General features: G+C 36.7%; 16 protein-coding genes across 21 annotated transcripts; 8 read left to right on the top strand and 8 right to left on the bottom strand.

Moving 5' to 3' along the window:
• Positions 1 to 4,296: 4,296 nt before the first annotated feature.
• Positions 4,297 to 7,296, bottom strand: LOC132096667 (uncharacterized). Its single transcript, XM_059502180.1, has 5 exons — positions 5,839 to 7,296; positions 5,413 to 5,757; positions 5,014 to 5,121; positions 4,765 to 4,817; positions 4,297 to 4,638 (listed from the first exon to the last, which is right to left on the bottom strand). Exons 1-5 carry the CDS (start codon positions 6,185 to 6,187, stop codon positions 4,510 to 4,512), a joined length of 984 nt encoding a protein of 327 aa, XP_059358163.1. The 5' UTR covers positions 6,188 to 7,296; the 3' UTR covers positions 4,297 to 4,509.
• A 166-nt stretch (positions 7,297 to 7,462) lies between these two features.
• On the bottom strand, positions 7,463 to 10,144 carry LOC132096672 (uncharacterized). Its single transcript, XM_059502193.1, has 6 exons — positions 10,041 to 10,144; positions 9,600 to 9,950; positions 9,171 to 9,521; positions 8,483 to 8,593; positions 8,252 to 8,304; positions 7,463 to 8,155 (listed from the first exon to the last, which is right to left on the bottom strand). The coding sequence occupies exons 1-6, from the start codon at positions 10,087 to 10,089 to the stop codon at positions 8,036 to 8,038; spliced, it is 1,035 nt and encodes a 344-aa protein (XP_059358176.1). The 5' UTR covers positions 10,090 to 10,144; the 3' UTR covers positions 7,463 to 8,035.
• Positions 10,145 to 27,280: 17,136 nt separating this feature from the next.
• Positions 27,281 to 29,542, bottom strand: LOC132096678 (uncharacterized). Its single transcript, XM_059502205.1, has 6 exons — positions 29,372 to 29,542; positions 28,896 to 29,249; positions 28,685 to 28,759; positions 27,987 to 28,112; positions 27,788 to 27,819; positions 27,281 to 27,630 (listed from the first exon to the last, which is right to left on the bottom strand). The coding sequence occupies exons 1-6, from the start codon at positions 29,403 to 29,405 to the stop codon at positions 27,502 to 27,504; spliced, it is 750 nt and encodes a 249-aa protein (XP_059358188.1). The 5' UTR covers positions 29,406 to 29,542; the 3' UTR covers positions 27,281 to 27,501.
• Positions 29,543 to 31,079: 1,537 nt separating this feature from the next.
• Positions 31,080 to 50,321, bottom strand: LOC132102163 (mitogen-activated protein kinase kinase kinase kinase 2-like). 3 transcript variants are annotated; one of them, XM_059507237.1, is made up of 32 exons: positions 50,019 to 50,321; positions 46,695 to 46,752; positions 46,212 to 46,302; positions 45,781 to 45,845; positions 44,590 to 44,645; positions 44,441 to 44,488; positions 43,889 to 43,931; positions 40,853 to 40,925; positions 39,766 to 39,897; positions 39,610 to 39,672; positions 39,401 to 39,482; positions 39,142 to 39,249; positions 38,328 to 38,406; positions 36,800 to 36,858; positions 36,616 to 36,662; positions 36,488 to 36,526; positions 36,113 to 36,146; positions 35,869 to 36,028; positions 35,617 to 35,786; positions 35,175 to 35,216; positions 34,889 to 34,973; positions 34,686 to 34,765; positions 34,480 to 34,540; positions 34,137 to 34,260; positions 34,003 to 34,061; positions 33,770 to 33,873; positions 32,668 to 32,839; positions 32,371 to 32,439; positions 32,192 to 32,278; positions 32,020 to 32,090; positions 31,567 to 31,622; positions 31,080 to 31,461 (listed from the first exon to the last, which is right to left on the bottom strand). In XM_059507237.1, exons 1-32 carry the CDS (start codon positions 50,109 to 50,111, stop codon positions 31,374 to 31,376), a joined length of 2,598 nt encoding a protein of 865 aa, XP_059363220.1. In that variant the 5' UTR covers positions 50,112 to 50,321; the 3' UTR covers positions 31,080 to 31,373. The 3 variants fall into 3 exon arrangements, 2 of the variants coding, with proteins under 2 accessions (XP_059363220.1, XP_059363221.1); XM_059507238.1 differs by lacking the exon at positions 36,488 to 36,526; XR_009423272.1 differs by lacking the exons at positions 31,080 to 31,461; positions 31,567 to 31,622; positions 32,020 to 32,090 and having other exon boundaries at positions 32,194 to 32,278; positions 32,371 to 32,435.
• A 633-nt stretch (positions 50,322 to 50,954) lies between these two features.
• On the bottom strand, positions 50,955 to 56,755 carry LOC132102194 (menin-like). Its single transcript, XM_059507239.1, has 10 exons — positions 56,568 to 56,755; positions 55,193 to 55,664; positions 54,880 to 55,088; positions 54,168 to 54,296; positions 53,926 to 53,966; positions 53,720 to 53,807; positions 53,495 to 53,631; positions 52,410 to 52,548; positions 52,140 to 52,313; positions 50,955 to 52,057 (listed from the first exon to the last, which is right to left on the bottom strand). The coding sequence occupies exons 2-10, from the start codon at positions 55,626 to 55,628 to the stop codon at positions 51,557 to 51,559; spliced, it is 1,854 nt and encodes a 617-aa protein (XP_059363222.1). The 5' UTR covers positions 55,629 to 55,664; positions 56,568 to 56,755; the 3' UTR covers positions 50,955 to 51,556.
• Positions 56,756 to 62,992: 6,237 nt separating this feature from the next.
• LOC132102460 (reticulon-3-B-like) lies at positions 62,993 to 83,678 on the top strand. Of its 2 annotated transcripts, XM_059507257.1 has the most exons (9): positions 62,993 to 63,280; positions 67,725 to 67,769; positions 70,613 to 74,155; positions 79,200 to 79,407; positions 79,699 to 79,837; positions 80,176 to 80,245; positions 80,408 to 80,454; positions 83,027 to 83,085; positions 83,246 to 83,678. In XM_059507257.1, the coding sequence occupies exons 1-9, from the start codon at positions 63,187 to 63,189 to the stop codon at positions 83,292 to 83,294; spliced, it is 4,254 nt and encodes a 1,417-aa protein (XP_059363240.1). In that variant the 5' UTR covers positions 62,993 to 63,186; the 3' UTR covers positions 83,295 to 83,678. The 2 variants fall into 2 exon arrangements, with proteins under 2 accessions (XP_059363240.1, XP_059363241.1); XM_059507258.1 differs by lacking the exons at positions 67,725 to 67,769; positions 70,613 to 74,155 and having other exon boundaries at positions 63,003 to 63,280.
• Positions 83,679 to 87,168: 3,490 nt separating this feature from the next.
• Positions 87,169 to 92,322, bottom strand: LOC132102210 (zinc finger translocation-associated protein-like). Its single transcript, XM_059507240.1, has 5 exons — positions 91,806 to 92,322; positions 90,168 to 90,659; positions 89,302 to 89,652; positions 88,562 to 89,005; positions 87,169 to 87,778 (listed from the first exon to the last, which is right to left on the bottom strand). The coding sequence occupies exons 1-5, from the start codon at positions 91,930 to 91,932 to the stop codon at positions 87,294 to 87,296; spliced, it is 1,899 nt and encodes a 632-aa protein (XP_059363223.1). The 5' UTR covers positions 91,933 to 92,322; the 3' UTR covers positions 87,169 to 87,293.
• A 5,496-nt stretch (positions 92,323 to 97,818) lies between these two features.
• LOC132102252 (evolutionarily conserved signaling intermediate in Toll pathway, mitochondrial-like) lies at positions 97,819 to 101,151 on the bottom strand. Its single transcript, XM_059507243.1, has 8 exons — positions 100,958 to 101,151; positions 100,445 to 100,636; positions 99,937 to 100,351; positions 99,615 to 99,838; positions 99,359 to 99,416; positions 98,839 to 98,987; positions 98,402 to 98,522; positions 97,819 to 98,307 (listed from the first exon to the last, which is right to left on the bottom strand). Exons 2-8 carry the CDS (start codon positions 100,571 to 100,573, stop codon positions 98,060 to 98,062), a joined length of 1,344 nt encoding a protein of 447 aa, XP_059363226.1. The 5' UTR covers positions 100,574 to 100,636; positions 100,958 to 101,151; the 3' UTR covers positions 97,819 to 98,059.
• An 88-nt stretch (positions 101,152 to 101,239) lies between these two features.
• LOC132102226 (echinoderm microtubule-associated protein-like 3) lies at positions 101,240 to 142,416 on the top strand. Of its 2 annotated transcripts, XM_059507241.1 has the most exons (24): positions 101,240 to 101,602; positions 122,330 to 122,506; positions 122,998 to 123,109; positions 125,381 to 125,842; positions 128,990 to 129,103; positions 130,147 to 130,175; positions 133,572 to 133,601; positions 133,832 to 133,952; positions 134,444 to 134,593; positions 134,683 to 134,752; positions 135,244 to 135,354; positions 135,604 to 135,699; positions 136,665 to 136,799; positions 137,346 to 137,484; positions 137,933 to 138,084; positions 138,178 to 138,303; positions 138,472 to 138,603; positions 139,523 to 139,590; positions 139,719 to 139,807; positions 140,035 to 140,132; positions 140,265 to 140,352; positions 140,455 to 140,553; positions 140,976 to 141,106; positions 141,358 to 142,416. In XM_059507241.1, the coding sequence occupies exons 1-24, from the start codon at positions 101,578 to 101,580 to the stop codon at positions 141,565 to 141,567; spliced, it is 2,964 nt and encodes a 987-aa protein (XP_059363224.1). In that variant the 5' UTR covers positions 101,240 to 101,577; the 3' UTR covers positions 141,568 to 142,416. The 2 variants fall into 2 exon arrangements, with proteins under 2 accessions (XP_059363224.1, XP_059363225.1); XM_059507242.1 differs by lacking the exon at positions 125,381 to 125,842 and having other exon boundaries at positions 101,367 to 101,602.
• Positions 142,417 to 143,679: 1,263 nt separating this feature from the next.
• Positions 143,680 to 176,877, top strand: LOC132102502 (metastasis-associated protein MTA2-like). The gene is made up of 18 exons (XM_059507260.1): positions 143,680 to 144,127; positions 165,508 to 165,575; positions 166,532 to 166,625; positions 169,138 to 169,255; positions 169,404 to 169,467; positions 170,291 to 170,408; positions 170,699 to 170,801; positions 170,889 to 170,988; positions 171,107 to 171,295; positions 171,395 to 171,469; positions 171,577 to 171,635; positions 173,126 to 173,226; positions 173,317 to 173,456; positions 173,662 to 173,890; positions 174,031 to 174,120; positions 174,351 to 174,469; positions 174,541 to 174,683; positions 174,760 to 176,877. The coding sequence occupies exons 1-18, from the start codon at positions 144,100 to 144,102 to the stop codon at positions 174,911 to 174,913; spliced, it is 1,992 nt and encodes a 663-aa protein (XP_059363243.1). The 5' UTR covers positions 143,680 to 144,099; the 3' UTR covers positions 174,914 to 176,877.
• A 1,010-nt stretch (positions 176,878 to 177,887) lies between these two features.
• On the top strand, positions 177,888 to 179,522 carry LOC132102518 (mRNA decay activator protein ZFP36L2-like). Its single transcript, XM_059507261.1, has 2 exons — positions 177,888 to 178,087; positions 178,440 to 179,522. The coding sequence occupies exons 1-2, from the start codon at positions 178,079 to 178,081 to the stop codon at positions 179,382 to 179,384; spliced, it is 954 nt and encodes a 317-aa protein (XP_059363244.1). The 5' UTR covers positions 177,888 to 178,078; the 3' UTR covers positions 179,385 to 179,522.
• A 7,369-nt stretch (positions 179,523 to 186,891) lies between these two features.
• Positions 186,892 to 190,061, top strand: LOC132096686 (potassium channel subfamily K member 1-like). The gene is made up of 3 exons (XM_059502218.1): positions 186,892 to 187,313; positions 188,263 to 188,658; positions 189,495 to 190,061. Exons 1-3 carry the CDS (start codon positions 186,974 to 186,976, stop codon positions 189,836 to 189,838), a joined length of 1,080 nt encoding a protein of 359 aa, XP_059358201.1. The 5' UTR covers positions 186,892 to 186,973; the 3' UTR covers positions 189,839 to 190,061.
• A 5,798-nt stretch (positions 190,062 to 195,859) lies between these two features.
• LOC132102269 (EH domain-binding protein 1-like protein 1) lies at positions 195,860 to 224,895 on the top strand. 2 transcript variants are annotated; one of them, XM_059507244.1, is made up of 20 exons: positions 195,860 to 196,150; positions 200,844 to 200,901; positions 201,490 to 201,585; positions 202,267 to 202,320; positions 202,648 to 202,826; positions 202,996 to 203,135; positions 203,432 to 203,506; positions 209,250 to 209,309; positions 209,408 to 209,552; positions 221,166 to 221,412; positions 221,507 to 221,661; positions 221,781 to 221,829; positions 222,020 to 222,538; positions 222,794 to 222,845; positions 223,061 to 223,104; positions 223,328 to 223,439; positions 223,811 to 223,910; positions 224,037 to 224,110; positions 224,293 to 224,407; positions 224,762 to 224,895. In XM_059507244.1, the coding sequence occupies exons 1-20, from the start codon at positions 196,047 to 196,049 to the stop codon at positions 224,850 to 224,852; spliced, it is 2,469 nt and encodes an 822-aa protein (XP_059363227.1). In that variant the 5' UTR covers positions 195,860 to 196,046; the 3' UTR covers positions 224,853 to 224,895. The 2 variants fall into 2 exon arrangements, with proteins under 2 accessions (XP_059363227.1, XP_059363228.1); XM_059507245.1 differs by lacking the exon at positions 203,432 to 203,506.
• Positions 224,896 to 230,991: 6,096 nt separating this feature from the next.
• Positions 230,992 to 238,875, top strand: LOC132102295 (ras-related protein Rab-1B). Its single transcript, XM_059507246.1, has 6 exons — positions 230,992 to 231,300; positions 234,187 to 234,259; positions 234,888 to 234,983; positions 235,169 to 235,264; positions 235,696 to 235,827; positions 236,517 to 238,875. Exons 1-6 carry the CDS (start codon positions 231,287 to 231,289, stop codon positions 236,709 to 236,711), a joined length of 606 nt encoding a protein of 201 aa, XP_059363229.1. The 5' UTR covers positions 230,992 to 231,286; the 3' UTR covers positions 236,712 to 238,875.
• A 2,477-nt stretch (positions 238,876 to 241,352) lies between these two features.
• LOC132102311 (E3 ubiquitin-protein ligase pellino homolog 1-like) lies at positions 241,353 to 261,994 on the bottom strand. The gene is made up of 7 exons (XM_059507247.1): positions 261,700 to 261,994; positions 256,549 to 256,744; positions 250,993 to 251,122; positions 250,528 to 250,629; positions 246,680 to 246,901; positions 244,199 to 244,387; positions 241,353 to 242,318 (listed from the first exon to the last, which is right to left on the bottom strand). The coding sequence occupies exons 2-7, from the start codon at positions 256,719 to 256,721 to the stop codon at positions 241,701 to 241,703; spliced, it is 1,434 nt and encodes a 477-aa protein (XP_059363230.1). The 5' UTR covers positions 256,722 to 256,744; positions 261,700 to 261,994; the 3' UTR covers positions 241,353 to 241,700.
• A 1,167-nt stretch (positions 261,995 to 263,161) lies between these two features.
• On the top strand, positions 263,162 to 267,863 carry LOC132096692 (CAAX prenyl protease 2-like). The gene is made up of 8 exons (XM_059502231.1): positions 263,162 to 263,514; positions 264,046 to 264,148; positions 264,345 to 264,428; positions 264,592 to 264,670; positions 264,972 to 265,139; positions 266,192 to 266,263; positions 266,360 to 266,422; positions 267,180 to 267,863. The coding sequence occupies exons 1-8, from the start codon at positions 263,351 to 263,353 to the stop codon at positions 267,404 to 267,406; spliced, it is 960 nt and encodes a 319-aa protein (XP_059358214.1). The 5' UTR covers positions 263,162 to 263,350; the 3' UTR covers positions 267,407 to 267,863.
• The last annotated feature ends 20,495 nt before the right edge of the window (positions 267,864 to 288,358 follow it).

Here is a 288,358-nt window from a genome sequence, read left to right on the forward strand (position 1 = left end):
TGTTTTGTTGTTAAAACGCAGGACAAAACCACAGGATCTCCTTCATGAACTGATACAACTCCGTCCAGTTGTATAATGTCTCCATATATTATCTTAACTGTTAATATATTGATGATATTTAGAAAAGTTTTAACCTTGTTTGTTAAATTTATATGAATATTACTGAAATGGCACTTACAGAATTCATATAAGAGGAAGATCATCACACAAAGTTGTCTGTCCATTTTATTGTCATCCAGATCATTCTGTGCTCAGGCTCAAAAAAAAAAGTAGCTCACATAGAGTAAACTGTTATATACACTTAAGATACCTTAAGATCACATGATTCTGTTCGTCAGCAAATCATCGCCCATTTCCTGAACTTGACACAGTTTTATGTGCAGAGCTTTCTACCCCCACATTAAATTATGTAAACAAAAATGGTTAATCCATTTAAAATATAAATTTTAGAACATCCATATATCATTTCTCTTTTTTCCAGAGAAGTGCATTTTATTTTATCAAACAAAGATTATTGTAAAACATGAATTTACATACTGTACACACTACACAAATAAAGTTAAATTGGGAAAGATTTAACTGTCATCCTCTAACAAATATTTATTATTTTTTATATTAGTAGTTTCATTCAGACCATATGTAAATTAAAATGCATTGCAACCTTTGACACAAAAAATCCCTGTCCATGGTCCTGAAATTATACAACTCTTGGATTTTGTGCAGATTTGTTAGCATAAAAAGCATTATCATATTTCAATATGATCAATAAATAAATGCAATATGATATCATTATATAGTTCATCACATTACTTATGATAAATTTTGATAAGCTTGCATTAATGGGCCAGTGTTTACATTCTTTATCACCTCTTCATTCTGCAATAGAACTAATCACCAATAAACATAATTTTATATTTTTAAATACAGCATATGACATTTTTATGTTTTTAAATATTTAGTGGGTCTGTGGATTGAATCTATTTTATTATTTAACTTAGCTATTGATAAATAAAGCTCCTGCACCACAACTTAAAGGTGAAGTGTGTGAGTTTTTCAGTGGTAAAGTACTTTTTAAAATACTTGCTACGTAATAAATATGTTAAAGTATCTTATTACAGTTCATACTGAGACAACTTTAAGTAATGTCAACTTTAAGTAACATTAACTATTAGTAGGTAATTTTGAAACACCGTGGCTCAGTGGTGATATCTTAATGTTAGCTTAAACGATTCTGTGAACCTATTTGCCTGAGCATGAAACCGTCTGACATTATTATTATTATTATTATTATTATTTTCAAATGTATTTGTGCATTACATATTGTACTTCATCTTTAAATTAAAAATTCAAATTTAAATTAGAACCGTTTACACACACGCATTTTTCTGTATTTCATGTCTATTTTTGTCCTGCCATAGACAGACACATTACACTAAGACAGGATCATGTTGATTTGAACTATAATTTACACAAACAATAAACTGATAAAAATGCACATCAGAAGTTAAGGTTCAACATGAGTTTGCATGAGCAAGCTAAACTGTACTTTTAAAAACTGTAAACCTGTGTTCAACTAGAGCAGTGTCCTTTGCGTTGTTTTAACTTGTTGTTGTTGTTTTTTTTTACTAGAGCAGTGTCCTATGAGAACAAATGTTACACTTGAAATCAAATGCCTTTATAGTTCACCCTCAGGCTTTCACAAGTGGTAGCAATGAACTAAGTCTAAGCTGCTGTAAATGCATGTGACTGCTTTTGACACCTTCTCTTTTTTTAGCAACATCAGACGCTGTGGAAACTTTTGACCACTAAGATTGAGCTCTACTGAAGGCAGCTTGATCTTTCCATTCTGTTTTGACTTTCATGCACTGACCACAAACACAACACAGAGATCAACAGTCTGCACTGTGAACTCTTAAATGAGGCTGCTGATCTCTCTGCTCTGTTTTCCACTGTAATGCTAAATAACACATAATATTAAAAACAATAATGAAAATAATATCCTCATGCATTTCAGTGTAATTAGTGTGATAAAATAGAAACTGACCATAACTACATAAAGCAGACTCTACCATCGATAATTTTTTACTGAAGTTGTTAAAAAATATATTAAAGCAACCACATAAATTCAGGCCCTTACAATCAATTTCATATCTGTTGTGTAATATTCTAATTCACAGTGTTATTTTTCTCTTCTTGTCAGTTCTTCCTGTTTTCAGCAGCAGGGGGAGCAGAATAAGTATAATTAAAAAATTGTAAGTTTTAAAATTTAAGATTTACATCTAATTGATGAGCTATGATGAAATCTATGCACCATACATATTTTATTATGCACTTATTTAACACTTATGCTTGTGCTGGAAATCATTTACTTAATAGGTGTTGTGGTCACCCGGTCCAGGCTTGTAAATCTCTCATGCCATTTTATCTTAATCTTGCATTCAATCATTTTGCCATCTTTTTTATTTCTTTTAATTAGCAATTGTATTTCTTCATGGAACTGATTGTTCGTAGGCTTATGAGCTTATGCACATCAGTTTTTGAGTAAAAATAAGCATTATTTGTGGATAATTTTGGCTAAATTCACTGAAAAAACTGGGACGCATAAGATCAGATCAGTGTGGCCTACGACCAGTTAGTTCCAGAATGAAATACAAAACTTGTGCTAACTGGAAGAAAACAATTTGATAAAAAAATTAGTTATTTGTTTATAATATATTTATGTAAACACAATAATTGGGGACATACATGAAGAAATATCTTTAGTGATATGTAACTAGTAAAACTGTCCAGTAAGATCTCAGATAATATTTTTTCTCTCTCCCTCTCTGTAGAAGTAGGGTGGGCTATTTGTGTTTTTTGGTATTGGAAAGGAATGTGAAGACAAAGGTTGGTGATTTTGTGTGTGTGTGCGTGTGTGTATGTGTGCGTGTGTGTGTGGCTTTGATGCAGCAAGAATTGTGAAAGAAAAAACAAATGGGTCTTGTGTTGTGGGTGGAAACAACTTAAACCATGATGCATGATCATGCTCACACTGAGAGCAAAGGTGCTGATCCATTTTCATTTTGTTACATTTAATATGTTTAATTTGTAAAAATATATATTTGTCACTTATTCTAATTATACGTTTGTGTGTGTGTGTGTGCGTGCGTGTGTGTGTGTGTGCGTGTGTGTGTGTGTGTGTGTGTGTGTGAGACTTGGGTATTACACTGCTATAGCAACATAAGTGTGTTTTATTAGCTATTTCTTGAGTATTCCTAATTAAATAGCTTTAAAACTTGTAAAAATGCAGAAAGTTTGCGTGAGGGGTAGGGTTAGGGTAAGGGGATAGAAAATACTTTTTGGACAGTATAAAAATCATTACGTCTATGTAGAGTCCCCATAAATCATAAAAATCCACATGAGTGTGTGTTTATTTCACAGGGACCATTCAAAATAACATTACTGCATATTGTTGAGCAGCAGCTCTATATACTACTATTACAAACATAAAAAAATATTACCAACAAGCAATATAAAATTCAAAATACAGTAATACTTAATGTGTAAAAAACTACAAATAACCAATTAAATAAAATAACTGTACTCTAAATAATTAATAATTACAAGACGTGACGTATGAATCGTGCATTAAATATGTATTTTGATCCAATTATACAAGATACAAAGCTGATCCGCTGATGTTCACCGCAGCAGGTTTAACTCTACACTAAGCAGGTTTTTCCTGTAACTCACTCAGCAGGATATGATGTCATTCACTCACACAGCCTCTCTTTTAGTTTGACTCACGTGTTTGGCCTGACTGCTTTCCATAAGATTTCATCTTCTCTTATTTTTCTGATGGACTTTAATGAAATTAAGAGATTTTTCCGGGTGGGAGTAATGTTTTCTTCTGTCTCTGATTTTAATCATGAGTAAAGCTTGAGCCACACAGTGAGGAGGGAGAGAGGGGGCTGAGTGGGGGTCAAACAGGCTAAAGGTACTGCAGACAGTCTCATGCACATCAAATGGAAGAAGACTGTCTCAAGCTCGTTTGTGTATTTTGAGCAACTGATTAAATCTCACCACAGTACTGGGGTGTAAACTGGGGTGTGATCTTGTGGTTTGTGGTGTAGATCTTATCAAACATTAAATTAGATCCCGTCACCACTCACATTCGAAACAAATAAAAATAGCATAATTGTGTGTTTTTATCCCTATCCATGTTGCAATGGTATCTGAAAATGAAATACAAAGAGCACGGGGGTCTGTTTCTGTCTTTTTGTGAAGAAAAAAACGTGGCATATTGCTCAAATAACACTTTATTCACATGCAGAAGAACATGAACATTAGAGAACACAGTAAGCATGAGCTAGTTGTCTGTGGTTATTTTTACAGAATAAAGAGACTAACTGTAAACATTTACGTTTAATATTTAATCAGAACATAACATAATCTCAATTATGATTTATCATATGGTATTTAAAGTGTCTCTGTTTAGCAAACAATATTAGCAATTATACACATTCAGTATTACAATACAGAGTTTTTATATTTCAGTCCAGAGTACTCCGTCGGCCTTTGACTCTCCTCTCGCTGCTGTCTTGAGTTTCGCCTTGTGAATTTTAAGGCAGCATAATTCAAATCGGAGGTCCTGTGGTACTAAAATAAAAGATATATATATATATTTAATAAACGTTTCCATTGAGTGATGTACATCATCTAAACCACAGTTGTCTAAATACTTGACCTTTAACATATCATTTTATCTGTCCATGTAATACAAACCTGTACACTTGACACTATATTATCTGTAGCATGAACATGTTGCGATGTGTTTCCTGTTAAAAGATAAAATGATAGATGATTTTTAGTACTTTGAAATGCCATTTCCAGGCATTATGTTAATTTTATTTAATACATTTTACATGATAGTTCTGAATAATTAAAAATAGTTCATGTTTTCACCTTAATGTATATCCTTGTGTATTTAATATGATGTATTATTAATATAAATACATTAAAGTGAGCTGTTACCTTTCATCTTTTTCACACAAAGTAGAATATTACTGATGAAGCTTACGGTCAGCAGTGCTGCAAGGCCAATTAGTATGTAGATATTTATTTGTTGGCCTTTACCTTCATCTGAAACAAGTAACACATAACTTGAATGCACCACATTCTGTGTCCTGCATACAGCATGCAATTAAAGAAGCATGTAATTAATTTTGCATCTACAGAAATTCAATATTTCAGATGAACAACATGTTTTGAACACTTTATGGTAATCTCTGTCTTATACTACACAGTGTTAGATGTCAAAAGGTTTTGTCTTGACATTGTACAATACACCAGAAACTCAAACTGGGTCATCAACGGTAAAATGGCTGCTTAAGATGTACATAACTTGTTATAAATTGTATTTAATACACTTACCATAAGAAGCCAGATTAATTCCATTTCCAAATAAAATTTCCTTACACGTGACCACAGCACAGTAGTAAGTCCCATCATCAGAGGGCTTGATGTTTCTCAAAGAGAGACTGTAGACACAGCTCTTGGTAGGAGAAACAGCCACTGAGCTGTTTTTACAACTTCCTTGAGTGTAAATGATTCCTGAATGGGATTTTTCTAAACCGTGTTTGAACCAGTAGACTTTGTGATCACCTCCACAACTCTCTTGTTCATTTTGGATTGTACATAGTAGAGTTACATTTCCACCGGACGATGTTATTTCAGGGTGAGGCTGCTGTAGAATATGAATCCTGTTGGATTTAGAACCTGCGGAAGAAATATTATGAATTTGAGACTGTAAAACATTACAAATTTCATAACGAGTTAGTCTAAATATTGATCACTCACCTCTAAGCACTAGATGAGTTCCTGCTCCAAAGTAGACAACATTAGAAAAAGAAACAGCACAGTAGTATGTAGCTGAATCGGATTCTGCAGTTTTTTGAATAGTCAAATTAAAGCTGCCACTCAATGTACCTACTCTAAAGCGTTTGGACTTTTTAAAATCATCATAAAGTACACTTTTTTGAGTCCAGTGATATGAAGAGGCTACAAGAACAGGTCTCTCTCCCAGAGTCTGTTTTAACCACATGACTCTATTCAGTTGGTCTTTTGGGTGAAAGCAGTAAAATGTCACATCATCGCCTACTTGAGCTGCTACATCTTCCGTCTGCAGAATACTTTTAGAATATTGCATTGCTGTAAATAATGTGAAGACATTTGTTGAAAAATAAGCAACATAATTAAAAGTAAAGAAGGTTTAAGAAAAACTTTTTTGTACTTACAGGGTTTATAAAAGAGAACACATACAATGAACAGAATGACATACATTTTCAGATGACCTTCAGTGCTCAACCTTAGATTCTCTGAAACCTTTCCTCTGCTTTGAGTGGAAGCATCATCACATCATTGCATTGGCTCTCTGAGCTAACATGTCATTGCTCATTTCCTTGTTTAACTTCAGCTTCTAACAGATGTGGAACATTATCATCAAATCTTTAATGATTTGTAAAGTATCTATAATGATGTAGATCATGATTTAAACAAAGTATCAATGACGCTATACATATTTAAAATAACTAGTATTGTTTAAACTCGATACACTGATCAGTTTCTACATTAGACAAAGGAAAATTCCCCTTTATAGTACATATCAGAGTAGGGCCAACAGATGTGGACTCACAAACACACACAAACAGAAACTCACAGAAACAGAAAATATCACACTTTAAAGCAAATGCATAACCGATATTGATACATATTAAGTTGTGGTGCAACAAACAACAACAACAACAACAAATTCCACTTGGAATTTCTTAGTGGAAACTGCTTAACATTTACAGTATTTCAAGAGTTGGACTACAAACCCGTGATTTTAAACCCTGAAAGAAATTACATTTATATTGTAAAAGGATGAGGAGTTATTCACATAAATGGCAAGTGTGTTCAAATATTCAAATGAATGCAAATGAAGTGTTGCTACTGTAAATCTTTATATAAAAGCATTTGCATGATGAATGATGAAAGGATATTGTGTAAGTGAATTTACATGAGCATAATATGTTGTAAATCAAGATAAAAAATGATATTTTTGTTTGCTTTTCTCTATTTGTGATCCCTCACTGCCATCACCTGGTCGCTTATAATAGTAGTATGCTATAATGTTGTCACATGACCTTATCATATTGCATGTTTCAGCAAATGGCATCCAGTTGTCATCTTTGAAATTTAAAACAGTTAAAAATTTTGTTAAAATATCCAGTCAACATGAATCAAAACTGACCAATTTTAATGCACTATTAATTGGTGCACATTGTTCTGGAATGTTTTTATAATAATATTAATTTATTAATAGAAAAAATTAAACCTCTCCTTAGTTCAGCATCACCAGTCTCTTATTTTTCAAGCCTTTCCCTGAAACTAAAAACCTACACTTTTCTACAACTTTTTCTACCACTTTTCTACCTTTTTTTTGTGATCTGTGAAATCCAGTCCCGGCCTGCTTTTTTCCCCACAGTGAATTTCCTTTTTTACTCAAAAACATCCTGATAAATTTAATTATTGTCTGTCTGATCAAATAATGATTACAGAAGTATATGTTCAAATATTATATTTGATATTTTTCTATTACATTCTTAACACTGCAAATGGAAGGTCAAATCAAGTGCATTGCATTATGGGATACACTATTCAACATTACATGCTCTGTCAGCGAGGAAGTAACCATATTGTGTTGGAGATGAATAACCAAATAAGAAGGTTGACCTAAATCTAATTTTATTCGAGCTGATGAACACAGTACTTTCACATCTAGTTACATCTTTACAGGATGTGGTTATGCTTTTATATAATTTTTCATGTCAGCTCCCAGAACTGTTAATGTTAACACCCACAACACGTTTCTTGAAAAAACACGTTTAACACGATGCAGAATAAGCACAGACTTTAATTAGAGACACAAATATGGAATATTACTAATGCACTCCTGGAGTTCAATATTATGTTAAATATTATGGTACGTTTAGACGATCGGCAGCTATAAGTTTCATATCTTGTCTCGCAATGTCGGTACAGAGTACGTTGTGTCCTCTAAGGTCCTTTTTCTCTGACCTCTTTTAGTGGAAAGGTTCAGAGCAGCATAGTTAACGTCATTTGTGTTGCGGTACTAGAAGAAAGAATTAGGAGACCTTTAATTTTTTTTTCAGCACTCTATATTATCTTAAGAGAGTTAACTGCTATTTATACATCTGATTGTCCAAACCTGAACTCTTGTTGTATCGTCATTGGTAATCTGGATTTGTTGAGGTGTTCTATCTGTTAGAAGTCAAATAAAGCATTATGAGAAGATTTAAACTCTTCTGTTTGTTTGAACCCAGTATTGCATTTTCTAACACATAACTGTTCTTTCTTAGAATTAGGTTTGACAATAATAATAATAATAATAGTGCTTAAACTGAAAGATTGCAAAAACTAAGAAGACATGTGGTCTTACCTTTTCTTCTCAATGGTATACAAAGCAAAATATTGATGGTAAAACTGACTGTGCACATCACTGCAAGGCCAATTATTATAAAATATGGCATCCTCTCACTATTAAATTCATCTGAAATACAAGAAACATTGTGCAACTCTATGAATTTAGAGAGTGGGTTCAAAAATAGTTTGTCAAATTAATTTTAATACCCACTATATGTCACTGTTTAAACACATACAGTATTACACATACTACTGTACATAATTTATTGCATGTTGAATTAAATTGTAAATTATAGTCCTGCATGGATATGGTTATAAAGAGCATGACATTTATGTTTGATGTTCATTTGATTGGATTGGCCAATTTAAAATCTATTTAAATTTAAAACTAAAATGCAAAAGTTTCTTAAGATTAAGAGACTTTGTATAATATATCATATATATTGGTAGTAGCAGAAGTAGTAGAAGTTTCTAAACCAAAAGTATGTCACGCATCTGAATACAGAATGTTCAGCAAACAAAAACACAATAATAATAATAACAACAACAGGGAAAAGGATTTGGACTAATCTATATTATAGAAGTTTGGTATTATGTATAATTCTTATATAGTAAATTGCTTACGATATTTCTACTTTGCAAGTCGCTTTGGTTAAAAATGTGTCTGTTAAAAAAATACTACTACTCAAACATAATGCACTTACCTTCAATGACCAACGTCGTGCCATTTCCAAATAAAACTTCATCACAAGTTACCACAGCGCAGTAGTATAGTCCAGCATCAGAGAGACCAACATTCATCTTAGGGAGGTTATAAAGACAGCTCTGCATAGGAGAGGAGGCAGCAAAGTTCTTCCCACACTCATTGTTCATGTCTCCATGAGTATAAACCATTCCTGGATGGATACTGTCTGAACTGCGTCTGTACCAGTAAACTAGTTGTACTCCATTCTCACACATCTTCCCTTCTACTGAGCACTGCAAAGTTACATTGCTTCCTGGCTTTATAACATCAAGCACAGGCTGTTGAATAACAGCAGGTTTGAGGTCTGCATCTATAAGGGGGAAAAAAAGAATTAACATTGACAATAAATGGAATCGTCCATCGAAAGTTTAAATATTATAACACTCACCTTTAACCAGCAAAACCGTTCCAGTGCTGAAGGAAATAACATTAGCAAAGGCAGCTCCACAGAAATACGTGCCTGAATCAGATTTCAAGGTTCTCAAGATGGTTAAATTAAAACTATAATCCTCTCTCACTGCATGAAAACGATGATTTGCTTCCAAGTCAGGAGAAAATTCATTTGGTTGAGAGCGGTGATATGATGACACTATTAGGAGAGGTTTCTCTCCAAGAACCTGTTTATACCATAGTACTCGGTGTAACTGATCATTTACAATGAGACAAGGTAATAATATATTCCTTCCCTCTTTCATGGTTAAAACCTGATCCACATGAGCAACATTGCAACTGAGTTCACCTGTTGAAAAAATGATTAACATAGGTTTCAAAGATGACATGTAGATGATTAGTAAAATAATGATTGAATGATGCATTGTTTTGTACTTACAGACTTCATGAAGAAAAAGAAAGAGCATCATGTAGATCTTATTATTCATTTTATCTTCTTCCTGGGTTTTCTGCACTTCTGTCTACATGAGGTTCTGAGTCTATGAATCAGTTTGCTCTCTGAGGTACAGTATGACATCTTCATGTGACTCTATTGGTTCTCTGCATGCACAAATTACTGCCCCTTTCCTGAAGTAAGCTGCTAAGTATAGTATGTAAACAGCTGCAACTAGTAGACATCTAATCTTACCAGCAGGCCAAATTAATGAAATTAAAGAGATGCTTAGGGTGACACCATGCAAAAATCTAAATAACTATGTTACAATATTTTATGATATGTGAACTATAAAATAAAATGACTGCAACATTGTAGGACAAGTAAATGATGATATGATGATACTAAAACATCAGAGCAGTCTAGAAAAGGAAGAAGAAAACAATAATTTGAAGGAGTGTTGTATAAAGATTATAGTTTCTTAAATGAAAGCTATTGTATGCTGTTACTACAGTATATAGTGAATAAAGAGTATTATCTGTTAAATCTGTGTTCATGTGCAATGACATCTGACTGCCATCACCTGGAGGTGACTAGTAGTACATTTCAGTATAACGCTGCATACATACTACATACTAGTACATATACACTACATCTACTATATCTTTTTTCATGTTTGGGTAACTGTTGTTTTTTTTAATTACACATTTGTTGTTGATGTTGTTTGTTTAGAGTGGTGGGCGGTTACAGCAAGCTGTTTGAACTGAAAGATTTTTTCTCCTCATTTACAAAATGTTGCCCCTCTCCATGGTGCTGAATTTAATGGTAAGTTATTGTAAACACACAATAATTTTTTTTTCTCCATGTTTTAATGTGTAAAATTTAGACACTGAATAACATGATGACCACACACTCCTATTGCCCTTTACAACAACATTACAAAAACTCTACAAAAGACCATAACAGACATTTGCCCCTCATCACTTTGTCAACTTTAAACGTTTAAAATTCAATTTTAAAATAAAGATTGGAGGACATTGTCTTGCAGCTGAATGTTCCAATGCTCATATGAGACCACATGATGTGACAGTCCTTTAAAAAAAAATAAAAAACTTCTCTCCGAAGTCAATATTATTAAGAATGAGGAGATCCTTGTTTTATGTTTCTTGTTTGATGGACAGATGCATAGATGACAGAGGTTGCCTCTTCACGGCTTTTCATTTTTCGTATAGGCTGGTGTGGAGAGAACTGCAGCGATGCATAATTTTCAGAGTCTATGTCTGCAGTCTAATAAGAGAATGATATAATTTTAACAATACTAGTACTGTTTATTTGTTTATTTGTTTTTATTTGACAGGTAAAGTTAATATACTTTCCCCCCAAATGTAAAAGTATAAAGCTTACCTGGGCTGTAGACTGTACATGGTCAACACCTTAAAAATTTATTATAAAAAGGTGATATGATGATAAAATGATAAAAGTGAATATACAGTGCTGAATTTTCTATATTTCTGCATTAATATGACCCAAAAGATGATCTGATTTTCATGTAAATCCTGAAAGTTGACAAATAGAACCCATATTACATATCTGTGAGTGTCAAAAAATGTGAGTCTCTAGGATGTGAGTCACCTCCATCTGCAAAACTGCATTCTTTCACCTCCGCAATATTTCCAAACTGCGCCCCTCCCTCTCCATTTCTGCTGCAGAGAAGCTCGTCCATGCTTTTGTCTCCTCCAGGCTGGACTACTGTAATGCACTCCTCATTGGGATTCCTGGCAGGAGCCTTCAAAAGCTCCAGTATGTTCAGAACAGCGCTGCCAGGGTCCTGATGAGGGTGCGAAAACATGAGCACATCACCCCCATCCTTCGTTCGCTGCACTGGCTCCCCATTCAGTCTCGCATAGAATATAAGGTCCTCCTTCATACCCATCACTGTCTGCACGGTGCGGCCCCCACTTACCTCACTGAGTTGATCACGCCAAATTCATCAACCAGAACCCGGTCAGGCCAACAGCACCGTTTGGTCATGCCCAGGACACGGCTCAAAAAAATGGGCGACAGGGCCTTTCAAGTCGCTGCTCCCTGCCTGTGGAACGCCCTCCCAGACCACCTTAGGGCCCCGCAGACAGTGGACACATTCAAAAAAGGACTAAAAACCCACCTTTTTACACAGGCTTATTTTAACAGCTAAAGCTTGTTTTTAGTCCCGTCTTTTAACATGCTGTGTTTTTATTGTAATACTGTATTGTTTTTAATTATGTTCTACTGTAGCACTTTGAGATTTGGTGTCAAATGTAAAGTGCTTTACAAATAAAATTTATTATTATTATTATTATTATTAGCAGTTATTTTGAAAGCGAAATTAGAGTCCATCTGTTTAGAGGTGTTTTAAATCAGTGGGATGACTCAGGTGTCATTGTGTGCCCTGTTACATTCAAAGAACATGGATCTATCAAAGTTTAGTCATGTTTGTGGAAGTGTATATCACGGCACAAACAAAATAGATCTCCAAGGACCTCAGAAAAATAGTTGCTCATCAGACTATAAACGTAAACAAAACCATCTCTAAAGAGTTCAAATAGAGGAAAATTAAGACAATTATTACCATCACCAGATCTGGTCTACCAACAAAGATCGCTCTAAAAATAAAATCAGTAATAGTCTGCGAAGCTGCAAAGGACCTCAAGGTATCTTCTAAGTAGCTAAAGGCCTTTCTCACATTGGCTAATGTTAATGTTCATGTGTCCACCATCAGGAGAACACTTAACAACCATGATAGGCAGAGTTGCAAGGAGAAAGCCACTGATCTCCAAAAAAAAAAAAAAACATTGCTGGCTGTCTGCAGTTTGCCAAAGGTTATGTGGACAAACCAGAGGGCTACTGGAGAAATGCTTTTTGGATGGATGAGTTCAAAATATAACTTTTTAGTTTAAATGAGAAACGTTATATTTGGAGAAAGGAAAACATTGCATGCCGGCATTAGAACCTTATCCCATCTGTGAAACATGGTGTTAGTAGTATCATGGTTTGGGTCTGTTTTGCTGCATCTGGGCCAAGAACAGATTGTCCTCATTGATTGAACAACAAATTCTGAATTAAATCACCAAATTCTAAAGGAAACCTTCAGGACATCTGTCCGAGAACTGAGTCTCGAGAGAAATTGGGTCATGTCGCAAGACAACAGCCTTAAGCACACAAGTCATTTTGCAGATTATATTTTGGGTCATATTTATGCAGAAATATATATATATATATTTAATAGTCGGTATATATATATATATATATACACATATCTACTGTACATTCATTTTGGTGATAATATAGTTATGCAATATTTATATTTTTGTTAAATGTTTTTAGACAAAAATGTAAAATTTTAATTTTTTAAGTTGATTTTAAATAAAAATGTACCTCTGTGTGTAGATCTTCTCCATAACAACACCATGATTACATTCACTATCATTGATATCACTAATACAGCAGAAAGCAGTGTGATGATATAAGCCATTGTTTTCTGGGGAGCAACTGGGGAAAAAAAAGTGTAATTTTCGAATCTAAATATAAACAATCCAAATGGAAATAACAAAACATATATTTGTTTCTATTTCCTAATTTTGGAAGTTCCTGAAAACTAAGTACTGATATAGGAAATCTATTGGCAGAATATTGAATGGATATTACGAATAAATAGGTATGTGAGCAATAAAGCATGCTTTACCATCAGCTATCAGTTTAGTTCCATTTCCAATGATAAGCTTTCCACATGTGACTACGCTGCAAAAGTAAGTTTCATCACTGGCGAGGCTTTTGGGGACTTTGTGCACACAGCTCTGTACAGTTGATCCAGTCACAGAGATCGTCTCACACTGATCTTTTCTATCTCCGTCAGCGTAAATGATTCCTAAATGGGACTCTCTTGGTTTGTATCTTAGCCAGTAGACACTCTGCCCTCCTAAACAACTCTCACCAAATATTGAACAATGAAGAGTCACTGAGTCTCCTACATGATGTGATTCCAAAACAGGATGCTGAATGATTTTAACCGGCTTTGCATCTATAATGAAAAATAATATACTTTACAGTAGCAGTAATAATAAAACAAGCCTTTTAATCAAACTTACATTCCAAGTTTCCACTCACCATTAACTGTCAGATAAGTTCCCCCTCCAAAGTACAGCTTCTCGTACAGTAGCACACCACAATGATAATAGGCAGCATCTCTGGAGTTAATCTTGGTGAATATTAATGTAGATTTCTTGTCATCAACTTTGAATTGAAGTCTTGATTCATTGAGAACTTCTCCTTGAAGTTTTATCTCCTGGTAATATGTGGAAACTATAGGGTTCAACTTTCGTCCTGGGATTTGTTTCAGCCAAAACCAGGCCACAACTGGATCGGCAGTTGTGTGGCATTCCAGGATGACCGAACCACCCACGGATGCTGTGATTGAGACGTTTGGCTGAAAAACACTGGGGATCATAGATGCACCTGAAATAAACAGAAAAAAGTCATGATGAGTCCAGGAAAGTCAATCACTTTTTTTAATATATATTTATTTATATATATATATATATATATATACATATGTAATGGAGTCCGTACATCCGAGGCATAATAGACATTTGGGATTTTTAAAAAATATATAAGTTTAATGTAAATTAATCTAATAAACAATGGTTTGAAAATAATTGAATATTTGAATATCTTATTTTTATTATGTAAAATTAATAATTTTTCAAGGTTATTGACACTAATCAAATAAGCACATTTGTGACACTGATTGTGTGAACTCTTTTGTAGAGACAATCTTCTGCCAAAGTACATAATGCTCTTTGGATCATTATGAAATCATGCTTGAAAACACGACATCAGCTCGAGTGCTGCTACTATTTATTCAAAAAAAGTACCGGGTACTTCTAAATGTATTTTTTTGTAACATTTTTAAACTCAAGATATGTTGTCATTATAATTTGTAATAAAACATATTCAAAACATTTTCAAATATTTTTAAAAAGCCACAAAAATACTAAACAAATAAATAAATGATAATATGTATGTGTATAGATTACTTACATGATATGCAAGACATAAGAATATATGCACGCAGAGCAAACATCTTGAGAGCTGGCATTAGAGAAGTCTCCATCCTGAGGACAAAAGGAGAATATGGTATATAAACGAAAAAAAAACCTTCATTTCATCATGTATGCAAATTACCCAAACTACGAAAAAAGTTCTCATTGGTCGTGCGAAGTTATAATCATATAAACCTTCTTGGTCTTGTAGTTGACACCCCCTCGTCCTAATTAACGTTTCCATGACAATGACAAAAAACTCTTTGACCTAGTGGACTTCCTGCAGTCAACACAGTACAAACGCCATGCCCCAAAAGACAGATAATCCTTATTAATTCATGTTCTGAAAAGAGAAATTACAAAATGCACATTGAATGAAATTGAAATGAAATTACAAAATCAGATAATTACATAAAGCAATCTGACTATGAAACCTTTCATTTTCCATTCTTTATTTTCCTCATCACCTTCCTGTAGGGAACTCTGTTATCCATTAGATCTTTGGGACCCTATGAAACCACATTGTGTTATATCTAGTTATTCGATACACAGTGGAAACAGATCAGTTGAATGCTGTGAATGTTATGGATAAGCAACCAAATGTCACATATTGTATAACAACCAGATTCTTTATCTAAAGGTCAAAAGGTCAGCAAACAGTTTTGTATCTTAATGTTTTGCATTTTAACAGATGTGCAGTATAAAGTAAATGTACATAACTTCTGTCAGTTACAGTCATTTGTTTGTGTAAGTTGGTTTACTTTTACAGACAGCTAAATTTTGGGGGTCTGTGGAGGCTTTTGTGGTTGGTTGGGTGGGCCATAAGTGGTTAACAGTTCAGAACTGAGCATCTTTGGTCACCTGAAGTTTTCAAAATATCTTCTTTTATGACACACAGGTTTGGATATTTTCTTGTAAATTACAGAATTTTCATTTTTGAGTGGACTATCCCTTTAATAAAGCAGAAAATGGTGAATAATGTTTATCATTTGTGATGGCTACTGATGACTCCCTACATTGTTCAAACTGCTTAAAGGGATAGTTCAATTAAAAACAATTCATAAATGAAAATTCTGTCCTTATTTACTCACTATTTTCTGTCCATACAGTGGAAGTCAATGGAAGCACCATCTTCATTTGGTTACCAAAGTTCTTCAAAAAATCCTTTTGCATGTGTGTTCCCCAAAAGAAAGAAAGTCATAAAAGTTGGAACCAATAATGACAGATTTTTCTTTTTGTGAACTATCTATAACTAATGTAACTGAAATGAGAAAACACAACTTTTGAGTTTCGCACTGAATCATTTGCAATCAATTCAATTAATTTGGACTTGTCACCAGACAAACATCATTCACTGTTTCTCTGACATCACAGAAACTACCTCACAACAAAAGTATTTTAAAACCATAATGAATGTCTATAAAATTATCAGGCTGGTACTGAGTGGTACTTCTATTAATAGCATTTTGCAGCTTGTGCATGTCTCAGCAGTTTTCTCCAACACTTGTGTAGGTACATTTATTGTAAAAGGTCATTGGTGGCACAAGCGCAAACACACATAAACAGAAATCAGGTCAGCACAACACACAACCTGAAACAGAAACAAGTGAGGATCTGCTATCGCTTTTGTGCAAAAACCACAACGTTAGACCATTGCACATACTGAGACCTATTTTGCAGCTGACCGCAAAGAGCACACTTTTACAATTCTGAGCGGTAGGAAATTATGTGGGTTGGTAATCACACGTGAAAACACCTAGATAAACAGCCTTTGTGTGTTGGGGGGGGGGGGGTACGTGTGTGTGTGTGTGTGTGTGTGTGTGTGTGTGTGTGTGTGTGTGTGTGGTGTGTACTCGTTTTTCTATTCTGGTGGGGACTTAAACCTGAATATACACAGACTCATGGGGACTCGTGTCACGGTGGGGACCTAAATTGAGGTCCCCACGGGTAAACAAGCTAATAAATTACACAGAATGAAGTTTCTTGAAAATCAAAAAATGCAGAAAGTTTCCTGTGAGGGTTAGGTTTAGGGGTAGGGTTGGTGTAGGGCAATAGAAAAACAGTAAAACAGTTTAAAAACCATTACGCCTATGGAGAGTCCCCACAAGGATAGCTGACCAGACGTGTGTGTGTGTGTGTGTGTGTGTGTGTGTGTGTGTGTGTGTGGGTGTGTAAAAAAATTGTTTATAAACATATTAGAGTATTTGATATTATTTAATATTTAAAAAAGTAAACGTTAAATTTTACCACAAACCCTTGTATTGCTTTGAAAATGTTATAGCATTTTACAGATACATTTTATAGAGAAGGTTTATAGAGTTTAACGGGGAAAAGTCTCCTCTTTACTACTACTTGTCCTTTTAATTTCATTGGAATGTTTTTGTAATTGATTATTATGTGAGTGTTCATTTAGGTTCTGAAATCAGCTTCTCAATACCTCACAGGCCTAAAGTTCAAAACAGAAGGTAAACCACTAAGAGGAGCCAAACAAAACCATGAAAGAGGAGACAGACAGATGACTTAAAACTGCAACACTCAATATCTGCTATAGAGGAAAGGAATTGTTTTAGAAAGCACATGCAAATTTTTTTTGGACAAACTTGTAAAGTTTCATTGAGTTTTGACATACATGACGTTTTTGTACATTGTCCCTTTACCATCCAAGTAGATGCAACAGAAATAATTTTCATTTGCAATTCCATCAATTGGAATCATTTCCTATTGAACTATCTGTTGCCATCAGTATGACACCTGTTTAATTGAAACATTTGAAGCCTGATGTTTTAAGCAACACCATTGTGCATAACCTCATTTTAATATTATTTCCTTATGCATATTGTCATAGACACATGATGCTATAGCCTATTAACAGTGTGGACCACATACAACAATATCACTAATTATCATTTCTGTGTCATAAGGGAGAAGAGTGGATCAGTGGATCATTCAAAAGAGCTTTTTCATAACATTACATTTGAATTTCACTAAATGAGACTCCAGAGAAGCACAATGAGAAATAGGGGAACAACTTGAAATGGATGGTCAAGAAATAGTGAAAGAAATTTTAATTTTTAGTTAAAAATAAAATAAAATAAAATAAAATAAAATAAAATAAAATAAAATAAAATAAAATAAAATAAAATAAAAAAATTAAATTAAATTAAATTAAATTAAATTAAATTAAATTAAATTAAATTAAATTAAATTAAATTAAATTAAATTAAATAAAATAAAATAAAATAAAATAAAATAAAATAAAATAAAATAAAATGAAATAAAATAAAATAAAATAAAATAAAATAAAATAAAATAAAATTAAATTAAATTAAATTGATTTTAGATCATTAGTAAATGTAAAGTAGCTTTCCCATTCAGTTGTTGACTAGTGCAAGTCCCACTCCCCAATTTGCCGCAAAATTTATATTTCTTCAGTACTCTACTTAACAGGATTTAATTAAATTTATGCAAATCATCTCACTTGTGTGCGTGAATTGATTTTATTAATAATTATAATAATAATAAACTTTATTATATATATAGTGCCTTTAAAAGTGGCATGTCGAAGCACTTTACATAAAAATATGAAATTAAAAGTTACACATAACAGTGCAGGCAGTAAAAAACTAAAAAATAAAAAGCCAATATAATAACAAACAAAATAATCACATAAAAGCTGTCCTAAAAATATATATTTTAACGGACGATTTAAAAACACTTCTTCTTTATTCTTATTCTGCATTCCTAATCTCAGAGAACAGGGAATTCCACAATTTAGGAGCCAAAGAAGAAAAAGCCAAATCACCCACAGTTTTTAGCCATGTTGTTTGGACAGTTAAAAGACCAGCTACAGAAGAGCGTAGAGCAAGTGTAGGAGTGTAGGGGGTTAAAGGTAAAGTATTAAAGGTACAGGTTGTAGGACCTGCCACTCTAGGGCACACTACCAAAACAATAACAATCCCGTGGTTTGATGATGCTAGGAAGGAGCGTGGAATGATGGGATTTGTTGTCTTTTACCCAACTGCTGACAGCCATCAATCAGACGAAAAAATAAATCATGGATTTAATGCGAGTTCAACGGTTTGCACGAGTAGATTACATACAAAGTCAACAATTCACCTGTCGAGTAAACACAAGCGAGATAGTCATCTCTTTCTAGTTGATGTTTGTCGCGAAGCTCTCTCCATCTAGAAAATGCAACACCGATATTGATCCTTGCTCTTTCTCTCCTCTTGTCCCAAACTCTTCTTGGATCGTTCGGTTGGCCCATACGCTTACGTTTACGGGAGCTGTGCTTGTCGACAGAACCAGCGGCAGACGGTAAACAGTAATTATGTTCCATAAATAAGCAACACAATCCACCATAAAACGTGCAAGAAGCAAATAAGGAACTGCTTGAAGCAAGCTAGTGGTTTGCTGGACACTAGACACTACTTCCGCATTTGTCCAAGACACTGTTGTCATGTGGTTTCTACATCAGTAAAGGCGGTAACAAAGGGTAACTAACGTCATTGACAGGCGACTGCACTGCCCCGTGTCACTGTTTAGAATGGGAATTTTCCATAGACAGCAAATGAAATGGACACAGCGACCCCATTGGATTCAACGGAGACAACTGAAGTCAATTAGAAGCATGCACTTCCTGGGAGTCGAGCGTACCTCGCAGACTCAAACTGAGCTTGATGACATAGATGTCACGTGAGCAACCTGTCTGACAATTGTAAGTCTTCTAATTGCTGTGCCAAGAGAAATCTGAATCACCCACCGAATCTTGCAGACGTTGTTGAACAATTTTTTTCCTGTTGCTTTTATGGACTCTCTATGGGCTTCTCCCTTGACTTTATGCCTCCACATCCCCCCGATAGCCTCTAAGACAGTAAAAGATTGCCTGCGAGCTTCTCCTCCTGTCCATACGGTAATTTCTCTACTGTGCGACAGAGAGTCACAGGCTATGGCGCAATTGTTAGCCTTTTTTTACAAAAACTGTTTCTACGGGACCATAACGTAAGATGAAAGGTAATGGGGCCTTTTATACATTTTCGTGTTTCTTTAGAAATAATTAATGGACAAATGGAGTCTTTAAACGCCTCAGATGTAAAGTTATTGGCTGTCAAAGTGACGCCAAAATGAATGGGAGTCAATGGAATGCTAACAGCAGGTGGGGATCTGCTAGCCAATGGTGGCGCCCAGGGAAGCTTCAATAAAATATGAAACCCTGCCCCCCTGGAATCTTCTCATGATTTACAAGTAGTTGAAAACATTAGAGATATTGTTAGTAATCAGCTGGACAAAATATATAACACTAGCCTAGTGGTTTTTGGATATTTTACTGCATACAGTATATGTACAAATTGTACCTTTAAGTAAATGTTACAGATGGCTGTTAAATAATTGATTTTATGTCAAATCTATGTTTCCAGATCAAAATAGGTTGCTAATGGTAATTTATTATACGAATAAATTACCCTGAAAAGGCTGTTTTATTCTATATGGGTGTAGTCCAGTTACAGTGGCTGCCATGTGGAGATCACCAAATATTCACTTTTTCTTGGATTTTCATTTTACCCTGAGCTGCTATGGCATTTATGGCTATAGGGTTGGACTTGATAACTCAAAATGCAGTGTACCATTACAATCTTTAGTTCCCAGCTTTTTGTTTTTGACTTATACTGTGCTCACCAATCAGGTAAAGCTGAATAGTAAAGTTGAAATCATGTAGTGTAGACTGGGTGTCTGACATCACCCTATTTGATATTTACTGGTTTAGTCCCCGAGACCAGTATAAAATTCTAAAATACTTTTGTCAATTCTGAACTCCAGATATTCACAGTTCCTCTTCGGGAACTCGAGCTGCGTCGAGCGCATTTGGGGAACGCCTTTGGCAAGAACAACTCTGAATATCGTGTGTAATCAGTCCAATGGAAGAGCGTGACGTCACAGACGGGGTGACGTAGCGACCAGGAAGCTATAAAAGCACGTGCCGTGCAGCTGGCTTCAGCTTCGCGTCTTTCAGCAAGCGCTCTTGTGTGTGTATGTTCAAAAGTCTGTCTTGTAAGTCTTATTTACTGTTGTCCGTCCCAATAAAGACATAATGCCAAAGTGCAAAGCAAAGACTAGACACGTGAAGGGCGAATCCAAATCGCGCTATAAATTGTGTGTTCCTCCGTGCCAACGCTACATCACGGCTGGGGATACACATGATTTATGCGTGGTTTGCCTGGGGTCGAAGCACGCTGAGTCGGCTCTCGAGGGAGCCGACTGTACGCATTGTGATCGATTGCCGATGTGGACGCTTCGATCCCGGAGGGCACTCTTCGAGGAGGGAGCCTTCGCCAGCGTTCCCCGCGGTGCTGGCCCCGCTTCTGCCGAGACAGAACGGCTGCTGCACTCGTGGGGTTCGCAGGTGGATCTGGCAGAGGGTATGGAGACGGGCCTGTCCTTGTCTCCTTCCTCATCTGCCAGATCCGGCGCCCAAACCCTGGGTTCGGAAGCACTCACTGTCAAACAGGTTGTAGCTCAAATCAGATCCGAGGACTGGTTTGTCACAATAGATCTCAAAGACGCATACTTCCACATATCCATCCTTCCACAACACAGGAAGTTTCTGAGATTCGCTTTCGGGGGCAAAGCTTATCAATATCGAGTACTTCCCTTCGGCCTTGCACTCTCACCCCGCACGTTCACGAAATGTGTAGATGCGGCTCTGGTACCCCTCCGTATGCAGGGCATCCGCATTCTGAATTATATTGACGATTGGTTGATTTTAGCTCAGTCAGAGCAGATGGTGGTTCGACATCGAGGTGTCGTTCTCGCCCATATGGGGGAGCTGGGTTTGAGACTGAATGCCAAGAAGAGTGTACTTTCTCCAGTTCAGAGAACCACCTATCTAGGCGTAGTATGGGATTCGACCACGATGCAGGCACGTATGTCTCCTGCTCGGATCGAGTCAATCCTTTCCTCAGTCAAGAGAGTCAGAGAAGGCCAGTCACTCACTGTCAAGCAGTTTCAGAGACTGTTAGGGCTCATGACAGCTGCGTCCAACGTGATACCTTTTGGCCTCCTGCACATGAGGCCCCTACAGTGGTGGCTCAAGACCAAGGGGTTTTCCCCGAGGGGAAATCCATTGCGAACTATCAAGGTCACGCAGCGATGCCTTCGTGCCTTAGACATATGGAAGAAACCTTGGTTCTTGAATCAGGGCAGTGGAGTGGTTGCCATCTGACATGGCACATCAATTGTCTAGAAATGCTAGCAGTGTATCGAGCATTGAAATATTTCCTCCCAGACCTGAGAGGCTGTCATGTGTTAGTGCGCACCGACAACACAGCGGTGGTCTCTTATATCAATCACCAGGGGGGTCTGCGTTCACGCCTCTTGTACAAGCTGGCATACCAGATCCTCCTGTGGTCCCAGGACAAACTCCTCTCGTTAAGAGCAGTATATATTCCTGGGAGATTGAATGTGGGAGCAGACATGCTGTCGAGACAGGGGCCGAGGCCCGGGGAGTGGATGCTTCACCCCGAGGTGGTGAAACAGATATGGCAGATATTTGGCAAAGCTCAGGTGGACCTCTTCGCGACTTGAGAGACATCGCAATGTCCCCTCTGGTTCTCTCTAGTTCACCCAGCTCCACTGGGACTAGATGCCATGACACAGACTTGGCCGAGGCTTTGTCTGTACGCCTTTTCCCCCATCGCTCTGCTCCCGGGAGTTCTGGCGAGAGTACGCCGGGACGGGGTCCGTCTGCTATTAGTAGCCCCATTCTGGCCGGTCCGAGTATGGTTCGCAGATCTGATCTCTCTCCTCGATGGCTCTCCATGGGAGATTCCGATCAGGACAGATCTACTCTCTCAGGCGCAGGGCAAAATAATCCACACTCGCCCGGAGCTGTGGAAGTTGTGGGTGCGGCCCCTGAGGGGGCAGAGTTCATAGCTTCCGGTCTCTCAACCGAGGTTGTTTAGACCCTCCTCAAATCCAGAGCTCCCTCTACGAGGAAACTGTACGCCCTGAAGTGGAAACTCTTCACTTCATGGTGCAGAGACCGCCAGCTTGACCCTGTTAACTGCCCAGTTGGTACAGTTCTCGAGTTTCTACAAGCTAGGCTCTCTGCAGGGTTAACTCACTCCACACTAAAGGTGTACGTGGCGGCCATAGCTGCTTACCACGTCCCTTTCGATGGTCAGTCAGTGGGTAGGCACCCCCTAGTTACACGTTTCCTCCGTGGTGCACTGAGGCTGAGACCTCCAGTACGGTCCTGTATTCCCCCGTGGGACTTGGTTGCGGTATTAGAGGCTCTCTGTAAAGTTCCATTCAAACCAATTCAAGATATCTCAGACAGACATCTGACCCTTAAGACTGCCCTGTTACTGGCGATTACGTCTCTAAAGAGAGTTGGAGACCTTCAGGCCCTTTCGGTGGCCCCTAACTACCTAGACTTTGCCCCTGGTATGGCCAAAGCATTCTTATACCCTCGAGCGGGTTATGTTCCTAAAGTTCCCTCTGTTACACCATAGCCTATCGTTCTGCAGGCCTTCTGTCCTCCTCCCTTTCGGGAGCCAGACCAGGTGAAGCTAAACTGTATGTGTCCTGTGCGAGCACTGGATGCATACGTCCACAGAGCTGCCCTGTGGAGAAAATCTGACCAATTTCTTGTTTGCTATGGTCCTCCTAAAAAGGGTTCCCCTGCCTCTAAGCAGACCCTTAGTCGTTAGATAGTCGAGGCTATCAACGTCTCATATGAGTCCTCTGGTCTTCCCCTTCCTTTGGGAGCCAAGGCTCACTCTACTCGGGATATGGGGGCCTCTAAGGCCTTTTTAGCAGGTGTGTCCCTCTTGGACATCTGCAACGCTGCGGGATGGTCCACGCCCTCTACATTTGCCAGATTTTACAATCTTGATATGCGAGCTGCTCCTGGCTCTTCTGTCCTCTCGCCTTAGCTGTGCTCTTCGGATACACACTAGGCAGGGGTTTGGTAGTCTGGCAGCGTTGGCACATCGTTTCCCAAAAGCGCTCGACGCAGCTCGAGTTCCTGAAGAGGAACGTCCCTAGGTTACGAATGTAACCCTAGTTCCTCGAGGGAACGAGACGCTGCATCGCAGAGCCATACTCCCGGTACCCCTGCCGGCGCTTGTTTCCCTACTCGAAGCTGAAGCCAGCTGCACGGCACGTGCTTTTATAGCTTCCTGGTCGCTACATCAACCCCGCCTGTGACGTCAAGCTCTTCCATTGGACTGATTACACACGATATTCAGAGTTGTTCTTCCCAAAGGCGTTCCCCAAAAGCGCTCGACGCAGCGTCTCGTTCCCTCGAGGAACTAGGGTTACATTCGTAACCTAGGGACGTTTTTTATTGTTACGGCAGACACCTCGTCCAGGTAAATGAAACCGACATTACTTTCAAAGCTCACATGTTACATTGTGTAATGAAAATGGGGCTAATCTGCATCTCGGTTATCTACTGGAGTAAAAAAATAAATAAATAAATATAATTCAGATGAAATAAGTAGTTAAACAGTTGAGGATTTCATAATGGTAAGAGTAATGTTGCACGTTAATTTTTAAATGTTAAACATAACCAAATGTCACACAGTGTGTAAAGATGGAAAGAAACAAAAATGACAGGAAAATCACTCTTGTGGACAGCCCAGTCTGGTGGAAGACTGACCAGTTAGGTGAGTGTGAAAGTGAAGCTTATTGAGAGAACCACTTTCTGTCCGCCTGGACTTCATGTTTTTCTTCTGGTGATAGAGGTTGATATTGCTCTCACAGACAAGCACAGGAAATCAGCTGAAGGTCACATGCAGCTCACAGGTGATTATATTTGGAATCACACCATAGTAGTATTTACAAAGCTCAAATATTTGAAAAACAAAACTATACAACAGTATGTAGAACGTGAAGAGAAAAACTTTAACAAGCTTACTCAAAAATCTGGAAACAGATATATTGGCTTTGACAGTGACCTTAATACATAAGGGACTCTGAGATATAAGATTTTTCATGAAAAAAATGTCCACTATTTGATGTTGATGCCACAAAACTGACAGATGTGGAAATTAAACTGAAAAATGTGGAGGAGAAAGCAACTGCTATAGGGAACTGAAGGTTTTGGAGAAGAGAGGAAAACTGGAAGAAAATAAAAATGCAGGTCAGTTTCCAGTTTTTAACAGAAACCGTTGAAGTCTGTCAGTCTTGTGATGGATGTGAATGGGAATTACAGCTAAAACATACAATAAAAAAACATACACAAAGAAGACCAAATTAAACCCTGTGGCTCGTGAAGATACATTGATGTGTAAAGACACAAAACGATCAGGCTGTGCAAGAAACTGAACAGTATTTATATCAGGATTATTTTTTACCTCTGATTCACACAATGTCCGAACTGTTCTGAGTGTGTTCTCAAGCAGCAGGCACGAGAGGCGGGATTTATACTCGCCCCTGGCTCCACATCGCGACCCAACGCTGACTGTGCACACACCTTCCCAAATGGACGAGGCCTTTGTACTTGTTGTGTTTGCCGTTGTACTATTTTTTGAATCGACAGGAGGCGATGAGAAGTAATTGTCCCCTAAAACCATCGGGAATGACCAGTGAGAAGAAGTCATTTTCCCATACAAGTCTTGTGATAAATGAGTTGATGAATTCATAATTTCTTTATGTACAAACTTAAAACAATGTTAAACTATTGGCTTTACAACAGCTTTAAGCAAATAGTGTATAATTATAATCTAAATTAATTCTAATTCTATTTTTATACAATAAAAATAAAACATACAGCAAATAAAAAGCCTTGGACAAACTAAGCTGTGCAGAAAGTTACGCCGCCACACAAAATGATCAATGGATACTTTTTTTATTTATCGGTTTCTTGTTCAATTGTTTTCTTGTTGCTGCTTGAAACATTGATTTAAAGTGTCAGTTATTGCATTATAATTTCAGTCAACCCAATAAAACCCTTTGTTACCCCAAACTACATAAAAGCCTGATCATTGGCATAAAAGTAATCAATGCAGCTACTTAATCCTTTGCTGCTCCCCTTCAGCTGGTGGTTGTCCATGTGAAAGCCTAGCTCACCTATGCCTAGAAATGGCACTGCTGCCACCTTTCTCTCAAGTGGACCATTGACACTCCTAATCGAGATCGTAGATTTTTAGAGGAGCAGATGGAAGTCATAATAGAAAACTTAAGACCACTTGGAGATGACGTCTGGAAGCAAACCATGGAACAGATGTTTTTAAAAGCATTAAAGATGACTGCACCCTAATGAATCAGTTACTTGAGAAGACTGATGAAATGAATCTGAAAAATGCTTTGCTGAACAGCAAAGAAGAACATCAGGGAAGGAAAAAGAAGTCTCAAAAAACTTAAATGCATTCAGAGTTGCTTCAAGTTGAGGATGTAAAGAAATTAATTAATGAAGAATGGGAGAGGAGTGACACTATGATGAAAGAGAAGAAGAAAACAATGAGCCCAGTTGTCAGAAAAGGAATTGGTATAGCTGGACCTAACGTCTAGGTTGTATGTTTAATATTTTGTGTATTTTGAATGTAAACTTCATTTTGGTTAAATAAATGCAGGATTATTTGTCAAGAAACACCAGCTAAAAGCTGCACTTGAGAGGGAATGAAATCATCGGGAAGCAGTAGACAGCTCTAGAATAGAGTATGGGCAAAAATTTCTGGATGTCTATGGTAAGTCAAAGGAAAATAATTATACAAAGAAAAATTTCAAACTTTTAATTTCATAATAATCATTAGCGGGTACTCTACCTATTAAAGTTTATTAATATTATATATATATATATATATATATATATATATATATATATATATATATATATATATATATATATATATCAGTCAGTCTAAAGAATGTCAGGTAACTAAAGCTTTGTTTTTATTTCCTTACAGAGGAGATGTCCTCACGTGTCGATAAAGATGATATACAGATGTCTTCAGCTAAGGTGGAGGGTTGGCTTCAGAGGCATCATTTAGACTATGGAAGTGTTTCCAGCTGAAGAACTAGACAAACCTGAATAGGATAGTAATTCATTATTCATTGTTTTATTTTTGTCATGCAGTTGTTAAAATCAAAAGTGCAGAAGTGTTATACCACTGCTATGGTATATTTCATAAATATAATTTTTGTCTTCAACTACAAATGTCCACTATGTTGTTTAAACAGATTCTACTGTTGTTTATTATTGAAACTTTTTATTATCTATTATTTAATCGATCAGCATTTACAGACAAAATGTTTTTCTAAATTGCAAGCCACAGAAAAAAATAGATATTTTTGAGTATAAGTTGCAGTAATTTATATTTTTAGCAATATAGCTCAATATCTACTTTTTTGACAGCAAGTCAAAACCATTTTGTGAAGAAACTCCATTAAAACATGTGATCTCTTGGCTTGTAGATCACTTCACTGTATTCAGTTAGATGTCTGTTGTTTGATCTTCTGGCCGGAGGAACAGAGGCAAAATTCACAGCCGCATAATTCACATCTGTATCTCCAATCTGTTAAAAAAAAAATGCATATAATTTTTTTTTTCTTTCTGCTTGAGAGCCAAAACTCCTTTTTATATATGTAGCACTATTTTTTAAGGGATTTGATGTTTATATGAGAATATATTAGGAAACTGATTTCATTTAAAAACAATAAAATTGAAATTACCTCAGATGATGGAGATGCTACATTTTTAGATCCTTCAAAATGGGCAGAAAATTATTGTTAAACTTTGATATGAATCTTTGTGATTGGATATTTAAATTGTTTTACAATATTTCAATATTTTGATATTACATTGTGTAAAACTTTATACCACTATCCTATCCAATTAAACTCTGCTTAAAAAAGTAGGGTGGAATTTTACCTTTTTGCCTTTTTCTCCAGTTTTTATAATAATCAACCAAAAGTATGATTATTACCATTACAAACACAACATTGCAGGATATCAAGCAAAGTAACACAGGATCCCATACTTTTGGATTACTGTTATCTGAAATGGAGAGAAAAAAAATAATAAAGTAACGACGTGCTGCTCATAGTAAAGTTCTGTGAACACATTGCTGCATAGAGCATTATGTTCTCTGCAGATACTTTTCCATTACTTTAGATATTTAAACCATATATTTTTAGTGTTTGAATGTCATTGCATTTGTAGACACAAGATCAAACCAAATGGCATTAATTTCAAGAAAAAGTGCAAGCATCCTTTTCAAGTGAAACATTTCTCAAACAATTTTACATTTTAAATGAGAAAACAATAGGTATGTGATTACACCGGTTTAAACATGATTAGAACTGACTTAATAGATTCAATAAACAAACTTTAAGACCTGTTGGTGAAAAGTGAATGGAAAAATAGCTTAAAACTGCAGTTATGTTTGCTGAAGCCTCTTGGTTGTATAATTTGTAAAATGCAATATAATTCACACAATTTTAAGTGTGTCTTAAGGGTACAGATACTTTATGCAATCACTGTTGTGGAGGTGACAGTTAAAAAAATTCAGTTAGTAAAGGACTCAGGTATCAGGTAGTTAAGTCATAGTAATAAAATGAAGAATTTACCAGTATTTTTGAAAGTGGTTCTATTCACAACTTCTTTCTCCTCACATCCCACATTAAGGTGTTTGGTCTCAGTTCCTTAGAAGTAGCAAATAAAGATGTCAGGGATTAGACTATTGGTTTTAAATGACTTACAAACAAGAGAAGTTAGTTAAAATAGTCTACGTAATTGTACGTAAATGTAAAAGACAATAGCATGTTGAATATATTTTACCTTTTAGCATCAGATGTGCTCCAGAAATAAATTCTATTCTATTCAAGAAAACTGTCCCGCAGTAGTATTTTCCGATGTCCTCCTTGGTCGTAGCTTTGATGTTGAGGTGAAAAGAATCTTCACTTGCTGAAATATTGAATCTCCCATTTTTAACTTCCTTCTCAAATTGGATATCTTTCCAATAAATTTGTGAAAATGCAATAAGATGAGGAATCTGATCAGTTCTCTGTTTATACCAAACCATTGTGTTGGCTAAACTTTTTTTTCTCAAGAAACATTTGACTGTAACATCATCTCCCAGCTGGAATGTTCGTAATGAGACAATTTCATCACTGTTGTCAGGTCGACCTCCAGCTGAAACAGAAAAGAAATTTCATTTTTAACACTAAGTATGAATGCATGCTTGGAATTGACCAATAAATAAATACATTTTAAGATATTTACAACAGTGGAAAGAGAAAAAAAAATCTACTTACAAGCACAAAAGATCAAAATGACCCAAATGATCATGTTTGAAGCAATGAATGTGTAAAATGCTTTTTAGAAGACTTGCATGGGATGTGATTGGACACTCAAACCAAGACTGTGATTGGTTGAAATCAATCTGGTATCTCTCACTCCACTCCCAAATTGAAGCAAAAGTGTTACTAAAGATATGGGGTGATGATCAATGACTGTGTCACTGTATTGTCTGTAATAAACAAATCAAAGACAGTCAAATGCTCTGCTCCTGGCCATGGTCAAATGTAGAGGCTGCAAGATTAGTTTGTGAAGACATCAGTGTTTCATATCACATTTTAATTACTATGTCAGTCTCCAGATTTTCAATGAAACATAGACAATTACAGAACTCCCATCAACTTATAAAAAGTAGTTCAATGAGCCTTTTTTATGTCGTAATAGATTATATAGAAGGTCCGCAATACTATATGTGGCAATATTCAATGATGGCAAAATCTTATACATATGAGTCTAAATGGAATCAAGTCTAAAGATTAATGTTATTTTTAGTACTTTGAAATAAAAACTGACATTGAAAATACTACCTACATTCTCTTTAAAGGTTATATATTTTATACTTCTAATGTTTGAAATAAATCATGGACTACACATAATGCATACATAAGATCGCAGTATGTGAACTTGCCACAAATCTAAAAGTTTTTTTTTTTTTTTTTTTTTTGATGAAGTCCTGCTTGCGTGAAAACAGTTTGTGGTTTTCTTGTTTTTCTAAAGATGGTCCTCAGAAGTGACTATCGACCACATTAGCACCATATTTAGTAATTGTAAAAAACAGGTCACAGCGGGACAGACGTACATCCTGTGTGTACATGTGAGTGAAAGTGCAGGCGCAATTGTTTGTTTTTATAGTCATAGGTGTAACACTGCCTCTGAAATGTTTCACAACCACAGTGTTAATTCATCGGAAAAGTGAGAATGCAGAAGACCATTGCATGTTCAGACCTCCTTTGCACTGCAGGCGTGAGTAGGTGTTCCTGGCAACCACATATTAAACATGTGACTATGTGGAACAAAACTAAAACCTTTTAAAATAAATGACTATATGTAACTTTAGAAATGGAAAGTTGGAAATGGAAAACTTCACAATGAGTATTATTATTTGACAATAAGTATTATTGTTATTATTATAAAAAAAGAACACACCCATACATGACAATCAACATATCTACAGACACAAAGTTTTTATTTATTTATTTATTATTCAGAAATAACCTCAAGCAAACCCATGAGGCCTTAATATGGTATTAAAAATCTGCTGCTATATTGAACAATTAGGTTGTTTATATATAACAATATTAGCATAATATTATAAAATATTATCTAATATAATTCTAAATTTTTGTGTATTTATAATATTATAGTATTATGGCATGTTTGTATATAGACGGGGGAGTGTAAATGTAAATGGTTTCTATTTTTTAAGCTTTAGCTCCCTCTTGAGGATTGATTCATTGTTGCTTAATCAAAATTAAGCAACAATGCAGAGCGTCATTCAGAGCTTATTTCCACACTGTCCTGTAAACCTATACAAACTCATCTGTAATTTTCATAATCTTTACTAAAAATCTAATCAGGATGTGATTATTAAAAGACATCTGGTATTGTTTGGATTCACTGTATCAGTTATCACAATCTCTCCATCACAAAATGATAAAATGGTAATTTTAATTTAAATAGAATTGTTTAATCCAGATTATTTCATGCAAGATACATTGACAACAATGATCAAACCCCCTTTAGAGGAACAAATAAAAGAGCCAAGGCTTTGGGCTTTCCTTTCTGTACCCTCACAATGTGTACCAGTTTGATCGACTGAATGACCGTGTTTGCACAGACACATAGGGCAGATGCACAGCTCTAAAAGTCTCTGTATTAAAAGTTGTCATGCATTCTGGCTCTCAAATGCTCATAATGTTGTCATGCATGTTATTTACAGTTTCCGACCACTGGCTTTCCTCAGTAACTGCTTTCATGACCTGTTAAAATATATAAATTGCTAGTGGCTGAAGGGTTTTCAGTTGGGGTGCTTTGCAAAACAATGTCTCTGTAAACCAAGATTGGAGAAAAAAAGATATTAAGAAGAATGAAATGCAATTTTTATTCAAATTAAAAGGAAAAACAATGAAAGGCGGAGAAAGAAAGTCAATACCTGTGTGTGCCTAAAACTTTGAACTGACGGCTTGTGTCTGTGATTTCCTGTGTTATCTGCAAGGACACATAAGGATGACTTTAGATCTTAATCCACAGTAAATTTATCAATTATTAAAAATCAACAAATTATGACAATATGTACTGATACAGAACTAGACAGATATGTCAGGTAAGACTCAATATTAAATGTTTGAAAGGAATCAAAATGAGGCTGTGAGTAGACTTTTACAAAGGCATGCACTGTATAAAGATTTTACAACTCACAATGTATTTCAATGTTTTATGGAGTTTTCAGACAGACATTTCATCAGCTGAACAATCACTACTGAACGCACTGTACTTCAGTCCTTCACAGCATTGCTTTCATTTCTGTCTAAATTTAAATACAGCGCTACCCTGACTGAGTTCTATTAAAATGCAAGAAATAATAATAATAATCATAACTCTTTACCTCACAGTTGTGAAGATTAAGTCCTTTAAGTCCATGTTTCCAGAAAGCTATAACACTTTCTTCTAAACAAACTGTTGAAAACAGCACAATAAGACTTATATCACTTGTATAAATCACTGTATAATTTAATTGTCAACAAATACTGTATTTTAATGTCATATCAGGTTTATACCTAAAGTTTCAATAGGGAAGTCAAACTCCAGTTCGGATGCTAACTCCTTGCTGGGGACCCCCTGCATATTGACAATCTTCACCGTTTCTAGAAGATGACAAGAGGATTAATTTACAATATATCAGTGCATGCTTTAGAAGTTGATTCATGTATTAATCATACTCAGAGATCATACATACTTTCCAGTGCAATTAACACTGTGTCTCTGTCCAGCTGTGTCACTTGTACAGCTCTTATTTTCTCACTGTCTAAGAAAAGAGACAAAGATCACACATTCACACAGTCTTCAGTGAATAAAACACAGTAGTCCCATTCAAAATTCGCATGTTTTTCATATTTTATTTACTGATTGTGAGGGGAAAATCTGTTGAGTTCATAGAAATGGGTTTAAATGTAATGTTCGCTGTGAAATTCTTCAGCCCAGAATTCATGCAAGACCAGCAGTCAGTCAGTCAGTCAGTCAGTCAGTCACTTACCTTGCTGAGGGTTTGGCGTGCCGTTCAGATGGATGATGTCAAACTTTAGCTGTCGATCGTTTTGCTGTTGGAGGCTTTCCTGGACACCCACACAGAGCTGAGGAAGCTCATCTGTCATTAACACCAGCAGCTCAAAGATAGGCAATGGGTCCGGTAGGGGCACGGCAATGTGCTTCAATGAGAAGACGATAAGAAAGGAGAAATGTAATGAGAGAGGACTACCAAATGTTACACAGGCTCTTGTTAGGGAAAGCATAATATTGTTTGTTTGGTAGAAAAAAATGTATTTACTTGTAGATAAAATTGTCATATATTATATGTGTAAATTAAACATTAAAATAAAGTGAATGTTACATTAGAAAAGTCTCTAGAGTCTCTAGAGTCTATTAACCCTGTAAAGTTTGACATATGAAATAATAGTCAAAAATGTAATTAGAAATGGCACAGTTTGTTGAACCTTTAGATAAAATCTTAAATATGCATATATGTTTTTTTTTTTGATACATTAGACTTTTATGGCTCATATAATGTAATATAGGAGAATATGGTGCTCATACTAAAGGTGGGGGGGGAAACACGAACAGAGCCAAAATATGCAATTAGGTGCAGCTGCTGATATTTTTATTCACCAGAAAGATAAATTCAGATTTTAATCTGATTGCTTTTAATGAAGGGCAAAACATAATGCAGTACAATTATAATTGAAAGATGTACAAGTTCCTCAAAGGTCTGTCTGAAAATATTAATTACTGATAATAATAATATTAATTACCGATAATTATAATAATAATAATATCTGATAATATTCATTACTGTATATTAAATGATGTAAGGATAATCAAGTAAATCTAGTTGCTTCAGTCTAGCAAGTGTTCATCTTGAAATATTTAAATTGATTTGTGTTTACTTTATAAAAATCGTTATAAAGTTGGAAAGGGCCTTTTATTTGGTAAAAAGTTTAAAATATAAATCAGATGACCGGAGATATGCAAAGAGTGTGTACAGGTTTCTCAGCAAAGTTGTAATCGCTGATAATTTAGAGGTCCTAGAAATGTCTCAAATACTGTATGATATAGTAGGCTTTAAGAATTACTATTATTACCTTGAGGTGCATAAACTTCTGCAGCGGTTCATACCACAACAGTAGTACAAGACCAGAGGGAACTGCAGCACACAAGAACGTGCTGTCTGTGTATGGGTTACGAGCTAATGAAGAAAAATCCAGAAAACATGGCTTTCAGTATTTTTCCATCTTAACCAGAAAGTCAGCAAAGACATTCATTGGGAAGAAATGTGTAAACATTGATCTATTGTGACATTGGTAATGGTCCTCACCCACGCTACACTTCCGACTGCCCTTAGTGTCTGCAATCTTCACTGACACAGCAAACTTCCTGTGAAAAGATTATTTTGAGTTAAAATGAGCACCATATAAGCTGAATAATTCAACTTTTGTTTGTTTCTTTGACCTGTGGATGATCCGTTCTGTGAAGCGGTTGGTGCCGAGGGACATGTGACCCTGTTTCCTCTGTAAATGTCCTCGCTGTTCAAACAGAGCTGTCAGTCTATGAGAGTAGAGATGAGACGATTTACCTAAGAATAGAATAAAATAAAACAGAATAGAAGTTTACAGACCACTGAGGAGTGGTTTAAAGCCATATTAGTGTTTAATGAACTTGTCGAAAAAATGCAGTACTTTAATCTTTTTTTTATTTTTTTTATTCAGTGCTAACACAGTTTGTAATTTCTGAGCAAGTAATTTCTAAAACTGGTGGGCTGTTACATCACAACATCTGTAAAAATGTTACATACCAGAGATGGACATTAAGACATTGTTCATGACATAAAGCCAAGTACATCTCTGTGGAAGCAACTGCAATAGAGATCAGGAGGTAAAATATTTTAATCATTCAAAATAAGATTAATTCCTGAGTTGTATTTTATGACAGAAACAGTTATTGAGTCAAAATACTAAATCATAATGTTGTCATGCACAAAGATGCAGTAGCCAGCAGTACCTTTTCTAAAGTGTCTTCATGCAGTTCATTTAAGTTAAGGATATAAACACCCTCCTCTGCACCCAGAATTAAATATTGATCTGTGAGGAACGGAATGAGAAATCAAACAGAATTCAATAATACTCTGATTCTGTATTACTGATGCTGGAAAGTTTTTCCATCTATTTTTAAATTGAATTAGTAGGATGGAGGAAAATCTGTACCTCTTGTTTTGGGCAAAACCCATGTCTCTGCACAATGAATTTTCAGTGGACATCCATTGAAGACTTTAGTAAAACAGGCCCCCATCTATGCAAAATGAATTATGCAATGTTTCATAACTACAGTACATCGGATATAAATTTTAAGATGAATTCTTAGGTTCATACATAGATATTGGGCCTAAAAATAACAAACAAGTCATCAATTATTATTTCAATCGTCACACTCTAATTTAGTAATAGCCAGGTTTTACACATTTAAAAGGTGCTATTAGGTGATTAAACTTACATAGACTTGGGGAGTGGGAGGAAGTCCGTGAGAATCTGCTCTCTATGAATTAAAGGTTAAAAAAATACAAGGAACCGTTTCTATATGACCTTTTAGTCTGTCAGTAACACTTTTAGTTACTCAGAAAAACATACACAATGTGTATTATGTAGTGGGTTTTTGAGATCTGTCCATGGTGCTGAAACATCTAGCACTAGCTACCCAAATAATGTGCTCGGTGTAATGAAATAACACCAAAATATTTGATCTAATAATGTTTCAATGTTTCTTAATAGTGGTAGACAAAACAACAAAATCTGCACAAGGAATGCATGTGAATCAGTTCTTTATATCTGCCACTGTTTTTGATAAAAGGGCATTAATGTAGCTGAGATGTATTAAAGTGTGGGATACAAGCACACATAAGTCTGTTATTTGTAACATCCAACATTGTGTAACTCACAGAGTCCTCTGTTTTCTTCCTCATGGTGCTCCACTCTGGAGAAATAGCCGTGTCTCTGCTCAAAGTCCTTGTAAGAGTCCTCTGTTTGTCCTGTGTGTCATTATCATCAGGAACATAAGGGTCACTGTACCAGTGCCGCACATCCTGACTGCCTGAACACCTCAACAACGCTGACAAAATACAAAGAGAGAAACGTTTTAAAACTTTGTATGGTGAATTTCCTATGAGTCTTGCATGTGCAGATAGTAATACCTGATTTTGGATTTAATACAGTTTCAGGGCATAGAGTAGCACTGGGTCGAGGCGTAAGGTCCTTGTCCTCCAGATTTAAGTCTAAAGAGCTCATGGGAGGAAGTGATGTTGTTGAAGAGACAGGTGGTGGGCTGAACAGTCCACTTTTCCTCTTACTCCACTATGAAACATCAGGAAATGTTTACAGCCTTGCATAATTTTTTATAGAATCATAAATTAATCATTAGGACAGGTTATGAAATACCTCAAAATATGAGTGTCTTTTTACTGTCAAGCTTCTGAAAGAGAAAGGCAGTTCAAAGTGAATGACAAAATATTAGTATACACATGGTGCAAAGTATATTTCTGCTGGTTGAACATTATAGATAAGCATAGAGAACATCATTAAAATATTTTTATGTAATTGTAGTAATTTTTTTTTTAAGAAGAAGCAGAGGAAAAGTAGAATAACTATTTATCACTATGCTTATAAACACACATACATATAAATTATATATCTACTAACAAATATATACATAATAATCAATGCATGATTTCACTTTTAGCTGATATAGATTTTTTTTTTTTTTGCATTAGATGCCACTCCACAAGGTGGCGCCAGAATATAAGTATTTCCCACCTATGCTGTAACTCCTCCTCCACTCTTTCAAAAAGACCCCTGCAGCAATGAATACAGTTCAAATGAAAGGTTATAATAACTGTTTAAACCTGTAGTGCAATTATAAGTCCACATCAATCAACACTCACGGTGACTCTGGTTCATCTCCAGATATGCTCCAATCATCACACGATCCCTGAGAACATAAACATACTTAATTCAGTTGAGTGAGAACCATGAATTATGACACAAAGTGTGATAGGATGTGGATTGTGTTTTCTTTGCCTCATTGGCTTAGAGAGAACATCACTAAGAGAGTGCAATAAAACTGACCAAGTCAGGATAGGGTTCAGTCTCTTTTCTCCTGGGAGGGGTAAATTTAACCTGGTCAACTGAAACAAACAACAAACACATATTACACATTTGTATTCTTCATTTACATATTTGCACCATTCAAAAGGGTAAGTAGGATTTAGATGGTTTTTTTTTTGGGGGGGGGGGGGGGTATCTTATGCTGACTTTGCCTACATTTATTTCATAAAAAAAAGTAAAACAGCAATATTGTGAAATACTATTACAATTTAAAATAATTGTTTTCTATTTGAATATATTTTAAAATGCAATTCCTTCCTGCGATGGCAAAGCTGAATTTTAAGCATGATTACTCCAGTCTTCAGTGTCATGTGATCCTTCAGAAATCCTTCTAATATACTGATTTGGTGCTCAAGAAACATTTCTTATTATAAATGTTAAAAACAGTTTTGTTGTTTAATATATTTGTGGAAACTGTGATAAAATTGCTTCCAGAATTCTTTGATGAATAGAAAGTTAAAAAGAACAACATTTATTTGAAATACTAATTAATGCTGTTTTGCAGAATATTTTTTTTTTTATGAAATTAAGAAAAAAGTACATACCCCTTTTGAATAGTAGTGTAAGCATTCATAGATCTGGACAATATTAATCGATATTCAGTGATCATAAGATTCTAAACATGTTAGAATGTGATTTTGAAGGTGTTTTTGTTGGTTGCATATATGTGAGACCTCCAAGAACTTCATACATTAGTTTGAACATCACTTCCTCATTTGTCCTAAAGAAGTTTCGTTGTCTATCTGTCTGTGAATGCTGTAATCTTACAGTCAAAATGTGTGACAATGGATTCTCAGTAAAAGTGGCATTGACTTGCCACACGATAACACACACACATCACACCCTCCACTTGGCCTTGAATGTGAGCACTGGATCCAGTTCATGCGAGTGAGTGTGTGAGGGGGATGAGAAGGACATGCCATGACGTGTGCTAAACAGTACCAGCTCTATGAGCTGTGCGCCTATTGACATCACTGAAGCTATCCTCAATAGCAGCCTTGTTAAAGCAGCACCTCCTCTGCTACACATCCATTTATTAAACCTTCTAATCATGCACACACTGTAATGAAAACAGACATGGCTCTGACATTGGAGTGAGTCATAGTTTTCACTCGGAGTGACAGTGAACTTCAGAAAACAGAAAAATGAATACATATAATGAAGCAACATTTCATTCCGCTTCATGTCGGGTGGTTCTTTGCCTCCATGCATGTCATGCATTTAAATTGTTTAATGCACAGCTAGCCGTAAATTATTCCTTACATAAAACATAATTAAATGATAGCAAATGAGATGCATGTAATATTGTACCAAATATTGTCCAAATATTGATAAAAAAATATTAAAAAGAAAGAAAAAAACAGATGATATTAAAAAAATAATATAAAAGAATAGGACTGAATGGTGTGTATTGTAATATGTTAACATTATATTAAGTGTAAATGTTGCATTTTCACTTTAAATAAGGGCAATTTTAACCAGAACTTACATCGTTCTTCTGATAAACTTCTTTCCACCGGCATATGTTTCCCTTTGGACGGAATTGTATCTGGGGCTGTATCACTTGCCTTAAACACACACACACACAAAACTGCCACTAAAAAAAACTACACTCTGACAAACTGAACTCTGACATGCATATTTGGAAAAATAATTCAATTTCTTCATAAATTAGGGAAAGGTTTCCCAATAATCCTGAATCATGTCCTCCTTATTTCTCCTTATTTGAACAAATACTTTGTGATCACATGTATATTTGAAAGTAAATTGAAATAATTTAAGTAATTAAAAAAAAAATTACGAATGCTTTGATATATATATATATATATATATATATATATATATATATATATATATATATATATTTAATGCAGATGAAAGCGACGCTGTGAGGGACAAACTTACAGTATTCACAATACACACACTGTTTAAAAGTCTTAGATTATGTAATGTTTTACAACAAAACTGGTTTATGGAGTTTTTGTCTAATAGTTTCTTCAGGAAAGATGCTTTGTCAGTTAAACAATTGGTATGTTGTTAAACCACAGTACTGTACAGTGAAAGTACTGTACTTCTGTCCCTCACGGCATCATTTTCATTCCTATCAGAAATTAAATATGACCTTACACAGTATTCCTGTGTTCAAGTCATGTAAAAATTACCATAATTATGCATACGACCCCTAAGAAGTTTTGAATAAAAATACATTTCTGTGCCAGAGCATACAGTATGAAGAGCTCAGAGTAGTTTCCATCCAATAATTACAGTAATTCCAACATAATGCAAGCGTGTCTTGTTCTCACCTCGTCATTCTCTTCAGGACTGAGTGGATGATGGAGGTCCGGGTTACTTGCCATGTCCAGCAGCTCAATCATCAGTTTTCTGGTGAGTAACTGTGTTACAAAGGGGTGCTGGGAAGAGTGAAAGCGGCAAAAATGAAAAACATTTCTAGAAATACAAACTTTAATAAATTGCAGTATTGTAAATTTAATGTATAGGTAAGTGATATTCAGCAGCAATGCTAATATTAACTTTGATTTTTGAGTTTGATTCATCTATCACCTGGAGAAGAGTTTCTGCTGTCGGCCTCTTGCGAGGACTTTTGATTAAACACATCTTCACAAAGCTATGAAACCCTGCAGGCCTGCAAAGACAAGGACACAACCCTCTCACCAATCATGTCAGGTACTCACGGGAAAACTTGCACTTTTCTTTGCGTTTTCCATTTCACAGAGAGATGTAATTTCTTTCTATGAGGTTCTGAGTCTCACCATTTGCTCTTGTCTTTTAGTTTGGGAGGCTGGAAGCTGCTCTTAGACATCAGCATCAGAGCACTACAACAGAAAAAAAGAAAAACTCAGTACAAAAATGCTTTGTTACCAGGGTAGTTTCTGTTCTCGTAAATCAAATAAACGAGTCATTCTGACCGCATGGGATGAAGGTCAAACATTGGTGGCTGTAGCTCTGCCAGCTCAATGGCGGTGATGCCCACTGCCCAGATATCACACAGATGGTTGTATCCGCCCTTCTTTTCCACTGCTGCCACCTCAGGGGCCATCCTAAAAAAACAATGACAAAATTTCCATTAGATACTTCACAGTCCGATTGTCTTTCAGGAAAATGTAAAGGTTAAAGGGGTGAATTTATTCGTTCAGCGTATGGAAATGTTTTGGATCATGCATTCTTTCTGTATTGTTATAAAACCTGTAAATGTAATATAAAATCACACACACACACACACACACACACACACACACACACACACACACAATACCATTCAGGGTTGGTAAGATTTTATTCATGTTTTGAAAGACTGTCTTATGCTCCCTAAGGCTGTATTTATTTGATCAAAAATACATTAAAAACAGTAGCATGGTGAAATATTATTACAATTCAAAATACCTGTTTTCTATTTAAGTGTTTTTTTGATCCTTCACATGATCCTTCAGAAATAATTCTAATATGCCTATTTTTTTTCTTTCTGCTTAACATTTATTATTATTATCAATGTTAAAAAGAGTTATGCATCTTAATTTTTTTATGAAAACTTGGTATGTTTTATTCAGTATTCTTTGATGAATCAAATGTACAAATAAAAGCGCAAATTTCTTTCCAAAGTAAACAAACAAAAAACCTTACTGATCTTTTGAGCAGTAGAGTAAATATTATATAGCTATAGTTTTTTAATTAGAGTTTTTGGCGTAAAGAGATAGATTTAAAGGTACAGTTCATCCAAAGAAAAAAAAATCTGGCATAATTTACACATGCTGGGTTGTGTTTCCCAAAAGCTTTTGGGAAATGCAGCCCTGGTCATTTATCCTTTGGTGTTTCATGAAAGTAAGAAAATCATTCAGGTTTGGAATGACAAGAGGGTGAGAACATGAGTAATTTTTGAGTGAACTATTCCTTTGCACTAATCATAAGAGACAGCGTGCTAATTGTTTTAAAACAAGACAATCCAGACTGTGTGATTCTGCAGGACTCAAAGGGCAAATCTTTATGTAGACGGCTCACCAGTAGGGAGTTCCTATGAAGGACTTCCTTTTGGCAACAGAGGCACTGATCTCAGCCGCAACCCCAAAATCAGCTACAGAGAGAGAGAGAGAGAGAGAGAGAGAGAGAGAGAGAGAGAGAGAGAGAAAGACAGACAGAGATAGAGAGAAAGGGAGGGATACAATAATCTAAAATGTGCAGCTTCATTAGGGTGACCAGACGTCCCGAAAAATTCGGGACAGTCCCGAAATCTAAGCTGCTGTCCCGAATCCCGAATCCCGCTCTAATTGTCCCGAAAATTATACTGAAGCAAAATCTTAATCCCAAATCCCACCGAAAATTATACTGAAGCAAAATCTTAAATAGTTATTGTCTGATAAAACATAAAAAACTGTCCGTGGAGCGAGGTTGAGTCATCCTGCAGCCTGGCAACCAGCCCCCGCCGGCTGCTCATTGGCTGCAGCATCTTGTTTTTTTTTTTTTTTTAGATATACCGTAGGCGCGCATTAAGATATGCACTGATAAGCTAATTTTCATTCATGAAATTGACATGGCTGGTGTACCGGAACCCCAACACGCTGTAAAAAAGCTAAAACGTCTCTGCAGGTACCGGGAGGAGTGGGTGGGCAGGTATCCATGGATTGCAAAAGCCCTACATGATGAAAGTAAAGCGTTCTGCAAAGTGTGTAGGAAAGAGTTTGGTGTCTCTCACGGGGGGGAGGCAGATGTTAGGCTGCATGCTAGCAGCAAATTACACTGTACCAACACCGCGACAGTACAGACCAACACGTTGGTCTCGTCCTTCTTTAAGAAGCAGAATGATTCCATGTATAATAAAATAGCTGCTGCTGAGCTGACCTCCGTGTTCCACTGTGTGGCCCATCAACAATCATACAGATCGCTTGACTGTGCGATGAAGTTAACACCAAATCTGTACTCGGATTCGGGCATAGCTAAACTCGTTAGCTGCGGTCGCACAAAAGCTGAAGCACTGGTCACAAACGTCCTGGCACCCCTCGCATCTGACTTCTCCCAATGCCTCGAGTCAAAAGATATGTTCTTTTCCATTTCAACCGATGCCTCTAATAAAGGCAATGTGAAAACATTCCCGATCTCTGTGAGATTCTGGACTCCTGAGCAGGGCATCCAGAACAGAGTTCTTGATTTCTTTGAACAAGCAGCCGAGACCGCAGATGCCGTCACTGACACTTTACTGAATAAATTAAAGGAACACAAACTCAGCATCAATAATATCTCGGCTTACTCGGCTGACAATGCGGCAGTGAATTTCGGCAGAAAACACTCCATTTACCAAAATCTAAAAAAAATCAACAGCAAGATCCTTCCCGCAAACTGCCCAGCTCACATAATACACAATGCAGTAAAACGTGCCAGCAATGCACTGCAAATAGATGTGGAGTCTATCGTCATAAAATCATTCAACCATTTCAGCTGTTCTGCGAAGAGAGTTTCCACCCTCAAAGAAATGTTTGAATTTGCTGACATGGAGTACCAAACACTGTTGCGTCACGTCCCGACACGCTGGTTGAGCCTGCACCCTGCAATTGACAGACTTGTCAACACCTGGCCAGCGGTGCGCAGCTACTTCTTGTCACTGGGACAGGAGGAGTGCCCCCGTGTCCTCTGGGATGCGCTCCAGGGTAACGAGCATGGAGAGGAAGATGAATGCAGCGAGCTGGAGGTCACACTCTTCTTCTTGCAAAACACTTTAAAGCTTTTCACTGGTGCTGTGCTGAGTCTTGAGAGTGACAGTCTCACCTCAGTTGAAGTATATACACTTGATTATTACACATTATGAACGGCCTCCGAACCAAACTCCAGCAGCGCAAAAAAGATGCTTTTTTCGGAGCAAAAGTTGACCGCGTCCTCCTCTCCTCCGTTAATCTTAGGGTTGACAGGCTCAAGAGAGAATTCACAAATTTTTATGATATCGCGGAGCAATACCTTGAGGAATGGTTCAACTTCTCAGAATCTGGGCACCTGTTCAACATCCAGTGTTTCAATCTTAAGGAAAAGCAAGAAATCAGCTACAGGGAATTAACGGCCGCTGTATCGGCCCTTCAGATGGATGATGAACTCGACCTGGATGAGCTCTACAACGAGAGCTGTGTTCTGAAAGAGATATTGCCTCATCTGGAAATACACAGTCACCCTGTAGGTGCGCTTTGGGCCCAAGCACTCAGGAGCACGTCTGCGTTCCCACAGTATGCCAAGCTACTGTCTTTCATTTTGAGCATCCCCGTGAGCAATGCTTACTCGGAACGAGTGTTTTCAATATTGAAAGGTGCCTGGACCGATGTGAGAAACAGGTGCTCATTTAACCTGGTCCGCAGCGAAATCAAAGTAAAAATGAATTTAATGATGACTTGTGCAGAGTTCCATAAATACATCCTGGGAAAGACGGGAGTGCTGGCAGCAGTGAAAAGCTCTGCAAAATATGCTGATGTCGAGCCTCCACAACCTCGGTAGGCTATATAGCTCAAGTGTGAATTAAAGTTATATTGTTTCTATTAATTTATCTAATTCATCTAGGCTATATGCACAAAGACAATACGACCATTTTGTCCCCTTTTTGCTTTATAGAGTAGATGAAGAGAGCGCAAGTTGCAGCAGCCGTTAGGAAAGTGCAGGCAGAAGTCGCGTGAAGAAGTCAGACCGGTCGAGGGCGAGGCACCGTGTTCAAAATAATACTTCTATAGCCTGCTACGTATTAGGCTATCAATTTATATGCATATGTACTTGTTAATAAAAATATGATTGGTTCATTAACTTCAGTTTGAAGTATAAAAATAGCCTAACGTTACTTCTATATTATATCAAATTATATGTATGTACTTATATTAATAAAAACATGATTGGTTCAGTCACTTTCGTTTGAAATTCATTATCTTTATTACCCCCCCCCCCCCCCCCCCCGTCCCGAATTTCAACCAATCTCATCTGGTCACCCTAAGCTTCATACATCTGTGTCTAAAACCAAGAGTAGAATATGTATATATCTGTACTTAGGGTTCAATTACACATCAAAACACTTACCCAATTTTACATCTCCTCGATCAGTAAGAAGAATATTAGCTCCCTATATTAGAAGAGAGGTTTATATTTTAATTAACAATTTGAACATAAAAAATCACAATACACTACATTGCCACCATCATACAGTGCAATTCAAAAGTTTGAAGTCAGTAAGATTTTAAAGGGAAACATTAGTACTTTTATTCAGCAAGGACAGAAAAGACAAACAAATTCTATTTCAAACAAATCCTGAATAAAATGCTTCACAATTTCCACTAAAAATATCATGATACCTGAAGGATCATATGACATTGAAGATTGGAGTAATGGCTGCTGAAAATTCAGCTTTGCATTACCAAAAAAAAAAAAAAAAAAACTTTTTCTATTAAAATAGAAAATGGCTATTTTCAACTGTAATAATATTTCACAATATTACTTTTTACTGTATTTTTAAGCAAATAAATGCACTCTCTGTCAGCATAAGAGACTTCTTACATAAACATTTCAAAAATCTTAAAGACCCCAAATATTTAAACAGTATTGCACAATATTTCATAGAAAAGCCTTATTCACCTTAATGTCTCTGTGTATTTTGCCTGTCTCATGAAGATGATTCAATCCCTGGGTAAGATAAAAACAGAAGTCTTCTCAAAATGGAGGGATGTGTCATTGAGAAAAATGTGTGCCTCTAAAGAGCTTTTTAAATTATTAATTATCCTCACCTGGAGTGTTTCCCTGCAGACGTAAGCAATCTGTTTTTCCTTTAAAGGTCCGGTTACTGTGAAGGGCATATTATATTTACTCTCACTTAACTGGGGCAGTGGTTAAATGCAGCCATTAAACCCTCAAAGGAATAGTTCACCTCAAAATGTGAGATGGAATTGTTGTTAGGAAGAAACTGAAATGTATAGTGGTTCATGGAAAATATTTTTCTCCTTTTATGTATTTTTTTTTCATTCCAAATTGAAAAAAGTTGTTTGAGTTTGTACCAATACGAGTTATGAATTGGAAATTTCAAGTGTTCAATTACTTTAAGAAGCTTAAAGGAATACTTCACCTATGAAATGAAAATCTGCTGAAATTGTATTCACCCTCAGTCCATCCAAGATGGGTTTGATTAGTTTGTTTCTTTATTGAAACAGATTTGGAGAAATGTGGAATTAAATCTCACTGATGGACTCTTCAGTGAATGGGTGCCGTCAGAATGAGAGTCCAAACAGCTGATATAAACATCACAATAATCCACAAGTAATGCAATTAACAGATCCATCATTAAGATGTTTTCAACCTTAAACCATTGCTTCTGATTAAAATACAAGTCCTCCATCCATAATTTTGCTTTATCCAATAAAAAGTTGTCTTGTCTGAATCAGGAGAGAACTATGAACAAATCAAGCACCATTTACAAGCAAAAAAAAAGCTTAAAACAGTTCTAAACAAATATGTCTGTGAATTTTGATGTGAGAGGACAACAGGGGATGTGACTTTTTCATGGGATGGGTGACTTTTTCACTGGATGAAGCATTATTATGGATTACTGGATTTGTTATGAACTCATATTTTGGCCAGAAGCAACAGTTCAAAGATAAAAGACATTAATAGTAAACTTATTTCTAACAAACATGCACCTTTTCCTTTACAAGACGTGAACTGATTGACTGGAATCATGTGGATTACTTGTCGATTATTGTGATGTCTTCATCACCTGTTTGGACTCTCATTCTTACGGCACCCATTCACTGCAGGGGATTCATTTGTGAACAAGTGCTGTAATGATAAATGATGATCTTGGATGGCCTCAGGAAAACTACATTTTCAGCAAATTCCCTTAAGATACTTGATAATAACTCTTTCCTATGATTTTCAATAATCTCAAAGCTTACGCAAAATACTGTGTGTTATTCACTGTATACCTTGATAGATATCCTGCAATGATCCTCCCCCACAATATTCCATGCAGATCCACAATTTACTATTCCTGAAAAGTAAAACAGTTCAGAGCATGGTCTTTTGAGTCAATGCACACAAAACATTTTCAATAGATACATATGCGCACACACATATCTTACAAACATGACAAGAATGGCATAAACATTTTGAAAGCTTGTGAGTGGGAATGCATGCCTTTGAAATAATATTCGGGAATGCACAAGTCATCTAGAGCATGTACTGACACACCTCGGCAGATATTTACAAATCCTACTAAACAAGTCTGGGTTATTTGTGCTTCATATCTGATTGTGTAACTCAGCTGGTAGGGGTATAAAACATGCTGTGGAATGCACCTTTCTATGCCCTGACAACTACTGGAGAAATACCAGGCAAGGCACAAACATTACTGTACCTGTGGTAAGTGCCATAATAGGCCACAATGTTCTTGTGCTTACACTCCTTCATCATTGTTATCTCCTGCTGGATGGAGGTGATGTCATCACCTGAATAAGCAGTGAGATGATTAGAAAAAAAGAGTGTATACTGAGGAAAAAAATGTCTATTATCACAAAATATTGGAAGTATTTTACTTCAGAATGTAGTGATTGACAAATTTGACATAATGCAGTCCAATCATTTTTAAAGTAATAGTAGTGCAAGCAATGAAGTCTTTTGAGAACTATAATTATGTGTAACTATAGAGCTCATTATAATATAAATCCTTCATACAAGGAATCGATCCAATAAAACCCCTTTAATTTTGAGTGATTAGTTAGGAACTGCATACACTTCTAAATGTTGACTGTATGTTCTCTAAAGCACTGATGCATGAAAATCTCCCAATATGTAAATGTGATCTGGTCAAAAACTTATCACTTTAAAACTACTCACACACCTGGATCGAGTTTAACAATTTTGATAGCAGCCATTTCTGAGCTCCTAATGTTTCTAGCCTGAAAGAAAATACATTATATTGCATGATGAACTGGAAAATCAGATTGCAATTTGTCTTTTACAACAATATAAATTATAAAATGGATAATTATGACTCTTGATATACAGCATGCATTTGTGACTGTGCACAAGTTTTATATTAATGTCTATACCATTCAAATGTTTGGGGTTGGTAAGATTTTTTTTTGAGAGAAATCTCTTGTTCTCACCAAGGCTGCATTTATTTGATCAAACATATAGTAAAAATTGTAATAATATGAATTATTAAGACAATATAAAATAGCTGTTTTCTATTATAATATTTTTTAACGTAATTTATTCATGTAATGGTAAAACTGAATGTTCAGCCTTAATCATTCAGAAATCATTCTAATATGATGATTCATTACTCAGGAAACATTTCTTACTATTATCAATGTTATGAACCATTGTTATGTTTTATGTTTTTATGGAAACCATGATATATTTAATTTAATGCATCCTTGCTAAATAAAAGGCTTTAATTTCCCTCACAGGTTTAACAATTAGTTATAATACCAGAAAGAAGAATTGTTTTATTATGATTTATTATTTATGATACAAATATATTTCTTTCAATGGAATTATCAGAACATTGCTGTCTATTAGCCATACTAAAATCACTGCAGTATTTAACTTGGCTTAGTATTCAAATAAACATTTCACAATGTATGTAAATGAGCAAATGTAATATAGAGATGAGCAACCGCGACTTCAAGGACATGTTTACTTTGGTGAAATGCTCGGGATGTTGTAGAAAAGCCAGGAACAGATCCCGCTCGCCCAGCAGGCATCTTAATGACAAATATCCAGGTGTCAGTGACAGCCTGCTGTGTCCTTGACGGTAACCTTGTCCTATAGCTACTGCAGGGAGCTGACGTTCTTCATTGTTCTAGACCGTGTGATGCTGCACCATTAGTTAATCACTCATTCCATCTAGGAAGGATTCTATCAATTTACTATAAAACCACTAATACCACTAGCCAAGGATTCATCAAATTCATAAAGCTGTGGAATTAAAGAAATAGTTCACCCCAAAAAAAAGGAAAATTTGCTTAGAATGTACTCAGTGTACATCCAATATATAGAATAGTTTATTTCTTAATGGGAACACATTTGGAAATTTGGAAAAATTTCGCTTTACATCACTTGCTTTCACTAACTGATCCTCTGCCATGAATGGGTGCTGTCAGAATGAGAGTCCAAACAGCTTATAAAAACATCACAATAATCCACACGACTCCAGTCTATCAATTAACCTCTTGTAAAGCAAAAATCTGCATACATGTCTGTTATGAACAAATCCATAAAGAAACCTAACTTCAAACTGCATAATATTGCTTTCTCCAATGAAAAAGTTGTCTCGTCTGAATCAAGAAAAAATATGTACAGATCAAGCACCATTTACAAGCGAAAACAGTTTTAAACGGTTCTAAAAAAAAATATGATGGTGGATTTGATGTGAGAGGACAACAGAGGATGGACTTTTTCACTTATATTTTATGTTATAATGGAAAGGTATTATGGACAGAAGTGACAGAGTAAAGAATAGTGTGGATTGCTGGTGGAGTATGGTGGTGTTTTTATCAGCTGTCTTGACTCTCATTCTGACGGCACCCATTCACTGCAGAGGATCCATTGGTGAGAGCAAGTGATGTAATGCTAAATTTCTCCAAATCTGTTCCAGTGAAGAAACAAACTTATTTGCATATTGGATGGCCCGAGGGTAAGTAAATTTTAAGAAAATGTTCATTTTGGTGTTTACTACTGCGGTAAACAGGCAACTCATGCACATTAAATATGTGCTAAACAGAGTGGATTGTTTAATACTAATGACTGGGCCTATTATAAATATAAACCATCAGACAAAAAAAGTTAAGTCAGGAAGGTGGACCTCCATTTTTGCTTTTGGCTACTCATAAACATAACAAATTGAGCATTTCTGGACAAAACCTGGAACTTCACTGAGCAGCCTTCCTGTTGTTTTTTCCGGGCATGCCAGAGAGCTTCCGGTCATGACTAAACCAACAGTGCTCTTAATGGTTTGACGTTGCAACCTGAAATAACGCAGCCACATCCCAAGAACAATGGTTTTGGGTTGGATATCTGTCCACACTTTGACCAGAAATCTTCAAAGCTTGTTATTCTTTATGCTGGCATAGACCTGACAAGTCCATCAAATGCAAAACAGACCAAGTCCAAGTCCGAGTCCAAGTTGAGAGAGCTAGAGCACACTAGAAAGGATTCTTTGTGCATTGTAAGATGGGTTTTGTAAGGGTTCTTGGCTCACCCACTGATTTATGATAAAGTGGACTGTGTTAGGGATTGCTACGAAAGAGTGACACAACCTCTTTATTAAACATATATAAAAGAGACAGACAACAACATATTTGCTCGTACAAACTTTTTGAAGAATAACACTACCACACCTGAGGGAGGCCTACATAGTTTTAAAGTCCAGATTTGTAACATTCCACTAATGTTGCGGTTGTCTCAGTATGATTGCTCTTAATTCACGTCAAATTTCTGAGCCAACCAAAAGATATACTACTTTAAAATCACAAACTACTTTATATCTGATGATATACTTTTAAACTATGATTTATTTATTTTTTTTATTTTTATTTTTTTTACATATTGAGGAAATACTTAGATGGCCTAACAAATAAAATAAAAGTGAATCGTATGTGGATGTCCGTCTGTGTGCATCAGTTTGAGTTCCTTGTGTTGGATGGAGTGTGTGTCTCTGAACGCATGCTATGAATTCTACAAAACTAAACAGTCCAGTTTGTCAACTAACATCATGTCTGTTTTCTTGAAACATTCCGCCTAAACAAGGAAATTAACAACAACAACACCGGAGTAAAACAAAAACATGAGTTTACATCAGCAAGGATCCCCTTAAATGGTATCAGATGGTACTTTGACATTTAACATGGTGCTAAATGATAATCATATCATGATTCATCATATTTATGATATTCATGGTACTGGTACTTCAGATAATAATGGCACTATGATGTCTAAAAACATGGCATGGATATAATTTCCAAAGTAATACACTCCTTAGTGTATAGTTATTCAATCCTACATTACATTCATACTTAAACACTTCGTGCAATTTTCAAACAATAACCTTTGCGCTAATATATATATATATATATATATATATATATATATATATATATACACACACACACACACACACACACACACACACACACACAAACACACATTTATTTCTTACCTTAAAGACTTCTCCATAAGTGCCGCTCCCGATCAGTTGAATAATCTCATAATCATCCAAGGGATCTAAAAAGGAAACTCCTATAGTATTCATGGCCGCAGCACTTTATATGTTTCACTTATTCATGACAGCTGTCACACAGTTTGATGTGCAGTAAACTCATCTCATCCTGGTGCGCTGTCATCAACGGAATTACTAATAAAACTGTATAGATTTAACTATAACTCAATGCAAAGCTAAACTTCATGTCCACATCCAGTTTACCAGGCAATCACGATCTTCGTTTCTCTCACAAAAGCGCACCCGCAGACTTACAGCAGGAATGTCCGATTCGTGTACGAATCGTTCTTTAGAGTAGGACCTTTTCAATGAATCGCAGTTCGCTGACTGTTGTAAACGAGAATTGTCTCTTTCGAACACGTCTTGTTCGAAGAAAACAAAATATATACAATTTGGTTCTAACAAATATAATCTTATTTAAACGTAAAAAAAAAAAAAAATTCAGTATTTTTTTCTTTCAGTATTGTTTAATGCAATTGGAAAATGTTCTAAGATTCTATCTTTAAGGTGAAGCTGGGCACGTGGAGTTGCAATAAAAATAATTTTAACAAAACGAAATAAACACGAAGCGCAAAAATAAACCGCAATAAATGCCTGCAAAAGCTGGCTTCATTGGAACGTTGACTGAGCACAGTGGAATGCTAGGAACTTCAGTGACGTAAAACAATCACCTGTTAAAAAAAATGCTTTTCGAACGGGCTTTTTGAAATGAACTATTCTAAAGAACCGATTCGCAGACACGAGCGGACTTCTCCCCCATCTTCACTGCGATTGCGCATGTGCAGAGCATCAATGGGCGACTACATTGCAACTGTTTACATATAATAATCCTTCACAACATGGGTGACAGTAAATAAATGGCAGTAAAACACTCACTTGTTTTGTTCAAGTTGTTTATTTAGAGGAAAATACACTTTCACGTCAAGAAAATAGTTTTTCTTTTTTAAACTGAAGCACTGCACTTTGCATTTTTCAAAAGGATACATACTATGACACTATAACATTGAGACCACATATGAAATTCAGCAGTTATGTGGACAATAACAAAACAAGTGCAAGACCTACATATACAGGCTGAAAATCCCAACATTTTTTCAACACATTAGACTTGTGAAGCAAATAAAGGTTCACTGTATCGCAGACAAAATGTTAGCTGAAAAAAAGAATAGCATCTTTTCTAAAATCCCGATAAAACAAAAGATAATCACTTTGGCTTGTTGTAATTTGGATTCTATCTAATAGAACTTATTGTAATGATATAAAATTAAGGCAAATCAATAAAATTACTTTATATTAAAATCAAAAAGCATAATTGCTGGTGCATGATAGATTTTCTGACTCCAACTTGTAATGGTTTTAATTCAACTCAGCATCAGCTTATCAAAACATTTGATAAGAGTGAATCTGAAAATAAACAAATTAACTTCACTCCAGGTGAACAAGTAAAAAAAAAAAAAAAACATTAGAAACGAGTAATTTTAAAGAGTTTTGCGAGGGCGTTTCATGAAGGACAAGGTGTAATCTCCAGAAGGAGTGGGTTTCTGTCTCTTCATCTGCACTTGGGACTGGGCCGTGAGCTGCAGTTTAATGGCACTAGAGTTGATCTTGGCCGCAGAGAGCAGCTCCTTCATACCCTTCATCTTCTCACTGTGGAAAACCACCACCGGACCGCCCTGCACTATGGGTGGCTGGGTAGGAGAAGGTGTGGGACTTGGGGATGAGGGTTCATTTTTTCCATCAGACTCTTTACCTCGAGTGCCAGCAGAGGAACGTCTGCGTCCACCTTCTCCGCCCACCTTTTTGGGCACTGGATTTTGAGCAGGCAATGTTGCACTTGGAGATGATGGTCCTGCTTGTTCATCTAACTTGGATTCTCGCCTCGGGACCCGTCTACGCCCCTCACGCAGGTCTTCACTGGATTGGTCATCGTCATCCACTGGTTCTGCATCTTTGGTGATGATTGACACTTTTTGCCTGATCTGAGAAAGAGCGGAAATATAGAATGTGGTTATAAATCCCCTTTTGATAAAACATCAAATAGAGAAAACAGAGGGATTTTACCTGTGCATCAAAGCGACTAAGGGACTGAACAAGGTAGGTGGCCCAGCCTACATGAAGCACTGGCGTGGGACTTCCTTCTTCCCATTTACAAATACCATCATAGAACCGAAGTAAGTGAGCAAAGCATTCTGGGTCCTGAAGGGCAGACAAAGCAGCTACTTGTCTTGGCTGGTCCTTTGAGGTAAACGCATGAATAGAGGACAAGAGAAAAAAATGTTTACAACTTTGTTCTAAATAAAAAAAAAATTTTTATGCAAAACTAAACAAGACCTCCTTTTCCGTTTCATCAGCCCCTTCACCACCATTCTCAGCACCAGCTGCTGTCTCTTTAAGGAGGGTGGGAATGACATCATTAGCGATGTCAAAAAACTCCTTATAGATCTCTTCATCCTCTCTGCAGTAGTTGTAACTATAGACCAAGAAAAAACAAGTTATGGAATTAAATATTGCATTTTATTCTTGACTTGAATGAAGCAATATTAAATTCCATAAAAAAAAATATGTACATATAATATGTATATATATATAATATGTATATGTGTATATATGTATATGTGTATATATGTATATGTGTATATATGTATGTATATATATATATATATATATATATATATATATATATATATATATATATAAATAAATAAAATACAACAATGCTTTCTGATGATTACATTGTTTATAATGCAGCAAATAGTTCAAAGCAACACAAACAAAATTAAAACACATCAGAAGGACAGAGGACAGGAGCTAATGTTGTCATGAAGGAAGACGAAACAGGAAGAGCAGGAAAAGGAAGTGGATGGGAGTGAGCAGTAGTTCTAGACATGCTATGTGCAGACATCCTTCAGGACATTATAATAAAGTATTTTTAGTACTCTGTCCACTGCACTGTGTTTAGAGGGCGGAAAGTACAGATTGTTTCTCACGACAGGGAACAAGGCCAAGGGTAAGACAGGAATGATGTTTCTAAAGACAAACAGCGTGAGGCAAAACAGACAATGCTGGCAAACGCCACATTTTCCATTCGGTACAAGCATTCAAGAGGCTTGAGAAGTTATCGTATTGCCATCTAATCGTGATTGTGCAGCAGTAATAGACACATTCTAAGTTTAGAAATTCATTTAGCCATTTTACATAAATCTTTCTCTTTACTCAGATTTAAGAAGTTTTAAACAGACAAATTTGGCAATACAATTTATGAAAAAACGTAATAAAAATAAAACACTGCCCCCTGCTGTTGAAGTGAAATTAAATATGAGATACATTTATTTAGTTGTGTCGGATTATTACTTCATCAGACACAACTTAAAATTCACTATCATTTAATATTCGGATTTCTATGGTGCTTGACTTACTCTTGCATTACTGAAGCAGCCTCTGACCAGGAACCTAACGCCTCTTGGACGTTTCTGTGCCTATAATGATACCCTGCTAGATACATGAAAGGGTATATGTGCTCGTTGTTGTAGTATTTTTTAGCCGACTCGACAGCCTGGAATTAAAAAAAAAAATAATACAGATCAGTGGTCTTTAATAACGTCAACCTTGTAAATAACTCTGATATACCTAAAGTCGTATACCTTGAGGTGAATGGAGAGAGGGCTTTCCTTGCCAGTCATTGGTTCCTGATCTTCAAGGTCTGCCAAAGTGCCCATTGCCATAGGATACCTTCAAAACACCCAATACAAGAGAAAAAACATTCAGAAAGACTCAAAGATACAATAATCAATCATATGAGTTACATCCCTGCTCTGTATTTGTGATTTATTAGAAACGTGTGTCACACCTCTCCAGATCCCCTCGATCATAAAGCAGCCATAACAGTCTCTGCAAGATAAAAAGTAAATGCATTAAAAACATGAATCTGAATGACAATAGAAAGATAAATATGCATGCTTATGCTTTAAATAATGTATATGCCAATGTAATTACAGTTAACAGTACATAACATGGAGATGAAATATAATACAATGCAGGAAACAAAAGGATTATGTGGTGAAAGTTTAAAACAAATTAAATTTGACATACTTGCTGGAGCTGGAGTAACTCTGTGCTGTCAGTGTGCAGATCTAGAGACGGATTGATGGCGCAAACCATGAACGCTACCTCCATATTCCTGTTGCATTTCATGTAGGAGCCTTTAAGATACAACCAGCTCTAAGAAGATGATGAAATAAAATGAAGAACAGATTAAGAACATGCGATTCCAAAATTAAAGAATTGTTTAACATTTACACTAATATTCGACAATTTAGTGTCTGTAAGATTTATTCATGTTTTTCTTATGCTCACCGAGATTACAGTAAAACAGTTAATGTGTGAATTATTATTATTAGTAGTATAATTAAAAATAACTTTTTATATTTTAATACATTTTAAAATGTAATTGATTACTGTGATGGAAAGGCTGAACTTCCAGTGTCACATGATCCTTCACAAATTATTTTAATTTGGTGCTCAAGTAACATAATTATGAGCAATGTTGAAAACAGTTGTGCTGCTTAGTTTTCTGGAATCTGTGATACATTTTTTCAGGATACTTGGATGAACAGAGATCTCATAAGAGCATTTATTTTAAATAAAAAAAATCTTATTATAAATGTCTTAATGCATTCTTGCTGAAATATACTTTTTTTTCCTTCTCACCCAAAACTATTGAACGCTAGTGTAGGCATGGTGTTTTTGAATAAACAGTGTTTTTATATGTTATGGTGAACATGAATAATAGAATATTAAATACCCTTTCAGTGATTCCGGCACTGACAGTCTGACCTCTTCTGTCTTCGTTGCCCTTCCCATGCCATGTGACCTCTGCAGTCTCTTCCCCACCCTTGCCGAAGATCACCCAGGCGTGGTCCTCTGAGAGAGCAAGATGAACATCCTTCAGGCCCAACACCTGACATGCAGCTACCACTGCAAAAGCAACTCCTGAGCTGTCCAGCTTTGTGCCTTACAGAAACAAAGAGCAAAAAAAAAAGCTATTTGAGTCTGCCTGGACAACATGTTACCATTTGATTAGATACACTAAATACAAAAGACTTCAGGAGTTTTACCTGTGATAAGACTGAAGAGGGACTGAATATGTGCCCTGTCCTTGAAATAAGACCGGCTAAGACTGTTCCAGATCACATCTGAGACCTTTTTCACCAGCTCACGGCTGGAACCGCCAGCCGGTTTGCGGTACTGTGACAGGTCCACAGCACCAAGAATCTGGGCGGTGAAGCGTTCGTAGAGAGCAGATATAAGATTCAGCTCTACTGTAGGGAAGCAAGAGTCGAGGCAGTCAGGATTAAGAGGTTCAAAGCGAACGCCTGGGACATTGACAGGAACAACTCTGTTGACAGCCAGGAAGTGCTCTACAAAACCCAGCACGAGGGACAGCAGGGCCAGGTCTGGTTCTGGGTTGCTAAGCTCAGACTCGAAAAGCTGCACCACTCCATCGATGCCCCGAAGAGGGAAATGCTTCTTCTGAGCCGACCGAATCCCCATGGTTAGTGGTTGAGTTCAATCCCAGTCTGATTCAATCTTAAAAAATATGAATGCATGAATAACTATAATAATAATATGGTGTAATCTTAATAAATAAATACACAAAAAATATATTAAAAAAAATAATAATAATAATATATATAAACACGAAATATTATATATATAAACACTCAATATTATATATATATATATATATATATATATATATATATATATATATATATATATATATATATATATATATATACACACACAACAATTTTTAGTGAAATTGACGTCCAAGTAAAAGCTTTCATCAACATATTTCAGCCCACTGTGTTCTGTAGATACTTAGAATGTATTTATATAATTTTATGATAGTGTGAGCAGGTGTATAGGCTAATCTTTGCTTACTAGACTATATCTATAAGGGGGAAAAAGTTAATTTCTGGTACTATACTACAACACTTTAAAATAAACCTTAGTTCTGCATGAACAATTTATGTTTTATTTATGTTAATTTTAATTATTTTTTATTTTTATTTCAAGTAGTGGCCATAATCTAGGGGAATTCCCAGGGACACGTGTAAGACCATTTCTTTCTATCTTTTTTTAAAATGCAAAATACAGCTTGCACAAAATACAAGCTGAAAATGACATTAGGCTAGTTTAATATGTTAACCATATAGTATTATTATTGTATGCTAAATTGTGGTTTAGTATGGTTAACTAAAAGGAGACAGTGCATGAAATTTGAGCATGGAAAACAACGCAACTTCATCTCATGTGCGTCTGGGCGGACATCTGCGTGATGATGCTGCTGCAGCTAGTTAGCTTATACAATATTATCCGTTTCTAGTGTTTCCCGGCTTAAAGGCCGCTTTAAGTGAACAGATTGTTCTCTCCTTACTTTCTAGACAATGAAACGCCGCTAGGGTTCATTCTTACCACATAACGTACCTTTGTTGAAATTATATCCACATGCTTTTGTTTTGCCCCTGCTTTTGCCGCGCAGTAGACAGAGAGACGCTCCTACAAATACCTGAGACGTATACAATGTGTCCGCACGTCCAAACGTTGCATCGACTGAATACTGCTTATTCCTATTGTGATCATATTAGCGCAATAAAAAGTGCTTCCTGTTATCTACAAGCATTTTGGGAAATGTAGTTTTCTTCTTCATCTTCTTCTTCTTCATCTTCTTCTTCTTCTTCTTCTTCTTCTTTGACGTTTTTATGGCCGTTGGCAAATCAGGCTTTAGGTGCATATACCGCCACCTACTGGAATGGAGTGTGGAGCATTGATGTTAGGTAAAAACAAAAAAGGCTAAAAAAGAATAATAATTCTTTAAATCCTGTTCATTAACTCTGTATCTTTGAGAAACTAACATAGTATGTGAATTATGTCTACAGTTTCTGAAGTGAGATCTGATTAATTAAGTGCTTTTTTATTTTATTTTTTCGTTACTTTACATTTTATTAAAATATATTCAACTGTTGCAGGAAGATCACATTTAACGCAAAGTCCAGACTCATGTTTTCCTATTACAGTTTTTCTCAGTCACTTTGGTGTATTTCAAATCAGAAATGAAATTCTCAAAACTACTTGTACAACCTCCACATCATCTAGTCATTTATACACATCATAAAACCAGTTTCTCATTCTTTTGAAGAAGTTGCGATTGCTTTTGTACATTCAAGCAATTGATTATGCGGTTTCCTACATTATCAGTTGCTAATGTCATGTTGCTCAAAATGTATTATACAGTTTTCTGTGCAATAGTCTTACCCCTCAAAACATCTAGTCTTTAGTTCATTGTATAAGTCAATAAATACAAAATGGTTAATCTAGTTGTCATAAACTGCCAAGCACACTTTTTATTTTTATTTTTACACATTATTACAGTTTTTCTCAGTCACTTTGGTGAATTTCTCAAATCAGAAATGAAATTCTCAAAACTGCTTGTACAACCTCCACATCATCTAGTCATTTATACACATCATAAAACCAGTTTCTCATTCTTTTGAACAAGTTGCGATTGCTTTTGTACATTCATGCAATTGATTATGCACATTTATCTGCAGTTTCCTACATTATCAGTTGCTAATGTCATGTTGCTCAAAATGTATTATACAGTTTTCTGTGCAATAGTCTTACCCCTCAAAACATCTAGTCTTTAGTTCATTGTATAAGTCATTAAATGCAAAATGGTTAATCTAGTTGTCATAAACTGCCAAGCACACTTTTTTTTTTTTTTTTTTACACATCATTGTTAGACTTTTTGTCAATTTGGCATGAATTGTGCAAGTGAATCTTCACTAATGAAGATAATGTAGATCAACCAATGATAAACCATTTTTCTGAAATAGCTCAAAGGTTCATCTCATGAATCTTTAGTTGGAAAGCTTACAGTTTTTCTCAGTCGCTTTGGTACATTTCTCAGATCAGAATTGAAATTCTCAAAACTACCTGTTCAATTCTCACATCATTGTATCACTTGTGCACATCAAAAAAGCAGTTTCTCATTTCTTTGAACAAGTTGCAAATGCAAATGATTATGTATAATTCTCTGTTGTTTCCTACATTATCAGTTGCTAATGTCATGTTGCTCAAAATTTATTATATAGTTTTCTGTGCAATAGTCTTACCCCCCAAAACATCGGGTCTTTAGTTCATCGTATAAGTCATTAAATGCAAAATGGTTACAGTTTTTTACAGACGCTAGGACACATTTCTCAATACTTAGGTCACTTTTGCAAAACTCTTCACACAGTGAGCACAACAGAAGTCTATTTGGGCTAAACTGAGGATCGATTATCATTGCTTTGGCACAAAATGCATTCAATGACTACATCTCTCAAATTTCATGAATTATTTTCTCACTCAGACACAACAACTGCCAAAACTCTTTGTACGTACAAGTCAATTTGCACATGCTTACATACTGTTTTCAAAACTGTTAAACTTATGTTCAAAACAATAACATAATACAAAACTGAATAAGACAGCAATTTGCTACATTTCTACAGTAATATTTGAATGAAATATATTTTAAATCTTAAAATTAAATGCTATAATAACAATTGGACAATTAGTAGATTATCATTACTATTGTATCTGTATCAGTGGATGGTGTGTATACAATTTCTTCTATTTTGGAATTACTCAGTGCAAAAAAATAAAAAATAATTAAACGACATAAAATATTGACAAATTCTGCATCATGTCCGATTCATTCCAGTAACATATATTGCAGTGAATTATAAACAGAGATGTGTCCTTGTTTTACACAAGAAAACATTGTATAATGCTACATGTTAGTGTTTTTTAGGTCATTGCTTTGTGGGTGACAAACTGTGTCTGTCAGCTGTCAACCTTTGCTAGTGTTCTGGAAGAATGAGTTGATTTGAGACCTGAATAAAGTGTTTTGGTAGTTGTAGTGCATTTTGAATGTGAAATGAACTGCTTTGCCAAGCTAAAAGCTGGTTAGGAGAACTGTGTGAAGAGTTTTGCAAAAGTGACCTAAGTATTGAGAAACGTGTCCTAGCGTCTGTAAAAAACTGTAATCTAGTTGTCATAAACTGCCAAGCACACTTTTTTTTTTTTTTTTTTTTTTTTTTTACACATTATTATTAGACTTTTTGTCAATTTGGCATGAATTGTGCAAGTGAATATTTACTAATGAGGAGAATGTAGATGATAAACCAATGATAAACCATTTCTCTGAAATAGCTCAAAGGTTCATCTCATGAATCTTTAGTTGGAAAGTTTATACTGTATAGACAGAGGACAACACAAGAGTTACAAATTCTGACAATTGACTTATTTTCATCTTTGTGCCCATACTTCTTTTTTCTTTTCTATATCCCAATGACATTGTAAAGGTTTTTTTTTTGGCCAGACCACTAGTAAAAGTGTAACTGGGAATTCTATCCAGTCTCTTTCAATCAATACCCCACATACAGTAATTTGTAAATTTGTACTTTTTAAATGGATATATGGCATACATAAGCATATTGCATACTGTTCAATACAGTAACTGCCATCCAAAATGTTGCCATAGTTTACATCAGAACATCTCTCCAGAGTACTCTGTTATATTGACAACATGACTAAGCAATTTTCCGTTTTCTTATCCGTAAACGATGACACAAGGACTTGTCATTCGATGGCACTGACATGTTCATTGACACAGATATTTATTTTTGAGAGATGAACTAAGGATTTTGAGCATGCAAGAGACTGGCTTTAGCCAGTAATCCATGGTGTTTTGCTCTTTGTACGAGTTGTTTTGAGAAATGCACTACTGTTTTGCAAATGTCAAGGATGATTCAAGAAATGTACTAAAGCGACTGAGAAAAACTGTAATGGAAAACTAAAAAATGCTAAATAATAATAATTCTTTAAATCCTGTTCATTAACTCTGTATCTTTGAGATACTTAAATAGTATGTGAATTATGTCTATAGTTGCATCTTTATTGAACAATTTCTGAAGTGAGATCTGATTAAGTCCTATATGAAGTGCTTCTGTGAGTTGTAATCTTTTGTTATTTTATTTTTTCGTTACTTTACATTTTATTAAAATATATTCAACTGTTTCAGGAAGATAACATTTAATGCAAAGTCCAGACTCATGTTTTCCTATTAATGATTGATTAAGTGCAGTGTGTCCAATTCTAAGACAAGATATTATGCTGTCTTCCTTTTTATTTCTAAAAATTATCCTCTCATTTCCAGCAATTTTTTTTAAAGATATTCAAACATACAGATATACAGACAGACAGACAGACAGACATACAGTCAAGCAGACAGATGTGCTTTTGGTACACATAAATACTTTAATTCATATAGTGCAGGGGTCTCCAAAATCAGTCCCGGAGGGCTGGTGTCCTGCAGAGTTTAGCACCAATTTGCCTCAACCCACCTGCTTGGAGGTTTTTAGTATGCGATGCCTAATTAAGTATCACTTAATTGGCTAGGTAAGGTGTGCTTAATTAGTGGACGCTAAGAAAGCTTTGAAAAATCATGTTTATGAATATTTGGTTACAACTGAAAAACAGTCATCTTTCTTAAACCACTTAAGAACTAGGGGTGGGAACCACAGGGTACCTCATGATTCGATATGATATGATATGATACATGGCTCAAGAAGCAACAATTCTGCAATAATTGATTTATTGCTAGGCAATCCTATAATGATACATCACGATATCTGTCAAACTATGAAAACAATATGCCTGTATGGGGACGGGTTACTTCTGAGACCTGGTACAAATATAAAATGTGCTAGAAAAATACATAGGCTATAAGGCTCATATGTATAATGCACGTTTAATTATTAAAAGATTGCGATCTCGATTGAAACACACGCGATCTTATTCCTAAATGACGGTAGCCTATGTCTATTAAACCTCTGAAATCACATCGGAATAATAAACCTGATTTTGATCGAGAGAGAGCTGCGTTTGAAACTGCTTCTCAGACTACACAGCAGGCTATACATTTCTGTGTTGCAAACATTAAATAATAACGAAAGTAGCTAAAAGTTTAAATAATAATAACGCTGCAATAATGATAATGGTTTGATACGCTGCTAATAATGATTGTAAACAGTAGGCTATGTTACATTATGATGTTACATTATGCCAGTAGGTGGCGAACAGTGACTGTTGTGTATTTGAAGTCTGAATCATTAGTTCAAGAGATTCAAAACGAAACAAGTCTTCATTTATCTTCATTTGTTTAAACTTTTTTTATTATTATTTTTTTTTTACATAAGTATGAATTCGTTTAAAATAATAAACATTTTAAATAGACCCATTTACAATTAAATTTAAATTTAAAAATTAAATGTATGCATTTAGCAGACGCTTTCATCCAAAGCGACTTACAGTGCATTCACACAAATAAACTTTTACCTATGTGTTCCCGGGGAATCGAACCCCATGCTCTACCAATTGAGCTCCAGGAACACTATAACTTATACTAAAACATTAGCCTAATAAAACATTTTGTCAGAAACTCAAGTAAATTACATATTTTGTTTGGTTGTCTGTGTTGTTTTCAGAATCGTGGGAATCGTAGCTTTAAAATACATATGTGGAATCTAACTAATGCTGTTTCTAATATTAAAATTAGTCTAGGTGGGCCCAGACTTCGGACTTCTAATCTAACTTCGGCATCTAATACTGTATTCATACTGATGTCCGCCATCCCTTTAAAAAAAATCAATCATTTTGTCGGTGAAATGAAGTCTAATCTAGGCCTTTCTTCTAGCCTGGCCAGCCAGACTTACATCAAGATGTACTCTAGGCTGCGAAATACATTTTGCTGCCGCTAGGGTGCGTCTAGATTTCTAGGCTACCTTTCTTCACTATCATAACAAGGAAAAAAGGCATGAGAGGGCGCCAAAAGAGTGCGCTCTTGCACTATAAATTAAATGCTGACCCACCGTTTACTGAAATGGTAAAAACAACAGCAACTGATTAGCTCCAGACGAATGCACAGAATGCGAAAGCATTACATAATCTTGTTCCATAAAGTAACATATGTTAAGTAGGCGAGGATAGATTCAACCTAATCCAAACTCCGTAGCTTTCAGGGTTAATAACAAGTGTTTGGATATTCGCGGCGGCGACAAAATCTGTGGCGATTCAGGGTGATATTATGTTATTACTATTATATATTATTACGATGATTACTTTAATGTCTGAACATGTATAACAAACACTTACAGGTATTTGTTTACAAAACGTGATGCGGTCTTTATGGGAAAAGTCAGAGCTCTGTCTCAGTATTTATGGGAGAGGTGAATGAAAAGGCGTTTAACTTAGCTGCTCCCTTTGCATGAAACAAGTCACAGAAAATTTTGAAACTTAATAAGCTTGTCTCATTGGTTACTTTTAAGAGGATATTAACTGACTTGGAAGCAGCCACATCTGGCTGTAGTTGTTCTGCATGATATGCTAAGGACTTGTGGTTGTTGTATCTGCTATTTAAGTTGTCTTATGTTATTGTGTATTCTGTGTTGTATGTATGGTTGTACTGCTGCGTATCTTGGCCAGGACACTCTTGAAAAAGAGATTTTTAATCTCAACAAGTACTTTCCTGATTAAATAAAGGTAAAAAATAAAATAAAATAAAGGAAAGGGAAGGTTTGTGGCACAATATCGAATCAAAATGATATAGCCCTTTAAGCTCAAAAATCGCCCTCACACTCTAATAGTTCTCTCTCTCCCTCTCTCTCTCTCTCCCTCTCTCTCTCTCTCTCTCTCTCTCCCTCCCTCTCTCTCTCCCTCTCTCCCTCTCCCTCTCTCTCTCTCTCCCTCTCTCTCTCCCTCTCTCTCTCTCTCTCTCTCTCTCTCTCTCTCTCTCTCGTGTACCCGCCCTATTTGTCTTCCACACCCCCATCCACTGCAACATTCAGGCAGGTTCACTTAATGTTCTCGTGCAGGCTCGGTAACGCCGCTGCTGTGTTGGGAAATACTCGGTGATTCGGGAGCGTTCAGAGTGTCAATCAGCAGCCAGACCTCAAGCGACGCTTCTACACTACAGACCCTGTAGAACAACACGACAAACATGGCAGATCCCATGAACCAATCTTCTCAGATTTCGTCGTCACAAGGCCTTAACGATGGACATTCTGCATCGTCCAAAGACTCGAAGTTTTCCGGTAAGAGAACGTGAAACTAATTACAACAGTTTAATTGTTTTTTTCTGTTTGCTTTATTTATTGATATTTTACATGGAAAATGCATTTTGCGCTGAATAGTGCGAATACTGAATATAGCAGTTGATATAGTGTAATTCAGATCGATTTGAATGAATGCACATGTTTAAAATGCCTTGAAGGTAATACTGTGTCTCTCTGGCGTTATGTAATATTCTTGCACTGTTTATTTCTCACGTACACTTTTCATATCCCCTCCTTTTGGGCATAGTAGGAAGATTTTTGGCGTTACACTTTGCAGGCAGAAATGGCATGGCGGATGTTGGACTCCGAATGAATGTGTTCTCATCCACAGCTTTGACCTGACGTTTATTTTTAGGAAAAGGCCACGAAGAAATATGGGGACACATAATACCCCTTTGAACCCATGGGCACATGTTGCGGCTCAGCTGATGATCTGCACTGCAGATGCATTCGAAACTGGAAGACTGTAAATGAAGGAAGAACCCACATACACACACCCCATCTACAGGGCCAGCGACGTGACAAGCTAGAATAATCAACCTAGCTGTCTCGAACCGATAAGGAATCGTTCTTTTGAGTCGGATTTGGTCAAAGAATCAACTGAATATGTTCAGAACTAAACAGATTCTATTTCGATTCGATCCTAGAACCGTCACGAATAGTAGGCTATACGTGTTCCAGTTAGTTTTATTATTAGTGCATAATAAGTTGTGCTCTTAAATAGTTTGTTTTTATGCACTGAATCATGGCTGCGATATACTGAACTGGGACATATGAAGTTAAAATAAATTGGATTGTTCAATTTTTAGATTGCGTATGACTGTATTGGGACGTTTAAATATGCCAAGTCAGGGTGACGTTATTATGTCTTGGCGTAAAATAATTCTCTAGGTTCTTTAAAATGGACAGTGTGAAATAATCTATTCGAAAATGAGTCAGTATTACCATGTCTATTCTCATTTCCAAGTATACAAGGATTGATTTGTTAATAAATTGTTCTGCCTTGTCACGTTGCTTGCAGTTTACAGTAAATACGGTATTAAAGATATATATATATATATATATATATATATATATACATGCATGCACACGTATGTACGCACACACACACACATACCTAATAAATGCAGTTAATGTTGCCCATATTTACACATTTCAGTCATTCGTTAGAAATGACTCCCTGTCCTTTTGTTCAGTTCCTGTATATTTTTCCATAGTGGAAAACAATGCTGCATGTTTTTGTTGACCGGATGTTGGTTCAGTACTTTTCAGGTCATCAGCATATGTGGAGCGCTTTGGTCTCCTTGGTTTGGCTTCATTAAGGTGTCTGGGAATCTAATAGAATTAGAATGTGCAGTTCAGACTCATGACGTCACCCTGCTCAGAATTTTCAGCGCTCTTTTAAATCGTTTGATGCCTTCAAATGTTTTTCGAGCTTAGGTACATTGACTTCAGTTAATTAACAGAATCTGAATATTGCTAGAAGAATGTAGACGTGATGACTGGCTTACAGGCTTACTATCACAGACACCATATGTGAAGGTGACATATTGGACCAGATGGTTCAATTTAGCTGCAATTGCCCTTCAGCACACAATCTGAGATGTCTGTGTGGGTGCCGTTGTCACTGGACGGATCATAACATTACACATTCTACCTACATATTAAAAGACTATATGTAAATATAAGGTATTAAATGATGCCATACATACCTAGCTAAATGTTGTTTTAATCCAAAATTCTGGGTTAAATTCAGGTTAAGTTCAATCAGTAGGATTTGTAGGTGTGAATTGAGTTATGGTTTTTAATAAGGAAATCTATGGCTTAAGCATGCAATTATTGCTCCATAGGCTTCTTTTGCACGTGGATTTATTTGCAAGTCAATGAATTTTGTGAAAATTATGATTGGGAAATTGATTCAAAACTTACCTATTATTTTTTTTAATTGTTTAAAATACATGTAAATACATGTGTAAATGAAATTGTATATTTCATGTGTTATTTTGAATGATATTTCAAGTAGTCATTCAATAAAGTACTGCTTTAAATCATTATTTTTATACATGCATTTGCCCATAGTTCGTGTCAACATTCCAAAAGTATTTAGTCATTTTTGGTAAATCTTAACTTGTATTCAACCCAGAACAATCTGTTAAAAATATGTCATGTTATATGAGACCAGGAGATCATATTTAAGCCTAAATCAAATTGATCTTTACAGTATATCAATACTATCTTTTGCTTTGTCAGAATACTGTCTCTCTTGCCCTCTCTCTTCCGTCTGGGCATGATCTCTAAGGTCAATACAGCTGGCTGAGGCAGCACTCTTAAAGATTTAGGTATCATGATTCAGTCCCCTCAGGAATAGAGCTGATATTGCTGGCATGTCAGAAATGTCACACAGGCTTTTCCAGAGTCGGAGGTCAAAGTCCCACTTTAAGCATCGCCTTGTAACACAAGCCATTTCGGTGCATTTAGCCTCTGCCCTTGCAGTAGATGGTATCTAGCTATCAAATCCTTGGATGTTGGATAACTACATCTTATTTCCTTATTGAACATGACCAACCAACCATCAAAGGATTGTGATGCCATAATTGCACCACGTGGTTACTGCTGTCACAAAAAATGAAGCAGATTCTATATGGTTGACTCATAAGTAAGGGAACAAAAACTTCAATCAAGATGACAGAGGGTGTGTGGATTTGTCAGAGTTCTGGTGTCCACATCAACGGTGCAAGGTGTGTCGCTTATTAAAAAGCAGTTGGGTGTGGTTTGGGCAAGGAATGCTGTGAAGCAGGGGTACACTCCTTATTTGTGACCAGAAGAGCTTGCCCTGTTTAAGACTGTTGTGCTACTCGATCAGCTTGTTCTCTTTAACTTTCTCACCACTCTCGCTGTTGACACTCCCTGTTCGTGTTGAGATTCCAGAGTAGAGTCATCCAATTTGGGTTACCTAGTGTTGTCTCTACAGCTTAATAATTGACCCAACTATTGAAAGTGGCTTCTGGATGAATTCAGATATTGTTTGTTTCCAAATCACATGAATTCTTGAAGTGTGGCTGAAAATGGCTTCCCTTAACAGGTTACATAACACTGGTGCAACATGTGGGTGCTTTGCAGGGTTAGATGTCAGAAAGAATAGGAGGGATCATTGAAAATTCCATGAGAAAGTTCCACCATTTGACTATTATGAGTATTGTACACTATGCAGCTCAATCATTGAGGAATGTTGTGTTTATTAGTTCTGTTTGTACAGAAAAAAAGTGCCATTATATGTAGTTGCTTTGTGAATATTATACATGAAAATAACATCATGTTAAAATATATATTATTGTATAAGCAAAAATTTTTATTTTAGGTACTCTGACTGATCCCCATTTATTTTGTTCCACCCCCACACCCCCCTCCCTTTTTTATCACTTTAATGGAAGTTTTAAAAAACTTAAAATGGTAAATCAAATGTTCAGTCATACTATCAAATATTTAATCGTATTCTAAAAAAATGGATGCTCATGATAAATCAAATGCAATTTAATTTCTTAATTTGTAGTAATGAGCTATAGCAAAAATAATATAAATTATATTTTTATTAACAATTTATTAAATCCATATCATAACTATAATTCAGTTCTCATACTATGAAGTTGTCATATGAGCCTTGTCAATTAAGAACTATCAGTGACCATTTTGATCATTAAATTTTTTTTTTTTAATTTTTTTTAGCATCTGAACATTTTATTTATTATTTTAACTTCCATAGACTTTTTTTCTTCTTCTTCACCAATGTTACAAATGAATTTATAGAAGTATAGTATTCTGTGTAGTCTTTCAAGTAATATAAGGTGCATGCATAAAATAATTTGGAATGTGTGTTTTTTTTATTTTTTTTATAATAGCTTAAGAAAGAATAGAGCATCTCACACTATCAGTAATGGTTGATTATCTCATATATATTTATCTTACTTGTAGATTTAAGGGAAAGGTTACCAAAAAATAAAATTTTGTAATTATTTACTCACTCTTGTTATTCAAAATATGTATCACATAAAAGAAAATCTTTTGAAAAATGTCTTAGAAAAAAAAATTAAGCAAAAAATGTAATTTATTTATTTGTCTGCACATTGAAAGTCAATGAGGTCCAATATTGTTTGGACCCTGACCATATTTGTAGTCTGCAGGAGAAAATTGCTCCGGTTTAGAACGATATAAGAGGGTGAGTAAATGATGACTATTCCTTTAAGTCATGTAACTTGTTGAGGTAAGCGCTTAGTTATTAGCTGTCAGCTCTTTTTTTTCTAGATTCTTGAGATGTAAAATGTGCTTTGCTGGGCATTTCACTAACATTTTCCCCTTTCAAATGTAGAGTATAAGAAGGATACTGAGACTTTTCTTCTCATTTTTCTGTCCTAATTTATTTTTTCAGATTCCTTTTTTTCTTCGCCTGTATCTCTCATTCAGTCTCCTCAAGGCAAGTGTATAGTTCTCTTATGATGCTCGCCTGCTTCTCTACCTTATATCTTTTTCTCCATGCTCCTCTGTCATCTCTGTTCTATTAAGTATGGTATATCCTGCTGGGCTGCTGCTATGACGCTCTCCATCCCTCTTGCCAGTGACCCTCTCCTCCTCTATACCAGACTAGTTGCTCACAGTAAGGGCTTCTTTTGAAGATCTTCTTTTTAGGAGTAGGAAATGAAGCAGAGGACACTGAAAGAAGCTACCGGTTGTTTCACGGAAACCAAAAGTTAGATCCTTATCTCTTAAGCTAGAAGCCAACCAATTTCTGTGGAATATCATCAGAATGTCCTCTCCTTCAATCTGCATGGTCCTGATAACTCTGTTCTTACCTAAACATTAACAATCAAGCTCATAGTTAGTCTCACACCTGCACGCCACTTGACCGTGTACTGTGCAGTCCAACCACCCTCCCTGACCAGTTTTGTAACAAGACCCTTGCTGTTTCTAATGGTGACCCCCTTGCAATCATGCACATTGGAATCCATAATAACAGCCAAGTCCCTCCTTTTTTCAACAGTTTCTGAAATTTTCAAACTTGGATTCACTGAATGCTCTTTAACCAAATTTCTATGGCTGATCTTCTAATGCCTTATTTGAACGTAGCCAGTTCTGGCAATAATTTGTGGCTACCACCTCACATTTAACATTACTATCCCCTGTCATTTCAGCAACCCACATCTGACAAGGTTCACAGATTAAAAATGGGAAAGCTAAGTCCCCACAGATGCTAGAAATTCAATCGGCTTCAGTCTATACCCACTGCAAACATGATTTAGGTCAGCGTTACTGTGGGTCCGGCTTAATCCCAAGATTGCCACCTTATTTTAAGATAGCAGAGAAGTTCAAGTTCACTTTGTGCAAGAGCAGAATCCTAAAAATGGATCAGGTTGGTGTCCCTGGGGATTCTTGTCCTTGATGTCCCCCCTCTCCCACATCAAGCCGTGTTTGGAGCTACAACCCCAACACGGCACTGGTCCTGAAGGTAGAGCGCCACTGGGGAGGGAACTAGCAAAAGGACGCTGCTCGGGGTTGCATCCCCTTGGCTGCTGCGGCTGACTCTTCACCTGCTTTTTCCATGCATTTTGCATGTTGTCTTTTACCACAGAGTAAGAGGAAATCCTCAGGTTTCAGTCTTTTTGTTTGTTTGTTTGGTCTCTGTTTTTTTTTTTTTTTTGTCTATTTATTATCAGGATTTTGATCATTGTAGCATTTATGTATAAAGCATTAGCATAAAGTAGATTTTGAGTAAATCCCTCACACTATGTTGAAGTTTCCAGATATCATAGATGTATCCCTTGAATATTTAAAATGTCATTACCTTGAATAAATTTATTTCAGTTAATAATGTCTTATATTTAAAACTTTTGTTTAAATACTTTGTTGATTATGTAAAATAGTTAGCTTTTTTTCTCATAAAGATTGCCAACTAAAGTGTTTTGGTCTCTGGAATCTGGTCTGAATAACTTTAAAACTATTTAAATGACTCATCATAATAGTTTTGCTTAGTTTGCACAATGGATTCTTAACCATACCAGTATTTTTAAAATAAAAAAGTCTTAAAGTTGAAACAAGTGTTGAGCAATAACATGTAAAAATAACATGTAACGTACAATAAATTGCATTTGTCTGTATTATATTCCTATAAATTAAATGTTTTTTACATTTACTCTGACTGGGTAGGCCTATAACCACAATATGGAGAAAATACTAGGTCCTGTCAGTTGCAGCACAGGTTTTTTTTTAACTAGCGGAAATGTACCCTACAGTATGCAAATTCGAAGATTATATCTTACGGTAAAACCAGTAAATGACAGGTTCCAGGTACTTCTGTAACATGACATTCTAAAATCCTAATAATTTTGTCCCTTTCGAAACCTGTTTTATCACCCAACCTGAGAGTCAGGAGAAATTATTAAACTTAAAATTATTGCTTAGCATATGTGACACAAACATTGTATTCAGATGTGCCTTGTTACCTGCCTACCTCCACATAGTCAAGTGCCTGTGAAGGCAGAATTTGCCAGCTTTCTTACACAGCCATTGTGTTGCATGGTAAAGTGGTCAGACTTTCCTTTTTCAGCGTGTCCAGCATTCATTTAGCTGTATTCCCTGTGCTCTTATAATTCAGGCCTCATTGTGTCATCTACACCATAATGTAATTTCTTTATCATCTACCTTTTTTGAGATGGTTTGATAGTTGAGACATAGTTTAGACAGCCCTTTAGTAGAACTCATGATAACAATGCTTTAATTATTTAACAAATTAATTGTTTTAGTAATTTTACTGATGGTATTCAGTAATTGTTCTGTTTGTTTGTCTGTATTAATTGTTTCTTTGTTTTGGGGGGTGTTTGATTATGGATGTCATCTGAAATAAACAGTTGTGCCTTTACAGGAACAATAAAATACAAAACATTCAGAGGCACTGTGTGTGTCATTGAGATTCCTCAGTGGTATCAGCACATTGTCAAGCTGGCATGCAGACATCAAACTCCATCCATTAATATGTGAAACCATGCAGTGTTTGCATGATCGCTTTAGCTTAAGTTAAATGGATGCAAGCAAATTAAGCTTCTTGGGAATGCTCCATAAAGTTCCAATGTAGCTGCTGATTGCTGAAGTTGTTGGGATCTTGGGTTTTGAAATTTTAATGATCTTACTTTAAGACAAACCTATACAAGCCTGAGCTTCAGCATGTTCCCCTGCTTTCGCTAATCGGAATTAAGGTAAAGTATGCCTTGATCTTTATTTCCAACCCTCCTTTTCCTCCTCTTTCTTGCTGCATGATGGATGCAGACAAAAGAGTGGTACTGGGCTCTGACAAACCTTCAGAGAATTTGGCCACATCTCTTCGCTTTTCTTCTCAGTCAAGTTCCTTTTCACCAGTTGCTTATGGAATTGACTCTTCACCTGGTGACAACATAGATCATACCATCAAAGAGAAACGGGAGCTTTTTGAGTCATCTTTTGGCTTTCAAAAGCAGGACTCCCCTATAAAGACATCCCCTGTGTCTGAGAGAATCAAAGCACTAGAAGCTTTAGCTGCAAAGCAGAATGATTTTGATAGAAATGATGGGGGGTTTCCACATTTTAAAGAGCGTCACTATGAGAAGTCCCCTACTGAATCACATGGAATTTCCTCCCGCTTGTCCTTCCAGAAAAGGACAATATCAAATGAGCAGGAATCTTCAGAATTACCCTTTCAGAAAAGGAAAATGTCAAGTGAGCGGGAATCTTCAGAATCACCCTTTCAGAAAAGGACCATGGCAAATGAGCAAGAATCTCCACAATCACTCTTTCAAAAAAGGACCATGTCAAATGAGCAGGAATCTCCAGAATCACCCTTTGAGAAAACGACCATGTCAAATGAGCAGAAATTTCCAGAAACACCCTTTGAGAAAACGACCATGTCAAATAAGCAGAAATCTCCAGAATCACCCTTTGAGAAAACGACCATGTCAAATGAGCAGAAATCTCCAGAATCACCCTTTGAGAAAACGACCATGTCAAATGAGCAGAAATCTCCAGAATCACCCTTTGAGAAAACGACCATGTCAAATGAGCAGAAATCTCCAGAATCAACCTTTGAGAAAACGACCATGTCAAATGAGCAGAAATCTCCAGAATCAACCTTTGAGAAAACGACCATGTCAAATGAGCAGAAATCTCCAGAATCACCCTTTGAGAAAACGACCATGTCAAATGAGCAGAAATCTCCAGAATCAACCTTTGAGAAAACGACCATGTCAAATGAGCAGAAATCTCCAGAATCAACCTTTGAAAAAACGACCATGTCAAATGAGCAGAAATCTCCAGAATCACCCTTTGAGGAAACGACCATGTCGAATGAGCAGAAATCTCCAGAATCACCCTTTGAGAAAACGACCATGTCGAATGAGCAGAAATCTCCAGAATCACCCTTTGAGAAAACGACCATGTCGAATGAGCAGAAATCTCCAGAATCACCCTTTGAGAAAACGACCATGTCGAATGAGCAGAAATCTCCAGAATCACCCTTTGAGAAAACGACCATGTCAAATGAGCAGAAATCTCCAGAATCACCCTTTCAAAAAAGGACCATGTCAAATGAGCAGGAATCTCCAGAATCACCCTTTGAAGTGCTTGGAGAGGAAAAGCATGGAAGTGACTTTGAGGACACTGCTGACTGGATGAGAGCTCACTTACCTCCAGCACCAGATTTCAACATTGAAGATCCTGATCTTGATGAGGGAAATGATTCTCCTGTGGTGCAAGAGAGCCCATCCAAAGTGATGATACCGAACAGTGTTGATACAACAGAAGTTCCAGAAACTTTTGCAGGAGTTCCTGATCAGTTTATGGACAGTCCTATCAAAGTGGCAGATGACATCAATCAGTCAAATGATGATGACAACAAGCAGTCAAAACAAGAGTGTGTTGAGGACGATTCTGAATTTGACCTGAACTTTTTACCAACAGCCTATATGTGGGACAAACAAGAGAAAGCCAATATGGGCACTCAAGGCTATCAGATATTCCCTGACAGTCAAGAGCTTCCTTCCTCTCCTGCTGCTCCTGCAGATTTTGAGTCACCATCACCCCCAGCATCCCAACAGATAGAGCCTAATTCTGCACAACGTTCCAATATTTTGAAGGGAAACTTGGAGCCTGCTGAAATCCAGGAGATAGACAGTTCTGGGGAGTCAGATGATACAGTGATTGAAGAAACCATGAGCATCCCAACAGTGGGAAATAATGGCCTTGACACCAAAACCCACAAGGAAGAGGAGACCGTTCCAAACAATGAAAAACAGCCAATACAGGTACCTATTATTAACGTTATTGAAACTGAGGAGCAAGTTTTAAGTGATGATGAAGAACCACTTGAGGTGGAAGGAGAGGTGGAGGAGGAGGATGAAGAGTGTCAGATATTGCAAGGTGAAGGCAAAAGGTCATCCGACCTACATGACTCAGAGGTTCCAGAAAAAGTATCTGTGGAAACTCTACATGATGAGCATAAACCTGACCATGGCATTTCCTCTCAGACAAATCAAACCAGCTCTGAATCAGAGCAATCTCCTGAGCATAAGGTGATTGAAGATGATTATGAAAGTGGCATTTTTCTCCAGTCCTCTCCAGACTCCGGAGGCTTAAATTTAGAGGACTCTCAAGAGCTTATGTCTCAGAATTTAGTGTCCTTTGAACCCCTTAAAGAGTCATCCCTTGATAAAGACAAGACAGCAGAAATACTTTCTGACCTTCCCCCTGACATCAGTTCCCCCTCAAATGAGCCCAGTGATGTAGAGACTTATCTGGATCATTATGCCAGTGAAGAGCTTGCTTTAAAAGACCAGCTGAATTCGTCTTATTTTAAGGAGAGTAAAGATGAGAAAATAGAACTTCCAAAAACAAGCTGCCTTCCAGATAATAAAAATGTTCAAGAATCCTTTGAACATATTACTGATGATTTCAATGAGACACTCAACGAATGCATGCTAGACAATGAATCTGTGCCTGAGCCTTCTCTATCTGTCCTTTCATCTGATATTCCTGCCGATATTAAGATTACTTTCCCTCAGAACAAAATGCCAAGTATTGATTCAGAAGATCAAAAGTCAGCAGTAGAAATCAAGGATTCAACCTTGCAGGAACAGGAAGAATTGCCAGTCCAGGCCATTGATCAACAACCACCAGTTCAAGAGAACCCACCTACACCATTTCACTCTTTTTACAATGAGCAGTCTAGCAAAATTCTTAACGATATTTCTGGCCCTATGGCAAATGAGGTTACTGATGGATCAGTGGTAACTAAGTCTGAACCTAGAGTGGTGACCACCGAAGATCTTTCAGATAGACCAGATTCGCCAGAGACCCTGAGTGATTCAGAGACCATTGAAGCAGAATGTTCAGTAACAGCAGCGACTGACAGTTTCGTGGAGTTCATGAGGGAGTGTCTTAAGTCACGGCAGGACGAGGAACCTGAGGTTCTCAGTCCTGGACGAAAAACTATAGACCAGAATCCCAAATCTGATGCTTCTGCTTCCACTCAATCCTCCCCAGCAATGATTATGGACTTCGAGCAAGAGTGCCTCACAATTTCTGCTTTGAAAGAGCTCGGGAGCAGCCAAGAGGAGGAAGACAAGAATATTTCCACTATGAAGAATGTCCTAAAGCCTGATAAAGCTCCAAATCCTACACCAAGTGCTGAGGTCTCCGTCACCTTATCTTCTCACACTCTTCAAAACGAGTATCACCCTGATGCCTTACTTCCCAAAGAGGTAGAGGCAATCGACATTTGGGTAGAAGAGGCCTACCACCTTGCAGAGCATGTCTTGACAGCAATACTAACCCACCTTACAGGTAACATGTCTTTCTTCTGGGCTAGCTAACTCCGCACGCATCCCCCAAACACTAGACCTTACTTACCTCTTTTACTTTATAATTCTACTTTAATTTACTCAACTCTAACCTATAAGAATGCTTCTGAAAATATGCCAATAAGTAACTAAGTAACTAATTTAATAGCCTTATAAAGATTATAAATGCTTTGTTTGTTGTGAAGCAATCTTTAATTGTGTTTTATATAAATATATTATTATTTTCAGACATGTCTCATGTCCTTAAAAACATGATGGTACAATATTAAAGGTGCTAAGTATAAACCTTTTTGCAGAGTGGCTTCATGCACAACACTTTAGGTCAGGTCACACCACACAGTTTATGTCTTGTCTCAGGTTTCATCTTTTTATGTAACCTTCTTCGGGAAGGCTGTCAGGAATGAAGTCAGGGTGAATGTGTCGCATTTTCTTCCATTTGGCAGTTAGTAGGCTATTGTTATTTGAATACTCATGTGGTACAACACGAGAAAGTAATGCAGAATAATCGGTTTTGTGCAATAATTTCCACTTAAAGGGAGAAATGCTTGACCTTTACAATAAGGACAATAGTATAGTGTTGTCACGGTACCAAAATTTCAGTATTCGGTACCGATACCAGTGAAAATCCACGGTTCTCGGTACCAATTTCATTACCAAAGCAAAACACAAAAATATGCTAATTAAAAAAAAAAACTTTTTAGCACTAAAAATAAAACCAATGCCATTCTTTATACTTATTTACAATTGTGTTTAAAGTTTTTCTACAAGTTATATCATTATGAAAAACAGTAAACAAGTTTCACCCAAATTTAATTTGTCTTTTAATTTATGAAATTTAAACACATTTTATTTCTGGTAAATAAAGGGGATTTTCTATTAAAATTAAAACGTAAGAAATATTGTGATTTATTTCTTTAAAAAATAAAGTTTTATAAATTTTTTCAACAGTAGTAGCAGTATCACATACATTATACTAAATAATAGTAATATTTCTAGCACAATGCCTTTATGTAAAAATTAACTTTTAGGCCTAATGAATGCATATTTGTCATTTTAACTGAACTTAAAACTGGTGGTGATGCTTAAGATATTTTTGGTCATTGATGGTTTCTGTAAAAAAATAGTAATAGATCATATTAATTATTATTCATATTAATTATTATTAAAAGATAATACTACTACTAATTCTACTATCATACTAATGTATATCCAATGCACTACGAATTGATGAGCTGCTGGGTTCATGAATATTAATCACGTTGTCTGCGTTCGGTCAAACTGATTTGCTGAAATCAAAACAGGGACGGTACTAAATCAGCACCAGCCAATGAAATTGCCATTTGCGCATTAGCTCCGCCCACTACCGGAGAAACCGGTATGTCTTCTGCTTGTTCAAAAATGAATATGAATAATTCTAAATGAACTCCATTACAGGAAAAGACAATAAAGAATAGTTTACATATAGCGTGTCGATTCAGCGTGGTAAGACTCTCTCTCTCTCTCTCTTTTGCATGTGTGAGAAACTGAAAAGATCGCTTGATGGAGAGAGAACTCTGAAGCTCAGATGCTGAAATTAATGCAAGCGTCATGCGCTTCAGTCTATGTAGTAAACAAATCCGCTCGTCTCTGCCATTCATTAATTCACACAGGGACGCGCAGAACACGGATTCATATTTCAAACAACTTTTGCGTCTTAACATTTACAGATACTGGTCCATATGGAGATTTGATTAATTTATGCTAACTTTGACAAATTCTATGACTGTCCATATTAAAATGTAAGTTTCATTTTCATGACTGGATTTTGAGATTCCGTCCTCATTTTCTGCTTCGCGGAAATCATAGCGCTGAACCGGGTTTGAACGGGACCTCGGTACTACCGGTACTTAAAGAAACCTGGTACCGTCACATTTAAATTATTTTAGTACCGACTTGGTACCGAAGTACCGGGTCTTTTGACAACACTACAATGGTATTACAAAAGCAGTTGGATTAACTAAATTTAAATTAACAAAATTTAAGAAGTTTCAGTTTTACCTGAAAGATAAAGCTGTAATTAAAACTGCATTCTAATAGACTGTCAAAATATGAATTTAAGCATATATATTCCCCACTTTGGTTTTGCTGACATGAAATGCAAATTTATCACACATGGCCCAGTAGAACTCTGCTGTTTCACAAATATGTAGAAGGAAAGTTCCAATGCCTTATCTAAAGCACGTACATTTCCTGCATGCATTCAGTTACCATGAATGACTCTGTTATGATGTTTACATTTATGCTCTTATCAGATGCTTTCTTGGTAATGTTTTGTTAAGGCTAGGATTAACGATATGATTAACAACACGATTAATTTCTAAAGTAATAAGAATGTATTATAATACTTATGTTTGTAGAACCTGTTTTTTATTATATATAAAAAAATATCAATTATTGCTACAAGTGTGACTGCATCATATAATAATTATTAATTATTCATAATATTACTAATGTTCATCGTCTGGCTGACTACGTCTTGTAATAATTTTTCTACAAATCCTGTCATACGTGGACAAACTGACAGTCACCACTTATAAGCTATTACTAAATATTGTAGAAACATAATTTTCTGTAAAGTTGCTTTGTAACGATTTGTATTGTAAGAAGTACTATACAAATAAACTTGAATTTAATTGAAAAAAATATTATTGTATTTATTGTAGGTTACATATCCAAAACAAGCTGAGAATGTTTTTTTTTTTTAATTATTTTTAATGCTGATGTTTGAGCCTACTAAGACTCCCATTGTGATCAACAAATTTAATGGAGAATAAATTTGCTTTTCAGTGTTACCAATTCATATAGACAGTTATTCATTTCTTGTGCTAGTTGCCATATGTATTTATAATAAAGTAAGTGGGTTATTTAATGTATCTAGAGCATATTCTTTGTCTCACTTGAGTTTTTTTTTGGATGAGATTTTTGCAACTTGGTATTTTGTCAATCACATAAATACAGCTGAGAGCTTTCCAGTGGTGTGAAAGTTTGTTATAATGGGTGTGGCGGTTTCCTCTTGGGTTTGTCAGAGCTGTAGATAATAGCGTGTGGTTGTGTGAATTACTGTTGCATAGGTTTGGCTAATAACTGTACTCAATTATGTATTTATATGTATTTGAAACTACAAATAAATATTCACGATAGGCATTAGAGTTTTTCAAATGGTCTGCCATGTAAAATGTAGCAGTTTAATTTCACTTGAGACTTCAAGCAAGTGCAAACATTTTAAGCACTGAAACAGACCATAGTGTATAAATATGGCCAGTAGCCTTTAAATAACTGACCTCATTAGGTTTTCATTGCATGAAATTGGCTCACACCATTCGTTTCTGAACGTACAAATGAGCACTCACTGTGACGAGGAAAAGCTGAAATTTTTGTACTTGGGCGGGATGGGAGATTTCATGCATGACTCAGTTGTAAATGATTCATACACACGTGAACTCTTCCATGGTTTCGCACAGTTGCATTAGATGGTGTTATGTACCTTTAAGAGACCTAAAAGAGGCCACTACGGCTCAGCAGCCACTGGGACATGCTGTTGTATCTGGGTCCACTAATGCCAACGAGGGAGGGAGGAAATGATAACGAATAACTGTTCTCAGCCGAGGCTGCCTCCCTGTGGGCAATTGCAAAGCATGCTGGGAGGGACTGAGACCCCTGCAGTGAGCAAGAAGGAAACCCCTCACATGCACTGAGCATTTTAGCCCCCGAGCTGTGAGAGTGGACAGAAACAATGGTGTTCTCTCAGGCTCTGAATCATTTACCACTCACCATTATGCTGTAGTTATGTCACATTGACTGTTGTTGTAAACAATATTTTTTTCCTCTTGTTTTTCACTTTTTTACCCACTTTCTCTCTCAAAATATTGCCTTCAACTGACCTGAACTCATCAGAGTTTTTCATTAAATAAATGCAGCCTTTGTGAGACTTCTTTCAAAAACCTTAATTCTGGAAGAATTAGAAAAATACTAACAACCCCAAATTTTGAACTGTAGTACATTACCTGTTATTTAACGGAATTTTAACCTAGCATGGAAAGTAGAGTTTAGTCAACATATCTCCCTCCTACCCCTAAATAATGAATGTATTTATTTATTTTTGGCATGTCCCACCTTAGTGACCTTGACTTTGGCTGTCTTCAGTAAATAAAATCATACAAAAATGTAGGTTTATATGCCCTATTGAACAGATATTTAGTGGTCCGTGCATTTCAGAATTTAAACGTTATCTGAAAACTTGAGGGGGAAAAGCTGTATCCAACCATGTTTTGTTTGAAGCGAATGCATGAATGCATTTACAGTTTCCTGGAGTGTGAAAGTCATATGTGCTTGAGGTGATGTACTAAAGCTGACAGACCAAACATAGTAACAGTGGAAGACGTAGCTGTGTTTTCAACCAGCCAGCGCTTGCACGTGTAAGGTCTTGTGTTACAGGACCCTTCCCCACACATGCCCAAGTAGGAATTCCTTCTCTTGGAAGGCAGTGTTTTGAAAACACTGAGTCTTTGCCAGGAAAATATATATTGGTGTAATTTCCTGTTCTTTTAGGGTACAAAATTGTGCACCCTCTTTATGAATTCTGATGTCTTTAATACAACCATCTTCCACCATAGACCGTTTATGTGTCCGTGATTTCCTGAGAAATGCAAACACGCAGAGCCGAACCCCTTCAAGGAATCGCTCCATGTGGAGAATGCCTTTTACGTAAGGCTTCTTTTAAAAGGTTCCTTTCATGCTGCATCACCAACCGCTCGAAAACTGCATTACGTAACTGCAGCTGTATGGAAAATATGAGCACTGTATTATTTATGACCGAACTAATGATTGTACAGTTCAGGTACAAAAAGAGAACCCATTAAGATAATGTGTTACTACCTTTAACAGCTGCACAATCAAGATTTAAAGTGTTTTGCACCAGTTTAACAAATGATATCATTCATTAAAACACACCACACACATGGTTTTCACATAGTCTCTCTGTCATGCAGTGATTGACCTGGTGCACTGGCGGGACCCTAAGAAGTCAGGCGTGGTGTTTGGCGTGTCACTGCTGCTGCTGCTTTCTCTGGCAGCGTTTAGCGTGATCAGCGTGGTCTCCTACCTGCTGCTGGCCCTTCTCTGTGTCACTATCTCTTTCCGCATCTACAAGTCTGTCATCCAGGCTGTGCAGAAGTCCAATGAAGGACACCCCTTCAAGTAAGAGTCATTTTTTGACCTGTTTTTCTAGGTGTCTTAACAATAGACAAATATCGAAAATATTCGGTATCAAGTTAATTTTCAGTTTTGGACTGAATTATGATGTTTACTTATTAATTTCTCAGATTGGCACGTTATTTTTTTTACTGTTTTTACATGTTCGCTTGATGATTTAGTGTATGTTTGAACAAATCTGTCATAAAGATTAAAATAAAAAACACTTTGAGTGCAGTGGTGTGAGAGTATGTGGTGGGGCATGGCTAATTGGGTTGACCCGTGTGCCTGTGACAGGGCTCTGATGGAGAAAGATGTCACCGTGCCCCCCGAGACCTTCCGCAAGCACGTGGACGTCTGTCTCACCCACGTCAACCGTGCACTCAAGCAGATGAGCCGCCTCTTTCTGGTCGAGGATCTGGTGGATTCCCTCAAGGTCAGGACCAGCAATTATAAATGCTGTGACCGGATTAAAGTGATAGTTCACCCAAACATGAAATGTATTTCATAATTGATTTACCTGAATGTTGTTAAAAACATTTGACATTTTTCTGTATACAAAAACTGGATATTTTAAAGTACACGTACAGTAATTCCTTTGCATACAACAGGTTTATAGTGACATTTAAGCTCCAAAAAGCAACAAGGAGTATTTATTTCTTCCTGTATCAGCTGTAGGATATTTATTTAAACATTGCAGTCACTTCAAAAAGCACTTAAATTATTGTGTTCTCAAGCTTTGTTCTTTTCTCCCACATTACCTTCTGATTTCAGCTGGCAGTGGTTATGTGGCTGATGACATATGTTGGAGCGGTCTTCAATGGCATCACTATACTCATCCTCGGTAAGCTGAATGTGCATCATCACACTTAATTTTTATTATTTAATTTTTTTGAGAGGATCAAAATTGCTTGGTGTTTAGTTAAAGGCTGACCAATTGAGAGTGAATCTACATAGAGTTTTGGAATGATTGTAATGACCTCAAACTGGATGTTTTCTTTTTCAGCCGACATCATGCTCTTCAGTGTACCGCCCATCTATCAGAAAAACAAGGTTAGAGCTTGTTATAAAATCGATGTGGTATGTTATGCATGAGGTGATAATAGCACACACAAAGTTTGGTGTCAATGTCAAAGCTTTGCAGAGATACAGCAACAGTCATTTTGGCATCATGCCTCAACTTTGTTGCAGCGCTATACAAAAACGGTTTCGTCTATTGACACAAAATTCATAACTTTGTCAGAGCAGTCTGAAAACGATATGACTAGATTTGGGTGAAAATCAGACAAACTATCTAGGAGGAGTTTGGAAAATGATCACTGACCAATAGGTGGCACTGTTATCAAATTCATGTGGCATGGTCAATGTGAGGTGACAATGGCACATACAAAGTTTGTTGTTAGTGTCAAAGCTTTTCAGAGATACAGCCTCAGATGCAGTTCGATTTATTTTTTTAAAAGCCTACGCTTGGCCCCTAATAACACACTACCAATATGGGGTTGGTAGGATTTATTGTTTTAAAGGCCTCATATGCTGACCAAGGCTTAATTTATTTAATCAAAAATGCAGTATAAAGAGTAATATTGGGAAGTACAGTATTATTATAATTTAAAACAACGGTTTTCTATTTTAATATATTTTAAAATGTAATTTATTCCTGTGATGGCAAAGCTGAATTTTCAGTTGTCATTTATATCAGTCTTCCTGCTTGCAGTATAAAATATTTTCAGGATCCTTTGATGTCTTTACCGTCAATTTTGATTAATTTAATGCATCCCTGCTGAAAAAAAAGTATTGATTTATTTAAAAGAATCTTACTGACCCCAAACCGTTCAACAGTAATGTTATAATAATAAAATCTTTCCTATAGTAATTAATTTAGCTCTACCTAATCGAAGTAAGGGATAGAAAAGCATACATTGTATTTATGTGTGTATTTATGTATTAGTAATTAACTCATATCATGTTTACTAGTATTAGTAGTATCTTAAATGACACAGAAAACTTGTACAAAGAAAATAGTTTAGCTGCATTCATAACAAGTGCAGGGTTTTAAAACATTCTTATACAGATTAGCTTTTTTTAAAACGCATTACACATGCAGTTAGTGTTTGAGAACAGGGGGCCCACTCAGAGCGAACAGTAATCAGTATGTACTGTATGATTATTACACCACAGGGGCCTTATGTAAGCCATTACTAAAGACTTGTCATAATCTTTGCTTAAAGCATTTGTCAAGTCTTAAATTCTTATGTAACAGTGATTGTTAATGAGTGCCTGATGCAGTTTTCTTTTCTGACCTTTTTCTGAATTAAATACAACACTAATGAAGATAATGTACAGCAGTAATGATGCATCCATAATGGTGCCACAAAACTCTGAACTGTCTCTTTAATTTACATGGTGCAGAGCACTATACACTGACCTCAAAACTGCAGTAACCCAGTTTGTAATGTCTTCCCAGTGGGAAAATTAAAGACACAACTCTATTATAGTTTCTTTTTATTAATATTTAAAATTTTGTATTAATATTATTTTTTTAATATATTTTTTATTCCCTTTCTCATTTTAAAGTTTAAGTAATCTTTTATGTCTATATAGTTTTAATTTTTTCTCACTTTATTTTAGTACATGTAAATGGAAAAAGAGTTTTCTTAGAAATTAGCTCAAATTAAGTGTAAAGTTTATGTATTTTATTTTTAGTAATTAACATTTTTAATGATAACAGAATATACATGGATCTGACATAATTTGTGATGATTCAGGCTGTTTTCCAGCTAAACATATTTAAAGGTACAGGTTGTAGGACCTGCCACTAGAGGGCGCACTACCAAAACAATAACAATCGTGAGGATTGATGACGCTAAGGAGGAGCGTGGAATGATGGGATTTGTTGTCTTCTACCCAACCGCTGACGGCGATCAATCAGACGGAAAGATAAATCATGGATTTAACGCGAGTTCAACGATTTACACGAGTAGATTACATACAAAGTCAATGCAGAGACGCGATCAGACTATGGTCCTCGCGCAGGTCTAGAGACGCGATGCCCCGCGTTTGGCGTGTATGTCCCATAACACTAATCTTGTTGATCGTTATAATAGCATACGTTTTCTGTAAAGATACGAATCAAAACAAATCACCTGTCGAGTAAAACACAAGCGAGATCGGCATCTCTTTCTAGTTGAAGTTTGTCGCGAAGCTACTTCTGCATTTGTCCACGACACTGTTGTCATATGGTTTCTACGTCAGTAAAGGCGGTAACAAAGGGTTACTAATTTTCTCATGATTTACAAGTAGTTGAAAACATTAGAGATATTGTTAGTAATCAGCTGGACAAAGTATATAACACTAGCCTAGTGGTTTTTGGATATTTTACTGCAAATATAATACAAATTGTACCTTTAATCCACAAAAGTGGCCTCACAATTTTTTTTTTAATCAAATGTAAGGCCATAAAGTCTTAAAGTTTTAAGAAAATTTTCAATGCAATTTCATGAGGTCTTCAATTTGGGGACAGAAATTAAAATAAAACCTAATGTGTTGATTAAACTTCATAAAGCTATAATTTATTAGTGATATCACAGTCATTATTTCTTACAATACAAAATCTCTTTTTCCACAGACCCAGATTGACCATTACATTGACATTGCACGCACTCAAGTCAACACTACAATTGCCAAGTGAGTATGTTTTGAGTAGAGTACTACAGTAAGAATACCATCTGTGCATGCAATTTATCTATAAAGAACTGAGTCTTGGAAATGGCTGCCGATTAGTGAGACCCTGATGCCACATACTAACATTGCCACCTAATGGGCATTGTTTTTCTTCTCTCCTTAGGCTACAAGAGAAACTCCCGGGATCGCTGAAGCGCTGTAAAGCAGAATGATCCTCCTCTCGGATCCCTCGTTACCATGTTTACCATCCTTCTATCTTTAGCTGCCTCCCCTTACCCTAAGCCCCGCCCCATTCCTATTTTTCCCTGTTTAACCCCACACCTTAAAACAACCATCTGCACTGAACCAGCTAGTATGTAAAATCTAAACAGCTTCTTGATATTCAATGTTAACTCTGCAGCTTATTAATGAGCATTAGGAAAAGAAGCTTGGGGCACCAGGAGCTGGTGTTTTTCAACACAAAAAGTGATGTAATGCTACTGGATGCCCATTGTGATGGCCAGTGCATGGAAGGATTTGTGAACTAGAACTGAACTTCTTTTGACTGGTTTTGAGCGTTGGGATGGGTGGTGCTGTAGTAATGAATAAAGACAGGTGTTTGAAAAGCAAAAATGTACATTTCACAAAAAAATGCTGAAAAAAATGAGAAACATACTTTACCCTCTTTTCTTTCTTTGAAAAATGTGTTTGTATTCATCTGAAATGCACTGAACATTATTAGACTTGCATGTTTTGATCAGTCAGGATGGATCGGGACGCTAGCAGCAGTGATGATTCGGTCTAGTTCACTATCCTCCCTGTTATTGGTGCAGTTTTTTAATTTTGTGTATGTATATATAGTTTGATTACGACGGGCTCTTTGCTGTGAAGTAGTTAGTGTTGCTTTTTATATTTAAAAATCAAATATACAGCTCTTGTATGTCTCTTTCGCACCTCTTGCACTCAGTCGTCTGAATTGAGTTCACATGTAAGTGTTATTGTTATTACTCTTCAAATAATAGTTATTATATTATATCTTGATTAGGATGGCTGCTTTAAGTCCCCTTTCTGACATTGGCTGTGTAACAAATATTAATAACCTTAAGATTGAGTTATGTATAGGATCGTCAGAGCACCAGAATATAGGAGAGAAAGGCGATCATTTTCTGCGTTATGTGAAGTTGGCCCCACAAGTCATCGATTTTCATTGAAACAGGGCCAGTGCCCATCATTCATGTCATTTAGAAAGCTAAAAATGTTTTTTGTCAGCATTTCATTTTTTTAAGTTGGATAATTATACTTACTAATATGTGGTAACACTGTTTTTCCTTAAGTCAAAACTCCACTGCAGGCACTGTTGGCTATTAGGAGACAACTACAAGGCTGAGTTTAATCCTGAAAGGGAAGGGTAACATAGTGAAAATAGTAAAAATGGTTTCAGGTGGGTTGAAGTATTTAAAAGCCATGCCGGTCCACGCAAAAACTACTCCAATGCATATATGCACACAGTTACAACACGATAAATGTCTTGTCTACCATATATCAATAGTCACATTCATATAGTTGTCTTTGTCACTACGTAGTCTGTCAGATCCTGATGGTTTTGCGTCCTTCGCTTAACATTCCAGCTGATGCAGTTGGAAGCATGTTCACATTGGAAATTTGTTTAGAAGAGAATTGAAAATGTTTAACACAAGTTCCATCACATTTTAAAAGTTTGTTTTGTGATTTTTATGGCCCCTTTCTTATATACTTTGATTTGCTATTAATTTCATTAATTTCTTCTTCTCTTTCTCACACCCTTTTTGTGTTGTATGCATGTTTACACACAGCCAGATTCAGACGAATGTGTCTTGTCATTGTGTTGCTTAACTAGCATGTTCTACAGGTGAGATCACATGTGCGGTGTTGCTTTCGAAGAACAGGTCAAAAGCTCGGACAGTTTGTATTGCCACATTGTTTTCTTTCAGTTTAAATTATGTCAAACAGGTAAATTATGACTATATAACTACTTTTTTAATAGATGCAGGCCTCTCTGTTTAGGTTATTATCTGCTTTCTTCTCTTCTGAGGTTCAGTTTAATATTTGGGTATTTTTATAACTTATTCCTGTAGTACTCTAGCATGTTTGCGGTTTCTTCTCTCCTGTGTTTCTCTCTTGAGAAGGGTTGACGGAGGTCACATTCTTTTTGCTTTTGACTCTTGAAGACTAGATGTGGTGACTAACATCTAAATTCAGTCTGTTAGTTTTGAATTAAGTTAATATGTGGGGGGGAGATGCAAACAGGAAAACTTGTGCTCCCTGTAATGATGTCAAAGTGAACTTAATAAAAATGACAAAAGCATTTGTAGTGCTTGTTTTTTTTTTCTTATCATGAATGTATTAGTCACATTCATGAGCTAGTCTTTCATATTCTGTACCATAAAAAAATTTTGAATAAGATTTTCTTTCTTTTTTTTCCCCAAGTAATGAATACTTCAGCAAATTCAGCAAGGACACATTAAATTTATCAAAAGTGACTAAAAAAATACACAATATTATTAAACCGCTGTTTTCAACACTAATAATAATACATGTTTTTTAGCACCAAATCCAGAAAATTATATTAGAATGATTTCTGAAGGATCACATGACCCTGAAGACTGGAGTTAATGATGCTGAAAATTCAGATTTGCCATAACAGGAATAAATTACATTTTAAATGCTAAAATAGAAAAACATATTACATTGTACAAGTATTTCACAATATTACTCTTTTTACTGTATTTTTCATCAAATAAATGCAGCCCTGGTGAACATAAGAGACTTATTTAAAAAAGTAAACATAAATTAGTTCCCAAAGTTGAATCTGTACAACTACAGTTGCTTATGTCGGAATATGTACCAGAAATGTTTAAAAATATATATTTTTAAGAACTAGGCTTTCCATATCGACATTAATTGACATTATATTTTATTGATTATTGGTGTTGCAGTAAATTATACAAGAGAAACAAAAGGAATTATATTTAAATCCAAGAATGGTGTATATATACATGTGTTGAATGGATTGTGTTATATGGGTACATAACTTAAAATGTCATTTTTGATATGTTACTCCTCAACGTTGCAACCCTGAGAGTGTGAACCTAAAAAACCTTGTCATCACAAAGAAGATTGTGTGCCAATTTCCACAAAATGATCTGTGGGATGTTCCAAACTGAGAAAGTGCCTCCATATTGCAAAAAAAGAGAAGTCCTTATTGCATTAAAAATAAATTACTCATGTGACACCAATGCTGACACAATGGTTTCAGTTCATTCTGTGCAGGATTAAAGAGAGAACTTAACATTATGACTGTTTGTCATAGACCAGTGCAAAATGTCTCTGTGATGAGAAACAAGGATATTTGTTAATGACCTAATTTATGCTATCATGCATATCTTAAATAAATGCAACCAGGAAGTGTTAATGATTAGAGAACATGCATGCATGATCTGCTCATTTGATTGCACCATTATTATTAAATTCAATATTCAAACTGACCAAGATTCATTAATGCAAAAAATATATATATATATATGATGAATAAAACACTCCCTGAGACATGGATCTCACTCAAAAGAAACCAGACTTTACCTAAACAGAAAGTCGATTGGATATTTATTTCATAATAACTTTTTGGTGAACTGAACCAATATTATATAACATTAACATTGTAAACCATATATTATATTTATGCTTTTTCTTTCAAAATGGGAAAATGTGATTGACAAAATGCTCTTTGAAATCGTTGGTTTTTATTTTCTCCCACTGTGTTTGCTTGTTAAGTCCTAAAAACTTATACTCAGAATCCATTTTAAGTGCTGTAAAGTAAATAATATTGTTCATGCAAAATATCAAGCATGGGGATCGATAACAGTCCTGCCGTTTACAAAAAGAGCGATAAATGTACAAATGCATTTAAGAGTGCTTATCCCCAGAAAAGGAAACGAAAGTTCAGCAAAATCGCTTGTTGGGAAAAAGTAACCGTTTAAATGACATTGGTGGCTTCTGGTTTCACTTTCAAAAGTGATTCAAGCATAAATATTCTTTTTAAACTTATAAAACATTTCAGATTTTTTACTCACAAAAAAATCCAACGTCACATTCTTTAAAAAAGAAAAAAGGGTTTAACAACGCAGCAAACTTCCTGAGTGAAGGAAAACAAAAAACAGGATGTTGAAAACTCATCCCTAACCCTTCTCTTTCATTTAAGTGCTCTGGCTCGTATTGCATTCGGTACTAACATAAGCATTACCATTATCATTCTCTTTATGGCCGTGGTTCGAACCCGAAAAACAGTCATCTGAATGAAAGTGCGCTGAGATCTGGTTGTAGCAAAGCAGGACCAGCTGCCTCTCTTCTGGGTTGTAGTCCAGCGAGTGAGGGTGCACTTGTAGAATGTGTCTCTTAATAGTGCTGACCTTTAGTGTTGCGAGCGTAGCACCACACACCATGCAGATCAATCCGTGCTTCCTGCAGTTGTAGTCCATCAGGAAGTCCATCTTCCAGCGGGCCTGATAATTGCGCCGCTGGTCCTTCCCCGGGTAGTGCCTGTGCCGTGAAGGCGTCTGCCTTGAAGGTGTAATATTTGTGCTATTATTGTCTTCTGTTTTACCTCCTTGCTCTGTGGTTTTCACAGGAGACACCTGAGTGTCACCAGCAGCGTTTGCAGTGACAGGGCCACTCTGTGGGTCTTCAGTGGCAAACAAAAGAAAAAAGGGAAACATTACTGATTTGAAGCAATTTTTTCCTGAAAGGATTTTTCTTTAACGCAACAATTCTGACATCAAAACCATAAGCACATTTACATAACAATCTTGCTCTAGCTAATGAAAACTGGATTTCTAAACCAGATAGCACTGCTCTAAGCAAGTAGGCTCAGCTTATCTTTACATCCTTAAAATAAGATAAATGAACCTGGGAAGCTAAATAATCTTTCGTTTTTAAGCTGTTCACTTGCTAATAAGCGAACGCTAACTGGAAACACTAGGAAAGAAGCGTTTCACTATGTTTAGAAATATGAAATGCAATTTAAAAGACAATAATGAGTTTATTTTCATGATTAAGTGCAACTTGAATATCATTACCCAGATAGCACATGCACGTCTGCAAGATGTCTGTTAAAGATCGCTTCATCTGGAAAGCATCTACTGTGTAAAAAAATACATCTATAGGATGTTTCCTATCAGACGTCAAATAGATGTTTAGAAAATGTCTTTAAGATGTTTATGATTTAAAATGCATGTAAAACTGACATCTTACAGATGTCTGTCAGATGTTTGTATACAGCAGATGCTTTCCAGATGAAGCGATCTTGAACAGACATCTTGTAAATGTACATGTGCTAAGTTCTAACTTCTGGTGTTTATTTTGTTTATATGATGATTTCTTTTCATACAAAATTATTTACATTTACAGTAATGATAGTTTGTTTCTCTCTTTATCTGATGTTGTGACTCCAGTTCTCTGTTCTTACCATCCTCTTTTGGTGTAGCCTTGTCGATATTCTCCTCCTTTATCCAAGCGCTGACCACAGCATCTCTCTCACTCCGGCTGAGGCCACTTGTCTCCGGATGGCACTCCTGGATGTGTTTGCGGAAGATGCTGACCCTTGGCACAGGCATGTGTTCAGAACACACCATACAGTAGCAGAGCGGGTTTTCCGGAGGACCGTATGCCACTAAATAATCCAGGCGAAGACGCCAGGGGCTGCCGCATTTCAGTCTTCTCTTTCTGGGATGATAAGGTAAAGACTGGGCTCTCTGACCAGTGTCAGGTGGATTCTCATCTCCTCTTATGTAGTTCACCAAGTTTCCCTGAAGGGGATCCACGTTCACAGGAATGAATGAGGCTGAACCGTCTAAGTTTATTTCTTTGGTATGCTGTTCCGATTTGATTTGAGGCTGTAAAGAGTAGGATTCTGCATGGCAAATGACAAATGCAAAGAGAAAACAAAATGTATGAAAGTTGAGAATCAACCGGTGTGTAATTTACAACTAATAATGTTTCACAGAAGAATGTAGAACATCAGACTGAACCTTAGACTATATGTTGTTTTACCAGGGCACAAAAAAAGCAATCTCACTTTTAGACCATAGCTAGCCAAAGACAATTATATTTATAATAAAGTAACAAACACACACACATATAAATGTGGATTAAGTACACAGGCTCTTTTAAATTCTCTAATTTTGTCTTTTTTGTTTTCTCTCTCACCTTCACCGTGCATCTTAGCCCAGGTCTGCAGGATGGAGTGCTTTTCCTCAGCGCTGTACAGCAGAGAGTTTGGGTGCAGATCCAGCATGTGACTCTTGATGTGATCCAGGTGCAGTGAAGGTAGCAGACGGCTGCATACCATGCATACTAGACGGCCCTCTTCCGCCTGGTATTCCATCAGGAACTCCTGGCGGAACCAGGCATGCAGCGAGTCGTTCAGGTAGCGCTCCATCACCTGAGCTGTGGGGCCCGGGAGCTCCTGGAGCAAGGAGACGGTCGGAGGGGATGGCGTGACCCTGTTAATGTCAGACTGGGCCTGAAGTACTGGAGAGATGGAACCACCAGACTTGCCTAGAAGGATGTGAATAATAGAGGTCTTCATAATAATAATAATAATAAATACATCTCATTAACGATGTGCCTCTCTCACACTCAAAGTGCTATAGTGAAGTAAACGTCTCAAAAAGAGAGTAATAATAATAATAAAATAAACTAAGCAAATAAAATGTTATGAAGTGGGAAAAAAATTAAATAATGCATCTTATTTATGATGTTCCTTTTTAACACTCAAGGTGCTACAATACAAATTTGCATTGTGACATTATTTTCATGAGATTTAAACAATTCCTGTTAAGGTCTCATGTTGCATCCAGATGTTTTTAATTCCCGTTATTAATTCTCTTTTTTACTGTAAGACAAAATTATTTTATTGTATTTAAATAAGTAAAAATATTAGCATACAATAAAGGCAGAACTTTTTCGCGAGGTGAAAAGACAGACGAAGAAGTGTTTTGTCAGGTTTCATGTGATTCAGACTTCACAAAAACACACAGAAGCACCAAGAATGAACCAATATAAACACAGACCTGTGGAGTGCCTGTTAACATCCAGAATCTCCTGTGACTCTGGAGGAACATCTGGAGTGGGACATAACGGCCCCTGGCTGTTTTCTCGATTCAAATGACTCTCCCATCCCGAGCGGATCACATCTTTATCTGACTCGCTCCACAGCAGGGAGTACGGATGCTTCTGATTGATGTGCCTCTTGATGGTGCTTAACTTCAGGGTTGCCAGTGAACTGCCACACACCATGCAGATCATCCCTTGTCTCTGTGGCTCGAAGTCCATGAGGTACTCGCTGCGCCAGTACTCGTGGTAATAGCGCCGGTGGTCTCGGCCAGGTGTTTGCTTTACTGGAGGGGGGTCCTTTGTGGATGGTCCTGGGATGGGAGACAGAAGGAAAGGCGAGTCTGCGCTCTCAGAGACACACCAGTAACTGGTGCCTGGGGAACAGACAGAGGTGACAGGAGCATCCTGGCTGTCATGAGATGTGAGACCATTGGTCACATCCTCTTGAGCTGAGGAGGACACAAAAAGAAAGTTTCACTGATGAAGTGTAAGGTCAAATCTGACTATGATGTTGTTTTAAATGACAGGGAAATATAAAATAATGGAGATTAATATGAAATGATGAAGATAAGGTGAATGATAAAGTGAAAATGCATTTCAAACAGCCATTTTTGTACATAAATGCTTTAAAAATAATATGTATAGGATATATTCAGAATATATCGGATATATTGGACAAAATTTTTTTTTGTTATTACTTAAATATACTTAAATTATTATTATACAGTATTATTAGCAGTAGTAGTACTAGTAGACGTAGTAATACTAGACTTTAATTTTAATGCTATCACTGATAGGCTTAAAGTCATTCTCAAAAGACAACAAAGTTAGTAACTTAATTCGAAAATATGCAAATCATTTTGTATTTCAGAAAAATATATATAAAAATTATGACTTTTCATGATTGAATTAAATCAATATTAAAGTCAATTTTGTGCATAAACATAATTAATCTGTCAGCATAAATTTCTATATTCATATATTATTATTAATAGTATTTTCAATGTAACATTAGTCTGTTGCTTACAGCTTATGTAATTCTCAAATTGTGTAACTAAAGTTATCTAAATATGAAAACATGCTAATTAATTTGTATTTTTGAAATGTGTCAAATATTTTGTATTTTGTGATACACAGACGATTTTATTTATATTTAATATAATACATGCATTGTCATAAAATTATAAAATGTACATTACAATCTGTCAGCATATATTCAAATTAGAATAACTCTACAACTACTACTAAGAGTATTTTCATGTTAACATATAATATTGGTAATATAAAAATATTTTTATTTCAGAAAAATATCAACGCAAATAATAATATTTTTTAATATATAAGTGTGTTTCCGCAGGCCGTTTTTAGCACAAGAAGGGGGCGGCGGCATGGTGCGGTACCGCTGTGTTACCGGTAGGTGGTGATAGTGCATCGCGTATACATATGCAGTATGGTTATTTTGCCTTTGTTTATAGTGGAGCCCAAAAGATTAGGGGCCATGCCGCTGCATGCTATTGTTCGTCACGGGTTTTAACGCTTCCAGGAGAAAGCCATCGATCTAATGGTCAAAGGTGAATGCTTAGTACAACATTTACCTGCTGAGAGCTCCCCCGAGTGTCCCCGCTGCGGTGTCGCCTCCTCTTCCTCAGTTTTTATTATTAATGAGCGAGATTCTGTCTGTTCAGCTTTGTGCACCGACTCTTTGGACTCCGCTTCATCCATACCTGTGTGATGTTTTCAAGTACCCACCTTTTGTACGATGAACTCACAAGCGGAGGATTTCGTAGATGCATTCGTCGGGTGGTTGACTAAATATCTGAAACACGCACTCACCCATTACACTGTGTGTGTGTTTGTGTGTGTGTGTGTGTGTGTCTGCACTGAAGCCTCGCCGCTGATTGCTTTTTGGTTTAAGTAAACTTAACTTTACGTGACGATACAAGTCGCATTTAGATCGAGGTTGGAGTGCAGATCTTATGGTCGGTGACTTTAAGCGGTCTCCTGTTTGTATTTAGATGATCTGCTTGTCTTCAGGGTGGAGAGCCGAGCTTAGGGGCCCCTGGGGCTCCTTTAGGGGCTCCTGGGTAAATTTAAAGAGACAGTAGCAGCTGTGATGTGGTGACGGGTGCACCATGGGGCTCATCCTAAATGTTTTATTTTATATTCCACATAAAATTGTAAACAAAATTATGCATTTTTTACATACCATTTAATGAATGAATGAGTTATAAAATATGATTAAATATATGTTATTTTCTAGTTTTGCATCATATGTTTATTACATTTATTATTTAACGTTTCTGGAAAATATAGTTATTGTACATGAAATGACAGTCTAATAATACTTTTTGTTTTAATTTTATTTCGTATATTTGTTTTTGTAGACTATCACTGTCTATTCTATTATAAATTTAATACAGCATTTGTGTTATTTGTTTCTTATCATTGTTTATGGTGCCTATCATTATCTATTTTATTATAAATTTAATACTTGTAGCCTAAATTTGTTTCTTTTATTTATGTAGCATATCGTTGTCTATTTTGTTAATTATTTGTCCAGCACACACAGTAAGCTCCTTCATCCTGGTACTTTTATGTTGTCAAGTCACCGATAGTAAGAAGGGCTGCAATGGGAGGCGACTGCAGTGTCATGAGATTGAGCTTTAAGAAAGTTAGGTGTCACCGTCACTAACAGGTAAAACCAACGCATGCTTCGCCCACTTGGTGATGTCAAGACCCAGAGTGTTTTTAAAGACATGCCAGTCCACTCGTGCACACGCTTGCAGACAAACCGACCACAGCTCATTAGAGCAGATCAGGAAGACAACATTGTTTCTGCCATAGGCTTGACACAGCAACAGCTTGTTCAGTAAAATCCCTCCAGTGTTTGCTATAGGATGCTTTTTAAATATAAATTTTATATAAATAAACACGCGTCCAGAGCCAGAGTCGCTAGTCTGGCGGCTACTCAGCTTTTGTCCAATGGATTTATAATTTCAGGTTTAAGAAGAGCTTCAACATTGCATCAACTACTGATTACCAATTATCACACATTCACATTATTTCTTATTTACAGGTAATGCAAGCATTCCAAAACATTTTTTGTCCTCCAAAACTCTTTCAATTAATATATTTACTTGAGTTATATTATGTTCTAAATAATATTTTAGGTCGATTTTTATTCCAATTGGTTTCTGTTGAAAATAAAGTCAGATTTTATTAGATTTTTTATTTGATTTTGTTGTTGTTGTTGCTAAAGTGTAGCCTCAAGCTTATAGTCGATTGGTTTGTGTAAATGAACATGAGTTGATAATAAACACGAGTTTCATCAGATCAATTATTAATTATGCATTTTTGTTTTCCCCTAAAGGTTCAGAAAAATAAACCGTATGACTTAAGCACTGCAGAGAACACACACACACCGTGAACACACACCCGGAGCAGTGGGCAGCCATTTATGCTGCGGCGCCCAGGGAGCAGTTGGGGGTTCGGTGCCTTGCTCAAGGGCACCTAAGTCATGGTATTGAGGGTGGAGAGAGAACTGTACATGCACTCCCCCCACCCACAATTCCTGCCAGCCCGAGACTCGAACGCACAACCCTTTTATTGCAAGTCCGACTCTCTAACCGTTAGGCCACGACTTCCCTAATGATTTATAATAAGTCATATCTCGGTTAGTCTTGACTGGCAGCGCTGCACTAATCAGCTCACATCTGAGCTCACAGCTCATCCACCTTGTTGAAAACATTCACCAGATTTCAATTTGTAAGCTATGTTATTTATCTTACAATGACTTAAATACCCAATTTAAAAAAACCATTTATACAAAAATACACTACAAGTCAAACGTTTTTCTAACAGTAAGATTTTTATTGGTTTTTAAAGAGCCTGTGAGCCTGTTAGACTACTCATATTTTTATATTTTTGTGTTGCTGTTTGCTCTATCTCCCTCCCTGTACAATAAATCCATGTGAATAACTCTCTGCTAAAAATCCATAACTTTACAATCGATATTGATGTCCTTTTGCACTGTTGCTGATACAGATATTTGAAATAAGTGATAGTTAACAAAATACTTACTGCAAATCTTCTCTTTTTAAATTTTTTAATATATAATTTTCAGGTTTAACTGTAACCATAATGTGGCAAAATTGTCAAAAAAAAAAATTTTGGATTAGGATTGGAGCTAAACTTTGCAGGACAGTCGATCGCCAGGAGCAGGGTTGGGCACCCCTGCCTTAGAGGCTGTGAATGGAAATGTCAACTTTTTTTATAATTATTGACAAAGAGACTTTGCAAATGTGGGTTTTTAAAAAAATACAAACAATACCTGAAAATTTCACCAGAGCCATGAGTGAATCCGGAAAAAAAAGGCACTTGGGCCTAACGGTTCGGGAGTTATGATCGATTTCATACTTTTGGTCGCTGTAACGCCCCTTTGAGGCCGATTGGGGCGAGTCTTAGTGACGTGGTAGGGGGTGGAACGCACTTGAACCCCTAATTATTAACTCGCTAATTAAATCATCATATGACCTTACTGATTTACAGTTATTTACAGGGAAGTCGTGGCCTAATGGATAGAGAGTCGGACTCCCAATCAAAGGGTTGTGAGTTCGAGTCTTGGGCCGGCAGGTGGGGGGAGTGCATGTATAGTGCTCTCTCCACCCTCAATACCACGACTTAGGTTCCCTTGAGCAAGGCATCGAACCCCCAGCTGCTCCCTGGGCGCCGCAGCATAAATGGCTGCCCACTGCTCCGGGTGTGTGTTCACAGTGTGTGTGTGTTCACTGCTCTGTGTGTGTGCACTTTGGATGGGTTAAATGCAGAGCACGAATTCTGAGTATGGGTTACCATACTTGGCTGAATGTCACATCACTTATTTGAAAGCTGTATACATTTGATTCACTAACAAGAATTGATTGATTAGAATTATTATCTTAATCAAACTACACTGCTAGAAAGGCAGCATGTGAGACAACGCTACGCCAGATGTTGGTCCCTCCACAAGGCAGAGATGCACAGATAATTATTTTTTTAGACCTTATAGATTCATTGGTTTTATTTATGTGCAGTACCATTCAGATGTTTGGGTTCAGTAAGATTTTATATATATATATATATTAATCAAATTAATATTTTTATTTAGCAATGATGCATTAAATCAATTAAAAGTGACAGCAAATACAGTTATAATGTTACAACAGATTTCTATTTGACATAAATGCTGTTCGATAATAAGAAATGTATTTTGAGTAGCAATTCAGCATATTAGAATGATTACTGAAGGATCATGAACTAAATACTCGAGTAATGATGCTGAAAATTCAGAATTCAAAACCATTTCCAAATTTTACTGACCCAAAAATTTTTGCAAAGTAATGTAGTTGCAGACAGAGAAAAGGCCCCAAATAAAAGCATTTTTTCAAAACATTGTCAGCAATAACATCCCCCTCATTTATAGATTGTTCTAAAACGGACCAAAGTGCAGCGCTGCTGTGAGTTTGAGTGGGACTGTGTTACCCACGCAGCGCAACCCACTGTTCATGCAGTTGTTTACTCGTGGGACAGATCTGTTGAACTCATTTTTGGTTTGCACAGTTATATGCAAACTGATCTGCTCTTCACTATCAGTGGCTCATTCATCTTAACAGATCATCATATAGTCATCACCATGTTGTTTCAAACCTGTATGACTTTCTTTCTTCTACAGAACACACAAAAAAGAGAGATTTTGTAGGGTGTTTTAACTGTTTTTGCTTTTACAAAGTCAATAGGGTCCAAAACAACTCCACTGACTTTAATTATATGAACAAAACAATCAAACTAGTTTATGTGTTCCACAGAAGAAAGTAAGTCATGCATGTTTGGAATTACATGAGGGGGAGTTTATACTGAGAACCAGATATCACAGTATACCAAAACACTATAATAATAACACTATATGGTTTTTGTCCCCTGGGGGCCCCGGCTATAGAAATGCAGAAATGGGGGTAGGTTCTTTTGAATTGGAGTAGTGTTCACAGGGCTCCAAAACCAGAATATCACAGAAACATTTTGGAGTCCTCTTTTGACTCTTGGAAGTGTACAGAGGCCCTGTGTGGGGCCCCCGTGCCTCCAGGCATATCTGTGCACCAGCACTACTGTAGAGACATGGAAAAGACGGGGAAAACGTGATGGTGGCGTGTTTTAGAATTGATTAGGAGTCAAATAGTCAAAGATGTTTTTCTACAAAACCTATTTCGCAAATAAATGTAACATATATGAACATTTATTTTAGCAGTAAAAACTAGCAGCCATTTCAAGTACATTAATAATTTCAATTATTTTTCTCAAGACTGGGAACTTCCTGTTTCTTTCCTCCAGTTTCTCAAAAGATTGTATCCCCTAATGGATTTAAGGGTTAAACTGTGATTATTGTAGGTTGAAAATGCCATGGCAGAAGTGTCTAAATTTGGTTTTTCCATTTAACTAGCACTTTAATCATGTTTGGGAATTGTCATCATATACCCAGCCTCAAGATGCTCAGAACTTGTTTTTGACTTTGTGAAAACTAGACCACTAGACTACTTAATCTTGCATTTACATATACTTACTTTCTACATCAACTTCTAACCTTTTTTTTCTCCTTTGGTCAAATGAGCTGCAGCTCTGCTGCCCCCTTGGTGCTGACACTCCAGAATTTATTGCCATTTGCTGAATACTGTACAGTTAGTGTACATTGTCCTTACTTTTTCTTTAATCTTCCTAGAGTCAGAACTTTACCTGTCTGTGCTCAGCAGTAGTTCAGAGGTAAGTAGTATTAGAAAAAAATATTCTGTATTTAATAATTTGTCACACCTTATAATTATTTAAATGTACACTACCTTTTAAAAGTTTGAAGTCAGTTAAATGTATTTTATGCTCAGAAAGGCTTCATTTATTTGATCAAATTACTATAAAAACAGTAATATTGTGAAATATTATTACAATTTAAAATAACTTCTAGTTTAATATATTTATGAATGTAATGTATTCCTGTGATGGCAAATCTGAATTTTCAGCAGCCATTACTCCAGTCTTCACAGTCACATGATCCTTCAGAAATAATATTAATATGTTGAAGAAACATATCTTATCAATGTTGAAAATGGTTGCACTTTTGAATATTTTTGCGGAAACTGATAATTTTTTCTTGTCTTTTCTTAAGTCTTACTGTCAATTTTTTTTAAATTTAAATTCATCCTCGCTAAACAAGTATTGATTTCTTAAAAAAAAACAACAACCTTGAATATTTGAGAACATTTAATTCTGATTCCCTCTTTAGTCCACATCTGTTTAGCTAATTAAACCATTTGCACCTTTTGTTTTCTTGTCTGCAATTTAAAATGTTAATTAGCTTAACATGCATTTTAGTATTATATACACCTTTTTAGGACTAAGATGTTGCATTGATTGCAGAGAGGTTTGGTGAAAATATAAGTCTACATTTGCATAGAATAGTGAAACTAAAATTGTTTTCTGAACACTAAAGAACTACTTAACTAAAACTATCCAAAAAAACGTATCTACTTATTTACTATTTTTATTATAGTAATAAAAACACAAAGAAAAAAACACAAAATCAAAATATTGGAGAAATGTGTGTTTTATTGTACTGCCAAATCAGTCTATAGCATATTTACATATCATAGAGCAACTCTACATAACGTAGACAGACCTCGATTCAAAAACTGTTTAATTGACAAGACATAAAATCATATCTGGTAACTAAATTAAATATAAGATTTATCATATTCAATTCAAGTATTTATACCACGGTCCGTCTATGTAAAATGCACATCCATCAGCATGGTTTTGCAACAGAAAGCTCTCACTGTTTTACTCTTTGTGAGTGTAGCGGTTCCTCCTCGATAATTGGATCAGTTTCACCCTCCTGCTCAGGGGTTTGCTGAGCATCTGATGTGGTTTGCAGTTCTCTGGGTCCAGATTCCAGTCGGAACACTGTGGGAATCTGGCCCAATATGGGACAGGTCTCCTGTAGACCCGAAATCCACTGAGACAGAGTAACCTGGTCTCCCTGACCGGCCATACACATGGCGTAAACCAGCCCCTCTTTCACTACAGGATCAAATGAACAGACATCACTGTATATATTTTGTGATATACAAACCATTTTACTGAAACCAAGTTGACAAAGCAATATAAGTCTCACCATCATCCACATCGAATCTGAAATCATCGCCCATGTCTCTTTCCAGGTCGAGTTCCAGTCGCTGTGGGTAGAAGAGACTCTGCTCCGGACCCATCATTTCCCGGTCAAATTCTTCCTCAACCTACGGGAAAATAAGAGACTAATACATAATCTTGAATGCAAATTATTAAAGAATGAAGTCTTTAAACTTTGAAGTATTACACTACTAAGTTTGGAATAATTAAGATTTTGTGAATAACAACATTGTGAATAACTGTTATCTACTGTAATGTCATTTAAAATGTAATTTATTCCTGTGATAGCAAAGCTGATTTTAAGCAGCCATTACTCCAGGCTTCAGTGTCACATGATCCTTCAGAAATCATTCTAATATGTTGATGGGTAGTGTATGTATTAAGCAAATTCATTAAATGCCATCATTGGCCTAATTACTGTACCGTTTCCTCAGACGGTATAGGGTCTGCCCTGAGCAGGAAATAATGAACACAAGTCTTTCTGAGCCACAGTGGGAAAGGGCCTTCGACAAACACGGGCCTGGATGGATTGTGTTTAGCCAGAAGGGAGCGCTGGTTTGGACTCTGAATACCTGATAACATAAAAGATACAATGTTTTGTTTTGAGTGCTTATTCATTTCACCAAACAGTATCGGAGATCTCTTTTTATGTCAAGAAGCCAATTCACAAAAAAGTGATTTCCAATCACTGTATGATATAGAAATCTTATGAAAGCATTACAGTTGGTCCTTAGTACAGTGATCAAACTATGGTTAAATATATATTTCAGGTTAAATACTGTATAAGTTGGATAGTATTTGCAGAGAATGACAAAGCATTTTGTGTTTATAAACTGAGTTGTGAGTTCTTATTTTCTGTTGTACAGATAAGATAGAGATGACATACATTTAACCCAGATTATTCCTGAAATTTCAAGTTCAGTTATCAGTAATGACTACATACCTACAATATGGGGGCGCATAACTTCTTCACCAGTCTCTGTGATGTCTGTTGATGGATACTGCAATGCGTAAAATAAAGCACATTTATCAGACTGAAAAGCCTTTAATTGCAAATATTCAATAAAATTTGTAAAAATGAACACACACACACACACACATATATATATATATATCTTAAAAAAATCTAACTATCCCCTTTTGACCAGTAGTGGTTCTGTATGTGTGAAGCTGCTTTAAGTTGTAGATTCAATAGTCACCTGATAGATTGTTATTTTAGCATCCAGGTCATCTGCAATCCGCGTAAGACTGAATCGAGCGAGCTCTAATGGGTCACTAGGAAGCACATGTGGGACGGGGAAAGGGTTTGCATGCTTGAATTTGGGAAACCAGTACATGATACGCTGGTACTTCCTCATAGGGTGACTCTTTTCCCCAAATATCTGAGCCAGTAAAACCTTGGTCTCTACATTCGGGATGATACCTGGCAAAATTAAGAAGGCAAAGAATTGGCAAATCATTTAAGCAATGCATCAGTTGTTCTTGTTGTTCTTTCTCTCCTACAAAAACACAAACACACACCATAGTTCTCCATCTGCTCCAGCAGCTGTACTCCACACTCTTGCTGCCGTGGGTAGTGATTGAACATCCTCTGAATGAAGTTCCGTGGAACAAACACCTCTTTTGGAAACACATCCAGGAGTTTGTTGTAAACAGTAATGTCTCGTTCTACTCCAAATTCTGGCATCTTCTTCAGGGCAGCATAAATAAACTCTATGTGGCCTCGTCGCCGAATGTCCTTCTGGCTGAAAACATCCACGACCCTGTTAAAATCAGCCTTAGTCTTTGAGTCTCTAGCGGCTCTCTCAAATAAATCATCATGTGTGACTAAACTTTTGTCTTTTTTAAGCGTCTCAGCTTCAACTGTCTTTTCAAGCGGTGTCTGGCTTGGACGACTCGTGGAGCATACTGCACTGCAGTGGAATGCTCTCAGATTCTTAAAAGAATTTGAAGGGAAAAGCAGTGCATTAATGCAGACACTATCAGTCTATAAAGAAGCATTATTCAGAGGTAAGCACTGAGCAGTTACCTGGCCGTATTTGTGCTGTGATCCAGGGGTTTGCAGATGCGCCCCAGTAGGTAGGATCACTCGCTGTATGGGTGTCCCCACAAAACGTGCAATGCACTGAATCCGTAACAGCTGACGAGGGGCGTTCATTATTATGACATCACAAACCACAGCAGATGAATTAAAAATGTATTGAAATGAGCCTAGGAAGAACTACAGGCAAAACATAATTAATATCAGAGAGCATTACTGCCATTTTCATGTTAAAAATGTATGCAATTTTTTGTACATAATTTTGCAATGACCATTTATATTTATCTATCTATCTATCTATCTATCTATCTATCTATCTATCTATCTATCTATCTATCTATCTATCTATCTATCTATGTAATATTAATGCAACATTAAACTTAAGAGTAATTAGTAATTATATAATGCAAATGATAATCACTTTTTGATTACTGTGTACTGCATTTTTCTAAAAATGTAATTATCCTATAAAACGCGAAATAATGCTTTATCAATACTCACGATCACTCAATCCGCTCAGATTTCCTTCTGCTATCAAGTCTCCTTCAGCCGGTTTCTGGTGCGTCGTCTTTCTACGTCCCCCCTGAAACGCCACGAAGAAAGTTACGCTCACATTGGTTCCGGGCCGGTGTGTTATTCACGACTTTAGCGGTAGATGGCAGGAGAGGTACAGGATGAAAACTACAGCTGTAGCTGTCAAAGTTCTGTTTGTACTTTTTCTTTAAACGGGGTCTGGGACAGTGAACTATACAGTACTAGCGACGGACTGCGTCTTATTCCAGTTTCGCTTTGTGCATTTAGAAGGCTAAACCCTTGAACCTCACGCTCTCAAGTCAACTTTACATGGACGCGGTTCCTGGAGTAAATCACGCCCGTGAGATCTTGCCCCATGTGATAGAGACACTCTCTGCTCATTTCCTGGATTCGTGATTTTACAGTTGCAACAAATTCTGAAATCCTCAGTATCTCCTCCGCGTGTTTGTGTGTGAGGGTCCCTCCAGCTCTTGGCAATGCTGTTGACAGCATCTGTGGAGATATGCCTTGCGTTTCTGCCAATGGAATATAACGTTACTAGTATAATCCGATATTTGACAGATCTCTAAGGAGTGTTTGACTCAGCCATGGATGGATCTACGAATAGTCTTGGTGAGTCGATAAACACGGTTGGTCACTTACTATGTTTGTGTATATGTAATAGCAATATAAACGATAAACTTAGAAAGTTAGCAACTAACTTAGCAACTAACTAGTTGTATAAAGCTTTGGCAACATTTGTGAGCATGAATAAGTTTTTTAACTTAAGTGTTTTGAAGAATGTGGAAATTTTAGGGTGTAACAGACAGTTACTAACACTATCAGATTCAGACGTCTCTAGCAAAAATACATTATGGTAACCAAGTTTCCGACAACATGTAGTTACGACAGTTATTGTTGTTTTATTAAAACTAAGTTGGTTTTATTTGATAGTAAAACAGCATTTTAAACAAGCCTAAACTGGTCTTAGCTAGTCTCCTAGTCTGGTCAGGCAAGCTGGTTTTTAACTGGGAAAGCTAGAGTAGATAGTTGAAAAGTACACAAACCCCCTTTAAAGCCGGACAACAGACCAACACACTATCTTAGGCTTAAGAGAGAGCACTGCCATCGAAAAGAAATTCAAATTAAAGAAAGATTTTAATAAATTCTTACCCATATTAATTGATTATGCTTTTTAAAAGTAACACTAGAAGTAGGAACAGTGGCGTTTTTTTATTTTATTATTTTATTTTTTATTATTATTATGTTAGTCCTCCGAAGACATGAAACCATTTGCTCACTATTGGATATCAAATTAATAAATAATATATTGTTCTATAGGCTACATTTTGATTGCACATTTAAGAGTTAATATCATGCAGACTTCTATGACGTGCCTACAACAACAACAACTTGTTCTTTGCATAATTTTTGTAAAAAAACAAAAACAAAATTCCAAGCAATTCAAGTCTCACTTCCTCTGTTGGCTTTCATAGTTATTACCTCATACTGTCTCTTTCCCTGCTTTAAATGTTTCTGACACTCTGTGGCAAGCCATGTTAACAGTAATTAGTTTAAACACTGACTAGTATCTTAAATAAAATGTAATTTAAAAGTTTAGTTAGTTTAGTAATCCAAAATTTAAAGCAACTCTTCAGCTACTCATCGGTAATTACAAATTAAATACTAATAATTTGTCCAGTAGTGACTATTCAGTATCTATTCAGCTAGTCACTAATACTTTTTTATTACATGCAAGTATTTATTTATTTTGCAAACAGTCACCTTGAAATTGGCAACAAATAATTTTTTCAGTCATTGCTGGAACATAGTCGAGTTTTACTACAGACCTTTTTTATTTAATACTAGTTCACTGTTATCTACCCTGATACTTTCTAGTAACATTTCAACGTCACTTGTTACAACTGTGCTTTTTCTTTTCATATATACTGACTAGTCAGGATGACCACATTATACCACTTTTCTTTTTATGATTAAAATAATTTTTTCAATTGGAATCCATATTCAATCACTACTAGACAAAAAAACAATGTTTAATGAATTAATGCTAAAAAAAATAACTTTTTTAGTCAGATTGAAAACTTTGCTATTGAATTACTTGCTATTATTTTAAGCGTAAGTATTAGTTGCATAAAATAGATACTAGTTTGTTTTTTTAATGAGTAAATGTTTACTCGGCTAGCCTTGTGCTTGGTGCCTAGACAGCTTTGTTGGTTATAATGGCAGTTTGTGACATTGCTTGCAGTCTAGGTTTTCAGTGTTGAATCTCTGCAACGGTGACGCTGCATTTGTTTTTGTTTTTTTGGTAACATGCTTGGCCAGCGGAGAGCAGTAAATGTCATGCAGGAAGCCCTCTGGCATCATGCTTCTACCGCAGATGCTTAATTTCAACCAGCTTGCCTTTCCGTGATGGGTTCTCTGTCTGTCTCAAGTGCCTCAAAGTCTGCATCATGTCAGAAGAGATGATTGCCAAAAATGTCAGATAATTGGTGCAATCACAATGATTAGCAAGGTGAGGCTGTGTCAAAGTGTTAGGTTTTCCACATGTGCTTTAAAAGTTTGGAAGCAGTTGGTATATGCATCGATTTTAGGTTTGTAATTTCTGATGAAGGAAGGAACTTGAATTAGATTATTAAATCATTAAAGAATGTTTCGATTTACACAGTGATCTGTTTTCAATTGAACTTTGTCATGCTTTCTGAAACCTTGATATATGAATGTAAATAGTTTTGCATAGGCTTCCAAATCATGTGTGGAAATGTGTCAAAAGTGCATTTCCTTGACATTGACAGAATTTTAAAACTCCTACATAGACACACACACACACACATAAAAAAAATTGCTGTGGAAAAATGTTTCACTCAGAAATTGGCAGTAAATTTTTGCAAAGAAATTGCAAGTAAGTTACACGTTGAATTAAAGCTGGAACTTTAAAGTAGAAAAACTGCAGTGGTGTTTCCTTGTAAAGCGCACTCTTATAACCTTTGTTTCATTTAAAACTTAGGTTGTGTACAGAGTTTGTCAGAAATCGTTTTCAGAAATCTTTGAAAGATATGAGTTATTCTTTCTCATTATTTTTTTATTTTTTTTTTCGTTATTCATGTTAAATGCTTAAGTTTTTGGCATGTTTTGAGAGCATGACAAAGTTTCTTCATAACTCACTTGACTCAACTTCTTAACAGAAACAGATCTGAATCGGTTTGGATGAAAAATTAGTTATGGAAAATTGGTATCGACTCATTTGTTTCTGTTTATCCTGTAGAGTCAAATAAATGTAACTGACAAAAATGTTTGGTGAAACGCAAGAAAACCTCCCAGCTAGTTAATATCTTTTTCTTCTTCAAATAAACTCTGGAGGATGATGTATCAAGTTTTCTCTTGCTCTTTGTCTTGTTGTGGGAGGTGAGAATTTGTGTTTGTGAGTAAGACTGAAGATGCAGGGGCGGACAGTGGTGTACAAGAAGTTCCGCCGTAGCCATGAGCGATGTGATGCAACACTGACAGGAAAGAGAGCAGCAGTGAGAGGTGGGCGAACTGAAGTGGAGAAGTATCGCACAGAGCTTATGATACTTTCATTTATTATATCATGGCTCAAAGTGAAAACAAACATACTAATATTAGATTTTGTGCAAGGCCAGGTTTATCCCAAGGCTTGTTGCAATTGTTTTGCATAATCATTGATTGGTAGTGGAAATCAAATGCTTCACAGACTTGGTTGAGCTATGTCGTTTTGCATGGGGCATATGGTTTCGTAAACCACAGTTGAAATGCAGTCACTCATCAGCATTTATTTTTAGTTTTTTATTCATTTTAACATCTTTATTTTATTTGAGCTTGGAGATTCTCCATGCACTTTTGCTTGGGAATCACAGTTACTGTGCAATAGCACTTGACCTGGCCTTCTTTCGTGCCACAATGGTCATGTGACGACGTGGCGTGCAGCCAATTATGGTGTCCATTATTTACCCATCCAAGCACACACACACCCTGTGAACACACACCTGGGGCAGTGGGCAGACATTTTTGCTGCGGCGCAATTAGAAGTGCAGTGGCTTATTTAATGGTCTTAGCTCAGTTGTGGTTATTGAGTGAGGAAGAGAGTTCACCTACAATTCCTTGAGATTCGAACTTCGGGTACAAGTCCGACTCTCTAACCATTAGGCCATGACTGTCCCCTTTATGACCATAATTTAGTCATGCATACTTTTTTAGTGTGTTCACAGTATTCATTAAGCAATACTAGTATTTGATCATGAACATCACTTCTGTTCAAGGGTCTGAGGTAAGATTATCTTTAATTAGGTTGGAAATGCACTGGATTAAAGTTTTTTTTATTTTATTTTTCTTTACTCTAAATTTGGGTTGTAATGTCTATATTTAGTGAAGGGTTGTGAAATAAAATATGAGATGTTTATTAGACGTTTCTTTTGTGCAAACAAGATTTTTTTTGTTGTTGTTTAGAATGACTTGATAGGTTGATAAACACATCTTTGCATACAGTTTGCATTTTCAAGAATGTGAAAGCAGAACATGGGAATAAGGGAATGTAATTTGGGACATGGGTTGGCTTTGACGTTCAAAGAAACCATGCAGACCAATTCCAGATTGGTTCCTCTTTCTTGAATTTACAAATCTGATAATACAAATATCTGCAGTTATTTTCCTCTGTCACTTTCTCTCTCATATCAGCGTGACTCTAAATGTACGCAATGTTCCCAATGTTTCCGGCAAAATAAGTCCACTTTGTTCAGTGTATGCTTCTCTGGCCCTGCATGTCTCACTGGACTCATTTCATTGGTCTCAGGCTCTACCTATTGAAGATTTTCAGCTGAGATACAGGATGTAGAGACTAATGTCTCTCACATTTATTACATTAATATTAAGGGTTTGCATTGTGCAAGTGTCAGGGTTATTATCTTAACATATACTGACAGGGAATGAGCTACTAGTGGAAAAAAATATTTTTATTTACTAAAAAAATGAAAACAACTTTGCAAAGGTGTTAAAAGTGTACAGTCGTGGCCAAAAGTTTTGAGAATTACATAAATATTAGTTTTCGAAAAGTTTGCTGCTAAACTGCTTTTAGATCTTTGTTTCAGTTGTTTCTGTGATGTACTGAAATATAATTACAAGCACTTCATACGTTTCAAAGGTTTTTATCGACAATTACATGACATTTATGCAAAGAATCAGTATTTGCAGTGTTGGCCCTTCTTTTTCAGGACCTCTGGAATTCGACTGGGCATGCTCTCAATCAACTTCTGGGCCAAATCCTGACTGATAGCAACCCATTCTTTCATAATCACTTCTTGGAGTTTGTCAGAATTAATGGGTTTTTGTTTGTCCACCCGCCTCTTGAGGATTGACCACAAGTTCTCAATGGGATTAAGATCTGGGGAGTTTCCAGGCCATGGACCCAAAATTTCAACATTCTGGTCCCCGAGCCACTTAGTTATAACTTTTGCCTTATGGCACGGTGCTCCATCGTGCTGGAAAATGCATTGTTCTTCACCAAACTGTTGTTGGATTGTTTGAAGAAGTTGCTGTTGGAGGCTGTTTTGGTACCATTCTTTATTCATGGCTGTTTTTGGGCAGAATTGTGAGTGAGCCCACTCCATTGGATGAGAAGCAACCCCACAAATGAATGGTGTCAGGATGCTTTACTGTTGGCATGACACAGGACTGATGGTAGCGCTCACCTTTTCTTCTCCGGACAAGCCTTTTTCCAGATGCCCCAAACAATCGGAAAGGGGCTTCATCGGAGAATATGACTTTGCCCCAGTCCTCAGCAGTCCATTCACTATACTTTCTGCAGAAGATCAATCTGTCCCTGATGTTTTTTTAGAGAGAAGTGGCTTCTTTGCTGCCCTTCTTGACACCAGGCCATCTTCCAAAAGTCTTGGCCTCACTGTGCGTGCAGATGCGCTCACACCTGCCTGCTGCCATTCCTGAGCAAGCTCTGCACTGGTGGCACTCCGATCCCGCAGCTGAATCCTCTTTAGGAGATCCTGGCGCTTGCTGGACTTTCTTGGACGCCCTGAAGCCTTCTTTACAAGAATTGAACCTCTTTCCTTGAAGTTCTTGATGATCCTATAAATTGTTAATTTAGGTGCAATCTTAGTAGCCACAATATCCTTGCCTGTGAAGCCATTTTTATGCAACGCAATGATGGCTGCACGCATTTCTTTGCAGGTCACCATGGTTAACAATGGAAGAACAATGATTTCAAGCATCACCCTCCTTTTAACATGTCAAGTCTGCCATTCTAACCCAATCAGCCTGACATAATGATCTCTGGCCTTGTGCTCGTCAACATTCTCACCTGAGTTAACAAGACGATTACTGAAATGATCTCAGCAGGTCCTTTAATGACAGCAATGAAATGCAGTGGAAAGGTTTTTTTGGGATTAAGTAAATTTTCATGGCAAAGAAGGACTATGCAATTCATCTGATCACTCTTCATAACATTCTGGAGTATATGCAAATTGCTATTATAAAAACTTAAGCAGCAACTTTTCCAATTTCCAATATTTATGTAATTCTCAAAACTTTTGGCCACGACTGTACTACAAAAAGAGTACATACACATTTATTTTTATGTACACTACAATTTTTTAAAATATTATTATTAAATGCGATTTCTGTTTAGCTTTAATGATTTTCTGTATTAATTTGTTTAGTTATTACATTTAAACATTCATTTCAGCTTTATTTCAGTAGTTTAATTTGTAACATTTTTAGTTAAACTAGCAAATATGAGTGAGAGTTCTCTCAAACATTCTTCTCGAACATTCTTCCTCACCTGCAAGGCTCATTTGCAAATTTTCATATGCAGAGAGAAAACGAAAGAGAAAAATGAATAAAATCCACATGAACACAAACCACTAATTGATACCTCATGTGCACAGGAGTGCATTTGGCCTGCTCACATCACTGCCTTAAAGATGTGGCTCAAGAGCACAACCAATAGACCTATATGAAACTCTTGAAAAGAAACTGGCTTGGTGTGAATGAAACTGACCGCCACATCTTTGGCCAAGATTTTAAAACCCTGGCCACTTTTAGATTTAGACTGCTGCAGTTTTAGCTGCCAGAAGCATGAGGACAATTAAGTTATCATTGTCCTCATGCTTTTGGTTTCTAAAACGACAGTACTCTAAATTCACGAAGGCCAATTAAAGTATTTTTTACTGTCTGTTGCTATCTCCGCAGTTCTCGCCTACTCTTCTCAAATACAGAGAGACTCTGCCACATAATCGTTGCCTTGTCAGCGCCAGCATTACATGCCCGCTGCCATTTTTGGCAATGCTGTGGACACGCTGGCTTGATTTTAATAGGTGCAATCAAAAAAACAAACCCTTATAATTTCTTTTATGAGTGCTTCTTGACCATAATAGCAGCAAGGCATTTAGTACTTGGAGGACTACTGTTGGATAGTCATGCAGAATTGTACATAAACGGACACTGAATTGAAACACTGTTTTTTGCTGAAATGCAGTGATTTTTGTCACATCTGAGCTTTTTTAGGTTTGAGAACTGGATTTATTAGTATTTCATGCTAAGGGATGCATGACTATCACTATAGTTCATACTTAGGGTAAGTGATTTAACCAAACCCCAAGTATTAAACCTTAGCTGAACTTGCACTGTTTATGCTATATGGACATATATTATTGGTCAGCTGTTGTGAGCTTTTACTTTTCTGAGATATCAAACTTGATTTTTCTCATGGTTGATGATAAAATGGGTAAAAAAAAAATCCCATAGACTGACACTGATATACGGACTAAAGCCATATCTTAAAACCAGAATATAATTTAGGCAACTTTACACAGCCAAGTTAAGGCTGCTCGGTGCTTGCTCAAAAACCTACATGAAGAACCCACTTATGCTTTTCATCTACACTGTAAAAAATAGGGGTGCTCCGATTGATCGGCTACTGATTGCTGTCGGCCGATAATGGCTTGGCGAAGTTTGATCAGTGGTCTCATAGGGGCCGATCTCATAAACCGATTTCAAGCTGACGACGCGCCTGCTGTGAGAGGTTTGGCATGACATGTAGTGGTACCATCTCAATCCATGTCCGGAATGGGTAAAATAATTGTAATGCTGATGGTAAGGTGCAATTAATTTTTCTTGTGTAAATAACTAACAAAGTAATTAAAAAACTTTCTGTGAGATGTAATTTCACAAACAGCGTGAGTGAATCACCGCGTATGGAATTATATTCCGGACTTTATTCAAAAGGAATTGCAAATTGTATTTGCAATTGCGTTTTCAATTTGTGGACGCATAAAATGTGACATAATCCAAACGCAAATGCAAATCGCGCATTACCGTTTGCATTTTCGTTTAAGCGAACGCACAGTGTCTGCCAAATTTAAAATGGAAATGCAAAGTCCGTTTGCAATTGTGTTTCCCATATCTTACGAGCTATGAGCCTGTCATATTTAAATAGCAATATTAATTACCACATTTGCCTTTTCACACTTTCTGCACTGTGCTTGTAAACTGCCAAAACTCAAATGGAATCGCAATTCCTTTTGCATTTGAATTTCCAACGTCTACACGGAAACCTGTCAATCAAGTGACAGGGGTGGGGCCATTTTATTGGGCGTGTTTGCAAGGGAAGTGACGTCACTCACAGTCAATGGTAATAAAAGAGGCAATTGATATAATATTTAGTTTCATTTGTAATGACTTTATATATACACATTTCCCTGAACTAAGTACATTTCTGCTGCTATTATTATGTTTAAATGAAAAATGAAAGGAGGCAGTGGTATTTCATATCCTTTTTTGTTTTATTGTAAATATACAGTGAGGAAAATTGCAGTAGTCAAGGCGAGCTGACATGTTATCAAGTACGCTGCTGTTTGCAGAATTACCGGACCTGCGTCCTCGCAGACATCACACTCCCGAGTCGAATGCACAAGTCTGAACTACTGAGGATGCAAGTCCGAAATCAGCGTATTTTGTATTGAGAAACGCGCGCAGACCTTTGTCACCAGTCTATTTGCCTAATCTTCCCGGTGTTACGGTTTAACTGGTTACTGTGTTATCTGGTGACCAACTTGCTGGTTCAGGTCTACGCTGCAGATGTGCTGGAACGATGGCAGCAGATTCGGCGATTTTGAAAGCACAAACTGACACGATATTAAGTGTTTAATAAATACAGTCTTGCTCACTGCATGTAAAGATTACAAGTTATTAGTATGATCGCCCGTTTCGCGGCTGAAGTAAGTAGGATAAACAAAAAAATAAAAATAAAAGTACGTCTGTGTTGGCGCGGGTTTCTAACACGCGCTAAAAGACGATGTGCCACGAGACGACAGTCACTAACCACAAAGCTACCGATCTACACCGAATCAGCACCAGATCTCTAGATACAAGACAGGACTTTCGGCTTCACATTGTGCAACTGACTGAATCAAGGAAATGTGACCGTGTTAACTTGTGACCTGTGTTTACCTATTATGAAAATAAACCATAGCAGAACATTGACTACATTTTATGGTTCATGATGTTAGAGAACAATTTATAACGTCTCAGACAACTGTACATTTGTGGCTACTGTGGTTTAATTATAAACACTATCGTTAACTCATATTTACCATAGTAAAAACATGATACATTTTAGTATGATCGAAGATAAAAAAATAGTATATGTGCATTCCCAGAAGAGATGAGAAATGGATTCGTGTTCAGCACCACAAAAAGAACATAAAGTGTCAATATCAGGACACATCTTTTTTAAGTAAAGCTTCACAGGATAGAAAAGATGAAGTAATTTGTAAGACACATCCTTAACCTTATTGGTTATTAAGTATTTAGATGACAGTCAATTAACAATAATTAATTAATAATTATTTATTACCGTCGACTGTGAGTGATGTCACTTCCCAATGCAAACACGCCCAATAAAATGGCCCCACCCCTGTCACTTGATTGACAGGTTTCCGTGTAGACGTTGGAAATTCAAATTCAAAAGGTATTGCGATTCCATTTGAGTTTTGGCAGTTTAAATGCACAGTGCAGAGAGAGTGAAAAGCCAAATGTGGTAATTAATATTGCTATTTAAATATGACAGGCTCATAGCTCGTAAGATATGGGAAACACAATTGCAAACGGACTTTGCATTTCCATTTTAAATTTGGAAGACACTGTGCGTTCCCCTAAACGAAAATGAAAACGGTAATGCGCGATTTGCGTTTGGATTATGTCACATTTTATGCGTGCACAAATTGAAAACGCAATTGCAAATACAATTTGCAATTCCTTTTGAATAATGTCCGGAATATCATTCCATAACCGCTCTCTTTCTTTCACATATTTGCTTATATTTATTACATTTAAACACATCTGTACTGTGTAAAAACAGAATCACAATTCTCAAAAAGCCTTTTCAGTAACAACATTTGGATTTGAAATCAAAATGGATTGATGTTGTGTTTGTGGCAAACAGCCGCGGATCAGTAGTGGACCTCTGTGTGAAAGCACAATGAGTCCGTGCTGCTTCTGCACAACTTATGTACTGCATACGCACTGCAAACAGAGTATGTGTGAACCTGGCATAAGATAGTGTTGTCAAGGTACCAAAATTTCAGTATTCGGTACCGATACCAGTGAAAATCCACGGTTCTCGGTACCAATTTCGGTACCAAAGCAAAACACAAAAATATGCTAATTTAAAAATAAATATTAAAATTAAAAAACTTTATCACTAAAACTAAAACCAATGCCATTCTTTATACTTATTTACAATTGTGTTTAAAGATTTTTCTACAAGTTATATAATTATGAAAAACAGTAAACAAGTTTCACCCAAATTTAATTTGTCTTTTAATGTATGAAATGTATACATTTTATTTTTGGTAAATAAAGGGGATTTGCTATTAAAATTAAAACATGGAAGAAATATTTTGTGATTTATTTCTTTAAAAAATAAAGTTATTATTTTTTTCAACAGTAGTAGCAGTATCACATACATTTTACTAAATAATAGTAATATTTAGTAGCACAATGCCTTTATGTAAAAATGAACTTTTAATGAATGCATATTTGTCATTTTAACTGAACTTAAGACTGGTGGTGATGCTTAAGATATTTTTGGTCATTGAGGGTTTCTATAAAAATTTAAAAAAAAATAGTAATAGATCATATTGATTATTATTAAAAGATAATACTACTACTAATTCTACTACCATACTAACAATATACAATGCACTATGAATTGATGAGCTGCTGGGTTCATGAATATTAATCACGTTGTCTGCGTTCGGTCAAAATGATTTGCTGAAATCAAAACAGGGACGGTAGATGAACGCCAGCCAATTAAATTGCCATTTGCGCATTAGCTCCGCCCACTACTGGAAAAACCGGCATATCTTCTTCTTGTTTGAAAAATATGAATAATTCTAAATGAACTCAATTATTTTGACAGGAAAAGACAACAAAGAATATAGTTTACATGTAGCGTGTCGATTCAGCGTGGTAAGACTCGTTCTCTCTCTCTTTGCATGTGTGAGAAAGAGACGGTGAGTCGTGCGCCTTCACACAGAGTTTACAGAACGTCAAATACAGGTGCGCTGTGCATACATTTACATGAATCGAAAAGTACAGATCGCTTGATGGAGAGAGAACTCTGAAGCTCAGATGCTGAAATTAATGCAAGCGTCACGCGCTTCAGTCTATGTAGTAAACAAACCTGCACGTCTCTGCCATTCATCATTCACACAGAGGCGCACAGAACATGCAGGATTCATATTTCAAACACCTTTTGCGGCTTAACATTTACCGATATTGGTCCATATAGAGATATGATTTGGTCTGCTTCGCGGAAATCATAGCGCTGTATGCGTCAAGAACCGGGTTTGAACGGGACCTCGGTACTACCGGTACTTAAAGAAACCTGGTACCGTCACATTTACATTTTTTTAGTACCGACTTGGTACCGAAGTACCGGGTCTTTTGACAACACTAGACGCCTCACATACAGGTCAAGGAATCAGGCTTGTGCTGTGTGGAAGGTAGGGATGGGACGGTATGAAAATTTAATATCACGATTATAGTGACTAAAACTATCACGATTATCAATATTATCACGGTTTTGTTGAAACGAGATGAAAGTGTTCAAAAATAGTTGATGCTCACACTGAAAACATTTCAGCAAGTTTTATATTTAATAATCAACAAACACCTAATAAAACAAGCAACTCTATGCACTTAATTTAAAGAAAGATTAAATTCTGTGGCATTTCCTTCCTTACAATGAAAAGTGTAGAAGCATAGAAAAGCATAGAAAAGTCACTGACTTTCGCCATTCCTTCTCGAAAAAAAACATTGTGCGCTGCGCTTGCGTCAGACTGTCGCTGGCTGGACATGATTTAATAGTGAGTTATTAAAACCGCGATAATCAAACACGGTTTTAATGATAATTCATTTTTAAACGATATTACTAACCTTCAGCACATTTTATCACGGTTATCAATAAAACCGGTTATCGTCCCATCCCTAGTGGAAGGCTTAAGCTATTGCGCAACAATTGCACCATTGTAAAAACAAAAATGCACTGCATGATCAAACAACCCCCTCCCCACCCCTTTTTAGGGTTAAAAGATTGGAATCTGTGATCCTATCGGCAGATACTGCTTTCTGTGATCGACAATCAGTGATCGGCCCAAAAATACCTGATCGGAGCACCCTAATAAAAGAAGATAAAAGCTGTTCTTCAGTCTGGTAGTTCTTGATTGAATGGATCATAAGGGTCTGCCTGATGGCTGTGTGGCAAACAGTTGGTGAGCAGGGTGAGTACAGTCCTTGATGAAGCTGTGGGCCTATCTCAAGCAGCATGTTTGATAGATGTCCTGTAAGGCCAGGAGTTTATGTCCATTAATGAGCTCTGCTGTTCTTGCATCTCTCTGAAGAGCTGTTCGGTCTGAAGAAGAGCAGTTGCCATATACCATACAGCATGGTTTTTTCAAATCTTGCCCTGGAGGGCAAATGCAGTGCAGAGTTTGGCTCCAATCCTGATCAAAGTCACCTGCCTGTGATTTTCTAATGATTCCAAAACCATTGATTAGCATGCTCAGGTGTGTTTGACTAGGGTTGGAGCCAAACTCTGCACCGTATTGGCCCTCCAGGGCAAGATTTGACCAGCACTGCCATACAGTGATGTAGCCGGTCAGAATGCTCTTTTGACTGCAGCGGTAGAAGTTTGACATGATGTCAGAGGAGATGTCAAACATCTTCAGCCTCCGCAGGAAGTAGAGACGCTGACTGGCTGTTCTCAATATGATCTCTTAAGTGTGGGCTCCAAGAAAGATCCTCCGTGAATGCCACGGAACTTGTAGCTCCTGACTGTCTCTACTTCCTGTGCATTGATGTGAATGGGAACGTGACATTCTCTACCTGACTTCCTGTAATCCATGATCATCTTATTGGTCTTGCTGACCTTTAGAGAGTGATTGTTTTTAGCACACCATGCTGTGAGTTAGGGCTGGACTATTAATCGAAAAGTAATCGAAACCGAAATTCAGAACCTCTTACCGACGTAATTTTCCCATGTCGGTTATTTCGTTTTTTTAATCCTGTTAATACTTCCCCCTTAAAAGCATACTACCGCATGTGTAGCCACATGACTCTGCCCCGTCCATTCAGTGGCATAAAAGCAAAACACGGAGGTGAACGCCGGTTCAACACATAGCCTTGCGTCTTCACTAAGCTTTGTCAGTTGTATTTGTTTTATGGTTTGGACATTCAAGCGATTAGATGATCGGATGTGTATTATTATATCGAGATACCATGTTAGCGCTAGGGCTGTCAAAAAAACAAACAAAAAACATCCACATTCATTATAGGTGTCCGTTAAGGAGGCAGCTTTAAGGCTCGCCCCGGGTATACTTCACATTCCGCGTTCTGTCACGTCTCACACAGCTTCATCCGCACAGCTTTCAGAAGGCGGACGAGCTCAACGAGCAGTACCACTTCTGTCATCATTCACCTCGTGCATGCACTGTTGACAGCCGCGCACCCCATCCACGTGAAGGCACTTTTTGAGACCGCGTGGACGGATGCGCGGCTGTCCACGAGCCCTCTTGATGACGAAAATTACATAATGCGGACGGTGCGTGGATGCGGATGGTCAAATTATAGGCACAGGGGAATGCAGAAACTAATTGTCAGAGCTGTCCTGTGATTTATCACTAAAGTAGCTAAGAATCTCAAAATTTATTATAGCATATTTTTCTACTTTTGAAGGAACTAGGCTATTTACAAACCACAGCTTCACAATAATATAGAGACGGTATGACTAATTCACACACACAATCACTCGTACTGGTACTGTGCTAATTTATCTTTATCTGATCTTTATTTATCTATTTCACCGAGCAATAATCTGTAATAAATGCTCCGAACATACTGCTGATAGTGAGCTATGATATCGCTCTTTCGATAGGAAAAAATATCTCACCTTTAATAGTCAATCATATTTACAGTACAAACCTTGTCAGTGAACTATAAGAAGAAAAAAAAAAACAGAAACAAAATAATCGTTCATTAATCATAATCGAGGTAGAATGTTCAATTAATCGAGGTTTTGATTTTATGCCATAATGGTCCAGCCCTACTGTGAGTGCATTTACTTCATCTCTGTAGGATGTCTTATCACCATCAGTGATGAACCCTGAGATAGTTGTATCATCAGAAAATTTGAAGATGATGTTGGAGCTGGACTTGGCAGATCAGTTGTAAGTAAACAGTGAGTACAAGAGTGGGCTAAGTACACATCCCTGTGGGGCACCAGTGTAGAGTGTGAGTTTTGGAGGATGTGTGGTTGCCAATTCTGACCACCTGGATTCTGCTGGTCAGGAAATCTAGGACCCACTTGCATAAGTGACTGTTTAGACTAAGATCCTTCAGTTTGGCTAGAAGTTTGGTAGGGATGATGGTGATAAATGCAGAGCTGTAATCAATAACATAGGTGCCTCTTCCCCCCAGTTGTTTCAGGGCAGATTGAATGGCCATTGCAATGGCATCGTCAGTGGATCTGTTCACTGGTATTTTCACAGCAGGGGATGTGTTGCCTGTCTCAAAGCGAGCATAAAATGAATTGAGTTTGTCCAGTAAGGAAACAAAATAAATGTTCTAAAAGGCAGTTTTCATAGCGATGCAATAGAAGAACCATTTTGTGCAATGGAAAGGTTTCATGAATGTTAAAGGTTCTTCATGGAACCAGTGATGCCAGCCATAAGGAATAAACAGTGTAGAAGTAATGAAGATTTACTCCAGTCAGAATGTATGGGAATTTATATCAATAGGGGTGATTGGATTATGTTAATGTGAATAGATTGGATCCATGTGACATCTGTTTCTCATTATTAACCATTTGGTTATTCTCATTCAAACAGGTGTTTAGACAATATGGTGAGTTATAACTTTTGAAATAGACAAAAACTAACCATGTAAAACAGAGCACTTCTTTGTTCCTTTCTTTTGATTACTGTCCCAACCAGTTGGGTTGTTTTGTGTTACACTACAATTCTCTGTGCTGACAAACAGTGTACTTGGCAACTCTGACCTTTTATTTGGTGACTGCAGCGAATCTACTACAGAGAGATAACATATTGAACTTTGTAGAAAACACTGTTAACACTTTACCAACAGCATTCTTTACTTTGTATTTTTTGAAGGAACAAAATAATGTTGTGAACTATTGTCCTATTGTTACTATTGTAATACTGTAGAGACCCATTGTTTGAAAACAAGAAATATATTTAAAATAAAGATTTAAGATAAAATAAATTTTATCATTCTTGTGTTTTTGATAAATGTGTCACACAAATCAAATAAAAAATAATAGTTCTGTAGCTCACTTATAAAACTTTCCTTAAGTTCCTGGTTGTTATTAAAGAAAATACTCTGTATTTAAAAACTGATTTTGGTATCAGCTTGGAATGTTACGAAATCTTAGTGGATCTGCATTTCAATTATTCCTGCTATTTGCTATGACATGAACGTTGATTGATCGTATCTTAGATCTTTTGATTCTTTCTTGTGCATGTATCTGCCTGCCTTCAGAGACTGTTGGGCTACTTGGAGTTCAGCCAGAGGTTGGTCTGGATGTAAAAATATGTTGCCACATCCTTGTTCATTTGTCTGTGTTGATCTGTGTGAAATTTGTTGAAATGTCAGACTGACTCACCCATGCAGCCCTGTATTTGGCAACCTCCATTGTTAACTTCCATTGTTAAAATCTTCTAGAAAAGTGCTATTTAACTGACTTGTCCACCCAAAAGGAAAGCTGGTTATACGGATAGACATAGAGTTTTGAAACAATGTGAGAGTGAGTAAATAATGACAGAACTCTAATTTCGTGTTGAACTATTCCTTTCAGACAAATAGTGTTATTTTGTCCACATGATGTGACTCATCACCATCTGCAGTCATAATTTAAAGTTATTTAATAACAACAGGGCTATTAAATGATTTGTAGCTTTCATAGTGCATCATTAATCTCAGGTTCTTTCAGTAGTTTCACTTTGAGTCCATATTTGTTGGCGCTGTGCACTCCTAGCACTTTGGCCCTGTTTAAATCTGTTCGGTATATTTGTGGTTTTGGTCTCTGGTTGGTCTTGTGAAACTGAAAAATATGTTAGCTCGAAGAGAACGTCCCACATCTTGAATGAATCCATTGTGGGAAGAAATCAGAGGAGTCAAGGTTCTCATCCAGAGGCATTGAATAGCCCTGTTAGTATGTCTCTGTGAGTGAGAGAAAAAGAGAATGTTATAGTTTGGCTTCATTTTTGTTCCTATCTGAAAGAGCACAGGATGCATTTGTGGTTCAGGAAGTCTGGACCTTTGGTTATCTGCACGTCCTGTTGTATTTCAAAGAACATGAGCCAATCATGCAATAAAATGGGTCATGCGTCACCTTGGTTTGTTAAAGCTAAATTATTATCTGACTGAAATCTGGTTTATATTGTGTCAGACTACAATTTAGTGAGTTTTTTTTATTACTTATTTGAAATCTCTCAGAAAATAATTTAGGTTACATTTACACGAGTGCATTTTTGTTTTAAAATGCATAGCTTTTGATATGGTTACACCTGTCGTTTACAGTACTCCGGCCAGTGTAGACAAGAATCGTTTTCATTTTAAAATGCCGCTTTGAAACAAAAACGCACTAGTGTAAACGTAGCCTTAGACTTCTCTCTCAGTTTGTGAAAATGTAAACAAATCATAAAAACATTACAGTGTACCTACAGTCAAAGTCCATCCATAGGGAAAGACTTTGCACCAGAATAAACTTTAAAATAATAGATGTAAGTTTTATGTTCATATAAGACTAGTGTGATAAAATCACTTACTAGATACTAGTTTGCATGGTGCAAGCAAATATAACAGAATGTAGCTATCTATATAGTACTGAGAAATTCAGTCAGGATTTGATAATTCAGTTTGTTTATTTGGACAAATTTAGAAAAGAAAATTATGTGGAATAATATTGTGTAAGCATCTATAAGCTTCTTTTAAACCTCCTGCAATGTTTGTTTTACTGTAAATATAGTTAATATAGATAATCTGAACTTGTTATCTGTGGTACTCAACAAAATGCTGTCAATGGGGTTTAAATTGCATTGAAGATGCAACGTTCTTTTAAAGTATTTGTTTACTTCCAGAATAAAAATGTCCTGCTAATTTACTCACCCCATGTCTTCCAAGATGGTCATGTTTTTCTGTCTCCGGTCACAAAGAAATTAAGGTTTTTGAGGAAAACATTCCAGGATTTTTCTCCATAATGGACTTAAATGGTGGCCTACAGGTTTCAGTGCAGCTTCAAATGGCTCTTCACGATCCCAGCTGAGGAATAAGCATCGTATCTGCCGAAATGATTGGTCATTTTCAAAAAAAAAGTATATCATTTTTAACCACACATGAATGCATTGCACTAGCTCTGCGACACACGTCTGCAAATCCACTCATTACATAATCACATTAGAAAGGTCACGCACGGTTAGCTCTTCGTCTATGTACTCCAGTTTAGAAAGGTAGGGTAGGGCAAAAAACTCCTCCAACTTCAAAATCATCTGACATCGTTGTTTTATCTCTTTTGTAAAGGGTGTTTGACTTTCTTTGCACAATTGTTTTGTAATCACTGGGTCAGCGCTTCGGTGACCTTTTGAATGTGATAACATAATGCAGGAAGTCGAGCTAGTGCAAGATGAGCATTTGTGGTTGAAAAGTATAGAAATTTGTATTTTATTTAATTATTTTAGAAAATTACCAATCGTTTCACTAGATAAGACCATTATTTCTTGGCTGGGATCGTGTAGAGCCTTTTGAAGCTGCACTGAAAATGCAATTTGGATCTTCAGCCAGTTGGCCACCTTTTGGAGTCCATTATATGAAGAAAAATCCTGGAATGTTTTCCTCAAATACCTTAATGTCTTTTCCACTTAAAGAAAGACCTGAACATTTTAGATGACTTGGGGGTGAGTAAATTATCAGGAATTTTTTGTTCTGGAAGTGAACTAATCCTTTAAGGCACATCATGACAGCTTTGAATAAACCATTTACATTTTCAAGACAGTAGTCCGAGGCCCAATCATGGTTCACTACTACTGAAGCTCAGTTCTGTGTAATTCAGACAATAAAGGGTGTTCATTGACGAGAAAGGGCTTCAGGCTTGAAATCTTGCGGCAGAAATACATTAGTCAATAATTCCAGGTGATCAAGGCAAAATGAAATGGGTGTGTTTTTGGGAGAGGATATCAGGAATACTAGAGTGTTAACAGCGCCACTTTGATGCGGTTTGTCAGCAGTATATATCACCAGTGTGAGAGGCTTCTCTTGACGTTAGTTTTTTACTGGCCAATGCTGATATACTTTACAGTACAGACCAGTACTGTTTGGACACCTTCTCATTCAAAGAGTTTTCTTTATTTTCATGACTATGGAAATTGTAGATTCACACTGAAGGCATCAAAACTATGAATTAACACATGTGGAATTATATATGGAATTATATACATAACAAAAAAGTGTGAAACAACTGAAAATATGTCATATTGTAGGTTCTTCAAAGTAGCCACCTTTCGCTTTGATTACTGCTTTGCACACTCTTGGCATTCTCTTGATGAGCTTCAAGAGGTAGTCACCTGAAATGGTCTTCCAACAGTCTTGAAGGAGTTCCCCGAGAGATGCTTAGCACTTGTTGGCCCTTTTGCCTTCTGTCTGCGGTCCAGCTCACCCCTAAACCATCTCGATTGGGTTCAGGTCCGGTGACTGTGGAGGCCAGGTCATCACTCTCCTTCTTGGTCAAATAGCCCTTGATGCCTTCAGTGTGACTCTACAATTTTCATAGTCATGAAAATAAAGAAAACTCTTTGAATGAGAAGGTGTGTCCAAACTTTTGGTCTGTACTGTATATACAAAATACAAACATATTTTTGTATTGTATTTTACACAATGATATTTTATTTTATACACCTATTTACAATTTTAATGTTTCTGCTTTTAGGAGGAATCATGTGTAGTTAGTTAAGGAACTTTAAATGTTGCATATAAAAAATGTTGCATATAAATGTTTCCATGTGTGTTTGTTCTTGTGTGGCCTATTGTAACTAGGAGAATAGACCTATATCCCTGTTTAAATAAAACAAACACATCCCATCTATTGTGCAGAAGCCTAGAATTCGCTGAAGCCTAAAGCAGGGGTTTTCAAACTGTGGGTCGCGACCCACTCGTGGGTCACGGAATGGAACAAGGTGGGTCGCACAAAGTCACTTGGCTGCAGCTAATTTTGCGTTTCAATGACACACAGACACTAACACAGTTCAGTCTAGGGCTGCACGAATGTGACGAGTGGGGCGGGGCCTAGTGCCATGGGAACAGAGCTAGGCCGGTGGAGTGATTGGGAAATGAGCAACACTCACCGGTCTCAAGAACCACGGAGGAGATCGGAAAGATACAAAAGAGGAGCGATGACAGTGAAGGACGAGAGAGGACCAGGCCTGGGTTTTATTTTGTGTTTGTTTTTTATTTGTGCACGGCAGTCATCCGAGAGGGGCTGTCGCGCTGTTTTGTGTTTATTTGGTTATTAAAACTTTGTTTGATTGTCCGCCGGTTCCCACCTCTTTCCACGAAGGAGTCATCGAGGCGGTGGGCTGGAGTGAGTTCGCCAGCCCACTCCAGCCCACCACATCGAGCACCCTCGGCGGCAGACTCCTTCGCCCTGCTCGATGGCACTGCGGATTCACCCCAGCGGCGAAGGATCTTCGGCAGCGCGCCCCTCCTTCCTCCCTGGCTTCGGCACCAGTGTAAAACATTAAAATCTTCACAATCACAGGAAGAAGGAGGCGGGAACTGGGAACCCACTCATCACAACGATATAGCCCACCAACATTAATAATGAACTGCAATATCCTTAGTGTGATTTTCAAATTGCAATTAAGTCCGTGTGCGTTGCGTGTTTTGAAGGTCTCAGAGCAATGTCATTAAAAGGTTCAATCGGTCTTTTTTTACCTATTTCACAATTATTTTAATCTCCAAACTGTTTTAGATAGTTCTGCTTTGCTTCTTATGCTTTTCTAAAAAAGTGTTGGATTGTGCTCCGTTCTCGCCGACACACACGGAAGGATCATGAATGCAACAAAACACAGCAGCGCAGATCACACTTCACTGGAGTGAGCCTGCTTCACGTTTTTATGGACACTACATATTTTAACGCCAGTAAACAAAAATTAAAACTTGTAAATTTGTAGTGAAATTTTCAGTTGTACTCTAAAATAAAATGGTTATTTTTCTTAAATACTTAATTTCTGTCATAAAAATTTTAAGTAAGATTAGGTTTAAAGTAATTTCACTCGTTGTTTTTTTTTTTTTTTTAATATTTTGGTGGGTCGTGAAATATATTACACTTGTCTAGGTGGGTCGTGGAATGGAAAAGTTTGGGAACCACTGGCCTAAAGGGCAGAACATTTCAGTCTGTGGCAGTTGCACTAAAGACTCCTAATTACACTCATGCAGATTCTATTACGTTCCAAGATTTAAGACATCAAGAAGCTTAAAGAAGCATCAAGAAGAAAATTAAAGAAGCATCAAGAAGAAAATTAATTACTTTTTTGCATCTCATTTGTTATAGTGTAAATATGTTATGTTTTATTGTTTAAATTGTGAAGTATTTAAGTAATTATTCAAAAGAGAAGTAAATAGTGTTCTGCCTTTATTTTTATGCTGATTTTAATTTTAAAAAGTGCATCTTTGTTTCCCCTTTTTTAGTTTGACATGTACTGTCGTCTTTCTATGTGATTTTTATTTTTCATTGTTGTTTTCTAGATGATGTGTCTGCAGAAAGCAGCACAGAGTTTCCTGACAGGCTGTCTTTAATGGAGGTGCGCCTCCAAGCACAAGAAGATGAAATAACGCTACTGAAGTCCTCATTGGCCGATGCCTTGCGTAAACTCCACCTCCATGACCAACAGATACCCCTGCTTAAACAGCAGCTGATTGCTGGTAAGAGGTTTGTTAAAGGAATAGTTCACCCAAAAATGAAAATTTTCAGAAATTATTTTCACCCTTAGGCCATCCCAGGTGTAGATGTGTTTGTTTCTTCAACAGATTTGGAGAAATTTAGCATTACATCACTTGCTCACCAATGGATCCTCTGCAGTGAATGGATGCCGTCATAATGAAAGTTTAAACAGCTGATAAAAACATTGCAATATTCCACACGACTCCAGTCCATCAGTTAACATCTTGTGAAGTAATGCTAAATTTCTCTACATTTTTTCTGATTTAAAAAAAAAAAAAAAGTAGATCTTGGAATGGCCAGATTTCAACAGATTTTTATTTTTGGGTTAATGATTTCGGTGTGTTACTATAAAGGCATTGCAACGGGTTTATTGGTATTTTAAATGTATTGCAACAGATTTTATTGCATTGTTGTACCTTAATTAAAGTAACTGCCATGAAGAAACTTCACTCATGTAAATATGTGTGTACAGTGAACCCTGCTGCAGCCCGAGTGTTAAATCATTCCTGTTATGTGGATGGATTCTCTAAACCTTGCAGACTGTCTACAAGCTCACTTGACGGATTTCACCACACACCAAACAGGTATACAGAAGATTCTGGATAGTATAGTTTACTTTAATCATTTAAGCAATTAAATGGATACTCCACCCCAAAATGAAAATTTTGTCATTAATCACTTACCCCCATGTCGTTCCAAACCTGTAAAAGCTTCGTTCATCTCTGGAAAACAATTTTAGATATTTTGGATGAAAACCGGGGGGCTTGTGACTGTCCCAATGACTGCCGAGTAAGTTACACTGTCAAAGTCCAGAATTGTTGGATAAAGTCATTATTTTTTTGTTTTCTTCGTGAACAAAAAATAATTTTGTCGCTTCATAACGCACGACATCTTTCATACTTTTCTAGACTTTGACAGTGTAATTTACTTGGCAGTCTATGGGACAGTCACAAGCCTCCCGGTTTTCATCCAAAATATCTAAAATTGTTTTCCAGAGATGAACGAAGCCTTTACGGGTTTGGAACGACATGGGGGTAAGTGATTAATGACTAAATTTTCATTTTGGGGTGGAGTATCCCTTTAAGCAGTTTCCTGTCTCGGTACATTAAATGTGCACTTGTAATACAAGGTTTTAAAGAAAACAGAAAGTCAGCTTACAGTAACACAGTCATTTATCAAAATATCTGTCATCCATAAATGAAATTCAGTTACGGCTTGAAGTTTCAGATATGCTTGATGATACTGAGAAGAAAAGCTTTGTGAAAATCAGTTTGGCCGCCCACACGTTTAATACAAAGAAGCAGAGCAACATTCCTTGGCAAACTGCATATTTGGGACATTCTGAAAAGCATTCAGAGAAAAGGAGAACTGTGTTATTTGTGTTCATTATAATATCAATGTTACTTTAATCAGATTTTCTAATTTATATGGTGGAAAATGTAAATGACAGTTCTTTTTTTAAGTTTACTGCAGGTCTGCGTTCTTGTACTGTTACAGTATGGTGTAGCTTTGTGGTGAAAGTTGTTGGTTTAAACCCCACATTGAATAGTGAACACTGAATTATCACCGTTGTGGCGCTGAGTAAGGCACTTAAGTTCCAGTCAGCACTGGATAGTGACAAAAAGTAATGAAAGGAATAATTTATTCATAAATGATGAATTCTGATTAAATCATTTACTCATCGTCATGTCATTCCAAACCGTATGACTCTTCTGCTGAACACAAAGAAAAATATTCAAAAGAACATCTAAAAGTGCCATTTTGACATAAAGAAAGGCCATTGAGCTCTAAACACCAAAAGCAAATAGCACCATAAACCAGTGGTTCTCAACCAGAGATCTAGAGGAGCCATAGAATAACATACAGTTCTTGAAACTTCTAGAATCATGGTTCTTTTAATATATCAGTAGTTTTTATTAATAGTTTGAAACCAAGCAGCTTTGTTATAATTACAGCAGAAGTGCAAAAAAAAAACATCTCAGAATACAGTAAATGGAGATGTCTTTAAATATCGTGTTGGACAACTGGGTCAACAAGTTTTTTTTCAGAAAATTTCTCATGCAGTGCTATCATATGGCTTCAGAAAACTTGACATGTAATGTCCAAATTGCATGGACTACTTTCAATGCTTTTTGTTAAGGAGAAAACAAAAATAATGATTCCAACAATTTGTCTCCTCTGTGTCTCCCCACATCACGGTAGCACCATTTTAGAGAATATCCGTTGAACGCAAACTGCGTACGCTCTTCTGTGTCAGCCGCGCCACAAGGATAGACGAGCATACACTGCCTACATTCAACTCATAATCTCCAAAATGCCGCTACGGTGATGTGTGGAGAGCCAGAGCAGACGAATTGTTGAATAAAGTCATTATTTTTGTTTTCTTTGTGTACAAAAAGTATTATTGTTGCTTCATAACATTACGGATGAACCACTGATGGCAGATGGACTATTCTGATGATGCTTTTCATTCTTTTCTGGACCTTGACAGTGTAATTTACTCGGCAGTCTATGGGACAGTCACAAGCCTCGCGGTTTTCATCCAAAATATCTTAAATTGTGTTCTGAAGCATTACGGGTTTGGAACAACATGGGTGTAAGTGATTAATGTCAAAATTAAAAATTTCTGGTTGAGTAAACCTTTAAGCTTTATGGCCTTGAAAAAGCATTTTGGATATTATGCAATATCTGTGTTTGTGTTCCATGGAAAGACAGTCATAGATGTTTGGAATAACTTGAGGATAGGTAAATGTTTGCAGAATTTTCATTTTTAGGTTGTTGCGTTCACTTTAACCGACAAGCATCATGTTGAGAAATCCTTCATCTTAAACACTCTGTTCTTTTTGTGTATGTAGCCATATCTCAAACACAGCTGAAAATGGGGAGGGCGGGGCTAAAACCATTTCCAGCTACAAACCGAGCACTAGTGACAGGTGCACTCAGACTGAGCCATGGATCCCCAATCACGAGACTGTCCCTCTGTCCCTGACACGGGCCATCCAGAGTCTCTCCTTGGAGGATGCATTACCTGAAAGCATCCAGTTTACCGATGAAACCCCGAACAAACTCCGTGGAGAGGAGGAAGATGCCTTTCAAGAAGAGATGGGGAAGGACCAAACCTGGAGCTCCTCAGTAGAAGAAACCATCCAACCCACCACAAACAGAACCCTTCAGCAACAACAGAGCAAATGCAGCGACGACAGCCAGGGTTCAGGCCCTCAAACGCCAACGTCCTCCTCGCCCGCACCCCCAAAAGAGCTGGCATCCAGCCCACACGGAGGCCCACTCTCCTCCATTCGGGAGGAAGAGAAAATGCTGTGCGTTGACCCCCAAAAGTGGAGTCAAGCATTGGCTGGCTGCTTGAATTCACTGCTTCTGGTTTTGGTGTTAATCCTAACATTAATGCTTATGTTGCTGCACAAACCAAAGTTACTGCTTGTTGGGACAGCTTTGGCTCCCAGATCGAGCTATATTTACAAAAAATGCATTAGTGGATAGTCAAGGAATTAGCGGGAGTGTGTAATTTAGCTCAGCCCTGATTTTTTAATGAGGTTGTTGATGTTTGTACCTCAGGTTTAGAATGAAACTTTTTATTTGTTACATTGCTAGTGGATGAACAAATTTAAAAAGCTTCGAAATAGATGCGAAAGCTCATTTAAACTTTCAAGAGCTATTTTTTAAATGGATACATTTTGAACTGACGTTTAATTGTTTTTTTAATGCATTTTGCAGACGCCTTTATCCAAAGCGACTTGAATTGCATTTAAGATGGATTTCCTGGGAATCATTTCTTGCACCATTGAGCTGTTACAGTAATATACAGTATCAGTCCTTTATTTATACCAGAGACAGACGTTTGTATTCCTAAGGGTGCTTCAGGCCATGACTATATTGGTGTACTTTTGCATTCATTCAGCTCTTTTAAAGAGAACAGCTCTGTATAAACAGTGTTTTACATTTATTTTGGATCTAGTTAATGCTTTGACTTCTTTGGAAAGGCAGAGTTCTAGGTATGCATGTCCGTTAACATGTTGCAAGAACAGTACAGCATTCCGTGATAAGCGCAGCAATAATAACTGTCATCTAGACCCGTCGACTCTCCTTCAGGTGAATACGGAACATATGAGATCACTGCTAAAGCCAAAAAGCTGTCATTGTGACAGGAATTTATGAGTAGATTTGTCAAAACAGCTCCTTGGAATCTTGTCTGTAACATGGTTTTGCAGAAAAACTAAAGCTTATGACTGGGGCATTAAAATCATACTAACTCATCATATAATCTCACTTAATCTTATAAACAGAGCAAACCTCTTGATTCATTGACTGATTTATCTGCATGCTTGCTTTGGGTGGTCTTTCGTCTAAATGTCTTCTTGGTTCCCACAAATGTAATGTTCCATGTAAACAGTGCTTTACAGATAATTATGTCTCATCCCTTCCTGGTATCCTTGCATGGACATCAAGCAAAAGAGGTATTGGGTTTACAAAGTTATGTGGTGCTAGAATGCTGTGGTAGATTGTTTTGCAACCGAGCACCAGGCAAAACTAAACAATGCTTGCATCGTTAAACATTCATGCCTTGTTTAGTTTCAGCGCAAGAGGGAAGTAACCAAAATTTGACCAAAGAATGTATGTAAATATGTGGTTTACAAATGTACAGTGTGAAATCCCAAAACCTAGCTGCCCATAATTAATTACTAATTTATGGTAATGTATGAATGTGAGACACTTAACAAGATACTGGAAGATTATGTTGACAGAGAGTTAAAAATGACTATTAGTGGCCCCCTAAGCAAATGTTGATGGTGTCAGATGGTGGTCTGTAACTTGTGAAAACAAATGTGCAGTTTTAAAGACATTCCATGCAGACAAACTCTGAAACTATCAGCGTACCATGGAACACACTGGCACAATTTGAATGTTAATTGCATATCACAGATTAAACCATATGTTACATTCAAAACGAAGTTAGGAAACACATAGTTTACCTTTTGTATAATATAGTCTTTTTTCTGCCAATATATTGTCTCTTTAATTGGACTTTTAGTAGTTTTTGTTTTGTTTTGTTTTGTTTTTCTGAAATAAGTAAATAAATTATTTAGCAAAAGTGACAGTAAACGTTTATAATTTTACAAAAGATTTCTATTTCACTTAAATGCTGTTCTTTTAAACTTTCAACTCATCAACACATCTTGGAGAAAAATAAATAAATTCACATTTCCACAAAAATATTAAGCAGCATCACTGCTGAAAATTCAGCTTTGTAAACGCAGGAATAAATTACATTTCAAAGTATTTTCTAATAGAAAACAGTAGTAATAATTCACAGTATCACTGTTTTTATTTTATTTATTTATTATTATTATTTTTTTAGAAAGTTTAATTTACAAGATTAACAACACAAATAAAACATTAACAGAAGGGAAAAAAATTATACATATAGCATAAACATATAATGTATGTGTTCTACAGTATTCATAAAATACACCTAGAAAAAAGGTACAGAACAACCAAGCCGAACAGGTGCTGTTACCTATTCCTAATGCAAATTACTCTTTACTTAGATGAGGGTGTCTTTATATTCTTTTTATATATCAACTAATTTTCCCAGTCCATTTAAAAAAAAAATTCAACATTAGATTATATTTAAGTTCCTCCATAACCAGGATTTCTTCAATAATCCCAAACCATTGTGTATAATATCACTGTTTTTACTTTATATTTGACCAAATAAATACAGCCTTGGTGAGCATTATAGACTTTCAAAAAAAAATTTTTTTCTAAATCTTATTTTTGAATTTCAAACTGCATTCGACAAAGTAAATTAGACAAGAATAATTAAATTAACACTTATTTTATTAAACATTTGTACATTATCAGCTTACAAGTCTTTCTTCTAGGTAGTGTGTTGGTCTGATGCTCATTTCGACTACTGTGTAAAATGTGCCATAAAAAGTGTGACAGGATTCAGCTTAATTTAAGAGTGGACAGCCCCCTTTATCAGATGACTTTCACTTCTCTATCTGTCACCGCAAGTATCATCATTGATCACATGACCACAGATATTTCCTGTTTCATGTAGCTTTTATTGGATGTCTCTTAGGGTATTCAGAAGAACAGGAAATAGGGTGTGCTAAAGGAAACAATCCCTCAGTGAGCACAGACTCACACTCCTGCACACATAAGTTTGAATCCATTGTGACGTAAACATTGCATTCAATCACTGATATCTGATTTATTTGCATGGTATTGTCTGCATGATTGTGGGTAGTGGGTTTGATTTTGCATGCTGCACGTCGAAACTTGATGGGTCAAATAAATGGAAACATGCTAAGCACATTCTGTCAGTTTTGTTGCTGCATGTTAGCATGCTCATATCTACATTGACGTCTACTTGCATGCGCTCTGTGAATCTGATTTCACACCACATGCAGAGAGTAACTAATGTCTCTTTTTGAGATCAGGGTGAGAAGGAACAGCGAGAAAAGCAGAGACTCCCAAGACAAGACCAAACAGCGGCTTTCTAAGAAAGCGGCCTCCTCTACAAACTTACTCACACGGTCTCCAAGTCTGGAGAGGTGAGAGACGTTGTTTTTCTGTTCAAGCATGCACTTTCACATAGCGGAATGTTTCACAGTAATTGAATAACTTAAGTTCTATCAGCACAATCTATGAGATGTTGTCGGTTTCTACAGAAAATCTGTATGACTCATCCCTCAGTTTATAGAAACAACATGTATGTACAATTGATGTCGAAGGGATTCAAAGAATACTTTAATGAAAGTGTTTACAATGTTTCTTTAATGAAATATGTGTTTTTGAGTTGTAAAGTTGTCTAAATCATCCTTTCCTGTGGGTGGAGTTTCCTCCATGTAAACAACACTTCGTAGACAGTAGTTATGTCCATCCTCGTTTGGATATCATGTAAAATGTTAACAGGTTTAGCAGGTTTTGTCAGTTGGCCCATTGCATAAAAGTGTGCAAGTCATCAGACAAAATGTAAGACACCTAGTATTTCCATTGTGCTTAATTTTTGTCATTTAGAGTGCCGTAGATGGTTTTAATAGAGATTAAAGGAATAGTTCACCCATAAATGAAAATTTCCTGAAATGTACCCACCCTCAGGCCATCCAAGATATGATGAGTTTGTTTCTTCATCAGAACAGATTTGGAGATATTTTCCATTACATCACTTGCTCACCACTTGGTCCTCTGTCTAATTGGACTCTCATTATGACGGCACCCATTCACTGCAGAGGATCCATTGGTGGGCAAGTGATGTAATGGAAAATCTCTCCAAATCTGGTCCAAATGTTCCTTTTTGGGTGAACTAAATCTTTGTTAAAATTAAATGTTTCTATGAACTTCATGGGAACCTTATAAACATGGAATTTTCAGCAAAATGTGTCTTCAATGAATCTTTTTCTCTTTCAAAATGTATAACTCAGGTATTGTTTCCAACATGAAAACAGTCACAGAAGCCGGCGTGACCTAAAAAAAACATGACATTTGTGAAAGTTGAACTGAAGGGTTGATGCGACTGCCGTGTTTATATATATGTTCTATGTTCACTGTGTTAAATGATTCATTCACTAATTAGCTGATGTGTTTGTCTCCATAGCCGGTCAAAAGACCTTATCTCCAGTACAGGTAACAAGACATTTCTCTCATTCTCTCACCTTCTTTTTCTTCATTCATCTTTTATGAACAGCATTGATCTTAGCAGCCTAGCTATGTCATAATTCAGGCGTGCATTACTCATTTTCTACTTCAGTTTCCAAATAACTTCTGCCTCTTATATAGAGATAGTCAGCCGTTTACAACCCGAATTCCGGAAAAGTTGGGACGTTTTTTAAATTTTAATAAAATGAAAACTAAAAGACTTTCAAATCACATGAGCCAATATTTTATTCACAATAGAACATAGATAACATAGCAAATGTTTAAACTGAGAAAGTTTACAATTTTATGCACAAAATGAGCTCATTTCAATTTTGATTTCTGCTACAGGTCTCAAAATAGTTGGGACGGGGCATGTTTACCATGGTGTAGCATCTCCTTTTCTTTTCAAAACAGTTTGAAGACGTCTGGGCATTGAGGCTATGAGTTGCTGGAGTTTTGCTGTTGGAATTTGGTCCCATTCTTGCCTTATATAGATTTCCAGCTGCTGAAGAGTTCGTGGTCGTCTTTGACGTATTTTTCGTTTAATGATGCACCAAATGTTCTCTATAGGTGAAAGATCTGGACTGCAGGCAGGCCAGGTTAGCACCCGGACTCTTCTACGACGAAGCCATGCTGTTGTTATAGCTGCAGTATGTGGTTTTGCATTGTCCTGCTGAAATAAACAAGGCCTTCCCTGAAATAGACATTGTTTGGAGGGAAGCATATGTTGCTCTAAAACCTTTATATACCTTTCAGCATTCACAGAGCCTTCCAAAACATGCAAGCTGCCCATACCGTATGCACTTATGCACCCCCATACCATCAGAGATGCAGGCTTTTGAACTGAACGCTGATAACATGCTGGAAGGTCTCCCTCCTCTTTAGCCCGGAGGACACGGCGTCCGTGATTTCCAACAAGAATGTCAAATCTGGACTCGTCTGACCATAAAACACTATTCCACTTTGAAATAGTCCATTTTAAATGAGCCTTGGCCCACAGGACACGACGGCGCTTCTGGACCATGTTCACATATGGCTTCCTTTTTGCATGATAGAGCTTTAGTTGGCATCTGCTGATGGCATGGCGGATTGTGTTTACCGACAGTGGTTTCTGAAAGTATTCCTGGGCCCATTTAGTAATGTCATTGACACAATCATGCCGATGAGTGATGCAGTGTCGTCTGAGAGCCCGAAGACCACGGGCATCCAATAAAGGTCTCCGGCCTTGTCCCTTACGCACAGAGATTTCTCCAGTTTCTCTGAATCTTTTGATGATGTTATGCACTGTAGATGATGAGATTTGCAAAGCCTTTGCAATTTGACGTTGAGGAACATTGTTTTTAAAGTTTTCCACAATTTTTTTACGCAGTCTTTCACAGATTGGAGAGCCTCTGCACATCTTTACTTCTGAGAGACTCTGCTTCTCTTAGACAAAGCTTTTATAGCTAATCATGTTACAGACCTGATATCAATTAACTTAATTAATCACTAGATGTTCTCCCAGCTGAATCTTTTCAAAACTGCTTGCTTTTTTAGCCATTTGTTGCCCCCGTGCCAACTTCTTTGAGACCTGTAGCAGGCATTAAATTTTAAATGAGCTAATTAAGTGGATAAAAGTGTAAAATTTCTCAGTTTAAACATTTGCTACGTTATCTATGTTCTATTGTGAATAAAATATTGGCTCATGTGATTTGAAATTCCTTTAGTTTTCATTTTATTAAAATTTAAAAAACGTCCCAACTTTTCCGGAATTCGGGTTGTACAATACTCCTTTCTATTCTATTTCCTTGTGTGCTAGATTACTGGAAAAGGTGTCATGTGTTATGAATATAAGACACTTTTAACGTTTCACTCAACATGTAGTCACTTTCTATTCAGTTTCCCACAATCAGGATTGTCAGGTTTTAATTTCTTGAATAAGTTGTTTTTTAATCAGTAACATACAGTCTTTTAATCTCTTCACATATAAACCTATGGATTCAGAATAATGGAACATTGCTCATAGCGAACAGTAATTGTGTGTGTATCAAAACAATAGTCTTGATATTTATTGATGAAGGCAGTGAATTTAAACACAAGTGCTGATTTGATTGCTGCAGCAGTGTTACTTTAAATGAGATCAGTTAGAAAGCAAAACTTCTCAGACAGTTTTTCTATGCTGACTGTTGGCACACTAAAGCAGAGCACACTATCAGCAATCTAAATCACTCTCTGAGGAATGGCATCTCATAAAATATTTGAATCTCTCCTTTTGTTTTTTCATTGCAAAAACACAGTTGCACCAGAAATGACTGAACTAGTCACCCTAATCCCAGCCCATCCAATATCACGTTTGATCAGTTTAATGCATCCTTACTGAATAAAAGTAGTAATTTCTTTAAAAAAAAAAAAATCTTACTGACCCCAGACTTTTGAAAGGTAGTGTATTAGTTCATAGACCCCTTTCAGTAGCTTTATGGACCCCAGGGTTGAAAACCCAATTGATAACTGAATAAAAATATATTAGAGAGCATATTTTGTCTAAATGCATTGCGGTGCAATGTTCTCACTACAGCAAGCGTGACTCAGCAAAGCCAAATTTAAATTATTTTAACAAGCCATTAGTGGCTTCATCTCTATTTTTTTGTTTATTCATTGTGCATGTATAGATGCCGGTTTTCCTTTTGCAGTGAGACACAGGAGTGCTTGTGCTCTCGCTGGAAAGTTACTTTCTTTGGTTATGCAACCGCACTACTCTAGTTTTCTGTGCAGGATGATGGGTGTCTATTTCCCTTTCCCTGCGTGCCAGATATTCACACCACCGTTTCACAACACTGCCTTAGCCATTTTATTTGTGTGCGTGTGCCGTTTTAATAATTTATTCACCTGTGCTATTTAATGGCTGGGGAAAGTCATATCTCCGCTCAACATCAAACATATGTTCCTTCGGGGATGAAACTGACACATTTATGGAATGTTGTTTTGCCATCACCTGTGGGACATCTATCTGATAACATTGATAAAAGGGTCCTTCTGGAGTCGTATGTGGGTTAAACTCAAAACCATACTGGATATTCCCACTTTCTCTTGTATCAAAACAACCCATATTATATAAAAGATCTTCGAAGGTCAGTGATGTTTTATGCAGACTTTGATTATTAGTTTCTGGCTGTTGCATTTAATGTCATTCCTTTGCAGTAGACACACAGATTACTTGCTTGCCTCATTGCTTTTAAAAAACCCTGAGTCTACCTCTCAGTGCAGTCCAAAACCAGGACCTGACACCGATGAGTCAGAGAGGTGTTCTCACTGGAGCTCCCTGTAGAGTCAGTTGGGCCGCAGGAATTCCTAATGTGTTTTGCAGCTGCAAAGATAATGTTTGTTTGCATTTTTATCTTCTACCAGGATCTCAGGGGTCCAGGAGAGGAACGCAGGGTAGGTTTCAATCATGGTTTTCATTCGACTAATTGTTGACTGAAAATATTCTGTATAAAATATTGTAATAGAAACCATTATATTATTATTATTAAGTTATATAAATTGTATTCTTGAAGTTAACAGATCCAAATTATAGTACTCGTTGCAACCGGCAACTGTAGACATCAGAATCATTTACATTTTTTATATTTTCATATTGTGCATTTTCCACTTTATTTTGCTCACAGGTCAGTCAATCAAGATGTTCATCCGTGGACGACCAATCACAATGTACATTCCTTCAAACATTCCGAACTACGAGGAGCTGAAAATGGATCTCCCCTCACAGAAACTGGATCTGGATTGGGTGTATCCTAGAGCAATTGTTTTATCATTTTTTATTAATTAATTACATTTTAATTACTTAAATGAATTAAGTTATAAATATGGATTTGCTTTTGTATACATTAAAAGTTATTATAAAATAAAAATCATTGTAAATGTAAAAAGAAGTATAAAAAAATAAATAATTCCCATTAAATCACATTGCATTGAAAAATAATCTTGATGCATTTAATATATATATATTTTTTAATGCATCAGTTTTATGCCTAATCACCTGTATGTTAAAACTGATAAATATGCAGATAGTTCCCCTTAAATGTTTACTCATTGATTGACAGCACATATTCTTCCAATACATAGGACATTCATCATTTAATTTGGCTTATGCTTTCTCAGTTTCATATTTTTGGGGAGTATATACTTATTTTACCTCATGTTGCTAAGCACATTGACTTAGATTTCCTTTATATAATGCATAAATATTAGCAAATGTTCCTTGACCTTTTTATTCTCAGCTATGGTTACCGGGGACGGGACTGTCGAGCTAATCTTTACCTGTTGCCGTCTGGAGAAGCAGTTTATTTTATTGCGTGCGTGGTGGTTCTTTATCATATCAACAACCAAACGCAAAGACATTATCAGAAGCACACAGACTGTGTCAGATGGTGAGTTTGAAGAGTTATTTAGATGTGCACCTAATTTCGTCCGGATTGTTATGTTCTTACTTTTTTTTCTTTTACTTGTTGGCATGTAGTCTTGCCATCCACCCAGACAAGGTGCGTGTAGCATCCGGACAGACAGCAGGAGTAGACAAAGATGGCAAGGTGAGATAAACATATAAATAAATCACATTTTACTGATTAACAAGATTAACATTTACAGTGCAAATAATTCATATGTGACAAACTATTGGGAAGTCAGAATTGTGGTGTGATGTGTTATGCAACATATAAAAACTATTTTATATGGCATTTTACTAATTCTATTATTATTTGCATGCATGTAGATTTTATGACGTCATATTACATTGAAATGTTTGTAAAAATTAAGTTGATGACGCAGAGCCATATAAACTGGCGAATTGCTCTTGTTCCTCTTTCGTAAGTCACTTTGGATAAAAGCATCTGCTAAATGCATTAATGTAAATGTCAATTAACTAGTGAAGGCAAAATGGTGATTCAAATTGTTAAGAATGAAAAGAAATGGTAAAACAGTCTGTTACATACAATCATACAAACTGTCTGTCTATATACAATCATAAAAACACGTTCATGTTCTTGAGCCAATTTTCTGTGTGTGCATGTGTGTTCGTCAGCCTCTTCAGCCCTATGTGCACATCTGGGACTCCAAGACGCTAGTGACACTGCAACAGATCGGCCTCGGCACATTTGAACGAGGTGTCGGAGCCCTGGCATTTTCCATTTCAGTGAGTATTGCCCTCCATTTCGCATTCTTTCCAGTTCAAACATAGCAGACAGAGAGAATAGACCGCTGTTCATGTGGATTAAACATATAGAATATCAATTATGTAAAATAATACTATAATCCAGGATCCAAATCACTTCACAAACATTTCTAGACTATAAACTTTGGCATGTGGCAGTCTTTTGGAATAGTACAATTTCAATTATAAATAACTAAATACACAAACATAATATTGTGAAATATGTTACAGGATGCTGGTACATTCCTCTGTGTGATCGACGATTCCAATGAGCACATGTTTTCTGTGTGGGACTGGAATAAAAACATAAAGCATACTGAAGTCAAGGTGTGTATACACACACACACACACACACACACTTTCTACCATTACAATATCTTCATGAAGCTACATGGGTATAGCTTACATTCTCATGATTAATAACCTAGCAATATTTTTTCAAGCACACAATATTTCCTAATAAAAGTGACATCAGTGTATCTTTTTAAGATACATTATCCTAGTGATTATTTAAGCAATTCTTGACTGAATATACAGCCAACTGCCTGCGTGCTGTAAAGCCGTCAGCTTTATTGTGGATGTTTTTTTTTTTGCTCTGTTGGATCCTTTGTCCTAAATATTTCCTTATTCTTCAGCATGAACGGTTTGAGCAGGGTTGCTATGGGAGCGGCTAAATATTTTACAGTAGATTTGTGAGAGTGATAGCAAGTGTTTTTAGGACTGGCCTTTTGTATGAAGTTCTTCCTCGTGGGCTGTGCTGATAGTAATGGGTTTAGGAAGTAGTTGGACTTTAAATAGCATGATGTTTTGCTGACTGAGTTAATCTAGATTTTCATTTCAATATGAATTGGTTTATTTTTTTAAAGTCATTTTGCGGTGAGATAAATATTATTCAGAAATCTCACAAACACAAGTCAAATGTATGTTTGGAGAATTTATGTGGCGAAATTCTGGAAACAATAGTACTTGAAGATGAATACACAGAACATGGTTGCAGTAGAAAATTAAAGAGCCTGAATAATTTAGAAATCATAAGCAATGTCAATATCCTCTGCGGAGCTTTGAAGATGTATTTACAGTTTCTGGATTACATCTTTTAATGCTACAGGAAAATTACAGTCATTTTCTGTCATTAAACTGACATGAGCTGCTATTGCAGCTGCAAATTGACTGGAAGTTTGAAGTTGAATTGTAGCTTTTCTCCTATAATAACAGAGCCCTTGGCACATAGTCATAAATACTGCGGAAAACCATATGTCTTCATGGTGTGTGTCTATGTATGTTTGTTTCAGAGCACTAATGAGGCAATTTTGGCGGTGGACTTCAGCCCAACAGACACCAACAACATCATCTCCTGTGGCAAGTCCCACGTCCACTTCTGGACCATGAGCGCTGGCACACTGACCAAAAAACAGGGCATCTTTGGAGTGAGTCCATATTGACTGTCCTCCACTGTAAATTTGGTATCATTTCCTTTTCCATGTACAAAAATGGGAAGAAATTATGTAAACTAACAGCAACTCACTTACAAAAATGTACAATGGTATTAACATATTTTAGGAAACATGGTACTATAGTAGTATCATGTTATTTTTTGAAGTACACTACCTTGCAAAAATTTGGGGTCAGGATGTTTTTTTTTGTTGTTGTTTTTTTATACTTTTATTCAGCAAGGATGCATTAAACTGATCAAAAGTTACAATGAATTTATTTATAATGTTACAAAAGAAATGCATTTCCCATAAATGCAGTTCTTTAATAATAATAATAATAATAATAATAACAATAATTAAAATGCACCACAATTTCCACAGTAAAATTAAGAAACACAACTGTTTTGAACATTCATAATAATAAAAATTATTTCTTAATCACCAAATAAGCACATTACTATGCTTTCTGAAGGATCTTGTGAATTCACATTGTTCGGTATTTGTCAGTGTTTGTGATTTTGTTCATTGTTTCGTTAACAGAAATACAAGAAGCCTAAGTTCGTCTTGTGCTTCGTGTTCAGTCTTACGGGTGATGTGTTGACGGGAGACTCTGAGGGGAACATTCTCACATGGGGGAAATCAGCTGCTGATATCAAAACATTAGGGAAAGGAGCAAAGGGTATGCAAAATGATTTCTTCATTTTTGCCTGATAGACTTATATTTGACATTTTACTATGGATGCACAATATTAATCATTACTGTATCAGTTTTCATCTAACATTAGAGATTAGATGACCTTGTAATTTAGCATCAGAATGCCAACTCGATCTTCCAGTGAAACATCTCTGGAGACGTATGCTGGACTTCTCCAGTCATTTCACCCAGTCATCTTCCTCAATCTAATCAACAACCGCAGAGTCACTACCCAACAATTTTTCTATTAAATAATAATTTCTCTTGGTTGTATTTTAAAATACGAAATAAATTATGTGACGTTAATGCTTATTTATGTATTTATGTGACTTTTGAAAATTGTGTTAATATAGCCTGTATTATTTATTTGATACACAGTGGATATCTTTTCAAATTCACCTTGCCAGTTTTTTTTTTCTCTCCCTGCCTGCAGAGACATTTCAGATCATGAAGCAGACGCGCGCTCACGAGGGCAGTGTTTTCACTATGTGCGTCCTGCAGGGTGGAGCTATACTCAGCGGCGGCGGCAAGGACCGCAAGGTCATCCGCTGGAGCGCAGACCTGGCACCTGAAAGAGAGTGTGAGGTGAAACGCAAATCTCTATTATCTTTGAAACTGTGTGTTTGCAGCAGTTTATGCAGAGTTTATATGTGAACAACTTCTTGAATGGCCTTCTAGATTCCTGAGAAGTTTGGTGCGGTCCGCACCATTGCAGATGTAGATGGAGAGGAACTGCTCGTTGGCACAACACGAAATGCAATCCTAAGAGGAACATTTTCGGATGGGTTTGTGGCTATTGTACAGGTACATATTGGATTTATATGTAAATATACATCGTTTTTGAATTTCTGAATAGGGGTATTGATGTAAATTAAGAATCGACTTAAATAATAAAATTAACTTTCATTTATAAACAAAAAAAAACAAGTGTGGATCTTGTAGTGAATCTGAAAAGTTGTATTGAATTGACAGGGTCATGTGGATGAAATGTGGGGTCTGGCCACACATCCCACTCAGAGCATATTTCTTACCTGTGGAAATGATCGTCAAGTGTGTGTGTGGAATGCAGAGGACCACAAACTGGAATGGTGCGCAACACTAGAGGTCAGAGAGGTCACAGGAAACAAACTGTTTTAAAGGTGCACTAGGCTTTTTTTGTGTGTGCGCCACTGGCTGTATACTACACTTTGTACTGACAATGGATTCTGCATCATGCAATATGCTTGGAATAGAGTAGAAGTAAAGAATTGTAAGTATTTGACGATATGAGCGTTACTGAGATGATAAATTAATTTAGTCTCAACAATCTAACACTAAAGTGGAGAATTTTGGGGTTGGTGCATTTATTTATTGATTTAAAATAATTAAAAAGATGTCTCTTATGCTCACCAAGGTTGCACTTGTTTGATTAAAATATACAGTGAAAACAGTAATATTGTGAAATATTGTTACAATTTAAAAAAACATAATATTTTTTATATATTAATAACTAAAATATATATATAGATCATAATTAAAAAATTAATAACGGTATATTTTTCTATATTTTAAATGAAATTTATTGCTGTGATGCAAAGCTGAATTTACTCCAATCAGCATCATTACACCAATCTATAGTCTCAAAAGATCCTCCAGAAATCATTCTAATATACTGATTAAATTCTCAAGAAACATTTCTTGTTATTATCAATGTTGAAAACAGTTGTGCTGCTTAATATTTTTGTGAAAACTGTGATGCATTTTCAGGATTCTTTGATGAATAGTAAGAAAGAACAGCATTTATATACATTTAAATTTCTTAGAGAGAGAGAAAGAGACAGAGACCCCAAAACTTTTGAATGTCAATGTTTGTAGTATACAGTTTTTGTTTACACCACTGATGTCACTGAAATCATTTGATTGTGCATATTTGTCAGTATATATATTCATTCATTTAAATATGAAACTTGTTGGTGCACCTTTAAATATTTATTCCAGTATTATCATAAAAACACAATGAAACATAAATTTTTATCACTTTTAGGAATCTGGTCTGTGTGCTGATTTCAGCCCAAATGGAGCGGTTGTCTCTGTTGGACTGAGTACTGGAAGGTAAAACATTTACAACACACTTGATAATAGTTTCCACTCCAGTTTATTCGTTTTTAACTAAGCTTTATACAGTGAAATATTCCCTTTTAATGGCTTTATGATGTTTTTTTAAACCCCTATTCATATAGATGGGTTGTACTGGATCTGAAAACCAAAGAAGTGGTGTCAGACCTGACTGATGGCAATGAGCAGCTGTCCGTAATGAGATACTCCCCAGGTCAGAGGTCAACCAAATCACAACAATAAAGGGCACAGTATAAAACAGAACTACACTTTTTCCTAAAGTGAACCATATTAAATTTAGTAAATGTAAAAGTGATAGCTGTTTGTGGCACATAGGTCATGTTTCAATGTGGCAGATTTAACTGCATGTAAATTGTTCTGTAGCTCTTATAAGCCTGTTTATAGTCAATAGCTTATGTTTTACTGCTTACCAAAACACAGATGGCAGCTTTTTGGCAGTTGGATCCCATGACAACTTAATCTACATTTACAACGTCACTGAGGGTGGCCGGCGCTATACACGATTCGGAAAGTGCACAGTAAGGCAAGCTTTTGGTTCAAGTGTTCTAAATGATTCCAGACTGTTTAATGCTGGTTTGCCGTGGAGGCTTGTTGTTTGTAATGGCTTATAGCAGGCTGTTTGTGTGCTAAACTCTTCCCTGTGTGTTCAGGGGCACTCCAGTTTCATTACTCACCTTGACTGGTCCAAAGATGGAAAATACATCATGTCCAACTCTGGCGATTATGAAATTCTCTACTGTAAGCCTGCATGCTTGAGTTCATGATTCAGAAACATATTGACAGAAGACAGTGAGTAATGTGAATGATAATGCATTTTGACATTTATGTATGTGGAAAAAGGGGACGTTGCAAGCGGTTGCAAGCTGTTGAGGAACCGGTTTGAGAGTAAAGATCGAGAGTGGGCGTCCTATACCTGTGTGCTTGGATTCCATGTTGTGGGTGAGAGAGATTTTTTATTTTTTATATTTTTTTTTTATTAATAAATGTGTGTGACACTGTCAAACACCTCTTTAGGAGGAGTGGGACAAAACATTACTATAAGCTGGCTGGTTTTCTTTTGATTTGCTGATTTGCACATACACAAACATAAACTCTATCTTGCTTTAATAACAAGTATTGTTTAACATTTAGTATTTTTTTAAATATAAAACTTTTGTTACAAATGTAAAAAATGTTTTTTTAATTAATTATTCATTTAATTCAAGTGAATTAATATTTCATCATGGGTACTCGAGTGTGTATGCATCTGGAGCATGTGCATAAAGTATATTCCCATGATGTTGTGAGTCCGTAAAGTCCTGTGCAGTGAAAGCACGTATATATATGGGTATGCTGACTGTCTAAACTGTATTGCTGTCTAGGTGTGTGGCTCGAGGGATCAGATGGGACAGACATCAACGCCTTGTGTCGATCACACAGTGAGAAAGTGGTGGCGGTAGCTGATGACTTCTGTAAGGTTCATTTGTTCCAGTATCCATGTCCCAAACCAAAGGTCAGTCACTGCCAGAAATATTTGAGAGTCAAAACAATTATCACTTTGGAACAGAAATAAAATGAAACAATAAATCTAACTAGAATCAGTATGCTTAACAATGCATTAAACTTTGATACAACAAGCCAGATGTAGTATGCATTGTATGCAGATTAATAATTCACATATTTATTCTATCAGGTAATGTGTCAGGAAAAGTGTTTTTTTATACTGCAAGAAATTAATAATGAATTCCCTGATTTTTCTGTCAGGCTCCAAGTTATAAGTATGAGGGCCATGGCAGTCATGTGACCAACGTTCGTTTCACACATAATGACAGTCACCTTCTGTCGATGGGCGGGAAAGACACCTGCATCCTCCAGTGGAGAGTTAAAGGGGCGGGGACTGGAGACCATAAGGAACATCTAGCTTCTTCCTCTTCTGTCTGCTCTTCATCTAGCTCTCCAGAGAATGGACGATAGAGGGACCAGGAATCAAGAGAGGAACAGGCATGACGATATACTAGGAAATGAAACAAGGAGGAAATCTCATTGCACAGTATGCTGTGACATAAAGCATTTGGAAGGTTATGCTAGTTTTTATGAAATATGTCACAGTGTTGTTTTACCATTGAGACGTCATAAACAATGCATTGCTATTCACTACCTATAGTTCTTCATGAACTGACATGGCCAAAAATATATTTTGTCTGATTTTTTTTTTTTTTTTAAGAAAATAAATGTTTTATTGCATTCCAAAATCAAAAGAAAAAAAAATAAATTATGAAAAGCCTCAAAAATTGTGGTGGTCCTACAAATGTTTATTTTCTTAATGCAAAAACGTACAGTATGTTGTTTCATTTTGTGGCCTTGACTGTTTTTGTGAAATTCAAACATTTAGCAAAAAAAAAAAAAATATGAATTTTCAAAATAGTGAAATTTCTGCCATTTCATTACATTACGAGAGAAGGATGTATTAAATGAAATTAAATAATCTCTAGTTTTTACATGTATCATGCTTTACTTTGAGTTTACAAGTGCTTGTTTACTTCATAGTGCTTTTCATATGCTTATTTTAATCACCTGCTGTTTTTTTTTTTGTCATAAAATACTACATACATAATTGTGTAACATTACATAATTAACCATGAATCATGTCTCTGTGAAGAGTTTTGTTTTGGGCAGTAGGATAATCAATGCTTTATTTGCTATCAGGAATATTTCCTCTGTCCAAAAACTTCCAAAAGGCTTGTTATTTATGGATCAAGTCAGCTTTTCACAGCCTTTTAAACAATGTGAAATTTTATTTTTAATCAAATAAATACATTTTAAAGTAAGAATGTTTTGTCTTTGTGTACTTTGTTGTGGAGTAAAGTCTTCTCTGTCTTGTAAAATAATGCTAAGGAGTCCAGAAGTCAAAATTAGAAAACCGAGATACCTGCAGAACATCTGAATACATCCGACTAACCATCTTTGTACAATTTTTGTACAATCGGCCACTGTCTGATGAGTGCGCAGATCATTCTTTAATATGTCATTCCCAGTACTTTTCCACAGTTGTTTATTAGTTTTCCTAATGCTTGCTTTCCTTGTATAAAACCACTTGCTAGTCTGTTTTTCAAGAGATAATGTCTCTTATTCACCACTTTCCGGGTCCCCAAGGTTTCAGAGGCATATACATTTTAGGACTTGTGTTTGTGCATTATCTTATCCTGTGGCATCTCACATCTTCGGCACTTCCTTCTATATTCTCTGTTCATAAGAGCAGTCACGTAGACAATGAGACCTACATAGGCAGTTTGGCTTTGAGGTCTTCACATGCACCTAGCTCACATGTGAGGCAAACTGGCTTTCACAAGCATGCAAAGTAACTTCTTCAGTTGTTTTCTATTGGGTAAATAAAATATTACATCAACTTTTCATCAAAGTCTCATAACCTAGTGTGATTCACTGATTCAGTTTTAGTATTACGAAACGCCACCTAGAGGACAATAGGAGCAAGAATTTTTGAGAGACTGTGATGCTGTTTGTAAGTCTATAGAGGGAAGTATTGCACCATTTTTCATTGTCCTAACCTGATTCTGGGTTATGTTCGCAAGTCAACGTTTCTGATAGTTTGGACAGTTCTGTTATTGGGTGTCTCATACCGGAAATTTAATTTCTTGTTTAAATGTAGTGTAATTAACCTTTAATAGATCTCAAGGTGTATGTAAAAAAAACATAACAATTGTACAATTGATTACCATAGTAAAACACGATAGTCTCATGGTGCTGCTTTTTACTTTAAAATTAAATGGAAAGAAATAATTATTTTTTTAAGTTTCTTTTTTACTAATATTGTTTTCAGAATTGCATCATGTAAACAATATACACCTGTGAATTACAATAAATCATTAAAAATAAAAGAAAAAGAACATACAATGATAAATTATTTTAATATCTTTATTATGCAGCATTTACATACCCATTTATGTACATAAATCGTTATAATAATAACAATAATCAATGATGTTCAATTTTGGAGTTTGTCGAATTCTAAGTGACGTTTTGAGCTTCCGAAGATGACGTTGGAGAAGGGGGTGCGTGCACGCGCATCCGTCTGTGTGTGTGCGAAACAGAGCGGAGGTGAAGAAGAGGAGGATGAAGCAGGGAGCGGAGGATGGGAGGAAGAGTGGAGTGAGAGAGAGAGAAAGAGAAAGAGAGAGACGGGCTGGCTATCAAGGGCTCGTGTGAATTGTGAATGTCTGAGAAGGGCTTCGATGGGAGTTTTATCGCAGCGCCGAAACAAAGACGCGATTTTTTTTTTATCATCCGGAGAAACATTGCAGCGGAAACTTTAAACTTTTACCCGCCAGAGCGGCATCGCCGTGCCGGGTCCCGGCTTTGTCTCGCGACGGGGGGGAAGTACGCTAGCACACACGAGGATCCAAGAACCAGCAGCACTTTTGGATACACATTTTTATCCACACAACGAAAGAATCCGCGAACATAGAGTTTGTTTAGGAGAGCGAGAGAATGGCGGCCAACATGTACCGAGTTGGAGGTGAGTGTTATTGTTAAGGCTAACACTAGCAGCAGGCTCGCGGGGGTTAGCTTTAGCATTAGCGCGAGCGGCTGTTTCCGCCTTAGTTACAATGAGCGGAATCCCGTTGCTAAGCGAGCTAGGCTAGTTTCGTTACGGTTACATTTGGTTTAACGCGATATTAATTATTTATGCAAGTATTTAACTTAACTTTCAAATTCACATGGGTGTAAAACCTTGCGTTAGGTCGCAAACTCTTTCTGTTGTTTTTAGTTTAGGTTCTTAAAGTAATTAACCGCCGCAAGCAAATCAGCTAATCAGGAGGGAACCCCTACGTTGGTTTATTCACTTATGTTGCTTTTTACTCACTTTGTCGACTTTCATTCAAGTTTTTTGTCTTGTACGTTGTCTGAACTGAGCTGTTCTGTCAAAGTTTTGACAGCTGAGTTATATGGAGTGTATATTGGAGTCTCGGAGTAAGTTACGGATTTGTTAATTAACTAGATTTAGAGTTCAGTGAATGGTTCAGAACAGAAAACGACTAAAGTTCGTAAGTGGCAGTGTAAGTTCATTTATTTATTATTTAATCACAAGCAAATATAAAGCAATATTGGACAGTTCAGAATATGTGAAAAAAGAAATAAGATCACCAAAAATGCAAAGGCAACAAATAAGTAAAAAGAGAGAATAAAATACGTAAAATAAAAATGTAAAATTTGGATAGTTACATAAATGTAAATAACTTTCATTTTTATTTTTATATTTTTTTATATACATTTATTTTTTGTGTTCTCATCTTTGAAAGGTTTTATTAATTAAAAAAAAAAGGTAATAATTCATTTGTTTTTTCTTGTCTTAATATAAATCTTTGCCAAAAATAATTTTAAAATACTGTCATAATTTAGTTTTTCATAAAATATGGGATTTGTAAATAACGTAAAATATAATACTATTCTGAATTGAGTTTTATTATATTTTTTGTCATGGCCATTTTAAAGTTAAAAAAAAAATTTCAACTAAGTTAATGTATGGCTTGTGATAAAATTCTGTGCATGCAGATGTAATATGATAACATAGTTGCGTCTTATCCAACTGCAGTTTTTAGTGTATAGAAATAGATTTGCCCATTAGACTTTTTCCTCTTTAATGTACACTGTCACGTATGAGCATCTGTTGTCAGCAAAGTGCTCCTTGTTGTGTATTGTGATGAAATTGTATGTGCGTTACCATCATTGACTGCATCGTGAAATGGTGACCCTGCACATTATAGTGCTCTTATTTTCTTAAATCCGGGAATCAGCCATAAATAGGTCACCTCAATCAGGCTGTGTTGCTTTAGCAGATGCAGCTGATTGCATTATCACAGTTGCAGATTGAACAGGCAGGGTTGGGTGGGAAGTTCTGGAGGAAAAACTCACTTATTACACGCTTGTCGAAATATATTTGAGTTTATGACTCAAGACTAGGTTCAGAGGAAGGCAAAGACTGCCTCTGCTTACAGCAGTTGTTTTAAATGTTTTGTACAATTAAGAAGCTAGATAATATGCTATGTAGGATTGTAATTTAATGATGGTATTTCATAGTTTTCATAGACACTGCCATGCACTTTATTGTGTTGTTTGCTAATGTTTTGGGAGGTGCAGGTACAGGTTTAGGTCATTGAACTTGACCTCCTATTCTGGCCCCAAGCTCTTGCATTTCTACATTTTACCTCTGTGATCTGAAGCTTTATGACTAAGTGCTGTCGCTTTTCTCTGTTTTTGGTTTACCCATTCAATCAGAGTGTGTTTTTGTTATTGAGTTTCCTAGAATGAATTAGTGAGGGATAGACTGACATATCACTATCAGCCAATATCTGCTGAGTAGTGCTAGACTGATACATTGTCCAGGCTGTATTATCCGTCAATATTTGGCCATTTTGAGAAACCTGGTATCTGCCAATAATCTGTATCTGCTTGAAAAATATTTTTACTAAATGCATATTGTTGTTTTTAATTATTTATCTGAGCATGTTTAAAGAAAAAAATAAAATATATATATTTTTTAAGTTAATTAAATGTTTTATTAAAATATCATAACCTGACCTTCTGACTACATAGACCACATAGAGCAGCTGTTACTACACAGAGCCGTTGTTAACTGAGAAGATGCGCAAATAAACACTGAAAATGAAGTAGTTCTCTGTGTAGTAACAGCTGCTCTATGTGAAATCACGCACCTGATGGAATTTACCACTGATTAGAGAACCGGCTTTACTGACGAGATGCGCATTAACGATCGGCCGATCATGATCAGAGCACCCCTACTTCTGACCACCCTTCTCCAAAGTCCATTTAAACCCCGCCCCTATCTTATAAAAGACTGCTACCTCACATTCAGATGTGCCTCTATCCAAATCAGCAAGCATGATTTTTTACATCCATTTTACTATGGTGTATGACAAAATATGGAATAAAAGTCTGTAATTCTGTTACATTGCAACTTTACCAACAGCCTTGTCAATGGATAATAAGTAGTTTCTGTTTTCATTCTTTTGTAGCAGATTGCTGGGATCAGATCATATATACACAATGTCGAATAGGACATTCCAGAATCACACACTAGTTCTTAATATGAAGTGAAGATCATCTGATATGCTGATATGAGTCCTGTATCTCTAAAACATATTTTAAGTTGTGTTGTGTGCTTTTGTTCTCTTATAAAATTATATTACTGTGAGGACACGCTAGAAGAAATTTTAACAAGTTAATCCTGAATCCATTTAAAAATGTTTATCTAAAACAGACTTTAAAAACCTGATTTAGGTTTTTAAATTGCTCTTTTATACTATTATGCACTATGAAAGCAGCCAAGGGAGCTGGCATGGCATTAAAACACCAACCAACCAACAATCTTTTGTAGTGCATTTTAAATGTGTAAAATCATTTTGGTAACACTTTATTATACGGTGTTCTTGTGTACATGTATTTACTGTAATAACAATAAATTATGTATAATTACATGCAACTAACCCTAAACCAAACCCTCATCCTAACCCTAACCATATAGTAAGTACATGTTGTTAATTAATATTACTCTTTACTAAAGGTATAATTACACTGTGACAAGGCAATCGTAAAATAAAATGTAACCATTTTTTTCTGTCTTGTATACAGTCATCAAACTGTATGCATATTGTTATTATTAGTGATGCACCGAAATGAAAATTCTGCACCGAAACCGAAAATTTAGGATGCACTTGGCCGAAAACCGAAACTGAAGCCGAAAATGGCTTCTTTTAAAAACGTATATATATATTGCTTGGATTTAATGGATCTGAATTGAAAAATCACAATATAATAATCAAACTTTTATTAACAGTTACATAACAAAACATAACATATTTTTTACAATAAATATAAATAATAATTATTCTTCAAGTTTTATGTTCCATCAAATAAAATAGTTTTTTTTTAAATTGTGCAAAAAAAATCCACAATTTTGGAGATTTTTGCAGAACAAATGTTACATATTGCAACTTTGGTGTCCTCTCGTATAGGGCTGTCACTTTTGTGAAAAAAAAAAATCCTGTTCGATTTTTGAGACATAGGCAAAGTGTTCAATGAATCGTTAGTAAATTGCCTATATTTGGCGTTGATCCGTTTTTCAACGCCAAATATAGGCATATCCACCGACAACTAAACAGGCATTAGGGCGAACGTAAAGAGGGTGCTTGAGACGCGCACAAGTCAGCAATGTGGACTGCCATAACATCAATGAAAAACATTACTGAAGGCTACATTGATATTATGCACTAATAGGCTCTGTGTGTGTGTGTGTGTGTGTGTGTGTGTGTGTGTGTGTGTGTGTGTGTGTGTGTGTGTGTGTGTGTGTGTGTGTGTGTGTGTCAGAACCTGCAGTTGCTGTGTGATGCGCGTTCGCTGCGAGCGTATAGTGACGAGCTGGACGCGCTCCGAGAGAAGGCCGTTAAAATCGATTCCCTGTTTTCGTTTTCGAAACTTGTGTTGGTTGGTCCGATCGATTGTGCAGCTTTTGTGACAAGCTTTTTTTGATTGTGACAGCCCTTTGACATGCTTAATCTTTGATAGGCAGACGCGTGATAACAGCTCGACCGTGAGTGAAACCTAAGCGCTTGCTCATGGATGGGAGGGGCGGGTGACATTCATTTTCGGTTTATGTTTTCGGCTGTTTTTTTTTATTTCGGCCCGAAACCGATAATGCCATTTCGGCCGAAAATTTCCGGCGGCCGAAATTTCGGTGCACCCCTAGTTATTATATACCTGTCAACTCTCAGGCTCTGTCTAGACATGTTTGTTGGAAAAGATACATTGGTTGACCACTAGAATTTATGTTGTCCAGGTCACTTGTGCTCACTGAACTCTTGGTTTGAGAGCCTCTCTCCTGCTATGCAAACATGACACATTGTTCAATAGTTTACTGTAGTAAAAATTTTACTGTAACAATCCAGATGCTAAGTGCAAGGAGAGCTGTATCATTATGCAACATGAAATGTGCCTTGTCAGTGAATTCTCACTAAGGTTTCTAGCAGTAAATGAGGCATTGTGTAACGTCAGATTGTTCTTGCATTGTAACATAGAGAGTGTGACGAGTGGGGCGGGGCCGAGAGACGTGGGAACAGGAGCGAGGCCGGTGGAGTGATTGGAAATGAGCGACACCTGCTCAACCCACCGGTCTCGAGTCCCACGGAGGAGATGGAGGGATATAAAACCGGAGCGACGACAGTGAAGGATGAGAGAGGACCAGGCCTGGACTTTATTTTGTATTTGGTTTTTATTTGTGCGCGTCAGTCGTCCGTGAGGGGCTGACGCGCTGTTTTGTGTTTATTTTGATCATTAAGATATCATTTGATTGTCCGCCGGTTCCCGCCTCCTCCTTCCCGATGATTATGAAGTTGGTATATTGCTACAGTGGTGCCGAAACCCGGGAAGGAGAAGGCATGGTGTCTGCATTTAACCTATCCAAGTGCACACACACAGCAGTGAGTAGTGACACACAAATAATCGTGATTACAATATTGACCAAAATAATCATGATTATGATTTTTACCATAATCAAGCAGCCCTACTGTGAACACACACCTGGAGCAGTGTGGCATTTTTGCTGCGGCACCAGGGGAGCAGTTGGGGTTTCATGCCTTGCTCAAGGGTCTTACCTCAGTCGTGGTATTTAGGGTGGAAGAGAGCGCTGGTTATTCACTCCCCCCACCTACATTTCCTGCCAGTGCCGAGACTCCAACCTGTGACCTTTGAGTTACAAGTCCAACTCTCCAACCCAAGGGGTGGCCAGTGTCGGTCCTAGAGAGCCACAGTCCTGCAGAGTTCAGCTTCAACCTGGTCAAACACACCTGAACATGCTGATCAAGGTCTTGAGTCTACTAGAAAGCTACAGGCAGGTGAGTTTTAATCAAGGTTGAAGAAAAACTCCAGCTCTCCAGGACTGATGTTGGCCACCCCTGCTCTAACCATTAGGCCATGACTGCACATTTGTTTTGCAATATTATGGAGCATTATATGCAGACAAAAATAAATTGCGCCCATGCATAAATATTTTTTTCCCTCATTTAATTAAATTGTTGTTCTTCCCTCTTTCTTAGTAAATCAAATAGAGGAGAAGAATTGTTGCAAATTGGATACTATTTACTAAAATGAGGGGGAAAAAATTGCGTGGGAATGTCAAGTCACCTTTATTTATATAGCGCTTTAAACAAAATACATTGCGTCAAAGCAACTGAACAACATTCATTAGGAAAACAGTGTGTCAATAATGCAAAATGATAGTTAAAAGCAGTTCATCGTTGAATTCAGTAATGTCATCTCTGTTCAGTTAAATAGTGTCTGTGCATTTATTTGCAATCAAGTCAACGATTACGGGAAGTCGTGGCCTAATGGTTAGAGAGTCGGACTCCCAATTGAAAGGTTGTGAGTTCGAGTCCCGGGCCGGCAGGAATTGTGGGTGGGGGGAGTGCATGTACAGTTCTCTCTCCACCCTCAATACCACGACTTAGGTGCCCTTGAGCAAGGCATCGAACCCCCAACTGCTCCCCGGGCGCCGCAGCATAAATGGCTGCCCACTGCTCCGGGTGTGTGCTCACAGTGTGTGTGTGTGTTCACTGCTCTGTGTGTGTGCATTTCGGATGGGTTAAATGCAGAGCACAAATTCTGAGTATGGGTCACCTTACTTGGCTGAATGTCATGTCACATATCGCTCTAGATGAAGTGACCCCAACTAAGCAAGCCAGAGGCGACAGCGGCAAGGAACCGAAACTCCATCGGTGACAGAATGGAGAAAAAAACCTTGGGAGAAACCAGGCTCAGTTGGGGGGCCAGTTCTCCTCTGACCAGACGAAACCAGTAGTTCAATTCCAGGCTGCAGCACAGTCAGATTGTGCAGAAGAATCATCTGTTTCCTGTGGTCTTGTCCTGGTGGTCCTCTGAGACAAGGTCTTTACAGGGGATCTGTATCTGGGGCTCTAGTTGTCCTGGTCTCCGCTGTCTTTCAGGGCAGTAGAGGTCCTTTCTAGGTGCTGATCCACCATCTGGTCTGGATACGTACTGGATCCGGGTGACTGCAGTGACCCTCTGATCTGGATACAGACTGGATCTGGTGGCTACGGTGACCTCGGAATAAGAGAGAAACAGACAAATATTAGCGTAGATGCCATTCTTCTAATGATGTAGCAAGTACATAGGGTGTTATGGGAAGTGTTTCCGGTTCCGGTTTACCTAATTAATGCAGCCTAAAAATCCTTTAACGGATTTAAATATTAAAAGTATGTTATGTGTACACCAGGTTAAAGAGATGGGTCTTTAATCTAGATTTAAACTGCAAGAATGTGTCTGCCTCCCGAACAATGTTAGGTAGGTTATTCCAGAGTTTAGGCGCCAAATAGGAAAAGGATCTGCCGCCCGCAGTTGATTTTGATATTCTAGGTATTATCAAATTGCCTGAGTTCTGAGAACGTAGCAGACATAGAGGATTATAATGTAAAAGGAGCTCATTCAAATACTGAGGTGCTAAACCATTCAGGGCTTTATAAGTAATAAGCAATATTTTAAAATCTATACGATGTTTGATAGGGAGCCAGTGCAGTGTTGACAGGACCGGGCTAATATGGTCATACTTCCTGGTTCTAGTAAAAACTCTTGCTGCTGCATTTTGGACTAGCTGTAGTTTGTTTACTAAGCGTGCAGAACAACCACCCAATAAAGCATTACAATAATCTAACCTTGAGGTCATAAATGCATGGATTAACATTTCTGCATTTGACATTGAGAGCATAGGCCGTAATTTAGATATATTTTTGAGATGGAAAAATGCAGTTTTACAAATGCTAGAAACGTGGCTTTCTAAGGAAAGATTGCGATCAAATAGCACACCTAGGTTTCTAACTGATGACGAAGAATTGACAGAGCAACCATCAAGTCTTAGACAGTGTTCTAGGTTATTACAAGCAGAGTTTTTAGGTCCTATAATTAACACCTCTGTTTTTTCAGAATTTAGCAGTAACAAATTACTCGTCATCCAGTTTTTTATATCGACTATTCATTCCATTAGTTTTTCAAATTGGTGTGTTTCACCGGGCCGCGAAGAAATATAGAGCGGAGTATCATCAGCATAACAGTGAAAGCTAACACCATGTTTCCTGATGATATCTCCCAAGGGTAACATAAAGCGTGAAGAGTAGCGGCCCTAGTACTGAGCCTTGAGGTACTCCATACTGCACTTGTGATCGATATGATACATCTTCATTCACTGCTACGAACTGATGGCGGTCATATAAGTACGATTTAAACCATGCTAATGCATTTCCACTGATGCCAACAAAGTGTTCAAGTCTATGCAAAATAATGTTGTGGTCAATTGTGTCAAACACAGCACTAAGATCCAATAAAACTAATAGAGAGATACACCCATGATCAGATGATAAGAGCAGATCATTTGTAACTCTAAGGAGAGTAGAGCTGAAACAACTAATCGATTTAATCGATTAAATCGATTATTAAAATAGTTGTCAACTAATTTAGTCATCGATTAGTTGCTAAACAACTTTTATTTGCCGTAAGCGGCTCATTTTGTGCATATTTTAAATCTGCGATGACCAAAGTGTGGCAGTCAGTACAGCAGGAGAAGTAGCGAATAGCCAATAGCTGGCCTCGTTTTATGTCACATGCTTCCCGAACTGCATCTGCAGCATTCAGCGAGATGGTGGAGACAGACGGCAGTAGAGTAAGCTTGGGAAAGAAAAAGAAAAAAGCGGAATATAAAACTAATTCAATGAAGTCATCCAAAGTGTGGGAGAACTTTACTTTGAGCCTTCAAAAAAGAAGAGTAACCTGTAAACTCTGCACTACTGAACTGTTTAACTGTTTAAGACTTTTATTTGTGCAGATTCTCCTGTACAATGTTGTGTTTGCAAATGTTTAGTCGTAAAAAATAATAACATTGCTTTTTAACAGTTAACATTTAAAGATTTACAAACATGTTCTGTGATCAGTTTGTCGTTTACCAGTTCATAATTCAGTCTTGCAGCCTAATTATGACTGAATGAGAGAGGTAAAGGTTTAAATGTATTTGAAGTGCTTGAAATATTTTTCTGGACAACCTTCTGATGGATTTTACCGTGAGTTCCATTCAGGTTTCATGCCACTGGCACTTTATTCGAAGGATTGTATACAATTTCCCAGGTATAAGTTGTGTGTTTACAGAAAAAAAATAATAAAATTCAATGTATTGCAAATTTATTCTGTTTTATTCTTATTCTTCATGAAAATATTTTCTGAAAGATTCCTTAATAAGCTTTGTTCGGGATGTTACACTACTTTAGGAGCTCTAAGGACTGCCATGGTGAAAACATTATTTGAAATCTCCTTGTGAAATTTGCTAGAGTATGGGTCAGTGTTTTGATTGCAGAAGAGTTTGACAAAGGATTACTAACACATAATAAAACAAAACTCCAGGTATATTTTTGATGAGGATATGACAATGCAAAATGGTTAAAATCTCTAAAAGTCTATCTTGAATGATAAAGACCCTTTGTTAATAATTAATTGGAAAAAATGGGCAAAACTAAAATATAAGTACATAAAGATTAATCGAAAAAATAATCGACAGATTAATCGATTATCAAAATAATCGTTAGTTGCAGCCCTAAAGGAGAGCAGTCTCAGTACCATGATACGGTCTAAATCCTGACTGGAAATCATCACATATACCATTTTTCTCTAAGAAGGAATATAATTGTGAGGATACCACCTTTTCTAGTATCTTGGACAGTAAAGGGAGATTCGAGATTGGTCTATAATTAACTAGTTCTTTGAGGTCAAGTTGTGGTTTTTTGATGAGAGGCTTAATAACAGCCAGTTTGAAGGTTTTGGGGACATATTCTAGTGACAATGAGGAATTAATAATAGTCAGAAGAGGATCTATGACTTCTGGAAGCACCTCTTTTAGGAGCTTAGATGGTATAGGGTCTAACATACATGTTGTTGGTTTAGATGATTTAACAATTTTATACAATTCTCCCTCTCCTATAGTAGAGAATGAGTGGAACTGTTCCTCAGGGGGTCTATAGTGCACTGTCTGATGTGATACTGTAGCTGACGGCTGAATGGTTGCAATTCTATGTCTAATAGTATCGATTTTAGAAGTAAAATAGTTCATAAAGCCATTACTGCTGTGGTGTTGGGAAATGTCAACACTTGTTGAGGCTTTATTTTTCGTTAATTTAGCCACTGTATTGAATAAATACCTGGGGTTATGTTTGTTTTCTTCTAAAAGAGAAGAAAAGTAATCGGATCTAGCAGTTTTTAATGCTTTTCTGTAGGATAGGTTACTTTCCCGCCAAGTAATACGAAATACCTCTAGTTTGGTTTTCCTCCAGCTGCGCTCCATTTTTCGGGCTGCTCTCTTTAGGGTGCGAGTTTGCTCATTATACCACGGTGTCAAACTGTTTTCCTTAACCTTCCTTAAGCGTAAAGGAGCAACTTTATTTAAAGTGCTAAAAAAAGAGAGAGTCCATAGTTTCTGTTACATCATCAAGTTGTTCTGAGGTTTTGGATATGCTAAGGAATTTGGATACATCAGGGAGATAACTTAAAAAGCAGTCTTTTGTGTTAGAAGTGATGGTTCTTCCATACTTGTAACAAGAAGTAGAATTTACAATTTTGGCTATATAAAGTTTGCACAGAACTAAATAATGATCTGAGATATCATCACTTGGCTGAATAATTTCAACACTATCAACATCAATTCCATGTGACAGTATTAAATCTAGAGCAGGGGTTGGCAACCTACGGCACGCGTGCCAACAGTGGCACGCAGAGGGATAATCGCTGGCACGCAAGCAATAAGGAAAACTGTATAATGACGTACAGTTTGATGTAATAACTTCTCATAGTCACACAGCCTGTTAGGTGCTACAAATACTATTAAAGTGTGAGAATTAACTTGCATGGATGCACGTGCAAACACTGCACATACTAGGTGCTTCAGATCAAAGCCTCGGTCTAACAGCACTCGTCAATGTCAAAATCACTGAGATGGCCAATCAGATCAAAGTAGGCGGGGTTTACTGTTCACAGAAGCAGAGCGCGAAGCGTCAGTTTAACGTTAAAGAGAGTGAGGTAAGATGAAGCTGCAAATCAATTAACATTAGTCAACTTTTAATAATACGTTTTACCATAGAAATGTTAAATGACCTAAAGCTATATCCAGTGATGAAAAATTTTCTGAAATATGGCCATTTTGAGAGAAAGAAAGTGGGGGGGGGGGGGTAAATTGTCTCTCTCTGCAGACAATGAAGCGATTTTGCCCCTTTGTTGTTGAGAAATATAATGTAGCGATTCAGTATCGATTAATAAAAGTAGCGTGACAACACTCAGGTTTATGAGCTTCTGAATGCTACTTTTTGCACAGCACGATCTCAGATCTCTGTGTGCGAGTGGTGTGTGTTGTGTGTGTGTGTGTGTCTGTGTGTGCACGTTCATCAATTAAAGCAGTGCATTAACGTTGATTAAACGTTAAAAAAACTTTTTTTTATCGTATAATAAAAAATTGTGTATGTACCGTTTAAATACAGAATTACATCGGGGTGTGGGGGGGGGGGGGGGCTGTGCACACTTGGCACAGTGGTTAACCATAAAAATAAAAAATGGCACGTCATGCCGAAAAGGTTGCTGATCCCTGATCTAGAGCATGATTTCGACAATGAGTAGGTCCTGAAACGTGTTGTCTAACACCAATAGAGTTCAGAATGTCTATGAATGCTGATCCCAATGCATCTTTTTCATTATCAACATGGATATTAAAATCACCAACTATTAAAACTTTATCTGCAGCCAGAACTAACTCGGACGTAAAATCACCAAACTCTTTAATGAAGTCTGTATGGTGCCCTGGTGGCCTGTATACAGTAGCCAGTACAAACATAACGGGATTTATCATTAACATTTGTTTCTCTGGATAATGTTATATGAAGCACCATTACTTCAAACGAGTTATACTTGAAGCCTGCCCTCTGAGAAATCCTGAAAACGTTGTTATAAATTGAAGCAACACCTTCACCTTTGCCTTTTAGACGCGGCTCATGTTTATAACGGTAATTTTGGGGGGTGGACTCATTTAAAATAATGTAATCCTCAGGTTTTAGCCAGGTTTCTGTCAAACAGAGTACATCTATATTATGATCAGTGATCATATTATTTACAAAAAGTGTTTTCGTAGAAAGGGATCTGATATTCAATAAGCCAAGCTTTATCATTTGTTTATCCATATTGCTTCTGTTTTTTATTTGTTGAACCTCAATGTGACGAGTGGGGCGGGGCCGAGGGATGTGGGAACACGAGCGAGGCCGGTGGAGTGATTGGGAAATCCGCGACACCTGCGACCCACCACCGGCCTCGATTCCCACAGAGGAGATGGAAGGATATAAAACTGGAGCAACGACAGTGAAGGACGAGAGAGGACCAGGCCTGGGCTTTATTTTATGTTTTGCTTTTTATTTGTGCGCATCAGTCGTCTGTGAGGGGCTGATGCGCTGTTTTGTTTATTTGGTGTTTATTAAAATTTCATTTCCTTCTTCCCGATGATTATGGAGTTTTTGTTATTACACTCAATTAAATTGTTAATCTTAACTTGGTTTGGACGTTTTTTGTATTTTCATGTTCGGGGAACAGACACAGTCTCTATAGTGTGATATCTAGGTGAAAGAGTCTCTATGTGCTGATAATTAACTGACCTCTGTGACGGGAGGCAGCTAGCAGAGGGTCGGTTTAGCCAGTCTGTCTGCTTCCTGACCTGGGCCCCAGTTAGTCAAGTATAAACACTAAGACTATTTGCCATATTTCTAGAGAGAAGAGTGGCGCCACCCCAGGAGGGATGAAGACCATCTCTTTTCAACAGGTCAGGTCTGCCCCAAAAGCTCGTCCAATTGTCTATGAAACCTATGTTATTCTGTGGGCACCACTTAGACATCCAGCCATTGAGTGATGACAATCTGCTATGCATCTCGTCACCACGGTAAGCAGGGAGGGGACCAGAGCATATTACAGTGTCTGACATCGTGCTTGCAAGTTTTACACACTTCTTTAATGTTATTTTTAGTGATCTCAGACTGGCGAAGTCGAACGTCATTAGCGCCGGCATGAATAACAATCTTACTGTATTTACGTTTAGCATTAGCCAGCACTTTTAAATTTGCCAAGATGTCAGGCGCTCTGGCTCCCGGTAAACATTTGACTATGGTGGCTGGTGCCTCTATATTCACGTTCCGTACAATAGAATCACCAATAACTAGAGCACTTTCATCAGGTTTCTCAGTGGGTGCATCACTGAGTGGAGAGAACCTGTTTAAAGTTTTGATTGGAACAGAAGAGCGGTGTTTTGACCCACGACTACGCTGCCTCACTGTCACCCAGTTGCCCTGCTGCAGGGGCTCTGTTTCCGGAACCGAACAATGTACAGGAATCCCTGAGCTAGACGCATCCAAAGCCGTATCTAGAACCCTAACATTCTTACTGTTCTCAATTAAAGTTTGGATATGTGTCTCTAATTCTGAAATCTCCTCTGTCAGCCTACCTATTTCCCTGCATTTATCACATGTGAATCCCTCATCAGCGACAGAGATAGATAAACTGTACATGTGGCAAGAGGTGCAAATAACAGTAGGAGAAGCCATTAATCGGTGCTTGATGAAATATTCTTACTGCGGTTGTTTGATGAACTTGTGAAAAACTGGAGCGAGAGAGAGGAGAGGAGAAAAGAAAACAGCGATAGGTTCGAATGAAAACGCTAATGACAAGCTAACGAGTGCTTACGCTTTGCAGGTGTACTGCACTCACGGATATAAAATAAAAGTGAACGATCAAAGTTAATCTGAAAAGATTGATCGATAATATCAGAAATATGGTGTGAATTAAGTTATATTTTACCACTTTAAAATACAGAAAGTGATAGTAAGATAGATTCTAGAGAAAAAATAAAATAAAAACAGCTACACGGAGCTACGATTAGCTACAGAAGGCCAACAGGAAGTAGAGAAAACACTGTCCAACAGCGACACCCGCAGGCAGGGAGGTGAATGAATTCTACATTTGTGTGCGTGTGTGTATTAGGGCCATGGGCGTGGTAGTGGGGGGAAAAGTGAACCTGACTGCCCAGGGCCCCGTCTAGGGAGAGGGCCCTTTGAAATCCCATAAATTTTTTTTGTACATTTTTTTTTTTTTTTTTTTGTAGCCTAATTCGAATTAATTGGGCCCTCCAATTGATGTCATTATTCATTTCAAAATATATTGATAACACCAACTGTGAGAATGAACTCAGTGCCAGACACTCTGGACCCCCCCCCCCCCCCCAAATGGTTTAGTCCGCCCATAGACGGCAGCCGGCGGCAAACAAGTAACGCAGTGAGTCTTGAGCGGTCTAGAGCCTGGGAGCCTGATCATGCTGCGCAAAAAAAGCCCAAATCGGGCTTTCAAAAAAAAAGAAAGACAGGAATAAAAAGAAAGGAGGCAGAATGAGGGGAAGCAGCTGATGACTGCTTTCTTTCCAAAAGGTGAACTGAGTTTGCTTGTTATGCACCTACATCCAATTAAAGTTAACTTAGTCAACTTCAGACAGCTGCTGCTAATGTATGTATGCTAATGTTAAATCTTTAGCTTAGTTTGTCAACCAGGCTGCTTGTTGCTGTAAGTAAATTATGGGCCAGGCCTAACGTCAGGTTGCCAACATTAACCAGTTTCAGAAACAAACAGTGCTGTGCTTAAAAGCTATAGTCAATGCTCAATAAATTCATGATGATATCAAAGCCAATGAATAGGGTTGCAAAATTCTGGGAATTTTCAAAGTTGGAAAATTTCCATGGGAGTTAACAGGAATATAAGGGAATTAATGGGAATTTACAAAACTGAAAGGTTATTCCTTTATAGTTGACATTTTTTTTTCATTATGGCAGGCTTAGCTTATTTGATTGGTTTCTGAGGGTACAGTTGTCTCGTGTTGTCCTGTTCAAAAATAAATGTTTTTAATTTAAAACTTGCATCAGTATCATGGATACTGATGTAGCCTAAGGTTTAAAGGTATTTGAGCACAAGCAGGCCAAATGCATCAATTCAGGTGGTGAATGAAAGAACCAGTCATTACTATAATCTGATTTGATTATAGATTTAAACACTATTTATACTTGTTTATATTCAAATAATTAAAAAAAAAAATTCATTCAAAATTGAATTTTCATTTTGCTAACCCGCATCGTACAATGGCATGTGTAGGGGGCCCACTGACATTGAGAGTATACAGGGCCCAGAATTTGGTGCTACGCCCCTGATTAGGGCTGTCACTTTTGTGACATAAGTGTTCATTGAATCGATTGTAAAATCGATTTTCCATGTCTCAAAAAAAAAAGACATTTCCTTTTTCAACGTCAAATGACGGACGAACGTAAAGAGAGCGCTGGAAACGCACAAGTCAGCAAAATTTCTTATTTATTGGCATGAAGTTTCGTGCAGAATAACAAACAGAAACAGGAGTACAACATTCTCAAAAAAATATATGTGCAGAGGGGACTGCTGCCATAACAAAAGAAAAACATCACTGCAGGCTTCAACCCGGCTGCATTTATGATTTAGGCAACTCAAAAATCTACAAGATTATTTTAAATAATGATTCAATCCATTTCAAACAACTGTTCAAAAAATGAAACTTTAAATGGACTTGACAACAGGCCATGTGTGTTTTTTTTATTGAACGTAACCGACACTTAGGCTAGGCGGCACTAGGCAGGCATAATACAATGCGCAAAAAGGCTAGGGCCATTACAAATTTATTGGACAGGAAAACAAGTCGATCAACATTTTCGGGGTCCAGAGCAGAGCGTTTTTTATTCACTATATGTCCAGCTGTCGAGAAGACGTGTGTTCCGATCGCACTGATGTCCCAGGGACACTCAGGTACAGCTGCGCAAGGTGGGGGTATCACTGCCAATATTCCACCCCAAAAGCCGGTCGCAAAGCTTGCAATGGTCCTTTTCATAACTCAGAATCTCCTGTAACTAGATGCGCGAATGAGGCGAATTCACGTCTACTGCGCCGTGAGACCTCCAGACGCGCGTAAATGTTCCTTTACATTGACTTAACATTAAAATTATTCGCGCCAGACGCTCTATTTGCGTTGGTGTGAACGCAGCATAAGAGGTCGCTTTCGACGTCACTGGGTCTTGTAGGCGCATAAAATTGCTGGTATTTTCTGTCTAGCTTTCGCAAGGCATACTGCACTTTTGGAATTCTTCATTTTCTTTTTCTGCTTGGTTGTGAGTTTTGTTACATCTAGTGTTGTCACGGTACCAAAATTTCAGTATTCGGTACCGATACCAGTGAAAATCCACGGTTCTCGGTACCAATTTCGGTACCAAAGCAAAACACAAAAATATGCTAATTAAAAAAAAAAACTTTTTAGCACTAAAAATAAAACCAATGCCATTCTTTATACTTATTTACAATTGTGTTTAAAGTTTTTCTACAAGTTATATAATTATGAAAAACAGTAAACAAGTTTCACCCAAATTTAATTTGTCTTTTAATTTATGAAATTTTAACACATTTTATTTCTGGTAAATAAAGGGGATTTTCTATTAAAATTAAAACATGTAAGAAATATTGCGATTTATTTCTTTAAAAAATAAAGTTTTATAAATTTTTTCAACAGTAGTAGCAGTATCACATACATTTTACTAAATAATAGTAATATTTCTAGCACAATGCCTTTATGTAAAAATTTACTTTTGGGCCTAATGAATGCATATTTGTCATTTTAACTGAACTTAAGACTGGTGGTGATGCTTAAGATATTTTTGGTCATTGATGGTTTCTGTAAAAAAATAGTAATAGATCATATTAATTATTATTCATATTAATTATTATTAAAAGATAATACTACTACTAATTCTACTATCATACTAATGTATATCCAATGCACTACGAATTGATGAGCTGCTGGGTTCATGAATATTAATCACGTTGTCTGCGTTCGGTCAAACTGATTTGCTGAAATCAAAACAGGGACGGTAAGAGATCAGCGCCAGCCAATGGAATTGCCATTTGCGCATTAGCTCCGCCCACTACCGGAGAAACCAGTATGTCTTCTGCTTGTTCAAAAATGAATATGAATAATTCTAAATGAACTCCATTATTATTATTACTGATTCAGCGTGGTAAGACTCTCTCTTTCTCTCTCTCTCTTTTGCATGTGTGAGAAACTGAAATGCTGAAATTAATGCAAGCGTCATGTGCTTCGGTCTATGTAGTAAACAAACCCGCACGTCTCTGCCATTCATTAATTCACACAGAGACGCGCAGAACACGGATTCATATTTCAAGCAACATTTGCGGCTTAACATTTACAGATACTGGTACATATGGAGATTTGATTTGATTAATTTGTTAATTTTGACAAATTCTATGACTGTCCATATTAAAATGTAAGTTTCATTTTCATGACTGGATTTTGAGATTCCGTCCTCATTTTCTGCTTCGCGGAAATCATAGCGCTGAACCGGGTTTGAGCGGGTCCTCGGTACTACCGGTACTTAAAGAAACCTGGTACCGTCACATTTAAATTTTTTTAGTACCGACTTGGTACCGAAGTACCGGGTCTTTTGACAACACTAGTTACATCTATATTTTTTAATTAATTCTTTTAAAATTAATAGTGTACATATTTGGTTAAAATCGATTCCCTATTTCCATTTTCGAAACTTTTTTTGGTTGGTCCGATCGATTGTGTAATCGATTTTCGCACTAAAAGTGACAGCCCTTATATATATATATATATATATATATATATATATATATATATATACACACACATACAGTCGTGGCCAAAAGTTTTGAGAATTACATAAATATTAGTTTTCAAAAAGTTTGCTGCTAAACTGCTTTTAGATCTTTGTTTCAGTTGTTTCTGTGATGTACTGAAATATAATTACAAGCACTTCATACATTTCAAAGGCTTTTATCGACAATTAAATTACATTTATGCAAAGAATCAGTATTTGCAGTGTTGGCCCTTCTTTTTCAGGACCTCTGCAATTCGACTGGGCATGCTCTCAATCAACTTCTGGGCCAAATCCTGACTGATAGCAACCCATTCTTTCATAATCACTTCTTGGAGTTTGTCAGAATTAATGGGTTTTTGTTTGTCCACCCACCTCTTGAGGATTGACCACAAGTTCTCAATGGGATTAAGATCTGGGGAGTTTCCAGGCCATGGACCCAAAATTTCAACATTCTGGTCCCCGAGCCACTTAGTTATCACTTTTGCCTTATGGCACGGTGCTCCATCGTGCTGGAAAATGCATTGTTCTTCACCAAACTGTTGTTGGATTGCTTGAAGAAGTTGCTGTTGGAGGGTGTTTTGGTACCATTCTTTATTCATGGCTGTGTTTTTGGGCAGAATTGTGAGTGAGCCCACTCCATTGGATGAGAAGCAACACCACACATGAATGGTGTCAGGATGCTTTACTGTTGGCATGACACAGGACTGATGGTAGCGCTCACCTTTTCTTCTCCGGACAAGCCTTTTTCCAGATGCCCCAAACAATCGGAAAGGGGCTTCATCGGAGAATATGACTTTGCCCCAGTCCTCAGCAGTCCATTCACTATACTTTCTGCAGAAGATCAATCTGTCCCTGATGTTTTTTTTTGGAGAGAAGTGGCTTCTTTGCTGCCCTTCTTGACACCAGGCCATCTTCCAAAAGTCTTGGCCTCACTGTGCGTGCAGATGCGCTCACACCTGCCTGCTGCCATTCCTGAGCAAGCTCTGCACTGGTGGCACTCCGATCCCGCAGCTGAATCCTCTTTAGGAGACGATCCTGGCGCTTGCTGGACTTTCTTGGACGCCCTGAAGTCTTCTTTACAAGTATTGAACCTCTTTCCTTGAAGTTCTTCATGATCCTATAAATTGTTGATTTAGGTGCAATCTTAGTAGCCACAATATCCTTGCCTGTGAAGCCATTTTTATGCAACGCAATGATGGCTGCACGCGTTTCTTTGCAGGTCACCATGGTTAACAACGGAAGAACAATGATTTCAAGCATCACCCTCCTTTTAACATGTCAAGTCTGCCATTCTAACCCAATCAGCCTGACATAATGATCTCCAGCCTTGTGCTCGTCAACATTCTCACCTGAGTTAACAAGACGATTACTGAAATGATCTCAGCAGGTCCTTTAATGACAGCAATGAAATGCAGTGGAAAGTTTTTTTTGGGGATTAAGTTAATTTTCATGGCAAAGGACTATGCAATTCATCTGATCACTCTTCATAACATTCTGGAGTAAATGCAAATTGCTATTATAAAAACTTAAGCAGCAACTTTTCCAATTTCCAATATTTATGTAATTCTCAAAACATTTGGCCACGACTGTATATAAGGTTATATATATATATAATATTTCACAAGTCGTGCTGAGATCCATAGAATATTGACTCAGAATTCACTGAAATATTTTTTAACAGGCATGTGCACTGTCTATTCACAACATGAACATCTTAAAATGTTCAAATGAATATCATGATTAACCTGAAAAGGAGTTTTGTTTAGTTTTTTTAAACCCAGCCTTAGCAACGATTAAGCCATCTGTAGGTATTTTTCCCTCAAAGTATGAATGCATATAAACCTTTCTGGTTTATTTGAGAATCCCGACCAGCCCAATACAGCAATGTTGGCTGAATTGATGTTGTGAGTTTGAGATGGGACTGGCTCTGTTTATCTGGAGGATTGTTCAGGAAACTTCTCATACATTTGGTTTATTGAGGCTAGTAATGCAGAAATGACACATTTCACCTCTAAGTTTAGTTTGTCTGCTGTTTTTGTCCCTGTCAGTATCCCGAAGCTTCAGTGGATTTATAGGTGTCTCTGAACACCAGATGCCATGAGCTAACAATACAGCACATCCCTGCTTGAAGAGCAGATGGCTAGACCCTGTTTCTCCTTGAGGGAAATTATTGATCTATTTGGCCCTGCCTTTCTTCACAGTGTCCCTCTGATTAATGAAGCTCATGAACTTGGGAGAGAGACCTCCATTTTGATTTGTCCCTTGTGGCACACTTTAAGAACATGGCTGAGCAGAGGCGAGAACAGTAAGCATTAGTCTGATCAAAGATCAACACCTAGCAGAATGTCCAGAGCTGACCAGACCAGAAGAGAGAGTGATTGTGTTCTGTGTACACACTGTTGACCGTGCCTCATCATATGTTCTCTCAGTATTGTCAAGCTGTCAAGCTCCTGAAGTTTGCAGACGACACTACAGTCATCGGCCTCATTCAGGATGGTGACGAGTCTGCTTACAGACAGGAGGTTAAAGAGCTGGCTGTCTGGTGCAGTCTTAACAACCTGGAGCTGAACACGCTCAAAACAGTGGAGATGATTGTGGACTTTAGGAGAAACCCCCCTGCACTTTCCCCACTCACCATCATGAACAGCACTGTGGCTGCAGTGGAGTCATTCAGATTCCTGGGAACCACCATCTCTCAGGACCTGAAGTGGGACAATCACATTGGTTCCATTGTGAAAAAAGCCCAACAAAGGTTGTACTTCCTTCGCCAGCTGAGGAAGTTTAACCTGCCACAGGAGCTGCTGAAACAGTTCTACTCAGCCGTCATTGAGTCAGTCCTGTGTACTTCAATTACTGTCTGGTTTGGTTCAGCTACAAAATCAGATATCAGAAGACTACAGAGAACTGTTCGGACTGCTGAAAGGATTATTGGTGTTCCCCTGCCCACCCTCCAAGAACTGTACACATCCAGAGTGCGGAAAAGGACTCAGAAAATCACTCTGGATCCCTCACATACAAGTCACCCCATCTTTGAACTTTTGCCATCTGGCCGGCACCTCAGAGCCGCAAATACAAGAACAGCAAGGCACAAGAATAGTTTCTTCCCCCAGGCAATCTACCTCATGAACAGTTAAATGTTTCCCACTTAAACTTATGCTTATGCAAAAATGTGCAATATCCTTATATTTATTTGTTACCCCTCCATCCTAGAACATTCCTGCATCTCACTCAATCCTATTCCATTATAATTTATAGCACAATTGTTTATACACTTATTTATTTGCCAATTTGTAATTCTCCTGTAATTCTTTTTATTTTATTTATTTTATTTTATTTTTTGTCTGTGTGTTGTTGTCTCTGTGTACTGGAAGCTTATGTCACTAAAACAAATTCCTTGTATGCGCAAGCATACTTGGCAATAAAGCTCTTTCTGATTCTGATTGTCCATACCCTTGCTCATGCCACTTTCAGTATGGTGTGTGCATTATATTGGTACTGTATAATTTATTGACTGATATTACAGATTTTTTTCTCTATTGTCTATTTAATTGTGCATGCTTATTCCTCAATCCCCCCCCCCCCAATTAAAAAAAAACTTAAATTACTACAATAAAATTAAAGTTAATCTTTTAATACACCAATTTAAAAATGCAAAGAAATGCAATCTCTCTTTAGCAACTGTAAAAAATGAATATCCATTATCATACTTTATATTATAATGTTGCACCCAAATGCACTTAAACCAGATTATTGTATTTCTTATTTTTAGTGTTTTTTTTTTTTGTTTGTTTTGTTTTTTACAAAATAGTATAGAATTACAATATCAGCCATTTATCAGTTCAATTTATAATATGCATAAATATCATGAAAATAATTGTTGCCTTTTTGGTATGTCTGGGTTTTTGTGTATTTCTGTTGATCCAAATTTCTCAGTAACCCAATCTTTGCTAGATTGTTTGTCATTTTGTGTATATATTTTATACAAATAAATTATGAAGCTCAGCGATATTACAGATGATTGTCACTTATAGATGATTTCTTCTGTCTACTACAGATTATGTGTATTTTGAAAACTCCTCCAGTAACCCGTATCTGATTCGCCGAATAGAAGAACTTAACAAGGTGAGGTTGGAACCCGTTATGTTATATTCTTTCATAATTTTTTATCAAAAATATTGTGCTTGCTTTCTTTTTGATTCATGCATTTACTTATTATTGAGCAGTATGACAGCATACATTATTAATCTGACATTTCAACGTTCTTACAACCTAGAGTCAGACTGTGATTGGTTGGGGCGTTTGATGTCCACCAGTCATTTATCATCATACATCATCAATTGCATGTGCACTTTTAAACATTCCACTGAACATGGATGATTGACAATGTATGCCAGCTCTCTACTAATGCATTGTCACTCATGATAGTGTAACAGACTGTCTCTGTCACCTGCTCCCCTCTCCTGTGCATTGCTAATGCTCATCCATCATGCTGTTGTCTACCGATGCATGCTGGGCTGTGTTTGAGATGAAGATCTAGCCGTAAGACACTTACATAATGCTGAGAATGACACAGGCCTGTTTCCTGGAGCAGGGATTAAAACACTTTTATGTAACCTCATTTTGAAGGGCTATGAAGCTCAGCAGGATGGTTAAACTTATGGAAGTGGTGTCTGTGTTCAATATAGTCAGAATTCAGTGTTGTCTTGAAAATACGCAACTCTAATCCAGACAGTGTTGCATTAATGAGCAAGATGTGATTTTCATTTCCATATAGAGTGGTTCATTTTCAGTGCTGGAAAATGAGTAGGACTGTAGATATTAATAGGGCTCACAACTTTTTACTTGGCAGCTTAAATGTTGGTGCTAAATCATAGACAGTATCATTCAGTCCCACTTTTGGTGAAAGTTTACTTTAAAAGTTATACTTAAATTATAGGTTTTTAACAAGTCCATGACATGAAGACAGTAATAGCACTTAAAGTGCTTACTTCACACATTGTATAGAGAAAATGACTAGAAGTGTGATCTTTTTGTGAATGGTCTTTCTCACACTTTTTATCTTTGCATGTCTCCCTAAGACTGCCAATGGAAATGTAGAAGCCAAGGTGGTCTGTCTCTTCAGACGGAGAGATATATCTGCCAACCTGAACACACTGGCGGATAGCAATGCAAGTGAGTACCAAACTGTTTTAGTCTCCAGCAGTTCACACTTCTTCATCACATTTAAGATAAAGATATGGTGTCACAATGTAGATGTACTATTTGCAGTGAAACACCAACTCGGATTTACAGCTTTGAAAGGCAATGGGAGCAGCAATTAAGGCACCAAAGTGGATCAAACCATGTGTACTTAAGTCATACTACTTGCATGACCTTGTATTTTATGTATTTTAAGTCTTCAGTCTGAATGTAGAAGTAGGTCTCTGCAAGAAAATCTTAAGAATTGTTTTTAATATATAACCTTACTACTCCTCTATGAATTTGACCAATTAGTAGGCCCAGAATTTATATTGTACACTGAATTTGAGGGGAAATCTGTGGAATCATGCCAAACAGATTTGAAGTGGTCATGAAATCAAAAGTCAAGACTTTTTTTAATCATGTGACCTCATAATCTTTAATTTAAAATTTCAGCAATTTCTCAGTGGAGTAGTTCTAGTCTCTTGTGTTGATGGTTGAAAGTATAATCTAATTATCCAAAATATTTACTAAATAAACACGATAAGGGCAGTGCGTGTTTTGAATTGTGTGAATTTTCATTCTTCAGAAATCTGCGGAGCTTTCTATGAAGGTACAAAACAGAAGGTCTTAGCAGAAGGACACCAATCTACACAACGAGCAACAAACCTAGATCACATCCATTATAATTAGGGATGGACAGGATGGTCGGCTAGTGATGCAACACCAGATTTTGATTTTTATTCTCTTTTTTCAGCTATGCATTCAAGTTTTCTGAGAAGTTGCATCATTAAATTGGAAGTACTAGAATTATTATTTTTCTTTTTACTTTTTACTGCCAGACTTAATATCACATAGTTTAAGTAGTGTTTTGGGTATTACGTGTAATCCTTTTTTTCGTCTCCAGAAGATTGTTTTATGCAATAAAAGGCTACAGGTATTTAGCCCTATATATTTGTTGAGTATCTGTCAGTTGCCTTCTTGAAAGAACTTGCATTCTTGGATTCAGATCACGCAGTTGTTGGTCCCTGCACACATACAGATAATTGTCCATTGCGTCACACAAACTAAACATCTGAAAATGTCTTGAAACTAAAACCCGCTGTTATCCCATGTGAGTGCCCACTGAGAAATTCACCTGATAGGGTTACTCTGAGACCGACCCCCTGATTAGTCATTCAGACAACCCACTGACTAATTGATTTTGAAAATAAGTAGTTTTGCACATCCCACATGTCTGATAAAGATTTGTCATCTTACCTACATGCCCGAGGTAGTGGTTCATTTATATGTAAATTTTGTACTCGTGAACCACCATAAACCTGTTGTAATTGTCAGTGCAGCGCATATACCTAACAATTCCAGAGTAGGGTCAGGTTTGGGTTGAGGAGGTTTTATTGCATTGACATGGGCAGGAGTTAGCTTTTAAATCCTGTGCAGTCATGAGAGGTCAAGGTCTACTTGGCCGCCAGTTTAATTCTGAACCTATCCTCCTCTTTGTCGTGGCACTCTACAGCACCTACACTGTCCTGTTACACAAGATCAGGGTTCCCATTTACATCACGTCCTCCCTTCTCTACCTTCTGCCCATCTTCCTCCTTCCCCCTCCCTGAATGGGCTCCTCTGTGCTTATCCTCAGCTGCCATCCACCCTGTGCTCTCAGAACAAAAGAGCCTTCATGGGAGCCACCGGGCAATGGTGCTCAAAGGGTTAACATTAGGTTAACACTGTCTGGCTGCTGTCTTAGTGAAGGAGTTAAAGTGTTATTGAATGCATTTGTGTGTGTGTGTGTGTGTCTGGCTCTGAGAGTGTGCAAGTATGATGAATTTGTCGTACGTGTGTCTTGAGTGCTCATCTGCTTGTGCATGTGTGAAAGAGAGCTTGTGCCTTTTTATTTATTTTTTTAATGCATACTTGTGCATGATGGGGGGGGGGGGGGGGGGTGTTGCTCAATGGGGGGATGGGCGCCTCAGGTTTATTGCACAGGGTTTCCGAGTAAAGCTGGCAGGGACGCTTTGGCCAAGGGGAGAGAAAGGAGGGGGCAGGGCCACCAGGGTGACAGGAGGGGTTAATGGAAAGGGGTGTGGTTTGATTTCCCGCCCTCTTATTGACAGGGTTTCCTTCGCCTCTGTGCAGGGGTGGAGTCCGGTCAGATCGGCTGACAAAGTCCTGCCAAGTCACATGAGCATCTATTTAAGAAATTTCTCCATCAGCGTTGCAAATTGGGTGTTTAAGTCATGCTTTTGAAATCATCCAATTCGAGTCATTTTTAGTTGGACCTGCATAATAATGGTTTCCTTCTCTTATGAGTCAGCAGATCTCATGAAGGATGTTCAATTTACTTGTATATGAATGAGTTTGAAACCGATCACAACCATTACTAATAACTTAGTGATGTGTAAACTGTTAAGATTTTGTCTGTTTGTGTTCTGAGAGGAAGCTCGTTCAGATCAGAATTAATTGAGGCCATTAGAATCACACTCATATGTTTGTGTGTGCATTTTAGGAGACTTTGAAGAGGAGTCCAAGCAGCCTTCAATGTTAGAACAACAGAAACACCAGCTCAAGCACAGAGAACTGTTCCTGTCTCGACAGTTTGAGTCTCTCCCGGCCACACATATACGGTAAATTCACTCACAGACACAAACATATCTGGATTGAATGGTACAATTCCATCAGAGCCCAGACTAAGACTCTATATATATATAAGGCATTTGGTTTGTAGTGATAAAGTCCTATTTATACTGTGCATGTTTTCATTTTTTTCTACAGAGGAAAATGCAATGTCACACTCTTGAATGAGACTGATGTTTTAACTGGCTACCTAGAGAGAGAGGTAAGAGTCCACCTGCAGTACAAGAACACTCACTGTGTGGTTTATCATGGAGTGCCACAATACTACCACCATCATTAAAGCCATGATTGAAAGACAGGCCATAATATGACAATGCTGTAAGAGTGAGTCTCATGAAATTTGTTAGAAATATTGTCACGTTTTACCACTTACATTAAAACAAATGTTGATATTTTTTGAAGAATCAAGATAATTTCTCCTCCAATTTACATGATTCTAATGCAAAAAAAAATACAATTGATTTGTCAAGTGTGATTTTGATTTGTTGCAATGAATTTTTATTTGTATTTTCTTTTACTTTTTTGGGGACTGTAAAAGTTTACAAATATTTTTGAAAGAAGTCTCATGACTAAAAAAAACTCTGTTATAATTTAAAGTAACTTGTCTATTTTAATACATTTTAAGATGTAATTTATTCCTGTGATGGCAAATCCTAATTTTTAAGCATTTATTGCTCGAGTCTTTAGTTTCACATGATCTCTAGAAACATTTCCTATTATAATCAATGTTGAAAACAGTTGTGCTACTTTATATTTTTGTGAAAACCATGATTTGTTTTTTTTTTTAGGATTTTTATGAATTGAAACAATTTATTTAAAATTGAAATCTTTTGTAACATTATAAGCACTGAATGAAAGTTTAAAACAAAACAAAAAGCTGACTGACCCTAAATTTTGAACAGTAGTAGTACTTTTTTTTCTGTCGTTTCAAGGGCAAACAAAATTGTTAGATTTAGGGAACGCTTTTTACCAAATGGCCAACTGTGTGAAGTGTTTGTGTTTTATAATGTGTGTTCGTTCTGTAGGACTGTTTCTTCTACTCTCTGGTGTTTGACCCGGTGCAGAAGACCCTGCTGGCTGACCAGGGCGAGATCAGAGTGGGATCCAAATACCAGGCAGAGATCCCTGACAAACTGGATGAAGGTCAGAAGGTTTTAATGTCGCTACACCTTGGTGTTACTAAAACATGGTCGTTTTGTTGTTGAAAACTCCATCGATTTCCATGAAGCTCTAGTAGTGGCATTATCAGACATCTGATGCTGAAGCAGCTGCAGTGTTTACATTGTGTCCTACTCGCACATGATTCTCATCACAATATTGCGTCAGTACTTCAGGTCCTGGTGTTGATGTTTTCACGACACATTTTAGGAAGAGATGTTGAAGGCTAATTCAAAACCAGTCGTTAGTAAATGCAATGTTTTCCACCTTATTAGTTGATTCAGACAGTCGAGTGCAGGAGAAGCTTGAGACAAAGGTTTGGGATCCTAATAACCAGCTGAAGGATCCTCAGATAGACCAGTTCCTGGTGGTGGCACGGTTAGTATTTCACTGTTAATTAAAATTCTATTTTTACATTTTTATTGCGCAGTAGCATGATGTCAATTCAAATATTGTGTATTTTAGGGCTGTTGGTACATTTGCACGTGCACTAGACTGCAGCAGTTCAATCCGCCAACCCAGTCTACACATGAGCGCAGCGGCAGCATCTAGAGACATTACACTGGTGAGAGAACTGAAGCATCCAATCACTCTCTCTTCCTCAGCTACTCACAGGAGCATTTCATTCACTTCCCTCAGTTTTCATGCACATCTGATGCTCACACTGTCCCCTCTGTCTATAGTTCCACGCCATGGACACCCTGCAGAAGAATGGCTATGATCTCGCCCAGGCCATGTCGATGCTGGTGCCTCAGGGTGGCCCGGTGCTGTGCAGGGATGAGATGGAAGAGTGGAGCGCCTCAGAGGCCATGCTGTTCGAGGAGGCTCTAGAGAAATACGGCAAAGACTTCAATGACATTCGCCAAGACTTTGTGAGTTTAAGACGCTATACTTGAGCATTTGCTCTCATACACACTGCATTATTTGGAAAAGCTCAAGTTTTAAATGAACATTTATGTATTGTCCCGCAGTTGCCCTGGAAGTCATTAGCTAGTGTGGTCCAGTTCTACTACATGTGGAAGACTACTGATCGTTACATCCAGCAGGTACAAACTTTTTTTTTTTTTTTTTTTTACAAAATAAATCTTGATGTTAACATTTATGCATGCATACGTCATTTTAAATGTTATTTAAACCATGTTTTTCTTATCAGAAAAGACTAAAGGCTGCAGAGGCTGACAGCAAGCTGAAGCAGGTGTACATCCCCACCTAGTGAGTATTTAAGGTCACTGCACTTTTTTGTGTGTGTGTGTGAATTTAGTGGCATTTTCCAAATTCATGCCACAAATTGGTGCCCCTTTAGAGTTTAGTTTCCTAATATAAATAATAATATTTTTATACAAATAAAGGCTTAAAGTGAATTTTTAAATGGATTACAGTTTTAAAGTTTGGGTTTCAAAAGATTTAAAGAAGTGAAAGAAGTGTCTTGTGCTCACCACGGCTGCATTTATTTGATCATTAATAAATTAAAATATAAAAATATGTATGTAATGAAAATTTAAAAAAATATTTATGTAGTGAAATATCATCACAATTTAAAATATTTTTAATAGTTTTCTATTTTAATATATATTTCAAAATGTATTTTTTTCCTTTGATGGAATTCAGCTTCAGTGTCTTCAGTATCACATAATCCTTCAGAAACCATTATAATATGCTGATTTGATGTGGAAGAAACATCTTCTTAATCATCTTGAAAACAGCTGCTTAATATTTTTGTCGAGACTATGATGATTTTGTTTTCAGGAATCAGGATTCAAGGGTTTTGTCATATGTGCAGGAAACACTATATTACACTTTATAATGAAATTCTTACTCTGAGATTCCTCTGGCAGCCTGGACATAAATTTGAGGACAAAATACACAAGTACTTAATACAAAAGTTACACAATTACAAAAGTATTAGTGTAGTGTGTGCATATACAAGTGTGAATGTGTAGTGTAGACATATAAACAGTATATAAAAATGTAAGCAAACAGTATTTGTACATTTATATATGTGACCCTGGTCCACAAAACCAGTCTTAAGTCACTGGGGTATATTTTTTGGCAATAGCCAAAAAAAAAAACATTGTATGGGCCAAATATCAATTTTTCTTTTAAGCCAAAAATCATTAGGATATTAAGTAAAGATCATGTTCCATTAAGATATTTTGTAAATTACCGTAAATATATCAATACATTTTAAATTTTATTCATTTAACAGACGCTTTTATCCAAAGTGACTTACAGTGCATTCATGCTATACATTTTTTTTTAAATCAGTATGTGTGTTCCCTGGGAATAGAACCCACAACCTTTTGCGCACCTAACACAATGCTCTACCACTGAGCCACAGGAATACACGTAATTTTTGATCAGTAATATGCATTACTAAGAATTCCTCTGGACAACTTCAAAGGTGATTTTCTCAGTGTTTTGATTTTTATTTTATTTTTTGCACCCTCATATTCCAGATTTTCATATAGTTGTATCACGGCCAAATATTGTCAGATCCTAATAAAGGATACATCAATGGAAAGCTTATTTATTCAATACTATTTCAATAGTAGTGTCAAACTATTAATGAACGCAAAATTAGCACAGAATGAAAAGTAGGCATTTACTTAAATATTCTATTGTATGTATTCATTTTATGTTAGGTGAAGATTAAATTATTTTTTTCTGCTGTTGGAGAATCTAAATTTCGTTCTCTCCCTCAGCACCAAACCCAACCCAAACCAGATCAGTGCACCTGGAAGTAAACCTGGCATGAATGGTGCCACTGGTTACCAGAAAGGTCTCAGTTGTGAAAGCTGCCACAGTGAGTGAACTCAAGTATTTAGATATAAGCTCAATTATTCCTTTGCGTTACAATGAATGTATTGATGAGTCTGACTTGCTACTCTTCCAGCTGCTCAGTCCCAGCAGTGGTACGCATGGGGTCCTCCCAACATGCAGTGCCGACTATGTGCATCCTGTTGGATTTACTGGAAAAAGTATGGTGGTCTTAAGACCCCTACTCAACTAGAGGGCGCCACAAGAACTGGCTCAGTATGTTAACCGTGTCTTTTTTGATGTTTTAAAATATTAAGGTTAAATGCATACAAAAATCAACGGTGAGAAATCTAGTTGGTTTCATTAATCATCTTGGTGGCTAAATTATTCAGGTCAGTCATTTTAAATGGACACGTTTTTAAGCTAGATGGAGATAGAAAATTGGCAAATTGATTAATGAACATTTATATCTTTCCAATAGGATGCAGCTCCACGTGGTCACATGACCCGCCAGGAGGTACAGGGCATGTCTCCGTTTACCAGCAGCGCAGGAAGAGCTAAACTTCTGGCTAAAAATCGTCAGACCTTCATCCTGCAGACCACTAAACTCACTCGAATTGCCCGTCGGGTGTGTCAGGACATCCTGCAGTCCCACCGAGCAGCCCGCCGCCCCTACGCTTCCATTAACGCCAATGCTGTCAAAGCAGAGTGTGAGTAGTCAATTACAAACATAAAAACTTGTGGTTGTTTTTTTCTTTCTTTTTCGCTCAGTTTTCTATGCAGTAGCATAAACCTCTTTGAATTTTATCTCGATAGTCTTTTTTGACTGCTTTTTTCCCTTCTATTTTAGGTATGATAAGACTTCCTAAAGCAGCAAAGGGTGCTATGAAGAACCGCACTATTCCTCGACCGTCCCTCATCAATATAGTTAAAGAATTGGGTATGGCTTCAGTATTCAATCAAATCGTAAATAGGGATAGAAAATCATTATTTTAACATCCGAAATATAGCATGAATCACTTTTAAGGGTGTGAAAAATGAGACATAGAAGTGAATTAAATTGTTTGGCACAATACTTCCTCAAAATACACAGGAGAAATATTTGAAAACTGATCATTTGACTTTTTAGATTTGAATATTTTGAGTAATTGTGCTTGTTTTATTCTTCAGCTCTTCAAGCTCCTTTGAAACTCAAAGCCCCTCGAGGTGCTCCAACCCCTATCAACCGTAACCAGGTTAACCAGCCTCGGAGCACATCTGCTCTACTGGGCAAGAGACCATTCGAAAATGTGAGTATTACATACAAAGATGAGGAAGATAAAATAATGTACATAGATCTAAGCTCTCTCATTGGATGCAGGCTGGAAGTCATTCCTTGTCCACCAATGGAAGACCCTTCGCATTGGGAATGAGAGCAGCCACCCAGTCAGTCATTAAGAGACAGAAGGTCAGTCAAGGAGATGCTCCGAATCCAGTCGTGTTTGTGGCTACGAAAGACACCAGGTTTGTTTCTAAAACATCTGATTGACATTTTTTCGCTTTTTCCCTGAGACTAATTCTATGTGTATGTGGTTTACAGAGCCCTAAGGAAACACCTCACTCAGTCAGAGATGAGGCGGGCGGCCAGAAAACCACACCTCTCGGTCAGAATCAAACTTCCCGTGCCGCCCCGGCCGCTTCCTGTACCCATCATACCCTCCAGCACCAGCGAGCCAATCGTGTTGGAGGACTGAGCAATATTCCAGTAGACCACATCCATTGCCAGAGCATGTTAAGCCTGCCATCGTCAACTGTTCTTCTCTATTCCTCTTCTTCTTCTGTTGTCCCCCCCACCCCCCCCCCCCCCGATCCCATACACACACTCGGGAATATGATAAAGCGCATACTCTTACACCAGCATACACCACACTTCATAGTGTTTTACTCCCAGTGTTATAGTTTAAGGGTTCTGGTGCCCTGCTGGCCCAATGCTTTTTTTAAATGCAAATCCTTTTAACTGTGTAATTTAAAGCAAATCATGTTCATTCTAAGATTGTGGAGAAGCACACTTTATTTTTCTCCAGTTCTGTCATTATTTGTATAAATATTAACAGGATTTTTCAAGAGTTTGATTCTTGTGTGTATGGAAATTGGGATTTAAATGTGTGAGGGGAGTACATGGTCTTTTTACCATCATTTTCTTAATTTCTTAGGTCGCATATGTTAAAAACATAAGCCACCCTTTTTCATGCTTTATAGACAAATGATTGCGCTGCTCCTTTTATTTCAGCCAGTACTCGTGGTTCTTGTCTTTCAGGCCTAGCTGAATTGTGGAAAGATGGAATCATGGAATGCGTTGCAGCAAAGTATTGTTCATAATACAGCAGACCTGCAGTTGAGTTGGTTTACTGATAGGAAGTTTCTCAGACTCAATATTGTTTTTGGTTTTTTTTTTGTGATCATGGATCCAAAACTCCTGCAGTGTAGCTACTCCAGTCAGTGATATTTTAAGGTCTTAGTATGAAAAAATATTTTTGACTATTTAGGAAGGGTTCTGGTTGTAGTAAAGTGATTGAAGGCAAATCTTCATGAATGTAAGGCAAATCTTGGTTTGAGGTGGTTTGATGTCGCAATCAGTTTGGCCTGTTTCGTACCTCAATAATCGAGCCTTTCCATATATATCATGAACAAAGCCATAAAAGTTTGTTTTTCACATTTGCTGTTTTTCTAAACAAGTCGATGCCCTTGCATTCGTGTTATGAAGGTCCTGTGGGCTACTGGGAAGCTGTTAGCAATTGTAGATAATGAGAGAGGGAAAATGTTTTTGAGTTTTTCTAGTAAAGACTCTACTATAGGCTGAAATTGATCCATATTTCCCACTCAAGTGTTTTTTCTTTTTTAACTGGATCCAGTGAGATGAAAAATGTTTTGGGAGTTTTCCTAGACATGGCTTAACTATAGGCTCATATTGAAACATATTTTTGCCTTATGATTAAGCTTTTTTTCTTTTTTTGAGCTGAACGGTTGGTCTTTTTTGACAGATTTCTTGGCTTGTTGAGATTAGTCAACACAAAATTTCATTGTAAATTGTTCCCGATTAGGGGTTTTGTAATGTTTCTTAAAAGGAGCGTGCACTGCACATTAAAGACACAAATAAATGTTAACATTTCCCGTTTTAATTGTCACCCGTTTTTTTATGAAGGGGTTTTGTGACCCCAAAATGTTTGGGGAAAAAAAAAAATCTTAACATTGATCTCCATTATGGCATAGAGTTTGGGGTAGGGAAGACTGGATGATTTTAGAGTTTGATTCAAGGATGTGCAGGATTTCATTTTGTATATCAATGAGAAATTTCTTTCAACTCAAAATTCAAATTTTGTTTTTAATATTCCAGTGTCTCTGTATCCTTTAATGTATCTTGTGATAAGAAAATAAAGATTTTTTGTTTGTGGTCCTAAATAGGCAATGTTTCATGCATTTTAAAAGCTGTTACATGGGTACTGATTTATTTGCACTTGCAGTGGACCTTATTCATGGTAAACACCTTTTTTTCGTGAATGAAAACGAGGCTGTAAAGTGTAAACGTCCAGTTGGTTTGTACAGTTGTGTAACTTTAGATGATTTAACTGATGTAATATTGAAAATGCTTATTTCCAAAAACATGTCTGTGACAAAAATGTGCAGTGAATTAAACGTGATATAAAACCTTTAAACAATTCATTGTATTGCCTCGTTTTCATTTAATGAAATAAAAATAATTTACTTGCCCTCAATTTGTTCTAAACTTGTATGAGTATCTTTCTTCAGTTGAACACGAAATAAGATATTTTGAAGAATGTGGGTAACCAAACACTTTCTGGTCCCCATTCATTTTCCTAGTATTTTCTCTCCATACTATGGAAGTTAATGGGGACCAGCAAATGTTCTGTCTTTTATGTTCAGCTGAACAAAGAGAAAACGCGCGTTTAGAACAACTTAAGGCTAAGGAAACGATTAGATGGGTTTTTTCTCTTTGGGGTGAACTATCCTATCAACGTTGCTTTGCTAATTTAATAAACCAAGAACTTTCTTCAAAAGTTGTTTATTATTGGGTTGCCCAAACGTAGTACGTAGTAAACTTAGTAAACGTAGCACATTAATATAAAAATCTATGATTTAAGGCCACAGACTCGTCCAATCAGTTGAAACGGTCACATTCCAAAAATTATATTAATAACTTTTAATATAGCTAGTAAACTAGTTTGACATATCTGCTGTCAAGGTTTGATTGTTTATTTTCAAAGTTATTTCAGTGGCAAAATGTAAGACTGTAATAGTCCATATTGTTTGCTGGAAAAGAATATCCTCATCTCAAGCCTCACAATAAACATAATACAAAGACTCGATCTGCACTTCACAGACAAGCGCTCAATTATCAGCTCGAGGTGTGATGCGGTAATGATACAGGATGGGCCTGTGTGTATATTCGGAGTTCGCTCTTTGAAGTCGGTTAACAAGATACTTTTCAAATGTTTATCGCAGTAGATTCTGCAAGGCAGCGGCGATATCCCAATTTGATCAAATTCAAAACACCCACTGCAGACGAACGCATCATCACTTCAGACTACTTCCAAATTGAATTGCCGGTCAACGACGGCAGACCCGATTGGCTGATTCGAACGTTCACGCTTCACAGCTGATTCATATTCTAAAGGGAACGCGGAAACGGAATCCGGGTCTGCTTTAAAACAACAGGGCGAACAGTTGTCGGTACGGGGGACTTGTCAGGCACAGGGTGTAGTCCGCGTCTTTCATCTGGGATAGTGCAACGGAGCCAAGTGTTTGGGTGTTTTGTTGCTTTAAAGTCGCTTTTTAAACTACAAGATACCACGTTTTGTTGGGTGCCGTTGAGTTTTGTAAAGCAACTTAAAACCACAGTGATGTTTGAGGTAAGCTGTTATTGTCTTCCTTTTCGCGTTTTTATTGGCACCATCTGTCTCGAATTATTAGTTAAAGCGTCTCAAAGAAAGCACTGAGTAACTCTTACTAGGATCACTGAGATGTCCATTATCAGAAAACTGCAAAAAAAAAGTCTTCTATGCTTTCTAGTAAACTGAAAAATGAGCTGACTATGGTTCCTATGGTAGGCTGATGATGATATTTAAAATTTTAGGCAGTGGTAACATGCATTATCTATGCAATGGGCAAGTGTTGTGGTGGGATTTTTTTTTTTTTTTTTTTTTTTTTTTTTTTTTTTTTTTGTGTGTGTCCTAAAAAGCTATCTTTACCCTTATTTTCCAGACCAGTCAGGATGACCTGTTTCTGTTCCCCACTCAAGGCCAGAATGAGGCCTTCTTCCCGGAGGAGGGTTTAGGCAGTGGGAGCTTGTCTCTTGCCGAGGCCTTGCTTCCTCTAGTTGAGTCCCCATCGCCCCCAATGACGCCCTGGCTCTGCTCCACCCGCTATAAGACCGAACTGTGCAGCCGCTATGCTGAGACTGGTACCTGCAAGTATGCAGAACGCTGCCAGTTTGCCCACGGCCTCCATGATCTCCATGTACCCTCCCGTCATCCCAAGTACAAAACCGAGCTGTGTCGTACCTACCACACCGCTGGCTACTGCGTTTATGGCACTCGTTGTCTCTTTGTGCACAGCCTTAAAGAGCAGAGGCCCACCCGTCCCCGTCGCAAGAATGTGCCTTGCCGTACCTATCGTGCATTTGGGGTTTGCCCCTTTGGTACCAGATGTCACTTCCTGCATGTTGAGGGTGGCTCTGAATCAGATGGTGGAGAGGAGCGAACCTGGCAACCTCCATCACAATCCCAAGAGTGGAAGCCTCAAGGTGCCCTCTGTCGCACCTTCAGCTCATTCGGTTTCTGTCTCTATGGCACCCGTTGTCGATTCCAACATGGGCTTCCGAACACTATCAAAGGTCTTAACTCCAACCACACATCCTGGCCTCATCAGATGACCAATGGGGGATCTCTTTCGCCTGCCTCAGACATGTGCTCTTCACCATCCCCACCATCCTCATCCCCTCCATCTGCGCTGGCTTCACCGGTGTACCCTGATGGCTCTGGTCCAGTCACTCCACCATCGGTGGAAGAAGTGGCCAACAATGCTTTCACCTTCAGCAGTCAACATCTGAATGACCTGCTGCTCCCTCTGGCCCTTCGGCTCCAGCAGTTAGAGTACGCTGCCAATGCTGGTCCTCAAGACACTCTGGACAAGCCCCGGTTGCCATGAAGTCTGTGGCATGATCCTAACTGCTAAAGCTTTATCTGTGACTGAATTCATATTTAACCTTGTTTTTATTTTGTTTTTTAGTCGTGTACAGTGTCACTTTGCTACTTGTTTTTAAACCGCCTTTTGAGACCGATTCTTGATGTTTGCTTTTATTTCTTAATTCAAGTGTCATGTACTTCTAAGGCCACTTATTTTTGACTGCCTGAAGTGTAAAATTGAGACTTTATTTTACTGTTGTGTGTATGACTTTCACTATGCATGTTTCTAATTTAAGGATTTTTAAACTCCATGACCTTTTAAATTATTTTGGAAACGTCAGCATTCATGGATCTCAATAAAACCTCCTAAAATGATTTGCTGTGTGGTTTGTCTTTCATGACACTCTAGTGGTGACTGAACATTTTTGAAAACTTTTGGTGTGAAAGTCCAAGGTGTGATATTTTAGGGGGGGGGGGCAATTCTCTCTCGGATGTAGTCTTGTCTGTAACTATGGTTTTCAGTCAGGAGAGGGAGGGTTTTTTTTTTGTTTTTTTTTTAATAAATTGATTTACCCTACAGCTATTTTGAACAAGTCCCTTTTATACACTGGAAGTGTTAAATATTATTACAATCCCATCTAAAATATTGTACTTTTCTTCTCTACTGCCAAAGTACTTTTGGATTTACAACACAGAAGAAAAACAGAAGTTGGTTGTAGAGCAGGGGTTTCCAAACTCCATTCTGGAGGGATGGTGTCCTGCAGAGCTTAGTTCCAACCCTAATTAAGCACACTGGAACCAGTTAATCAAGGTCTTGGCACGCATAACAAACATCCAGGAAAATCTGTTGATGCAAGTTAGAAAACTGCAGGACCGAGTTTGGAGACCCCTGTTGTAGAGTAAAATAATTCTGATATCGGATCAACTTATTTCTTTAAATGTCTCTGTTTATTTTTACTGATAATGTAAACTAAAAGATTTACTTAGTGAACCGATTCGAATCGCTAAAATGAATCCATATACTTGCCGCCAGCATAGACCGTAAAAGAAATGGACACAGCGACCCCATTGGATTCAACGGAGAAAAATGAAGTCGATTAGAACAAGGGGGCAAGGGTTTCATTTTTTTTTTTGAAGCACCCTAGCGCAGTGTTTCCCAAACTTTTTTTCTGGGGACCCACATTTTAAAGTCGATAAATCCTTGTGACCCAATAAACATTAGGCCCATATATCACAAAGAGAATTTATGCATTAACAAAATATGTATGACCATTTTTAAGGTCAGTTAAGCTTCCACTTAACATTTAAAAGAGATACAACATCTGTTGTTGACAATAAGTAAAATGCAGAGGTGAAATGAGAAAGGAAGAGTTGACAGGGCATCTCATTATTTTCATATTCTCATCATTACAGTGTACACAATTTATACTTAATGAGACAAAGTGCAAAATAGGGCAGTTAATCATTTATTTTTCTTCCTATCATCAATAAAACCAGACAGAATCAATGCATGCCTTTCATATAACATTCAATGCTTTGCACATCTACCAGAATAATATGAACAAGTTTCTTACTGAAATATTTTTTAGAACTTTTTTATGCACCCACTGTAATATACACATTTTATAAAGTGCACAGTATGACAGGCTCTAATTTTTTTGTACATGAGCAGAGTGCAACACGCATATCAGGTGCAGCATTCAGTCTATTCCTGTATTTTGTCTTTATTTTTGTGAGAACTGAGAACCCAACTTCACATTTGTATGTAGTTGTAAAAGGAATAAGCAACAGTATGCTTGCCTTGCTTAAGACAGGGTATTCAGATGAAATGCTTACCCAAAATGATGATAATGTCATTTTTATGGCTGGTTGCCGAGTGCAGAGGGCAGCTAAAAAAAAAAAAAAAACTAAAGAAAACGACGAGTTCCCTCGTGCGGCTAATTGGTGAACTACACATATAAATTTTTAATCAAGAGTATATAGCACACTGACAAATAGTGCTCGACTTGGCGACCCATACAAAATCTCCCGCGACCCACTTGTGGGTCGGGACCCCGCCTTTGGGAATGACTGCCCTAGCGGACCCCCACCTGCTGTTAACATTCCAATGACTCCCATTCATTTTGGCGTCACTTTGACAGTGAATAACTTTACATCTGAGGCGTTTAAAGACTCCATTTGTCCATTATTTATTTCTAAAGATAAAAGACAATATATAAAGGGGTCCATTACCTTCTATGTTACATTATGGCCCCGTAGAAACAGTTTTTGTAAAAATAGGCTAACGATTGCGTCATAACCACTCGACTCTCTGTCGCACAGTAGAGAAATTACCATACTGCCCCGCCCCACCCCGCCCCCTTTGTGCCACAGAGAAGGGCGAGGAGAAGCTCGCAGGCAATCCGGGAGACGTCAATAGAGAAGCCCATAGATACAAGCCCTGGCGTTACATTTTAAAATACTATACAAAATAATTAATCAGAATACTTACTCCTGCTCACTCACGCCAAAGAACTCCCCGCTCAAGCTCGCCGTCTCTGCAAGATTAACGATGGCAGTTTTCACGCACAGCTACTAGAAGATTTACATCTGTCAGACAGGTTGCTGACGTCATCAAGCTTAGTTTGAGTCTGCGCGTCAGAAACGGAAGTGTTAAAAATCGCTAAAAATGGGCTTCACTTGTCTCAATTGAGTTCCAACGGGGTCGCTGTGTCAATTTCGTTTACCGTCTATGCAGCTAACTGCCAGTATGAATATTAGCCCAAGACAAGATGGAAGCCCTCGTATGGAAGCACAACCTCCTGTAAATTTTCTCCATGGGGGAATTGAAAGTTATGGAAACCCTTTTCTGTCCTTGCGTAAAAAAAAAAAAAAAAATTGCAACTTTTTATCTCCCATGACTCGCAATTGCAAGTTAAAATCAAACACACAATTCTGTATTGCTAACATATTCTGAGAAAAAAAGTCAGAATTGCATGTTACCACGCAATTACGAGGAATAAAGTCAGACTTGTAAGATAAAAAGTTAAAATTACTTTTTTTAGTTTTAATTCGTATGGGGGGAAAAAATAAACAAACAGAATTTCAAGATGTAAACTTCAAAATAAACAGAATTTCTGATAAAAAAAACTACATTACCCATGATTCTGCAAAGAAATCTCAACTGGTTAGAGGATCACCACAAGCAAATTGCGAATCTCGAAAAAGATTAAATAAGATTCAGTGCCCTCAAACAGCTTAAATATTTGTATGTGCAAATGCAAGTATGTGTTTGTGTGTGTGTGTGTGTGTGTATATATATATATATATATATATATATATATATATATATATATATATATATATATATACATACATATACAACCCGAATTCCGGAAAAGTTGGGACGTTTTTTAAATTTTAATAAAATGAAAACTAAAAGACTTTCAAATCACATGAGCCAATATTTTATTCACAATAGAACATAGATAACATAGCAAATGTTTAAACTGAGAAAGTTTACAATTTTATGCACAAAATGAGCTCATTTCAATTTTGATTTCTGCTACAGGTCTCAAAATAGTTGGGACGGGGCATGTTTACCATGGTGTAGCATCTCCTTTTCTTTTCAAAACAGTTTCAAGACGTCTGGGCATTGAGGCTATGAGTTGCTGGAGTTTTGCTGTTGGAATTTGGTCCCATTCTTGCCTTATATAGATTTCCAGCTGCTGAAGAGTTCGTGGTCATCTTTGACGTATTTTTTTGTTTAATGATGCGCCAAATGTTCTCTATAGGTGAAAGATCTGGACTGCAGGCAGGCCAGGTTAGCACCCGGACTCTTCTACTACGAAGCCATGCTGTTGTTATAGCTGCAGTATGTGGTTTTGCATTGTCCTGCTGAAATAAACAAGGCCTTCCCTGAAATAGACGTTGTTTGGAGGGAAGCATAAGTTGCTCTAAAACCTTTATATACCTTTCAGCATTCACAGAGCCTTCCAAAACATGCAAGCTGCCCATACCGTATGCACTTATGCACCCCCATACCATCAGAGATGCTGGCTTTTGAACTGAACGCTGATAACATGCTGGAAGGTCTCCCTCCTCTTTAGCCCGGAGGACACGGCATCCGTGATTTCCAACAAGAATGTCAAATTTGGACTCGTCTGACCATAAAACACTATTCCACTTTGAAATAGTCCATTTTAAATGAGCCTTGGCCCACAGGACACGACGGCGCTTCTGGACCATGTTCACATATGGCTTCCTTTTTGCATGATAGAGCTTTAGTTGGCATCTGCTGATGGCACGGCGGATTGTGTTTACTGACAGTGGTTTCTGAAAGTATTCCTGGGCCCATTTAGTAATGTCATTGACACAATCATGCCGATGAGTGATGCAGTGTCGTCTGAGAGCCCGAAGACCACGGGCATCCAATAAAGGTCTCCGGCCTTGTCCCTTACGCACAGAGATTTCTCCAGTTTCTCTGAATCTTTTGATGATGTTATGCACTGTAGATGATGAGATTTGCAAAGCCTTTGCAATTTGACGTTGAGGAACATTGTTTTTAAAGTTTTCCACAATTTTTTACGCAGTCTTTCACAGATTGGAGAGCCTCTGCCCATCTTTACTTCTGAGAGACTCTGCTTCTCTAAGACAAAGCTTTTATAGCTAATCATGTTACAGACCTGATATCAATTAACTTAATTAATCACTAGATGTTCTCCCAGCTGAATCTTTTCAAAACTGCTTGCTTTTTTAGCCATTTGTTGCCCCCGTGCCAACTTTTTTGAGACCTGTAGCAGGCATTAAATTTTAAATGAGCTAATTAAGTGGATAAAAGTGTAAAATTTCTCAGTTTAAACATTTGCTACGTTATCTATGTTCTATTGTGAATAAAAAATTGGCTCATGTGATTTGAAATTCCTTTAGTTTTCATTTTATTAAAATTAAAAAAAAACATCCCAACTTTTCCGGAATTCGGGTTGTATATATATATATATATATATATATATATATATATACATATACAGTACAGACCAAAAGTTTGGACACACCTTCTCATTCAAAGAGTTTTCTTTATTTTCATGACTATGAAAATTGTAGAGTCACACTGAAGGCATCAAGGGCTATTTGACCAAGAAGGAGAGTGATGGGGTGCTGCGCCAGATGACCTGGCCTCCACAGTCACCGGACCTGAACCCAATCGAGATGGTTTAGGGGTGAGCTGGACTGCAGACAGAAGGCAAAAGGGCCAACAAGTGCTAAGCATCTCTCGGGGAACTCCTTCAAGACTGTTGGAAGACCATTTCAGGTGACTACCTCTTGAAGCTCATCAAGAGAATGACAAGAGTGTGCAAAGCAGTAATCAAAGCAAAAGGTGGCTACTTTGAAGAACCTAGAATATGACATATTTTCAGTTGTTTCACACTTTTTTGTTATGTATATAATTCCATATATAATTCCACATGTGTTAATTCATAGTTTCGATGCCTTCAGTGTGAATCTACAATTTTCATGAAAATAAAGAAAACTCTTTGAATGAGAAGGTGTGTCCAAACTTTTGGTCTGTACTGTACATATATCCTTACATTTCAAATGTTCACTATTTACTTTATTTGATTTTCATTCAGTGTTTAGATTCATAGCTCTTTCTCTAATTCAGGCCATTTAGTCTTGAACCTTTGTCTTTTTGTCCAATTTTCAAATACTGTTTTGTTTCAAATCAAAGTTTGCAATATTGTGATTCACCTGGTTGGTTTGGTTCTTGACTTCAGCGAAAATGTCCAGGTCTTGTCATTAAAAACTCACTGAAATATTTAGCGAAAGAGCAAATGGTCTTTAGATGTTGATTAAACATTTTGTTTTAGTGTGGAGTGCATTTCTCACTGGTGGTCTCTTTTTTGTCCCTTGTCTGCAGATCTCTTGCCCGCTCTTCATCTTCCGTCTCACGTTCCAGGTCATCTTCGTCACGTCCTGGACGTTCCACCAGCCAATCCCGAGACATTTTCCCTAAAGCCTGCTTCCCGCTGCCTCAGGCTGGACCTCCTGCTTTCTCTTTCATCATCGGCGGGCGACAGATGGGGCGACGCTGTCAGGGAAGGCGCTTCCAGACGAGCTTTACTACAACTCCAGCTCTTACTACCCTTCCTCCTCGTGCTAACACCCACAAGCTGCCGGTCATAGGGAGAGTCAGCAAACCTGTGCGCCACTGGATGTGTTCCCATTACTCTCTTCACCTGGCTCTTTAAAATACGTGAATGATGTACGTGACGTTTAGAGACACGTGACCACAGTGACATCTCATCAAATGGCTGCATCTTAGTTATTACAGATGAACAGATCTATATGCTCTATGCAAACAAGGCAAGTATTATTGTGAGGAAATAATTTTGAATGAACACCTAAGATTATGCTATAACTCTGCTAATTCTGATAACTAGCATTAACTTGAAGTTCCCTTATAGTTATTTCTAGAGTTTATATTTACTGTACTTGCAGCAGGATAAAGCTGAACAAATACTTTTATACAATTGCCTTGTTTATTAGAGTATTTGTGTATGAATGAATGTACTTTTTTACGTTTAACTTGTTTTGTAATGTTGTAGGCCTGTAAAAATAAATACATTTATTTAATGTACTCACAATATACTTTATTATATATGTCTGTTCATGATGCCAATGAGTTTATTTTTATAGGCCTGGTAATAAGCTGCATGTCAAATCGAAACCCCTTTAATTAATTTAGCAAAAACTGTACATAATGCATTACTCTGAAGGAATTTTTAAAAATTATAAATATATAAAAAAAGAGATATTAGCATGGTTCCAGAGATTAATTTTTAAATCCGTATGCTTTTTTAATTAATCTAAAGCATTCTTTTTAAAGGGATAGTTCCATCTTTTGTGGAGGGACATGGTCATGAAAGAAGAAAAAAAGCTTTTGCGTTTCCTTGAGAAACGTTTGTGATGGAAATAATATAAGCAATTTTCCTCCCATCTGATTTCTTTTTCCATGACCTCTTATTCCTTCACTGAACACAAAAGAAGCTAACTGTCCTGTAAAATGAAAGAAAATAGTGATGCACTTTGTGTGTTGTTCATGCCAGTGATGCCTTCATGACAAACCAATTTCGATTGAGCACCAAAGTGAATAAGAGAGTGATGGTGGGAACATTTTCAGTGATTAACTTCAATTTCAGTCTGTTCACCACAAAGCTATCGTATGGCTCCAGAAGACAGAAGAACATAACGCATGACTAATTCTGTAGAAATTCTATGACTGTTCTTTTCAGAGCTTGGTCACTGTGTATCTTTCCATACATTATACAAAATTTCTTAACTTTTGTTCCATAGAAATTCTCACGGGTTGGAGCAGGATTTTAAACAGTACCTTTAAGAAACAAAGTTCTGCTCCAATGACAACTGAAAGTCAGATAGTGAGCTTGTTGAGGCAGCCTTATAGTTTGAAAAGTTTGGTTTAGGCTCTGCTGTAGCAGACAGGTGAAGGCTGACCTGTTGCATTAAACTTTCAGCATGGTGTTAACTCTCCATGTCAGAGCCCAGGTTTGGTTACACATGCAGCAGCTTAATGTTCTACCATACTGAGGCAATACAAACACAAAAAATAGTTAAATGATGGCTATTTTTGCTGACAAAGCTCTGGCTTTTCTACGAGTTCACGCGTTCACGTGTATGATGATAGCGTACGGCCTCTTCATCGTTATCGGTGCCGTTGTTTTGATGAAACTGGAGCAACCTGAGGTGAATTTGCTTGTTAAAGAGGTCCGTGAACTGAAAGCTCGTTTTCTGGCAGATAACCCTTGTGTTGAGGAGAGCAGTTTGGATCGTTTGTTAATGAACGTGCTTTCCGCCGGTAAACGTGGCGTGGCCGCGCTGGAGTCCGCCAGCGATAAGTGCAACTTCGACTTTACGTCGTCGCTGTTTTTCGTTATTACCTTCCTCACGACTACAGGTGAGCAGCAGTCACACATTCATTACAGTGCTGGCTGAATGTTTTCCGTTGAAAACTACCTCTGTGATTTTATTCAACACAAACATGTATTTAATAATCTAATATTCTAATTATTATTTAACTTGTGGAGCATTTAGAGTCTAATATCTGCTGAGAGGCTATGTTGTTGAACAGCCTAGACAACTGAAAAGGTCCTTTACAGGCAAGAAGCAAATGTAAAGTTTATTCCACCTGTTTGTCTGTCTGTTGGTTTAGAAATATTAGCGCTGCCATTCGAGTTCAATCGAACAACGCATGAGCGATATATGATTTCGATCAAAATACATTATACAACTTAAATATAACGTCTTCACACTCAAACTTGAATTAATAATATCTTATTTCTTGAACTCAACAAACCAAATGCATGTTCTAGTTTATATTTAAAGTGATTATTTTTTGCATTTGAATCTTAATATTAATAGATAACCAAACTAAACATTATTTATTTATATATGCTTTAGAACTTTTAAGCTATTTTAAGCTTTTTTTAATAAGTATAGTAAACTTACCAGATGCATGATTTTTTTTATATAGTTTATATGTAAAATTATGTATTTATTTTAAACTCAATATTTAATTTTCCACACTCAACATTGATTGATTGATTTCCTGCAGAGTCCTGCAGTGTAATTTGGCAATCACATTTAATAATACTCATCAAAAGGCAGTGATATCCTCAAAGCAGTTTTATTTTATCAACGATACACTATTATAGTACGATGATGAGAAATGTTGCTTCAGCAACTAGCTGAAATATTATTCAAAATAATTTTATTTCAGTTTATATATTGCGTTTATTGTATTTCAAGTAACAAATGTTGTTATGTTTTTCTATGATTTAGATTTTAGTTAACTAAAGTAATTGCTTTAAAATCTGTGATATCTTTAAACTTATCTATATTTGCAGGTTATGGCACCACTGTGCCTCTCTCGGATGAGGGCCGTGTGTTCTGTGTTGTTTACTGTCTTGTGGGCATCCCCTTCACCATGCTGCTGCTGTCCAGCCTTACTCATGCCCTCCTGCCCTGGGTAACACACACCCCTATTCACAACCTTCAAGTCTTCTGGGGACTGTCTCGCAACCATGCTGCGTTGCTACACTGCAGCGTGCTCGCCTTTTGCACAGCGACATTGTTCTTTCTTCTGCCTGCTGGTGCCCTCTGCCTGCTGGAGAATGACTGGAGTTACCTGGAGTCACTCTACTTTTGTTTTATCTCACTTAGCACGACAGGACTTGTTGACTTCCTGCCTGGGAGGACGCAAAGCCGAGCAGCACGTCAGGGGCTGGAGTTTGCAACCTCCTGTAAGTCCCAGCACTTCTTTTTTGCATTTTTTTTTCTTATGTATATGGATTGTTTTGATTCACTGTTTTCTGTAGGTCTTAAAAAGGTCTTAAAAAAATGTTGTATGCATTGCTTAAAAAATAAATTTATATGTTCCTCAGTATTTTTGTCTTGTTTTCCAATACAAATATTAGATTAGATTAGATAAGATTCAACTTTATTGTCATTGCACATGTAAGGTACAGGGCAAAGAAATGCAGTGCAGGGCAATGAAATGCAACAAAATGCAAATATCTAAGCATCCTTAAATCAAGTTACAGTGACATGCAAAATGAGGTGGAGTAGTCTTATTTTCTGGGAAAAAAACAACAACGAAAAAAAAACAATTACTCTTGCGAAATCAATCTGCCGAAGTGTGATGAAAACTTGTTTTCCTTTTCAATTAAGTTGATTCTAAGTCCATTTGCAGATATTTGGTCTTATTTTAATAATGAACACACTTCATTTTGATCAGATCAAAACAAAAATGCTGAGGAAGAGCGTCACCTTTTGTGCGGTGTGATCAGAAGCTACAGTAAATGTTATTTCCATATTGTAGTGGTTGGGAGTATATCCAAACCTTATTAGGTTTTTGTTAGGGTCAGTTGGTTAATTAGTTAGTAAGTAAAATGAATTAAAAAGATATAGAGATTATTAAAAAGTTGAATTTTCAAACTTGTAAGTGTTGCGAATACAACTCATTGTCTGCTCTTTATTTAGAAATCACATTGACTTAAATTTTTCTTTACTTGCTCTTAAAAGAGTCTTAGCTTTATAAAACCTGCAGAAACCCTAATTTAGACTCGTCTTTTTTCAGGTTACCTGATGCTTGGACTGATTGTCTTGCTTGTCGTTGTGGAAAGCTTATGGGAACTGCAGCAGGTTCAAGCCATTCAGCGTTTTTTCACTGGACCGCGGCAGGGTGAGCTGAAGGGGGTGGGTTTGGATGAGCTTGTGCTCAGTGGAGACATGGCAGGTGCAGAGGAGGAACCTCATTACACCCTGCCTATATCCACCATCTCCCCTGCTTTGTTAGACTCACCTGCTACTCCAACAATAGAGCTGCCACCGATCTTTGGCCTGCCACCCAAGGAAAATGTTCCCCCTTCACTAAGACCAAACCCCACTCCAGATCTGTGCCAATCCACTTCCACTACATAACTGATACAATGGAACTGGACATTGTAAGAAGAATAAATGATATCCAAGAATGAAGCTGGCAAACACTAGGTGGTACAGTTGATTTGATTTATTTAAAATTGATTTGGTCTACCAGCATGGCATGCAGTGAGTGGAATTTGGCCACATAAGTGTATAATCCGATTTATGAATCATTTATAAAACAGATTATATGAATATATATGAATATATTATTTCTTAATAAAGAAACAATATTGTCAAATACACAAGTAATCATTGTTTGGACAATGTTTGGATATATATATATATATATATATATGCGCACACACACACACACACACACACACACACACACACACACACACACACACACACACAGATAGATTTTTTTAAGTGGTAAAGGTATAATACAAATAAATATAATTTACAATACTTTACAATTTAGGTTTTGTAAAGAAATTCAATACAGACACAGTTTATCCACAAAATCATCTAATGATTCAAAATTAATTAATTTCAGGATTTTTTAATTCATTCAAGAATGCCCAAACATTTAGACTCGTGTATGAAAAGCAACAATAATTATTGTGTTTATTTTTCGATATGCTGCCTGTTATAATAAAAATATTCAATTTGAGATCCGGATGTTTCACATGTTGTTCTTCATAGTTGCAGCAGGGAGGGAGCAGGTGTGTGTGTCTGTGTGAGTGTATGTGTGTGGGACAGTGACTCTGTGCCCAGCGCTGATGTCTCTGCCAGTCTGACATAAACACACTTTACAGGCTCCGCCTCTTACCTTGCAGTGAGGTCATATTCTTCAATTATGGTCTTCAGTCATTTACTGTTCAATTCTGCAGTAGACCGCTTGTGCTAGAGAGTACATTTAAGTGCTTAATGCTTCTTTTGCATAGGCTTTTGTGTGACAAAATGTTACTCTAATTAAAATACCATGATAGGAAAATCAGCATGATTATTATATACATGTGTATTGTTTGGCTTAAACTTTCTCAATTTCTACTAAGGAAAAAGTGTCTTTTAAACAAAGCAAAAACCCAGTGACTTTTGTCCTAAAGTATAAACAGATTATATTACATAGTATTTATTTTTCGTCACTTCAGAAACTGTGTGTGTTTGTGTGTTGAAATGGTTGCTTCTGAGATCTGTTGATGTGGTTACAGGAGCTGTATGTAGGTCAGGACTGAAGTAAAGTTAGACCCCAAAAGCTGGTGCAGTGCTGGGTAATGAAACATCAACACATTTTTAGTCATTTCAATTAAACAGCAGTTTAATAAGCTGCCAACAACAACAACAAATCAGGATTAAATATAGCAAACGCATAGTATAAAAAATAGGGAATAAGTAAGATTTTTTTTTTCTCTCTCAAATTGTCCTAATGGCAGAAATGCTGACCTCTGTTAAAGGACAAGAGTCCTTGAACGAAAGAGGCGTGATGTGAACTTCCCAATGGAGTCGAGGGAATTATAGGGGGTTTCCCTCTTCTTTACTGTGAGGACCATGAAGCATAAACAACATTTATCCAACATCTGCCAGAATTAAACTTTTGAAATCCTCAGCAGGTCAGTACAGAGCTCATTAAATCAAACATTTAACATTTCAATGGATTTAAAATATGAAATAACATTTTAATATATTAAAGCCATTTTTGACATGATGCATGTGGTATGTTGATATAATTTTGTTCCTAATGCTTTTACACTGTATTCTGCTCTTTCATTCAGGTTGACAGTTAGCAGGTGTTACATGCTTATCTATGTTTGTCACTGTTATCTTTGATTTTGAACAAATGGGGTAACAGTAACACAATGTAACTTTCCAAGAGATGTGTGTTGAAAGATTATCAAATGTTATCTTACTGTGAAATTAAGTTATTTATTTTTCAAATTGTGCTCTTATAGAATGTATATAGAATGAAACAAGACTCTTATAATCATCAAGATTGCATTTATTTGGTCAAAAATACAGTAAAAACTGTAATATTGTGAAATATTATTACCATTCAGAAGAACTGCTTTCTATTTGAATATATTTTAAAATGTAATTTATTCCTGTGATGCAAAGCTGAATTTTCAGCATCATTACTCCAGTCTTCAATGTCACATGATCATTCAGAAATCATTCTAATATGCTGATTTGCTGCTTAAGAAGTGTTGAAAATAATTGTGCTGCATTTTATAAGCAGTGATCTTCATAGCTGAAATGATTTAGTGATGAAACTGTGGTGTATTTTAAAAAATATATCAATGCCATTCAGATTTGTTCAGGCTTTTCTTTTAGAACATTTCCTGCCGTTGGTACTTGGGCATGAGTAGGTCAATGCCACAGGAAAACAGGAAATACTGAGACCACGACAAGCTCAACTAACAGGATGTGTACAGCTTTGATCAGGAACCTTTTTCGAGATCCGTAAATTTATATTATGTCTCTCTCTCTCTTCCCTTTCCTGATCACTCTATCAGTGTTCTGTTATTTTTGGCTTGATGAACAAATTCAAATGACTTAGTTAAATTAACTCTGTTGTCATCTGTGACCCTGGCGCACAAAACCAGTCTTAATTCGCTGGGGTATATTTATAGCAATAGCCAAAAATACACTATATGGGTCAAAATAATAAATTTTTCTTTTATGCCAAAAATCTTTATATTGAGTAAAGATCTTGTTCCATGAAGATATTTTGTAAATAATGTCCTACCGTAAATATATCAGAACTTAATATTTGATTAGTAATATGCATTGCTAAGAACTTCATTTGGACAACTTCAAAAATTGACACTTGGTCACATATTCCAGAGAGGACTTTGGAGGAAACTGCTGTAATGAGAGACAGGGGCAGCTTGAAAAACCAGTTAACTTCATCGAAACGTGACTTTTTAGGCAGCTTGAATCATATTTTGCTTGGTCGTTTTGGATAGAGGATCTTGGTGGGTTTATTTTGGATCTGGTCATCCTTTTTAAAGACTTTGACAAAGCAGAGCTTTAGAGATTTTTATATTGCTTCCTTTTAGTTTTGGACTTGCCACACCTGCCAAAGCTTAACTCTGATCAGCAGGGGCAAGTTTCAGCCTGCCCCACTCATAAAATGATGCTATGATGTCTACAAAACTGGTCTCAGGTCATAATAACATAACATCGGGCTACCTGCAATTTTAGCCATCCTAAACCTAGTTCAAACAGACGATACTGAGCAAGAACTAACAGTCAACTGTATCAGTTATAGAAGTAATGCAAAGTAAGATCCCACTTTTGTTGACACTAGCCATTGGTTTCATTCTATTGTTTAAAGCACAGTGAAAAAACTGCTTACAAATGAGGTAATGGTGACCTTTAACCTTCCACAGAGTGCTTTGAATAGCCCTGTCAACCTCCATTCACTTCAACAAGACAAACTGCAAGGTAAGAAAGCACCTATGTATCACATTTTTCTTTGCTCCTGTTAATATTTTTTACAGTTAGTTTTACATGCTGACAATGGCAGGGCATGTTGTCACATTGTAGTTTGTAAAAACACAGCCTTTGTCTTTTTAGATTATTAAACAAGCACAAAACTATTAATGAACCGCAAAAATATTAAACAATTTATTAGACAAATATTGAAATGAATTAATTATTAAATGTATTAGACATGTAAATAGACACTTAAAAAAGGTGTAGAAACAATTTTCACTTAGAAATTGCTAGTAAATGTCCCAATTATAAAGAAACAGCAAGTAATATGTTCACAATTTATCTTTATATATATATATATATATATATATAAATATATATATATCTGTGTGCGTATAATGTAATATTTTTTTAAAGAATTTTCTTATGCTCATCAAGGCTGCGTTTTTTTAAATTAAAAATACAGAAAAAACAGTAATCTTGCAAAATGTTATGCAATATAAAATAATGGTTTCTATTTTAATATACTTTAAAATATAATTTATTTCTCTGATGCAAAGCTGAATTCAGCCATTACTCCAGTATAAAGTCTCACACGATGCTTCAGAAATCATTCCATTATGCTGATTTATTATTAGAATGATCAATGTTGGCAATAGTTGTGCTGCCAAATATTTTTTGGAAATTCATTTTTCAGGATTCATTGATTAATAAAAAGTTAAAAAGAAAAGCATTTATTCAAAATATAAATCTTTTCTAACAATATAAATCTTTGCCATAAATTTAAACAATTTCAGACATCCTTGGTGAATAAAAGTTTTAATTTCTTTAAAAAATAATAATTTAAATAAATTTTCTTCTTTTTAACTTTTTATTCATTAAAAAAATCTGAAAAAAAGTATCACAGATTCCAAAACAATATTAAGCAGCACAACATTTTCCAGCACTGATAATAATTCAGCATATTAGAATGATTTCTGAAGGATCATGTGACACTGAAGACAGGAGTAATGATGCTGAAAATTCAGCTTTGCATCGCGGAAATAAATTAGATTTTAATGTATATTAAAATAAAAAAGGTTATTTTACATCAGATTACAGATTACTTTTTTCACTGTATTTTTTATCAAATAAATGCAGCCTTGATGAGCATATAGAAACTCCTGTAAAAAAAGAAAACTTAAAAAGCTTTCTGATCCCAAACTGTGATTATTTTACATAATGAATTAATTTAAATTAATAAACTTTTTTTTAAATAGATTCAATATAACATTTTACATATTTAAAAATAATTAAATTATATTATATAATACTATATTATTTTATTTGGTTATCTAATGTTTTGTTTTCAGAATCGTGGGAGGACAGATCTCTATTCTAAAAATAAATTAGGCCAAATTCAGAGATTCGGAGACGAATTTGCTTAATGGCTGTCTGGTGCAACCTGGAGCTTTACACTATCAAAACTGTGGAGATGACTGTGGACTTCAGACAGAACCCCCCTGCTCTGCTCTCCCCCCACTCACCATCATCAACAGCACTGTGACTGCAGTGGAGTCATTCGGTTCCTAGGCACCACTATCTCTTAGGACCTGAAGTGGTACAATCACATTGACTCTGATGTGAAAAAGGCCAAGCAGAGGCTGTATTTCCTCTGCCAGCTGAGGAAGTCCAACCTGCCACGGGAGCTACTGATACAGTTCTACTCTGCCATCATCGAGTCTGTCCTGTGTTCATCTATAACTGTTTGGTTTGGTTCAGCTACCAAAACAGACATCAGAAGACTACAACAGACAGTGCCCCTCTACCCAACCTCCAAGATCTTTACATATCCAGATTAAGGAAAAGGGCTAAGAAAGTCACTCTGGACCCCTCACACCCAGCCTGCTCTCTCTTTGAACTGTTGCCCTCTGCCCGGTGCTACAGATCACTGAGAACCAAAACAGCCAGACACAAGGACAGCCCCCCCCCCCCCAGGCCATATCCCACCTGAACAACACATAACACACCTCAGTACTGCACATATGTAAATAACTCATCATACCTTCATCTAGCACATATGCACATTCTGTCTATGGACATTTTTCTTTTCTGTATATTTTTATGATTATTGTTATTCATAATTTCTTGTCTATTCTCTTTATTATAAGTGTTTTCATTACCTTAATTTTATGTTTGTACTTTCTGTACTGGAAGCTCCTTACACCAACATAGATTCCTTGTGTGTGTATACACACTTGACAATAAAGTCCTTTCTGATTCTGATTCTTTCCAGAGATAGTTTAAAAAATACAAAATATATCTGACATCTAATAGTACTGTTTCTAATATTAAAATGTTCAGACCAGGAACTAAAATGTGCAATCTTACATACTTTATCTAGTACATTAACAAGGATTTGATACAACAATAATAATGCAGTTTCTCATCCAGTGCCCACCCCTTTAGGTCCTTTACGCGATACATATCTTCAATATTAATTTGAAAGGACAAGGCTTCTCAATATGACACTTTATTGGATTAATGCATTGACTGTATATAGATTGGTGACCCAGCATTTCTGTTCCCAGTCATTCTAAGGGCTGTGTCGGTTCGCTTCAGCTCAAGTGATTGGTTGTATGCTTCCTCCAATCTGTCTGCGCTTGTCTTTTGAAGACTTTACTTTGACATTTGGAGCATGTGTGAACAAGGCGGCGGCGCGGCGCGGAGCGGCCATCCCTGAAACACCGGGGGTAACGTTCGGCGAAGTGACGCAGCAATTCCCCCGATGTATTTTTAATCCATCAGTCTCTTCTGTGAGGAATTATCTAATGTGAGTGCAGTCATCATGACATCGGTTTGGAAGAGACTTCAGCGCGCTGGCAAAAGAGCGTCGAAGTTCCAGTTCGCCGCGTCCTTTCAAGAACTCACAGTTGAGTGCACTAAGAAGTGGTAAGAAATGCGATTTCTCGTTTCGGTGTCACATAGGCTATTGTTGTTATACACTATCATATAGGTTTATCGTACGTTAAGTTTGACCTAGCCTCAGTGACACCAGTGGAGCGAGCGACGCGACGCTATTAAATGAAAACGCAACGCTCCCATTCGTATGTGGTTCTTTATAGTTCAAGAACGGACAGTTTATGAGGGCTTGTTTACACATTTCTGTTTGTATTACAGAGTTGTGTCATTGCTAGCTTCGTTTATACTTCCGTTTTACTTTCAGTTCTCCCGAACAATGAGATCTTAATGGTTCCACTTGATGCGCATCTTAATGGACACTTGCATTAGCCGCTACAGACCAGCTTCATTAGGCCCTTTTTTATGTGATAGGCTACTCTTTAACGCTGATGGGAGCTTACAAATGTTGATAAACAAAGCTACTAAGCATAGCCATTTATTTCCATGCAGTCATGCACATAGTCTATTATTAAATACATTTCACTATATAAAAATATCTGAGTTCAGTCAAATTTGATAGCGTTAATCTAGATTGCAGCTCTACACTCATTTTCTAAAGTGCACGAGGTGCACTCTGGGATGCTTTTATTGAAGGAGTGCAAGTTGAGCCGCTTGTTGGTTGTTTTTCCCTTTATTTCACTGCCCAACTCATTCATTCATTAAGCACAGCTTATTTTTGTATACAAAACTAAATTCAAACGTGGAAGCATTTAGATAAGATGAATTTTAAGATCACAAGAGATTTCAGAAAACTTAAGTCAGATGTGTCAGACTTTGTATTGTTAGTGTTTGCAAGTCCAGACAGACCTTCCAATAGACTCACATATGTAAGGAGAGTTCCTTATTTTTGTCTTCCTTCCTTGGTTTCCTTTATTTGCTTAGTTATTAGTTGAGTTCAGTTATCTCAGTAATCCCTTTTAACAAATAAATGCTCCTGCATTGTAGGCAAACTTGAAAATGTCTTATCGTCCTGACAGTGAACATCATAATGTGCATTAACATCATGTGACAGTGGATTTTTGTGGTAATCAACATTCCATCAAAACAGTGTTAGTAGAAGGATTCATACTCTTTATCATAGAGTCAGTGTAAAGTGAAAGAATTTGAAGTATGTGGAATGGCTTGAAAGATTAAAAATGTTTATTTTTTTATTTACATTTTTATTTATGTATTCATTAATTTTTTTTTGTTGTTGAAAACTTAAGCATTGAGCCTAAAAAGCAGACAGAGCTATGGTGTAGACATGCCTTTATTATTGGCTGAAACATGTTCACTTTGAGACAGTACATTGTTAGTCTTTTATACACTATTGTTTGAAAGTTAAGATTTGGTTTTGAACTCTCTTGCTCACCAAGGCTGCATTTATTTATTCAAAAATACAATAAAAACAGTAATGTTGTGAAATAGTATTATGATTTAAAATATCTGTTTTCTATTCTAATATATTTTAATGTGTAATTTATTTCTGTGATGCAAAGCTGAATTTTCAGCATCATTACTCCAGTCTTCAGTGTCACATGATCTTTCAGAAATCATTCTAATACTGATTAGTTAGAAACATTTATTATTAACAGTGGTTAAAACAGTTGTGCTACTAACATTTTTTGTGGAAGCCATGACATACTTTTTCAGAATTTTTTGATGAATAGAAAGTTCAAAAGAACAACATTTATTTGAAACAGAATTATAATAATAAAAAAAAATATTTACAGTTACTTTTGATTAATTTAATGCATCCACCCTGAATACAAATATTGGTTTCTTTACAAAAAATATTACTGACCCCAAACCTTTGAACAGTAGTGTATTTCATGTAACATTCGGTAATATTAGCTGATGCTGCAGTGATATCATCTGACTTTTGTGGTCCATTAACTCTTTCCTTGCCAGCGTTTTTGAAAAAAAGTTACCATCCACCGCCAGTGATTTTGATGACGTTCACTAAAATTTGATGGCCTACAGTATATTTTGCTGTATGAATATTTGAAAATGCAAAACATCAAAATAAAGATCAAAGCCTTTACTTTTAAACAAAAAATATATTTTATTCTAGCCTAAAGCATTTCAATTTTTATCAACACTTGAATTTAGGTAGGTTTCATAAAAATGTATAATTTTGAGCAAAAAAAACTACATTTGGATAATATTTAGTACGATTACCAAAGCATAAATCCAGTAAATCCCTTCCATCAACATCTCCAAAGCTTGCACAGCCATATACCGCTTCCTGGATCATCAGTTTCATTTATATGCCGTCTGTTGCTGAAGATCGTATTATTTATCATATGCATCTGTTGACATAAGAGATCACTAGTTTTTCCTGCCTGTTCACATGTGTTTTTTGTTCAGGACGTTTTGTACTCGTTCAGAAGATGTGTAATAGCGCCCTCGAGTGTATAACAGTGAAAACTCGAAAAGTCATACTAACTTTTCCTGGACGGGCAAGCGTTGTCTTCTAAATGATGAGATGGCTCGTCGTCAATGGCGGGGAAAAAGAGTTAAGAGAGTGTCTTGTGTAGTCACATGACTTAATGTCTGACCTCAGAACAGCTGTTTGATTATTGGGCTAGTTCTTGAATGTTAATGTGGTCGGTGTTACAAGACTGTCTACAAATGAAACTTTTAGAATCTCTGATCGCAGTGTTTGAACTGGGTTATTATTTTACATAACCTTTTAAAAAAACTATGTGTAACATTTACTTGTTTTACTAAATTTAAACATTGCACCATCTAGTAACTCAAATCTTAAGAGTTTTTTGTGGGCATAAAACTTGATTCTCTTCTTATGCAGTTACTAGATGTAGCACTGTGCTTCAGCTGCTTTATATCAATGCGTGTGCCATTGACCAGTCTATCTCTGTGGACCCCATGACTCTGTCACCACATCGCTTGGCCTCTTGCATCCATTCACGCAGCTGCTCTGATACTGACCTGGAATACGAGACCCAGAGGCCCACGATTCTCTCTCCACCTTTCCTTTTCTTTATTATGACTTCAAATGCCACGTTAACATGCATAGACATAATCTACTGCCATCATTTGGTTTTTCATCAGTTTGAGGAAATTATTTTATAGAAGCACGTCATGTCCCATTTATTTGACTGATCAGCACTTTTCCAGATCTAATATTGAGTGATGGATGTTACAGGCTGGTTGCATGGGATGCCTGGAAAGGCAAAGCCTTGTAGCTTAAGCTATATCCCAAGATTAAAAGAACGACCAGCATGATATGAGAGTGTCATAATTGCATAGTCATCTGCAAATATAAATAGTGTATGGTTGGTCATAGCTTGCACTTTTGTGTTGTTTCATAATGAATTGTGAAATTTATGGTAAGAAATGGCAGCTGTGGTTGCCAGAAGTGCCCCAAATAAGGAAGTAACATTTTCGGTTTTACTAATTGAACTTAACTATGCAGTAAAACAATGTATACTTCAACTGATACAATGTTAAAATACCAGCCTATTGAATTACTTAAATCTGTTTTGTACATTTATATTACACTGACAACAATTAAAAAAACACACTCTAATAAGAAAGCCACATAGAATGTATAGAATAAGTGATTAACGATTCCATTAACCAATCAACAGGTTTTTCTGTAGCATTTTACAGTCTTTTACCATTACAATTATGAACATTTTTATCAGGGCAGACCTTTTCTCTTTTGTATGTGTTCAGAACAATCATGGAAGCATTGCTGTTGAGAATTAGCATAAAGGTAATTGGCAAAAAAAAAAAAAGGAGTTAAAAATGAGACATTAACCTTTTTTTTTTAAAGGTAATATTTGTATTGTTTATGTAAGGTAATATATTTGCTGTTATTATTATTTTATGTATTTATTTATTTATTTTTTACCAGAGCTCCATTTATTATAGTAAAAAAAATAAAAAATATATAATTTATGCAAAATGTATGCATCAGATATGATGCAAAACTATTTCACTGATTTTAATTATACAGAATAGATTTTGTTGGCAATTAAATGTGGGTGGTCAAGTATTCTTCTTCAATAAATCAATGTCTTTTTGGACAAAAGTTACAGTATGTTTTCATAGTACAGTGAACTCCTTTATCTCAAATGATTCCTCATGATATGGCCTTTAGTCTAATTTATTTGTCAGCTATGCTGTGCTTCTCCAGAATGTTAGAATGGACATATTTTAAGATCTGTCTTATGTGTTGGATATTGGCCTGACCTGTCATGATACGTCTGTTACTTTTTTAAATAGCAGAAACATATTTTTTTCTCCGATTGCTCTCATTTTGCATAATGTTAGCCTGTAAGAACAGGAACAAATAATTTTAACTTGATCTTAAAGAAGCTGCAGCATTCCACGCATTAAAGCCAGCTAATGTTTTCCTGTATGTGGGTCAGATCAGTGACCTAATAACCAAACTGAGTGCGCATGATAGTAGTCACCTTCTTCAAGCTGATGGAGACTAACCTCCTTAAAGCAATTCCCTAGGGAATATTAGGTGTGTGATTGAAAATCGTAGTTATATTTTCACCGAGTCATTTTAAATTTCACTTCTTTGTGAAGGGCAATACAGCTTCATTCTTCTTTACATTCTCACTAAACAAACTGATTGATAGTGTTTTATATGTGCTCTCAGTGTGGAACAGGAGCTATGATCTTTCTGCTTTGTTAAATGTTATTTTGTGTTATTTGTCATTCATAGGCAGCCAGACAAACTGCGAGTGGTTTGGACCAGACGAAACAGACGCATCTGCAGCAAGGTAGAAGGAGGATGTGGTCTTTTAGTGTTACTGTTACCACATTTATGTTTTTCAAGTACTAAATAAAGATATGGCTGTGGTTACTGCACCTTGACATTTATTCATCTAGAATGGCTTATGTTCTAGAAGCTACTGGAATAGTAAAGCTAGAGCACAAATGTAAGTGCAGAACAGTACATTTATTTATTTTGCTTATTTAAGAATATGATTGGATAGCATTTTGCTGTTAAAGTCTGGACATGTTCTCTAAATTGAATTTGTACACATTTTACATAGGAGGACAATAAATCTCTGCATATTAGTGTCATTAGTAACCACACAGAAAATGTTACTAAAATGGAAAGAACAAGTGCTCACTCCTAGCACAGAAATCTATTGGTGGAACTGATTGGTGATGCAATAATAATTTCAACACACAAATACAGTAGGATGATTGCATTAATATAAATGAATCCTTTTATACCTTTTATTATAAGTGATTTGTTTTTCATGAAATCATCGTCCAGGCAGTTTTCATGTTAAGACTTAGTTTTTTTCATTGTGTATCAGCAGCTGTGATAATAGCAGTATTGTCATTGTCTTGATCAGCTTCATGGCTGGCAGCCAGGTATCATGAACCCATACAGGGGGACTGTGGTTTGGCAGGCACCTGAGAGCGTGGACATCACTGTCACTCTTTTCAAGGTGAATATAAGAGATAAAAAGAATTCCATGAATGCAGCCATTAAAAAGTTTGAGTACGATTTATTTTTTTTGAAAGAAACTAATAGTTTTATACAGCAGTGATTTAATTGATTAAAAAAAGTGCATTATTACAAAAAATGTATATTTCAAATAAATAATGTTCTTTTACATTTTCTATTGATAAGACAATCCTGAAAAAAAAATCATATTTTTAAACAAAAATTTTAAGCAGCACTACTATTTCAACATTAGGCACCAAATCAGCATATTAGAATTCTTTCTGAAAGATCACGTGACATTGAAGACTGGGGTAATGATGCTGAAAATTCAGCTTTGCATCACAAGAATAAATTACACTTTAAAAATGTATTAATATGGAAAACAGTTATTTTAAATTGTTATAATATTTCATAATATTACTGTTTTTACTGTGTCTTATGAAGACGTATTTCGAAAACATACAATTAAATCATCCCTAAACTTTTGACCGATAGGAAATTGAGATAATTTGTGCTGTGGTGCTTAAATACATTTACATTCATGCATTTAGCTGACGCTTTTATCCAAAGTGACTTACAGTGCAATTTATAAACTAATAAAAGTTGTAAACATGAATTTTGTCATATTATTGTAATGCCCTATAATCCATGTCCACATCAGCAATATTAAATTTCCCTTTAGGATCCAAATGCAGATGAATTTGAGGATAAAGACTGGACCTTCATCATAGAAAATGTGAGTCCTTGTACTCTGTAATCTCACTCTGTTTATTAAAGGTGCTGCTATAGCAATTTTAGCTGTTTGCTAACCTCAACCATAAAAGAATTTCTGTTTTGGTTAAAAAAGTGTGGGCCACTCCCTGACTCTTTTTTTCTGTTTAATGAGTGCTGTGACAGAAACGGGTCAGGAAAATTTTATGTGTATTGCTCTTTTGCAATTTTGTTATCAGAAGACGGCATATTTGAAAAGGCATGTCTTGAATTATGTTGTGATGGCTTCATGGATTTGGCAGTACGCTACGGTTTGAAAGTACTGTGCTCTAACCCCATCTCATCCCAACAGGAAACAAAGGGCCACCGAAAAGTTTTAGCGTCAGTGGATGTGAACATGAAGAAGTACACGAGCGCGACCCTGGCTCAGTTTGACCTGACACTTACACTGAAGCCTCTGTCTGTGAAAGTGTTGGATGCCACGCTTAAACTCACCCTGTCCTGTGTCTTCCTGAAGGAGGGCAAAGCTACGTGAGTTCGGATGATTTCAACATGTGTTTCTCTAGATCTGTGTACTGATGTAAAAGCATCAGTCCAAGCAGACGACAAATACAGTGTCAACTATATTTCATTTACTTAACTGATCTATAGTTTTAGTAGGCCTTCAGTTGTCTTACTGTATTCTGTGTTATGTATTCAGGGATGAAGACATGCAAAGTCTGGCGAGTCTGATGAGTTTGAAGCCGTCTGACATTGGAAACCTGGAGGACTTCAATGACAGTGATGAAGAAGAGGACAAAAGAATGTGTGCAGCAGTGAAAATGGCCACAGCAGTAATCGGTAATACTGACATTCACTCACAGCCTTACCTACACATACTATAAACCTTGACACTGAAAACAAGTTAAGAAACAGGCCTTTCCTGTTCTGAAAAGGATATTTTTAGTGTTTTTTCTGGGGTCGTGTTGTTTCCTGGTTTTATGAAACTTGGTTGAGTTGTTGATAATGACAAACACAGAATCTGAAAATATTATCTCTCTTTCATGTTGTAGAATTCTTTTTAGTTATTCTTTTCTCAAACAGTCTCTTTCTTTTTCATTCTTTGTCTTTGCTCTGTTCTTTCTGTCTGTGATTAGCTCCTCTTCCTCCTGCTAGGAGAATACATGACAAGGCCTGGAGACCTGCTGTAGACACATGTTTCTCTGACACAGGTAGATTACTGACTGCTCTGGCTTATTTTTCCACTCTCTTTCTTCCCTTTACACTGGAATTAACATTTGATTTTTTTGGTATGATAATATTCAAATGAAGTACCATGGGGTGTTACAGTTTTTCACTGCTCAATTTATATCATGAATGGTTTCAGGTTAGTAAATACTTGCATCACAACTGGAGAAGCACTAATTAAGAAATCTGAACCTTTATAGTGCTAACTGAAAAATTTGACACTGTGACTAGCTGATATTTATTCATTTGCATTGTTTGTTTTTCAGTGAGCCCCTTTATTAAGTCTTATAATAAAGCAAAATGTACCAATGTATGAATAATGCACTTGGACAATTTAGTTCAGTTACTTTTAATGTGTATGATTATATTAATTTAATAATTATTTCATATTCAAAATTTTCATATATGTATATGTATAAAGATTATTCTTTGTATTCTTCTTTATATACATTATTAAATTAGTTATATAGGATTTATATATACAAGCTTATATATAATATATAATTATATATACAAGATTATTTTATATAAGAACCATGTGTGCCTTTGTACTGGCACCATTACACCTCTGTAAATATTATAATTATTGTTATTATACAGTCAAGAGTAAATTACTTTAGTTGTGCAAATGTAACATAATTTTACTACTTAAACTTGTGAAAACATCTAAAAGTAAAAAAATAATAATAATAGAGATCATGAATATCACAAAAACAATTTCAAACTGAATTTATAATTGTTTGATGTTGTATCAGATACTAGAAATAAGGTTATCACAAGTAATGCACTTTCTTACTCGTGTTGCTGCACTGTATTTGGATCGACTGGATTCTTTGGCCTGTTTTGAATCTGTAAGAAAGTGGGTGAAATTGCATAATGCGTTCTCATGACCTTAGCATACCAGTGGTCATAAGTTTGTGTGTGTGTGTGAGAGAGTTTATCTGAGATCTGCATCTCTTCCTGGTTTCACTCATTTTCTTCCCTTCTGAATTATTCCCTGCTCATTTGAGTTCCTCTTTGTCTCTCTGCGTTTTTTGTCTGCTACCTCCCAACTCTTTTGTAGATACACATCCACGTTAACTTCCTCTGTTTTTGTCTGTCCTTCTCCATAATCATCATCAATTTCTCTCCAGAACAGATGAGCTGTTCCTTCATTACGCCTAATGTTTCTCTCCAGTACCACCCCCTGTCATGGAGCGCTCTTGACCCTTCTGCCCCGCCCCTCTCCACTTCCTGTATCCAACCCCCCTGCCCCCCCCCCCCCCCCCACTGCTGACAGTGTCCCGTAGACACGCCCCTCCCCTTCCACCTTCACTGTACCTGCCTTTACCCGTCCTCATCCACCTGTCCCGCCCAAAATCTTTCATCCATAAACTCACTCTTCTGTCTTTTTACTTACACTACATGTTTTAGTCATTTATGTTTTTAATAAGCTATGGAGTGTTTTAAATGTGTCTAAAAGTTAAAACAACAATAAATTCATGCACCACTAAAAATATATATATTTTTTTAATTTATTTTAATTTTTTTATATAAAGACGACCATTATGCTCGCACAGGCTGCATTTATTTTTGAGAAAAAAGAAGAAAAAAAAACTAAACTAAATACCTTTATAATGTGAAACATTATTATAATTTTAAATAACTCCTAAATGTTTTCTTTTTTTAAATATTTTAAAATGTAATTTATTAATTTATTCCAGTGCTGAATTTCCATCAGCCATTACTCCAGTCTTCAGTATAACATGATATTTCAGAAATTATTCTAATATGCTGATCTGCTGCTTATGAAACATTTCTTATTATTCTAAATTTAAGGATTCAATTATTTGATGAATATAAAGTTTAAAAGAACTTAAAAATACATATTTTTTTAACATTATCAATGCATTTACTTTTAATAAATAAAATATTTATATTATAATGATAATAATATGAAATGTTTTATGAGCACCAAATCAGCATATTATAATGATTTCTGAAATATCATGTGAATTTTTATAAATATTATGCCCTTGCTAAATAAAATTATTCATTTCTTAAAAAAAATAAAAATAAATTAACATTAGTGCATCTCGTAAACTGACTATATATATCTTGCAATTGCAACTACTTCACATGCTGAGTATTTTAAACCAAATTTGTTATTCTGAGGCTGAATCTGCATGCTGAATGTACACCTGAAATTCTGAGACCGCTATTTTTAAATGTAGTTTTAAATGAATTATTTTTTTCGTTTGAGCATACTTCACTTCTAGATTCATTAAAAGGAATCTTAATTGACGTTTGGACAACTGCCCGTTAAAAACAACAGATACATTTTAAGGCTGATGTTTAAGGAAGCAACAGCCTGGTCCTCATAGTAACTGCTGTAGCACCCTGTGAATTTCTTCTTCAAACTAGCTATATATCCTGCCCCTTACTTTGACCATTCTTGCCCTGTCACAACTTGATCTAATGAACCTTATTTACCTCAATCTAAGGAGTGTTTTGCCTCCTTTTAAACACACACATCAACAAATTTACAAAAAGCTGTAGCTTTACTTTCTATTTAATTTTTCCTTCTCCCTTCGAGTTGATTTATCTGTCACTCAAAGGAGGTCTTGCTAGGCCTGAGTTATTGGAAAGCAGTCGCTCTGCTGAGGGCGGTGCAGTTCCTCACAAGAAGCCTCTCTCTTTTCTTTCTGGGATTAGCACACCCTTCTCTCTTTCCTCTGCTCAGTCCTCCTCATCCCCTCAGCAGACTCCTCTACCTGATATAACCCAGAAAGGTGATGAGTATTGCCCATAAATCATTAAAAGATAGTTGCTATAACTCATAAATAATTGTATTGTAGCTTGCATTATCTGTTAAATGTATTTTTGCTTATTTGATATTTGCACATTTTTAATTTTTACCTTTACTGTTACTGCTTGACCTTGTTTCCATTCTGTCGTCTTCTCTATTCCTCTCCTTTCTGTCTCACTGTTTTCTCCCCTGGCTTAGCCACCCATTCTGCTGCTCATAGCAGGACCTGGAGACCTCACAGTTTTCCCTCTTCACACTCCTCCTCTTGTGATTTCGACCCCTCCTCCTTTGAGTTTGGCTCCTCCCCTCATGGTCCAATGCCTGTACCTGCACAGCCATCAAAAATCTATCGCGCCTCATTGGCTGAGCCAGGCTCCGCCCTTACAACACCTACGAGCATGCCCTCTGCCACTGAGACCAGTACATGGGGCTGATGTTGATATTTTAACACTTGCTGTTATTATTCAATGTTCCAAACCATTTGGCTTTAAAAAGACCCTTTGGAGGTCAAATAAGGGTGAATGTCTTTCAATTCTAACTTTGTTACATCAACTTATTGAACTTAATTGAAGTGACACTGAACTGAGCGGAGCTGAATAATGAGACTATTGTCTTCTGTACAGCTACTTTACAGCTAAAATTGAATTAATTATATCATTTTACAAGATGGAAAGTATTATTTTCCTGTTAATTAAGCTGCTTTGAAATATGTATTGTATAAAACACTAAATGAATAAATGTAATTTCATAAAATTAAATACATTTTAAAAGAATAGTTTACCCCCCAAATTTGTTGAATATTTACTCACCCTAAGGCCATCCAAGATGTAGATGAGTTTGTTTCTTCATCGGAACAGATTTGGGGAAATTTAGCATTATGTCACTTGCTCACCAGTGGTTCTTCTTCAGTGAATGGGTGCCGTCAGAATGAGAGTCCAAACAGCTGATCATCAAAAAAAAAAAAACCTTACAAATACACATGACAATACAGCAATCCACATGACAATGGTTTAAAGTTAAAATGTCTTAAATGTGGATTTGTTTTTACGAGTATGCAGCTTTTTACTTCACAAGACATTAATTGATGGACTGGAGTCATGTGGATTATTGTGTTGTTTTTATCAGCGTTTTAGACTCTCGTTGTGTTGGCTCCCATTCACTGCTAGAATCCTTCGGTGAGCAAGTCACGTAATGCTAAATTTCATCAAATTCTGATGAAGATACAAACTCTACGTCTTGGATGCCATGAGGGGTGAGTACATTTTCAGCGTTTTTATTTTTTTTAAATTTTTTTTAAGGTGAACTATTCCTGTAAGCTGTGAACATATTCTGAATGAATTTTATTATTAAAAATCCAGCAGTATTCACGTTAATTTCCAAAATATTATATAAAAAAAAGCCTCCTATAATTTTTTAAATTCAGAATTTTAAATTCAGACACTGAATTTGTAAATTCAGTGGCTACGTTGCACATATGGTAACTGTAGGAAAAGCAGTAATGCATAATCTCCATCAGCTGTTAGTCAGCTTCACCAGTAGGTTTTGTTTTAAAAACACACGTCATTATTTTACTTCCATATGAGCCTGAATAAAAGTAAAATAATTTTGGGGTGAACCTTAACCCTTCAGATTTTTTCCTCTCTGCACTCATCTCCTCATCCCTTATTCTTCTTTTGTAATCATTCTCTCCTTTTTCTGTCATCTTCCTTTCTTATCTGGTCAGTGTCAACCTCAGAGCCTCTCCCAGAGGTCCAGACGTATTAATGGAGACATCAGGTTGTGCCCATAGTGATTTGACCCTAATGTGCACAGGCCAATAGCCCTTCTTCCTGTAGATGCCCCTACCTCTCCTTTCTCTTCAACTCCTTTTATTCTTCATTCACCCTCTTCCATGATCCCTGACCCCCACATTTATACCCAAACTTCCACTGCATCCCCTGCCATTGCTGTGCTTCATTCTGTGCTTCATTCTCATTGTACATCTTGTTGTTGCTGTAAATAAGTGTGTTGTATGTTGACTTGATAACAGAGAACAGATTTTACACATGTCTTGAGCTAGTGAGATCTGTTTTAGATTACACTCCAACATTTCTTGCATAACAGTACAGAGTCGGAAGGCCAAACATTCCATTCTTCCCAGTGGATTGAATTTATCCATCATAACAGTTATAACAGTTTCAACTGTCAGTATTTCTGACTCACAGTTACATTAAGACAGCATTATGTTAAACAATATGTTATAGTGTTTTGAATGGTTACTTTTTCCATAAACATATAGAAGTTTCAATAGGGACAAGTTTTTGTAAAAGAAAACTGAGATTATCATTGACATTCAGATAAGATATTATTTGCACATTTCTTAAATTTAATGATGTTACGCCCCCTGGAGGACACGTGAACAAAACTCCTTGGTAACAACAAACTGTTAATGTTATAATAAACACTACTGTTGCTGATTTGGTGCTCAAATAATCAATTTCTGATTATTTTTAATGGTGAAAACAGTTGTGCTACTTAATATTTTTGTAAGACAGTGACTAATAGAAAGATCAAAAGATCAGCATTTATTTTAAATAGAAATAACTTAATGTATTATTGCTGAATAAAGGTACAGATTTCTTTAAAAAACTAAATTCGAGTCTAGTGAGTGATGTTATATGTATCATAACAGACACATGGATGATAGATTGATAAGTTAGATAAATGTAGCTTGTATGATTTGCATGAATTTGATAAAATACTGATCTTAGAAGGAGATTTGTACCTTAAAAAACATGTATGAGGCTTGAGCTTCCTCATATTTCATATTGTGTTCTGTGTTACCTTTGGCATATGGTAATAATAATGCCTCAGCAGAATGTCAGAATGCTGCATTTGTGCTTAATATGTTGTTATAGATTTATTGTAATATTATGAAATATTATACATTTCTATTTCAGAGCAACACAGACAGTTAAGTGTATTAGCAGAGGAGGAATGTCCCAATACAGTGTCTTCTGGTAAGCGTACACTACAGCTGCTTTAAAAGCTAATCATTGTGAGTGTTTTCTTTGGCATATTAGTGATTCTCATGTGATCTCTGGGGATATTTCTACAGCTGATGAGGATGCAGATGTTCATCAGAACTATGAACCCCACCCTCGCAGAGCCGGAGTCATCAGTACAGCCAACCATAGAACAAACAGCAGTATGGACAAGCAACGGCCTGTTTCTGGACTTGAGGTTGTGCGGCCTGCAAAAGGGTGAGTAATATGTAGAAAACTGAATGTTGCTGATTGGTTGGTGTAAATGACAAGTGCATTGGAGTGAACAAGTGTTAGCTGACACCAGCAAAGCACTGACAACTTGATTTCAATTTCTGGTATACTTGAGTGTTGCATTTACTACTATGGGTGACTTTGGTGTGAACACAGAACACTTGGCTCTTTGACTTTTCTGGAAAACTTGGATGAAACTGTAACAGCCTAATGTATTATTTAGTGTATTGTATTATGTGGAATCAAACAGAATGTTTTGGTGTGATTATAAATGTTAATGATACTTACATTTGTGAGGACTTTAACCCTATTTTAAAACCAAAGGTTAATATTATGATATAAATTTAGTCAAGTTAGGCAACTGACCACAAGGCTACTTTACATTTATTTTAGTTTTTGAGGCTATTGGGTTTCTTTGGTTTAAATTCAGGCTTTAAGTCACTTAATTTGCTCTTTTGGATTTGTTTGTATGTTGAAACAATTGGCACATTGCAATAAATGAAGGAAGGAAGGAAAAATATATATGAGCATTTGTATGTTTATATAAATGCTAGCATGAAACTTTTTTTTATTGCTTAAAAATTACTTTAAGTATCAGCATGGTGTTTCAATTACACTTTATTAATTTCAGAGAACGGTAATTCACATTGTTTCAAGGTGATGCAATCCCATCTAATTTAGATCTTTTTTGTTCTTGGTGTAATCCCAGCACTCTCCATCAGTTCTGATGTGTTTTCTTCCTAGACCAGAGAGTATGAGCTCTCTGCTTCCTAGTAACCAGAAGTCATCTTCTGTCACTGGTGTCACACATTTTGAGGTGTCAAAATCAGAGCTGTCTGATACAGATAGAGTACCCTCCCACGCAGCCCTTGAAACTGTCGCAGAACCTGCTGCAGCCCTTACATTCACCGGCCCATTAACTGTGGTCCAGGTCAATCAATCAGAAAATTCACAGAGCCCTGCCGAGCTGGCCATTTTACACTCTGCTGCACATGAGCAGACAGAAGATGAGATGATTCCTCATAAATACAACGTTCAACTAGCAGAAATACAAGTGCAAAAGGCTGTGCCTGTTTGCAAGAAAGCACATGAAGGAGAAGAACCCAATGTCGACAATTCTCCATCTGTTCCCAACATGATATATCTTCTTCCAGCCTGTCCGAGAACTGCTTTTTCACCTGGGATGCCATCTATAACCTTTCAAGACACAAAGTGGCCTTGAGACGAGTCTGTGAAGATACTGAAAGAGTACATTCAAAAGGAGAAACCAGAAAAACTTATTGAAACTATGGATTGCTCATTGTATGACCAAAGCACAGTAGAAAATATGGTGTCCTTACACTTAACTTGTCCAAGAACTGCCAGCATCCCAGGATTTCCATCTTTGCCATTCTGTATGGTCAGTCTCCTGTTATTTCCAGATGTCTCTTTAGTTCCAGGTTTACCTTCATGATCTCCAGTCATTTACACAGAAGAAACCTGGCCTAAAGAGAATTTAGTATTTTATTTGAGGAAAATCAAACAACGGATTTCAACATTTTCCTTAACAAAGGTGGATTTTGAAATGGCCAGAAAGATGGTTGCATTGAAGTCATCTTGCTCAGCAGCACCTAAGGCTCAAGGAATTCCATCTGCTCCAAAACCAGTAGCACCAAGTTTTTCATCAAGTTGTCCAAAAGTTTCTTGCATTGCTGGATTTCTATATGCAATGAACTTGCCAGTCAAAATGTCTTCCAACAATGGCGATCCAACAATCAATCCTCTGTGATAATAGCACAAATGAACCAGTCTAGTTTGCCTCAAGTTGAAAGAGTATTGAGAGAGGACCAGTTAACAGGAATGGTGAGCTCGGTACCATCATGCCTAGGAAAAGCAAGAACACCTGGATTTCCTTCGGCACCATGGCTTAACCCTGAAACACAAATAATGTCTGGTATTCTATCAACATGCCCACGGACAGCTAAAATGCCAGGCTTTCCCTCTTTAGTCCCAAGCCAAATTGATAAGGATTTCATAGATAATTGGCCTTTTAAGGAGAAAGCTTTTTGTACGAGGTACCTGCCAGTGTACACATCTGACAAGTTGCCCGTCAGGACAAAGACAGTTTTAAATTAATGTACGCTATTTTGCCAAGTTGTCCAGTGAAGGCAAGTGTTCCTGACTTTCCATCTGCACCAAATCCCAAATTAATGGTTTGTCTTTTCCATTCTTGCCCAACAGTCTCAAATGTACTTGGGATGCTATCGAGCATAATATTTGAAAAGAAATTACAGTGGCCTGTAAATGAAATGCCACTATGGGTTAAACAATTAAGCAGAAAGGTTCAGTCCATACATGCTCATCCAACTCAGTACAGAGAAATAAAGGATGACACTATCATTAAGGAAATGGTAGCTATGTGCCCAACTTGTGCAGTCAGTGCTAAATTGCCTGGCTTCCCAACTGCCCCAAGAAAAAAAAAAACTGAGAAGAAAGCACCAGATATATGGTCTCCCTCATGCCATCTTGTCCACATATTACAAAGGTATTAGGTATGCCATCTGTTGAGTTGGGAAATGAAGCATTAGATTCAAGTGCATGGCCTCAAACATATGACGACCATCTGAATTTTCACATAGAAGACATGGCTATGATTACGTCAGCCTGTGCAATGCAGTTCAGTGTCCCTGGCTTTCCATCCACATATTCATAATCTTCACATATTCTTTATCATGCAAATAATAACACCAAGAAGATGGAAGTCCCCAGCACCGGAAGTCACCAGAAGATGTTGGCCGTAAACAATAAACTTCAGCTGTGCTGGGTCCAGCAGAGATAGACCTGTCCAGTGCAAACAATTCTGACAATAGTTTTGCATTAAAGAAGACTAAGGACAATGTGAACTTTTGGGCAAGATGTGAGGAAGGACAAAAGGGAATTCTAGAGAGGGGGTAAGTTCAGAATTGCCCTTGTGTTTTTGGTTAATAGAAGACATTTTGTCTTGCACATCCTGTGGTCAGTGGACAGTGCATGACATACTTTGGCAATTGTTTCTAGGAAAATGCATTGCAGAATGTGACACTCCATACCAGACATGCCACTATTACTGACTTTTGAGGAGAGATGAGTTTTTCAAGAAACATAAAATAGAGAGTATTCATTTATTGCGTTGCCTTGCTGCAACAGATTTTTTTTTTCAGCCTGGATATAACATTTATGTCCTCTTGCTCTCTTAAAGGCATATTTCAACCCAAAAATTTGTCATCATTCACTCACCTTTATGTTGTTCCAAACCTGTATGCACTTTTCTTTCTTGTTGAACACATGAAAATATTGAAAAATATATTTCAGTGTCTTTTTTGTCCATACATTGAAAGTCATACAGGTTTGGAACAACCTGAAGGTAGTTTAACTATGACATAATTGTCATTTTGGGTCATCTATGCCTCAAATATCATTAATGCATTAATACAAAATTATTCAACCCCCTTTGTGCAGAATCTTTTATTCTTTAAAATTACCTATAAATGCTGTCTGTAAGTGTTTAGAAGCTTCTGTCACCTCTCTACTACAGTTTTGGCCCATTCCACACCTGAAAAAGCTTTCAGATCACTGATAATATTTGGTTTTCACATTGCCACTGCTTTCTTCAAATTCAACCAGATATTTGAAATGAGAATTAAGCCTGGAGACTGAACAGGTCACTCAAGTACATTCTTTGACTGGTCCCTGAATTAAGCAGTAGTAGATTTGGATGTGTACTTTGGTATGACTGGCCTGCAGGAAAGTCCATTGATCATCAGCTTCAGTTTTTGCACCAAAGGCATCACAATTCTTGTCAAAATGGCCTGACACTTTAAAGAATCCATGATGTCCTTCATACAGTCATGATTTCCACTTCCTTCTACAGTAAAGAAACCCCATAACAGGACTGATCCACCTTCAAGTTTGAGGATGGAGATGGTGTTCTTCTGCTTATGAGCTTTGCCTTTTTTTGCAGCAGACATACCGCTGATCCATGGGTCCAAAAAGTTCCAGTTTTGTCACATCACTCCATAAAACATTCCTCCAGAGCTCCACAGGTCCACACAAATGAATTTTATCAAGTTCAAGTTGGCTTTTTGTTCTTCTTGATCAAGAGTGGTATTTATCAAGATGTCTCAACATGAAGGCCATACTTGTCTAGTGTTTTTCTTACACACTGCATTGAAATTGTTTTCCTCCTTTCATCGGGTCATCTTGCAAGTCTTTGGCTGTACATTGCAGGTTTTTTCTCAGTTGCTCTGATTAAACATTTTATGATATTGTGCTTTTTCTTCCACAACCTCAAAGATTTTCTGGTAAAACACACTTTAAGCTAAGGAATAAGGCTGAGAGCTGTGTCTCTAGGAACTTTCAATGTCTTGGAAATCTTCATATAGCCTTAGCCTTTCTAAAGTACTACGATATTTATTCTCTTTAGCTTTTGTGAGATCTCTGTTGACATTTTTGCTACTCAACTTCAATACATGCATGGGCCGAACTGTATGTGTAACAGCTCAAGCTAATTCTTTTCTTAATAGAGTTTCTAAAGGCTTAATTGTGTTTTGAGACGGTTTTATTCCCCACCATGCAAATAAGTGATTTAAAAACAGCAATGTTGAATAGGTGTTGAATAATTATGACATAGCAGTATTATTAAAAAATCTTATAACTCAAATATATTACATTATATATTTACAATATCACTTTTAATATGCCAGTGAACTGTTATAGATGCAAGTTTTAATAGATCCTGGATCTTCAGAAAAGCTTGTATTTGTAAAGTACTGCAGTCTCTAGGGGGTTGAATAATTTTGAACACAACTGTATATCAGATTATATGATTATTTTTCTCAGATGTCAAAGCATATGTCCTCAGATTCCACCTTCTGAGAATTACAGAGTCCCTCTGATTGAAAACCATGACGTGGATCAAGGTGTATTATGTACATCGCAAGACGGACCAGAACAGTTTGCTGAAGTTTTACAGAAGATCCCAGTCGTATGGTCCTTTTAACAGCTAAAGATTGGTCTAGAGGACTGCAACAAGAGTGTGTCTCAAACATGGTAGATCTTCTTCCATCATGTCCTCTTTTCTCAAGAGTTTTTGGATGTCCATCAACAGCGCTGTCTAGCATATGCAAAACAGACGTAATCAGCTGGCCTACTGATTTGAGTATAATTTGGGATGAGTCACAAAAATCAACAAATAATATTTTGTTATTTCCAAACTTGGAAAAATCTCCCTATGGGTCGAATATGGTGTTCCTGTCTTGCACATGTCCAAATAAAACGAGAATTCCTGCCTTTCCATCTGCTAAGAGACCCGCAGAGGCCATATATATATCTTTTCCAGAAACATCCATTGTTATTGACACTTCTTCACAGACCCCAATTCCAGAGGAAAAGCATCATGAGGAGTGGCTGAGCATGGAAACATAATTATTGGAAGAACTTCCTAACACAAAGCCAATTTTACACATTGAGGGCCCATTTGAGTATTCAGAGATGCCTGTAATGATGGTGGCCACAGTCCCATCTTCAAAACTTGTTCCCGATTTCACATCTGCACCAAAGAGTGGAGAAATACTTACTCAGTCATGTGTAGAATTAGGTCTTCAAGAGTCTACAATTGCTGAGTCTGAATTAAGGGATGATTCCAAGCCTGCAAATGAGATATTATACAAATGCCAAATTCTATCCCTGAAACCCAAGCAGAGCCGAATACGGTGGAGATCCTTCCATCCTGTCCGCTGCTTTCTAGAATCCCTGGATGTCCTTCTCCAAGGGTCTATGAAGGAGTGGAGTGCTTTGATGATCAAACAGTAATCTTTTGCAATTTATTGAAAGATAGACCGACTGGTATTTTTGAACCCATTAAAGATGAAAAAGACTCCAAGATTATAGTTTTGGCACCAACATGCATGAAAGCATAATTTATTCCAGGCTTTCCATCTAGACCACTTCGTAAATCACAGAGGGAAGCAAATATTTGTCCGTCTTGCACAAAGATTTCACATCCAGACCCCTTAGATGTCCTACTGGCCTTCGAGTACAGTCATTTTGTGGTCAAATTCATTAAAGAAACCCCCTGTTGTTTTGAACATGAAGAAGATATGCAAAGAAAACTGTCATAGAATGTTTGCTTTGGCACCTACATATCCATCAGTAGTCTGTGTTCCAGGTGAACCAATAATGCTACACATGCTTCCCACTTGCCCGGAGAAGTCTAATGTTATAGGATTTTCTTCTAAAAGAGAACATTTAGATTGGTCTTTTGAAAATGAAACATTGTGCAATATATCTTTTAAAAATCAACCTATTGTCCTTATTGGCGGAGTAGATTGGCTCAGGGAATTAACTAAAATAATGTTTGCATTGGCTCAGTATGGTTGATCTTCATCAGTGCTTTCCAAAGACTTCAAGAATCATGGGATTCTCATCAAGTGACAGAATAAACGCAGGAACATGTTTTGAAGATGAAACGCCTCTGTTGGAGAGGCCACTGAGAACAAGATCAGAGTTGTTTGTCCAGTTTAATTTCACAACTCCGTATGAAGAAATAGACAAATATATTTTGCAGAGGATGTTTGCATTAGTACCAACCTGCCCAAGAGAAGCTTGCATACCTGGTTTCCCCTCACTACCTCAGGTTAAAGTGGAGGGTTTCTATCTCCGTAAATAACCATATGTAGTCAACCTTTTGCACTCTTGCCCAATGGTTTCTTTTATTGTAGGTGTTCCTACAGTAAAATCTGTGCCCATAGCGCAGTCTCAAGAAAGCATATGGTCCACTCAGAAGCCCATATGGGTTAAACCTATTAAAGAAAGACTGGTTTTGTCTTTAAGTTATACAAAGGATAATGAAAAATAATCAAAAGCCATGTTCTTGCTTTCCCCTACCTGCCCTAATAATGCCAGCAATTATTGGTTTCCATGCTAAGAAAGACTTAAAGAAGAGTGCACAAAAACAACCGTCTTCTCAGCTTCTCCAGAGGCTCCATTCTCTGCAACTTATGAAACCAATTTCAGTAACCTGTTCAGGAACGTGCCATGTTCCCCAGTTGAAACAAGGCTTCCTGATTTCCCAAATGCTTCTACATATGCAATTTCTCCATCAAGTCCAACCCAAGAACACACTGAATTTGAAGCCAAATTTACCCAATACATAGAATCAGAAAGAAATCAAACACTGGCTATAACAGGACTTGGTAAGAGACCCACTTTTAGAGTTTGGCTTGAACATTGAACAATATGTATGCATAGAATATGTATTTTTTTATAAGTTTTTTTTCTTTTCTTTTCTTTTCTTTTCTTTGTTTGTTGAGACTCCCTTGGCTGAAGGGTGAGTTACATAGCATGTTTTGTGTGTGTGTGTGTGTGAAAACCCTTTTAGAACTAAATTTGTGTTCTTATCTTGCATGTGCAATATATTGTTTTGACATTGTTGTTTTGTACATTTACTTTAATTATTTTACATATATTATGTAATTATCTTATAATATTATTTCTTGACATTTTGAGGCTTAATGGGAGCTTTATGCAAGCCTGTTCATGTAAAGACAACACCCGTTGTGTCATTCAAAATTATCTAATAAAACATGGCTCAACATGATTTGTTATGACCTGATTATTATCTGACTTTTTCTCCACAAACATTATTGTATAATTCCACTGTATGTTGTGCCTAAAAACACGCATACATGCATGGTGCATGTGAATCGCATCACAGACCATATTGACTATTGAACTATCCTTGAGCAGTGTTGAAAACCATGAGGAGAAGTTCTTTCTGGAAGAGCAACATGTCGGGGAGCAGTCTGCAAGTAAAAGTAGCATTAGGATGGGAAGTTTGGGAGGCAGATGATACTTCCACTGAAAAAGAAGGATATTCTGGTCTTGTTTATACTATAGTTGATGTTTTTCACAGAGGGTAGGGTCAAATAACATAACAGTAAAATCACTGAGCATGTTTGCTTTGTAAGCAATCTTACAATCTATATAGATTGGTTTAATTTTTTCATTTTTGAGAAATCAAGAAATTTTCTCATACCCATACTCTAAAGTGTCTTTTTCATTAATATCATATTTTTCCTTTTATTGTTCTGAAAACAACAACTCAAGTGTTTCTTTTAGTTATGAGACAGTTGCAGCAATATTGCAGTCCTCTATCTCTGAATCAGCCATGGACTCTTTAGATCCTCTCGACAGTCTTTCATCTTCTGTGGATCTTGAGGACAACAGCACTCGCATGGCCACTGGATGTAATAATTTATTGGAGGTACTTGCAGAGTCAGCAGAGTGTGAAGTGTTTGATTCTGCTGAACCCTACATGTGGAATTTGGTTAGTGGTTGTTCAGAAACATCACTGTCATCAAAAGAGACTGAAAGCTGGTTTGTTGAAGATTAAGAATTCTGCCTAATGAGAAAGTGGCCCCCTTTAACGGACGCTGACCTTCATGAGATACCTAAAGAGGAGGAGGACAAAACAAATGTTGACTCTTTAATACAGGAGTGTGGTACTACTTCTGTTCAGGAGGAAGCTGGTAATGAGATTGTGACAAAATGTAAAATGTTGAAGGATGAGTTGTCAGCCACACTATTTCCAGAGGAGGGGTGAGTTCCTCAGGAGTGTTGCAATCAAACCCAATTTGCAAGTCCTGCAAACAGCAACACGGCTATATTCTTTTTTTTTCCAACTCACATTTGCAAACACTTTGCACTGAAATGGCTTTTATTTTATGTGTCTGTGTTTCTCAATATTTGTCCATGTGTCTAATTTTGCCTTTTGCCCTAAGGTGCAGTGTGTAATTTCATTGACCCTAGTGGCACCAAAAGGAATTGCAGAAATATTGATTGTGTCTAGATATGCAACACTTTTACTACCCTTTCATTTTAGCCACTTAACTTCCATTGTTTGGCTAGATGGGTTGTCTTGCCCCCAAACCATGGCATTGTAATGCAGAAAAAAAGTTGAAATGCTTAAGCAGACTGAAACTCTTTTGAAAACGGCACTATTTTTACTTAGTGTTGTACTGCTGTATCTGCAAATGAAACTGGGAAGAGAAAATGTTTTAAAGCAAAGAAATTACACACCTCACCTTGAAAGACATGTATTTGTTATGCTAAGATTGTAAGCTGAGATCTTTTGTGCCTTTATTGCCAAAGTTGCTGTGTTTGGTTGCATGTTGTAAAGGTATGTGCAATTTCTGAAGACAGAAATTCATGCAGTGATAAAGTTGCTTGCTAAAAAAAAGTATTTGACTGTGGTTTATAAGTCTGTCATGGGACAATCAGTGCATTCATTATGTCAACAGAAAATAAATGTTACTGTATTTTTGTTCAAAAGGCCACAACATCATTTTGTCCAAGACATCTCTCTTTTCATCCAACGGACTAAGGACGAATTGCTGGATGCAGAGAAACCACCTATGCCCTTACTGTCTTCAAATTCTCATAACCCAAGAACTGTCACAGAACAGACCATTTCAGGTTCAAAAGAACCTGTGGCACCAAGAAAGACTAAGAAGCAAGACATTCTTCAAGAGATATTTAGGTTATCAACATCAATTTCCAATCCAGCTAAGCCAACTGCTCAGAGCAGCAACTTCTCTGTCATAAAACAAACTGATCATTATTCTCAGAGTACATCACATAATGTACAGCCAGGTGGAGCACTCACTTCAGCTACAAAAGATAATGGTACATCTTTAGGAACAGATTGTTTGATAAATAAACCTGTCCCACTGACAAGTGCTTCTTTTCCTGAAAATGTGGTGAACATGTCCACAATTGAGATTTGTTCACCAGAACCCAAAGAGAACCCCACACGCAAAGAAATGATAGTATCATGTCATAGAAACAGTGGAGAAAATGTTCCCCTAATGCCTCAAAAAGACACAGTCACACAATTACGTGGTCCTCAGTGGCGGAAGAGTAAAACTCAAACCAGCAAAGTTGATGAAGCCAGTGGAGAGTTTGAAGAAAAGAGCACAATGCCTACTGTCATCACAAATATGTCTCAGTCTGATGACACAAGAAAGACTCAAGCTGGTGATCAATTGCATGTGAAAGATCAGGTACAACTGGATTTGAATGTTCCTGAGGTGCTGGAAGTGAAAATGCGAATCAAATGCACTGGTCTTCCAGTCCCAATGCCACATGTGAAGAAATGTCTCAGTGGATCTTTTACAGATGATATTCCTTGTCCTTCATCCACCCCTCTAACTGAAGCAGATCTAGATAACATTGCTCTTCAAACAGAGGAGTATAAAGATTCAAGTCTTCCAGTCCTATTGCCACGTATGAAGAAATGTCTCAGAGGTTCTTTTCAAGATGCTCTTCCAACCCCTTTATCCACTCTTCTATCTCAAGCAGGTTTAGACAACATTTTTAACAAAACAGACAACCATCAAGATTCAAGTCTGCCAGTCCGAGTGCCACGTGTAAAGAAACATCTCAGTGCATCTTTTCCGGATTTTCTTCCAGCCCCTGCATCCAATCCATCTCAAGCAGATTCAGAAAATATTGTTTTGGAAACAGAATACCATCAAGGTTCAGGTCTGCCAGTGCCAATGCCACATGTGAAGAAATGTCTCAGTGGTTCTTTTCCAGATGATCTCACTGTTCCCTCAAGGTGTCTACTACCTCCTGTAGATTTACTTGACATAGGAGTCCTTGAGAGAGGACCAAGTGAAACAAGTATGCCTGTCCCAATTCCCCACTCAGAGGAACTCAATGACAAGTTCTCTGATGAGAACCTTCCCAGCTTACCTCAAGATTCCTACTCTGCAGTCTCAGAAGAAGACAAGCTTCCTATCTCAGAAAATGATCAATGTTTTGTTGAAGTGACTACACACTTGAGGGTAGAAGCAGGGATAGAGAGTCTTGAGGATTCCACCCCCTCAAGTGCCAGTGAAGTAGAGCTAAACAGAAAAAGCCTGGAGGAGTCTGATTTAGAACATGTTGAGCAGATAGAATCTGATGTGACAGATATCAGTGAAAAACCCAAGACTGGTGCTCCACTTGGTGAGCATTGTGAGGACAAAGGGGGAACAGAGCGACAAACTGAAAAATATCCAAGTGTTGAGAAAGACAAGAGTGCTGTGCATTTTGGAGAGGTTGTAGATGACACAGGTGTTATCTTAAATGTCTGTAGGTAAGTTTTTGTAGATAAAATGTTGTCAAATTTGTACTGTAGACATTACACACGTCAATTTAAATTTTTATGAGTGTAGTAATTGGTCACCAGAGGTGCTCTAACAGTCTTTCGACCAATAATATTGTTTCTTTGATTTTGGGGTCTCAAAAACAATGGATGTTTATGGTTAATTTACCCATTAAATGTTTAGCTTTTAGGTTAAACTGTTTGTCTTTATGAAAAATGTGCAAAATGTAAATAAATAAATGATTATATATGATAAAGGTGAAGACATTGGTGCTTGTTTAATTTTGTTGTCATGCATCTTGAAACTAAATATGAATTTATTTTTAGGCCTGAGAGATAGTATATCTATAAGAGTTGAATAGCTTTCACTATACTGGTTTATTTGAATGTAGAAATCAGTTGTGTTAAAAAAAAATCTTTCTTTCATCTAGACAAGCAACAGCTGAAGATTCCTCCAGTCGTCCTGTGCCAATGCCTCGTGTGAAGAAACGTTTAAGTGCCTCTTTACCAGAAGACGCCTCCATTCCCAGTTCCTCATCAGCCAGTCAAAGTAAGGTTTCAGAAAAGGCCAATAATGAGCCCACAGTGCCTGTTTGTAATAAACGAAGAGCTGCAGCAGATGCCATAGACCTTCAGGGAAGTTCCACAGCTCACACATCACCAACCAGTGAAACAGAGGTTGCTAAATCTGCTGCTTTTTAATTATATTGATTATATTACCATAGTGTAATCAACAAGCAGGTAGTTTATTTGTCTTTGCCTTCAATTCTAGATTGTGACCTTGGTGAATTCCAGTCAGTCTCTGTTGGAATGGTGCCAAAAGGTCACACAAGGTTACAAAGGCGTCCGCATATCAAACTTCAGCACCTCATGGAGAAACGGCCTCGCTTTCTGTGCCATCCTGCATCACTTCCATAAAGATAAATTGTGGGTGTTTTTATGTGGAAGAATGCATTAAGCTCAGTTTGTATTTCACCTTTTTTTGTATTTTTAACAACCTAGTCTTACTCAGTATTTAGTTTATTTGTTTCTTATTCTGTCTTTAGGAATTATGAAATGCTGGATCCATATGACATTAAGCGCAACAACAAGAAGGTGATCCACCAATTATTTTGGACTGTAATCTGATTGACTGACCCTATTTAATGTTGTTATATTTCAAGTCTAAACAGTATGTTCAAGTTTTACCATAAAACAACAATTACAAGGCTGTGCACTTGCCTTAATGATTTTAACTCTGGAATAAGGAAATAGCAAAAAAGTATATTTCCTTCTGTATTCATAGGCGTTTGATGGCTTTGCTGAACTGGGCATCTCTAGGTTGATAGAGCCTTCTGACATGGTGCTGCTGGCAGTGCCTGACAGACTCATCGTGATGACGTATCTCAACCAGATCCGCACCTATTTCACCGGCCAGGAGCTCAGTGTCATACAGATCGAGAAGAACAGCAGCGAGTCCAGTTATGTTGTTGGTGAGAAGAGGGAGGAAGCCGACTCTGAAGCCGCTGTTCGCTACTGTGCCAAAAGGCTCCAGAGCAGCGGCATCACTCTAGAGACCAATGGAAGCTTCCCTGAAAAGGAAGTCAAAGGAGGTGCTGGTGTTTTGGTGCCACCTCCAAGAACGAAGCGAGGGCAGGGCCCAAGCCAGGCTGAAGGATCAGGGGCCACTCAGCCTCCAGTGGCACCACCCAGAAAGGCCTTTTCTCATCTCAAGGATGCAGATCTTGTTAAAAAGCGCAGATCAAAGCTGCGGGGAGAGTCAATGGATGAGCCTGAACCACATGAACAGCAGAGTGGTACAGAGGTAAAACGTTTCAACCAACTGTAGTAGTCAGGTTGCATGGGCCTTGTTTATAGTTCAAAATTGTTTTTTTTTTAATGTTTGATTCATGTGTCACAAGAGAGATATTGTTTTTGGAACTGGGTTGTATTATGCAATGCACTGCATTATTGTCTCCTTTGTGTGGGTGAATATTTAAAAAATTTCTTACAATTGAGTTAACTTTATAAACAGTAGTATATTACTGAGCTGCTGTGTATTGTAATGTTTTCTACCCAGGCTGCATCAGTCCAAGCAGAAAGTGAAGCAGTCAAAGGAGGTTCAGAGTCACGTAAGAATTAACTCAAAACACATTTCAAAGAGTTCACTGACATGTTAAAACCATAACTTATGCTGAACATTTTCTGCAGAATATAAGCAATTATAAAAATTATTTCGATGTCGTTCTGATTTTGGGGTTGTACGTTATTGTAAAATGTTGTAAACTATTGCATGCATTTAAATGATCTGATTCTGATGTATTTTTCTTATCTCTTGTTTTTGTAGAAAATGTAGAGAATGTTGAAGATGCTACTGCAGGAGGGAATCAGGTCATTCAATGATTTTCTATTTGTGACTTGCTGACTCAAGTCAGTTAAAATAATGTTGAAATAATAAATGTATGAAATAATAAAAAGTCTTATATAGTTTGGCTTATATGTAATAGTATTTTATAGTAAACTAACTTCAAACTAATATTTGATAGGGTTGTAAAATGCATATATATGGGTGTGAGTGTTTGCATGTGTTTATGATGTGTTTCTGTATTTGCAGGATGGCAGCCAATATGTCCTTAGTGAGATTCAGGCACTGGAGGCTGAACAGAAGCAGATAGATTGCAGAGCAGACATTGTGGAGAGGAAACTAAAAAGACTTATGGAATCTGGTAAATCACTGATTAAAGACCTATTCTTTATATCAAGCAATAAATGAAAGCTTGTGCTTGAGGTCTTGCATCCTGCCTGTATGTGCTGCATGTAGGATTGACAACCAAGTGGTTGAACTAGGTATTGCAGTCCAAATTCAAAATATTGGAGAGGGTTTTTTTTAGGATTCTGGAGGTTTCATGGTTTGTCCGTGACTGTGCTTTGATATGAATCAGATTGCATGAAACAGTTGCAGAACCACTGCTTTTAATCACGATCCAAACAAACACGCTACATTATAGTATTAGCAGTTTTTGATGTAAAGTGGTTTGTATAATTTTACATTTAAAATTTTACATTTTACAGTTGTGCTCTTATCGTACACTTACAGGTAGTGATCGTGTAGAAGAAGAGACTCTGATTCAGGAGTGGTTTACCCTGGTCAACAAGAAGAACGCTTTGATCAGGAGACAAGACCATCTGCAGTTACTGTATGTCTTTTCACACTTATTCTCACTTCTCACTGTACTCATTTAGATGATGACCACACTAGGGCCTCATTTGAACACTTGCTGATTTAAGATACATTGCTAATCATTATTCTTTCTGTGTGACAGGCAAGAAGAGCAAGATTTGGAGAAAAGGTTTGAGCTGCTAAAGAAAGAGCTTCATGATTTAATGGCTGTGGAAGGTACAACTGTTTTTACATAAATATATGTGAAATGGAGAACTATATGACTACGAATTCCAGAAAATGTAATTAGGAGCATATGCATGTGTTTTGGCACTCATCGAGTAGTTTAATCATTCAGGGCATGTGGCAATCTCTCATTATCCTCAAATTTTGGTCTTGCTTGTTTTGTAAAACTGAAGAATGGAAGAAAACCGAGGCCCATAAAACCAGAGAGCAGCTGTTGTTGCAGGAGCTGGTGTCTTTAGTCAACCAGAGAGACGAGCTTGTGCATGACATGGATGCCAAAGAGAGAGGGTGAGATTCATTCACATTACAAAATATACTCTATACCGTTTTTTAGAACAGAATTGAAATGTTTCTTGAGCAGCAAATTAGCATATCATAATGACTTCTGAAAGACCATGTGACACTGAAGACTGGAGTAATGGCTGCTAAGAATTCAGCTTTGCATCACAGGAATTAATTACATTTGAAATTTTATTCAAACGGAAAGCTGGTATTTGAAATTATAATAATATTTCACATTATTAGCCTTTTTCCTGTATTTTGGAGCATAAGAGTCTTACAGAAACATTCATTTCTATGGTCAACCACCACGGAATTTTCGCTCTTTTTCTTACTCTTTTTCCCTGTCATCTCATTCTCAAGGGCTCTTGAAGAGGATGAGAGGTTGGAGAGAGGACTAGAAATGAGGCGCAGGAAATTTGGAAGTCGGAAAGAGAAGTGTGTGTTACAATGAGGGATCCTGTGCACCTGCTTTCATCAAAGTCTCTTTAAGAAAAGTCATGTCACTCGGCGGCCATCTTTGAAACGCCTCTCGGGCATCCAAGTGCAGCTCCTATCTCTTTGAACGGGGAAACATCAAATTCTCCAAAACTCTTCACCAAGTTTAGGATTAAATTTCATATTTGAGATCACCAAATAAATCTGACAACAACTGTGCCTTAAATGTTGTTACTTTTGTTTAAATAGTGTTATAAAAAGCTTATTTCTCAGGCTAGATCAGCAAATGTGCATGTGCAGTCCTAAGAGTACGTCTCAGAGCGCTGACTGTTTCTATAGCAAACAGGACTTCTAAGGCAGCTGCTGACTTTACAGATTTGCGATTGGCTCTTTACTTCAGAAGGGTATAACTGCAGCCTGGACATCTCCAAATAGGGGCAGGAACTCCAAAACGGGGTGGGAGCTCCAAAATAGGGCGTGGCTTCCTCCCATTGACAGACAGGTGCATGACACGCATGCACAGTTTTTCCCCCAATCCACTTCAGTGCAAACTCCGCCCCACAGCTGATTCTTAAGTTTTTATTGGTTGTGTCAGTTAAAGTGTTTCCTACACTATGCAAAAAAAAAAAAAAAAATGCTAACCCCTAAACCTACCCCACACCTTACCTTAACCAGTAAAATTGACTGAATGGTGGGATTGGCACTGAATAGTGTGGTAAAGAAAGTTGCAGTTCATGAGATAAACAGTTTTAATAAGATTATGCGATATGAGACTCACCGGACAATGGCACCTTTTTATTTACACCCAGCATCACTACCCCCTCCTAGCCTGTGAATTTTGTGCCCGGGACAGCCCCGTTGCTTGGAATTAAGTGATAGAGTAAATCTTTCCCCTCCTCTGGGATGGCTCCTGAGTGATTCCCGTTTACATCATGAAGCAGAGGTTCAGACTCGGGTCCAGACACCACTGGCCACAAGCTTTGGGCTCTGCTCTCATGGAGAACATTTATTTATATCGCATCTTTTATTTTAGATGAACTAGAAACGGTGTTTAATTTATAAAGTTTTATTTTGAAATGTAAGTCAGTAACAATTGGCTGAAGCCACAGCCAATGGTAAAAGTCTTTGCGAAAGGAGACCCTGCCTCATTTTGGACGTTCTGCCCAATTTTGGAGTTCACACCCCGTTTTGGAGATCTCCGGTCTGCAGTTATACCTACTTGGATTGAGCGGCCATACTGAGCGTTGCATTCTTCCCCATTCAAAACTATAAGAGTGACATATCTTGGGTATTCTATATCTTTGCTTTTATACAGGATCGTCCCATGTTAAACACTCTGCTGATGGACTAGTGACTGAGGTGTGTGTGGACCGTATCTCAACAAATGACAAGGAGATTGAGCAGCATGAATGCTCATTTCAGGGTGGATTAAAAGTTGTCTTATTTTGGAGACCTTTTTAGTTTTAGAATATTTGTCTGAAAAAGTGAAATAGACAGTTGTAATGTCCCCTCTTCTGACAGCAGTTCTTGTTTTACATTTTCAGTAAAAATAATATACATGTGGCCTTTGCAGTTTTATTACCTTAACTTGTTTGTATAAGTTGGTTGCTGCAGTGATTTTTAAGGTATCTCAAAGATATGTAAAATAGTACAGTATAAGTTTTTAGAGTATAAACAGAGCATTCGGTTTTAAATGTCACTTCTGTGTTACAAGGAGATTATGTTCAGTTATGCAAGTCATACATTTAATTAACCTAACAAGCAGACAATACAGCACAAAAGCATGGGAGAAAATCTAAGTTTTGCACAAAATTACTCTATAAAGGCACCCTTTTAGTTATGGATATCATTTACACACTATGATCCCAATGATGCTTCTCCAAGTACTGTTACAACGGTTGCCTGTTTTAATGGCCATGTTCACACAGCAGGAGAATACAGTTGTCAGTCCTGTATCTGAGTCCTTAATACGTTTATGTTCACACAGTACAGTTATTTACAGTGTTCTGTATGCAACTCAAATGCTCCAAATGTGACAAATTGAGACTCACACCTGTAAGTAATTGCGGTTGTCAAACCCCAAAACTGACAGTGTGAACGTAGCCAATATCAAAGAACATGGAAAATGCATAGAATCTGCATAGATGCATAGAATCTGTCAGAGTATGCACATGAAGTGTTAGCATTTTGTTTTAAAATATCTGAATGAAAAAAAATTGCATTGTATTTATATAACATCATCTTTCATCCATGTATGGGACAGAATGCAGAAAAATTGGTGTGTGTGATAACTATTTTGAATGACTGGTTGTTTAGAGACTCGGCTCTTTGATTTGATGTCATCTTTGGCCCTGTTTACACTGTTTGAAATTGTGAATTGTTTTTGGAAAGTCCTGTTGTCAGCTAACACACTACAGCTGACACGTCTTTTGGGAAATAAAATTGTTTTCAAATTCTGAATTGCATCCAATCTGGAGGTTTTTGAAGAGAAATGTACAACAGTGTGTGTTTACAAGTATTTTGCAGAGGAATGTCCCAATGTCACTGGACTCCAGTAATAGAAAGTGCAGTTTTAGGAGAGCTCTAGGCAGAAGCTCAACAGCCAGATCTCCAACCAAAATACAATGGCATGCATCTTATGTTAATGCAAGCATAAATTAATGCAAGCATTCTAGGTCTTCCAACAAGGGAGTTGGGAGTATACAGAAGAGTGTTTAAGTGTGATACATGTTTGTTTGTTTTATTAAAAGAAATGTTCATATAAGTGTTTATATAGAAACTTCACAGCCTAGTTTTTTTTATCATCAAATAATATTCTTTTACAATTATTATTATTATTACAAATAAATTTTAGCTTGATGGTTGCAAGTCTCACTTCCCTATTAAAACGAAACATCAGCACATTTACAACATATTACAACAATTCTCTAAAATTCCATATATATCATGTTCTTGCACAAAAGAAGGTCTTTCTACAAAAGAAGCATTGCTTAATCAGCCACCTCGAAACTATCGCTTAGCACTATTGAAATTCAAACTCTATTCGGAAGTAGCCTATTTGTGAAAAATAAAAATAAAACATACAAACGTTATCAGTATAGAGTAAACTTTTTTTTCAATAGGCTGTTTTATTTTTAATTTTATGGATTGTCTCCACTATGTCTGTACAGCTAACACCATTTAGAGGTAGGACTGAGGATTCACATCAGTGTGCTTCTAGTATGGGATATAATGGAAATATAATAAACCACTATAAAAGAGCGTTTCATCGCAGAAGAAATCTTTGATTCAAGTAAACAGTTCAGTCAAAAAAGGCCATTCAAAATCACCATCAAAAGCTGTAAGTAGCATTTTCTCTATATTTAGGTAATTCCACAAATCTCTTTGTGGTCCTCATGAATACAAACATTGAGTTTTAACATAGAAAGTCTGTTACCTAAAGTTTATTATGTTTTATAATAGGTTAGACATTTTCTTAAAGGGGTCTTTTAATTCTTTTCAACTTTAGTTAATAGCCTATGTAATTTTGTTGTTTGAGCATAAAAAAGATCTGCAAAGTTACAAAGCTCAACGTCCACTTTAAAAGGAGATATTTCAGAAATCACTTTTCAAAAACTACAACAAACGACTCATTTGGACTACAACTAATATTTTCCGGGATTTGTGATATCACAAATATCGACGAATGGGACGAGACCTGGTTGAGCTGCACTAGAGAAGGCATCACTATGTCAGAGACACGCTAGCTTTCCCAAGACAGACGAACTTAGAGTGGTAACAATCATCCGGGTTTAAATCTCGCTCTAATTGATTTGAATTTGATGCAATATTTACACTGAAGCTTGGAGGCGCTATGAAAAGATCATGTGACAATGTAGACTGGAGTAATGATGCTGAAGCTTTGCCATCAGAGGACTAAATTACATAATATATATAAAATATGTTTTAAAAGAAATCTCATTTAAAATATAACATTTTAAAACAAAATAAAATGTCAAATATATTCCATAAAATTAAAACATCATATGCAAATCTTTCAAAAACATTAAGATTGCACCAATCCAAACTTTTGATTGGTAGTGTACACTTTCCCATACACAGTACATTCAAATACATTTGAAACAAAATTATGTATTTTATATTATAAGAAGACATCAGTGACAGTAAAAACATTGAAAGGAATATAGTGTATGTTATAATGCAGAGAGCAAGTGACAATAAAATATGAGATTCTGATAAGTTTAAAATTATAATCTTAATTAAGAATGCAATTTACACAGTTAATTAATCAACCTCTTTCTTGCTGTAATGTCATTACATTTCCTGTTGAATTGTAGGTACAGTCCACAGTAAAGAAGCATTTTGATCATGTGAATGTAGTTAAATTGCTCTCCTGAATTAAATTATTATTTCATGTTTGAAATCTAGGGTAAAATGTATAATTTATATCAAGTTGGAGTGGAATATTTTGAATAACCTGATTTCAAAGGGCACAGATGTTTCCATGGCAACTAGTGGCCTGTATAGGCTTGTCCAAGTGCAAAGTGTGAACTTCCACAATTTCGCCTGTAGCTGCACATTAAAAGTGGGATACGCTTGACTTTTACCTCCTGCTTGTTTTTGACTTGCAGAATTATGGGGAGGGGAGGGGGGTCTGTGGGGCTGGGGCTTCATGATATGCATTGCTGCAGGAATGGAGTATCTAAATTGCATGTGATTCCACAGGAGGGCAACAAAGAGCACATTACACAACAAAGTCCTGTTAATACTTGCATTGTCTTGAGAAGAAGCCAGGCCTAGTGATGAGGCTGACTTTGGCCTGTCTAAGATCTATTCCAGTAACTATTATAGGCAGAAGAATATGGATGTTAACATGTCTGTAAGGTGGATTACTGCAAAGCAAATAATAATAAAAACTAAATAAATCAAATAAATAAAAAATGAACATTTGCTGAAATTTTCCTATTCCTGAACTATGAACTATTCCTTTAATAAAATAAATTAGAATCATCAATGATAATAATAATAATAATAATAATAACTCACACATTCAGTAAAACACAAACTGTTTGGGTGGAAATGGTCCTAAAACAGTTTTTTATTTATTTTTTTATTTTTTTATGTATGACGTATATTTTTTGTTTTTGCCTGTGGGACAAATATGTCCTGGATGTGTTTTTTTTAATGAGATTTTCCCAACTACAAACTTAAAACTATTTTATTCATTCCTTATGTCTCACATTGGTTTTTTGGAATAAACCATGTGGGAGATCACATTCAGAGGTAAAATTGTATAATATTTCAAAATTTAAATCATATTAATAGACCATTCTATTTATCAGGAATCTGTGGGTAGTAAGCCTTTACCAAAAAATTGTCTGCCACTGTAGGCCAAGACTAATGGTTAGAGAAAAAGTACACTATAAATGCTGTATACTGTATGCAGCATTTTCTATAGTGTACTTTTTCTCCAACCATTAGTGTTTTTTCATATACAGCATATACAGAGTTTTCATTGCCAGAAGTACATAAGAGAAAACTTTTAATTCTTTGTTATTTATATTTTCATTTTTCTACTTTTTTTCTTCACTGTAAATTTTGTAAAATTGCAGATCAAAGAAGTCAAATGCTGGGAGGTTTGGAAAATGCCAGACATCACAATTTAAATATATGAATGAAATTGGAATTTGAAACTGTTACTTGTTGCTTGTTATAAAAAAAGCTCAGGAAATTGTCATTGATCTCAAAGCACAGCATGATTGTTATTGTACAATAAATTAATTTTCTTTTGGAGGATACAAGACACTAGTGAAAAGGGGGAAAAATAAAAAAATAGAACACAGCCATTAACAAATCCTAACAAATAATTTTGAAATAAGAATTAGAAAATTGAGATATTGCTTTGGAATTTTGCAAGTTAATACCATACAGTCTATGGTTAATACTAATTAATATTAGTTAATATTATTATTATTATTATTATATATTATTATATATTATTTTTATACAAAAATGATGTGGGGAAAATGATAAAAAAGAATTCCGTAGGTTTCAAATATATATGTGTGTGTATAGTTCATAAGCTTATTTGATGAGTTGAATATCTTGAATCTCTGGGTTGGTTGTGTCTGTGAGATCCGTCCGTGATGCCACGTCATCTGATGTCACTGCCGCACCTGCGCAGCCATCTTGTTCTTCGAGCGAGGGGCAGATCGGAAGGAAGAAAAGCAGAACAAAATATCAGTGTTTTGCGTTATATGGTCAGTAATGTCCGTCAAGTGAGTGAATCCAACGAGAAGACAGCGCTGAGGTGTGATCGGAAGGGGTTACGTAAACCAGAGAACGCAGCGAAAACCAGAGAAAGTCATCCTCTTCATCATTTTTGACTCTGCTCACAGAGAAAAGAATCAGATCGCCTGCTGAACCCAACGACTACGACACAAACACACCATGAATCCAGAATAGTGAGTATTTGTCGCTCAGACTTGTGTTGCGGATGTCAGTGTTTGTATAGTCACGAAGCGTCAGTGTGAGTAGCTTTGTCTAACGTTAGCTTGAACGGCTAACAACGTCCGGAACTAACTGCGAATTCAAAGGATATTTCCTTACTCAGCCTCTATTAGACGGTTTCTTACTACAACTGGTAGCATTATTCATCATTCAACGTTTAAAGCGTATAACTGTCGTTATTTAGTGTTAATAGTACACAATGTTAGCATTTGCCGTAATGCGTGACGTCATTTTGGTGTGTTTCTTCTGGAGGATACAGTACATTTATGACGTCATCATAGAGACGTCATAAGTGTACTGACGCCAGACTGAATCCAGCTCTCAGAAAATGATCTTGCATATGTGCTTACGTGCACCATCGCGATGTATTCAGGTGTCATGTGGTTTTTATTAGGCCTGGGAATTGAAAGCCAGTGTTAGAGCTGGAAGTGGTCACGGAAAGAGGCTTTTTGAGTTTTCTTAGTTGCATGCGGGCAGCTTACAAGTCTGTGTTCATAAAGACGTCTTTAGTTGAATACTTTTGAATATTGCATGAATATCCAGTAACTGATTGAAATTGATTACTTGTCATAAACCATCAGTAGTGATTTAAATGCATCGGTTTCACTGGCAACAAATACACAAACATGTTTCTAACTCTCCCCTGTTTGCCATTGGTCAGTTAATCAGGTAGCCCCACCCTATACTTGTGCCATTGGTCAGTTAATCAGGTAGCCCCACCCTATACTTGTGCCATTGGTAAGTTAATCAGGTAGCCCCACCCTATACTTGTGCCATTGGTCAGTTAATCAGGTAGCCCCACCCTATACTTGTGCCATTGGTCAGTTAATCTGGTAGCCCCACCCTATACTTGTGCCATTGGTCAGTTAATCTGGTAGCCCCACCCTATACTTGTGCCATTGGTTGAGGAAGTGTTTATATGTCGGACCCTGTCAGGATGCCCAAAACAGATTTCACTTACTTTGTGTGTTGTAAATGGCGAAGATGTACGCTTTAAAATGTCAGTTTGTAAGTGTACATTCTTTTACTTTTTATTTTTAACTAAAATGTATCAGCATTGCCAATTAACAGACTCACTAATATCTAGTTTATGGTGGTTTCTATTGCAAAGTGTTTGACTGAAATTCACTTGTTAAAACGGGGTACTGAATGCTGAAACGCTTTGATATTGAGGCTATGTTTACATGGTTTTGATGTAGTCAAAAATGGAAAAGTTTTTCCCTTGCATTTTTAAATATGTCACATACATATGACAGCATTTTCAAAATGAAATGTAAATGTTTGTTCGCACTTGCCTTTAAAATGATTACATACTGCACATGTCTACAAAAATAACATGTACTACTCGCGCATGACGTTACCGTTTTCAAAGTTTCCCATATTAGGTGTTTACACGGAAACGGTAACTGTGGCGTTTTCAAAAACTTGCACTTCAAAACCCGTTTTCAAAAATATGCTTTTCAGTTCTTAAAACGCAGTTGTCATGTAAACTAACAGGCAAAACACCATTAAAAGTTTCCCTTTTTTTGCTGAAAACGTTTTCGTGTAAACGCCCCCTGAAGTTTCTCTTATTGTTTGTGGTTATAACACCTCTTGATTTTCTCTTGACAGATGTGTGCACTCTGTGTATCATCAGCATGCTCCGAGTCATGATTGCTTCACAACTGTTGAGTGATGCAACATTTCTCAGCTTGTCTAATGCTAGTACTTGAATTCAGACACAAGAGTAGGTCCTTCATTGCGACAGTCATTCATTATGCTGGAATAAGTCTCAGCTGTATTTTGAGCTGTTGGCAGCCTAGGCAGGGGAGACTTTGTTCATGCAGATTTAATTTTTAGCCTACTTCACCATCACCATGAAGTAGATTCCTGGCCGTTGGTTGGAAGTGGCAGTTGATTCTAGAACTTGTTTCCAAACCAGTTAACATTTTAGCAATACTAATGCTTCCTTTTTTATTTTAGATAAGTTTAATCTCTATATATGTGCTATATGATTAGTTCAGTACTATGCAATGAAGTGTCATTGATATATTAACATAGGAAAGGTCAGTACGCACACAGATCTCTTTACAACCCAAACATCTTTGCTGTTGGTCTTACTGTGAATGAAGAGAGATATTTTGTAATGTTCACATTAGCCAAACGAACAAAGTTTTTGTTAATTATCATTCGATGAAAAACTTGACATTAGGAAACATAAACAAAACTAGACATGACACTGAATGAACTGAAATAAAATAAGTTGAAGTACTAAAATAACTAAAAAAAATTTTTTTTAAGATGAATAGAAATATCACAAAACTAAAATAAAATGCATAACATTTAGAAAACAAATTAAAATGAAACTAAAAATGCTAATGCAAAATATTTATAAATACTGTAATAGTAGGCTATATAGATAATACTACTAAATAAAACTTGAGTTATTTTATTTTGTTTTATGCCATTTTAATAACCCATTTGACTTATAATTTCCTCAGATATAAGGGTTACATTTTTATTCAAAAATGAAATATGATCATGTTGATATTTAATTTAAGTATTGATATGGTTTCTCCATTTTAGTGACAAAACTAAATTACAAAGCATGATAAAATTAAAGTGAAAACTAAAAAAGTAACAAATAAAAACTAATACAACATATTAATAATATATAAATAATACTAAAACAACACTGTATGGTGTGATAAAATAAAACTTGAGGTATTAATAATGGTATAAAAATCAGTCTGACGTGTAAAAGTCATAAGATATAAAGGTTAACCAAATAGTCAAAACTGAAATATATTCATGTTGGTGTTCTGTTTTTAATGTGCTACTGTTGTATTTCTCAATTTTAGTGACTACCTTTTCAAACTGCTCCTCATCGGTGACTCTGGAGTCGGGAAGTCGTGTCTGCTGTTGAGATTTGCTGTGAGTACAGTCACAGATGGGTTGTTTTGTCAGCTTTTGCTGCCAAACATGAATGATAAATCTACTGAAAACATGCAGTCTGCAACTCATACCAAATTGATTGAATGTATTTTATAGTAGATTGCTTTTACAATGTATTGTGAGGTTTAGTATATCCACAGATGTAAATATGTGACCACAAAACCAGTCTTATTGTACATTTTCAATCATTCAATTCATTCAGTATGAAAGCTGAATAAATAAGCTTTCCATTGCTGTATGGTTTGTTAGGATCGGACAATATTTGGCCGAGATATGACTACTTGAAAATCTGGAACCTGAAAAAGAAATCTTAATACTGGGAAAATCGCCTTTGAAATTGTCCAAATGAATTCTTAGCAATACATATTACTAATCAAAAATTAAGTTTTGATATATTTACTGTAGGAAATTTACAAAATATCTTTATGGAACATGATCTTTACTTAATCCTAACGATTTTTGGCATAAAAGAAAAATCTATAATTTTGACCCATACAATGTTTTTTTTTTATTGCTTAAAATATACTTAGGTGACTTAAGACTGGTTTTGTGCTCCAGGGTCACATATGTTTAAAATTTTCCTTTCTGTTTGTCTGTGGTCCTTCAGGATGACACATACACTGAGAGCTACATCAGCACCATAGGCGTGGACTTCAAGATCCGCACCATTGAACTTGATGGCAAAACCATTAAGCTACAGATTGTAAGTCCATACATTCTTACTCATAACACTCATTTTTCACAAGCTCCATGACAGCATGACCAGTACATCATGATGACTGGCTTGCTTGGGTCAATAGATGAAACTGACTCATTAATGGGGCCAAACCTTTCTTTCTTTCTTTCTTTCTTTCTTTCTTTCTTTCTTTCTTTCTTTCTTTCTTTCAGTGGGACACTGCAGGGCAAGAAAGATTTCGAACCATCACCTCGAGTTACTATCGAGGGGCTCACGGTATCATTGTGGTCTATGATGTCACAGATCAGGTGAGACGTCATCAGTAATTAACCTCCTTTGTTTGATAATTAATTATTGTCTATAGAAAGTTGAAATTACATTGATGATAACATCAGTGTTATTTTAGTATTGTTTATACTATTAAAAATGCATTCATATTTTGATTTAGCATTTTATTTTTAGATTTTCAGTTGAATTTTTTATATATGTGCTTGATTTATATATATTTCTGTTTAACTTAAACGGATAGTTCACCTAAAAATGAAAATTGTCATTAATTACATAAGACCTTCATGAGACGTTCATCTTTGGAACACAAATTAAGATATTTTTGATGAATTCCGAGAGCTCTCTGACCCTCCCATAGATAGAAATGTAATTTAAAAATAATAATACTGCATCATTAACACACAAAGGGTTGAAATTAAGAGTTATTTTCTCTGTCTTTCTCTCTCTAAAGGAATCATATAACAATGTGAAACAGTGGCTACAGGAGATAGACCGCTATGCAAGCGAGAACGTCAACAAGCTGCTTGTGGGGAACAAATGTGACCTCACCACCAAGAAAGTAGTGGACTACACAACAGCCAAGGTATTGATGCGTCAATTTAATATTTATTAATTTCTCATTTGAAATCTCTGTTCCGTTTTTTGTCCAAACTTGTGGGCTTTACAAGCCAAATTGCTTCCCAGTTCTGTGACAAAAGGGTAGCACAATAATGTACATAATAATGAGCTCATTTTGACTGCCTGTAAGTAACCACCTAGGAACCTCTCATATCACGTCTTATGTCACGTTAGCGAAATAACATCATAATTTCAAATTTTACTTTCAAAATGACAGTTATACATGTGGTCAAACCGAAATGTATTCAGACAGCTTCAAAGTTTCACACATTATCACAGTTTATTTGCTATAGTTCAGAAAATGGTTATAAAATATGACAAGAACTCCGAGTTAAACTGTGTTTGAATAAATTCATCTTGATAATGTCAGATAACACTCAAGCAAACATGGTCTGGTCAAAGTGTCTGAATAATTACTGGTCCTAAATTATCAATTTTACTGGTATGAAGTAAAAAAAAAAACACTATGAAGAATTTTTGGGTATCGTATGCTACAGTTTACTTTATTTTGCTATCCTCACTTACATAAATGAACTATAAGTGTCCTGCACACACTAGTAAAAAAACAAACAAATGTGTCTGAATAATTTTTGGTTTGACTTTAAGTGCCAAGCACTTGAATGATTCTCACTCTGGTTTCTTTTTACCTTTAAGGAATTTGCTGACTCTTTAGCAATCCCCTTCCTTGAAACGAGTGCTAAGAATGCCACGAATGTGGAGCAGGCCTTCATGACAATGGCTGCTGAAATCAAGAAGCGCATGGGGCCTGGAGCGACAACTGGAGGAGACAAGCCCAACCTGAAGATCGAGAGCACTCCTGTGCGGCAGTCTGGCGGCGGCTGCTGTTGAAGAGCCCGAGCGTACACACATACACAACCATCCCTTTCCCTGTCAAACGAATTTTCTCACACACACCAAAAAAAAAAGCATTGTCATGGGAGGAACCACTGCATTAAGAGGCAACGTCTAACAGCCTTACGGCTTCATTTATGATGACATAGTCTTCTTGTTTTTATTCTCCTTATCCATTCCTTTTGTGTAAGACACCTCACCCCCTTTTTCCTCCCTGTGCTGATTAATAACCCTGCCCATATCCATGTCCCCACCCTCTGTGCTTAGTCCAGGATGGAGCTTTGGTACAGTCATATGTCCATGAATAGAAATAAATGAGAGCAGATCTAGGGGCGATTCTCAAATCCTCCTTTTAAACAACAGGCGAGGTTGTGTTAAGAACGTTAACCTATCTCTGTAGATTTTCTAATTTTCTCACAAGTCATCCCTTGAATGAGGTTTTGTTGGCGAAAGCATGGCTTCTGAGGCGGAATCGACAGGAAGTCAACTGCATACAAGTCAGCAATATTCTATACTTGTTCTCCTCCTATTAGTATATTATTGTTATGGTGAATTTTAAGACTGATTTTTTTTTTTTTCTGTAGGTTTTTTTTTTTTTTTCTAATGAAGGCTTAATGCTGTCATCGATGTAGTCAGGTTGGGGAAGGGATGTTTTTTGCTCATAATCTGAATTTGGGGGGTCTAGGCTGGTCGATGAAAGCTACTGTTCCCTCTGTTACCTCAGTGACCTCTGCTACTTTTGAATGTTTGGCTATCGCAGGTTCATAATGAATGCAAGAACACCGTCTTGACATGTTGAGGTTGTTTCTTAATGTAGTCAACCGTTTTGTGGCTTTGGTTTGAAACCTCAGTTCTATAATTTGGTGTCGTTTTCCCATTCTTATTGAGTCGCTGCTACCAAAAACAGTCCATCATGCTTTGTTTGTGCTTTGTATTTATTTGCATACGGTAAAAATATTTGCATATTTCTGAAGCACCTTAATTTCGCCACCAATGAATACGTGGTAGTTCCATGGATCCGGTTTTTGTGTGGGAATATTGTGTATTGCATCTAGGAATATTGGGATTGACTGGTCCAGTGTCGAAGACCGGATATGACCTCCCATGTTCTTTAATGAAACATATTCGTACACTTAGATTCTAGCTTTCAAATCTACCTACAGATAGATCTTTAAAGGTCTAGAAGCTCATTCAGATGTCGCCTTCGGTGTTCAAAGAGTTTTATATGGATCCTGCAATCTTGTCCACATAGTTACAACTCAATCTTATCAGCATTTTCAAACAAAAACGGCAAATGATTGGTCTGATGACAGTGTTTTTGACCTGGCTGTTTTATTATGTACAATGTGGATCTAGAAACCGTAGATAGAGTTTGTGAACTTCACTAGTATTAGTGCGTCACTTGGTCTTAACTAGTCTCCCCATTGTGATATTATATCATTGTCTCTCACTGAGCCAGTGTAATCTAGTTTTTACACAACTAACATGCAATGCTAAGTAACCACACGTTCTTGTCTCATATTGTGTGCTGGTTTTGCTTGTACTATTTTGTAAGTGAACTGGTAACGTGGGGTTGGAGGGAGCAGTAGCAGGAATATGGGTGCGTGTGCAATGGCTGGGAAGGAAGAATGGGCAAGGGGCAACTGCGTTTGGGAACATTCCGTTGATTTTAAAACAGGTCCGTGTCATGGATCCCATGTTAACGTCTGTGTGGAAAAAAATAGTCTCATTTAAAGCCCGCACTCATGCACACACTAAACAAGTGCTTTTTTGGGATGCGTTCAGAAGGGTCACTAGTCACTTCTCGGGACGCCTGCTGTCTTTTGATCTATGAATTTAGTATTTGGTAATGTGTGGGGATCGCAGAAAGATGAAGGGTGGGGGGTGGTTACTTATGAATGTGATGGAGCGTTCTTATGCTTTTTGTCTTTTTACTTTTTACCCATGTCATTTGCACATCTAATTTTTTTGAATTAAGACGCGGCGATGGTAAAATGGCAAGCACCTCTTTAGCAGTTTCCTTCTCTAATATACACGCTGTTTCTCTATCGCCCTTTGCTTGCTCACCCCGGTGCTGTTTCATAGCTGGGATTGATCTCGTTTTCTCTTTTCTGTACATATTATAAATATATATAATAAAATGATCAACATGAGACTTAAATATGGCTTTTCCTGCTTGTATTTTTGTTGTGTCGAGTGAAATGGTGCGTGGGTGGTGAGGTAAGTATCACTTCCTGTGTTCGCTGGAAATTTGATGACTGATCATTTCCGTCAGGAACATGTCTGTGGTAAGCACAAAATATTTGTCATTTTTAATAATAAAAATAATTTTATCTGGATGATTCTCATAAATTTATTACCGTATAATGTAGAGTGTAATGAGAATCAGTATTTAGAATAATGAGAATTACAGACAAACTCGACAGTGAGACATCTGGGCACATTATAGTAATGAGAATTGGTGGAGGAAATGTCATAATGCAGAAAGGGGGGGGGGGGGGTGTTTGGGTGAAATATGATGGGGTTATACATTTGTGAGGTTTACCCATTATGCTAAATAATCTGACTTTCCAGACCAGTGTTACTTCAGTATTGTTTAAATACATTACAAAAACATGTTTTTTATTCTAATTTTAGTATGTTTCTATGTAGCCTTAATTTTTCATTTCAAGTTACTTTAGCAACAAAGATTTATTTCAGTTAGTTGATGACTGAATTTCTGGTTTTCATTTTTAAAGTTTAAGTTTTTCATCAAATATTTATATTTTATTTATTTTTAATTCACAATCAAAGCACTCCTTCGGAAAGACCTATGACCTCCATTTTATTCTTAAATTTACTATAGAAATAAGCAAACTGTAAAGTAGGTCTTTACTACCCTGTCCCATGTGATAGCAGAGTGAAGGTCAGATGAATCCTCCATTTCTCTGTGCCTACCCCGTCACCACCTAGTGCCCTATTAACATCCTACCAAATGATAAAGTATATTTATGCCATATTTTACATTAAAGATATAATGATGGGGTTATACATGGATCTCCATTTTGAATGAAAATCAGTGATTGTGTCCAGTAGTAGACTGTCTGTAGTATAAGACATTATATATCTGTTTATTTTACTCTTCTTTCAGATGACACCATAAATCGAAACCATTTCCATTTGATGTCGTATTTGACCTGTTGATTTACTGTCTTGTGTGCTTGTTTCTGAACAGACCAATTCGAAGGCTTGTGCATGTGTAGAAAGGGCTGTGCCAGAGACCTTGAGTTAATTATAGCCAGTCAGAGTAACTGCAGTCAGTGTGCAGGAATGTACTGTTCTGCACAGAATCCCCTGAGAGAGAGAGAGAGAGAGAGAGAGGGAGGGAGGGAGGGAGATAAAAGCAGATGCAGCATCTCTCTTTCTTTAATTTCTCACTGTGCCAGCTCATCAGAATCACTAAACTGAGACCCTTAGAAAAATGTAAAGAGATCTGAGCATTGGTGTGTAGCTTATGCATCATCACACAAGCACACGTGGATGCTTAATTTAAACTCTTTGTTTTTCTGGCTGAAAGCTGGTCTTCATCTTTTTCTGTCTCATTCTCTCAATTTCTCTCTAGCACAAAAGTTTGCATCGATGATTAGGTGAATCTCACAGTCAAAAACATATCTTGGTCAGATTTCACACCACAGTCGAAGGAAAGAAATAGAGATGGAGATTATTTCCAAGAAAACTCTCCCCCATTCTCATTAAAAAAAAAAGAAAAAAAAATTATAGTTTTTTATACAAGCAGATAGATAAACAGATAGTCCATTTTCCTGTACTGCTTTAATTTTTGCCCTGATTTAATAAAACCATTGTAATAAAATCAGGACTATTACATTCACACCAAAAATAACTATAATGTTAATGTTTTTTAAAATCATTCTAAATTTAAAACAATAGCACAATTCACTCAGTGAGAATAATGAATTAAAGGGATACTCCACCCCAAAATGAAAATTTTGTCATTAATCACTTACCACCATTTCATTCCAAACCCGTAAAAGCTTCGGAAAACAATTTAAGATATTTTGGATGAAAACCCGGGAGGCTTGTGGCTGTCCCATAGACTGCCAAGTAAATTACACTGTCAAGGTCCAGTAAGGAAGACATCGTCAGAATAGTCCATCTGCCGACAAGTGTTTCAATCTGAATTTTATGTGACGAGAATACTTTTTGTACGCGAGAAAAAAAAACAATGACTTTATTCAACAATTCGTCTCTGTGTTTCCGCAAAATTGTAGCCCCATTCTGGAGAATATCCGCTAAACACAAACTGCATACTTTGCATACAAAAAGTATTCGTCTCTTCATAAAATTCAGATTGAACCACTGATGGCGGATGGACTATTCTGATGATGTCTTTCATACTTTTCTGAAGCTTGACAGTGTAACTTACTTGGCAGTCAAAGGGACAGTCACAAGCCTCCCGGTTTTCATCCAAAATAGGTTTGGAATGACATTGGGGTAATTAATTAATGACAGAATTTTCATTTTTTGGGTGGAGTAACCCTTTAATTCAAATATGGACACAATATAGTAATGAAAAATTAAGGAGAAAATGTGCATTGTCTTTGTTTTTTGCCAGAATGCCAGAAGTCTTAATGCTCCTATAATGTGATTTACTGGTGAAATGTGACTCAGATACTTTTTACTCATACAAGCTGACTGCAGTCGCTTTGTCAACATTACACATGATGTAAATTAAGGCCTTGCATGAAGCTCTTGCAAATGCAAACGTATGCGATTTCCATTCACTTCTTTTACACACAATGCTCATGTTTTCAACTTTTATTTCATCACTTTTATTTACACATTCTGCATTACATAAAGTATATTCCCTTTTTGTCATCCTTGCCTTATTCACAGGTTCTTAATTTTGTGTCCATCCTCCACAATCCAAACTCTCCGTTATTGTTATTTAGTCTCAACATCTTGCTTTATGTGCGGTAGCTGTTCCTCTTAGTCGACCGGTCCTTGAAAGATGAGTTTAATGTGGCCTTGTTCCCCAGTAAGCCATGTTCCACAGAAAGGACAAGCAGCGTGGAAGGCATGCGTTCCGTGCGGCAGTGGGATCTGACTCCAGCCTTGCACTGTCTTTTCTGAGCAGACATGACCGCAAGGGCAGAAGGCATGTGTCGGTGGCCCCGCGTCCAGATACAGGCCCCCTTCGCATCCGAGCCAGAGGGGCACATAAGGGCCCACCCCTCTGCACATGGGACACTCTCGCTCTCCTGTGGTAGCCAGAGCTGTGCCTCCACCCCCAGTTAATGCCACCGCAGATGATCCCACTTTCTCCTTACGATATCCCCAGTTGTGGTAGCCGTGCACATGGCCGCAGTTCATATAGACCCAGGGCTGTTTCTTGTCGATGGTGGCACGCTGTGCCAGGCTGGGGAAGACGAGTGTGTTGAAACCCACGGGGCACTGGGGACGGGCAGCATTTAGTTCCTGCCGAAGAGACTCAAGCTGTTTTAGAGTCGGGGTGTGACGAAGACCGCTAGGGGTTCGCCAAAGCAGAGTGGCCCCGCAGAGGTCGATGAGAGAACCATCCTGCAGCATGTTTGATTCGTTCTCTACCTGTGAGGTAAAAACACACACATGCAATCACTCACAACATTCTGCAAAATATGTCTTCAATTGTGTTCCATAAAAAAAAATAAAGTCATACTAGTTTAGAATGACATTAGGATGAATAAATGATGACGGAATTAAATTTTTTGGGTGAACTGACCTTTTAAGCCTGAAACTGGCACATAATGTGCCATGATATACAACTTGCTATAAAGCATTGAATTAAGAATTTTTACATTCCAATTCAGTTTATGAATTTAAATTGAGGTAGCGAACAATTATGCTAAAGTGCAATTACATTTTTAATGCAAGAAAGTACAATTAAAATATTTTAACAGTAAATTTTCACTAGATAAGCAAATGTCAGTCCCTTTTAGGGCTTTTTTTTTTTTTTTTTTTTTTACTTTAGCTGAAAGTTTTGAAAAAAAGTTTTAAATGCTGTTGTTTTAAAGCATGTAGTTTGAAAGTCTGTAGGCCTCACGAATAGAAAGACATATTTGAAATGCCACAATTTTGTTTTTGGTTTATATATAACACTGTTCAAAAGTTTGGGGACAGTAAGATTTTTCTTTACTGTCTTCAAAAGAAGTATCTTATGTTCACCAAGTCTGTCAAGTCATTTACAGTGGGTAAAGAAAGGAATCACCCCCTTTAAAATAATAACATTTTCAGCCTGAATTGAAGACGGACAAAGTTTTTGTTTTACCCAGCTATATTTATTCGGTGAAACTTATAACATCCAAGTGAAAGATATAACACCAACATATCAGATAAAAAAGTATCAATAAGTTGGAAAAAGGATCACTACCTTGTGTCAGTAATTTTGTTGAACCACCTTTTGCTTTAATTGCAGCCTTTAGTCTGTTGGGATGTGTCTGTACTGTACTAACTTTGCACATCTAGACTTTGTAATATTTGCTCACTCTTCTTTGTAGAACTACTTAAATTCAGTTAAATTTAATGGTGAGTGTTTGTGGACTGCAGTATTCAAGTCACTCCATAGATTTTCACTGGGGTTTAAGTCTGGGCTTTGACTAGACCACTTAAGGACATTCACCTTTTTCACCTTCAACCACTCTGTGCTCAGTTTTTCTGTGTGCTTTGGGTCATTGCCATGTTAGAAGGTAAACCTTCTTCCCATTGACAACTCTCTGGCAGCGGGCAGCAGATTATGCTCAAGAATTTTGCCCCATCCATTTTTTCTTCTATCCTGATAAGTGCTCCAGTCCCTGCTGCAGAGAAACTCCCTCATAACAGGATCTTTCCTCCTCCATGCTTTACTGGAGGAATGCTGTTAATTGTATTGTGAGCTGTATTGGATTTCCACCAGACATATAATTTGTTATTGAGGCCAAATAATTCAATTTTAATCTCATCTGCCACAGAATCTTCAAGGTGTGTTTTGACAAAGCTCAGTCTGACTGCATGTCTTTCTTCAGGAGTGGCTTGTTTCTTGCAACCCTCCCATACAAGCCACATTTGTGGGGAATTTGTGATATTTTCATCTTTTGACAGTGCGTTGTCACCCATAGTTGATTGTTTGCTTCAGTTGCACTACCAAGGACTTAAATGCTCCAGAAAAGCTGTTTTCATGCTGAGCTAATACAAATGAGCACAGCTGATCACAGCTTTGTGTACCATTGAGGTGGTGATAAGCTATTCTTGATTGTGTTTACAAGTCATTTTTAGAACGGGGTCATCCTTTTTATAACTCAGTTATTCAATTTTTTTTGTTTTAAAAAAATTGTTATGTCTTTCACTTGGATGTTATAAGTTGCACGGAGTAAATAAATATAGCTGGAAAAAAAGGGAAGCCAGAATTCTGCAGTGTAGCTTGGAAACATTTTGACTTGTGATTCATTATCGAGATTAAAGCAAATTCTCACCAGTTTTCCTCTCTGCTGGGCGGACCGTGTCTCTCGAAGGGCAAAAACATTCCCACATACTGAGATCTCCCTCCACACCCCTGGAGCGGGTTCAGATACAAACTCCCCTGCTGGGTGCATCACCAGCACCCCATTGGTTGTTAGTCCATCCATCAGACCATCTGATGTCCTCCATTTAGCAGCTCGCTCCTGTAAAATCAAGCATATCCAGAGGATTTGACTAATCTCTACAGTATCGACTCACAGCTAAATCAAAATATGTCGTGGGTTTACTGTCAGATTAATATCAGTTCTCTTTTAATGTACATGCATGTTGTGTGTTACATAATAAATCACTGACTAACTTTAAGTTTAGAGGATTATAATGCACAGACAGACACTTTAAGCTTTCCATTTATAGCTACTAGCTATTACACAACACACCTACTTCTGCATTATACAGTGGGAGTCTGAAATATTTATACCTAGACTTGAATACAGTATCCAATCTTTTGCTCTTGTTCTCTTTCCACCTCCACATAACAGCAGTAGGAAGAGAGCCTGTCAAGGACATTTGTATGAGACCATAGCCATGTGTTGACATGTCATGCATCACTGCCGGTTACTGGACCATTGCTGTCCACCAGGTGTATTTTTGAGAGTAAAAACTAAGCGTAGATCACCACTACTGAGTTAGCTACTATCAAGGTCGAAGCAAATATTAAGGTCACTATTTGAAAAGGCCTGGAATAAAAGAGGACACATAGTAATGGATTTAAAGTAGTGTTCCATTCAAAGTCTAGTTCCATTGCTCAGTGTATGAAAGATGATGTATAAGGGGCATAAATCCATGTTTCCTCAATAATTAAAGGGAAAGTTCACCCCAAATTTGAATTCTGTCAACATTTACTCATCTTCGTGTCATTTTTAACCATACAGTGAAAGTCCGTGGATTCAAAAATACACTGGACCCCTCTGACTACACCGGACAAAAAAAGTTCTTAAATATATGATCTGCAGAAGAAAGAAAGTCATACAGATTTGGAACAACATGAAGGTAAGTAAATAATTACAGAATTTTAATTTGTGGGTGGTCTGTGCCTTAAAGTCACATGCACATGATCTCAAACAGTTGATAATTTAATCAAGCATGTAAAATGTGACTAGCAATGGGAAATGAGTCATTTTGATCTTAAGCATCTCAGTCAGTGACAGCAGGAAGAGTAAAGCACCATAATGTATGCGCTGTATGTTATGAATGATATGCATCTGCAGAATTCAGCATTTTTTGTATCTGCATGTTCTTGTGTTTCACTAAATGATGGATGGTCTTCTTTTTTTTGTTTCTGAATGAACAAGCAAATCCTTTGTTCCCCTAAAAAGACTTTGCACAGCTCAAAATAGAGTGAGCTACACTGTTTACACTCCTGTTAATGTCAGTCTGTGATGTAAAATGTATATTAATGCCGTAAATATAGATCTACTGTATTATAATTAGAGGTGTTTGCTTAAGTAAAAAACCTGTATAAACAAACCCTTTACACTAAGTCATCAAACAATGTTTGTACTGTGCACAGCAATGATATTCAAATCATGCTTGTTGAACAGAGGCATGCTATACTTTTCTATGCAATCAGACTTGCGTTTTTTTTTTGTCACATGACTGACACAAAACTAGAACAATTTATATTCATTATAGAAATTTACATTTTTTTCCAATAACTAAGGTATTTACATAATTTTTTAGGTCTAGAAATCTAACTGATTAAATTAATATTTTAATATACTGATTTTATTGTACACTGGCGGAAAAAAGTGTATTTTGTATAAAAGTATATTTGTACATGTTTTTCAAAGAAGTCTTACATACAGTATGCTCACCAAGGCTACAATTATTTGATCAAAATACAGTAAAACAGTAATCTTGTGAAATATCACAATTTAAAATAAATGTTTTCTAATTTAATATATTTTTAAATGTAATTTATTTCTGGGATGGCAGAGCTGAATTTTCAGCAGCCATTATTTCAGTCTTTACTTGATTCTTCAGAAATCATTCTAATACACCGATTTGGTGCTCAGTTACTATTGGTGCTCAATTATTAATGCTGGTTCTTTTTATTATTAATTCTATTTAATATGTTAACATTTTTATATTGATATTCCCAGGTTTTATATGACTGTGGGGTGTTTGGCTCCGAGGCTCATGGGCCAGTAAGAAACTACCTATCCACCACTAAGAAGTCCTTAGCAACCATATAGAGATTCCCTTGCAACCACTCATAACATCCTAGCATCGGCAACAAGTAATGTTTTTTAAATAATGTAAAAATCTAGTTATATCCAATAAACAAACCACTTTTTATCTGTCCCCTTCCACAGTGTTGCTTTTTGGATGTCAGTGTAAATAATCCTGTTGCTCTGTGTTGTTTTCTTCTGTACTTTGGCAAAGAGTCTGCATTAGTAAACGCGGTTATGACTCAATAGCCTGTTATGACTCACCCCAAGGAAGATGTTTTTGGAAGAGTCAAAGCCTGCTGCATATATCCGTGCTGTGTAGGGAGCACTACGCTCACACATGATGCGGCAAGCGTAGCGGGAGATGGTGCTCTGGGCCGACTGTCCTCCCTCTCCATTTGCACCCCCCTGCCCCTGTCCTCCACCACCACTGCTCGCTGTGTCTGTCACCACAAAGTCTATCATGCTCTCTGTAGAACGGCCGATCTAAAGACAAATTAGCAACCAGATTAAGTGAGATATTCAAGGATTCCATCACTCAAAAATGATCATTTTTATTAATTATGTATTAATTACTTGTGTTATCCCAAACGCCTATGACTTTCATTCTTCCGTGACAAACAAAATATGCTGAATAATTTACTGGCTGCTCATCCCCCATCCATTGTAAGTCTATGGGAAAGAGCAACATGTACGGGATCCACAGTATATACAGTACAGTACCGTTTTTTTATTTTTAAAGAAATTAAAACGTCTATTCAGAAAAGATACATTAAATTGATCAAAAGTGATATTTATAATGTTACAAAAGATTTCTGTTTCAAATAAATGCTGTTATTTTGAATTTTCTATTCACTAAAGAATCCTGAAAAGCTGTTTTCCAAGATTTTCAACAGCTTTGCCATTACAGAAATAAATTAGAATTTAATAAAATATTTAAATGCATAATATTAAACAATGTTGTTTTTATTGTATTTATGATCAAATAAATGCAGACCTGTTGAGTATAAGAGCCTTAAACCCTAAACATTTGAATTGACTATAATCAGATTTTTTTTATTTTTTTGGTATTTATTGATATTATTCAATATTTGATATTTAATTGTGCATGCTCATTTTAACCTATTTTTACACTTTGTTGCTGATACTTTAGCCATCATAATGCTTACTTATTGTAATCTTTATTATATATAATAATTTAACAACACAGTTAAACATAATATTCAGCAAATCTCAAAATTAATATCCATCTCTCATGCTCTATAATGTTTTGATGCCTAAATAAATATTGATAGTTTTTGGGGGGTAATTTTAAAGACCAAAATAATGTATAATTTTTATATCGACCACATATTGTATCAGCCATCAAATTACCAGCTTATTGCTATCAGCCAGATATACAATTTTGATGCACTAACCAAAAAAAAAGAAAGAAAAGGATTTGTGTCTCAAGGAAGGAAGAAAGTTATGGCATGAGGGTAAATAAATGAAAAAAAAAATTATTATTGGGTGAAATGACCTTTGTTTATTGAGAAACAATGACATTTTATATCATTGAGGCCAGAAATATGGGTTTCACGGTTTGTCCCAGAAGAACAAAGATGATGAATAGCGTTCCAACACAAAGTTTAATTATTTTATATAATCCAAACAGGCTGAAGTAACACACATTAATGTAAATGGTGACTGGACCCTGAGTAACTGAGAAGGAACAACTTAAAGGGGTCATGTAATGCTACATGTACTTTTACAAGTTGTTTGAACTGAAATGTGTGTTGGCAGTGTGTGTACACAACCGCCCTGTAATGATAAAAATCCACCAAGTGATTTTTTTGTAATCTCGTTAAACGTTTAAATGTTTTTTAAATGTGATGTCACATGGTCGGAGGCCCCTCCCATGAGTGTTTGATTGACAGCAGCGCTTCAGCACAGACTGGACTTGTCTTACTTCAGACCCGCCCTGAGTGAGCCGTCATCAGTCCGAGATGCAGACAAGCATGACTCCTAGTGATTGAGGTGTTTCATTGTTGGATGTAATAATAAACATAGTAGTAGTCATTTACTCCCAACATCTGAGCGACTGAAATCGCAGAGGATTAACTTAAGTTTGGATCTGAAGGGAATGCGCATTTATGTTCTTCATATATCATATATCAACTTGTGGAAAATGGGCATTATATGACCCCTTTAAATACACAGTGATAATGAGATAATAATCAACAGGTGTGATGACTCGATGAGTGTCCATAACAACAGATGACTGGTGGGAAACTAAGACAAAGAAACAGACGAGACTAATGAAAACAAACTGAAAGTGCAATAAAGCAAACTAACTGAACATAACTGTGATATTACACCCCATAACTGAGGATGAGAAGAGGGAGGGATGGTTTGGGAGGTGGACAAGGATGTGGTGCACGGATGTTAACCGTATGTGGCGATGACAGAGGGATGGTGTGATGGGATGATGATGATGATATCCTGGCAGCGATGATGCAAACAGCCGATGGCACAGACCCAGAGCTCAGCTGTGACGACAGCCCTTGGCTGAGTTGAGGGAGGGAGGAGCCAAAATGCAGATGAGGCTGTCAACATTTAGGGCAGAAGTCTTCAACCCTTTTCCTGGGGACCCACTGTCCTGCAGACTTTAGCTACAACCCTAATCAAACACACCGGAAGCACCAAATCAAGCTTATCAAGATTGCTTGAAAATACACAGGCAGGTGTGCTGAAGCAGTGTGGAAATAAACTTTTCAGGACAGTGCGTCCCCATGGACAGGGTTGAAGACCTCTCATCTACGGGATGACCAACAGAAATGAGATCGAGAGCTGATGGAACTAAGTGATGTTGTTGGCACTGAAAGCCTTGGCGACAAACATCAGAGGGCCAGGGCACCCGAGGGCTGAGGCAGAGCCAAAGGAAAGGACGAGCCTTCTGCATCCGTAGGGATGGAAGGACAGAGTGCAGCGGACAGCCCGCAAGTCTGTGGCAGAAGTCGACTGACCAAGGGGAGCCAATGGGATTAGGGAACCCAGTGGAGCTGCAAGGGCGAGGGTCTCCAGTAGAGCCAAAAGTGGGAGGAGCCAAGGCAGAGCTAAGAGGTTGAGATGGAGCGAGGAAGTCGGAGGCTGGAGGCAGAGCCTCAGGATCCTCTCGCACTGGCTCTGCAAGTGGAGGGCTGACCTGCAGCTCGACATCATAGCAGGGAATCCCCGGATATGGTGTATGGCTGCAGACATCTGGAGGTGGCAGGGCTAGAGGACTGGCTGAGCTTTGCGGCAACACAAAACTTGAAAGAATAATGGTATGTGTTCATACAGGCATTACTGCTGTCCAAAGACAGTGGTGATGAAGATACCGGGTGGGATTGAGTGTGAGTAAACTGATGCGTCGCAGTGGGCAGTAGCTCTCCATCTGTGGGGTGACCACACAAATTCTCTGTGGTTGAAGGTGGTGGAATGGGCTATGGGTCTGGCTGTGTCCTGGATCGGGGATAGACACTCTCCAGAAACCGGATGATGTCTTCAACTCAGTCTAGTCAGTTGTTGTCTGGGAGGTCCACGGGATGGTGGTAATTGGCCCCGATCCAGAATAAAGATTTCAGGGTCTTGTCATCAAAAGGACTGGTGATTGCAAGATGAAAACATCATCTGAAAAGTCCACAAATCATGGCTCTCCTGAGGCACGGCAGCGAATCTCGCTGCAAAGTTGTCTCAGGAGTAGGCAAAATGATGATGAATAGCGTTCCAACACAAAGTTTAATTATAATCCACATAAGAGTAGTCCAAACAGGCTGAAGTAACATACATTCACGCAAACGGTGACTGGACCCTGAGTGAATGAGAAGGAACAACTTAAATACACAGTGATAACGAGATAAAAATCAACAGGTGTGATGACTCGATGAGTGTCCATGACTGAAAACAAACTGAAAGTCCAAGAAAGCAAACTAACTGAACATAACTGTCACAATAGGAAGGTAAAGACTTCCATCACAACGACAGTATAATAAATACATTTAAATTCATTTGCATGTTTAATGAAATCAATAGTGAGATTTAGACAGGCAATTAAGTGAAAGAATCCTCTCTTCTTCTGGTATGATGCTCACCTGAAACATGTCGGTGTTGAGGTCATGTGTATATTCCACTATAACAGAATGACTCCGGGACAGTGTGTAGGATATGCTGTGCTGGCTTTTGTTGCTTAGGGCCTGCAAATACACACACACACACACCCACACAAACACACAACACACACACAACTCTTTGACTAATGGCCTTTGTTGCATCATACATCCCTTAACAAGTCAGAGGAACATAAGGCAGTTTCAGGTTCCCTAACCTTATGCAATAAATTGACAAATCACTTGGTTGGTTGCAGTTATGCAATGAATCTTACAGAATTTTGTGGGTGGGTCTGGAGGACACTTATGTTGGAACAATAATTTGGAAGCCATGAAAAAGCTGTTTCAAAAAAAGTATCTGGTCTTATCAATTGTTAGCATTAAGACATTACCATTTATATTTTAGAACTAGGTGTGGAAATTGTAAAGAATTTAAGCAAATGCGGTCACCTTCGACACCAGGGGCGTGGAGACATTGTGGATGACATCAGGTCTGACGCCATTGGCTTTGGGCCGTTTGTAAAGGGCCAGCCTACTTCTCCTGCGGCCCTTGTCCCCGCTAGCTAGCGAACCATTATGCCTGCATGTAACAAAACCACAGCAGTTCAATCTGAGCTTAGCGAATGCTTTGATCAATAATAATAAAAAAAGAATTAATCAAAAACACATTCGCTGCTTAATTTAGATGCAGCACTTCATCCGCTGACTGATTTTGATAGAGCTGACAGATTGAGGACAGACTGTTGTCTTGGCGATGACAACAACTAGGCATGAATGACTTTCACTTAAGAGAAATGGTGTGTACATAAAAAACAATAATTAAATGGCATTATTCTATCTCTCCATCGATACTAAGACAGGAGTCAAGAGACGTCCACAAAATGGCTAATGCAGGCCTCTCAGAGCCTGTCAATGAGGAGGTAAAGCCATCTTATAATTCATCTAGGCAGCGATCAATAATCCAGACACTTAAATGAGCTCTCTCTATCTCCTTTCATCTCACTGGGAGGCAGTGTTCATGTTTACATTTTTTATATTTTCTTTGTTTCAGTTAAAGTTTCTTATGAAGAAAATAGAGATGTTCCGATACCCTTTTTCTCTTCCCGATACCGATTCCGATACCTGGGCTCAGGGTATCGGCCGATACCGAGTACTGATCCGATACCTGGGTGTGTATCTGTATATACAGCTGTATATACTACTAGCCCTGTGTAAATTTCTAGAATTATTTTATGGTGTGCTCCAGACTTATCCCTTGATAAAACATGAACAAATACATGGTTAACTACTGTATTTATTACAGTATTTTTATTATCTGACATGAATTTGACAGTAATATTATTTAATTTCTTAAGCGAAAAAGAACTTCAAATGCAGCCAAAAATCTAACACCGCAAACTAAAAAAGGTATTTTAGTATTTTAGTTTTACAATATTGGTGTATAAAAAACTGCAACAAATAAGTCTAGGAATATAAAAAATTCTATATTAATCAGATAATCTCTTTACAACAAAACAAGTAAAAAACAAGCAACCGTCTAGGCATAATTATTATTATTAATAGAGACGTATTATTACTACATAGAGACGTAGCTAAATCTACTGTAGGCTACAACAGTAGCTTAATATATTTTTATTTTACTCGCCATGAAGATCTTTGAGTGTCTGTGTTTATGATATGACAGTTTTCTCAAATGAAACGTTAAATTCTCATGAAGTGACGGTTTATGCGTTCAAGTCCTCATATAGTGACACACGGCAGAGGCCACAAAACAGCGAGCTCCCGTGCATCTGCGCCCGTCTCCCACAGAGATGTAGACTTTGCAGGAGTAATATTTAAATAGTATTTTGCAGTTTAATATTCACAGACACTAGTATATATATTCGGCTACAGTCTGGAGCCCTGCGCTTAGACTAACACCGAAGCGACTGAACGCAGCTGCGGGTAACGAATATACTCAAACTTACTACCGGTTCTACAGAGACGCTGGTATCATCACATTTTAAAATTTTCAGCACCGTCTTGGTCCCTAGTCGCCGTTTTACTGTCTGGTTGGTCCAGTCTGAAATACTGCTAAACAGCGGACATACTGCTAACCACTGATCTGTAATATAGAAGCGGCTTCACTGTCTGTTGGCAGTTTAGAACGCGATGAGCGATCCAGTCATATATAGATCAGTGCTGCTAACGCGTTTTCATTTCTTCTTCGCTGCTCTACACAGGGTTTGCTTGTGGCATTACAGCACAACGTCCTGTGTTTGCAATGCATTCTGAGCAGCGAAGAAGAACCGTGCAGCGGTTAGGCAAAGCTAGCATTCATAACTAGGTCTTGAAAATGGTATCGGATCGGTATATGGGTTCATGTACTCGCCGATGCCGATGCCAGAATTTGTTGTGGTATCGGAGATATTTCCGATACTAGTATCGGAATCGGAACAACTCTAGAAGAAAACATCTTTTAAATTAGATAATTGTGTCTATTTTACCCTGACTGATCTAGAATACTTGGTGCCAGATATACTTACAGCTTGTACCAATGCAAACCCTTTGTTGGCATTACAAATCTACTGTCAGGATTTACTAAAGACACACAATGAAAAAATTTGTGATAATCTATTTTTTGCAGCTAAACTTATTGCAAATGCATTTGGAGGAGTTTCCCTTTCAAAAGCAAAATTTATGGGAGGAGAGTATTTCAATGAGTCATGCAAGGTGATTTAGGTTTGCAGTAGTCAGTTTACTGGTATTTGCTCCATTATTTAACACCCAAGAAAGCAAGTCATAACCCATGTAGATTACCCGCACCTAATTAATATCGGCTGTTTATTTCCGACTCTGTGCTTTTTTGCGCTGCTTTTACAGTCTGTTTACATTTGTCATTGTGGAAATTTCCTGGCTACGTCTGTGCACATTAATTTTGGATTTTTATACGATGTTTGCATTTATTTTCTTATGCTTACTAATACTGTATTCATTTGTTCAAAAATACAGTATAAACTGTAATATTGCCAAAGTTTCAATATTACATTTGAATATTTTTAAACATCTATTTTCCATTTTAATATATTTTCAAATTTAATTTATTCCTGTGATAGCCAAGCATAATTTTTGCCATTATTATTCTAGTCTTCGGTGTACCATGATCCTTCAGAAATTATTCTAATATGATAAATTGCTGCTCAAGAAACATCTGGTCTTATTTTCACAGCAGAAAACGTCTTTGTTAATTACAAAGTAAAACAAACAAAAAAAAAAAAACAGCATTTACTGTAGTTATAAAAATAAAATAAATTCATTAAAATAAAAAAATGCATTTTTATTTTATTTTTTTAAAGCAATGTAAAGGGCTATGCTGTCATTTTTGATCAATTTAATCTGTTGACAAAAAAATGTCAACAAACATTTTTGTCAAATTTTATAAAAGATATTATAATTTTAACTTATACTTTAATATAAAATATAATTTTAAAGTTTTTTTCTTTAATAGATATGCAAAATGGAAAAGAAATGAACACTCTTTTCCACCTCTTGTACTGTAGCTCAAGGGTTATACCCTCTTCCCCCTCTTCCTCTTGGCACTGGAAACATTCATTGCTCTGCTCTGCTCCGTGACAGTGTGATTTGAATGACATCTTTGTTGGCAGTCAAATGAAGTGTTTTGCATCTGCAGCTGAAATCTAAAGATAAGTCAAGAAAACCAGCCGCAGGTTCACCAGGGGAGCTAATTGGCCTGGATGACGTGGCGTTCATTCATCTGCGAGAAAAGATGTTAATTGAACTCATATTTACTCCCACTGAACTCCTGCATTCAAAATGCTGGCTGAGTGAAGGAGCTGTAATTTAGATAAATGGGTTTCCACGAATCTGAGACCATGTTGTACAGTTCTAATGTGTGTGAATACAGTTAAACCTGAATGATAATAAACGCAATGCTGCTAACCTCAAAGGTTTAGGTTAGGTCAAAGGTTTAGTTATTCATAACTAAATATGTTCAGAATCAATCCATTGCATACTTAATAATTTGTGACATCTATTTTGGAATCATTTTATGATTTCCTTTCTTTGCAACAATGAAGCTTCTACACTAAATTAAAGCTTTGTCAATTAAATCTTTGGCATAATATTAATCATTTTGATTAAGATTTTAATAGGGATGCACCGAATATTCGGCCACCGAAAATTTTCGGCCGAAAATGGCCAAAAAGTGCATTTTCGGTTTTCGGCCGAAACACTTTTATTACCGAAACAACACGGCCGAAATGTTATGATGACGCAAACAGAAACCGCGACCTGCACGTGCACCTGCATAGCGCCGACCACGAGCTCCCCGCGTCATTCACTTCACACCAGTGGGTCTTAATAGAGAACATTCTCTCTATTCTTATTCCTTTATTCGCAGCACTAAAGCGTCTCCTAACAAAGAGATTGAGACGGACCACGAAGTGAAAACAAAGAAAAGTACAGTCTTATAGAGTCTGTTAGCACACGTCTCACTGAGATCTTTTCGGATCCTCCGCACTTCATCGCGAATGTGCTTGATCCGCGTTATAAAGACCATTACTTGGACGCGGAAATATGGCAGAGCACACGAGAAATGCTCCAGGCCGCGCTGGATGCGGAGAACCCGCGTGGAAACGGAGAAGCGCCAAGCGCAGGAGACTGAGATCAGAGCGCAAAAAAAAAAAAAAGACTCGTCTCTGCATATATAATACACACACATATACATATACATGCATAATATCAGATTGTAGCCATATTTCTGCTAGATTTTTTGCTAGATTTCTGCTTTAATTTGATAAAAATGTTTATTTATGCCCTGGCCCTATTTAAATACACTCTCTCAAATATTTCTCAAATGTCAGGCAGATGACAAGCTCAACTGCTCAACAGCTAGATGGTTATCTGTCTGAAGTCCCCATCCCCAGAAGTGATAACAGTCTTGCCTACTGGAGAAGTAATGCACTTTCTAGTCCTACAGAGAAAAATTTCAAATGCTCTTCACCTAAATGCACTTTTTATGAGAGAACAGTTAATTTTAAAACCTTTCTGCAGGCCAGTAGGCCTGTACATTATTATTTAATATACAGATGAGTGGGATTAAATTTTAGTTTGAATTTTATTTTATACTGTGCATTGTTGCAATGTGCTTAATAAATATTTGCATAATTTGTAATTATGCATTTTTATGTTTTTTTATAATTTATGTAATTGTAATTATCTTTGAAACTTTAATATTAATTTATGCAATTGCAATGTTTTAATTTTAGTAAAGTTAGTACACGGTCATAGCAATAAATGCAATGGTACTAATAATTGGGATAATTTCTTTCGGTGTTTCGGCCTTGGTTTTCTCTTTTTCGGTGTTTCGGTTTCGGCCAAGAATTTTCATTTCGGTGCATCCCTAGATTTTAAGGCACTTACAGTTGAAGTCTAAGGCAAGACATTACACAGTTTTAAAGCACTTGTATTTTTGGTAAAGCACATAAATGAACAAAATGGTATTATAAATTGTCTAAACCATTTGTGTGTGTGTGTTATCCTTATCTTGTGCATATCATCCAAGTTAAAAAGTTTATTGGCTTTACAGATCATAATGTAATTTATTAATTAGTTATTAATTATTATTAATGAATACACTGTGGCTGTACTTACAATGAGCATTTTTACATTTATTAGACTGTCCTCTTTCAGCTATTTTCAACATTGATAATAAGAAGAAATGTTTCTTGAGCACCAAATCTGCATATTAGAATGATTTCTGAAGGATCATGTGACACTGAAGACTGGAGTAATGATGCTGAAAATTCAGCTTTGTATCACAAAAATAAATGACGTTTTAAAATGTAATAAAAAAAATAAAATAAAAACACACTGACCAAATATTTAAACGCGCTATTATGACTGAAAGAGCTAATTTGAACTATAGAAATGTACAGAGTTTAACCTTAATTTCATCCTTTTAATATTAATATTATTCCATCAGGGTTTTTGTGGTTGTTTTCTTACCCGAGTACAATCAGCTCCCCGTACTTGATGGGCTCCTTGTCCTCAGGGCAGAGAGCATCATGGGACTGAGATCCTGAGCCCAGAGGAGGAGAAGGCTGGTTCTTGTTGCATGATGGGCGCAGCTCCAGTGATGGAGGAGGGCAAAGAGCTTCAGAGCTCCCTTCCAAAACCATATCCACAAGAACCACTCACAGCAATGAGAGAGAGAGAGTAAAGGGAACATGAGACTGATATTGTTGATCAGCACATTTTTCTTGTTTTCTCATGGTGAAATTACAACTAAGTGCTACAGGGAAAGGACATGGAACAACGGTGTGATTCTTATATGCAACAAATTAACACAATATTAAAACCTTGTCTAGTGCAATAACATTAATAGCAATCGGTTATTTGTCAATTTGCTTCTTCAAGGCTCCCTTTTGCAGCAAATGAATCTGAACTGAGTGCAAACCCTCGCCTTCACAGGAAGATGACTGGTTTAGAGATGACGGACGGCGCAGATGAGCCAATCGCTGCACTATTAAGGCACTGCATGACTGTGGGTGTGCAATGGTGAGAGGTGGACTGGAGGCTGAGGGGGAGGGAAATTGAGAGAGGACAAAAATAGAAATCGCATGGTGGTGTAGGTGATGAAGGGGAGAGGAGCAGGGAGGGCCAGCGGGATGGAGAAGGGTATGTAGAGGTGTAATACATATAGAGTGCTTACAAAACAGCAGATTGTAGATAACAGAAGATTACTAGGGATGAACAAGCTCTGTTATGAAGAGACTGCGTGTGTGTGTGTGTGTGTGTTGAGGTTTGCCAGGGTGATGGATTGCCTGTTCTATGCCACGCATTTTCTAATCAGCCCACAGCCTGGGGTGGAACGAGAGAGATATGGAAAGGGAGATCAACAGGAATGCAGGGATATGTAAGGGGTGAGGACACGATGCACATCATGCAATGAGATCTTTCCAGACACAACAACCTTAGTGTACAGAGGGTTAGCGTATAATTAAATGACAAGCTCAGTCTGTGACCTGAACTGCTCGTCTCACATTATTGGGCAGCATATGAATAATTCATTGGCTTCTGGTGCCTTTATTGAAAGACTTGAGTCCCACAGTGACGGTACCTCTAAAATCTTCTTCTTTATTCCCTTCATCTCCACTTCTCAGATCACCACATCCTCCCTATGGTCTGGTTTTATGTCCTCCCTTATTACTGTATCATCTTCCGCCACCTTCTCTGATCATTCCCACAATCCTCTCTGCTGCCTCTGCAGCGGGTGAGCGAGTGTGGTGTGTGAGACTGAGTGTATGAGTATGAGTGGGGTAGACAGAGAGCGAGTCTGCCTCATCCATCTCTATCAAAGGCCAGATGAAGTGGGTTCTAAATATAAACGCACGAGGAAATGATCTCAGAAATAACTTATGAGGCTTTACTCGTGTCCAGGCTTGCCAAACTTAATTCTTCACAATGTCTATCTGCTTTTCAGCAGATCATTAGCTATTTCGCAGATTTGTCGGAGCTGCACTTATGTGCAATACAAATCTTGAATGCTCGTATTGCTGCAAAATTTCTGTCTGCATTGTTGTTCAGTCTGCAAACAATGTATTGGTGTTATGCTTTTACACATTTGGCATCCTGTATCAAAGTGAATTTGTTTAGGTAGCAGAATGTAGTTTGCACCTGTATTGTCTGCTGGAATCAGCTCAAAGTGATGGCATCTCATGAATGCAATGATATACTATTATGCATTCATAGTGTCTACAATTAATGAACTTGATAACAACAATCCGCAGATAAATATATCTCTATAATAAGCAATTTCCAACACAGCTAGTATGATGTTTCTCAGTAGTCTCTCTTCCCATGTAATAGAATTGTTTTAACTTAAATTAATATTTGATGTATACTTGGAACGTAGTAAAAAGTAACCAGCCATTTTCAGTTTAAGGAATTGTTTTTACTTGATCTATCCCTTTAGTTTTGTTGATGTAACTTTATGTATTTAAGTTGATTCAGTTGTTAAATTACAAATTTGACTCGAATGAAATCATTCATTTAGATATTACCATATAAAACACATTTTAGGTTAACATTTTTCTCATTGTACAGTCAGTATGCTATTTTTTTTACAAAAAAATCTTTTTTATTTTGCAATAATGATTGAATAATAATGTTAATGATAATTTTAACCCTTGATTATGTATTATAGTTTACAATATCTCTGCAATACGCCAACCAAGGCTGTATTTATTTGATCAAACATACAGTAAAAACAGTAACATTGTAAAATATAATTATAGTTTTTAACATAACTGCTCTCGGTTTTAACATATTTTAATGTGTAGTTTATTCCTGTGATGCAAAGCTGAATTTTTAGCATAATTATATAATTACAGTCTTCAGTGTCACATGATCCTTCAGAAACCATTCTAATACGCTGATTTGCTCCTCATTTTTTTATTATCATCAGTGTTGAAAACAGTAGACTGTGATACTTTCTTCACGATTCTTTGATGAACAGAAGTTCAAAAACATTTATTTGTAATGCATCCTTGCTAGTATTTTCTATGTTTTAGTACTTTTATTTTGCAAATTTGTTGATTATTACATTGTAAGTCATTAGTCTAAATTAATGTAATGTTTGTCCGCCACAACATGATGAAAATCTCTTGTAAATGCAGTAGTACACTATGCTCTATGTTAGCACTATGCTGTCTGTTGCATTTTCATTAGACCGAAAATATCACCATCTATCTGTTCTGGTGAGCAGAGTAGCTGAGGTCTGCCATAGACTGCAGTCTGCACCAGCGCAACAACGGTGCATATTGCATAATTAATGCAAAAACACCATCTATAACAGTGTTGTTCACTGTACCGTATAATGTCATTATCTCTGTCAGTGTAAGTCTGTAGTCAGCTGCAGTTTGTTGAATGGCCAGCATGGCTGTTTTCTGTTGCAGTGTGCTGTGAAGCTGTGGTCTGCAGCAGGTGTGTGTGTGTGTGTGTGTGTGTTTTTGTTTGTGTGTGTGTTTGTGTGTGTAACTCATGAAGGAGTGAGTCTGCTGCAATTCTGTCTGACCCCGCTGCTCCTGTCTGGGCAAGCAGTGGAAAGAGCTGCAGCCACCAAAGGCAGGGAATGAGAGAAAGTGCAAGAACATGTTGACATCATCTCCCCGTTACAGGTATCGCTATTGTGAAACATGATAGTGACCTTCAGAGGCAGGGACCTCCGCAGGAGCTCCATCATTTACACTCTTCCTGCTCTAACGACACATCAGCATTCACAGATGCATGTCAGCAAACTCCTATGTGGGTCACCTGTGTGACACTGCAAAGACATTTTGTTTATAACTTGCATTAATAATTATGAAGGTTTTTTCAGTATGCTGATAAAGAACAAACCCTGGATTAACACTGCAAAGGGGAAATACTATGCAACACATAAAGACAAAATGGCAATGAATAAACAAGCAAAAGAATGAACCGGAAAATTTAAAAATAACTTCAAACTGAAAATACAGCTAAAAATAATATTATTAAAAACTTTAACTGACATGTAATAATTATCTCAAAACACGAGCAAAAATGTATTGTGAAACTATATTGCACTTTCCCAGCCTCAATAACGTCTCATTCTCTAAGTAAAAATCATCATTCATGCAAAGAGTCTGCTACTAAGCGTTCGTTTTTCCCAAAAAAATAAAATAAAAGAATAATAATAATATATCTTAATCACTGTCTTGTTTTCCTTAAAACAACATGGATTTCCTTGATAAAATATATCATGCCATTAAATTAGCATATATTGTTTTAAAGATATTAACTGGAAATCAAAATAATCATTAAGGCTTCTATTTTTGCTGTTGCATGGATACTCCCTGCCCATGCACATCATCACATGCAGTCAAATAGTGTAGGAGACATCTAAATCAAAGCCTCTTTTCATAATTCATATTAATTAATGTTAAATATGTTGTCAGACAAGTAAATGGGAAAGACAGTCTTCAGATTGATTATTCACCAGAAAAACATGTTTCCTACCTCCACATGAACAAATAATATGTTTTGTCTTTTAATATGTTAAAAGACAAACATATTGTCATCATTCATGATTGTTCATAATAAAAATAAAATAAAATAGTATGTGATTATTTGATGTGTCACTAATGCTTTTTGATAGTTATTCAAACAAGTTGTAAACACATTATCAGACTAGCTCAGCAATTAGTAAAAAAAAAAAACTTAAATGAACAAACCTTCCAAATAATTAATTATAGAAATAATAAACTAAATTACATTCTTTAGTTTTTTATGTTCAGTCAACATTTTGTGATGTAACGTTTTGTGATTTACAAAAGGCCCTGTGAAAGTCGTTTTGTCAATTAACTGTTAAACGGTCGAGATTATTGTACACATCAGAAACTAATAAGCAAGATTATGTAATGGCATTGCTCGTATTCTGCTCATTCTCTCGTGGACCAGCCCGTGCTCTCAGACGACAGATTGCAGCGGATTACGTCTCACTATCAACAGAACACTGAAATTCAAAGATTCGAATAAGATCCGAATTATAATTCGATTTTTACAACGTAATCACACAATACTGATTCCCCAGGAAATACACAAACGCACGCGAGACGTTTACTATAGATGAAATATTTTAAGTTAGGCAACACTTTTTTTAACACTTAATTCATAAGGCGTCAACATGATGGAAGTGTCACACTTGTAGCCTGTTATTCCCATTTCTTTTAACCCGTCTCTAAAAACTGTTCAAAATGCATATTACATATGGACATATTACAAAACGTTATCAAACCAAAACCTGACCTGTTTGGTATTCACCATAATCATCATCACTGCAATTGTGTCCCACTGACTAGAACGATATAATTGCCATGCTCTTATTTATACTAAGCAATTCCACAGCTGCCTATGAGGCCTGAGAATTACACAAGGGATTTCATAGAAAATTAATTAATTGATTATTTAATTTATTACACATAGTACATTTAAATAAAACATACATTTATAAATTAATAAATAACCAACTACAGAAGAACGCACTGCCATAAGCAGAAGACTGAATAAGTGATAATAAAGAGAGGAACATATTTCAGTGAACAAGCACGCCAAGCCAGAAACTATCCAAATACGCACCTGATGATGTTACAGACCCCTGCCTTGAATATCCTTGCCTTGTCAATCCCCGTGTGGCCTTAAAATAGGGCGTCGTGCTGTTAATTCATCACTCGCGGTGTTAAACTGGACGGCACGCGCATCACGTCGTGTGGTTTGCATTGCCACACTCCGTTATCATCAGTTACACGGAAGACAGCGCGGATCTTAATCCAGGAGGAGAAGAGTGTTTCAATCTAGTCCAGACACTTCCGTTGTCACGCCCATCTCTCTCAGTCCTCTGCCGTTAATGAAATCCGAGGACGGGTTTTGCCCTCGCCCGCATCATGCGCCTCTGCGGTTGGTCAGGCAGCCACTACACATGTAAGCCCCGCCCCCGGATAAGAGTTTACGAATCCTAATATGGCAGTGGTTTCATTAATATTCAAGTAACAAGCCTTCGCCATTGAACCGAAAAAGCGAAGCGTATGGAGCTACCTCATTAATATTCAGAAACCAGGCTTCGCCATTAGATGATTTCTCCGCCTAATCAATATTCATGAGCTAAGCTTAGGCTGTGGGGTTGTTGTTGGCACCACATCACTGGTGTTGCATACGCGCGCAGTGAGTGACGCTCGAGCGATGGATCTGACAGCCCGTGGGATCCTCCGCATTCTCCACATTTAGGAATACACCTGTGGAACTGCATCACACCTGTTACATACGAAATGATTGCTGTGTCACTTTCATCGACACCTCTTAATTTAAGACGACTATCTGCGCGACGAGGCAGTTTTATAAAGCTGTATGAAATTAATCATATTTTCACAACAAAATTAAACAGCTAATACATCCAACTTGTTAACCCGAAGGTCTGCCCCACCCCCGCCCCTTTTTTTAAAGCATTTGTCACAAGGGTTATATGAATCAAAAGTCTAGATACACAAATATGTGTTTTCTCCGGCTTGTTGGATTCAAAGACCTATAGTTCAAAATGTTCTCAAATAACAGTGAATTCGAAAATTAATTTCATTATCAGTTAATATAAAAAAGTTAACAATTGTATGTTACATTTTACAGTTACATTTATTATTTTGTGCTTTAAAATTCTCTAAATGAATAAACCAGTAAGGCAATGGATGGTTCCGATAGATCTATCTATCTATCTATCTATCTATCTATCTATCTATCTATCTATCTATCTATCTATCTATCTATCTATCTATCTATATTACATATTACACAAATAAGTACATAAAATATGCATGTAAAATACAAAATGATCTCTATACTGAAACAATTTTGCAAGGAATTGTGAATCGGAAATGGGGTAGGATATGTAAAATAAATATACCTTATTGCAGCCAAAAGCTGCAAATATGCTGTAATGGTTACAGAGTCCCAATTGGCCGTTATTTGTTACATAATTTGTCCGTCATTTCCTTCTCCCCATTCAAGAGTATCACCTACTGTCCTGAGTGATGAACATACGGGCTTGGCAGGACCGTCTCGCGTTGATGGCGTCATTCTGTGGCGCCAAAACAGTCGGCTCTCAGTCAGCTTCTACCTCCATTGTGGACATACACACTTATCTAGGTCGTAAACAAAATCACGTGTGTTGTGTTTAATGTGTCACCCACATCTGCTGTTTTTTTAGCCCGTCTAGTGGTTTTTGGTCCTTGTCGGTCTCGCCATGAACGACGACGATGGTTTGATGTCAAGTTTTCATTCAGATCAACTCCATGCTAATGTGGCGTCTGTTCCTGATGGACTTTGCTGGGTGTCAGTTCTTTCCTGTTTATTGCTTGCGTGCTCCTATGTTGGAAGTTTATACGTTTGGAAAAGCGATTTACCAAGGTATAGTTCGGAGCCTTTGTCTGTGTCACGAAACCTTGTGAGCACCCTACCTAGACACTATTGGGCATTGTAACCACAGATTCGGTTTACAGTAACGTTATATTGTTAAATCTAATGTTCGAAAACATTATTTCAAGCTTGAAAAGAACGTTCAGTATTGCTTGAGTCAAGTCTTTAAAAAAATACTATTCGAATCATCAACAACACGAAGTGCATGAAACATTCCGTTAGTAAGTTGATGAAAAACTAATAATTAAATCTTAAATCTTAAACTTGTAACATTAAAATAAATCATTTAAAAGTAAATCATCAAGATAAAACATAATGGATTTAATATTTCATTATAATTTATTGATTAATTTTAGTCATATTTCGTCATAGCAGCCTTACTATGAAGCCTGGGATCCCCCCTCCCCCCATTGTTTATGTTTGTCTTGTTTTATGTTACATTAATTGATGGTAAGATGCAAACTTTTTAATGTAAGTACAACACCACTGATAGTTTTTTTGTGTGGTTGTTTGCACTAACAGGGATCATCCTGCAGTGATCAAACGGCGCTTTACCAGTGTTCTGATTGTGTCCGCTCTGTCTCCAGTGTTTGTGTGGTCATGGAAAGAGTTCACAGGCATCCAGGTTAGTTCACTGCAACACAAATGCTTAGAGATGTTTAGTCTAAATTTTTTAGATTAAGTGTTCTTTTTATTTGATAAGTGGTTCTAGATCTCACTGCATCATACAGTCTTGTTATAAAGCTTTTTGCCATTGTGTTGAACCTCAGTTGATGGAGAAACACTAGACTTACCTCAGAAGTGTTTGATTTCTTCTATAGCCTGGTCCTTCATTACTGGCCCTTATGGGGATCCGGTTGGAGGGTCTTATTCCTGCTATCATTCTTCCGCTGCTATTGACCATGGTAAGTCTGTACTTGATGTTTTTTTAGACAATGGAAATCGACTGTTTTCCTTAAATCTAGTGTTGTTGGAAATGAAGACTTTGAGAGACCTTCAGATTGCAGTAGTCTTTTCGTTGGATATGTGATCTGGCACATTTTTTATGTTGTATTTGATAATTGTTAGGTGCTGTTTCTGGGCCCTCTGATCCAGCTAGCCATGGATTGCCCCTGGGGCTTCATCAATGGGATGAAAGTTGTAGTCGGTAAACAGCCATTTCCACATCTTGTGATTGTCTCCAGTGAACCTCTATAATTGTAAAGCGAGTTAGTTAGCTGTCACAATGCTGAATTATTATAGACAACAGTAAGTTTCAGCCAAAGAATTTGGAAGGTGAATCTGTATCCATAAATAAATTCTCATTTCTATTTTGATGAAGTGCATTAGGCAGTCTTCAAGCTGGACCAGACCACTCAACCAGATTGAGCTTAGTTGCTGTAATAGAATAAGACTGGCTTCATTGTCAGTGTTGTTGTAAATGTGATTGGCCTGTTATGTCTTTGCAGACCCCTGTTTCTGGACGTTGTGTCTGGGTGACATGCGCTGGCTGAGGAACCAGGTTGTGGCGCCATTGACAGAGGAGCTGGTTTTTCGGGCATGCATGCTTCCCATGCTAGTACCCTGCGCCAGCCCCTCAACCGCAATCTTCACATGCCCGCTTTTCTTTGGAGTTGGTGAGTGGTGATGTGCCCTTTGTTTAGATACAGGCTGGGGTAAATACATCCATAATTTGTTTTTACTCCAACCTTACATTTAAGTCTTGAAGTCAACAGGAAATCAAAAAGGAATGTTAACTGTTTTGAGACACATCTCAAGGTGTATCACGTGTTTTTTCCCGAAGCTATCATGTTTTTTCAGTTGTTTTCAATGATAGAGCCCTGTTTTTAAAACTCCGCTCATCACTCAGCTAACCAATCACAGTGGAGGAGGGGCGGGACTAATACCACACCAACCAACCATCACATGCTGCTCGTACTATGACTGACCAACAATGGCACAGTTAATACTGATTGTCTTCGAGTTTTCATGCCTGTACCAGATGGAATTGCTGGACTACCACCATATTATCATGAAAAATAGGCCAAATTCTTGGAGAAATGTTTCATTTGTGATGTGTCTGCAATATTACTTCAGCGGATATTCCATATAATAATAACCACAACACCTAGATGTGGAAATTATTGTTGCCAAATAGCTACTATAGGTAGACATAGACTACTTTTTGTGGGTAATGCAGGCTTTCTGCAGTCTTCCAATGTAATATGACCTTGCAATAAAATATTAGTAGCGAATAGCGTTAGATATTTTAAGTGAAGTGAGATTCAGCCAAGTATGGTGACCCATACCCAGAATTTGTGCTCTGCGTTTTCCTCCATATATATCATCTTCACTGAAAGATTAAGTCACAACATTTTAATTAAACATTACGTGAACATTGTTAATTAAACATTATTTCATTTCATGGCAACAAATGGCACTACCTAGATATCTGGTAACCTGAGCATTCCATACAATGCTCTGATAATGGTGGAATATCAACCCGCTCAAGTCTTGCTTGACAGAAAGATTTACTCCTCTATTAATGACTGACCACTGACTTACTCAAGAAAAACAGGATTGTTTATCATTTCATTTGCTTTATAGACCATTATTGTGATGGTAACCTTTTTTTCTTTCTCTGTGTCTGTCTGTCTCTCTTTCTCTCTTTGTTTGTGTGTGACTGCAGCTCATTTTCATCATGTAATCGAGCTCCTGCGGTTCAGACAGGGCACTGTCTCAGGGATTTTCCTCTCTGCAGGTAACAGAGTCATTACTTTACTGTCATCTTTAGTGCGTGGTGTGCCGCCTGTGAGACATGATTACTGATGTCTGTGTTTGTTTGTGTACTTTTCAGTGTTCCAGTTCTCCTACACTGCAGTATTTGGAGCTTATACAGCTTTTATATTCATCAGGACAGGTGCATCTGTTTATTCATTAACACTACTTTTGCATTTATTACTTTACAAAATACTAAACAAATTCAAAAGGTTTTGCATTTAAAATATTAATAGTAACTACTAAGATAACTTTTGTATTGTGACTATTTTCAGGACAATTAAGTACATTGACATCCCAATTCTTATTTCCATAATGCAAAAAATCTTGTTTATGACTGCAATGCACAAAAAAATATTTAAATTGTAGTATTGTATTTGTAATTTACAGTATTTGTGCTATTGCCTTTCTGCTACTTTTAATAAAATATAATTGTGTCCAGACATGATGATGATTCTTACTACAAATTAATGGGAATTGCAAACTTTTAGTTTGTATTGCTGACAGTGAGGATAATTTGAGAAATAATTATGCTGGGTAGGAAGTATTTAGTGGCATTGCCTGTATGCAGCTTTTATTAAAAATATCATGTGTCCAGACATAATTGCTTCATAATGTGATGAAGATAAAGTTTGCTTAAGAAAGCTTAGAGAGAAAGTTTAAAGTAGTTTGAAAAGCTTGAGGTTTGAAGATTTCAATTTTGAAATCTGTGGGATACTTTTAGTGTGTTTTAGTTTTTTACTTTATGGAGACAGTAATGATAATTAGGGAGGGAAATAACCTAATTTGTCATGAAAATAATATCACAATTCAATTTGTTTATGAATGTGAATTATAACAAACAAATTGTAATGCATGCAAAGAAGTAACTGACACTTTTTCTTTGCATGTGTCTCTAGGTCATTTGGTGGGTCCCGTGCTGTGCCATTCCTTCTGCAACTATATGGGTTTTCCAGCTCTCAGCACAGCCCTGGACCACCCGCACCGCCACACCATTCTCTTCTTTTACATGCTGGGGGTCGTTCTCTTCTTCCTCCTCATCTTCCCCATGACTGATCCACTCTTCTACGGTTTGCCCACACCCGTCTGCACCCTGACCTCCACGCCTGGATCCATCTGCTCCTGATCCATCCATACCATTATACCTCATTTCATCCATTCCTCCTCTCCAGCCCGTTGAAAAGGAGTGGCTGTTTTGCTGCTGGTTTCACCAGGAGAGCGAGGGACTGCTGGAGAACAGGTATGAAAATTCACAGCCTCTGTGAGGTGGTGCGTGGAAGAACTCGGTGGATGCAAAACATCCTCAGCTTGCACTGACCATTCTTTTCACCATTCAGCCAATGTTGTGTTATCAAGTGACTTATCTAATCTAAGAGCCAGGCCTATGTTGGCCAGACAAGTTGGATTATACGCATTAACATGTTTATCTGACAATATTTCAGTGTTTATCTTGAGATTGGTGCTGGGGATAAAGATCAGACACTATTACGGGTTTCCTAGAAAGATTTGTATGCTGAAATCTGCATTGCTCAAATGCTAGATTCCCTATTTTTTGTTGTGATTATTATAATCTTTCTCACAAACAACGTACCTTGTTCGATCTGGTGCCCTTACTTGAAGACAACATTCATTTTTACAGATACTTACATACTTATTTTGTTTCACTATTGATCTTATTGTTTAAAAATCACGTCACAAATTAATAGGCTTAAATTTAAATAAATGTCTTTAGGTATGCTTTTGGAGCTAAAGACCTAGACCTATTAGAGTAACAAAATCTAGTGAGTATGTATGAGAAGTTTGACTGCCCTGAGCACACAGCTTTTTGTGTAGGACTAGATAGAATTGTGGCCTCATGCACAACATTTCAAATATGAGGTCTTTTTAAAGCATTGATCAACCCTGCCTTGGCCATTTGTTAATTAATAAAAAAAAGAAGAAATACCAATTACAGTCTATATTTTATAGTGGATATTCAGTGATCGATTTTGACCTGTGGTATTTCATTCAAAGTTAAAGCAGAGCTGAAGACATTCTTTTTTTTACGTCAGCATAGGAATTTATTTTCTTGTTAATTTAGTATGGTAACAATGGAGGATATTGAGGTAAATTCTACGCTTCTGCTTAAGTAACGGTGGAAATTCCAACACTTTCTTTGTAGTCATAAACCACCTGCAACATCATTGAAACTACCTGTATCAGAGAATTACACTTCGACTGATAATGTTTTACATGGTAAATCTAAAAGTTAAGCTTTTTTATCAAGTTTTAATGCGGGATCCTTCACCATGGAGTGTTAGTGAAAACTCGTACCACTTATCTGCATGCTGCTACACCGGTGACATATGGATGTTCTAATGATGATCGACATAGAAACACGCTAAATACAACTTGCATAACTGCTTATAGAAATAGTTCACGCAAAAATGAAATCTCTGCCATCTGTACTCACCCTCATGCCATTTCTTCTGAAAACAACAAAAGGAGATATTAAGCAGAATGTTCATGCTGCTCTTTTCCAGAAAATAAGTGAATGGTGAACAGAGTCTAAAATCTAAAACATAAAATAGTTCATATGACGTATGTGCTTATTTCCCTAATTTGTGTGATTTGAATACACAGATATTTCGATTTAGCTAATCAGGACATTTGCATAACGTCTTTTTGTGTTCCTAAGAAATAAAGAAAAAAAGTGAGTAATCTATTTTTCATTTTTTGTGTGAACTATACCTTTAAGTATTCAAATGTGGCTTGCTACCCAGAATAGAGGCTGCTTGGTGCAGAACATTTCATGTTATGTAGTTGTATGTGGTTTCGGGTGTCATTAATTGTGAAAGCAGAGTATATAGAGATAGTGTGTGTATATATAGAACTGTCATCTACTTTATTGCTTGTAATTTGTTGATTTAATATATTGGCATGGTTTGCCATCACATTCATTAAGTGTGTATCATAAAGTCATTTGTAGGCTTTTCTGTGTTGTGAGAGACCATGCAAAGTAAACCTTTTAAGCAATATTCTCACAAACAGGATCAAATCAGGGATTTCCATCTAGTGCCATGTAAGAAGATTGTTTGGGGTTTTTTCTTTTATTCATTCCCAAAAAACGTTCTTCTTTGGCTCGCTACAAAGAAAACCGTGAAATCTATAACACCACTTGAACAGCCAAAGTTATGGTACCACTTCATTGATCTGGTTTACTAGTCTCTAACGCTGTAATAAGTGTGTTTGAAGTGTGCCACAGTGTATATGACTGTATTGACAAGTTTACACAAGGAGGATGCTGTTTGTAAGCACTGTTGAATTGTGACTAGCTACACAGAATGCTGCTTTAGTTTAGCTGCTTTGTGGTTTTGGTCAACAGAGGGTGCAAGAGGACCATTGTTGTGTGTGTCTCATTTTGTTGTTGTTTTCATGAATTTAAAGCAGACACCTTCCTTTGTGTTTATTAAGAAACTGTATCTCTATTGCTTTGCATATTTAATCCCGTGATGCGATAATTTAATTGAACTATGATTCAATTAATCCTTGATACGCAAAGTTGAAGAAGTTTAACTTTTTCCCATCTGTGGAAATTCACTCATTCTTCTAGATTTGTTTGATAATTGAGGAGAGATGCAGCTCTGTCATCTTAGTGTTTAAACCGCACAATGGGATTTTCAGATTGAATGCCATGTTGAATTGTGATTTATTTAGGGAAAGCTGAATGGACAGGATTCCTTTCCGCGCCGTGATTGATGACTGGTGTAACTTCTAAAAGGAGACTGTTTTTAAGTGAATATGTGTCAGGAACTTGTTAGTTGTCACTCGCTGTAGTCTAACAGTCTTATCCTCGCCTCCTTAATTTGTAAAGTTACTGCATCCATTTATTTTCCAGGGTTTTCTTTTCTCCATTAGAAGCATATTTCATCCTGTTTCAGTTCACAGTATACTTTCTTTAATCTGGTTGGTTGCAAGCAAAACATTTGCCGCAGGGGCAGACTTGCATTTTAGATGCTTTGAACATCATATTTACAGTAAGGAGGAGCAATAGACGTTTAAATCTATTTTTGCAAATGTGAAAAATAGCTGAGCGATGTCTTAGCTCATTGAAACATCACCTGAAAAAATGTCAAGTCTTTGAGAATCTCTACACAGATGAATTGAATAGACTGGTTGGTGATTACAAACAAGCCTGATGTTTATACTGAGAGCTATATTTTATAATCAAATCTATTTTGGTGACTCGGAGAATAAAGTGCATGCTAGTTGTTTTTGACTACCGTGCAATGCAATTTTCTGTAATTCACTGATGGACAAATGTTTTATGACAATCTTTCTGTCGGTCTTTCAATTCACTCTGCAAAACTCTGCTGTTTGTAAATAAATTAAAGATTTTTTTAAACCCCTCACTTGGAGTTATGTTCTCTTTTATATCTTTATTTCTGTATTTCTTCAAAAGGTAAAGTGTGTAATTTCTGCTCTAACAAGGAGAATGCCATTCTCTGGACAACCAGGTAATCCTGCCACTGGTTGGTCGAGCTGCAGGTTGATGGATGATGCAGTGTTTTAAAAGCACCAGTATGTTCACCCTTTTCATGGGAAATCAACCTTGAATGTCTTGTATTTATCTTTGCATGTTAAACTAGGATGCCAGAATGTTTTTTGACATTGTTGAAAACTTCAGCTTTGAGTGATGATATAATTATGGAGGTTCATATATATATATATATATATATATATATATATATATATATATATATATATTTATATATATTTATATATCAAGTCAAGTCACCTTTATTTATATAGCACTTTAAACAAAATACATTGCGTCAAAGCAACTGAACAACATTCATTAGGAAAACAGTGTGTCAATAATGCAAAATGATAGTTAAAGGCAGTTCATCATTGAATTCAGTGATGTCACCTCTGTTCAGTTAAATAGTGTCTGTGCATTTATTTGCAATCAAGTCAACAATATCGCTGTAGATGAAGTGACCCCAACTAAGCAAGCCAGAGGCGACAGCGGCAAGGAACCGAAACTCCATCGATGACAGAATAGAGAAAAAATACCTTGGGAGAAACCAGGCTCAGTTGGGGGGCCAGTTCTCCTCTGACCAGACGAAACCAGTTGTTCAATTCCAGGCTGCAGCAAAGTCAGATTGTGCAGAAGAATCATCTGTTTCCTGTTGTCATGTCCTGGTGGTCCTCTGAGATAAGGTCTTTACAGGGGATCTGTATCTGGGGCTCTAGTTGTCCTGGTCTCCGCTGTCTTTCAGGGCAATAGTGGTCCTTTCTAGGTGCTGATCCACCATCTGGTCTGGATACGTACTGGATCCGAGTGACTGCAGTGGCCCTCTGATCTGGATACAGACTGGATCTGGTGGCCACGGTGACCTCGGAACAAGAGAGAAACAGACAAATATTAGCGTAGATGCCATTCTTCTAAAGATGTAGCAAGTACATAGGGTGTTATGTGAAGTGTTCCCGGTTCCGGTTTACCTAATTAATGCAGCCTAAAAATCCTTTAACGGATTTGGATATTAAAAGCATATTAGTATGTGTAAGCCAGGTTAAAGAGATGGGTCTTTAATCTAGATTTAAACTGCAAGAGTGTGTCTGCCTCCCGAACAATGTTAGGTAGGTTATTCTAAAGTTTAGGCGCCAAATAGGAAAAGGATCTGACGACCGCAGTTGATTTTGATATTCTAGATATTATCAAATTGCCTGAGTTTTGAGAACGTAGTGGACGTAGAGGATTATAATATAAAAGGAGCTCATTCAAATACTGAGGTGCTAAACCATTCAGGGCTTTATAAGTAATAAGCAATATTTTAAAATCTATACGATGTTTGATAGGGAGCCAGTTCAGTGTTGACAGGACCGGGCTAATATGGTCATACTTCCTGGTTCTAGTAAGAACTCTTGCTGCTGCATTTTGGACTAGCTGTAGTTTGTTTACTAAGCGTGCAGAACAACCACCCAATAAAGCATTACAATAATCTAACCTTGAGGTCATAAATGCATGGATTAACATTTCTGCATTGACATTGAGAGCATAGGTCGTAATTTAGATATATTTTTGAGATGGAAAAATGCAGTTTTACAAATGCTAGAAACGTGGCCTTCTAAGGAAAGATTGCGATCAAATAGCACACCTAGGTTCCTAACTGATGACGAAGAATTGACAGAGCAACCATCAAGTCTTAGACAGTGTTCTAGGTTATTACAAGCAGAGTTTTTAGGTCCTGTAATTAACACCTCTGTTTTTTCAGAATTTAGCAAGAAATGACTCGTCATCCAGTTTTTTTATATCGACTATGCATTCCATTAGTTTTTCAAATTGGTGTGTTTCACCGGGCCGTGAAGAAATATAGAGCTGAGTATCATCAGCATAACAGTGAAAGCTAACACCATGTTTCCTGATGATATCTCCCAAGGGTAACATATAAAGCGTGAAGAGTAGCGGCCCTAGTACTGAGCCTTGAGGTACTCCATACTGCACTTGTGATCAATAGGATACATCTTCATTCACTGCTACGAACTGATGGCGGTCATATAAGGCGGTCAAAAGCAGTCTTTTGTGGTAGAAGTGATGGTTCTTCCACACTTGTAACAAGTAGTAGAATTAACAATTTTGGCTATATGAAGTTTGCACAAAACTAAATAATGATCTGAGATATCATCACTTGGCTGCATAATTTCAAAACTATCAACATCAATTCCATGTGACAGTATTAAATCTAGAGTATGATTTCGACAATGAGTAGGTCCTGAAACGTGTTGTCTAACACCAATAGAGTTCAGAATGTCTATAAATGTTGATCCCAAGGATCCATCTTTTTCATTGTCAACATGGATATTAAAATCACCAACTATTAAAACTTTATCTGCAGCCAGAACTAACTCGGATGTAAAATCACCAAACTCTTTAATAAAGTTTGTATGGTGCCCTGGTGGCCTGTATACAGTAGCCAGTATAAACATAACAGGGGATTTATCATCAACATTTGTTTCTCTGGATAATGTTATATGAAGCACCATTACTTCAAACGAGTTATACTTGAAGCCTGCCCTCTGAGAAATCCTGAAAACGTTGTTATAAATTGAAGCAATACCTCCCCCTTTGCCTTTTAGACGCGGCTCATGTTTATAACAGTAATCTTGGGGGGTGGACTCATTTAAAATAATGTAATCATCAGGTTTTAGCCAGGTTTCTGTCAAACAGAGCACATCCATATTATGATCAGTGATCATATTATTTACAAAAAGTGTATATAATATATATGGAGAGCTGTTATGATTTTACATTTAGGCATATATAAGATGTGATTGTATTCAAAATTCTTCCCTGTTCCACCCTAATATTTATTCATTTGAGTACAAGTGACAGCTCATCTTATGAAATATTTTGAGCATTGACAAAACTGGGCCAAGAATACTTGGAGACTGACAGTACCATTGTGGTCTCTTGTTCAGCCACAGGAGGGATGTCAAGACGTGTATCTATTCTCTCCCATCTTTTAGATTTGTTTGAATGTGAATGTGTGATGTTTTGGAAGTTGGATTCATAGAATCGTTCTATGCATTCTTTACAAGTGGGTGTATAGATAACTGTTAACACCAGATCACTTTGCCTCATCTGTGATAATTCATTTGCTTCATACAGCTCTACTCAGCATCTGAAAATGGGGTTGGTAAGAGTTTTTTTTTTTTTTTTTGAAAGATGTCTCTTATACTCACCAAGACTGCATTTAATGTGATGAAAAATACAGAAAAATAGTATTATTAAAATAAAAAAGTTTTTACTGTAATATTTTAATTTGTAATTTACTCCTGTGATGCATAGCTGAATTTTCAGAACCCATTACTACAGTCTGCTGTGTCACATGATCCTTAAGAAATCATTCTAATATGATGATTTACTGCTTAAGATGCATTTCTTATTAATGAAGTGTTGGAAACAGTTGTGCTGCTGAATATTTTGTGGAAATCATGATACATTTTCTCTGGATTTTGTTTTTAAATATATTTTTATTTATTTTGGTGAATAGACATTTTTGAAGAACCACATTTATTTGAAATCAAACTCTTTTGTAACATCATAAGTGTCTTTACTGTCACTTTTGATCAGTTTAATGAAAGTATTAATTTCAAAAAAAAAAAAAAAAAACCTTTGAGCAGTAAAACATTGAAAAGATATCAAGAGGTCTTTTCTTTTGCTTCCCAGTTATGCATGTGTTCTGGGCTTTGCTTTGCTTTCTCTTTCTCAGTATATTTTCAGTCTCTTCAGCATCTGTCTTTCTCAAAAGCTTGGCCACAGATTTTGAATGGAAAGCTGTGAAAACTGCATAACTTAAAGTAATACTCCTCCTATTGCATGAATTCTCAAAAAAGCTTCTCTCAAAAAAATCTTAATTAAATCCAAATGAATAAGAGTGCTTATCTTGATGAGGAGAGCTGTTTTTGCTTTTTCCATGCTTGATTTAACCCGGTGAGAGCACGTTGTCGACATGAAGTATCGATGCAAGCAAATGAACTGAAGAATGCAATGTTTTGTTATTAATATCGACCTGTTGGGTGAAGAAAACTCTGCAGGTGCCCTGCAGGGAATGAACTGGTAATGACTGGCTTAGACAGGTTTATGTTGCAAGTTTTCATTTGTTTGTCTTTTTTTAAGGTCATTTTTTGGGGCATAAAATAGTAGTGTCTGAACAATGTTGCTAGGTGGTTGATTACGGACTCAAGTCAAAAGACCTGTACGTAAGTATATGGAATAGTCCGAAAATAGTGTACTTGATGTTCTTGGGCGAGCTTGCACTGATGTGGCCTTCACAATGGACTTCTAAATTTGGCATTACATCACCAAAGTGTGGACTCCAAATATCTGAGATGTGGTGCATTTCTTTGCCTGTGCTTTGTGCTTGACGTTAGATGTGGTAAATAAGTCACTTTAGAAATTGTAACACGTTTCAGATGATAAAAAACACAACTAATATGCAGCTAAAAATACTGTAAGTGGTGAAATGTTCAGATGCATTATTCAACAGTTTGGAAGCAATGAATATGTTGCTGATAATTGCACAGGCATTTTCATATTCGGTTGTCTTGTATTCATCACACAAGAGAATGCATGTAAATTCATGAATGTAAATATCACACCTGGTCCTTGTTATAAAAAAAAAAGAAAGAAAAAAAGGTGAGTATACGACAGGAATACTTGTCACATTTCTTCAGTTCTTTTTATATTGGGAAATAATAAGATACAGAGAGGGATGACTTATAATTATTATTTTTTTTAGAAAATTAATCTGATGGGAAACCAGAATTGCCTTGTAGCCCTCTTAGAAACCTCTTGATCACTTTAACAGTAAAACTATTCCAAAAATGCAGCTCCAAATGTCTTTCACCAGGTTTATACACCAGCAAGAGACTATACACCATCTGTTCATATCTTACAGTTTCTTGCTTTCTCTGTCTCAGTCTCTCATTTATACTCTGTTTATTATAACTGTATAAATGCATTCCAAGGGAAGCAGAGACTAAATTCAAGGTTTCATGCAGATTGACATTGAAACTCACTAATTATACCTTGATTGAACGGCTCATGCAGTGGTTGTAGAAAGAGGCAGTGAAGTCTGAAGCGTTGTCCTGCGGAGACCTTCCAGCAAACGTATCTCTAGGATAAAGGAAGGCCTGACTTCAGAGAGGATCCGCTCAGCTGTTAAGGACATTACCATTGCTAAAATCACAAGTGTGTCTGGAGCAACTTCAAGAGTTGTTTTATTTTAACGCACTTTTGCAGAAGAACCTTTAGGTTTGCCTGTGCATGAAAGAACAGTAATGTGAAAGTCTTTTCACTTTCACTTATGTTTATAAGTGATGATTTTACGGTGGAAGAAACTACCCTGCCATATAGTGAACACTGAAGTCACAATAATATAATGGCAATAAATATGACATGTTTTTAAAATATATATTTTTTTGGTAATTTGTTTTTTTTTAAATATATCGTTATTTTTATTTTATTGATATAAATATATTTGTGATATTAATGATATTTGTTAAAGAAAGCAAGAAGAATTTTTTTTTTTAAATGATAAGTTAAAGGAATAGATCTCCCAACAATTAGAATTTTAATTAAAATGGAGCTTTACATCAATTGCTTACTGATGGGCCCTCTGCAGTGAATGGGTGCCGTCAAAATTAGAATCCAAACAGCTGATAAAAACACTAATTCACAAGGCACCCATACAGTGATCCATTGATGAGCGAGTGATGAAATGCAAAAAAAAAAAATTCTGAAGAAGAAACACATTCATCTACATCTTGAATGACCTGAGGGTAAGTAAATTTTAAGCAAATGTTCATTTTGGGGTGAACTTTAAAGGTAATTGTAAAATGGCTCAGAAAAGTGAAGTTAATTCTGAGAAAAGGTCATGTATCATTTGTTTGCAGAAGCTGCTTTTGATATTTTGTATCTAATGCCTTGACATTCCAATATTTTGTTTTCATTTATTTTCAATTGTCCTCTAACTTTCCCATTAAGTTTAAAATATGGCTTCCTATTGTGTGGTGGTGTTGATTCACATTTTATTTAATTTTTTAAAAAAGGAAAGAAAAGAAAAGAAAAAAGCAATATACCTCTTGTGCTAGTCTCATATGAAAACAGATGGCTGTGATATTGAAGGGGTAAAAGAGACCATGCTGTCAGTAATGAAGGTGCTCTTGCTGAGTGCACATTTCCAAAGATCTTAATAGATTCAGTCTGAGAAGACAGTTTATGTCCAGGAACTGAAGCACTGCGTTTCACGGTATTTGCTGCCTGTCTGATGACACAATGATGGAGGAGTTTACAGCCATTGATGTTTTTTGCTTTACAGTTACAGTAGCATACTAGATATTCTCTCTAGGCAGTGTTTTTTCCCCACGGAGAAAAATAATGACTGGAGCACTGTGTGTACATCACTGTTATGTCTTTGCCGCATGCTGGTTCTCATGAAGATTCATACTCTTCTGCCACTTGAGGTATGGAGATATAAACCGTCCCACATGCTGAACTGGATTATGCCTAATTCAGAAACTACTTCACCTCCTGACCCCCATATGTTTGTATGTTACGTATGTTATTTTGGCATATTTAATTATGCCTTCAACTAAAAATGTCTGTAGTGCAGAGTCCACTTGAGAAAGTTTCGCGTTAAGAATTTTTATCATTGTAAATGATCAGCATAACAATAATAGTGACTGAATTGAAAATTTTACACAAATTTATAACACTATACAATGGAATATTCAATAAAGCCATGTGTTGACATTAGTTAATGGTTTCGGTAACATAAACTTATAATGAGCAATAAACTGTATATATTTTTTTACAGTATTTATTTGCCAAGTGTGTGCAAACACATGGAATTTGTTGTGTTTTTTAGGAGATTTTGGCACAAACATACATGCTGCATATGACACTGAGAACGGAAAGAGCATTTAAATAAGATAAAATAATAAATGTGGTATGCATCTGGAACACAATTTATGTACAGATTTGTGCATTATTGTTTATACTGCTGTATAAATAAAAATATATGTATTTACATAATACAGAAAACAGGTGGTGATTTCTGTGTTACTTTTTTTGAGCTGGAGAAGGCATAGAGGAAAACTGTTTTTATGCCTATATTGTTGTCAGAATTCGGTTTATTTGGATGTGAACACTGTTTTCTGAACTTGCACCCATACACTATTCCGCCTAAAAGTGTGGGCTGGTTCATGGAAACTCAGCTAGGGTTAGTTTCTGATGTGAATTGCTGATATATGAATTGGTCAGACTGTGTATTTCTGTATTTTCTCACTCACTTTCCTGACCAGCGTGACTGATTTCCACCTGCTTTAGCAGAAATCTACTCCCACGTTCTTTTGAACCTTTACATTACAGGTAATCAAACCAAACGTAGAAGCACCCTTAATGTTCATTTCACTAAACAATGCAGTGCATTAAACAATGTTACCAGATTTTAATAAAAAAAAAATGTGTTAGCAAATGTTAAAATCAAAATTAATAAATGCTGTATAAATACTGTTCTTTGAAAGTTCATGTAATTAACTAGTGTCAACAAATAAGACCTTATTGTAAAATATTGTAGTTTCAGAATTTCTTGGCATTTCTCAAGAAGGAAAAAAAAAACCTAAAAGCTGTACGGCAGTACCCTTATAAAAACCTTGAAACCTTGAACACCTTGAAATAAACAAATCTTTAAAAAACTTAAAATTATGTTTATTTCAGAATCTAATCAGAATCTTTTCAGTATGGAACTCACATTTGAACAATAGTACATGGTATTTCTTGTCTTCATCAACTAAGAACACACTCAATCCCTCACCCTTGCGTATTGTTCAGGTGTGGAGAGGTTATGGTCTTGGTCATGACTATGTGTGGTGGTTACTTGCTTTACAGTGTCAGTGTCTGAGTATAAGATGATGTTACTAAGGCCATAACGTTTTGTATGATCACATGATGTCATATTCTCTGCACTTTTTATACCCTGAAGGTACAAATGTCAGTCAACTGAAATAAAATGCAAAGAAACTGCTCTGGAAATAGGCTAATAAGATTAAATGCTTTTGCTCTGAGCTTGCACTCGAAAATGAACAGCATGAGCATATTGGAAACAGATAACATAAGCAACATGCTGAGCTTTGACTTAAGTGCTGTATTCTGAAATCAACCCATACGTTTGCTCTTATTCAATTTGAAGCAGAGTTGTACCGCCCATGCAGTAAAGATTTTTGGCCTTGTTCATTCTCATGTCACTCGGAACCAGTTTTCATGTTTTCTGTCTGAGGCCAGGGACACTGTGGGGTGAAGGGTAAATCGGGAAGACTGAATGTGGAAGATCTAATTCCATCGTCCTCCAGAGACGCTGAGCACACAAACGCAGCTGACAAAATCCTCCTTGAAAGACAGTAACACAATATCTCTTACATTGGGAACTCATAGCAAGACTGTGCAACAGGCCAGAAGCACGGAGAAAGTTTTAGTCTATATCAGTCACCGTTTTAAATATCTAATTAATTGGCATTTTAGTCCATACGCATTATGTATATATGTATATGTATATGTATATAACTTTAAGAGACAACTAAAAAACCATTATCTATCCACCTATATTTAATATATAACTGTCTTTTCATGGTCTACTGGGATGTATGTGTATGATTGTATGTGTATGTATTTTTATGTCTGTATTGGTGTGCTCTCGCATGCTTTCAGTTCATTTAACATCATCTGGTTGCAGGTGGTAAAATGTGTACTTTGTCTGCACCACTTATTTATTTTTGTTTTTTTATTATTATTATTATTTTTTCTTTCATAAACTATGGGCCCCCACTTATAAGCTTTTTTAGCTTCTTTGGGGGACCCATTTCACTATACCTAATTTGTATTTTCTGTACCCCCGCTGTATCATAGAATTTACTGGTATTTGTGAATAAACTCAAACTCAAAAAAAAAATATATATATATATATATATATATTCACAAGGACACATTATTTTGGATCAAACTTGACAGTAAAGAATACATAACAGTAATAATGTTACACAAGATTTATATTTCAAATAAATGCTGTTTTCTTAAACTTTATATTTATCAAGCATTACTGAAAAAAGTCATATAATTGTTTCCACAAGAGTATTAAGTAGCTGAAATTTGAATTACCTTTTTTCAACATTGATAATAATAAGACATTTTTATTGAAAATTAATGAAAAATAAAATACACTTTATTATCCCCAAAGGTATTCATAGTGTTTACACTGACAAGGCCATTGGATCCAATTGTCCCTTGAGCACCAAACCAGCTTGTTAGAATGATTTAACTAAGCATAAAAAATATTTGGCCACTCCTTTCCTTTCAAGTTATCTAGATCTATTTGCATTCCCCAAATAATTCACATTTTGTGGAAGGGTCTTGTTCTGTTTTTCCAACTTTAGAATTAAACTTGACATGCGTGACTTTAGTTATCATGGTAAATCCATAAGAACAATGACTGTATTCACAATTCATCTCGTTTTAAATTTATCATAGGGCTCCATCATGAATGCAAGTTTCATGATGATATGCCTACACAAAACAACCACTTGTGCACGTTCAGGGCATAAAGAACCCCATTCACTCAGAGTAATTGTTATCAACATAATTGCCATTCACGGCCAGCCTGATTGTGGCACTTGCAGTCTTCACACACTGTGTGTGAATGTGCAAGTGGGGTGTTCAAAAGCCTCAGTGATTAGAGCTGAGGAAACTTGACGTGTAACGTGTTACATTGAAACAGTGAAATCAAACTGGTGAACCAGTCATAGATGCATGAATATGCGATCAGTTGCTCCTGAGAGTGGATTGCACATTACAGCTGCCTTTCATCGTTCAATTAGTAATCAGGTGCGAAAAGTGGATGCAAATTAATCTGAATCATTCTGACATTTATATGCAGCCACAAGGAGACTTATTAATTAATGATTATTTGTGCACTAGTGCTATTTTTGAAACGAGTTGGGTACACACCAAAAGATTTCGGAAGTTGGTGAGAATACACAGGTTATTAATGCACATAACGGCTCAATAGGGACCATCACCCTGCTCATGAGAGTGATCACGAGTTATGTATATGTATATAACATGTGGCACTTCTTGTGAAAGGACAGGTAATAAGTTTAGCATATGTGCTGTCTTTTTGTATCTGTTAATTGATGCACACAGAAAACAGCTTTGTCATGATGGAGGATGATGCTCATATGTGCAGCCATACCAACAAGACTCCTCTGTTTTCACAGAGCTTGTGTGACTGACATAATCATCTGATAATCTAAGAACAATTCCTCAATATTAACTGTTTGCTGTGTAAGTATTTTTAAACTGAATTCACTGCAGACAAGATGGGCTTTTAATAAAGCTTTGCTGCCTATGCAGTAGAACAATGTTGTTGTTTTTTATCTGTGCTATACGTGGCTGGGGAAAGCAGAGAAAAACTGCTACAGTGTTCCCTTTTTGCTTATTTTGCATTGTATGATGGACTTTTGCTGACAAATAAACAGGGTTGTCTGGGTGCAGGTAATATGGAAAAGAGTACACATTGTTAATTTACATATACTATTGACATTGTAGCAAATGGTTGAAAATAGGCAAACATATCCTTTTAAGAAAGAAACTGAGTTATGTGTTTCCTATATGGTTATTTGTAACTGGATAAGCGCCTATTGCTAACTATTGCTAAATGCCTTTAATGCAAATAACAACCAGGTTTTTAGTTACCATGAGTTTTTGTAATGGTTTCATTTATTAATCATGGTAATACTATGATATATAATAATAATTATTATTATTATCTTTTTTTTCAGATACTGTGTCAATGGTAGTCAATTATTAACATGGTATTGTGTCTATTAAAGTGCTTGGTATTACCATTTAATATCAGCACTGTACCCAAGCTTTTTCTGTAGAGATGATATCCAAATTTAATCAGAAGATGTAGTGGTGTCCCACATAACAATGCTCCTGTATTTTTAGAATCCACTTTGGCTTCTGTTTCATAATTAAGTGTTCTTCTAAGTATTATTGTCTTCAGAATCAGTATAGCAGTAATGTGGCCTCTTAACTTTCTTAAGAAAGAGTTTAAAACTAAAAAAGATAAAATTATATTTGTTCTTGTAAGAAATACTGAGCAACTATTTTATAGAACAGTATGTAAGTATACATTATAATTAGTGGTGTTTACAAAGGCAACGGTTCCTTTTTTTTGTACGTTTTATGTTTTTGTCAGATGCTATTATCTTAACTGACTGACTTTGCATTCACTTATGCATTCAAGTTGAGCATTTTATCACATAATGCATTCAATGGTAATTGAACCCTTGGTATGATGTGGCCAGCGGCAAGCTATGCTCCTTAAACTTCAGGAAGACACACCACTGGTGTCATGGTGCCAGCTTTTTGGATGCATTTTTTATATATATATATATAGATAAACCAAAACTGAATAAAAGTAGATGTTGCTGTTAATACGGTAATTCACTATAACATGAAAACTGAAATATGAAGTGTTAGCAAATGTAATTATTAATCTACCACGTCAGTGGTTTTGAAAGTATGCATAGATTAGATTTTGTTTGTCAGTCTACTTTAAAATAATTAGTCTAAGGAAACTGGGTCAGGAACCAAATTTAGCATTCAGGCAACTTTTGAATGTACAAACAGCAAAAACAAACTCCCTTCCCCCAGTCTCTCCTGTTGTTTATTTCTCACCCATTCCTATTTATATTTATTTCACTTTGGTAAAAAAAAAAGTCTCAGTGCCATTTGTAATGAATGCTAATGCACTTATTTCCTTGTCTTCCTTTCTCTGTGTCTGTCATTATCTTTGTTAATGAAAATATGTTTTTGTACCTTATAGCTCTTGTCATCCTTTCTTCTAAGTTTGTCTGCAAAAATCTATTAAGACCAGAAAAAATGCCTCTCCGGTATTATCTAACTCACCTTCTCAGTTGTTGTGGTCATAATAGAATTTTTGTGCCCATGCTGAAGCTTTCTTTCCAGCCCAGGCTCATTGGAAAATGTGCCAGTGGTGATACAGTATTTTTGCAAAATGATATTATGTTGCTTCTTGCATGTTTTTTTGACACTAAAATGCAGAGTGAGTGGCACATAAAATATATGTTAAATTGCACTAAGTGTGTTTACACTCTTCTGTGTTTGAAAATAACATATCACCCTTACTAAAACTAACACTACATGTAACTGATAGTGTTAACAAACAAAAACTTGAGTTTTGGATATTTTTCTTGCACAAATGCATCACTTCACTTCTGAAGACCTTTAATTACCCCCCAGAGCCATGTGGAGTACTTGATAGATAAAAGCCTTTAAAATGTTTGTGCTTTACTGCCATTATAAAGTTAGGAAGAGCCAGGATATTTTTAAAGATAACTTCATTTGTATTCATCTGAAAGAAAGTAATCTACTATAGGATCGCTTGAGGGTAAGTAAATCATGGGGGTAATTTCCATTTTTTGGTGAACTATCCCTTTAAATGAATTGTTAAAGATGTGGCCTGTGGTTACTACACTATTATCTGGGCCAAAACATCTCCATTGACAGCCATTCAGAAGTACTCATACATTATATTTTACAAAAAATTTTTTTTTTAAATTAACACTTTACAAAAATTTTCTATATATTAACTTTAGTTGAAAAACATAAATGTACATTGTACACATGTATATGTAAAAAAATTACATTAACATGGATTTAAAAAATGCAGTAAAATGTTATTCATGATTAGTTAGGGCATCAAATGCAATCAAATTTTCATGCTCACCAAGGCGCGCCATATATTTGTAAAAAGAGTAATATATTCTGAAATATTATTGCAATCTATAGTAAATATTTTAGCATGTACCTTCTTCTTGTGACTGCGGAGATGAATTTTCAGCAGCAGTTACTCTAATCTTCAGTGTCACATGATCCTTTAGAAATCATTCTAAAAGTTCAAGTGAGTAGCATTTTTTTGAAATAGAAATCTTTATCATGTAAAAGTAATCGTAATAATTTAAAATTCATCACTTTTGAACAATTTAGTATGACCTTGCTAAGTAAAAAAATTCTTACTGACCCTGGACGTTTGAACAATTTTGTATGTTTTTCCCCTGTCTGCTGTAAGGAATTCTAGTATAGGCCGATTCATTTTGCATGCCATGAGTCAAGGTGCCAGCCTCTAGGTTGTGTACTGCCAGCACTACATATGCCAGCTGGGCAGCATGCCTTTGAGATGAATGGGAATGCCCCTGTCATAGAAATATTGTAAAAGTGAAGAACTGGGTGGTGTTTAGACATTTACTGCAGCTGTTGTAATTTGCAGAGCAGCTTGTCAGTGTATATAGTCAAATAAAGTAAAAAAACAACGACAAAAAAAGGATTTATTGGTGAATTTAAAAGCGTCTTTCGTTTTGCAATCCTAAACACTCATAAGTAAACACTTTTTTTTCTTCAGTCTTCCACTGGGTCTTAAACTTGTCAGTTTACACAGCTGGCTACAATTTCTTGTTCTTTGCAACAAGGCCAACCAAAACAACCCCCCAAATAGATTATCTGTCAGACAGAGGGGTGGAGGGTGGGGTGGTGTGTTCCTTCAACTCATAATGACTGCTGTGCCTAGTATAGAAATCTGGAAACAAGTGTTGGCTGGCATTTTAAATTGCCCTGAGAAAGGATAGTGAGCGAGTCTGATATATTAAATGCAATATCCTAAATATCAAGGCAGCATCTGTCCTCAATAACAACACAAATAACATATGACAAGGAATCATATCTCACACAACATTTTCATTATTGTTATAAACATGTACGTCACATCTTTAAGATTTAGATCTTGTTTAAGAAGACACACAATAGTGGGTGAGGCACTACTGGACAATATTATCATGATAAATCATTGTGAATGTAGCGAGTCAAATCTAAAGTATTGTGTTTTTTTTTGTGCTGCATATGTCCTGAAGACATGGTATGAATAAATTTTTGAAACATACAGGAAACGACCTGTGCTTCTGCTCAAAAATGTTTTATAATAATGAAATACTACTGTGAATTCCCATATGATATTACCCTTTTTTTCAGAAAAACCATGTTGATTTAGGATTCCGTTCGACCAGTGAATTATGAGTGACATCAAACTAATTGAATAATGATGTTTTTGTGTGTGTTTGTGCACATGTATTATGGTGTCTGTCACACTGGTACTTGGTGTGTAATTTTAACATATGAAAAATGATCTAGTAAAAACTAGATGCTAGATATAGGCCATGATATGAAGTTACTGTCATCAAGCTTAATATGATTTTCAAGATAAAATATGAGTAAATGTTAAGCTTATGCGCATAATTTTTTAAATGTTAAAATCTCATTTTGAAGGGGTCATATGGTGCAGAATCAAGTTTCCCTTGATCTTTTGTGATAAAAAAAAGCTGATGTACTGTCAAATAATACTGTAACTTTCAGTTTATTGTAACAAAAAATTATTTTCAAGTCACATTGAGGTAACTTTACTATTGTTGTAAGAGAAAAGCGGGGACAACAACATCAAAAATATATAATATAATGTACAAAAACAACTAGAAGGAACTTATAGCAACAGTGGCTTATCCAGTAGAGTGTTTTTTTTAATACCAATGGATTTTTTTCACATTTACAGGATGGAAATGTAAACTTTTGTGAACAGAATGTGATGAAAACAGATCCACTAGCAAAAGAAAACATCCATGATAGCATTTCTATGGCCTTGCAAAAGAGGAAAATAGAGAGAGAGATTGTGAAAAATTATTGCAATTTATTGTAAGTGTTTTCAATTGCACTTTATTTTGGCATGTAGTTTATTCCTGTGATTGCGAAGGTGAATTTTCAGCAGCAGTTACTCTAATAAGCCGTATTAGAAACACTCACACATGAGTGATAACTGGTTTTCTGTCATTAAATGCCAAAGTTAAGAAAATACAAAGTGCAGCGTTATAAATGAACATTAATAATAATAAAAAATAAAATATAAAGAATCTTTGCTTAGATTTAAGAAGTTAATAATGGAAATCCATCATCATAGTCCATGGAAGATATTTGTTAATAGTAGCCATGCAGAAGTTACAGTTTGAAGCTTTAATCTGCAGTTTAAAATGAAAACCTTTGTCATTTCTGTGATATGCAACTTCCTTTCTTCATAAAGAGCTACTTAAATCTTCTATACAGATATGCAACTTCAGTAACAGGAACAGGTACTTGCTAAAAATGACCCCTGGTGAGTGTAAATGTGTTGGTAGTCTATGACGGCAGCTCGAGATGCCTGCAGCAAGGTCTTCACAGGTCAACATCTGGAGAAGATTATCATAGCAATGCTTCTGATTGGAGCGTCACTGGAGGGGATTGTTGAGATGTGGGAAGCTGTCCATCATCAGCAGTCACTCTTACACTCCTGCTTTATCTCTTGTTCTCTCACTTTGTTCCTCACAAATTTGTCATCTAGTCGTTCTCACTCGCAGATGTTAAAAGTGTCAAAGAGACATCTCAGGCACTCCTGTAATTTATTTGATTTATATGCAAGACACTTTTTACCGCCATCTTTTATTTTGAGTCTCTCTCAGTGGGTTAGCTAGAGAACATTACACTCATGAAATCGTGTACATACTAGTTAAAGAGCAATTCACTAGTTACAAGTGACTTATTTCTTTGTTTTTTTTTTTTTTAGAATTCTTATTCTCACCAAGGTTGCATTTATTTGATCAAAAAGTAATATTGTGAAATGTCAATATCATTCAAATGTATTTTAAAATAAATACAATTTGTTAACTTATAGCTTTGACTTAACTATTACTTTAAAATGTGATGATAGTAACAATTAAGGTGTAGGTGTGTCCTGACTTTTGACTGGCAGTGAAATGTTAATTTCCATCTAACCTATAGCTACTACTGTAAAAACACTTTTACCAATTTTACATGAATCATTGTGACTCATCATCAAAAGTCTTAACTGAAATAAAACGCTTCATTATCTGTTTACTAGAACTGTGCAGAATGAGACTAGTCTCCATGATTCTAGAAATCCTATAGATCCTTTAAACAAACATCTTTTTATCAAATCAAAATGGGCTTTAAACCGCAAAGCAAGGTCTCATGTATCCAAAACAAAGCACATAAAGACCAGAATCAATCACATTGCAAGTGAAATGAGGCCTTGAGATGGTTTCTCAAGAAGATCATATTCATTTCACTGTTTTTAATTGTGTAGCTTTTATTTGTAATGCACTTTAAGCAAGAAGCAGATGTACTTTAACATCTTCATTGGGTCTCAGTATTACACTGACTGTTTTATTTGGAGTGAGATCTTTAAAACGCAGTGTTTGTTCTTCCATTAAATGATTTCAGACTTGCTTTCTTTATGAGGTGTTATTTTACTGTCTATAGCCAGTGCACAGTTATTTAAACAGAATTTCAGCAAATATATTTCTTAGCTTGAATTTAGTGCATAGATTTCTTTTGTTTGAATTATTAATGAACATTGTATTGTTTTGTGAGACTCTGGCTTCTTTCTCTTTTGAAATATGGGACAGGTTTTCATAAACCATGTCCATTTAAACAAATTCCTATTTTTCAAACAAATATCTAAATATGACATGCCACGTTGTATACATATTTAAAATCCATTTCCCATACAAATATGCTTTGAGATCAGAAAACCAGGGTTTAAAAACTAAAACCATAAAAACATTTTGCTTGTTGAAATAAAATAAACTTGAACTTTGAAATAAATTAAATATATAGAGTAGTGCATTTTATTTGAGCTAGTTGTCAAAGTAACATTTCTCATTTTCATTCATTTAAATACATGTACTAATATAATTACTAAAATGGAAAACCAAAAAAACTAACTAAAACGGAAATTAATAATAAAAAAAACTTATAAAAATGACACAAAAAAGCATTAAAATTACTAAAATTATTTAATAAAAAAAAAACATATTGAAAAACTATAACAGTATCAGGGATACTAAAATAAGACTGCAGAAGACACCACAATAGATTATTTTAATAAGCTACAATGTATTTATGTTTCTTTCACATTAACAAATATTTCATATTTATGGAATGGATATGTTAAATATCTACATAACTACAATTAAGTAGTGCCTAAATATTCAGATTATTGTTTTAGATAAAGCCACTGTATATCTCTAATCAGTGGAAAGATAAAATCTGAAAGATCTATTACCACTACACGTTTGCTTTACATTTACTTTTGTTTGCTCTAGTAATGATTATTTCCTCATGTCGACCTTGTTGAGGGATCCTTGAAAGAGTGGACTTTATTGGAAAAGTTTCACTTGATGTCATTCAGAAGTTGCTCTCTAGTCAGTGTTCATTTTGTTGGCCTTTGTATTTGGGTCAAAATAGCACAGTCCCTCTTTTGTGCTAGAAGCTTCCAGGCCTGATGATGATGACCTCCGTCCCTTCAACTTGACAGACACACAGTTGGTCTTCCCAGCATGCACCTCTTATTATCCT

Source organism: Carassius carassius, chromosome 2 (assembly GCF_963082965.1).
Source record: "Carassius carassius chromosome 2, fCarCar2.1, whole genome shotgun sequence".
Classification (NCBI taxonomy): domain Eukaryota; kingdom Metazoa; phylum Chordata; class Actinopteri; order Cypriniformes; family Cyprinidae; genus Carassius; species Carassius carassius.

Coding starts and splice junctions, on each gene's coding strand:
- LOC132102269 (XM_059507244.1), top strand. CDS start 196,047: ATGACATCGGTTTGGAAGAGACTTCAGCGCGCTGGCAAAAGAGCGTCG. Junction 223,440..223,810: donor AAAAAGACTTATGGAATCTG/GTAAATCACTGA, acceptor GTACACTTACAG/GTAGTGATCGTGTAGAAGAA. Junction 224,408..224,761: donor ATGGATGCCAAAGAGAGAGG/GTGAGATTCATT, acceptor CTCATTCTCAAG/GGCTCTTGAAGAGGATGAGA.
- LOC132102163 (XM_059507237.1), bottom strand. CDS start 50,111: ATGAATACTATAGGAGTTTCCTTTTTAGATCCCTTGGATGATTATGAG. Junction 35,787..35,868: donor TGTATTAAATCCAAAATCAG/GTATTACTATCT, acceptor GTATTTTGTCAG/CGTTGTTGAGGTGTTCAGGC. Junction 32,279..32,370: donor AGTGTTAATTGCACTGGAAA/GTATGTATGATC, acceptor GTCATCTTCTAG/AAACGGTGAAGATTGTCAAT.
- LOC132096678 (XM_059502205.1), bottom strand. CDS start 29,405: ATGATCATTTGGGTCATTTTGATCTTTTGTGCTT. Junction 28,760..28,895: donor AGCACATCTGATGCTAAAAG/GTAAAATATATT, acceptor GCTACTTCTAAG/GAACTGAGACCAAACACCTT. Junction 27,631..27,787: donor TAGCATCTCCATCATCTGAG/GTAATTTCAATT, acceptor TTTTTTTAACAG/ATTGGAGATACAGATGTGAA.
- LOC132102502 (XM_059507260.1), top strand. CDS start 144,100: ATGGCGGCCAACATGTACCGAGTTGGAG. Junction 170,802..170,888: donor CAGTTCCTGGTGGTGGCACG/GTTAGTATTTCA, acceptor TGTGTATTTTAG/GGCTGTTGGTACATTTGCAC. Junction 174,121..174,350: donor CAATATAGTTAAAGAATTGG/GTATGGCTTCAG, acceptor TTTATTCTTCAG/CTCTTCAAGCTCCTTTGAAA.
- LOC132096667 (XM_059502180.1), bottom strand. CDS start 6,187: ATGCAATATTCTAAAAGTATTCTGCAGACGGAAGATGTAGCAGCTCAA. Junction 5,122..5,412: donor AATTAATCTGGCTTCTTATG/GTAAGTGTATTA, acceptor TACTTGTTTCAG/ATGAAGGTAAAGGCCAACAA. Junction 4,818..5,013: donor TTGTGTGAAAAAGATGAAAG/GTAACAGCTCAC, acceptor ATCTTTTAACAG/GAAACACATCGCAACATGTT.
- LOC132102194 (XM_059507239.1), bottom strand. CDS start 55,628: ATGGGGATTCGGTCGGCTCAGAAGAAGCATTTCCCTCTTCGGGGCATC. Junction 55,089..55,192: donor CCTCTTCAGTCTTATCACAG/GTAAAACTCCTG, acceptor TGTTTCTGTAAG/GCACAAAGCTGGACAGCTCA. Junction 52,314..52,409: donor CTGATGAAACGGAAAAGGAG/GTCTTGTTTAGT, acceptor TTTACCTCAAAG/GACCAGCCAAGACAAGTAGC.
- LOC132102460 (XM_059507257.1), top strand. CDS start 63,187: ATGGCAGATCCCATGAACCAATCTTCTCAGATTTCGTCGTCACAAGGC. Junction 63,281..67,724: donor CAAAGACTCGAAGTTTTCCG/GTAAGAGAACGT, acceptor TTATTTTTTCAG/ATTCCTTTTTTTCTTCGCCT. Junction 67,770..70,612: donor TCTCATTCAGTCTCCTCAAG/GCAAGTGTATAG, acceptor TGATGGATGCAG/ACAAAAGAGTGGTACTGGGC.
- LOC132102295 (XM_059507246.1), top strand. Junction 234,260..234,887: donor GTCTGCTGTTGAGATTTGCT/GTGAGTACAGTC, acceptor GTGGTCCTTCAG/GATGACACATACACTGAGAG. Junction 234,984..235,168: donor AAACCATTAAGCTACAGATT/GTAAGTCCATAC, acceptor TCTTTCTTTCAG/TGGGACACTGCAGGGCAAGA.
- LOC132096692 (XM_059502231.1), top strand. CDS start 263,351: ATGAACGACGACGATGGTTTGATGTCAAGTTTTCATTCAGATCAACTC. Junction 263,515..264,045: donor TGGAAAAGCGATTTACCAAG/GTATAGTTCGGA, acceptor TTGCACTAACAG/GGATCATCCTGCAGTGATCA. Junction 265,140..266,191: donor CCCGCTTTTCTTTGGAGTTG/GTGAGTGGTGAT, acceptor GTGTGACTGCAG/CTCATTTTCATCATGTAATC.
- LOC132102226 (XM_059507241.1), top strand. CDS start 101,578: ATGGATGGATCTACGAATAGTCTTG. Junction 140,133..140,264: donor CACGATTCGGAAAGTGCACA/GTAAGGCAAGCT, acceptor CTGTGTGTTCAG/GGGCACTCCAGTTTCATTAC. Junction 140,554..140,975: donor GCTTGGATTCCATGTTGTGG/GTGAGAGAGATT, acceptor ATTGCTGTCTAG/GTGTGTGGCTCGAGGGATCA.
- LOC132102252 (XM_059507243.1), bottom strand. CDS start 100,573: ATGAACGCCCCTCGTCAGCTGTTACGGATTCAGTGCATTGCACGTTTT. Junction 99,417..99,614: donor CTAAAATAACAATCTATCAG/GTGACTATTGAA, acceptor TACGCATTGCAG/TATCCATCAACAGACATCAC. Junction 98,308..98,401: donor CAGATTCGATGTGGATGATG/GTGAGACTTATA, acceptor TTGATCCTGTAG/TGAAAGAGGGGCTGGTTTAC.
- LOC132096686 (XM_059502218.1), top strand. CDS start 186,974: ATGATGGCTATTTTTGCTGACAAAGCTCTGGCTTTTCTACGAGTTCAC. Junction 187,314..188,262: donor TACCTTCCTCACGACTACAG/GTGAGCAGCAGT, acceptor CTATATTTGCAG/GTTATGGCACCACTGTGCCT. Junction 188,659..189,494: donor GCTGGAGTTTGCAACCTCCT/GTAAGTCCCAGC, acceptor GTCTTTTTTCAG/GTTACCTGATGCTTGGACTG.
- LOC132102210 (XM_059507240.1), bottom strand. CDS start 91,932: ATGGATGAAGCGGAGTCCAAAGAGTCGGTGCACAAAGCTGAACAGACA. Junction 90,660..91,805: donor CTCGGGGGAGCTCTCAGCAG/GTAAATGTTGTA, acceptor TGTCCTCCTCAG/CTCAAGAGGATGTGACCAAT. Junction 89,653..90,167: donor TGTTAACAGGCACTCCACAG/GTCTGTGTTTAT, acceptor ACATCCTTCTAG/GCAAGTCTGGTGGTTCCATC.
- LOC132102311 (XM_059507247.1), bottom strand. CDS start 256,721: ATGGTTTTGGAAGGGAGCTCTGAAGCTCTTTGCCCTCCTCCATCACTG. Junction 250,630..250,992: donor CCACGCCCCTGGTGTCGAAG/GTGACCGCATTT, acceptor GTGTATTTGCAG/GCCCTAAGCAACAAAAGCCA. Junction 242,319..244,198: donor CCCAGCAGAGAGGAAAACTG/GTGAGAATTTGC, acceptor TTTACCTCACAG/GTAGAGAACGAATCAAACAT.
- LOC132096672 (XM_059502193.1), bottom strand. CDS start 10,089: ATGAATAATAAGATCTACATGATGCTCTTTCTTTTTCTTCATGAAGTC. Junction 9,951..10,040: donor TCTTTTTCTTCATGAAGTCT/GTAAGTACAAAA, acceptor TTTTTTCAACAG/GTGAACTCAGTTGCAATGTT. Junction 8,305..8,482: donor TATACCATTGAGAAGAAAAG/GTAAGACCACAT, acceptor GACTTCTAACAG/ATAGAACACCTCAACAAATC.